The sequence below is a fragment of the Rissa tridactyla genome, chromosome 7, assembly GCF_028500815.1.
Source record: "Rissa tridactyla isolate bRisTri1 chromosome 7, bRisTri1.patW.cur.20221130, whole genome shotgun sequence".
NCBI classification, from domain to species: domain Eukaryota; kingdom Metazoa; phylum Chordata; class Aves; order Charadriiformes; family Laridae; genus Rissa; species Rissa tridactyla.
The window spans coordinates 41874940-42120099 of record NC_071472.1 but is presented as its reverse complement, the minus strand read 5'-3'; the positions used below and the strand labels follow the sequence as shown (position 1 = coordinate 42120099).

Genomic DNA, 245160 nt, shown 5'->3' with positions numbered 1-245160 from the left:
AGCCCCCCTGCCGTTAGGGGAACAAAAAGGCAAAAAAAGATTATGATCTCAAAACAAGATGGGGGAAGCAGGTGTTATTTACTGCCATGTTTTTGAGGGTCAGCACGACTCTAGTGGGCCTAGTCATATGCTAAGTGATTTAGCTGACAGCAAGGATGGTGTCCTCCCTCCCCCTTTTTCTACACAATACCAGGTATAGTGGGCAGTCTCAAACTTCAGCAGGCCCTTTGAACATTGCAGTATCACCAGTACTTGTGCTGCTCTTAAGTATCTACGCTGATCAAGACCTAAGGCTGCATTAAACTGCACAAGGCAAGTCCTCCAGCATTTAAAGGCAGAAGTAAAATGCAAAAGTTCCTTGTAAAGCCAGAAAGACTGAGACAAGCAGATGCACGTGTGCTGTCCCAGGCTTGGTAGTCAGGTGTGTTTAACTACTTGTGCACCGTGTAACACACTGCCTGTGTCCACCAAGTACTATTTGCACTGACAAATGCTTGCTCTGGGATGTCCCAGAGACTCTGGGATGTCCCAGAGACTCTGGGACCTTAGTCCTAAAAAAAGAAAAATCAAGCTAACCGCTAAATTCAAGCTAATAACTCTGCAGCTTTTAATCCACTCAGTAAGATAAACTGGCATCTGATATACTGCAGATTTTCCCCAGGACTCCCTACAAAGCTGCAGCACATCCTCTGAAGGCACAGTTGTGGCTCACCACATTGCATTCCCACCAGAGATGCCACACAAACCATCTGGTGGCACACAAACACACACTGCTCCTGAATAACCTCTTATCAAAAAGACACCTTTTTGGTAGGAACTGTTGAACAATACCTTCCTCCAACATTACATGGCAGCTTTATCTAAGCAGTTCTGCAGATTGAACTACACTAGCAGTCTTGGAGGAGAGACATTACTGTGGAAGTGTGTTTCCTTTTAGCAAGCTCAATGTCTCTTGTCCAATCTCAAAGTGGAATTAGTTGCTTTCATTCTGGTTTTTCATTTTAACTCAAGCCCACAATTAAACTTATGCAGATTTGAGCTGCACACGCTTATGGGAAGTGCCAGGCTCTGAATGACTGGCATACCTCCAAGCTACAGGTACCTGTATGGTACCTGTGAAGATCAAGGGGACATCAGGAGACAGGATCAGCTGATTCAGAACACTGTAGTTTACATCTGCTGGAGAGGTTTTGAACAACCACCTGACTGCATCTTCTGTTTACAGAAAATAAAGACTAGATCCTTGTTAGTGTACTGCTTCCCATGCTACACTCCCACAGAGCAGGCCACACGACGCAGCCAAGGATGTGGTTGGCTTTTTGGGCTGCAAGCACACATTGCTGGCTCGTTTTGAGCTTCTCATCCACCAACACCCCCAAGTCCTTCTCCTTAGGGCTGCTCTCAATCCATTCTCCACCCAGCTTGTATTTGTGCTTGGGATTGCCCCAAACCATGTGCAGGACCTTGCACTTGGCCTTGTTGAACTTCATGAGGTTTGCATGGGCCCACCTCTCAAGCCTGTCCAAGTCCCTCTGGATGGCATCCCTTCCCTCCAGTTTGTTGTCTGCTCCGCACAGCTTGGTGTCATCGGCAAATTTCATGAGGGTGCACTCAGTCCCACTGTCCATGTCACCAAAGTTGTTAAACAGCACCAGTCCCAGTACCAACCAACCCTTGAGGAACACCACTTGTCACTGGTTGCCACTCGGACATGCAGCCGTTGACAGCAACTCTTTGAGTGTGGCCATCCAGGCAATTCCTTATCCACCACGTGATCCATCTATCAAATCCATGTCTCTCCAATTTAGAGACAAGGATGTCATGTAGGACAGCATCAAACACTTCCATAACTCTAGATAGATGATGCAGTTGCTTTTCCTTTATCCACCAATGCTGTAATGCTGTTGTAGGTGGCCACCAAATTTGTCAGGCACAATTTGCCTTTAGTGAAGCCATGTTGGCTGTCACTGCCAGTTCCCTCAGGACCTGTGGGCTTGTGCACCTTCAGGTTTCTCAGATGATCTCAAACCTGGTCTTCTCCTACAGTGGATAGTTCCTCATTCTCCCAGTCCTTGCCTTTGCCTTGTGCAACTTGGGCAGTGTGGCTAGAGCCCTTACCCAAGCCACAGAAGGGCATATATATAATAATTTCCATATTAAATGGAAAATGATACAAGAGTCTCATGGGTATTTGGGCTCCTACCATTCCAAGTTTTCCCTGCAGTAGGACTGTATGTACAAATCTTTGTGTCAACAAGAATACAGATAAATTAGTCCTAAAATTAGTTGAATAGTCTGAGGTCCTTACATAGTAAAGCCAAAAGCAACTTAAAGAAAAGTTTGAGCAGAAAGTACTATGTTTGGACAGACTGACAAGGCACCAATATAACTGTACTGGTACCGATTAAACCTCTTCATTACAAAAATGTAAGCTGTAAGTATGTGCAGGAGCACCCTTTTTAGCATGAAATATGAAACTTTAAAAATAAACTGTTTACATACAGAAATATTAGATATGTGAAAGAAAACTGGCAGGATGAATCAGAGGTGGTTTGAAAAATGCTTCCAGGACTTGCTGTTAACAAGGCTGACAGCATTTTGGTTTCTTAAATGATTGCACAGAGCGCTTTGAAGAAATAAAGAACACTATAAAAACACTTCACAGAGCAAAGTAAACACCCCACCCTAATAGGAAGTCTCTCTCCCCCCTTCAGATCAGACATCTTGTTATGTTTTCAAGCCTGAATTTCATATCCAGCCTCAGAAGATGTCCCAGTCTGATGTCTATTGGACAAAACCCCAGTATCATGCAGTGAGGCACCTTATGCCAGGCGGTGTCCTCAAGAAAAAATAAAAATAAAATCAGTACTCTGGGTTTATGTGGGATTTCCTGTGCAACTTATCTTGGTGTAAGCTACGCAGGAAAATTCAGACTCCTAAGCTGATTATAAACAGCAACTTAAAAGCCATTAAGAGCTCCAAACTGAAAACAAAGCTTTGGAAGTCAGCATCAGACTTCAAGTGAGTTTGTCACAAACCCCAAAGGATTAAAATCAAGCCAATACTATACATGATCAGCTGCTTTTAGTGTCCAATGCTAAATGCATCAACTCTAATTGACAAAGTCCCATCAACTTATTCCAGCTCCTTTGGATTACTCTATTTTGTATTAAAAGAAATTTATGCTTGATGTGACAAGTTTCTCTTCCCTGAGCTCCTGGTGAAAAGCCTTGTTCCATTGAACATTTTCCAGTGCTGTTTCACCCCTTTCGCACATTTCTGGCTAGCATTGTACCTATCGTTTCCTTTCACTGCCAGGCTTGCATCAGGTTTCATGGCTCACTGCATGTTCAAACCCAGAATTAACTCTAAGAGGTGAGGACCCATGTACAAGTACAATAGCAACAGGTTTTTCCCCCCCCAGAAGTGGTCAAGAAAAATCACTTTAGGATGATTACTGCAGTGACAAGGAACAACAGACATTTAGCAGTCATTAGATAGCTTCCTCACCTCAAATATTAGCCATGTCTAGAGCAGAACATGAGCCAAAGCATTTGGAGGTTCAAAAAGCACTCAATTTGAATGTTTTTTTCCATTTGCCCATTTGGAATAGGCAAGATTACTTTTGGCTTGTAGAGTGTGAGAAAGTTCCTTCTCAAAGCTTTTCCAAGAAGAATAGGAGCAAAAAGCACCTTCATTCAGAAATATCCTTATCCAGAATATTACAACAACTATTTGTAGAGGCTGTGAAATATGGGATGGGCGTTAGCTCTCCTACAAGCAGAATCAAGCTCTAGGTTTTCTGAAATGAGTTCATCCTCAATCATTAGCACAACTGGTTTTTGCTCAATGAGTTGTTTTACCCTTTCAGTAGCCAACTCCACACATGCTTGAAAAATAGAATCCTGAAAGTTTCAGAAACTTAAAAGACTTTCCACTATTTTAACTAGTAGACCAGTATGTGTTGCCTGAATGTTAGGATAACAAACCACCATTACACCACTTAGAAATAATATTTATCTACTGAAGTTGTGTCTGCTGCAACAAAGTCATCAATTTTGAGCGGTTTAAAAAAGGCACTAAATTACAGAGTGGAAGTGATTAAACACACAGCTTTATCTGCAAGGAATTTGCAGGACAGTTTTGCTCTTTTCACGAAGAACTGGCAAACAAGGATTTATCATGGTTTTATGATCCTGGCATAGAGTGGATTGTGGCTGATGTGACCATAAAAGTCCTGATCCAAACGCTTACAAACTTTTGCCATTTACTGACTCCATTCAGTACACTCATTTACATCTAGCCTTGCAAGAGTAGTCCCATCAGCCCTGGTCCCAGTAGGACTGATTTGTTTTGGTGACCTAAACTCCACCCAGAGCCAGCCAAGTACCAATACTTTGCATGTGGTCAAACATTTTATTCTAGAACTGGCATCAGTACCTACTCCACCCTCTTCACAGCACTCAGAGTACAGGACACAGCCAGAGTAAAATGAGGAATATTGGAGGGCACCCAGGTATTATTTTGTTGCCCAAAACCAACACAAAGCTCTATGATAGATAGAGAGGACATGGGCTTGTAAAGCAAGGTTTCTGAGGTCTGTTCCTGGGGTGTCATCTGCCTTGTGATCTAGGACAAATATCTTCTTTCTTCCTTTGCCTCAAAGGGTTTCTTATCTATTTCAAGCTCCTTTGGAGAAGCCAAGGACAGGGAAGGGAGGATACAGCTCATGGTTTATTCATATGACCCAGAGGTGCAAGATTCCTCCCACATTGTGACTGACAAAACATCAGAAAGATGTATTACTGTTGCTTTCCAGTTATGTCTGAAAAGCCTGACATCAGCAAGAAAGCAATACTCATCTCCTGCTTTAGGTGATAAACTTCCTAGGTAACAAATTCTCCTGACAACATGCATCATTCCTTGTGCATCACAGAGCTCTGATCTTAACTTGGTTTTCTGGGGAATACAGTGAAGAGCGAGAACAGTCACAGAACTCCTCTAATTTGCACAAGCAGCCAAACTACCTCATCTATTACTGCCTCTTCTGTAATAAGTCTGACATAAGGACATCATAACCCAGAGGGCAGAGACCCTTTTCTTCAACAAACAGAGAAAATCTCTTCTGTCTTTACTTTTTCAAACTCTTCAGATTTTTCTGTCACTATTATTAAGCAATTGTTTCTTGTCTGGACGTAGTTGAAAGATTCAGTCTGCTGCAAAAGCATCCTGCCTAAATAGGCTTTATTCCCTCAAAGCAAATAGTCATCATTTGGTAACCAGCAAAGGCCCTTGCTCTCCTAACTATCAAACCCTACAGCTGACCCCTTGGAGAAAGCTGTCCAAAGGGGAAGAAGTCTTTCCATTCGAGACAAGCACAGACCAGGGCAAACAGCTGGCCAAGGAGACAGATAGCTACTACAGTATATTTTAAGTAAGGGAATTATCTCCTTAGCACTGACTCATAATACTTAGAGGGCAGCAGGAGGCTGGTTTGCAAGGCCAGGCTCCCCTCTCTCCTTCCATGCTTTGGCGATGAGTCAGCAGTTTGATTTTTATAGTCATCACAACTGAAGTGTTTCTTCTTTGCTGCCCCCCATGACACTCTGGAACAGAGTCAGAGTCAGCTGCTCTGGGATGGGGCAACAGCCGGCACTTTCATCCTACAGCTGGGGAAGGAAGAAGTCACACAGTATCAGCTTCGATTAGTGGCATTCCCAGCAGGCAGGTTTGCCCATGCCTCAGGGAGAACTGGTTTGGTGACACAGCTCCTAGGGCAACAGGCTATGGACACAAGTGGTAGATGGGGAGAGGGCCACAGGGAGCAGTGCTCAGCCATTGTTGACAGCAACATAGGTTTCCAGCCTGGAGGTTTCTCACCTCAGGTGTCTGCCCTTTTTGTTCACCTTTGTAGCCTCCCTCATTGCTTCTACAGAGGCAGGCTTGGCTAAGAACATGTCATCTCCATGAGACTTTCTACCTTGTAACCCCATGCCAGCGGCATCTTAAACTGTTTCCTTCTATACATGTTTTCTTCACAGTCTCCATTCAATGCTTAAATACACACCCAGCTTCAGCCACACAGGAGCTCAGCTGAAAGGCTAACTCACATCTACAGCATTGACACTCAATATTTTGAGGAGTGCTCAAACTTGTCTCCACACTGCCTTCCCGAGCACAGTGGGTCCCCAGCCCACTCCTACAGTAAGCAGACCACTTCCTCTGTACTCCACTCTCCCCCCAACATTTTCCCAGCCACTTAATTCTCCTTTGCAGTTTAGAAATGTAGCCTGAAGACAGCTAAATAAGTTAGAATAAGCTTTAAAGATTCAAATCAATATGTCACCTTATCAGGTATGGTATATGAAGATCTCCAAAGGGAGGAAACTCCAGTTCCTCTTCCACGACCAACTTCTAACGAGGTTCTGCAAACTACTGCCAGCATCATGGTACATATTCATTGATTACACAGGAATTAATCAAAGTCACATTCTAGTAGGTATACATTTAAAACAGGGTTTGCCATTTCCCCTACCCTGCCATTCAAAGTTTCCTTCTACATGTCAGACATAAGCAGAACTCCCAATTAGAAGCATAGGAAGTGACATTTCAATTTTACTGAAAACCTCCAAGTCAGTTTTCATCCCAAGTTAGAAAAGTTTCATGTTTCAACAATTAAATTACCATCTTAGGAAAATGTCTGTTGGAATCAAAAAAATCATTCTATTTCAGTAAAATTGAGAAGGCTTGTTCAAACAATGGTGTTTTGAAGTTTGATAATATTATAACTCAACACATTTTCAGTGAAAGCATTATTCTGAAAGGAAATCCTTCATCTTCATTTGCTTATACGACCAAGCTACACCAATGCCAGCAATTTTACCATAAAAGTTTTGAATTTGTTAAAACAAATTTTCTTTTTGTGGAAACTTTGTCGGAAGGCTTCCTACCACATCTGCTCTCAAGAGCCAGCCTGCCTCCCTAGCTGTCATCACAAGTCTCTGTTGAGCAATGCACCCTGTGAAGAGGAGTCAGTAGATTACAGACATGACTGCTAGTGATCAGCATCTTTGTATCACTAAGACAGCACTGTTTACATGTCAACAAATAGTCGGCAATTCGTGCTTTATATTCCTTAAAACCAACCCCAGCTTCTCTTCCTTGCCTATTGCTTCCGCCCACTTTTGCCCATTTCCCCACTTCATAATGATTTTAAATCAACAAATGAAGGGAAAAAACCTTAAGACCGTAAATATCTCATTTATAATGCTTCCAATCTGTTTCTACTAGCCATACTTCAGGGCGGTAATTATCTGGGCAACACCTCCACTGAAACCACCAATTTGCTGCCCTGGGGGGTTCAGGCAGGCGAGAAATACTCTGTCTATGTATTAATGAATCATATTTCCGCCCAGCCTTTTGAGAGGGATACTTAACGTTTAATAAATGGTTGGCTTTTTGTAACTTAGGACTAGAACCAGCAAAAGGTTTACTCATATAAGCAGTTCCCACTTAGTAAACCATTGGCACCATGCACATGAATAATAACAGCTCCTGTAACCAATGCTGTTCCACATGGAACCAGGGAGTCAGTGGTAAAATGTATTTGCGTGACTGCAGGCACAGACCCCACACCCTGGGACAAATCCTTAAAAATAAACGTTCAAAGAAGTTACTGCAGATACCACTGTTCTACTCTCATGAATTTATAGAGAATGAAATGCTTTCAAGAAGTAGGTTGCAGATATATGCACTAAAGAAATTAATTGCACTGGTAACTTTCCGGTGTGCGGAATTTATTATGTTTGTTCAAAAGTAGCAATCCAGTGGAGAAAATGTAGCCTTCATATTTTACTTGCATAATCAGCAAATGAGCCGGAAAGAATGTCAAAACAAAAAAAGAAAGGGTTCGCCAGGAGAAAAGAAACACACAGAATTAGTGACAGTAATGTTCAGATTAGGAAAATACAAAAAGTGGAAGAAAAGTGAGAAACATTGGGCCACAGACTCCAGCCTTTTCTTCTTCTGCTGTTGATGTGGTACAAAGATGATGGATTTCAGCCACTGTTTGGAAACACTGTATGGGTGTGAAGCCAGATGCAGCAGTAGGAAGAGGGAATAGTATGTTGGATCACAATGGCCCAGTCTCCCAGCTTCCTGCTGGTAGAAAGATTTTACAGTTTACCATCACTGCAGAAACAGCGGAAGTTCTAATTCCATCTGTTATTCTGGCCAACCTACTGCCTGCGCTCAAGATACTCTAAAATGACTCTCAACACAGACTGTGCTCTCAGCTAGTTAAAAAAACCTAGCACTTAGTTATATCAAGCTTGTAACCTCCCCAAGCTTCGAGCTGAATGCTGCTTTAGAACAGCGTAAAGCTGACAACCCACCACCAGCACCCTAGCAGCAGGTCCAAGGATTCATTTTACCACAGGAGAGAACTGCAGGGTGAAGCCCAAAGGCACCGATGGTTGCAGTTGACCAAAGTGCAATAATTTGGATTTGCCTGTGCTGTAATAAAAGTACCTATATGATATTTCAGCTTAAATAGATGAAACTCAACATGAGAGTGGTTCACACTTCACTTCTTAAGGCCTCAGCAGCCAGCTTTTCCAGAATTGTATGAGCCAGGAACAAGGCAGGGAGATGCCCAAAGTCTCCAGGAGGTATCCAAGTTCATGTTTCAAGTTGGACTATAGCACTTCCACATCTATTAGTTTTGGGGTAAACTTCCCATCAGCTCATGGCCACAACGATAGGCATATACAGCACCAGAAAACAGTCATTAACTTGGAGAAGACTTTGCAACACAACTCCTTGTTCACAGAGACTCCAGGTGGAGGTCATACATCCAAAACATGCCTTGTAGCCTGACAGCATACTTTAGAGGAGCCATGCTGCCCTATCACCTCAACAAGTGGGACAGACAAGAGGCGGAAGCACCAGATGCGTAGGGGAAGGATACTTTGCCTTTCTTTGCACCCTTCTCTCACGCTTAAAGGAGAATGGCTGTTTCTGACAACTGGCCAACCACCATTTGTTTCAAAGGCATCAGCAAAAGGCTAAGGAACAGGCTTGCCTCAAATGAACATCTGTTTCTAACAAAAGCTGAAAGAAGTCAGCTGACAGAAATCCAAGCACCCTCCAGACCAAAGTAGTACCTGGCTTTTAGAAACTGGCACCAGAAAACCTTCCTACTTCCCTTGGTTGTAAAGCTATCCAAACACAGAGAGAAACTTTTAAGGGCTTTGGGGGAATTAGCAGTACCAGCATTATCCACATTTTTAAGAGAGTTTTCACAAGTATTGCCTTCCCAGACCATTATCTATTTAAGTTTAACATATACTGCTTCCAAACCAGATTGTTGTTAACAGGAATAAGAAGAAATAGTGTTTTACGTTAATACCTTACGCTGCCTGTTCCCCAGGGACTAGGAGTGTAAGAAATGGGTGGGTCTGTGTGGGGAAGACAGCAGCTATGAAAGGATTCCTCTAAGCCTTAACTGCTTGCAGCTGCTATCTGTGCCGTACTCCATAAACAAGCCAGGCTTTGTCTCAGGCTGTGTTTCTGTGCATTGCTCAGCAATGAGGGAAGTATCACTCTGTCTAGACCTCCTTGCAAAAGCTCTTTCAGTATTTTCTGCAGAAATGCTGACATTTCTCCAGATAAGAAAACAAGACTTTTACCATTTTCATATGAAAACAAAGAAGTGGTTTAAAAATGAAAAAAAAGAAAAAACAAAAAACCCACTAACATTGGGATAGTTGACAAAATAAGTAAACTCTTATTTACACCCTACAAACTTTCTTCTTAAAAGAAATTTGTTTCCTTGTCATAAAGGCCACAAAACTGAAGCAAAACTTATTTTTTAGGACAAAAGGTAGATCTTATTTTTCTTCTGTTTACTAATAGGAAGTTTTTGAACACTGACTGAAGTGTGCAGAGAGAAAACTACTCCATTACCTTAACCAGGAAAAAGGCAAGAAAAACCCCAGTATTTGTTATATTTTTTTCTCAAGAACATCATGGGTGGTGTCTCAGGTGAATCAGTATCTCTTCGTCATGGTCAATCATTTACAATTTATTTGCTCATTTCCCACACACATGAAGAGATGCTGTCTTCAATCTTATGTACTATGAATGGCCTCTGTTTGTCCTCACAATGATACAGAGAACTATTTCAGAATACCGGTATATTTCTACTGCTACCTCTTCTTTTTCACTCATTTGCACATCAGCACCAAGAATAGTTGCCTTACCTATAAAACTCCGTGAACCAGACTGAAAAAAAAAAATATCAAAGAACACCCACAACTCAGTAAATGAAAGGCATTACATGCTGCACACGTTGAGGCACTTAACTCCACTCAGCCACAGAGCTGCAGCAGGCCACTTGCTGGCATTAAAGGTGAGTTCATCCACAGAAAAGCATAATGCTGAAAGAGAACACACAAAAAAAAACCTAAGTCATTTTAAGCCATCTTCATGCTTGGTTTTTCATTGGGTTTTTGTAGCTAGTCTCACACTTTAGAGCTACTCAAAGCGCACAGGGGCAAAAGAAATACAAGGGTTTATTTCAGTCACGATTGATTAGTAGGAACAGAAAGCACAAGCAGCATTGAAAGCAGCAAGACACTGACTATTCCTCACTTTAAACATCTCCCTGTGCAAAGGGGAGATTTAAGATAGCTCAACCATCCATAAGGCTTCTTAACTTTTAAGAGTAGTGAGGCATAATTAGAGTGGAACAGATTTATCAGCATCTAGAAACCCCTTTTCACAGACAAACACAGCACCCTTCTAACACAAGATTTTTTTCAGAAGAGGGCAGTCCAACATGATGAATTTTCACCCCTTTTGAGCTTGGAGGAAGCTTCACACAAAGTTGAATCAGGCAACAGAAAACCAAGTAAAGGGACAACATAGTATCACCCAGAAATACCTCTTCCAAACAGCAGAGAGCCAATACCCACTGCAAGCTTTACCCCCATGGGATACCCAGTAAAGACTCTCCCTTACAAAGCACCACCCAAACAGCTTCTGCTCCAGTTAAAGGGGTACAAGCAGCAACCACTCAGTGCACACCACAGAACTCCCCCTGCAGTCCTCCTTATTTCCCCCACCCTGGTTACTATCCCAGTTAATAAGCCTGCTCTGCTAATGACCATCAGCTTTCTGCTGCAGCTGGTCACAATGCTGGGCTCACGACTGATGAGGTGGTACTGAGATTACTTTGTTTATCCCCTGCCTTCTCAAACAACTAAAAAGATTCTGTAAATTCAAAGCTTAATGTGGTTCAAATCTTCCTCAGTACATGCTAAAATTATGCATTCCTGAGGAAAAGAGTCTTGCACTCCTCTTGCGCTGCCCTCCTTTCAGCTCTGCTCCCCAAGTCCCCTTCCCTGCACAGAGCCCTGCCTCACTGCTGCACAGGGGTTTGTCCACCTAAATTGTACAATGTGAGCTTGAGAAAAATTGGCATTTTCCGTCAAAACTCTGCTTTGACTGGAAATTTCCAGTCAGTTTTGCGTTACCCTGAATATATTAGAGGCAAACAATCATAAAGGGAAGAGGATTTCTGTTTCAAATCACACTCCTCACCCAATTCAACAATTCTCTTTACCAAACCATCCTATTTTTAGTCCTGTTTATTTATTTATTTCTAATCCAGACCTTTAGAAACATCAGTGTTTCTCTTATTTCTATTACAAACCATTTTTAATCTGCTTTTAATTATTACTCATTTACAGGAAGGGTGTGGCCAAATTAAGTTGTAATTTGTGAACTGACATCCCTCATTTGCAACAGAAAACAGCTGTGGAGACAGCTTTTTCACTATCCCCCCACTTAGGAAAGCTGGAAAAGAGAAATCCACCAGGAAAACATATGACAACAGCTTAATTAGTTCTCCTGCATACTTCTAACCATCACTCTTTAAGCAGCATGTCCTGCTCCTAGAGAGGTGAACGGCAAAACTCACCCAGGTTCAGTGGGGCAGCGGGTGATTACACAACTGGAAGGGAACCGTGGATAATATTTCCAGGTTACTGGTCCAGGAGCATCCCGCATCATCTGCTACACAGATGTATCCAGATGTGAGGATGTCAGCCTTCTGTTTGAGGGCAGTCATATCGTACCCAAAGACAGTTCCCAGGGAGGGCAGGATAAGGCAACAGACCCTATCTCCCGAGCTTGGGAACACCAAACAAGGACGACTCTCTCCACTGTTAGCAGCTATATCATGACCTATTTTTTTTTGCGCAGCCTCAGAAGGAAGCATTAGCATTTTGACCAAAGCAGCAGCTACCTTTAAAGAGCAATAGCTCAAGAGAACCCACATAATGCATGACTGTGGCCTTGGTGGCAGTGAAGCTGTTGACGCTTTTTCTCCTGTAACCCCCAAGGTATCCTGTTGCCATAAAGAAATGGTCAGGTGGTGGGGCAGAGAGGAGGTAAAGCCTAAGTATCTGTAGATTTTCCAGGGTCAATGGATCATGGAAGTTGTGGAGGTGGGTTTTGGTTTGTTTTTTTTTTGTTTGCTCTTAATCTACAAAGAAAACTAATACTCTACCAGAATATGCTATAAGAATGGTCAAACAAAGGTTGCACACAGCACCCATCCCACACCTGCACATACAGAAGGGCTTGAAAGAAAAATGTATCCACAGATCTGCAGTAATGATTGTTTCCAGAAGAACGTAGGAAATCCTCACCAAAGGGAGGACTGAGGCAGTGACTCATTTGGTGAAAGGCAAAATGACTACTTCAACATCAATTAAATTATGCTGATTTACAGAAGCTGATGCTTTGTGTCTAAGGAAGTTGCACAGACCAGTTTTCTCCATCAGCATTTGTCCTCACAGTGACCAAGAGCTGCATGTGTCCTCACCACCCTGTCCCTCTCTAAATAGTCCACTTGCACTGTTTCAGGAAGCACAAAGAGACCTCAGAGTTAATCCAGGTAGGCAGTGGAATAAGTCAGTTGACAGGAAGGTATAGGGAAATGGAGTTAAGTATATATATGGAAGCATATTTTTTTCTATCAATCCTACCCAGCATAACGGCCATGAAACTGTTTCCTGAGAGTTCACAGATTCGTGGAGTTCCTGTGGCACGTCACTTCTGGGTCTCCATACTGTTATAATCCAAGATTCTCTAAAGACCTCTGCTGTGCCATCAACGCCTTTAATTTTACCATTAATTCCAATTTATTTGTCATTTTTCTTAACAGCTCAGATTCTAAAGACATAAAGCTGTAGAACAATGTCGACTTTCATGGTAAAAAAAAAAGCAAACAACCTGCTAGATTGTAGAGGAAGGCAGAACAGAGAACCTTACAAATTCAAAGGCCACAAGTCGAAAGAACCCCCAATTAATTTTACTAGTTCAACATGCAGTGAAAGCTGGTTTGCTACTGAGCCACATCGGATGTGTGGATTCTCAATCATTTTCCCATTAGTGGAGCTTTCATAACATCTCTCCTGGGCACGTTCAGACCTACTCACACTTCAATCTTTCCTTTCAGTCACAAGATCTCTCATCTCTCTCTCTCCTACTCAACAATTTATTGCTGACACTTACAGAAACAAAAGTATCTTTGACGTTTCCACCCTTCTGGTGAAGTTGGTTGACACTAGTCATTGGGTTCAGAAGTTGAGAAGAGAGGAGTGTGATCACGTAAGGAAACAAAGTGAAGGCAACACAATTAAAACAATCTCACAATTTGTAAACCAACTTCACATTTCTCAGGGATATGGGCCCCTCTTTAAATGCCTGTCCTTGCAAGGTAGAAAGACTCAAAGCAAGGCTGAAATGAAGAGCAGAATTTATCACAAGGAGGCTGAAATGTGAAATGTGTTATATTTTAGTATTATGGTATGAGCATATAGACAGGTAATATCATGTTTTATCCTAGGAAGTGGGAGGCATGGAAAACAGCTGCTGAGAGCATGACCACTTATTTAATACATTAAATACAGACATACTATAAAAGCAGATCACCCCATGTATTCTTGAATTTAAAATAAATATTGCAATGATTTACATACTAGTTTCCTGTTGCTGAAGAGACACTTGTGACTAACTTTCCAAGGAAGCAGCGTTTCACAAGCACCTATCTAATTCTAGCTGATGTGTCATGTTTTAAAACAATACTTTTTTCAGAGCACTGGGCTCACCACCCATTTGTTTCAACAAATTCCCTACAAATCTTTCCCCCTTTTTGTTCTCTGCTACCAATACTGCCCTTTGTGTCTGAATGATGTTTCTCTACGAAGAATGATAAACCCAGTCTTTTCTCTGATCACCTTACACTTTCTAATAAACCCCTATTGCTTCTGTTGATCACCAGCTACCTAATTAAGCATTCTGTTTAATGTCCTGTGGTTGGAAAGGAAGATATTAATTGCTTGGGGTTTTCTTCCCTTCTTCACCCATGGAAAGTGTTTAGCATTTGTCCTTATCCTGACCCTGCCTTTTAAAATTATCTCTGCCCTGTAAAAGAGAAATTCTCAAATCCTCGCTCCCAGAAATGGGTGACAATCCCAAACCCATGAACAGAACAATCTCTTGCTGCAAGAAATGGGAATAAATCTCCACGATTTTCAGACACATTGACTGGTTTTATACTCCTAACCACTCATCCAGCATTTAATCCAATTAATAGTCACTCCCTAGATTTTAAAGAGCTCCAATGTACTCATTTCATCCTACTGCTCTGATCTCATGTTAACTTAGTCCCCCAGAGGCTCATCTTATTACTTTCATTTGTAGTTCTGCTCTGCCTAATTCACCCCAGCGGAGGATTGTAATTTCATTTGTGTGGGTCCATGTCTTTGGGATTCTTTCCCCTGTTATTGAATCACTTCCTCTACAACAAACACTTTTTTAAAAAATTAGGCTATGTAAGAACTGATGGTAAAGCCTTTTACAACATGCTCTTAAAAAGACCCACAATGGAAAAATATGTTGTATGACAGTATTTCTGAATATGAGTTGCTTGTGAGCCATTCAGCAAGGGCTCCATTTAGAAATCATGTTAATGAAACCACCCAACTTCATAAAGCCAATTTTTGAGGAATTAAGGACATCTTTGGTGGTCAAGAGCAGCTGAATGTATTCCAGCCTTAGAATAGCGAGTAGGCTGTGTAAATGGCCTCTGAACTGCTAAATTACATGGCATTGTTTTTATTCAAAGATTAAAACACTCCAACACCCACAAAGAACTTCCAAAACAGCTGAGCGAATGTTTTCAGAGGGTGTCACACTTTTTCCTTTCCATATTTGAGACATGCTCTTTTCCATAAATATACCATTGTAAATAAAAATGGTTGGACAGATGTTTGCAGAAAACAAAGAAAAGGGGTCACAAACCCCATCAAATCAAAATCAGCCCTGTTTTCAGCTGGAGAAATGGCTCACAGTTTCTCTTAAAAAATAAGCACAGATTCATCCATCTTTATCAGTGAGTGGTAACCTATGTTCATTGTACACTCTCTTCTGAGCAGAGCGAAGACCGATGTAATAACCATGCAACACTGAGCCATCACCCAGAGAAGGAAGAGTACAGAACAAAGAAAAACACTAGAATAGAAAGGCCAGAACTCCTTCTAAAAACAAAGCACATCATTAAAGGTGAAAAAAAAGTTCTGTTAAATATACATTCTCTAATATCTGAGGCAGCAATGTTCACTTTATCTTATGCTAGCATCACAAGGCCTAAAATGATGATCAAGAACTCTAATGCATGATGTTTTGTAAAACAAACTGTAAGAGAATCCTTTCCCTGAAGTATTTACTGCTTCAGCATGGAAGGCAAGAGGCAGAGAAAAGAAAATCAAGGCATGTAAGATTTGCAGCAGAGGGAATGGGAGCACACACTCTTTCCCCTGATGCCAGTTAAATGTTCAGCTCAACAGCTCCCTAGTATCTTATTCTCCTGGAAGAAGAATAAATCTCTGTCTTTTAAGAACTGTTCATAATTTTAAACTATTTTTACTATGAAGTCTGAAGTGGTATTCTGTAAACCCATCAGCCCTGGTCTCTTACCAGTGATGACTTCATATCAATAAGGACAGTAAGAAAGGTAGGAGGAAAGAAGTAAGGAGAGGCTACAGGAGTGCACAGGAGTGGCCTGATAAAATGGCATTCCTGTGGTCACAGGGACTAAGGTCTTCCAAAATGATCAGGTCCAAGGATCATGACAAGATTGCCAGCTGAGCTATCCTGAGATGGGAATCAGTGCCACGATGAAATGACCTTGGTTAAGTCACAAAACAGTTGCAATTCTCAACTATCTTCCATCACCATTTACAACCTGACATCAGGCCAGGGCTTTCCATACCTGCATGTTACTGGAAACACTTTGCATTCATGCAGCACTCAAAACAGGGCTACGGAGGAGAGTGAGGACATTTTAAAAAAAATAAATCAAGTTTCAAGTCCCTCCAGGACACGATATATGCCTCAATATAGGATACACAAACGGTCCTCTTCCCTAACCCAACCAGAGGATATAAATAATCTGCTGTCGCAGCACTGCATCATGTTGTTGTGATATGTGTTGGGCAATAAGACATCCATGTAAAAGGAACCTTTCAAAGTTATGACACCAGCTTTCACTGGGGTCAGTCTAGGGGGTGGACAAAGATCACTTCAGAGAAGGCAGGTCCTGGCTGAAAATGGGAAAAATTAATTCATGCGGTGAAAGTCGTCTCTCCATCGACTCCAACTGGTGCCCACCAGAATAGCTCTCTGAAAGCGAACTCGCACCAGTTAAACATCTTGATACTAATTACCTGAATTCGAAGCAACAGGAATTAAGGGAATTTTGGTATTCACATGCCAAGCATGAAAATAAGCCCTCTTTGTACCTATATACAGCAACAATGCCCCACTCTAACAACCAGGGACAACACTGAGTTGTGTCAACATATGACTCAGAAGAGGAGGAGGAGAAGATGGAAAAACAGGCCAAAGAAAGGCAAGACTGCTGGAAGAAAAGCAAACAAAAAACAGCAGTCAAAGCGTCTGTGTTCTGAAGGGAGAGTGCGCAACTCAGAAATATGTTAAATTAAGGGGAAATTCACTTTTCATACTTCCTAATACTTATAACAGCCCATCTCACATTCTCAGAGGGGGCAGGGGAATGAAAGACATGCTTTGGGATAATTAAGCAAACACGGGATGATTAAGAAGGTAAAGTTGCTCTCCCTTCGATCCAAACCACCTTTACCACTGCCCCAGCTCAGAGCACATTCCATCCTTATTTTTCAAATCAGACCACTCCTGAACTGCCAGCTGCTTCCCTACGCAGGGAATATAGGAGGTTTTGCAAGCAAGTGGGACAGTAGTCCATGAATACACCAGGAGCTGATAAACCCCATACAGGTATTTACAATAAAATATTTCAAGGGAAGCAGCCCCATCCTACACATTACAACGGCTACTTAATAGAGCAGGGCAAAAAATCCCAGAGCCTCTCCAAGGGTCCTGAAAAAATAGAGGAAAGAGGCAGTTACTTTTATTTGGTGGCCTCTCCAAGACTAATGCAGAGGAAACATTTAACAGACATCAAGGACATACACGTGCAGAAAGGTGAAGTCAGCCCGAACTCATCGCAATCTCTTGCATATCATTGAGGATTAGTACAGGCATGTGTTCGAGCTAATAAACCAGCAATCTGACTTTCTGATCAGAGCAGACTTGCATCCAAGGCATTTCAGGAGTCCTGCAATTTCAGCATTTATTTTCATTCCAAATTAAACAGGAATATTACTTTTCAAGATTCTGAACAAAGCAGAAGTAATCTTACCCATGTTTCACCTTCATACCAGCTCTTAAAAGAAAACCATCTTTAAAATTTTGAAATTAGTATAGATTTTTAAAAAATAAATTTTTCTGCAATTTTAGGGGCATATGATATTATCACAAATGCTGCTTTTGATCATTTATCAATTTTGTGGAGATTTTGTTTACATTTCCAAAGTTTTGACTTTGAGGATACAGTACCTTCCAAAAGAAAAATGTTCCATCGGGGCATTTGAATCCCAGGGATTCTCACCCAGGAGTTGACTCAACACCCAAGCACACTTGGATCATGAAAGAATTAAAAGTAATAGCTATTAAGCCAAAGAAAAACAAAGATAAGGATTCCTAAGAGACATATAAGACATTGCACAGCACTTTTGATGACTGTCACTTAATGACAAGGACATAGGATAAAGTCCACCGAGGAGGCAGAAAATGCCAATGGAAGGGGATCCTCCTGCTTCTCACAGGAGGCATCCCTCTACATCATTGACTGTATCTCATCATTAAAAACCTCATCGCACTTGCCACAAGAGTAGGAGTGATAGCCCACAGCCCTGGCTCAGTTTCAAATGGGATTTCGTCTGCTTATAATTTCACTTGTGGTTTCAACCAGGAAAGCTATTTCCCTCTTCTTGTAAATGCTGTTGTGCATGGATGGTGCATAGACATGCTGCTTCATTCCTCCCGATCATGGCTACTTTCTCCTGACTAATTATTTCTCTTGAATAAGTATTTCCGCTGAATAATTATACTAGTGAATAATTAAAAGCACTTCAGGATCTTACAGGATGGAGGTGTCTCTGATCAAAATATATTGCGGAGCACATCTCCCATCCCAACTGTGGGACAGCTGCAATAACTGTACCCTTGGCCTCTCTCCTGAACCCTTCATTTCAAGCCTGTTTTAGAGTTGCCTTTGGTAAAAATAAAGCTCTGTAAGAGACAGCTTATGAATAGCTAGGTCCTCAGCGCAAACCTTTCTGAGGATTTTCACCCACATTGTATCAGGGAGAGTGGCTTCTCTGGAATCAATTAAATTACACTGAACTGCACCAGCTAAAGATCTCCTCAGTTATTCTCGTTTCCCCATCTCACCCCAGCTCTGCAGCAAGAGGAATTCTTGCCTCCACAAATGTCTTTCATCACACTCTCTGCAAAGTCTCTTTGCACTTTTTTGTCGTGCTTTGTCTACGCAGCATGCTGGCTGTTATAATATCGAGGTATTTGTATTACCAGGAAAAGTCTTGGGTGTGAAAGGAAATTTAATTTCCTCTTTAGCTGAGTGCTTTACTATATGTGTTTTAATAAAACAGAGAGAGTCAAATTATTTGCTTGTAAATGCCAATACGCAAGAGAGTTAATTAGGGCAGCAGCAGCCCGGCTGTAGAGCCTCTCTTGAGGGGTTTGAGATGCTCAGGAGAGACAAAGCATGGATTCCCTGAAAAAATGTCTTCTAAAATTGCAAGCCTATAGATTTAACCTCTATGCAAAACCTGCTGCTTTTGAAATCAGACTCATGATACACCGAGGGCCAAGTTTATCTCTGTTCCTACAGCATCATCCATCAGTCCTGAAGTCAGTGAGGATCCTGATATCAGGGAGGTGTGACTGCTAATATGTCCAACATATTCTGTAAGCTGGAGATTACACAATATTTTTTTTTATAGTTCCCAGCAGGAATAAATCTTGAGGGGTATTAGGCAAGATGGCATAATAGTCCTGCTAATCTGCTCCTCCAGAGATTGGGTTTAGGCCAGTAAGTAATGGTTTATTAAAAAAAAAAATGTAGAGGATAATCAGCTGCTATAAGCTGAGATCCAATAAATACCCTAGGTGTTTAATTGTGCATCGTTTTACATGCTGTAATTTCTCCACCAACACCTCTGTGCAGCTCAAAATCCTGTCAGTCACCTTAAGCTTTCGCAAATCCTTCAGCTGACTGTAGGAGCGAGACATATTTTCTTTGTCTATCAGAGCTCAGAGTAACCTCTGGCACACTCTCCCAAATTGAAAGTCAGGACACAAAACCGGGGGAGAGTGTGGGACAGCATGATAGGCAGAATGAGTGTGTCTCCAGAGAAGGGAAGAAGAACCAGCAGGACGTCATGCACAAGGTGGCTGGGGTGGGTCAGAGGATGGAGGATGTATCCCTGGGGGCAGCCTGGGTGCACAAGAAGACCCCGTGGGCTTCCTAGAGGCTGAGCATGCTCATCAGAAAAAGCACCACCACCACAAAAACTGCAATTTCCATCCCACCAGGAGAGCAAAAAACTGAGCAAAGGAGTCAGTAGCTTCAGCCCATGCAAACCCTCTCTGAGTCAGCTTTACTAACAAAGGCAGGCTGGAGTGCTCCTCTTGCAGTCTCCTACCCAGTGAGTGCAACAGCCTGGGCAATATCTTGATTTCTGCCAATATTAATTCCCTGCAAAGTCACTAGAAGAAATCACATACTCGGTGTTATTGGTGGCTGTGGGTACTGGGGAAGTCTAGTCTCTATAATCGAGAGGAAATTCCGGCAAGCCAAAGTAGTTACCCCACTGAATACCCACCAAATTTCTCATTTTTCATGAGCTGCAATATAGGGAGTGCAGATAAACCAGCAGCGTGGCTGGATCTATGCTTAAAAACCTGTCGACAAAAGAACAACAGCAGTCCTAAGTATACTGATGGGAATGCAGAAACAGACACAACTGGTTAGGAATATAAAGCGAAGGTAAAAAACCACCTCCTTCTGATTCATGCAAGTGAGAAAACAATTGCCTTTTCTACCTGCCTGCCGGCAACAAATTTTTCCGCGAGACTGCTATTCTAGGTAGGCTCTGCCAACAACACGAACCTGTGAAGCTCTTCCAATATGATTCACACCAGTTTGTTTTCAAAAGACACACGTATACACAAACACACATACATAAGGCATGTAAACGGCAGTTTGCGTTAGGAGCAGAATAGCTGTTTTTATACAGCTCAGCCAGAAAGAAAGGAATTTTTGTTGAAAGTTGTTATGTCTGTTACTCTGTATATAAACTTTACATATTTATTTGGATGCTACATCCACAGCAAGTAATTGGAATGCATGGAAAAAGACACATTTGCCACATAATCCAGTTTCCACATCTCTCTTGCTGCTACGCGTTATTAGCACATTAAACATACCTGCTAGTGCTCACTTATGAAGACTGTGAATAAATCACTTCTTTGATATCTTTCAAAAATCAAAAGAAATAAGAGATAGGGTAGGCTAAGGATTGCATTAAATACAATTATGCTTAGACTTTCTCCAGGCCTGAATGCTCTTTTTTCAGGGACTGACTTTAAGCTAAAAATTCAAATTACTCCAAGTAAAACATTATTCCCTCGTACAGCTGTCAAAAATAAATAGAACATAACTAGAACATTTGTGTGTGGCCAAAAGTCACCAAAACTTCCAAGAATTTCAAGGACAGTGTCAGAATCCAAAATGACCTTGACATCACCTCTGAAATCAATAACATGAAATCTGATAGAGACAAGTGGAGATTGCCCAGTGATAAAAGGAGCTTATGTGGTTCAGGAGCAGAACTCCAGCAAAGAATCGAGGGATGAGGAAAACTTCAGATTATAAAAAAAATCAGTGAGATGCTGTTGCCAAAAGTTGCAATTCTCATTTTGGGCTGTAGAAATGGAGAAAAACAGCAGAATAGTGTAGGTAAGACTCAGAGGATGGTTCCCATGCTCTGCCTGATCAGCTATGATGCCACTTCTGTTGTTTCGGTGCTCCAGCTTTTCAACAAGTTCACGAGGGACAAACTGGAAAGAGTCTAGAAGGGAACAGTAAGACAACTATAAATGGTGATCAGATATGAACTATGAACTGGGCTTTACCTGGGAAGGAAGGAAGGGAGGAAGGGAGGAAGGGAGGAAGGGAGGAAGGGAGGAAGGAAGGAAGGAAGGAAGGAAGGAAGGAAGGAAGGAAGGAAGGAAGGAAGGAAGGAAGGAAGGAAGGAAGGAAGGAAGGAAAAAGGGAAAGAAGAAGGAAAGAAGAAAAGGCTGCTGGGGAACATTAACAAGGAGAAGAATTTAGTATAGTTTTCAGCTGTGGTGGCTGAAGAAAAACTTCCTGAAGTCAGAAGGTGCAGCCCTGAGAAGGGTTATTGAAGCAGTCTCCTTCACAGGAGGGGCTAAAGTCAAGGTCAGGCCAACGTCTGCTGGAATAATCTACACCTCTGGCATATTTGAGCCCAGGATTGGGGCGTGTGGCTTTTTGAGTCCTGTAACCTTACTTTCCAATGATTGCAAGTCTACATCCAACACTTCTCTGCAGTCAACATGATTGGTAACTGAAGTCTTGAACTTCTTTGAACTGATGGAGTTCTGCCATGGACTTGAAAGTAGCCCAGATCTCAAACTTTGAATGCTACCATCTTCAGAGCGAAGTTGAAGGACAATAACCAGTGAAATTAGCAGGCTTAAGTTTTCTCTGTTACAGCCTTTCTAAGCACTTAGGTCCATCACACTGCAGGTCAGTTGTACTTCTCAGATATGGTTCACCAATATATATGGCTGGTATGAAGTACAAGCTATGACTCTTGTCCATCTCCATACGCCTGCGTTTCACCAGTGAAGCCCAGCATATGTTTAACTGGAGACAGAAATGACAGTTCTTGAAAAATAGTATATTTTTTTTTGGAAATGCAGTGAGTTATTTTGAAGACTCAATTCATCTTCTGTGTTTGTTCTCAGGGTAAGTTTTTTATAAATCTAAATACACCAGAGACACCGAATGTTTTTATCTTCTGTACAGTAATACCTTCAAAACAAACTAGCATGCATTTGCATACACATAGACACATTAGTAGACTAAGTGGTTGACATTAGGATCTGCAGAGACGAGATCTCCATCTTTTCTTTCATTTATTGTACCTTATGTCATTGCCACTTACGACATCCAAATTAGACAGCTGGTTTTATGGCCCTTTAATATACTTTGCAGGAAACAATCCTTGCATTAACGTCTTTTCTTCCTGAATTCCCTCAGAATTGTTTTTCAAGTTGGTATCAGGATAACTAGAAACCTTCATGGACATCAGACTGGTTTATTTTTTCATTTATTATTAGAATTTGCCACAACATTTAAGTTGAAACGCTTATCTGACTTTTTTCTTTGCATAAATGATACATTTAGTTCGTTCAAAATGAAGACTTTTTTCCCTACAGAGATGAACTTGAAAACTGATTTTCTCCCTGTAAACTTTCATTTTTTCAAAGCGTGAGGCTCCCAAAGTTTTCTGACTTGAAAAGAATTTGAGGATAAAAAAGAGCATAGTTAGCATCATGCTATTCCATGTAGAACCTGACCTGAGGAAACCCTAGGGAAAAGCAGTCAGTGATTATTTGAGATGCATTTGTTTCAGGAAGGGAAACAGGATTTCAGAAGCATCTGGCCACATGTGAATTCCTTTTGAACACAGGGGGACCTGCTCTTGCAATCAGAATATTTCAGTTCTTTAAAAAAATGAAACATACTTCTTAATATTGCAGTGGGGTTGTGGACAATCTGTGCGTACCAGAGATGTGCTTAAGGAAGTACTCCTGGAAGAGGTATTTGTGATGATTTGTGATTCAGGGATGACTGACAATACAAAATACACAAGGAGTCAAGGTATTTTACTGTAGTGGTAGTGGAGGTGATTTAAGATAGGTATGTGCAAGCCAAAGTTTGCACATAAAGACCTTTGGTCTTCTAAACAAAATGAAAACAGGCTGTGATACTAGCATAAAATATGGTTATTACTGTAATCATAATAGACCCACTATAAATTCACTTTTTGTCTAGCTTGGTCCCCTGCCATAATGTGTTGCAAACCATCACAACGATGCCTCAGAGCCTTCCTTGACATAGTATCCAAAAATATCTTCCTTTGTAAGTATGTCTCCAAATTTCCATGTGTATACTCTTATTTTAATTCTGCAGGTCATCTTGACACCCTATAGTATTTTTCAGATGTCATGTAGTTGCATATAGGTAAGTATAGACCGTGTTAGGAGAAATCAGAGTTGTTCTCAGGATATAGTTTTCCCAAGATCTAGATGTCTACAAATAATAGATACAAGCCATGTTAGAAACTGTGCACCAGAGCACCACAGAGCAATAATACTGCTGTTAGCAGGTAGGAATAAACACTTTCTGTCTGTGTTTTACTGTCATAAAATCTACTGTTTCCTGCTCTGAGTCCACTGCAACGAAAGGGAACATTTGCTAAAAATGTCACAACCTTAATTTTAAAATAACTTTTGCAATCCAATGTAGCAGCAATTTTATTTCAAGAAGCATCTGGATTTTATTAGATGCAAACACAGTTGGTCAAAGTCTGGAAGAGGAGAGAGATAAAAAATGTTCTCTCTGGAATATTTTAAACCAGAAGCATTCATCATGCTCAGCATACCCTTATAATATAACACGGGGGTTTAGGGTGACTCTGCAGTTCACTGCAAAGCTATTGCTACTGCAGTGAGTTACTGTATTTATGCTTTCATTGCCTCTGGCAACTTGCAAATGGTGACAGGTGAAAAGTTTCCTTCCTTCTTTGCAGGATTCGACAGTTGCTTGCAGCCTCACTCAGATTCCCTTGCAGGGGGATGATTTTTATAGGGCAGGGGGTGCACAGGGCTACTTTTTTCACCCCTACTCTGTCTGCCTGTGTCCCTAGTCCAAGCAGCATGTCAGGTCAAATAGGCAAGAAAGCAACATGGGAAAAGTCACATTCATTACAGCAGGTCTAAATCTCTACTTCTCACACTTGGAAACTTTTCTCATCAGAGAAGTGTGTGGACTGACAATTTACAAAGCTCCTCCTTGCCTTAAACCCCATAGTAGCAGAAGGGATAAAAAGACACTTATCAATTATGAGCGTCATGCAAACTAACTTGTTTGAGAGGTACCAGTCTCTTTTCCACTTTCTAAACCTCACAGAGCAGGGAGCACAAACTTCAGTAATGTTTATTGCAGCGCCCATGAGGGAAACCCTGAGAACACCCTTCGTTCCAGCCAGCCTTCTACCCTGGGGCTCCCATTCACCTAGCACACCCCCACCACTTCCATGTGTGAACACTCCATTCCGACCCCATCCTGTCCCCAGGACAGATAATTTATCTGGGGAAGGAGGTGAGCATAATTCCTCATTTTATTTATGTTCTGTCTACCATTTAGGACAGAATTTGACCTAACAGGACTTAAACATGTAAGCAGTCACCCTTAGCTGAGGCATGTGTGCAGTGTCCCTGTGCGTTTGTAAAAAGAAATGGTGCACATAGCACTGGACGCACTGTGGGACATGTTTTTGAAATTAATTTTATCTGCATATGATTTCTGATTTAAAGTGCTATGATTTGGGAACTTTTTCAAGTGTGCGTCCCACTGGTGAGGTAGTGAAGTGTGCACTGAATGCACTGGCATTTTCTTCCATCCTTAAAAAAATGCAGTAACGTATGTAGCAGTAATAAACAAGAAGATCTAGAAAAAACTCAGTATTAGTGAAACCTGCTGTGTGGCACTCGAGGAGAACCACAAATTAATCATTTTAAGATTATCTTGAGGATGGATTAAGCTCAGGCCATTTCCTATTCCCTCCAGCAGCTGGGATATAAGCAGCAGTGTTGGAAGGCACATTTTGTGTATCTGAGGACCAGATCTAAAAAGCCATTTAGTACCACTCATAAAAGCCAGCTAAGAGCATAAGTACACAAATATCATCTCATGAGGTCTCAGTGATTCATGGCGTAAGCCTACGCACACAACTGCAGCTCTCCAGGGAGGGGACTTTGGCTAATATGCTTAAATAATGGGAGGGATTTTGGCAGATGCCAAAAGGATTAGGATGCTCCATTTTCATATTAATCAGGCATCATGCAAGGACCCACAATGCCTTTGAAAATTACTCTCCACATGTTGGTTTCAATGTGAAATCATCTGATGGGCTACATCCTCCAGTGGGTGCATATCTGTTTCTTTCCTTTAAAAAACTTGACTGCCTCCAAGAACAGGAAAAACCTCTTAGTAACGGGGTAGGACTTAATCAGTATACCCAGATCATAACCAATACAGCATTATGGTCTTTTACTTCCTGTTTCATGTTGATTTTTAATTAATGCTAACATTTATATATAAAATAGTTGGTTTTCAAAAGGCCAACTGGAAATCCTCTTGTGGATTACCTCATCTAAGCACAGATTTTTTGTGTGCATATTTGTAATTGTTTGAAGGTTTTCCAAGCATGTCTGAAAGTCACACTACAGTTTTCAAATGCATATGTAAGAATGTTATAAGGTTATGAAACTTCAAAGAAAAAAAATTAATTTTACACAGCAACGGTGTTTAGGCTTTGTGATGGACACTAGACATGGAAAGAATATTTAGGCCTATATCTCATGAAGGCTGACACACAAATTTAAGGCTATAGCTGCAGTCCATGGATTTAGAGATAGGCCTGCACAGTATATATGTTTTTGTGGGATTGCTCCAGCCTGCTGAAAAATCAGTTGCACTTTATGGTTTTGATTTTGGCTTTTCTATAAAGAAGGCAGAATTTCTAATGGTCTTAAAGCATCAATCCTTCCCTGAGAGGTTAGACAAGAAGGAAAACATTAAACAGAAATTAGGAGACCAAGCCTGCTCCCAAAGAAACCAAGGTCAGAAATGGTCTCATTTCAATGGAACAGAGTCTAGTAGTAAAATTTCTGCCTTCCTCTTAAATATTAGTCTTCCTTTCCTTTTCTCCTCATGTGTCTGCCATAGCTCTCATCTCTCCAGCAGCTATGATCGGCTGCCAAGGTTTGTTCTACTCTCCATGTAATTTATGACCCTGTCATGCAGCTTATTCATACGCACTTTCCCAGTGGCAAGGCTGAGGATACTGATGTATTTAAATGCTTCTCACAGAGGTGTGGGCAGCTAGCTCCAGAGAGACAAAGCACATGCCTAGCTTTATTCAGGTGACAGCAGAGGTAAATCAAAGAGTGGAATTACTGCAACAGGTAAAGCTAGACACTTTAATTAATCTTTGCAGGGTCAGGATCTGAGCCTTTCAGCTACAAAAAGGCCCTCGCAGATCTCTAAGCTGTGAGCCAGCAACAGCAACAAATTCAGTGCACTGGGTTGCCTCCAGCCTAATGCTGCTTCCCCCAGCTGAACCCTTGACATTGCTTCTACCAGACTCTCTGTGCCTCTGGGAGCCAGGGGCCTACATGACATGTCTCTAGAGACTTAGGTACTAAGAAACATAAATCGTACTGTCTTTCAATGCGACTTATGCTCACAAGTCTTTTGGACCTAGCCTGTCAAACAATCTTAGGTCTCAAACACATGGGAGATAGACGTCCATATGTCGACCCCAACCCAAGGCATTTCACAGGTGCTTAAACACCAGTGCTCCAGAGCCCAAAGCTCTACCATAAAGTCATCTTACAACAACATTGGTAAAATACTACTGATTTTCCTGTGATCCTTAGAATTTTGTTCTCTTAAATATTTCTTTCCCATGCACAGATCCTCCATCTTCTGTAAAAAATTCCTACCAAAGGTATGTTTCTCTCTTCCCCTTTTTGTTTTCTCCTTCAAGGCTTTCCATATAAGAAATGGCTCAGGCTGTTTTATTTGCCAGAGGAAAAAAGAGTAATTTTTAGAAGCTATGTTTCAGCAAAATGTTCTCTAAAGACTGAAGACTTACACAGGCCCTTTACAGTCTCCCATTTCCATGTCTCTGCACACCACTGAAAGAGAACCTGAAAATAGTGAGAAGGAAGTGTCAGTCAGGAGATGAATGCCATGTGTAGCACTTATTTTCAATATTACACATGACATTTCTGATTATACTAATTGAAGATACATACTGTCAAAAACTTACCCTTCATTTAATGTGCATGCAATCTGCATTTTATACTAATGCACTCTGTGGAAAATATGAATGCTGTTCCTGGAAAGTTAGCTATGACCTCTTTCCACATTGTGTATAAATCTGGAGAGTATAATCAAATGCAGAAGCAATGTATATCTTCAGACTCTGAAGCTTGTATCTTCCCATATAAATCTTTCAGTTATGGAATGGACAGCAACTCAGTTTATATTAATCTAGCAGATTAATACCCTGATTTGGTGATACGTATTTAGGTAATGTTTGCTTTAATTTCTGCATGACCCGGTTAAGCAAAAATGTGCCTCCAGTAAATATGGCTGGCTTGGGACATATTCAATGAGTACAAACACCAGATGCATCATCAAGAGCTTTGGGACATTTGTTTTTAGCATATGACCACAAGATATGATGCATCTTTGCAAAACTTCCTACTTCACTTAAGAATTATGCTGAGCTTTTTTGGTGTTGCCAGAAGCTATCCTGGACAACATAATGAGAAGCTTTCCTCTTCATACTGTGTCAAACTGTTTAGGCCTTTCTTTCCTTTGGAACACCCCCCCCTCTTTTTTTTTTTCTCTGTTTCCATATCTATGAAAGTGAAATGCTAACAGGTACTCAGTTTGGAAAGTCCCTAGATCAACCTGCTAACAGGCCCAAATCCTGCTGCTTTTAAGAAAAATGTGAATTTTATTGTTCAGTTCAACAGGCTGGACTGCAATCACCTTATTGCAATCAGGTTAAGGGATTTAGTTTTCCATCCATCACATGCCTAAGTGCCTGCCTGGTGACTGCTCCTATGCCTTTACAGGAGAGATGCAGACAAGAAAGTGTTGGTTATGCCATCCCTTCCCCACACATCAGTTAAAGGTGCTTGCTGGTCTTGAGAGAATTCTGCAAGGAAGAGATGTGTCTGAATTACCAGCTTTCCTGCAAAACACTTTGAAGCTTTAAATTAGTGGATAAGCGCTTGGAAGTAGTGAAATGGATTCCTGGAACATGAGCATGGCTCCTTGTTCTAGGCAAATATTGACTTGTTTTCACTTGTGATGTCCTAGCAGAAAAGCTTTTGCAATGTGTCATACATACATCAATGGTTAAATACTATCAGTGATAAAACTTTCATTTGCACATAGAAATAACTTTGGTGTGACTGTATCAATATGGATGGCAGAAAGAATTATGTAAAATGGCCCATGAAAACAGTGTATATCTATTGTTACCACAGTAATTCATCGTCTCAAGAATGAGGAACACTGCAAACTCCATGAATACTCTCAGAAAGGTAAAAGGAAGTGATGACTGTTGGAAAGCATCAGCTCCAAATCTGCATGATTTCATGGATAGATAGTTCAGTACAGACTGAAAATACGAACCCCAAGCCAGTCCAAGATGCAAAGCAACCCCAAAACCAGAACAAGGACTATAATAAAAAAACATATGCAGACCATTGTCAATTTTGAGTGCCAGGAAAAAAAAAAAAGGTCTAGCCCACTATAATCAATATTTGAAAATAAGGAATTAATTCAAAGGACTAATGACAGAGCAAAAATTTTCTGAGCTAGTATACAAAGTCCTTTGCCCTGAGGTCCAGCTTTCAAACAAAAATTAATCACAGCTTATCTTGATTTTAACATAAAGCCACACCAGAAACAGTTGAGCAATGATATGTAGGACTGAGGTATCTCCGTTTCTCAGTCTGACTCTACAGTTAGAGGTTTCCAATGGAAGTGACTTCGGAGGAAAAAAATCTTATTGATACCTATGCCTATATAGAACCAAAACTTCTCACTGGCAAAGCTCCCTAGGTAAGAATCAACACCTGTAAGAGGCACTGACTTCAGACTAATTATGAATTGACTGATTGATACAAAATGAAACTCCTGTCTGCTTTACTAAAATTTCTTGCTAGAAGCTCATCTTCCACAAAGGGTTTGAATAAGTCAGAAACAGCCTCTCTCTGGGCCTCTCTCTGGGCTGAATTCCCACCCATAGTTGGGAAAGTCCCACAGGAGAAGTGACAACGTTGCTGGGCCACAGAAACAACCAAGTTAAAATAAATACATCAGAAACCAAGGAACATCTTGCTGGCCAGGAGACCTGGACTGCCAGAAGGGAGAGGGTGGAAGAGTAGGGAAAAGAAAGTGAGAATGAAGACAGGGAGAAGAACTTCCCCAGAAGCTGGAAAGTATAAACGGCGGCCAAAGAGAACTTCTGGGCAGGGCTGAAAAACAAGTGAAAGTGAGAGCTTCTCTCATCTCTGACAGAGCAGCCAAAAAATCAGGTTACCAACAGTAAGACAAGGAAAAAAAATAAAGCAAACCCTTCAAAATTGGCAGCAAAGAACTATCCACACTCCTTGGCTCCATGTAAGGCTGGGTGGAAGGGGTAAGAAGGAAACAGGGGACAAACTGCAGCTTGGAGCCAAAATATTTTCCTTCTGGATGCTCCTGGCTCCGTTCAGCCCTTTGTGACTCTCAATTTCAACCCGTTACGCATTCCCCCATAATCATCATAATAAATAGCTGTTTGCTTGCTCAGTGTATTCAACTTCCTCACAGCAAGCCAAGCTCAACCCAGCACTAGCATTTATTTCTGGATTTTGACCAGGCCTGCCTAAAACCAAACGAGACTCTGTGTGACTTGCCATATTCACTGGGAGAGAATAAAAGCAATTGCACTCAAACACCAGGGTTTGTGGCCAAGTTCACCTCATGCTGCTGGTGGTGATATCACCATTATTTAACTTTGCTTTAGTACTTTTAAGACTGCTGTGGAAAAAGGGAGGGTTTCAATTCTGTTTCTGGGCTTTCAGGGAGACGCAAGTTATGCTAACAACATGGACATAACTAACTGTTGTCCTTCCATTAAAAGAAAAAAACCCTCTATTACTCAAAAGTCAAATCATTGTTAGAAATCCATAATGACTAAATAAAAACAGCCACTAGATTTAGGAGCCTTCCCCCATCAACACCACTGGGTGGGATTTTGGCCAAAGCACAAAAATTAAAAAGAAAATAACAGTCATAAGAAACTGTGCTTTTCCAGCTGTCATAACTTTTTTCCTTCCTTTGTCCATGCTTAACGTGTACAGGTTTCCACATGATTGCAGGCATTGCTAATTCTCCCCTGCTAACTGTGGAGGGAGCTTCTGGCTCCTGATGGGTGATCTGTCCCCCGCTGTGATGAGCAATGCAAACACCCATGCTGCGCAGGCTCCTTGCAGCAATCCTCTCTAGCACATTTTGTCCCAAGAGCCCCATTTCAGGGACTTTTGGAGCTCTCTCATCTTTGCCTTGGGGAGAAGCTGCAAGATTCCCATCTCCTTCCACGCAAGGAGTACTGGGCCATGAGCTGGAGGAAGAGAAGGTTTGCCCGTTCCCTACAGTGCTCCTTGGGGGCTCCTTCACCTCTGAATGGAGGGAAGTAAGTGGCACAAGCAGCCAGTTAGAGGGGGTTTTCCTTTGAGCAGGGCAGACATCTACTGGGGAGATGGAACATCCCTCATTACGACCAAATAGTTCCAACTCTGCCTAAAATAACATGTTTCAAGAGGTGGCAACACCTCTTGTTCGGGTAGAACAGATTAAATAACATAATCCACGGACAGCTACAGAAAGCAAATGCGTTTTTCTGCATTGATGACACTGAACATTTCATTAGGAAAGACTGGGGGGAGGGAGAAGAGAAGGGAATTTCCATTGAGAGTGCCAAAGGTCTAATTAATGCCCTGTTACAGACCGTTTATACATGATGAAATTCATTCCTACACTAAGAGCCGGCATAAAGTTATGTGCCACTGAAGTTGCAGTTAACCGACAGAAGGAATGAATTTCATTTAAAGAGTGATGATCCAGATTCCTGGACAAGACTTTCAGGAGTGAATGAAGCACTGTGCAGTAGAGCCTCAGCAGCCTTGAAATGAATTTTGCTGTGACCTAACAAAAACCACAGACTTGAAATTGTGATGATTCAGAAATTTTCAGCTCGCAACAGGAGTTCTTGCAAAATATTTGGGAACTGCAGGAAGCGTTTAATGGTCTCCCTATGTCAAGGAGAGGAATCCTGACCTCTTGTCTTTATGGTTCTTGTTCCTACGAGTGATAATTTTAGACGATGATTCAGCCTGTGTGGCCTTTCTTCTAAGGTTGCTAAAAGAATAGCAAGTGACCCGTCCTTTCTGTACTGATTCATCTTCTCTCTTTGCTATTGGAAATTGCAGAATGGTTACAGGGACAGATCGTGCTCCCAGTCCTATGTGCAGCCCTCCACGAGTATGTGCGGTAAAGGAAATCAAGTTGACCCAGTGGAGGGGTTTATCTGCAGAGCGATACAATGGAGCAACAAAAGTCAGGAGAACCTTGTAAGGGCATGTACCTTGTCTAACCAAGAGTAGAAAAGTTATGATTTCAGTAGGAAAAAATTTTGAAAAGACCAAGAACATGAATCAGAATACCCATGGCTAAAGCAAAGTTTTAGGACGTTCTTAATCCTTAATCAGATGCAAAACCCACAGAAGGGTTGTTATAAATTCAAACTGATCTAATCCTAGGAAAGACGTCAGGTGAATCTTCCTTTCATTTCCTGTTAGCTTCGGGGATGAACTGACAGCAGGACAGACAAAAGAGTTGCATCCATTTCCCGAAATAAGTAAGAGACATCTCTGAAAGTCTAACAGCATGCAATATAATAATTACTACATGTTTGTGTCATAATTACTGTCAGAGATTCCTTTAGAAGTGAAAACCGGCTGTTCCAAATTGTGTTGAAATACAACTCATAAGATTATTTCTGGCTGCTAATAAATGATGGCTATGCAAGAAACTAATTTGAGCACTGTTGAAAATTATCTTTTTGTTTTGTGTGCTTCCAGTAATGTTTTCTTAAAGAAGAATCTTACATTTGTCCCTGCATTTGTGTAACTAATGCCATGGAAAACATTCGACACAGTCACACACTTGCTAACACTGTATTTCTCATTCAATTTTCAGACCGAATTCCATTTTCAGTTTTGTGTAAATACTTACACTGTCCTTGAAGACCTAAGTGCAACACAAAATTACATGAACTGGACTTAAACCAGACATAAATGAGGTCAATGGCAACCATTTAGCCTTCATGGGGAGTATATCCCATATATGAACCTTTTAAATGCTACTTTAAAATAGTTGCTGAAGGCAGCATGCTGGAAATAGGGGGTGACTAAAAGCAGTGTTCTGGAAATGCACCTAAAAGTCTTATTTCTTAGGACCGGGGCCTCTCCTCTTCTAATGCCTACAGAGAGCTGATAGGTGCTATGTACCTAGACCTACAGAGGTTATAAACTACCCGGAACACTCTTCAGCTGTGTTTGCCCAGCATCTAGCACCCACGGGTGAAGGCTGCTGGTTGCTTCCTCAGGTTTGCTTATTCCACCATAGCCTGTTCATTAGGGATTACCTGTGCCATTACCTCCTACATTTTAAGCAGATTTCCCCTAGCAATTTTTGTGTATCATAATCCTCCTGTACTTGAAGACTCCTCGTTACCTTTTCCTTTTCCATGTCACTTGAGCTTAATTAGCAGCTCATAGCAGCAGCAAGACCTGTTCACACGTTCATTGGAAGGGTACTCAGAAACAAGCACTGTGCAGAAGCAGCGCTACGCTGAAAATTTGACCAAGACCTACACACAGTAACTGGAAAAATGACCTAAACTTGCCTTCTTATTGCACATATGTGTTTCCTAGAAGGAAAACCCCTCTTTTCCACTGATTTCCATTCAGTAATGCTTCCTTTGGAGCAGGCCAAGTAAAGTACATCCCAGTTATAAACGGTCATACAGCATCATCTGTGTTTTTCACCTTGCTTTTATCAGAGAATTCCAGATATGTTGCAAGATGGAATTTGAGGATGACACTTTGTATCTTAGGCCTCAGAAAAGCAGTAACACTTTCTGAAAGCAGGTTCTCATTTTAAGAAACCAGATATTTGCTGGTGTATGATGATATGTCCCGCTTCAAAAGCTAATAATCTCCCTCACTATGGCCACCGTGGTTCTGAAATTATTTTGAGGGATAATGTGTGTCTGGTAACTCAAAAAAAAATGCAGTACAGTAGATCTAAAAACAAAAATTAGGAAAGATAGGAATTAGCTCACCACAGCTCACCTCAATTGCCAGGTAAGGTTTCAATTTCCAGTAAGTTTTCAGCAGGGAAGCTTGTGTTAATGTATCTGTGGGCATTTGTCACACAGAGGAATAGAAATTTCTTTGAAAACAGATACCTGACATCACAGCTATGTGCTTTCCTGGAACAAAACATGTGGTGGATCTTCACACTGCCTACTGAAAGAGTCTTCATCCCAAGTGAGGTATTACTGCTTGCATTTCAGTAAACGTAATACAACTGGTTTGCAGTAAGTGGGACAAGAGCTTGGTGCCCTGCTTGCTGAAGAACTCTTATGGAGACCTGCAGATGTTCAGCTTAAGAGGTCTGGAAACACCGTAGACCACTTCACACTCACGTTTGTCTGAAGAGCTGCTTTAATACATTAGGAACCACAGCAGACTTTTAGTTTAATAATCCCTTTGTCAAAAGAGTATGCATGAGAGGCACAAAAACAGTTAGTAACGTGGCCTTCTTACACAATTTGAGTGCTGGTCCAGGCACTGTACCAGATCGGGGCACACTGTGCTTTGCTCACTAGCAGCTTCCTGCTTGAGAGCCACAGTGCATGCTCTCTGCCTTGCAGTATTCCTTCAAACTAGGGAAGAGACACCCCCAAAGCATGGGAAGAAGACAGGGAAAAGAGATGACAAAATTTGTATACAGCAGGGTTACGTTAGACAGTCACACTGAAGATCCCATACACTTAAAAGGGGTTCAAAGCCTAGCATTTCTTTTTTCTTTTTTCTTTTGTTCTCAGAATTGATTTTAGACAGCAAGAAATAAAGTCAGAGAAAGAGGCTATTAAATTTATTTTGAATGGAATGTAACCACACCGTTTTTTCCAAGTGAGGTGTGAAAGATTTTAACCTTGAGTCACCAGCGGTAGATGAGACATCACTTCAGTTTTCCTATTTCCAACCTGTACACGTATGTTACGCCTCACCTTCTCCCCTGTGCAGAACGTTATTGCTCCTGAATGGAGCGGTATCAGCTTACAGGCAGCACTGCTCAAAGGAAAAAGAAAAGTTTGTCTCTCCTCAAAAAAGCCATTTTGTTAAGCCAAACGTTCCACAAAATGGCACGGCCGCCTTGCAGCCCGCTCTCCTTGCGGGGACGGGCCTCTCACCCCGGCCGAGCTCCCCATCGCTCGCAGCCCCCGCCCCAGCCGGGGCTCAGCCCTTTGTGGCGACCGGGCCGGGTAGGGCCGGACAGGCTACTCTCGGCGGGGCGGCGGCAGCCCCCGCCCGGCCCCCGCCTGCACCGAGGCCAATGGGCGCCGGGGCGGCGGCGGCCGCCCCCTCCCCGCGCCGCCCGTCCTATATATGTCCCGGGCGGCGCCGCTGTCCCGTCTGTCGGGCTGCCTGCGAGCGGCGCCGCTGTCCGTGCCGTGCCGTGCCGTGCCGTGCCGTGCCGTGCCGTGCCGTGCCGTGCCGTGCCGTGCCGTGCCGTGCCGTGCCGTGCCGTGCCAGGATGCCGGGCCGCACCGTGTGGCGGCTGGCGCTGCTCGCCCTCTGCCTGGGGGCTGCAGCGGCGGGGGGTGGCGGCGGGCAGCGCCGTGGAGGCGGCGGCAAGAGCCGGCGGCAGGCGCAGACCACCTCGGTACCTCAGGGCACCCCCGCGCAGGGCAAGCGTGAGTACCGCGCCGGGATGGGGTCCCGCGGGCAGGGCACGGCACGGCCGAGGGCTCGGCCCGGCCCCTCCGCAGCGCGGACGGGTCGCGAGCGTTGCCCCGATCCCCCGGGACGCGGCGGCAGCGGGAGCCCCCCATCCCGCCGAGTGATACCCCCCCCCGCGTGGCTTTTTCGCTTCCCTCGGGCCGCGCAGCTCGGCCCTTTGCTGGCCCTCGGGCTCGGCGGGGCCCGCACATGAGCGAGGCCGGGGCAGAGCAGCCGGTGCCCGCTGCAGGCGCGGTTTGCCCGTGCCGTGCCCCTGCCCTCGCTAACTCCAAACTTTTCTTTCTCTTTCCCCGCTGCTTCCTTCCTCCTCCTCTTCCCCCCCCCCCAGAGACCTGCTTTGACAATGGAAGATACTATCAGATAAACCAGCAGTGGGAGCGCATTTACCTGGGAAACACGTTGGTCTGTACCTGCTATGGTGGAAGCAGAGGGTTTAACTGCGAAAGCAAGCCTGAACGTAAGTTGGTGATCTCTCTTTCTCTGCATCAAGACCCCAGAATGGCTTGTGGTGCCGTGTAAGCTATGCCTTGTACTGAGTTGTAACTTCAGCTGAAGTTTGGTACTTAGGGTCAGTAACGGATCTACACTCGATTACATTGAAGATGTGGCTTGGGATTTTAAGAAATGCTTTTCATTAGCGATGGGCCTGCCACCAGAACCCTGAGCCAAACATCACTCATCTCTCTGGAGGATTGGATCTAAACATTAATTTTGGAGCCAACCTCTTCTTTATAATGAACTGAACTGACTCCTGGACTCGCATGGGGGAAGTTCAAATCTGGAGTCACTTTGCAGCTCTGGCTCTGTGCTGTTTGATTGCTTCACCCCAACTTTTCATAGCTGTGCAGTGTCGTCAGCATGTTTAAAAATATTTCAACTTACAACTTTCCACAGCCCCCCAACCATGCTGTGAGCTTTCTATAATTGAGTGTAAAATGAGATTGTTTAGTCTTCTGCAGAAAAAGTTTAGGTAACAAAGAACTTCAAATGCAAAGTCTGCTGGAAGATGCCTCCTTCTGGGATACAATGTGGTTTAGGTAATCAGATGCAATCTATCTGTATTTATTGGTCTGAAGCCACTGGTTTGCCATAACTCCTTTATGTTGCCCTGGAGATATAAGAGAGAAAAACTGGTTCCTGGCTGACAGTGTTCATGTAAGACAGATGGGAGCGTCCCAGCAATCTGTTTTGCAAGGCTTGTGTGCTGCCTGCCTCACAGCTACAGTATTTTAAAGGCGTACTCAGTTCCCTTACTCCCCCATAAAAGGGGGTTTAATCTAGCTTTCCTTCCCCTGCAGGAATTCCCAAGTTTCAAAGTCCAATAGCAAGTTTCCCTTATGGCACAGTTAACTTTATCTGTCCGGTAGTGAAGAAGGTTGTTCTGTTGCAGATCTCAAGTCTGGTGGCAGCACTGACATAACCATTCTGTAATCACTCATGCACGAGTGTGAACAATTCACAAGTAGGGCTGTTGACTTTGATGGGACTGCTGTACAATTTGGAATTAATATACTCAATTTTTAAAAATTTTTTTTTGCCAGATCAGAACAAGGAGGATTAGCATGACAAAGCACACAGTTTCTAGGGGGTGTTTGCTCCCTCCTGTCTTCTGTACTGTTGCCCTTCAGGCAGATGGGATTGATCCTTTCAGGGCATGGATGTCCATGTGCCATGCTCAACTTCTGGCTTACTGGGGGAGGGAAGCCGAGGTTATTCAGCATCATGGGGACCTTGAGGGGGGCAAATTTCATCCAGCTTCCTCTCTGCTGTTCCTTCCCAAGAAGGAAGAGGAGACTGATAGCATTTTTCCCCAGGAAAAAAGAGCATCTGTGTGAGGAGGCGAGGAATGTGTGTTTCTGTTGACTGTACATGTTACTGGCACGGTTACATGAAGTTGATTTTTTTTTTTTCTCCCCTCATAGCTGAAGAGACTTGCTTTGACAAATACACTGGATCCACTTACCGAGTAGGAGAGACGTACGAGCGCCCCAAGGACTCCATGATCTGGGACTGTACTTGCATTGGAGCCGGACGTGGGAGAATCAGCTGCACCATTGCCAGTATGTAACCAACCAAGAGCCTGTTACTACAGCTATTGTTCCTTAGCGTCATATTTTCCAGAGCAATTTACACAATATTCCCAATGCCCATTAGCTAGAGTTTGGGGGGTGGTTTAATCCAAAGTCTGCTAAAATCTTGGAATTTAAAGTCTTTGTCCCATGTACATACATTTGCACAACCAGATTCCTCTTTTATTTAAGAGGTAAAGTGCTATGTGTAAAATCATACGCCAAAAACTACTGTTAGCGTCCAGCCATACAGGTTAGTACACTTACAATATACAAGAGTGTGTTACACCTTCACAGGTGAGTTTTATGAAAGTAGGGCATTTTTACTGGGAAAAAAAGAGTGAGGGTCTGCTGTGCAGCTGGTGAGTCAGAATAACATCATCAGCATTAACAGAACTACTCTGAATAAATAATAATAAATAAATACCACCCGAGAGCCAGTCCCCCTGTCCTCCAAAAATTTCATGCCAACACTTGTCCCTGAAGGAGCTGGGATTTGGTATCTAGACACCAGCTCAATGTGTTTCTGCAACTCCTTTTTCACCAGTCTGACCCATATTTTCCTCTTGTTCCTCCCTCACTTCCCTTGATCCTCTCTCCCCAGCTCTCCCTTTCACGTCTCTGTCTCTGTCTGGAAATCCTTTCCTTATTGAGTCACTGAATTGTTCACAATTTCCCTTTGGTTCATAATTAGACTTTCTGTGAGCACAGATGAAGATCACTGTGTCAGGACTTTTAGACTGAGATTTCAAAGTCCCTGAGGCACCTTTTGAGAAGGCTTGTTCTTAAAAGTATCCAGTTTCTTATTTAAGACACACATGCTGATGCTAGTAGCATTGCCACAGAGGACTCGGAAGCCAGCCATCATTAGAGCATGGAAAAAAACCCAAAAAGTATTGAATCTAACAAGTAGACCTGAAGCCCTTCTGAATTTAACGGCATTTTGTTGGGCAGGGATGATAAGTGTTGTAAGAAAAGAAGGAGTCAGTAAGGAAACTGCAGACATAAGAGCAGTCTCATTTCCTCATCAGCCTGGTTTAGAGCTTGCTGGAGAGTCTCACTGACTGCAACTGGCTTTGGCTCAATCTTCATAACTCTTAGATTCCCTGCTTTCATAAATGAGCCAACAAAACATTTTAGTGGCTCCTTAATAAATGAACCGGATGTGTGTTTCTCCTTTCTTTCTTGGAAGAAGACCCTGTGTTTGCAAGCTGCCCTTCACCATGTTTCCCTCCCTGAGCCTGGGCCAAGCGGTGGGTCCAGGCTGCCTCAGCACTGTGGGGCATCAGCGGGCTGGGGATCTGCCTCTCCAGGGCAGGGTTTCCAAACCCAAGAGAACCAATGTCCCACTGTGGTGTCGCACCAAGCACCTCCTTATTCTCCACGTGCTGGCCTTGCCACCATGTCCCTCACGCTGTAGAGGGACAGCCACAGAGAGGCCCAGTGGCACCACCTCAGAACAAGATGGAGGCAAACCGTCTCTCACCAGCCCTCAGGCTGTGAGCGGAGTCTGAGGGAGAAAGAGCACGTCCTCGGATCCTTGTGTTCCCCTTTCACCAGCTGGATCTCAGCTGTGGTTTGAAACCTGGAGGGGGTTTGTGGAGAGGAAAGAGGACAGGGCCTGGGAGCTTCAGAAAATGGCGGGTGCCATTTTGGAGGTTGGAGAAGGAGGTGGCCGTCTTCTCCCCCACTCCTCAGGGCTCCCCACCTTGCCCCCAGCTGACTCCCTTCGCCCCTGGCCAGGTGGCCCTTACCTTGTCCCCACGATGCTGTCCCTGGTGTGGCTCCTCACCTCAGCTCTCCTTTCTCTCACTGCAGATCGCTGCCATGAGGGGGGCCAGTCCTACAAGATCGGCGATACCTGGCGCCGTCCCCACGAGACCGGTGGCTACATGCTGGAGTGCGTGTGCCTGGGCAACGGGAAGGGCGAGTGGACCTGCAAGCCCGTGGGTAGGTAGCACTCTTAGCTTGGTCAAGGTGTATGGCCTCTTCCTCCTTTTCTTCCCTCAGGCGTCCCCATCTGGGATAGCCCTGGGTGGACTCTTATGCCCTTTCCCTCTTGCAGCTGAGCGATGCTACGACAACACGGCCGGGACATCCTACGTGGTTGGCGAGACCTGGGAGAAGCCCTACCAGGGCTGGATGATGGTGGACTGCACCTGCCTGGGGGAGGGCAGCGGCCGCATCACCTGCACCTCCAGAAGTAAGTGCTGGCCTGGCATCCGCCGCCTGATCCATTTTATTTATCTTACTTATTTTTCACATCTGTCCTGCATCAAAAAGAAAAGATGTTCCTTTTTCTGCCCCGTTGCAACTGATGGTAGTTTTAGAGGGATGGCTGTCTCCTGAGGAGGGGTGGGACACAGACCCCGCTGAGGTGAGAGGGAAGCGTTTGCTCATCCCGGTTGCCATTTGCGATCTGGGGACACGCGGGGGAGTTGGTGATCTATGCTGGTGACAGAGTAGCTGGATTATTTGGCGTTTTAACCTGATTTAGAGGGAAAGGTTTTAAGAAATCCACAGGCCAGCTGAGTCACAGTCGCGTGTCTCCCAGGAGGTCGGGGGAATTGCCTGGTCTGCAAGATGGCAGAGAGTTTGGCCTAATATCTCTGTTTCTGTTTTTTTAAGTAGCCTCCTGAGGGAGAATTAGGTGCTTTTAAAGCGAAATAGTTACCTGCTCCAACAGCAGGATCTGTCAGATTAAAATGTCGTCTTATTTTTTTCTCTTTATTACTGTTTAATATGTATGTTAGCTAAAACGGGGTTTATTCTGTCTGCTTTTGCATCTTGCTTAGTTTTTCCCACCATTTTGCCTTCAGTGTAAACATGCTTCACCAGCGCAGGTGACTGTTTTAGTTTTTTAATCATTGAAGGACATTACTGTAAATATTCCATTTTATTTGTATTTGCAAAGCAAACAAGGCTTTTAAAAATCCAAAATCTTGTTTGTCTACCTTCTGCTCCAATTTTGTTAGGAGCAAGCTCCGTTGTGGAGTTATCACAGTTTACACCAGTTGCCTCAAGAAAATTTAACTTTGTACCTTACACCTTTGTTATGCAAGGTTTGAGAAACTCTTTTGTAGCCTTTAAATTGCCTCATAATCAGTTGCCTTGGGGCGCACAGATAATGGCTTTCTGCTGATATAAAGTGCAGACCAGTAGAGAACTGAAACACTAAGGAGGGTTGTGATTAAACCTGAAGATCTGGAGAGACTTGGTCAAGAAATAGGCTGTAAAAATCAAACCAGCCTTGACAATATGAAGTCTGTAAAAACATATGGGGAAAAATCATTAACTGTCAAATAGGAATGAATAAAACAGAATGTGTTGTTTGTGAATTTTGGAGGAGTAGTTATTACTAGTAAAAATGATTTGGCAGTATCTTTCCTCCCATAACTGGGGTCTGCGTTGTTGTATCATAGGGGAAATTGCAATAAAATGACCTGTTCGTTTTTCATTTTGTTTTTCAAATGTAATCAAACAGAGAAATTCAAATTTATGTATGTAAAATGATAGCTGTAGCCCACAAAGTGGCATTATGCTTCAGTATGTGCAGCTGTTTTATGTCTTTTATGGCCAGCGTTTTCCAGAATCACAGCTGATTTCTTGGGGAACACTTCAGCTTTTCATTGTCTAACTTGAGAATCTGAGTGTCCATAAGACAGTGGGGTTTTTTCACATTTGCCAAATTACATTATGAATACTTCCCCAATTTACCACTCTTCTGGTAAATACTCAGTTTTTGGTCATTTTAAATACTATGAATTAGTAATGTGTTTTCCACATTCATATTCTATCCCCTGTGCTCTCTCAGTGGCAATCTGGCATGATGCATATGTCCTTCCACATTTCTTCATAAATCCATGTTCATTGATCCATGATTATATCTGAGCTCTCAAGTTGCCCTTGCATGAGAAGGTAGAATGTTGTAATGGAAGAAGAACTAGTTAATCCATGTGGATCTGGCACCCAGACAAAAGTAGTTTGTTATGCTGTCCTTTGAACCGATTTACTCAATTCATCAGGGGCTGTGGGTTATTAAAGACAACAGGGAGATTTAGAAAGTCTAATATCCTTGGTATGACATGAGCAACTTATATTAACTTTACTGGAGCTTCATGGACACTTCTTTTGGAAGAAACGGAATTTAACATATTGCCCTCAAACAGATTTTAGTTTCTTCCAGCTGAAGTAGACCCCCGAACTTGAACTGTGCCCTGCGTATAGTATGAAATGACCCAAGCTACAAAGACTTCTGCTTCAAAAAAAAAAACCAACCCAAAAACCAGACATTAAAACAACTTTAAGGTGTGTGCTAGACAGAATGGTCTTAGAATCGCTGTAAAAGTAACTAGCAGGAAGGTTTTCAATCCAGAATGTGCTTTTTCACGTTGATTTTGAAAATAGCTTACCATGTTCACACTGGGAAAGTTATGATGCTAGTTTTGACAGTGGCTACAAAGTGAAATTGCAGTTCTGGAAATAAATGGGAATTTTCCCTTAGAATAAAGTATCAGGATTTTCAGAATCTCTCAGCCTGTGAGGTTTGGTGCAGGCTTTAGTGCATATAGGACTTGTAATACTGGGCTGCAGAAAATGAAGAGGGCTGTCAATAAAGGCTTTAAGCTATCAGTTTGTTTGATTGTGTTGGTGGTTCAGTACTATAAATTGTACGGTGAAGCCATCCAAAGCAGAAACAGCTAACAGTCTTGTTCCTTATACAGATAGGTGCAATGACCATGACACCAAGACTTCCTACAGAATTGGAGACACCTGGAGCAAGAAGGATAACCGTGGAAACTTGCTTCAGTGCGTCTGTACTGGTAACGGCAGAGGTGAATGGAAATGCGAAAGACACACATCCCTGCATACGACTAGCACTGGTAAGTGGGGCATTGTAGTGTGTCAGGTAGGGGAAGGGACAAGAAATGACACATTTTGAATGGTTAGGATTTAGTGCCGAACTGTGCCATCCCAATTTAGGCATCTAGGCATCTTGTCAGGGAAGGATCATCAACAAAGAGGGTCAGAGTTCAAACGTTTGTGCGTTTGTAAATAAGATTAATTTATATCTTGTTTCTGTGCAGAAGTGAGGCTTGCAGATACAGATGTGATTGCCTGCACAATCACAGTGCAGTAAATCACAGGTAGACCCATGCATCCACAGGAACTAGCTTTGTTTTGGAAGCATGGCACTTCAAGTTAGTATTTGAACTTTATGTATTCGCCTCAGGGTAACTTTGTTGAAATGTCCTTAATTTAAACTCCACTGAGACCATCTGGTTTCTTTGACAAGATAAATACACCTACTAATGGTTGAGCTTTAAAAAACAGAAATGCCAAGGAATGTATACAATGCTATTTAATACATGTACATAGTTTGTAATTTTGGTATGAAATATTACTTAGTTTATGGGTAGCATACGTTTTTTGCCCAAGGTTTGTTTTCAAGTCTTCAGCTTCTAAATTCTTTTTTTCAGTTTCAAGGATCTAGGTTTCCTTCTGGCGAATGCAGTGTAAAACTTCCCTGTTTTCCTGCCGTACCTACACTAAATTTTTCTTGGTAAATGACCTTTAACTGTTCAGTACTAGCAGGCTAACTTCAAACTCTCAGAAGGTCTAAACTTCAAAATGCACAAACCTTCAAGGGTGCCAGTGTTTTGTTTCCATTAATATTTCCCCTGTTTTGTCAGAGCTGAATTTATGGAGATTCCTGTGGGAATCCTTAGCAAACGTTTCCATAATGTACACAACAAGCCTCTTTGTCTTTCAGTATTATTCCAAATTATAATGGACCAAACCCTTTGATTCAAAGTTTAAAAATTCTGTGATAAATTAATCTATTTGTGGTTTTTCTTTTTCAATGAAAAATTAAAAATGAATCCTTTTTGCATTATCCCCCTACTTCCTTGGTATTTTTTAATTGTCTTTTCACTGATGTTGATTTTTCTATTCTACACTTTCTTCAACTAAAAAGATGTTTTTCCAAAAAAAAATGTTTTTAAACAATTCCTGTGGAAAGCAGTTGATGCTCTTAATCCTTTCTAATGCCTTTCTAGTGGTAGAAACGAGAGGCTACCGTTAGCAGAACTGGGAGTTGTTATTTTAATTTTGAGGTTTGCTAAGTGGAATAATTAACATATCTCTAGGGAAGAGAAGAGAGTTGTACCTTCGATCTGATGGGGTGCCTAAGGTTTTATTATCCCAGCATTTAATTGAAGCATTCTGTTCTTTAACTTTGCATGTAACATCTCACTTCTCTCCCATGTTCTGCTGCAGGATCTGGCTCTCCTAGCTTCACGAATGTACAGACTGCATTGTACCAGCCCCAGCCTCAACAGCCCCAGCCTCAGCCGTATGGCCAGTGCATAACTGATAACGGAGTGGTGTACTCTGTGGGCATGCAGTGGCTCAAGACACAGGGCAGCCAGCAAATGCTTTGTACTTGCCTGGGCAATGGAGTGAGCTGCCAGGAAATAGGTATGAGCTTGTGTTTGGTGCCTGGTCAGTCCAGTGAGATCTTTGGGACTGCCCTGTTGTTTAATTTCAAACTAGAATCCTTTGTGTGTGTATGAGAAACATCTTCTGAAGAAAATGTATTGGAGAAAGGTGTAAGGGGTGAAGAAATAGTTGTTTTGGTTATTTGAAGCCTGGTTCTGTAGGGCAGGAACGTTTCCCATTGAGTTATATATAACCTGCTGAGGGAAAGCAGAGCCCTTGGGGAGCGGCATTAATAACTTTATTCAAGCCAAGCTGCAATAATATATGTTTGGAAAAGAATGTAAAAGAATGACACAGCTGTGGGGCTAAGTCCTCTGTTGGTGTGTATTGGCCCAGGTCCATGGCAGTCAGTGTGGGTTCACATCAGCCAGTGACTTGGCCCAGAGGCTCTATTGCTGTATTAGAACCCTAAGATTTGGGGATTGCTTTAGAGTCTAATGCTGTGGTTTGCTTGCTTTAAAGCTGTGACCCAAACATATGGTGGCAATTCTGATGGAGAAGCTTGTGTTCTGCCTTTCACCTACGACGGAAGGACTTTCTATTCCTGTACCACTGAAGGCCGCACAGATGGGCACCTCTGGTGCAGCACCACTTCCAACTTTGAACAGGACAGGAGATACTCCTTCTGTACTGAGCAGAATGGTAAGTTCTCGGAGGATCTTCACATGCATGTGACCCTCATGCGCAGATGGAGGAAGGAGCAGAGAATATAGGGACAGGCTTCCTGAACAATTCCGGTAGTCTAGGCATGCCTCAACAGCAAGGCCGTCCTGTGAATGGAGGGCTACCTGGAGTCAGGGCATTTTTGTGATCTTGGCATCTTCGGAGCGTGCTCAGGGTGATACAGGTGTAACTTTTGAATCCTGTTCTCTCTCCTGTGAGCTTGACCTTTCAACAGGAGTACCTTGTCCAGACAGAGCTTTGGCCCAAAGGGTACTTAGACTTTGCCTTTGCTTGGCTGAATTGCTAGAGCAATGCCCATATTAGGCTGTGAAGAGAAAGATATCCATGGAGTACAGTTTGTGCAGTCCTCTGTCATTCCCCCCGTCCTGACTATCTGGCCAGGTTGCCATATATAGCAGTAATCTTAATGTGGTTTGTGATCACTGATCAAGAGCTGTTGCATGACTAATGTGTCAGCATTCCCTCTTGTCCGTGGATGGTCAGTGTTCTCTTCATAGCACAAATCTACCTGTGTGGTTGCATTTCCTGGAAAGCCCATCAGATATCCATGGAACAGCATCCAGGCAGCTTCTCTGAGACCTGACCTTGGAGAGAATTTTTCACGTTCCCACACAAAAATACTTCTTACTCTGCATAGACTTATTTTTTTTTACTCTATTCTACTTCAGTTATTTTTTTTCAGATTTTCTCTCCAGCACATATAATATTCTTTCTTTTTAAAATAAACCCCAAACAACACGAAACAAAAATATCCACTGTCCTTGTCCACACACATTCTTGTTTTATTGAGGCTTCTTGTGATATACTGTGGGGAATGAGAAATACCAATATAGAAAAACTTCAATAAATGCCTCCGTGTTTTCCATTATTTGTAAAGCACAGTTGCTCAAGAGGTGAGTAGTTCAGGTAGATTACAGCCCTCTTTCCACTGCTGCTTGCAAAACATGAAGCTTCCAACCTGCAGGGGGGGTTTGACTTGTCCTGTTGTACCTGAATTGTGACCCTTTTCTGAGGAATAAGGCTTTACTTTAAGCCAAAAGGGACAATTGGGTAATAGCCTCAGTGAGACAATACAGGTGTGCTGAGTGGGTTTATTTGATTTGGCGCAAAGGGTCTGCAAAGCCACTTCCCAAACACAGTGGGCTTTGGTTTTCCCTATTGCTCAGGAATTCCCATGGCTGGCTCTGGAACTCCTTCCAAAGCAATGTTTGAACTGAATTGACCTTGTGCAAGACTTGTGTTTCCAGATCTGAATTAATTAAAGCCAAGAAAGGAGGCTTGTGGACAATATACACGTGGGAAAAAATAGTGCTAGTGGTTTGTTTTTCAAGCTCTTCCGTGCATGCTGAGGGAGAGTGCAGGCTTCATTTGCATCTGTTTTCTCTTTTTGTACAGTTTTGGTCCAGACACGTGGTGGCAATTCCAATGGTGCTCTGTGCCACTTCCCCTTCCTGTATAACAACCGCAACTACACTGACTGTACTTCTGAGGGACGGAGAGACAACATGAAGTGGTGTGGAACCACTGAGAACTATGACGCTGACCAGAAATTTGGTTTCTGCCCTATGGCTGGTAAGGCTGAGAACCATAAAGGGATTATGGAATACCTGTAAGTGGTTCTTTGAGCTGAAAAGTAAAGAGCTGTCAGTCATTGGTCAGTTATTAATGACTTCCAGTGAGCCGTGTCCAAGTCCAAGACACTTTAAGGCATTTCTGAAGTTTTGTTTTGTCCATTTTCCCTACTGATCACCTCTAGCAGAGACTTGGGCATTGCCAGGAGAACGCAATTTTCATTACTCCTTCGCTACAAGCCAGTGGTTGGCATGCTTCTCAGCTGGTGCAAACTGTGTAGATCCATTAGAGAGCATTGGACAGCAGCGCTTTATAGCGAGTGAGGTTTTTATCTTCCATCTGCCAAAGCTTCTCCCTCATGGCTCATCACTTCCTCTTGCCCCATCTGCGGTTAGGAATAAGTCTGCCCTTGGAATATCAGTGTGTTACCCTGGAAGTGGCAGTAATGTTAAAATCAATATCGTGATCCATTCTTACAACCCGTGCGCATCTCCATGAAGTTAGGAGGGGAAATGTGGGAGGGAATGTGACTACCAATTCCTAACTGAAAAGCCTTTTGTAACTAATGGCAATGCAGCATCTTGAATCCTTAAACAGCTTGTGGAACATGCGGATCTTCAAATGGCTATGTTCATATAAAGGCATGTATGTAACAAGAATTGACTCTCTCACACAGCACCCCTTGGATGTTGTACAGAAGCTATTTCTAGTAGCTTTCAAATGAAAGTTAAAATTAATGAAGTCCTACAAGGGATCTGCACTTAGAGAATGCCATGACCCGGCAAAAATACTATTTGAAATTGAGTGAATGCCTAAAGCTGCAGAGTCAGAAAGCGCACTACACAGTATGAAGGGGCTTTGCAAATGCTCTAAACCTCTAACTTTCTTCCCAACCAGCCCATGAAGAAATCTGCACAACTAACGATGGTGTCATGTATCGTGTTGGGGACCAGTGGGATAAACAACATGACATGGGCCACATGATGAGATGTACTTGTGTAGGAAATGGCCGCGGAGAGTGGACTTGCATTGCATATTCCCAGCTCAGAGGTACTGCTTGTCATGTTGATGTCACCACTTTAGTCTAAGTGTTTGGGAGGTGGGAGAAATTGGTTATCTTTTCTGTCATTGTGAGTTGGAACCCAGGCTAGAGAACTGTGTATTATCAAGCTTTTCTTTGGAGTAGAAAGGGAATCAGAGGGACTACCTGGAGTTCCTGTGTTGTTTACATGCTGGAAAAGTACTATTTCAGCCTTTGCAGGCTAGCTAGCAGGAGGAAAACTTGATGAGCTTTATCAGGAGGTATCCCTACCTCCTTTTGTCTATGTTTAGGATCAGAGCGCTGTGACTTTACAGTGAGCTCAGCAGAGGCACCTCTCCCCTGCTTGAGAACAGACAAAATTCCAGACTAGTCTGAAGTTTGATTGCAGAGCTGTCTTGTTTTATTGTCCTGCAGTGAAATTTTCAATTCCTCTGTGCTGGTTTAGCCCTTTGCTGGCTAATCTATATGAGAAGTTGGCAGGACAGCACTGAAATTACTCTTATTTATTTACTTATTTATATGAGTGGTCCAAGTGGAGAAGTGCTTAAGCAATACCAAAAAAAGAAGACTTAAAAGCACAGACATTTGATCATTCTACAGCTAGCTCACAGCATTGGCTTCATGTCTGGAAAAGGCAGGGGGGTTGCTGTCAAGCAGCCAAGAAAGGACTCTTAACACCAGTGCTGAAATGAGACATAATTTATAGGGAAAGGCTCACTTAAGGGCTTTGGGATGGTTTTTTTTTTTTAATGCATTTACTTCAGAACAGTGAGAAATGCACTGCTAAAAGTTCTGGTCTGTGAAACTCCTTTTTCCATTCACGCAGCTAGTTTTCGGCTGTTTTATTCTGGAGCTAAAGTGGTCTTTCTTGGTGGGGACTGGAGATACTTTGCTTTTTCAAAAGGCAAAGGTTATCTAAGTAGAGCTGTTTAAACATAGCAGCCAGAGGAGGGTCCTTGGTGCTTATAGGAGGGTCTGAACACTGCTTGCTTTATCCTGATGCCATGCCTGTGGTGTGGGAAAGTATGGTGGGGAATGAAGGCCTGGGATTAACTAAGTCACTTCCCCAAGGACAGATGGTCTGTGATTGACTCCGGAACTGAACTTGTGTCTCTTGGGGCCCAGTTAACAAAAACAACATGCTTCTGGGGTGGTTTTCTTGTTTGTTTTGTCTTTCTGCTCCTTGCTGTGATTAGACTGGCGTTAGGAATACTGGACCAGATCACTGATTGACACATTGCCATTGGACTTAATAGACTGATGCCATTGTACTTATGCATGGGATCTGGTTACTGTGTTTTGAGGGAATAGTAGATTAGTAGGTACCAGTAGCATCTTGGGTTTGTAATAGATTTGCTCCTGTCTTCAGATTACTACAAAGTGTAGCAGAAATACACGGCAGAATAACATCATGAGGATGTTTTTACCTCTTCATGGTATCTTTATAAATTTGGATTAGCCCTTTTGTCCTTTTATAGTTCTAATGATTTCAGACAGTACTCACCGCGGTATTCCAGTCTAGATCTTCCTAAAAGGAGGTAGGGAGAGAGTTAGTGTGCTACTTTAGATTTTTTTTTTTCACATGTGGAATATGTCACAAGGAAGAACCAGGCAGCTCTGTAGTTTGAGTAATGCATAGTACTTTGGACTGCATCCTACAGACCCCTTTTCTGCAAGTGTTGCTTATTTACACACTGATGATAAATGAACTCAGGAGCAGTGATATGCAGCACTAATCTGTGATGATCACAGATATCAGGAGGGCTCCCTTTTGTATGAATGGAGCTTGTCATGGTCAGTCTCTGTAAGTTGATCAAGAGGAGGGAAAAACGTGCCAAGCAGAAGGATTTTGTCTTAACGCTTAGAGCTATTGCTGACAAAAGTGTTTCTGCTCTTTCTCAAACAGACCAGTGCATTGTGGACGGTATCACCTACGATGTGAACCAGACCTTCCACAAGCGTCATGATGAGGGGCACATGCTGAACTGCACATGCTTTGGCCAGGGCCGGGGGAGATGGAAATGTGATCCTGTTGGTAAGTCACCAGCTGTTCTCGCTAGCTAAACACAGACTGTGGCTGTGTAGGAACTGGTTGCGGTATGGTCAAACTGGTGTGTGAATTTGGACCCAGTCTTTGCCCACTTTCTCCCCTGAACTGCACAACTGCAAAAGTAGAAGTAACGCTGGATTTGCTGGAGGGTAAGTGAAAGGGGATTCCTAGTTTTAAGGAGAGAAGCTTGGGTTATCAGATGTGCCACAGAAGTTGTTGATGATGATGCAGTAGTAATGGATTGTGGCAACATACCTCTTAAAATGTAGCAGGTTGTGGTAATAGGGATATTAGCCCCAGGCTGGGGTGATTTGGCTGAATTCTGGTACCTGAGCTGCTAGCCTAGCAGGCAGGGCGCTCAGACTGAGCGCTGATAATATGCAGCTAGGTACTGGTGGTAGGATCAGTTTTCTGTCCTTTCTCTATCCTATAATCTTTAGGTCTCCTCATTCAACTGGGAATGGAGCACCAGCGTATATTAACTTACCTTGGACTAAATAGATTTTTTTTGGCTGCCCTTTGTTCTGGCAAAGAGAGAAGGCTCAGGATGAGAATACGTGTTAATAGCACTCTGGAGGTTAGCTAAAACCATCATGGTTCTCTGCAGGAATGAGATTTCATCTCTTCTGCCTCCCCCCCCCTTCCCTAGTGAACCTTGATTGGCAGATAAGACCTGTCTGTTTGGTTTGCAATTACTAAGTCCAAGAGAACTTCGAACTATTGCCAAGAAAATCTATTAGAAAGTACTGGTGGTTAAGTTCTGCTTGATTTACAGTAATATCTGCACAGGTTTACTGGAGGAACTTGGATTGTAAAGCTCCTGAAAATTACTACTCTGAAAGAAGGTGGGGGAGGGGATGATTTCAGCTATGTGTAAAGGTGCAATTGTTTTAATTTTGTCTCTCTCTAAAGAAGGCTCCTGTCTATCCAAGCAAGCATAAAGCTAGTTCTCACTGAAAATTTTCATTGACCCAGAAACACAGGGATAGGTCAGACTAGAAAGTATACTGAAGCGCTGGTACTGTGTTGTAGTCACACTAGGTAAGATGATTTCATGATTTGGTCTGTCCTCCTTTGGTTTATACAATGGCAAATCTGGAAAGACTGTGCTGAAAATTAATGAGTCACTTTGGACTTGTAACGTACAACTGAATTCTGCTGAAGACAGTAGAAATTTTGCCATTGATTTCCTTGAGAGCAGCATGGTTTAGCTTTGGGTGAGAGATGAACTTAGTTGACTGGAGCAGAATTGGGCTCCACAATAGATAGTTCAAAATAAATCCTTTCTTGAAGGAACACCCCATTAACTTCAGTGGGAAGCTTGCCAGGTGGATGGTCTGTACTTAACAGCATCTTAAAAAATGCATCACAGCTGAATTAGCTCCCTAGTATCTAACCTCACACATGCAGTACTATATCAAATTGAATCTCAAATCAAAGTTCTTCTGTTGCCACTTTCTCTTTATGTAACTATATTTGCAAAAAAACATCGGCATTACATTTCTTTGTGTAAAAGTTTCTTGTGACTTATTCTGTGTTTGGCGTAGGTTTTTCACTCTAGTTTCAGTAACATGCAGTGGTTAACTGTCTCTTTTGTGCCTTTAGATCAGTGCCAGGATTCAGAAACCCGTACCTTTTACCAAATCGGAGATTCATGGGAGAAGTATGTCCATGGTGTTAGATACCAGTGCTATTGCTATGGTCGTGGTATTGGAGAATGGCATTGCCAGCCTCTGCAGACCTATCCTGGTAAGAAACACAAGAGATAACTAACTCATCTGCTGAGTGAGACACGAGGAAAGCAATCTTTCTACCCCTCACCTGTTCAGATTTCTGTACATTATTCCTTTTGGTTTCCTTTTTAAACAGAACTGTTTCCTACCCTCTGCCTTGGCAGATGCAAACAGGTGTCATGATTATAAAGAGGGGGCCAGGCTTTTAACAGCTATTCCTGAGGCCAGGGTTAGTTTAGGGAATGACCAGCGGTTTGCACAACAACTTGGGTTTCCATTGCCTCTTGGTATTTGGCGATATCACACCTGCAACGTTCAGTTGCTTAAAACTCTTACATGTGTAGCCTTTCGTTTTCCACTCACTACAGAAGCAAAATCTGCCAGGGAATGAAGCGTTTTTCCTGATCAGTGCCCTGAAGAAATTAAATATTTGAACTTTGTTTTGCTCAGTCAGTTCCAGGAAATCTTTATGGGTACAGGCAATGCCCGTTTGTTGGCTTGCTCTGTTTCAGTTCCCTGAACAGAACATGATAAGGACAACAACTCTACTTTCCTGTGTAATGTTGCAACTACCACTGTCTTAATTTAAATAAGATGAAATATTAAGGCTGTGTTGTGGCTTCCCTATTGGGAGGAGAAGACTATGCTCAAGTCATTGGTTCCCCAACCCATCTCTGAGCATAAATATGGAGGAACCGCGTAAAGATTGGAGGTAGCAGCTTCAATGTTGAGTTGATTCTCTGTTTTTATTTTAAGATAGATTAAGAAGCATCTGTCCGCTTAGTAGCTGCAATGTATTTATCCCCTAAGTGCCCTGCAAGGTAAGAAAGGGAATGTGAGACCCATTCAGAAAGAGGGTTTTAATACAGGTGACCCTGCTGTAGAAGGGGACTAGCGCATTTGAAGTCCAATGCAATTCAGTGCTTCACATAAGTAAAGTGAGTACCCCTTCTCTGTGACTTGCTTCATGCACGTGGTATAAAGGGTTTTGTGACAGCACCCTATTGAACCTGACCTATACCCAGCAGTGTTGTCACTGAAATAACCGCATTTCTATGCGTGGCCATACAGCTAGTGAGCCAGAGGCAAGGGAATAGGACTCTTGGCAGACAGAAGTAGGGACTACTTTTCTTTGGGGCAGGAAACTAAGGAGGGCAAGAATAGGAAGCAGGCCTTCTCTGGACTTTTTTTTGACCCTGAGCTTTTTACTGGGCCTTGCTGAGCTTCATTGACTCCTGTCAGACTGCTTAAACAAACATCCCCCTAAGCTATGTGAAATATGCATGCCTCCAGACTGGAGACCAGGGCTTTGGGCTTCTTTAGACACAAGAGTGACTGAAAATGTGTAAATAAATCAAATCTAATGTTTCTGAATGTAGATTTGGGGTTAGATGATCTTTGAATTTTTCTGCCTGTGGGCACAGGTTTGTTTGCCTGGAAGTTCCGTTAAATATGGAACAGGCATATATGTTACACAGTTGTCTAAATACATTATAATTAGAAATATTGGGAGTGGAGGGTGAAGGTATTTAATGGCTAAACCAAGACACTTTCCTGCAGATTCCAAGCTGCTCTTTGCTGGCATTTTCTGAGAACTAACACAAGCACAGTGATGCTGAATGTTCAGTGAAACCTCCCCAGCTGTGCTGGGAGGGACTGAAAGGAGAACCGTAGGGTGATAAAACCCCTTCCCCTCCCTTCCCCTCCCTTCCGTATTAGAGGGCTTTGTGGACAAAATACACCTGAGCCTGATCTAGCTAAATGCAATTGGTGGTCTTAAGCATTACAACACTGCTGAAGTTGTATTTTCATGAGTTTATGGGCCTGATTTGTCTCAAGACTTCCACCAGCCCTTCTGGTGGTGGGTGTGTGTGGAAGACATGCCTCACTGCCCGTGGAGTGCTCCACAGAGTCATGAAAATTCAGGGTTGCAAATCAACTGATGAAGAAATTCAGTAAGATAGTAAAAGATTAGCATCTCTTTGCAGGGTATATTCAATGTCATATCAGGAATTTGCCCTCACCATGCCACAAGATCAGATCTGGATTGGGCAGACATTTCTCTTCTGTTTCCCTGCTCCCATACAGAAAATATTAATTGATGAAAGCAGTTGGTTGCTGAGAACCTCCGTCTCTTTGAACAATATAACTTTGCTTTACAGACTTTTTCTGTACTAGACCACTCCAGTTTTCTGTTTAACTGATAACTCCCAGGAAATTAACCCAAACGGCACATGTTAACTCCCCCACAGAATACATTCTAAGCCATCAGTCTTCTAAGGAGCAATGAAGCATTACAGATAGAAAGACAACATAACTTATTTCCTATAAATGGTATAATTCCATAGAAATGGTATTTGAGCCACACAGCTTTCTTGCTTTTTGATGACTCCTCAACAAAGGCAGAAGAAAAGCATCCCCAGTATGTAAAATACAACAATTCTTTTTTTCAGGGTCAAGTGGGCCTGTTCAGGTGATCATCACAGAGAGTGCAAATCAGCCAAACTCCCACCCCATCCAGTGGAATGCTCCTGAACGATCTCACATCACCAAGTACATTTTGCGCTGGAGGCCGGTGAGTGCCACGTTCATCATTTGTTCATCAAAAATACTTTATTTGGCTTTTTCTGTGTCTGAAAGAAGTGGATGATACAATTTCAGCAAACTTTAGTTGCTAATTCAGTGTCCTTGTCCTGTTGAGGTCAACATTACTCTGAGGATCAAAGACAACCAGTGCTGTATAAACACTTGATATTTTCCTGCCCAAGCTTCACTGGTCAGTGTGTTCATGAAGTATCTTATTAATCAAAGCACTAGCACAGTAAACAGACAAGTTTATATCCTTCTTCACTTTAAGTAACGTAAATCCTTGCAGAAGCTTCCTCATCCTGAGAAACATTGTTTTAGTACCATGTGCATATCCAGAGACAACTGGGATATGAAGATATAAATAGCTAGCATAGGATTAAATAAACAGTCATCTCATATCTTCTGTAAAGTCTAAACCAAAGCGGGTTAACCACTGCTTCTTGGCTCCTTCATATTTGAGGAATGATTCGTTTTAACCAACGAAGATGAGTTCTGTTACAGTTCCCCTGAGTACAGCTTCACAAAAGACCACTTAATGATTAAGAACATTAGTACCTCGATGGTGCCTGTTATTAAGAGAACAATGAAGGCCCTGATCCAAAGCCATTAAAGGCACTCAAGTCTTTTTACTGACTTCAGTGTATCTTGGATCAAGGCCTGAGTGAAATGGGCTTTAAAGCACTGGAGTACAAACCTCAGAGGATGGAGCATTATTTTAGAGCTTCCCATAGAGTTCAAACGCAGGGTAGAAGGGAAGCACTTTTCTGTATATTGTTTTCAGATGATGGCTTAGAGTGTTACTGTGAACAGCCTTCAGATATGCATTTTCCAGCCATTCCTTCATGCCTTAATGCACTTTTGATGAAGGAATGAGTTTAGTGTATGTATTCCAAATAACGCTCCTTTTAAAGGAAAAAGTTCAAAGCTAAATTGTTTTTCAATTTATCCCAGTAAAACTTAATCACCCAAAATGTCATTAGCGCTGCTTCCTGACATACCTTTCTCATCTCCTTTGACTTGGTAACCCTGTAGAAGATTAGGTCACTAGTTACCTCTGTTTGCAGGTGAGGGAGTCTCTCACTGTTTGGGTGTCATTGTTCTTGCAGAAAAACTCTGGGAGGCAGTGGAAAGAAGCCACCATCCCCGGCTACCAGAACTCCTACACCATCTCAGGCCTGAAGCCTGGTGTGATATATGAAGGACAGCTCATCAGTGTTCAGCGGTATGGCCACAAAGAAGTCACCCGTTTTGATTTTACCACAACCAGCACCACAGCAGTGACAAGTAAGTTGAACAGTGGGGCATCCAGAAAAGTCCAATCTCCTTCATCTAAGTCTTTGTCTTGTGCATTCCAGTTAACGCAAAAGTAGTGATGGTTAACTAAACCTCTCTTTCTTCTCTCTTGTAGGCAACACTGTTTCAGGAGAGACAACTCTTCTTCCTCCCATGGTTGCTACTTCAGAGTCAGTCACTGAGATCACAGCCAACAGCTTTGTTGTCTCCTGGGTTTCTGCTTCTGACACAGTTTCTGGATTCCGTGTTGAGTATGAGCTGAGCGAAGAGGGCGATGAACCACAGTATCTTGGTGAGACAATATTTAATCTACCAGATCACAGCATTGCTAATAGTACATTGCTGTTTCCTGTGACAATCAGTACAGCTAGTGAAAATAGTGAGGATCTCGATATCTTTCAGTATGATTCAATTAGGATATGAGAGTGGCAGGACTAGTTCAGATTAAAAGATCACTTAGTTCATTGTCCTTTTTGCATCAGTGGCCGTAAGTTCATGTCTAAGGAAGAGGATGAGAACAAGGCAGGTATTTAGCAATGCCCCCTCAGAATACTGTCCCAGGATCCTGCAGAAGAAAAGTCCCTGAGCTAGGGGTGGTGGATTTGTAGTAACTGTGGGTAGATATATTTATTCTTTTTAGCTCCATGAATTTGTCCAGTCTTTTTTTCCTTTTGAAATCATGTAAATTTACTACCTTCCACAGCATCCTGAAGTGAGCAGCAGTGCAGATGAGAAAAAAAACAAACTTATTTTTCAAACTTGCCACCTGGCTAATTTCCTTTGCTATATCTTTTTCATACCTTTGTCCTTCCATCAGAATGCACAGAGAGAAGTCTTTCCCAAATGCCCTCTCTTGGCTACTTGTCATCTGATAAATGTCTGTTCTAGTCTGCTCGGTCAGTTGTTTTGTTTGGATCGGATCTTATTCATCTTTGATAATGTGACAACTTAGCTAAGCCAGGAAACTGGTCAAAGGCACTGAACTCAAACCTAGGAATTGAATCCACTTTTCAAAAATGTACAGTAGAGCCTGTGTCACCACACATAATTTCGTCTTAACTTCTTTTTCCTAACTTCCTGTCTTAACAATGGTTATAGCAATATCTCACAAGGATTTGAGGTTATAATAGCTATTAGGACATGAGTGCAATAGAACAACAACATGAGAAAAAGAACAGTAATCCCCTAACCTATTAATTCTCCCTGGACTGTTGCTCCGCTGAAGTCACGGGTTTGGACTCATGGGCAGAAGTGGCTTACATTAGGACTGCCAGCACTGTCGCCACCTTTCTTGTCTGCACAGACAGCTGAGTGAAGTGAAGCAGCTCCTGAGCTCATTTGTCTACAGACGGAGGTTTACAGGCAAATTGAAAGGCAATTCCCAGTTTCCCTTAAGATACTTGGCTTCAGTCTGGCCAGTAGGGAGCTGCTTCATGGGGAATTTCCTACATCTGGCATGTAGGTGGACGTCTGGGGGAAGGCAGCGGGGAGAGTTGTTCATCAGCCCTCATAATGTCATTCTTCTCCACTCATGAGTCAGTCTTTCCACATAACCTATTCATGGGAAAACTTGTCCATATATTTCTGTATTGAAAATACAGCAGGGTATGAAATGAGTACTCGGTTAGCTGCGATGGCTAAATGCCAGCGGTGTGCGGGGGCCTGCTGCTCAAATTGCCCTGCCATATACACATCAAGCCTTGCTGTCCTAGGTGTTGTCTGCTTGCTGAGTGTGGAGACCTGTCCCAACTCTCCACACAACTCCTCTGATGTGGACTGAAGACACAGTGCAGAACACTTGCTGTTTTATTGCAGGAAGGCTACGATTCAGCCCAGATTAGAACAGAAGTCTCAATTATTTCATTTGGAGAGAAAGCAAGAAGGTAGAATTGCTAAGGCAATTTTTTCTTTCCTGCCTTCCTTAGATCTTCCAAGCACAGCCACTTCTGTCAACATCCCTGACTTGCTTCCTGGTCGCAAGTATATTGTTAATGTCTATCAGATCTCTGAAGAAGGAGAGCAGAATCTGATCCTGTCTACTTCACAGACTACAGGTATGTGTTGGGTGGGTGTTGCTGCACTTTGAAAGCTGTTTTTATTGTTTTCTCAATAAAATTTTGTTACCTCTTATCCTCACACTTGCTGTCTTCCTCTCTTTTTTCCCCTTAAACAGCTCCTGATGCACCTCCGGAGCACACCGTGGAAAGTGTAGATGACACATCAATTGTTATTAGCTGGAGCAGACCACAGGCTCCAATCACAGGTTTGTCTAACTGGAGTGCACCTATTTTGCGCTGTTGGTAGAATCTGCAATATACGTAAAAAAACCTCTGGGACAGAGAGCTAGTGCATAGTTCTGACCAGTCTGAGTGACCAGCTGGAAAGCACGTGGGCAGTTTAGCATTTGCTTGGTTTCACTGTCTGAACCAAGCAATTCAGGAGGCTGGATGCAAAACAATTCCTTTTGGATTTCTGTTAAATAAAAACAAGCCCCGTGACCTTCTCCTTCTGTCATCCAGACCATCCCATAACAAGCATGGGAACTGTATAGACCCTAAATCCACATGTCAAAACTCAGAAGTATTCTAATCCAGGTCAGATTATGCTTTATAAGGCATTATGAGTGTGTGATCTGTAGATGGGATGTGAGCACAGGCAAGCCACAGGTCCCACTGAAGTTCAGGACTATTTTTATGAAACCTCAGTGGGGAGATCAGTTTAGTTCTCATTCCTAACATTCCTTGAGCTGGCTTACTCATTGTGGCTAATGACTATATGTATCTCTCCCTTGCTTTAGGCTACAGAATTATCTACACACCGTCTGTGGAAGGCAGCAGCACAGAGCTCAACCTGCCTGACACTGCTACCTCTGTAACACTCAGTGACTTGATGCCGGGTGTTCAGTACAACATCAGCATCTACGCAGTGGAAGAAAATCAGGAGAGTACCCCTGTCTTCATCCAACAGGAAACCACAGGCGTCCCACGTGCAGGTAATGATCGTCATGTTCTGGTACCAGTCACTGAGTTTTCTGTCGGTACCTAGAGCCAAATGACAATGCAGGCTTACATTGCTCTAGCTGAATGAATCCTTAAATGGACTCAGTCCTGGTTTTTGTCATTGTCATTGTGGTTTTTTCAATTGTAAATGTCACGGGTATTGAAGTTCCATAGTAAAGTCATATCCAATAATGAATTGACACAGTCAAGCCACCAGTCGGCATTAATAGCGTTGTAGTTCCTATGGATCAGACTGCAGGCAGGTCAAACGGTTGGTCTTGCATTGTGTCTATGGAAAAGAGAGATCAGAGGTTCCTAAGTTGTCTTAAGGGGATTCTGCTAAGAGATGTTTTTAAGAGCCTGGTAAATCATTTTGCCTCAGTACTTGGCCTGCAGATGTGTACGGTTACGTACTCTGACACCACAAATCCACATCGTTCACCTGACTTCTCCCTCTCCCGTCCAGCCCTAACCATTATTTTCCACTGCAGTTGGTGGGGATGGGAGATTGCTCAGCATTGACTGATATGCCAAAATAACACCATACCATGTAAAACTGAGGCACCCATGATTTAAAAAACTACTGATTTCAGGGTAGTTTAAGTATCCAATTGGGCTGAATAGCCAAACCAAAAGAAAGAATAGTGAAGGAATTGGGATCTCATGTGGTAGGAGCGGAATTTCATGGTCCTGCAAGTTGCAAACACATGTTTGCAAATGGGAATTTACCAGGAAAGAACTCAGCTCAATGATTTTATGGTTTGGCATCTCTATCTTCTAAAAATGTGCATTGGTTAACCTTAGGGCAGTATCAGTCCTAATCTGAAGAAACTTAATTTGAATGTAGGAATTCAAGGGTGCAGTACTGTGGACCAACACAGAGGGAACTGGATTTTGTCTTTGACTACAATAAGGCCAGATCAGCCCCTATAGTTGTTTAATTATAAAAGATGGATTTTAAGTTAATTATACATATTCAGAACATGCCATGGGTTTTGAAAACCCTCCCTTTTAATTTTAAAAGGAGGCTCCTGTTTCCAGCCCATGGAATACTTTTTTTTTTTTTTTTTTCACCCAAACTTTTGGTTCTGCATATACTTGAAGTTCTGTAGCATATTACATCTGGGCTTTAAGTTGTATTTCTGTGACAGAAAGATAACTTTTATGTCTGAAGACATAAAATACTTAAAACTATGTAGTTAAATTTTGAATTGTAGTCTGCTTGAATATTGTCTGGGAATGTGTGTATAAGGTAAGGTTACTGTGATGTTTTTAATTTGGTAAATATTCTTGGGCTATCCACTGTTCAATCAAAATTCAGTTTTCTCTTCCGTGCAAACCTGTAGCTTCTGATGATTGCTAAGTATTCCCTCTAACACTCTTCTGTCGTGCTGCTTTCAGATGAAGTTCCTTCTCCCAGAGAACTACAGTTTGTGGAGGTTTCTGATATCAAGATCACCATCATGTGGACTCCACCGCAGAGCCAAGTGTCTGGCTATCGAGTGGAAGTGATCCCTGTCAATCGCCCTGGCCAACACGGCCAGAGACTGCCTATCACCAGGAGCTCTTTCGCTGAAGTTGTTGACCTGCTCCCAGGAACAACCTATCTCTTTAAGATCTTTGCCGTGAGCCAGGGCAGGGAGAGCAAACCTTTGACTGGAGAGCAAACCACCAGTAAGTGTCTTTCCTTCATGCTTTTTTCAACCTTTTGAAGCGCATATTTCTCTGTCGCTCAGAGAAATATAAACAGAGCACTTAAAGTGCAACAGTTAGAGCCCAGGAGGTATCCCATAACAAGGATGACAGGGCTGGGAATTCATTCACTCAAACAATGATCTCTTCAGCAGATTTATCCTCCTCCAGGGCTTTCCAATGGGAGTTTAACTCTCATGGCACTTTAAAACAATTTCGTATGGCTGGAATTCAACTTTTTTATTACTGACTGAGAATTGATGGACCCTGCAGTTCTTTTATAGCACAGATTGCAGCCTGTGATTTTTTTTTTTTTTTTTTTTTTAAGCCTGTGATACCTTAGGGCAGATTTCAGCATGACTTAGGATCCTTGCTGAGATTGCTCTGAAAACCCCTATCTCCTTTCTGACAGCTACATACCTATTTGGCTCCACTGTAAGCAGCAGGAATTCTGCGTGAACATGTAAAGACAGGCCTTGTGATTAAAAGGACTTAATTTCAGCTTTGCCAGGTCAGGCCTGGCTTTCCACAGGCTGTCTCACCACCCCAGAAATTTCATTGTAATCCCAGTGAAACCTGGGAAACTGGTTTGCAGTGACCTCAATGGACTGTTGACAAGAGCCGGGGGGAGCATATATTTTTCAGGAAGGGTTGTGCAGGATCTCTCAGAACCCGATTGCTAATGATCTAGTGGCAGTGCAACACATCAGTGTGAGGCAAGATGACAAGCAAAGTACCGCAGTCTGTCAGGCATTGCTTTTTGCTTTACAGAAGTGCAGAGAAGAGAGGAGCAGTGGCTGGGCCAGGGTGTAGGCTTTCAGATGGAAGAGGAGTTTAGCCAGGGTTTGAGTGGTTATCTCCGCTTTTGATCCAAGAGAAGCACATTGGACAGAACCTGGGATGTGGTTCATTTGAACAGATCCTCTTGTTGGGCAATAGAAGGGTGACTTGGTGTTTGTGGTGTTCTTTGACTGGGTCACATTATTCAAAGGAACAAAATTCAGCTATGCTCATCTGCTGCTGTTCTGATACTTTTCAGTAAATGAGAGCACCTTTTGAGAATCCAGCCCAACTCGTATAAAGATGAGAGGGAAGGAAAGGAAATGGGATAATCTGTGAATATAGCCATGCTATTTGAGAAATACTATTTACTTACATCCATAAAGTTAGGAGCCATGAACAGTGCCTCTCCCTCTTACCAACTCCCTTGACTATGCAGGGAGGATGGGCTCATTATGTTTGTCCTTACCTGATTTGAGGGTAACATAGATGGTGTGAACACTCTCCTTCCTCTTTCAAGTGAGGTTTTTAAAAGCAAGGATGTGACTTAGGAGTCTGAACTGTCTTGGAAGCGTTTAAAACAAGAAGAGCTCCATTCCCAGTTAGATCTGTAAGTTTTTGTGGTTGTTTTCAGGAGCCTTGGCTAGGTGTGGAGCCCCTCTGAAAGTCCACACACAGAGGTGTACATCGGAGCATAGACATTTGATTCAGATGGCACAGGGCTAGTTACAAACTATTGGAATTATTTTCCATAGGCTATGATCATCCGCTTAACTGCTTTGCCTAAACCACATTTCAGAAAGTATTCACATAAATTGCATCCTGTAATCGAAAGTCCTGGGAAACAGAAATCATTCAGAGTTCCCAAGGAAAACCCTGCAGCAAAAGTCTCTTCCCACGGTGTAAATGTGATTCTCTTTTTGGCCTTCCGTTAAAAAGCAGCCTACAAATAAACTCTGTGTGTGTGTGTGGCTTTTTAATCTTCCCCTTTTCCTTTAGTATGGGGAGAGGAAGTGATAAAAGCCTAATAGAGCTGACAAATTAAATTGTGCAAAAAGGAACTGACTGTAGGCTACAAATCAGAAGAAGATACAATCCTTGTAGATGAGACCTAGCACAGATCTAAGTACCAAGAAGAGATAAAGTTGGAGATGGGCCTAAAGAGGGTCACGCTCATTCTTTGTCTTCTAGAATTATCTCCCCTATCTTGCAAGTGGTGGAAGAAGAAACCTTCCTTTTCCCTTCCTCCTCAAAAAGGGAGAAAGCAACTGGGGAGAAAACAGAAAGGACAAAACCTGCTTCCCGCTTGAATCACTGGGAAAGTGATGAAAACAATTTTTATCACAAAAATGTTATTTCCTCGGGGGGAGAAAAAAGCATTTGCCATCAAAGAAAAGCATTGATGGAACCTCTCCTCACGGCTTTTAATTTCAGTTTATGATTGGGACCTAGAAAAGGTGGGGCAACTTGCCATATAGACGCTATAAACTCTTCGCTGCAGCCAGTGCTGCCCCGCCTGCTGTGGTGCAAATTGCTCAAGTGTCTTTCCCCCCTCTGAGCCTCATCTTGTCTCAGCCAAAGGTAGTAACATCTCCATCATTCACTGGACTCCAGTGTAGTGCTGTAGAAGCTGTGTTGCTTCAGCCTCTTGTTTATGTAGGTTTTTGGGTTACCAGTTTCAGCAGCTTCCCAGGGGTAGTGATAAAAAGGGGAGGAGGCCTGATAAGAGCTGTTGCATGAATCCCATGGGAGAGATGAGCATGCTTAGAATTGTTGTATCGTCAGTTCCATGGTGTGGTTATTTTTAAGTAGACCTAGGAACTGTTTTCTTCCAGAAAGTCACAGACTGTTACTTATTTTTACATTAAAATGACAAAGTTAGGGGTGTTTTGTTTTGGGAAGGGATTTTGAGAGGGCAGGGAGTAGGACTAGGCAAAGATTTAAAAGAATAAATCTTTTTAATGAAAAAGGGCTGAAGTTAGGTTTCCGTGCTTATGCTGACAAGTCTAAACTGAGCTGATTTCTAAAAAATGCTCAGCATTCATGAGAAACTATTGAAATTCCTGAGTGCAGTTGGGTTCATCTGTCCCGCCTCAGCTGTTAGCCCGTCTCCCCCATGGGATGGGCATGTATGGCAACGACCCAAATCCATGCAGCCCAGACCACGTGGGTCTGCCTGGCCCAGCATATTACCGGATGTCACTGAGGCACAGATAACAGTTATTGCACTTCTATTTCCAGCTCTCTTATGGTTCCCGCCTTCTCTTTTCCCCACTGTTGTAGTTTTGCCCTAAGTGAGAAATACAGGCTCAACAACTTCATTGTACACCCATGTTTTTTGCACGGTAACGGACGTGCTTTGGAGGTAGAGGTGAAGTAGAGATTCAGCTGGAAAATTGATGCATGTTATGCTTTTTCTTCCCAGAACTCGATGCCCCCACCAACCTCAGATTTCTCAATACCACGGAGCATTCAGTGCTAGTGTTGTGGACACGGCCCCGTGCTGTGATCACAGGATACCGGCTGACTGCAGGTCCCACAAGAGGAGGTCAACCGAGGACCTACAATGTGGGACCTTCTGCCTCCAAGTACCTTCTCAGGAACTTGCAGCCTGGCACCGAGTACACTGTGTACCTTGTGGCAGTTAAAGATGACTTGCAAAGCGCCAGAGAGACTGGAGTCTTCACAACTTGTAAGTATAATAGGCACACATTCCTCTTCCCTAACGCCCTGGCCTTTCTTCAAAACTTGTGCTGAAAGTGGCTATTGTGAATTGGTTTACAGAAGAAGCCTTTTGAAGTAGCATTCCAGCAGAACTGCTTGGGAAATATTCCTTGTTCTTCTTTCTGAACTGTTTGGCAGGAAAAAGAGAGTTATTTGCATCAAAAAGCTTTTAGTAAAATGTATTTCAGCTTTTTGGTGATTAAAAACAAAAGGGAAAACTCACTACTGGTACCTCAGGTTTTGTTTAACTGAATGAAAAAGAAGTTTGATATTTCCAGTTGTTTGGCTTTAGCATGACAAATCAAGGAAAGCAAAGAGCTCCCTTAAAATGGGCAATGAATAATTAGTCTGTCGTTTGTTTAAAGCTGAAGGCAGTCATTTCTCAAGCCCAACCATACTATCTAAGGCAGCTCAACTGCAGTTACAGAAACTGACACAAACTTTGCATTCTATCCTTCTTTAATTTTTTATTTTTTATTTACATTTCAGTCGTCTGTACTTGTGCTGCTGGCTTGGAAGAAATATTAAGCAAATTTTGGGAGGAAAGGGAGTTCTGTAAGAACCCACACATATTTCTAGAAAGAACAAATAGATTCACTGTTTAAATAATGATGAAGCAGTCATATGAACTAACAAAATTCAAAGCCATCCAAGCCCAGAACCACATCCTCTTTTCAAAGGAGAATGTGGTTTCTTTTAGAACAATGTGAACTTAAAATAAGGGTTCAGACTTTTAATCAGCGTAACACTGTTGACATTGGCAAGGTACTTTTTGCTGACAGACAGCCTTATCTATAAATATTTCTCAATTAGGATATGATTGGATATCTTTAGATGAATTCTGACTTGAAATTCTGGCTTATCTGAATGATAGCAGTCCAGTTTAAGACTATAGCTTAAAAAACCAACTCTCTTCATTAATAATGAGGTCAATTCAGATTAAACCCAGTGGAGTTATTTAGACTGATTCTGGAGTACACAAAGGCTTTGGTTTCTGTGTGGTGCTCCTGACAGATACCAATGAGACCACAGATTCCTCAGATTGACTTTGAGTTTCCTTTCACTCTACTGACTTCAAAAGAGTTGAAGATGTTGGTGAGGGATGAGATGGTCCTAGCTGGGACAGCTGGATGACAGACAAGGGTGTAGTGTTCTGCTGATTGAATGGCTTGCAGTGGGTGAAGGAAAAAAAGCTGGTTTTTGAGGAACACTTTAGATATCACGCCAAACGCTTTAGATATAATGCCAAAACCAATATTCCCCAAATTTTGGGGGTTGGCTATGTGGAGGATTTAGGAGGCCCTCTTCACTATTTTCTTTTTTTTCAGGAACAATAAAACCACTGACCACTTACATACTGTGTCTATCACGCCCAGCAGCAGGCAGAAGTCATCTCTCAGATCCCTCCCAAGTCACTGAATTTTCAGAAGTAACATAGTTCAGCACTTACTTATTACATACCTCTTGCTATTTGGAGTGCTGTAGGTCAGGTTTTCTAACTGTTTGGTGCTTTTACAGCAGCTAGACTTCAACTCTGTCAATTCACTTCACAGATCAGCCTGTTGGCTCTGTTCCTCCTTTTAACACAGAAGTGACCGAGACTTCCATTGTCATTACCTGGACACCTGCCCCAAGGATTGGTTTCAAGGTAGGAGAAACTGAAATCCCATGTTTCTTTTTCCTCTCGCTTCATTGTGATAGGGAGGACAGATTAAAGCTGTTTACTATGGACTGCAGTGAAAATAGAAGCATGAAGGAAGGAGTTGCAAAAGACATGTTGCTTACAAGGGTCGCAGAGGTCAGTGCAAGCATGTCCTCTGGGCTTCAGGTCAAGTTCATCAGTGAGACATCTAAAACACAAGTTACAGGATTAACAGTTGGCGTTCAGCATAAGGGCCCATGGTACTCGTGTTGGATGATTAGTGAGGATGCGGGTAGTGTGCTGGGATAGGAGTATCTGAGACTGAAAAGCAAACTTTGCTGCTTCTCTGCAGCTGGGTGTGCGCCCAAGCCAAGGTGGAGAGGCTCCCCGGGAGGTCATCTCTGATTCTGGCAGCATCGTGATATCTGGCCTGACCCCTGGAGTGGAGTACACCTACAGCCTCACAGTCCTGACGGACGGCCAGGAGAGAGAGACTCCCATTGTCAGGAGAGTGACTACACGTACGACACATTTCCTCTTCCACAATTATTCCTTCTTCCACTTGCTTCCCCTGTGCTCTCCAGATGAATGGCTGTCTTCTGGGAGTCAGTTCTAGTCTTTTCCTCCTGTTGTGGTCTGGAAGGTGTTTTTCTTTTTGATGCATAGGCAACAGTGGCACTAGCTTATGCAGTGCAGGGTGACAACTTCAGAAGAATATTTTTTAGCCAATTCTGAAGGGTAATGATGTAATCTGGGGAGGAGGGTTGCTGAGGGACCTAGCATGATTCTCAGTGCTATAAATGACCCATTTGTCTCAACGCTTGCAGCATTGTCTCCACCAACCAACCTGCGCCTGGAGCCCAATCCTGATACTGGGATCCTGGTAGTCTCTTGGGATAGAAGCACAACTCCAGGTAACTACGTGAACTCACATTGTGCTCGAATGTCCTGTTGTACCAGAATGCTAACATTTGTTCTGCAGTGCCTTGCAGTTCATTAAGGAGACTTTGATGGGGAGCTTGCTGTTGAGTAATTTAAGGAAAAATGTACATATTTCTAGATATATTCAAGGATATAATTCATAGTTAAGTGTAGGTAGCCATAGGACTCTTCATGATTTACATTCCATGTAAAATGCTATTTTGGAGTATGAATGTGTTTAAATATTTCAGCTGGTTTAGGGATTTGAAGGATGTCTTCAAATATTGCCAGTGGTTTAAAAAAAGTCCAAGAGAGGGAAAGCAAAATGGACGAAAAAGATTTGTGGCAGTTGAAGAATGAGTTCACGTCACTGAGAGTAAGCATGGGATTTCTGAAAGTGTTAAAGATGAACTCTTCTCCCACAATAGCTGATGGGAGCTGTACAATTGACTTCCTTAAAACAAGGATTGAAAGCTTTTGCAAACCCCAATTCTCAGTCAGTAGATGTATCTTTTCTTGATATGTCATGAGATTTTTTAGTTTGGTAAGGTCTCAAAGGGAACTGAAATCATGCTGTGCGAGTGGCATGGTTACCTCCTGGGAAACTCGTTTCGGGGTGCTTGACAAAGCAACCTCTTGCCTACTGGGTTCAGGGCGGCAAAATCACTTGTAAAATGTGTTTGCTTCAGTTGTTTATACTGAGACCTGATGTAAATAAATACAGCATGGGATTACTGCATACTGGTATATCTGTATTTCAGGCATCAGCGGGTACCGAGTGACCACTGCTCCTACCAGTGGGCAGCAGGGCTCTACCTTGGAGGAAGTAGTAGGTGCAGATCAGACCACCTGCACCTTTGAAAACCTAAACCCTGGTGTGGAGTACAACGTCAGCGTTTACTCAGTCAAGGACGACCAGGAGAGCATCCCCATCTCTGAAACCATCACACAAGGTAATGAAAGGCTTAGCAGCAGTTTTAGCTACTTGAAGTCAAATTGCTGTGTCTGAGAGCTCTGCATTGCAAAACATCTGTGAGTCCAATGGCAGGGGGCTGAGACTTTGTATTTAGTCTCAAGAAGCAGAATAGTCATGTGCCAGCATGTGACAGAGCAGTTGTTATACCTGTGTACTTCTCTGCATGGGCAGCCTACATTGTCTGTCAACAGGGTGACGGTAAGGGCATGGATCAGTTGTATCAGTACACGGAGCTGGAGAGCAGCAGAGATTTAACTTGGCCCTGCAGTGCCCCAGCATCTGGAGCACAGCTGGTGAGAATAGGAAGTAGGTGAAGAGAGGTATGAGTGGGAAGCGAGCACAGGAGAAATTTTGGCAGCAAAAGTGGCAGAAGATCACTTCAGCACAATGGAGGAGAAAGCCAAGATTGAAAGGTCCATCACTGTAGCACTTCTGGGACACAAAGTAGCATGTGCCACCGCACATTACATGCTGCAATGACTACAGAAACTACCTTTGTAGCCACAGTAGCAAAATTAAAATGCATCTGCCCAAATGGTTTCATTTCATTTTCCTTTGTCAGGGCTTTGTTTGTTTGTTTTTGTTTCTGCTCAGCCCTGAAATGATGCCAGCTACTGTGTTTGCTTGCTCTTATAACACTGCTTTAAAATTTCCGTGCTTCACTGAAGTGCTGTATGCTCCCTGGGGGTGAACTAATACTGTGATACTGCATAATTAAAGCAGTAACAGCTTTAGCCCTTTACCATCTTCTGGTGGGGGAAAGCTAAGAATGTATGTCTCTGGCTTTTAGCACTCTTTAAAGGTGATATGGTACATGCATTCCACGTGGATAAACAATGATTTTACAGAAAGCTGGCATTTTTTTGCATCTGTTCTGTAAAATAAGCCTTTTCCTAGAAGGACATTAAAATAGAACATAACCACGATTACTAAAGGCAGTCTTTTGCAATATTACGGTCCCATAATTCCTTTTCAAGCTAATTTGTAATCCAACAGAATGGCTGCTGAGTCCTGCATCTTTGACTCACCTGCTGGTGTCTGATCCTGAGTGAGGAAGAGCATCCATTAGCTCCCACTGATTTCAGGATCACCCTGCTGAAGTTACACAGCCAAACCTTGTGGCTTAAATCAATACCAGTCTATTGACTTGAGCAGCTGAGAGTTTGGCCATTGTCGATTAAAGATGCATTTAACATTCCCCACCAGTTCTGTTGGCCGTACCATGAACGAAAACAACAGCTTTGCTAAAAGGAATAATATTGATAGGGAGAACAGTCACAGCTGTGCTTTTTTGCCATACAGAAACTTAGGCAATATGGAGAAGGTCATTAAAGAGGATCCTTATTCAGTTGCTCAATTTGGAGATTTTGAATGATTTAGCCAAAAATCAAGTCAGCCTCTTAGCCACATAATGTGCTGAGCATAACCTCTGAATATGGGGATGTTGTCACTCTTACAGAATTTTTATCATCTAAAGGTCATTTTTAACCAGTTGCCATCTTCCCAAGAAAGTGTTTTATTGCTCACCATTCCGTATCATCTGTTTTTAGCACATATATTGCAGCAGTTAGTGGTAAGTAGAACTTGAAGAATTCTGGGCCAGATCCTCAAGCCATTACAGGGATTTGAGACTTTTTTTTTTTCCTAAGTCCAATGTAAATAGTTTGGATGGTGAATGATCACCCTGAAGCTTTGTGATGGTTCTCACCAGCTGAGGGTGTAGGCCAATTTAGCCCTTTCAAACGGGTTGATATTTTTATGATCCCAATGATAAAAGTTAGACTTACCATTTGAATAAGACAAAAATTCTAGAGGGTCAATCAATTATTATTTCAGAGGAGTTGTTTTATTTATATGTTAATAGACTTCGAGCTCTTGTTTTCTACCTAAAAAAAAAAAAAAATCAGGTATGGGGGTTTTTTGTTTCTGTTTTCATCAGAAAATGATGGGTCTTTAGGGCTTATCATTGCTCAAAGGAAATTTGTTGCAAGACCTTTTATACGTCTTTTTGAAAATTGTATGTCTAAAATGGAAGTGCATTGTCTCAGGAGATTGGGGTTTCAGCTTCTGTTTGTCCAGGAAGGCAGCTGGAGACTGCGTTGAATGGTACAACATAAAAAGGCAAAAAAAGAAAAACCAAAACCAAACCACAAACCCCACAACAAAAAAAAAAACAACAAACAAACCACCAAACCCCCTCCTTTTCCCCCAGACCCTGAGAGAAATTCTGCATATCACCGCAATTGCTTCTAAAGTTCTGTCAATGTTAATAGTGATGAACACTGCTTTTTTCTCCCTTGTCTTTCTTTTGCCTCTGTATGTCTTTGCCTTTCCCTTTTGCTCTTTAACTCATTAGAGGTGCCCCAACTCACTGACCTAAGCTTTGTTGACATAACTGACTCGAGCATCGGCCTGAGGTGGACCCCGTTAAATGCCTCCACCATTATTGGTTACCGCATCACAGTAGTTGCGGCAGGAGAAAGTGTCCCTATTTTTGAAGATTTTGTGGACTCCTCAGTAGGATACTACACAGTCACAGGCTTGGAGCCGGGCATTGATTACGACATCAGTGTAATCACACTCATTAATGGCGGAGAGAGCGCCCCTACCACTCTGACACAGCAAACGGGTGAATTTTGAAAACTTCTGTGTTTTGTGACGTGGACGGTGTTTCATGCTGTCACTGGCTGTCGGGATGATGGGGCTTTGTCCAAAGAGAAATTGAGCCGCTCACTGGGGGGAAGCCAGACAGACCCAACTCGCTCCTTTTTCTAAATTGCCAGTGGGTGTGGATATGTGCTGCTCAGTTTTCTAATTTGAGGCATTTTAATACTGCATATATGGCTGCAGACTTGCCAGGCTCGTTTACCTTCTGCTGTCGGATTTATGGGACCCAGTTGGAATCAAAAGCCCGAAACATGAGCTGTCTATTCACCAGACTTTTAAACTGTGATTCCCCAAAGTAAGAGTGCCAAAGGGCAGAGCAGCTCAGCAGACAGCCTCCGGGCTTGATAAGTGTTTGAGCTTCCAGCAGTCTGTTTCAGTGGTGGCCCCACTCTTTCCACAATGCCCCAAAGGGTGCGGATGAACCACCAGTCCCGGAGTATGTGCCATTGACAGCCATGCCACACCGTCAAGGGTCTCTATAGTGCATGAGCAGAAGGCGAGCTGAAAACTGGTTCTTGCATGAAATCCTATTGTGTTTGAAAATCCCGAGGCTGTAAATCCTTCGACACAATTAGAAGTAGAGTCATAGGAAATTAGTGATATACCCTCTCCTCTTCTGTGTGTGCATGTATGAATTCTAGATGAGATTACTCTTCCATCTGTAAACTGCTGTATGGCAACTTTAAACCTCTCTTGGCTCCGTATCTCTAATACAAAATCCAGCTGCAAGCAGCACGTTACTCTGAAACTTGCTACCTTGTTTTCAAATTAGCCCCACAGGAGATATTTAAAGTATCGGGAACTGCCAAGAGGTTAAAGGAGCCTGACAGTAGTACAGGCGTATTTTTCTCTTAACTGCAGTAGAACCGAATGTAGTTTAGAAGTCTGTTTGCATGGGTCTGACACAGTAGTCTGTTATGCATGAGATACTTTCAATGGTGATTCCCTGAACGTACCTCTCAATCAACTTTTATGAATCAGAGAACTAAGATGTATTCGTTCTTTGCTATGTAGCTGTGCCTCCTCCCACTGATCTCCGCTTCACTAATGTGGGGCCTGATACTATGAGAGTGACTTGGACCCCACCAACTTCCATTGTGCTGAGCAGTTTCTTGGTGCGCTACTCTCCCGTGAAGAAGGAGGAGGACGTTGCAGAGCTGACAATTTCACCCTCAGACAACATGGTGATCTTAACAAGTAAGTGGGTTACCTTCATAAGTCAAACAAACGTAAGAGGCTCTCTATATAGTGAGGCAAAAGAAAAATTGCTTACTCTAAGTGCAACTTACAGGCAGATTCTCAGGTGACTTAAGCTGATGCCAAAGGAGCCTCATACAAACTCACACTAAATGGAGTTTGCTCATTTGCTTTACCCAAGTTAAAGCCAAACCACAGGAAAGTTTTTCCCATCAATCCAAGGACAGTGATGCATCATACTATGGGGCAATTGCATTGATTTGCAGCCTGGTTAGGTATTAAGAGTAAACACATATTACTCACATGATTTGCCAAAAATGTCAAGGACTTGTGCTGCAGAGGATCAGAATGTGGAAAAGGTCATTGGTCCTTTGGCTTTGTATGCTCAGGACCAGAAAATAAATACTGTTCGGAACGTTACAGGACATGGCAACAAACCATAGGCATTTTCAAAAAGCTGACGTTAATTTTTCCTGGTGCAAAAGCTGTGTTATATCTTAAGGTTTTTTTTCTCCATCCTAGAATCCGGTTGGTTGAGTGAGAGACAATATCCATTTTCAGAATAAGAGACCAGATCTGGAGCTCATCTGAGTTAGAATAGCTGTGTTGGAAATGCTTGTCCCTATTCCAGTTTATATCAGCTAAAGCTTTGGCCTGGTGCATAGCTAAACTACTAGATAACTAGAAGGGACCTTGTAGAAAACTAATTGCTTCTAGCCAGTCTCCACAAGCTAATGAAGCAATGATATAGGATGCCATGCTCCTTCAGGCTAAAACATTGCAAGCAACCATAATGCCACAAAAAGAACTGATTGAAATTTTTGGCTGTCCTGGAGGCTCAGATCTTCCATCAAGCAAAACCTGATTACCTTGCTTAAGAGGGTAAACACAGTTAAAATTGCGTAGGTTGAGTGACTTCTAGATATTAGTAAAGAAATATGTCTAAATTCCTGTACTTAAACTCCACAGATCTGCTCCCTGGTACTGAATATCTGGTGAGAGTCTACAGTGTTTCTGAGCAACACGAAAGTGCACCTTTGTCTGGGATCCAGAAAACAGGTACTTGACACAGCCTGAGACACGTGTGATTAATGCTATTCGTTAAGCATTCATTAATGGGACTTTGTTGCTATTTCCTGTGTATTGTCACCTCGTTGATGGCTCATCAGCTAGGTATCAAAGAGCAATGCAGATGCACATCTTGGGAAAGGCTAGGAAATCTCACATACTGTTATGCCTGAGAGACAGAACTTCTGTTGGTTTTAAGTAGACCGTTGTAGACCCCAGGAATGAATGTACCGACAGTGTCTGCCTGAGAACAAGCCTAGGCAGAGTCCGTCATATCTATCGCTGAGTCTTTGTTTTGTAACTGTGTAATGTTTGCTGGTCATGTGTGTTGTTTCATGCTGTATTGTCTGCGTGTGCCATACACTCTTTTCCTGCAGTCGCGTTGCAGTGCTTGTTTATCTCACTTTGATCCTGAACACATTTAGTTCCATGGCTGAATAGCATTTGGCTTAGGATCTGGCAGTGTCGTGGTACTGAGCTCAATGGAACATGAGCAGTAGTTCAGCTGATCTTAGTCTCTTGCCTCTTTGAAATACCCAGGTCTTGATTCTCCCACTGGCCTTGACTTCTCGGATATAACTGCTAATTCTTTCACCGTCCACTGGATTGCTCCTCGTGCCACCATTACGGGCTACAAAATCCGGCATCACCCAGAGCATGGTGCTGGCAGGCCCAAGGAGGACCGCGTGCCCCCCTCACGGAACTCCATCACCCTTACTAACCTGCTTCCAGGGACTGAGTACGTGGTCAGCATCATTGCCATCAACGGCAGGGAGGAGAGCGTGCCCTTGGTCGGCCAACAAACAACGGGTAAGCATTGAGAGAAGGCTAGCTAAAAGTTACATTGACAATTTTGGGTGTCCTCTAGCAAAGTGGTTGTTGTTAAATTAGATATTTATTCCCTGCCAGATGGTGAAACTGCTCATGAGGAAAGTGCCTGTGATAGTGAGGTAGGGCCTGACTTAGAAAAAAGGTGGGAGGACTCGAGCTACTTTCAGATCAAGTCAGATGTCTTTAGGGCCAGCAGAACTTTTTTCACTGAATCTAGTCCAATGCCTGATGAATTTTAACCAGATACATCACTTGTTAGAGGTGTGTGCACTGGGCTAGAACTAAGGCAAATAAGTAGCAGAGGAGCACGGTATGATAAGTGGAATACGTAGCTGATGTACATTAAGTGTACTTAAACTCCCTCTCCGTTCTCTGTTTTTTTAGTGTCTGATGTTCCCAGGGACCTGGAAGTCACCCCCACCAGCCCAACCAGCCTTGTGATTTCCTGGGATGCTCCTGCAGTGACAGTCAGATACTACCGGATCACTTATGGTGAAACAGGTGAGAGCAGGCCGCTATGGCCAGTCACAGACCAGAAGCTCTATTCCTGAGGCCATTAGAAAGCCACAGAAAATAGCAAAGGCAAGTTTGACTGCAGCATACAAACTCTTGTATCTCTGGGATTCTTGCAGCGTATTTATTTTTTTTTTAAAGAAGAGCAAGTTGTGTTTTGTCTACCAAAAAGAAAGTACATCTGGAGCACTCCAGTCATTTTAGAGGTGGTTCTGTGTACGTATTTCATTCTTTTCCTTGGGTTGGTCTGAAAAGGGCTTTGACGCAATGTCCTCTAAAATCAACAGGGTCGTCTCTTGAACTTGATGCATATAGGATTGGTCTGGTTTTTGTAATGATTTAAAATGTATAATTTAGAGATCCATTACATTTCTTTTTCTGCTCTACCTTCCTTAGGTGGAAGCAGCCCTGTGCAGGAGTTTACAGTGCCTGGCACCGTGTCCACTGCTACCATCACTGGCCTCAAACCTGGCGTAGACTACACCATCACAGTGTATGCTGTAACTGGCCGTGGAGACAGCCCTGCCAGTAGCAAGCCAGTCACTGTCACCTACAAAACAGGTGAGACCTGTTAAAACAAAAAAAAGAAACCTACAAAAAAAACCCTACCGCTTTGTGTTGGCTTATCCCCATAAATTTGTATCATTGATCCCTGGTTTCTTTTAGAAGTCATGGGCTATGTTGTAAGCCTGTCACTTTCAGTGGAGCTGCATTGCGTGGTGGCCCAGCATGATAATGATATGACACAGAAGGGGATCGTGGACTTGGATTTTTGGAGGAGGGAGACCCTGTGGAGTCCAGATGGGGATACAAGCAATATTTGACTGCTTATTGCAGAGTGGAAATGTTGTTGGACTCTCATATCATGGGGACACTGTTGGCTTAACTCTGGCTCTTCTGGTGCACTGTCATATTATGTGATTCTGATGAGACCTGACTTTCTAGCTCCAGGAGTGTTGTCTCACTGCTGATCTGGATATAACTTAATCCTACTGTAGCTGCAGATAAAGGCATTTAGTAGCCTTTAAAACAACAAAAGTCCTCAACAAATGTTGATATGAGGTCAGTCACCCACACATCGTGGTTAAGGCTTTTTCTGGGCTAGCATGAGGGACAAATAAACAGCAACATGTGTTTTCAGTTCTAAGAGGCACAGCCTGGAAAAGGGAGAGCAGAATAAAATTCAGCTAGGAGGTAATCGTGGAGGGAGGGTTTCCTGTAGCAACATACTCAGAAAAAGTTGTTTTTGTTGCCCAGAAATAGACACACCATCCCAGATGCAAGTTACCGATGTCCAGGACAACAGTATCAGCATCAGATGGCTCCCTTCAACATCCCCGGTCACAGGGTATCGAGTGACAGCTGTGCCCAAGAAAGGACATGGGCCTACAAAAACTAAAAATGTCCCTGCAGGTAAGAGGACATGACATCCTTCACCAGATCTGTAAGGAATGCAAGATGTGATCACTAGAATCAACACTATCGGGCACTAGGCATGTGCTCAAAGCCAAACTTTCTCCTGCTCATCCCTTTATTTGCCATCCTGCTGACTTCAGTTGGGTCTCATCCAGGAGAAGCTAGGGCAAATTTTTTCCCTGAAAGCTTTGTGTTTCTTTGACACCACTGGGCTGCAAAGGTTTGTTCTTGGCAACCTCAATGTCTCTGAAAGGCACCTGAATTTCAAAGAAATGCTATTGGATTTTCTAGCATCCAGCAAAACTTCCTCTGAAGTCCTTCTGAAGGTCACATAGTGTGACCCTTGGTCACAGCATGGACTCAGTCACATCTGCTACAGGCTTGACCTCGTTACCATAGAGTCTGCCAAGTTAACTCTTGGGAACACAGTGGGTTTTGTGGGATCTGCAGAGAGTAGCGCTCAGGGATGTTTGTGGTGCAGTTGCGTTAATGGTCAATCCTATCCCAGAAAATGGTGAAAGCTGGTCTGCCCTTCCTTTATTTTTTCTACTGTGCTAACCTGCCATTTTAGCTGTGGGGCCTTTGAGCAGGTACCACGAGCAGACACTTTGTCCTGCACTATCAGAGAGACATAGTGCAAGCAAAAGGTAAACGTGATGTGTCAATTTTCTCATTTTAATGACGTATGGCTAATAGAGGCCCTTCATTCAAGGCTGATTAGGGGCCAGTGCTCTGCAGCTTTGTGTATCTGCAGATGGGTTAATGTTGTTCTTTCCTGCCAGATCAAACACAAGTCACTATCGAAGGTCTGCAGCCCACAGTTGAGTATATGGTCAGTGTCTACGCTCAGAATCAGAACGGAGAGAGCCTCCCCTTGGTTGAGACAGCTGTCACCAGTACGTATTTCACTTCACGGTAACAAAACAAATGTTATTTATTAATGTCTGAATCTACCGTGCAGCATCACATCCCCAGTGAAAGCCAGTGGCAGGTGCCTAGTCTCCAGGAAAATGCAAGGTGGTCTGCCCTGTGATAAGTACCATGCACCTAAATTGCAGACGCTGGCAAAAATGCAGTCCCTCTCCCTCCAACACTGGCAAAATGCAATTCCCCACTCCATCAAAATGCTGTGCTTCTGATTTTCTTTCACTAAAGCTGCAAAATCTTCTTGGGTTTTGTTTGCTGTCAGCCAATCAGTGGAAAAAATGTGCAAAGATCTCCTTTCTGGAGCTAGGTGGCAAAGGTGATTACTGTTAAGGGACCGGACTTGGTTTGGGAGCACTTGCACGTGCAAAGGGAGTAAAGGGAACCACATGAGTTATCAAGAACTTGAGATGAAGCACTGCAAAAGAAAGGAGAGCTCAGCCTTTGAATTGCTATGTTTGCCTGGACAAAACAGCAGTACTGCTGGACACAAAGAGGAGGCAAGAGAGAACATGTAACTCGGAGGGTTCTCTCTGATGTAAAGTGCCTTTTTCAGAGACGCCTCTGGGGTAGGGATTTGCATGCACGTTATTCGCTTGCTCAGGCTTGTATTCAAAAGCACAGCTCAGCCCCAGATACTTAACAGAGTTGTCCTAAAGACAACAGGAGCTTCTCTGAAACTTTGCAGAGACGGGAGAAAAAGTCCACATCAATTTCAAGCCAACAAATTCCTGGACAAAAATCACCTTTGCCAACTAGAAAATGTACAAAATTCAGGACTAATATAACATGGCAAATAAAAAGTTGAAATCTTATAGAAAAAGATAACTTGGATCCAATATAAAAATGATATGCCAGATCCCTCCCATTTTGTGTAACAAATGGGTATAGCTCTGTGGTAGCCACATCAGAATTCTGTGGAGCGAGGCTCGCTTACCTTGCTCTCTAGCACTGAGCTCCAACCTCACTAGGAAAATCCAATGAATTGGTCTAATTAGGAAGTGTGTGAATTGCCCAGTTGCACCTGTGGACATTCCCTGTGCACTCAATACAAAGCTGAAAAGTTTGTTTCTAACTGATTTTAAAATGTAATATACCGAGTAATTTGCTTTCTTGATAAGTGTGTGTTAATTGGATTTTAATTTATGAAAGAAAATAATGGGACTGATTCTCCTTGGACTGGCACTTTGCACAGCAGCTTCCAATAGTGAAAAGCAAATGCAGCATGAATCCAAACTTACCGAGTCAGGTGGGTTGTCTGGCTGCTTTTAGCACTAGGAACCAGTTACTGGCTCTGATGGTAGAAATGGACTTTAAATTCCCATTCATTTTATTTCTCTTGACCACTTTAAGGTAGCTTAATGCTGCTAGAGTTGTGTAAAAGGGGTTTCAGTGCCAAGGGGACTGAAACACAGGTAAGGATTGGTGTCCTGGCTGCTTTGAAGGTGGTAATGTAAGTCCTTTTGGTTTCAATAAGGCAATGATTGCCTTCCTGCTGTCTGGCACCTGCGAACTCTCAGCCTTACTCTGCACGTGTGTAAGTAAGCGTGTGTGCAAGGTGCAGCACAGAGGAGAATCAAATACTCCCTCTCCCGCGCAAAACCGAAAACTGCTTTGCATGTAATAGAAATGCTTTTTATTTTCCTCACCCACAACCTGCTTTTTATCACATAACCTCTTACCGTTAATTTGCCTAACAGACATTGACCGCCCTAAAGGACTAACATTCACTGAGGTGGATGTTGATTCCATCAAAATTGCTTGGGAAAGCCCGCAGGGGCAAGTCACCAGGTACAGGGTGACCTACTCAAGCCCTGAGGATGGAATCCATGAGCTATTGCCGGCCCCAGGTGGCGAAGAAGACACTGCTGAGCTGCATGGCCTCAGGCCAGGTTCTGAGTACACTATCAATATCGTTGCCATATACGATGACATGGAGAGCCTGCCCCTCACTGGGACCCAGTCCACAGGTACACCTTTAACTACACCACCCAGCAGGCCATGGCAGCAGTGGCTTCTGCCCTGTTGGGTAAAGTGTGCTTCCATGCGCAACTAGTGCTCTGTGCCGGGAAAGCCCCAGGGGCAGCCAAGGGGATGTGATTGCTCTTGAGAGATGGCTTCGTTGGCGCTGGAGAGCTGGCTGCAAGTGGAGTCAGCCTACATGCACATTAGGGAAGGCAGGGAATGGAGGAAAGATCAGCAGGATGGAAGGAGCAGATTCTAAAGGAAGAAGGGATGTTACCTTATAGCTGCCTCTCAGTCCTCAAGTGGATCAGCAATGTCCAGTCCCTAGTCATGTAACCTAATTCATGGTGAATCACCCTCTCACAACGCTCTTGTCTTGTCTTTAGGATATGGGGCCCCTGCAAGCAGAGGCAGTTACCAATAACTGGGAGATTAGGGCAGTTTTCATCCCCCAGGGTCCTCGCTGGTGGATGGAGCACAAGATCAGCACAAAGGGCTAGGAGATTGCTTAACCCTCAGGTCTCACAGAGCCTCCAGATCCTTCACTGGCACTGCCCTAAGGACTACAGCCCACGTGCATGCCCACACCCCGTGCTCACATCACCTCCACAAGAAGAGGACACGCTCCATTCAGGAGAGACCCTTATGTGCCAGTCTGATCCAACTCCAAGTAGAATACATTTAAATTTCCTTTGTGAAAAAGGAAAAGGAAGCTAATAGCTTGAGATAAAAATTATTCCAGCAATGTGGAATCTATTGCAAAGCTTCCAGCATTACCAGATGTGTCTTTATTACAAAGGTAGCACCTTTGTAATAAAGCTGTACCGTTATTTGTGAATGAAAAGTTGGCACTATAGTTCCAGGTGTGTAATGAAGACAGTACAGGTTGCTATACTAAACTGAAGCAAACTGCTGTAAAAAAAAGGCAGCCCGTGAAACAGGTGGCTGACTACCTGCCACAAATGCAAATATAGTAACTTTTAAAACCCATGTTCTGTGGGTTTACCCTTTGTGGGCTGTTCAAAAGCATATTTGAAGTCTCTCACGGGCTTCAGATAGAGCTCCGAGCAGAGCAACAATGGAGAATTATCTTGTATTTCCACTCTGTAAAACTAGAAAACTTGACAGCGATATGCCGATAGCGAGCACTATGGTAAGGTGTATTTTTCCCGTGTTTACAGCCCAAGGATTACCAATAGTAAGGCAAGAAAATGTTTCAATGGGTGCTTCTTTTTTTTAAGCTGATGTTTATTTTTTTAAAGATATCAGATGTGTTAGCTCATGAACAGGCTCTCGTGTGATGAGCCTTATGGCCACCACAGCTCTGCTTTTCCATTGCCTTGCTCTCTGTGTAGTAATTTACACTTGTGTAAGTGGCTGTAAAGTGCTTCCCTTCTGCATTTGCAGTATTTTATCTTTGCGATTCCTGAGCCTGCTTCCTCCTTTTGTAAACCATCCATCGTATTTTAGAAATGAACAGAGATAGGCAAGTGAAGCAGGACTAAACTATTAGCTGTATGATGAAAAGCAGAGACAGGCAGAAGAATTAAAACAGACTGGCCTACCGCAGATTTAAGCACCTCCCAAAGACTTCACCTTATATCACAGCAAGTGTCATTACTCACCTAACTTCAGGGAGCACTGAGATCTCCTTATTTCTCATGAAAGGTGTTACTGTAGATTTGAGAATCTCCTCCTGAATACCTTGTGCCCTTCCACGGGGCTTTATGCCTGTGTTTGCAGAAGGCACACCACTTTCCTGCCCATGTATTTCAGCCTGTCTCGTGTTCAGGAGAGAATATTGTTTTATCCATGACTGTCTTCTTTAAACTAACCATATGTCAATCTGGATTTTTGCAGCAATTCCACCTCCAACAAACCTGAAGTTTACTCAGGTAACTCCTACCAGCCTTACTGTCAACTGGAATGCACCAAACGTTCGCCTCACTGGCTACAGAGTCAGAGTCAACCCCAAAGAAAAGACTGGTCCTATGAAAGAAATCAACCTTTCTCCGGACAGTACATCTGCTGTCGTGTCTGGATTAATGGTAACTCTGCTCTTTGTGGAATGCAGACTGTGTTGTGGGAGGAAGATGTTAGGAGAAGTATAAGCAATTTCAAATTCCTGGGTCAGGAACCTCAGCTGGAGTAGATCATTACAGCTCCTAAGGGTCTGACTCTGTTTGAAGTCTGACTAGCCATCAGCTCTAACTACTCATTTACCATGGTTTTTAAAAGGCAAGGAATTGGCCTGCCGAATCTGCATTCTTTCCCCTTCCTCATTTAGCACAGAGAGATCGGATGCCTTAATGAAATTCAAATTATTAGGTTCATAATCAACAGTAACAGTAAAATGCTTTTATTCATCTTTCACAAAAGAGGTCAGATAAAGCGACCTAACGTAGAAGTTGTCAAGCTGTGATATGGGAGCTCTGGCAGTCTATTGCCTATTTTTAAGACATCTGCAAAAAGTAAGTAAAAAATGCAAGTCTTCTGTGAGTAGGCTTAAATTTGCTATATAGCCATCTTCTCCACTGGAAACATTTCAGGAGTTCCTGAACTGGGAAAGGCTGAAAATCACTGCTTTTATGGTTCCCGCTATCTTAAAAATTTACTTATCTGTTTTTAAGGAATTTTATGAATCATTTTCAAAAATGAGCCTTAGAAAACATTCTAATCTAAGTGGACTCCTGGTCTGATGCAGTCAAGGACTAAAGACCACACTGTAACTTCCACCATTCTCTTTTCTTCACAGCAAGAGCCCCTTATCATAGCAAATGGCATCCATTAACCCCAGGAAAAACAGGATGTAAATTAGGTTTTTCTGAAGAATCAGCTTTGAAGCACAGATTCCAAAATGAGGGATGACAAATAAGCTTCTTCCAGGATTTCCTCTGCTGCGGGGTGTGCACATGTGCACTACTAGTGTTATCAACAGCACTGTTTATCAGGGTCCATGTCTACTCTTTTATTACAGCTGGAAATAATTAGAACTATCCCATCGATGCTTCACTGATTTGAGTTATTTTAAGATGTCATACTTCAGTAACGGGTGACCAAGAAATGTGGCTCCACCAAACACTGAATGAGAGCAGGAGTATTTCCCACTGTGCCAGGTCCTTCTCATAACATGGTATATAACTTTGTCCATTCTAGGTAGCAACCAAGTATGAAGTGAGCGTGTATGCCCTGAAGGACTCTCTGACCAGCCGACCAGCCCAGGGGGTGGTCACCACTCTTGAAAGTAAGTAGTCACCCTCCACAAATGAGCAATTAGTCCTGTGCTGGGTGCAGAGGCCGAGATCTTGCTCTGTGTCGAAAGTAGGGCTCTATAAAAAGCTCCAGCAAAGGCCTTCACAAGCGCTTAGCTGGGCAGGTTCAGAATCCCCACAGTACTGACAGGAGATCTTTTCCTTCTGGTGCAGATGTTAGTCCCCCTCGCAGGGCCCGTGTGACAGATGCCACTGAGACAACCATCACCATTACCTGGAGAACCAAGACTGAGACCATCACTGGCTTTCAAGTTGATGCTGTCCCAGCGAGTGGCCAGAACCCCATTCAAAGGACCATCAGCCCTGATGTTAGGAGTTACACTATCACTGGTAAGTGAGGTGAGGGGCTTCTGCAGGTTCAGGAGCTTCTGGGTTCATATCAGAACATACACTGAGTTCTTGTTTAGTAGTTGAATTTCCTTGATAAGAAACAATGTAGGAACAAAAGGTAAGAAAATAGATCTGAGTCATAGAGACTAGTCTCGTAGGAAGAAGTTGTTGAAAGACATTCTGATGTCCCTTTTAGATGGCTTCCTCAGATTAGCTAACATTTACGTTTCAACTTCATTTTAGGCTTGCAGCCTGGCAATGACTACAAGATCTACCTTTACACTCTGAACGAGAACGCACGCAGTTCCCCAGTAGTGATTGATGCCTCCACTGGTAATGATCTGACTTTTCTCCTGATGCTAACACATAGTAATCACACATGGTCAGGCAGAATTTGTCTTTATCTGATCATATATAATATTTACTGTGACTTACAGCAGTAGGCTTTACTCCTGAGTTTGAAAAGGATGTCAGAAGATGTAGTTCAGGTGAAGAATACGCTTGCCTTTACTTCATTTGACTTGTTTCCCTTTGTTTTCACCTAGCCATCGACGCTCCTTCTAACCTGCGCTTCCTTACAACCACAAGCAACTCCCTCCTGATCACCTGGCAGCCTCCACGAGCCAAGATCACAGGCTACATCATCAGATACGAGAAACCTGGCTCACCAGCCAAGGAGGTTCTGCCTCGCCCTCGGCCCAGCACCACCGAGGCTACTATTACTGGTACCTGTCTCTGGTTTGTTTGTGAGCTCTTCACCTGAAACACTTAAATTTGAAGAGAGAGGGGGAAGGCCTAATTATAAAACGTGTTGATGGTCAGCTAAGACAAAGACAAAATTTTGTTCCTTTCTTGTGGTTTCTAGTGACAGACAGCAGTTTTATAAGCACAGCTGTCCTACAAACACACTTTTCTGATCAGAGCAACCATCAGATTTGAACAATCCACAGATGTTTGTTTCCACTGCCACCACAACCGTCACTCATTCAAGGAAAAAAGCCCATGACTCTGGCACGCCATCAGTCACACATTCTGAAGACTCATTATGTTTTGTGTCTGCAGTGTCCATGATCCGAGCTGACATGGTCAGATTTCAAACTCCCTCTGAGGAGCAGGAGGCCAGACTCTTTGTACTGTCCTAAAAACCTCAGCTCCGAAACGTGCATACCCACTCTATAGCCATACCCACCTCTCATTCTGCCTTAGATCCCACACAAAATCATAAAAGAAAAGCAGCTCTTAAATTTAAGATTGTTCTATGCGTTTCCTCCCTCCCTAGGTTTGGAACCAGGAACTGAATACATCATCTACATCATTGCTGTGAAGAACAATCAGAAGAGTGAACCGCTGGTTGGCAGAAAAAGGACAGGTAAAACAAAGCTCTGGATTGTTGTGTGCCAACAGGTGATGATGTCTTCCACTTGGGGAATACAATCTCAGGACTGAAATAATAATGTTATTTAAAATACCCTGTTCACACCATTCGACCACACCTTTTTTTATGAATCAAATAAGCTTTGTAAGGAAGTTTTCCTTTCTAGGATGCAGGAGGTAAGATTATGAAGTTACGTGAATCACATTTAGCTGTGTTTGAACACTAAAAACAGAATAACCTGCTTGGTGCTTGATTCTTGCCTGGGTACCTAATTGATAATTAAATTATGGTTAACACTCACACTTGCATATAGCACATGATGACATCAAAAGGCAGAATCTATTCATTTGTTGCCTGTTGCATTTCTCTTAATTTATACCCTCCACAGCATGAGATTGAGATACCTGTAGCAAGCAAAATCCAGCTGTATATCCGAATGTGACCCAGGAGCTAGTTTCTTACTGCATAGCAGTGATTTTTCTTAAACTGATAGCCTGTGACTATCTCTTGTAATCACTTCTTCTCAATTTGGGCAGTGGTGGCTTCTTTGGGTTGCAGTGTTCAAAAGTGTTGCTCAGCTGTATGAAAATTTCATACCAACACACTTCTTATGCCTATGTATGAAAGATATATATTTATATAGTATATAAATATATAGAAGGATAGAAAATACCTTCACAATCACAGTGAGGTCATAAAAAGTGTGTTGCGTTTTAGGATGATTGCTAATCTTTGATGTATGGAGTGGTGTACAGCATCCCCGCTAGCTGTTTAATTTACCATCGTTAATTTGCCATGCTTTGCTTTATGGCTTCTAACCTTTCTTTGGCTAGATGAGCTTCCCACGTTGATTACCAGACCGCACCCCAACCAACCCGACATTCTCGACGTACCTTCCATTGACGAGGGGACCCCTTACCTCACAAACAATAGGTATGACAATGGAAATGGTATCCAACTTCCAGGCACCTCTGGGCACCCACAGACAATAGGGCACCAGGGTCAACAAGTCTTCTTTGAGGAGCATGGCTACAGACGGCCTGTACCCACTACGGCAACTCCCCTTAGGCCGGGGTCAAGACGGCAACCGCCAAACGTAGATGAAGCGATTGAAATCCCTGGGTACCAAGTGCCTATCGTAGTCGAACCTTCATACCCTCACTCCCGTGGGCCCAGGCGCAACGACACCACAGGTCAAGAAGCTCTTTCTCAGACAACCATCTCTTGGAGGCCGTTGCTGGAAAGCTCCGAATACATCATCTCATGTCAGCCAGTCAGCCAGGATGAAGATACTCTGCAGGTAACTGAACTGTCTTAGCACAGGAACAGCGTTAGCCTCATCTGTGGCAGCAGACGTCTCTTGGGAGTGTGTCCCTTAGCTGTGTCCCCATCTCATGGGGGTTAAGAGGGGCAGTCAGAGTTGGCTTAAAGAGTCTTTTTAGCACGTAGCTTAGAGTAGGATAAATGCCTCCCTCCTCTCTTTCATGGAGAAGGCTACAGGTTAAAACTGCTAAAACAGAAAGCCCTTGAAATGCTGCCAGCATCACCATTTCACCAGGGAAGGGGGCAGTCAGGAAGATGACTGGGAGTTTCAAAGACCGAGGTGCTGCTTCTCCAGGCCAAAGACTCCCTTAGCCCTTCTCCTTTGTCTCCCTTGGTTTCTGTTTCCCTGAAATAAGGGTAATAAAGTATCCCTCATGAACCATAGTCCAGAGTAGTCAAGTTTAACTTGGTAACATTTGAAGTTCTCAGAATGTCTAAGGGGGATGGGCTGGCTCCATCATGGTATAGAGATGTCAACCTAAACACCCTGTCTGTCCTATGGGTGGGGTGATGCCTAAGGAGTAATCACTCTTCCTTTGCCGGTGACTTGGCATTGCCTTTTGTTGCAGTTCAGGGTTCCTGGCACTTCCTCCAGTGCTACACTCACTGGTCTTACAAGAGGGGCCACCTACAACATCATAGTGGAAGCCCTGAAAGATCACCGGAGACAAAAGGTGCTGGAAGAGGTGGTCACAGTTGGCAATACTGGTAAGTAAAAGCTTTATGGAGCCTGGGTAAACTGTTGCTGTCCCTGCCTTGTTGCCCTTACTCAAGACAACCTACTTGGTGCCCAGGCTCGAGCATAGTTCAGGAAGGAGACTTTTCCTAACACGGAGACTTCATCGCAGGATGCTAGGACATGTGATTTGTGAAGTCCGCTAAAATGGGATAACTAACTGCCACACCGATGGCGTGACCAGAGCTGTTCTGGTCTGTTGTCTGTTCATGAAGAATGTGCTCCTGTAGGGTCAGTGCCTGAGAGAGACCAAGAGGTCTGGTATTTAGTGCTCTCACAGGAAGTCAGGGATCACGCTGGTGTTGCAGATTCCTGCCCAGCAGTGAAGATCTGCTGTCACAGTAACACATCATGCTTATGGGAAGGAGCCAGTGGCCAGCTCAACTGTTCTGTCAGTCATTTGCCACATTTGTTATCCAGCTGTCGGCTATCCAGCAGCACCGCTAGACCGTTCTGAAGGTCCAGCAGCAGGACAGGCTGCCTGCAGAGATGCTGATTAAGGACAAACAGGCAGCTCATAGAAGCCATGTGACTAACCACAAGTACTTGTGGTCAGAGACGCAACTTGCTGCAGCTGGAAAGCCCAGAGCCCACACACACCCTAAGGGACCTGGGCTTTGCTATTACCAGTACAAGGATCTGGTCAACAATTCTTTTTCTCTCCCTCCATCTCCTCCTGGGTGTATTTTGAGGACAAAAAGAAGAGGAGGGCAGGATAGGAGACGAGGAAATGAAGAGTTAAGGATTTGCGTTGTCCACCCATTAGGTGTCTCCATGTGGGTCCCTACTCCCTCCACTTCCCTGGGAAAACAAGGCTCTTTCTCCCATTCCAGCACCCGAATCGCCTTATGTCTGTCACAGACTGAACAGAGGGCATTAACTCTTGACCCTGGTCATCACACACTGAACTGGTGGTTGTAAAACACCCATTTTTCAATCAAGGCACACACCTAAGGTGGAAATCTGTACACAACAGCATGGCTATAAGGCCGGGTCCCCTTCTTCCATCCCCCTGCCATGAGCTAGAGTCTGAAGTGCCCAAAAAACAGTGCACATGCAGCTACCAACCTCCTGCTGTTCCCCAGCATTGCACAGCACGTTTCTCTTACAAACAGGCTCAGTCAGGTTGTTGCTCTCTAGCAGCAAATGCAAAAACTCACACTAGCTCCAAACTTGGCAAGTCAAAATGAAAATAGCCTTCATGTCAGGTTTTTTTTATCATTCAACTGCTCTGACACATGCAAATGGAAAATAAATCACAGGGAGTCTGGACTGCTGACAGAACCATCAAGTATATGCCCATGGGGTAGCTCCATTACTGCCAGTATATTGTAAGAAGAAAAAAAAAGCATGTATTTGGTGAAAATTCTCCTGTCTTTCAGTAGTTCCTATTGCTGTGTGTGATGCCTGTTTCTCTTTTTTTTTTTTTTTTTTCGTTCCAGTGTCTGAAGGACTAAACCAGCCAGCTGACGATACCTGCTTTGATACTTACACTGGCTCCTTCTATTCCATTGGCGAGGAATGGGAGCGGTTGTCTGAAACTGGCTTTAAACTCTGGTGCCAGTGTTTAGGCTTTGGCAGTGGTCATTTCAGATGCGATTCTTCTAGTGAGTAGCTTGCTTTTCACCATCCCTGTCTCTAAACTCCCTGGGCACTAATAGCATGTTTGTCAGAACCAACCTGATCCAAACATGATGCAAACGAATGTAGACTCCTAAGTTTTTAAACCAAATCAGTGTTTTGCATCATGAGAAGTGATGGAAAACTTTGGTTACGTCTGAGCTGTGCAGCTTATCTAGTATTGCCATTCCCTGCCGCAGCAGCAATCGATGTTGTAGTGATAAGTAATGACTTTTTCACCAAAGTTAAATGTTTGCTGTATTTTCCTTACCCTTGCCAGGTGTAGAAGTGAGATAGGCAAGATGCCTAAGTGACGATATCTGAGTAGCCATTTAAGAAGACAGTTTTGAGTATTAAATTATGGTTGAATTTTCATCTCCCTAATTACATACATCGTTGCATTGGGCCAGACAGAACTTCTCTGGATTGCAGTGGGCATTACAGCAAGTACAGTCTGTTTGGCATTGCAGGCAACCCTCTGCAAAGCATCTTGCGGAACCAGTTTTCTAATTTCGTCAGCTGCTTTTTGAAGCTCTGTCAAGCAGGCAACACCTCTGCCGGGGCACTAAGTTTTATTCCTTGCAGGACTGTGGTTTACATGGAAGAATATCAAACTTCACGTAAGGGAATGGAACAAACATCTGTGATTGAGGGGTCAACACAGCACATATCCAACTAATTTAAATTGTGCTTTTAAATTGAGGAATAAGCTGAGTGAAGAGAGTATTTCTGCAATTTGCATGGATTCAGAGGAGTGACTGCAGGGAAGACAGTTGTTTTACAGGACTAATATTTATATTTCATCGTTTGATACACAGGGCTTACCCATTGTGTTTTACAGTCTCTGTGATATGGTTTTACTGCATATTTGCTCAGAAAAGAGCACTTAAAATATTTTTCTCTCCCTTCTTGCCCCATGTCTATTAAATTCCCTTTCATTTCTCTTCCTCTCCTATTAGCCAGCCCTCCTCCTCCCCTCCCCACTCTTCGTCACATCCTACTTACTCTTTTCCAAAGAGCCTCTAGCCATTTCTTGGAGCTGTAACAGTCCTCAGCAGTTAAAAGCTGCAGGAACTGAACCCATTTCCAGCAGGAAACCATTTCCACCTTGGGACTTACATGAGCTGAAAAGATTCTTTCTCCTGCCCCTCTGTTGGTTCCTGAGACAACACCAAGCTGTTCTCCTCCCGCTGTGTCATTGCAGCGTGGGGAATAACTCCTGCATCTCTTGTTCCCCTGCCTTCTCCAGAGTGGTGCCACGATAATGGTGTAAACTACAAGATTGGGGAGAAGTGGGACCGGCAGGGGGAGAATGGCCAGATGATGAGCTGTACCTGCCTTGGAAATGGAAAAGGAGAATTCAAGTGTGAACCTCGTAAGTCTCCTTGTGATGTTAATTTAGTTGAACTTCCATTCAGGAAGTTTCAGCTTCTCAGGGCTGTTCCCATTAAGGTCCTGCCACCGGGGCAGGCAGAGTATCAGTGCGTCTGATTCAATGACAGATTGACCCTGTTCTCACAAGAGCCGAAGGCATAAAACTCGCATTCCCAAGCTTAAAAAGAAGAAAACCCTCTCTTGTTAGCTAAGGTTGCGGCACACTCAGCATCTCTCTGCCTTTGGCACTGGAGCTGCGCAGGAGGGCCACGACACTGCACTAAGTGGTGTGGATTACCCTCATCAGTAACACAGGACTTTTCTGCAGGGCCTGTCCCCTGAAGATCCTCTAGTCTTCACACTATGAATTAAACTGCATTGCTCTTGTCAGGCAAACACCTTCATGTTCTAGTTTAAAGTGTCTGGAGAGCTATAAAAATGACTGACGTTCCCCCTCCTGGTCGGTGAGCCTCTGGTCAAAGAGGGAAGAGCGTACTGGCCAGAGGCTCCTGTTCAGCTCACTGAGCTGCTCTGAGAGTGCTTAAAGCCAAGCACAAGCCATGAACTGAGCTCTGCCTGTCCCTCCACAGATGAGACCACGTGCTACGATGATGGGAAAATGTACCAAGTTGGAGAGCAGTGGCAGAAGGAGTACTTCGGGGCCATCTGCTCCTGCACTTGTTACGGAGGACAGCAGGTAAGCAGGAGGGACTTTGCGTGCTGAACGCAGGGAAATGAAGAGAGGCGGCTGCGCTGGAGTGCAGTCCTATGTCTTCTGGGTTTCAGGTCAGATGGTGTCTAATGCCTGGCCAAAACAGGCCCATATAAGAAGAAAAAGAATTAGTATGAACCTCACTGGTGGTGGTGGAGCTGTACCCGCATGTATGAATACTGACAGCTCCTCGGCCAGCTGCGTCAGCGTGGTCTGACTGGCACATTCTGTTTTTCTAGGGCTGGCGTTGTGACAACTGCCGCAGACCCAGCGTGGAGGTGGCCCCCGAAGGCTCTGCTGGCCATACCTACACACAGTATACACAGAGATACCACCAGGCCACAAACACCGTGAGTACGCTTTCCTTCTCTGCCCACCCTTACTGGGAGTCGGGTCATAGTCATCGGCACAGATACGTGGGGTCTGTAGAGGGCTCAGGGTAGAAGAGCAGCATGTAACTCTTCTGCTTGGTCAGAAGTGCATGATAGCCACTCATCCAGCCAGCCATCGCTCTGCACAGCACAGAACGTAACGCTCGAGCTCACACTTCCACACACAGTGCCCAGTGCCACACTCACGTCAGCGGGACGTCTCCCTTACTAGTGCCGGGATGCGGCTGCATGCTGTGGCTGCGGCGGTAGTGCATGCAGTGATTTCCTAGTCTTCACTTGCTGCTGTAAACCAGCTGTGTGCTTTGTGCTGAGAAATTCTGGCAACAATTCTCAGCCCAAACCACACCGCAGAAGTGTCCGTCCTTACAGGACAGAGCGCTAACTGATTTCCTTCCCTCCTGACAGAACGTCAACTGCCCAATTGAGTGTTTCATGCCCCTAGATGTACAGGCAGACACACAACATCCACGGGGAAAGTAACATCCAGCAAGACTTCTTGCGGCAATGGCAACAGACAAACCAAAGTATAAATACCTATCTATCTGCCACGATTTACCATCCAAACTGGAGTGATGCTAGCCAAACTGCATCTTTTGAGAATGGCCCTCTGCTCTGGAGCCATTTTCCCAGCTTAAGCTCAACTCACAGCTTCTCCAAACGCCGCTCTTGGAGTGTTTCAGACTTTTCTCATGATTGATAGCGATTGCCTTGGTTTTGCTCCAAGTGTTGAATACCAGTCAGTATTTTCAAATTTAAAGAAAAAGGGGGGAGATGCTAAATCACAAAGCGGTGGGGGATCAAAATACTAAGGGTGAGGGAGCATGTAGAAATTCAAGGTTCCCGTGCCATGCAAAGAACATTGGAGTACTGAAGTTTAGCAACAGGAAAGTCCACCAAACACTTCTGCTTTCACATAAGCGTGCAGCCAGCAATAAGATAGGAACAGCAAATCCAATCACTGTGATATTTAAAATATGCACAGTCCTAATTCTTTCTCGATGATCCTAGTATTTTTCTAGCTGTATCTTTATATCTCATACTGTTATTTATCAGTTTTGTTCCCCTGACCTTCAAGTGTTTTTATATGGGAATAAAATGTATTGAAGACACTTAGTATGCAGTTGACAAAGAGGAATTTGGTGTAATTATGATCAGTGATTATTTTTATACTGTAAGTGCCAAAGCTTTACTACTGTGGAAAAGAAAAAAACAACTCTTTTAATAAAAAGATTTACAAACCAGACATGTAGTTTAAGTGCTTCTCTTTGCTACCGTGGAATCTAGGATGAAGATTATTATTCTGAGCTGGAGTAACATTGCCTTGAAACAAGATGGAACAAACATCTCCATGAAGCATGAAGTAAACCTCAAGAGAATATTTGTAGAGCAGTTTGTTAATTAAAGACTTCCAGCTGCACCCCCTGCCCCAGTAGAAGGCAGAGACACTGAGTATGTATGCCGTGCTTCAGGAGGCAGAGGCTTGCTTTGTGGGAATAGGTGGAGGAGAGAAAAGGGGGAGGGAAAGGAAAATATTCCCTGCTTTGCACATTAACTGAGGCAAAGAGATGGTCCTCAATCCAGCCAGACACTTCAACACCTAGAATCAAATATACTCTTTGTGTTTGAGTTGCCAAAATTAGTGAGGCCATCCACGCCCTTGAAGTTGGATGTGTTCAAAGATTAACTGTATTTGGGCCCAGTGACCCCCACCCCCCACCAGTCCAAAGGGACACTGGGTCTCCCAGACCCTGCTCTGTGCCTTGCCCTGGGGGCGGACCACAGTTCCCCCCCTCTCTGCAATGGAGGATAACTTGCCTGTGACCATCTCAAGGGTTTATAGAGGGGCTATCGCATCCTTCTTTTAACTCTCACCTATTCCATCTCCATTTGCAACGTGGTAAATTCAAATAACTAGTACAGTGATGCTGCAACAACGCCAGAGAAACCCTTCCGTTACCTCTGCAGAAAGCCCCAAAAAAGAGGGGGACAGTCAGCACCTGGGTCTCCGCCTGCATCTTACAGGCCACGACCACTTCCACATCTACTCTGCTTCTGCCTCGCGGGGTGGGGAGGGAGGTGAAGGAAATTCTCCTCAAAACCTTTTTTAAAACAAAGCCAGTCTTGATTACAATGAACAAAGTTAGCAACGCGTCCCTTTAGCTTGCGCTGCCAACGCTGCAAAAACCTGCACAGCACTTGCACATACAGAGCAGGAAAGGTTGTGTCGTGGTTCCTCAGGCCACGTTCCTCTCTTGGCTACGCAAGCACTGTATCACCCAAGTCAATGCATTTCTCTGGATTGAATAAAGCAGAGCATGAAAATAGAATCCGGCTTCTTGACATGAGAAACACACATGGCCGTTGTTTTCGCAGATTGCTATCTACAGAGCAACCAAAACATTTGCAAATAGTAAAACGATTGCAGCAGAAATCAGTTGTATGCCACCACTGCTCAAGAGCCAAATGAGTTTCTAAAATACATGAGAACTAAAAATGGCGTAGACACAGAAGAATGCTTTCCTGATAAACCGGAGTTCTATTCATTCCTCCTTCCCAAGTGAGGGTTATATATTGGTTTCCAGCAATTGCAATGATCCCTCCTTGGTCACTTTGCCACTAAGTAATTCATTTCACAGACACAGGAATTGCCCAGCTAAAGAGGAGTCAGAGTCCATCCCATCTCCTCACTCCAACGTCACACTGCCCCCCCCCCCCAGTAACCATTACCGGATAAAATGATTTAAACAACACATTTGCTGAAGCTCTCTGCAGCGGTTTGTCCATGCCTTAAAGCACGAGGGTTTACATTGCTGACAACTTCTGTTTGACATTTACTGGTGTAATGCCGGGTATTTTGTCATTCAGCTAAATCCTTTCTTTTTAGTTACACTTGAAAACCACTCCCAGAGCGCAGCACGGAGGCAGGAGAAACTTGTGAGACCCAAAGTATCAACCACAAGTCTTCCCTTTTAGAAACAATCAATCAGCAACAAAAGGAACCAAGGGTTTTGATGGTTCCCATGCGTCACCCAGGCCGTGGCGCATCAAGTGGCAACAGGACGGCAGCTGGACTTTAAAACACAGGATCGATTGATATCCATGGGCCACTTGAGTGCTAAGATCAGCTAGTGTTGTCCAACCCAAGTTACCGTCAAGGCGGGGATGAAGGGAGCATCAGCCCCTGATGGCGGGGAGCTTTCAGGCCCCCAAACAAGGCACTCACAGCTACACCAAGCTCGGTGGCATTTAAGCCCTTCGCTGTTCTTTTACAGAGGAGGAGGCACATCTCCACATGGTTTGTCTTCTCAGCTAACACACAGCTTCGGTTAGAGCGCAGGAACCACCAGAGTCAGGACTCTATTCCAGCAAGGCTGAAGGGAAAAAAAAAAAAAAAAAAAAAAAAAAAAATCCCCTGCTAGTGACAACACAGGCTGAGAATGATCCCTCCCTGCCCTCTCTTCACTTTCGGGAGCTGTTCTCATTCTGCGGCGTGGGACCTGCCAGGGGCAAGGTGCCATATGGTGATGGTGCAAAACAGCCTGTCAGCAGCTCACGCTTCAAAAAGCATCAATGGAGGGGCGCAGACCTATCCCTGCCCCCCCGCGAGAAGGGACATGCCCATTCCTGTGGGAACCAGATCCTAAGCAGAGCTATGCGCTTCGCTTTTAATCCCTGTAAATATCAAAGGCAGAAGTAATGCATTCAGCTAGCAGGAGGTCAGCGTACCTCAAAAGGAACCCTTCCAGACCAACAGAGCCCTTTCTTACCAAGAACCACTCATCTGGCCTGCTGCCCTGGGGAGGGCTCACAGCTCTTAAGCCCAGTTGCCAGCAGGGACCTGCTACCAGGAAGGACTGGACCCCCCCCGCCTTTAGGGCATCTCTCAGCAGCTTAAAAACAGCAGCTCCTGACCTGACCTGCCGGAGCAGCAGTTGGAGCCGTTGCTTCCAGACCTGCGTACTCCTTCCAGAAGGATGCCCATGGCTCCATGCCCAAAGCAGGAGCCAGTCAAGTGCCGGGCTTCATGCACTGCCAATTTCCTTCAAGGGGAAGGCTTCAGGGTGGTTGAAATGGTCACCGCAGCCCAGGTGACAAACCACCCTGAAAGGCATTCCTATGAGGTCACCTCACACCTGGAACTAGACCAGAGGGTTTTCAGCCATCAGTCAGACAAGTGAGGCAGGGTAGTCAAGGACACTTGCTGGGGACATTGGACGCTTAGGTGCCTTTCTCCAACTCGCTGTGACTCCTCTACGTCCTTTAACCCTACCATAGGCAGAGCAGGAGGCAAAAGCATCCCTCTACAGACGCCGTGAGACATTGTGTGTACGTAGAACACTGCGAGTTGCTCAGCACAAGTAACGCAGCAGAGAAGCCCTTGATAGATCTCACCTTAGTTAGACATTTACTAGCACCTCATGCAGAGAGCTCACCTGGAAGATCAGTACCTATTAACTTCCATCAGTAGATTAAACGGTGCCCCAAGGACAGCAAACAAAGGGTAATGATAAGCGGGAATGCATGAGAGCAGGAGCTGCCGGATGCTTAGCACCAGTCCCTATTTTAGCCAACGCTTCAGATGCAGGTAAAGAACAGACTAACAGATCCCTGAGAACCTCACAGCGTGGTGCGAACCAGCCACAGTCAAAACAGCATGACAGAAAAGACGCGTAAAGAATAGAAGAACGCTGGAAGAAAGAGAGTCCAAAAACCAACTTTTAAAATATAAACTAATAACACCACAGAAGACTCCAAACACTGACTGTCCATGGGAAGCACTGGCACAGAGAGCAGCCCAACAGGCCAGGGCTGGGGCTCGCACAGCCAGCAGGCAGCTGTTGAGCCATGCACCATTTTTATTTTGGACTATTGGGCCCAAAAGGTAAAATCCTCTCTACCCTGTCCTGCCTAAGCCAGCCACGTGGAAATAATCCACGGTAGACATCAGAAAAGAAAAAATAATCTGCTTTAGAGACCAGAAAAGAGAGGAGACTGCTCCCTTCTCAGGCCAGAGCAAGGGCAGCACTGGGTGCACAGAATTCCAGGGTAGTGCCCGGGGCCTGGGACACAAGGGAGCAAGGGGGGCACATGGACATAGAGCAGTGGAGGGAACAGATGCACTAAGGTAAAGCCAGCACACGGATTACAATCGCCTAAACAGCTCACGTCATTTTCCATCATTTACCAGCAGTCCTGGCAAACCAGGGAGGTCCCAGTTGACTGGCTTATAGCAAGGGTGACGCCCATCCACAAGAAGGGCTGGAAGGATGATCCGGAGAACTGCAGCCTGACCGCGGTGCCTGGGAAGGTTATGGAAGAGATCATCCGGAGTGCCATTATGCAGCACATGAAGGACAACCAGGGTGTCAGGCCCAGTCAGCGTGGGTTCATGAAAGGCAGGTCCTGCTTGACAAACCTCCTCCTGTGACAAAGTGACCCGCTTGGTGTATGAGGGAAAGGCTGTGGATGTTGTTTACCTGGACTTTAGTAAGGCCTTCGATACTGTCTCCCGTTATCCCCCAGATTTTCCTGGAGAAACTGGCTGCCTGTGGCTTGGACAGGAGTGCTCTCTGGCTGGGTAAAAAAACTGGCTGGAGGGCCAGGCCCAAAGAGTGGTGGTGAATGGAGTTAAATCCAGCTGGCGGCCGGTCGCGAGTGGTGTTCCCCAGGGCTCAGTACTGGGGCTGCTTTATCAATGACCTGGACGAGGGGATCGAGCGCACCCTCAGTCAGTTTGCAGGTGACACCAAGTTGGGTGGAGTGTTGATCTGCTGGAGGGTAGGATGTCTCTACAGAGGGATTGGGACAGGCTGGATCCATGGACTGAGGCCAATGGTATGAGGTTCAACAAGGCCAAGTGCCAGGTCCTGCACTTGGGTCACACCAACCCCACGAATGCTACAGGCTTGGGGCAGAGTGGCTGGAGAGCTGCCTGGTGGAAAAGGACCTGGGGGGGTGGGTGTTGGTTGACAGCTGGCTGAATATGAGCCAGCAGTGTGCCCAGGTGGCCAAGGCAGCCAGCAGCATCCTGGCCCGTGTCAGGAACAGTGTGGCCAGCAGGACTGGGGCAGTGATGGTCCCCCTGTACTGGGCACTGGTGAGGCCCCACCTCGAGGGCTGTGTCTCTTCCAACCCAGGCAGTTCTATGATTCTATGCGCCCCGGCTATTGCTCGAGCAAAGGGAACACATGCAGACTTCCTGCTCTGTACCAGCTGAGATCAGAGCCACAACAGAAGTGTTTATTGCAAAACTGTGGATCATTCCTTGCCAAAACCAAACAGATTTTATAAAAAGGAACCAAAAAAAAAAAAAATCCCTTTGAAATGGTCAGAGGGATTGCCAGCAAAAACGTGTCTGGGCTGTTACTTTATTCATCTCGCTGTGCTCCAGATTTTCACTTTGTTTTTCTAATCAGAGTTCAAATCTGCTTCATGCAAACTGTGCACAATGGAGAAGGGAAGTGGCTTCAGGCAAGATGCTTCCCAGATGCCCGCCTATGAACTCTGAGTTGAACTCCCTGGTATGAGAACAAGTATGTCAAACTCGCAGGAAGGAGTCTTCTACCTTGGACAAAGCAATCCCATGCTGTCTCTCAGCCCAAAGCAGGATTCAGAGCACCAAGATTGCCGCAAAGGACCCACTCCCTTCTCCTCACAGGGAAAGAGGATAATGGATTAGAAGTGCCTGGAGAAAACTACCTGCTGACTCCAAAAACAAAAAAAGCCGCTCAGTTCAGTTTACAACACAAGATTTTTACCAGTTCATTAAGAAGCTGGGCATGAGCCAGGCTTTCATACCATTCCATAGGCCTTCTAATGAATTAGTAAAGTCTGAACCATAAGATTTACCTCAAAAATAAACCTTTTTCCTGAGGACACAGTATTTGGATGACACAAAGACTACAGATTTCACATAGCTAAGAACCGTATGTTTATTTGCAAAAGACGCTTATTTTCTACATTGGAGGCCAACTTCTGGCACTGTCGTTCTGTTAACACAGGGAAAGATCTCATGTACAGCTCTTACAAACACTTGCTAAGCACAGACTGCAGATGCCTCCTAATTAAGCTGGTGATATTCCAGTTGCTGCTGCTGGTGAGACTGTGACCAAAGAGGGACCACGACAGCCCAGGGCAAGCTCAGTGATGGAACAGCCGAAGATTGGTGTGAATGAGAGTTATCCCCAGCTCATTGCAAGCTTCGATCACAACCTCGTCGGCAGCCGAGCCAGATGGAGCAGCGATGAACTGGACTCCACTCTGAACAAAGAGGGAGATAAGTGGAAGGATTAGAGGATGGAAAACCAAAATCCCCCTGAAAAGGAGCTGGCAGCCCCAGTCCTTCATCCACATCCCACGATACTAAGCGTTGAACAAACAAAGGCTTCCATCGCCCAAAGCAAAGCCATTCACAAGGGAGCTCCTCATGCGAGCAGTCAGTTCTCCCCACAGCTCAGAAATAAGAGTAAAATGGCTCCTCTGGAGGCAATAAGGCCTTGTCTTGATATTCTTAAACAGTTTAATAAACTTTAATCCTCTATTCATCCCAAATCAAGAAACTGAGCAATGGCTGGATAATTACTATCCATGTGAGACCAATAACCATGAGAAACATCCTTCCCAGGATGCGCTACCCTAGCCCACAGTGCGGAGCAGAGCCATTCCTCTGCAATCCGCACAAAATTCAAACAAAAAGCCCAGGCTGCACAGAGGTTTCCTTGGAGTCACCCTGACATCCTCTCCCCACCATGACCTTACCCGTTTAGCTCTGTCAACGTTATCCCTAAAAGGGAAGAACGCATCGGAGCTGAGGGAGACAGCTGTCAGCTTGGCAATCCACTGCTTCTTCTCCGCTTCCGTTAATTGCGCAGGCACCTCCTCAAACATCGCCTGCCATTTCACCAGGTCTTCATCCTGTGAGAAGAGCCAGCTCAGCCCCAGAGCACGGGTTTCCCGGCAATCCCCTGCCAGAAGCACGTAAGGAGGAGGGATGATGACATCCCTCTGACACCCAGCTCAGCTGCGCCTTCTGCTCCCACAGCTCTGCCGCTGAGAGCTTCATACCAGGGATTTTAAAATCCCAAGTGGAGGTGGGAACACATTAGCACCATCAGCTCTTTCTGCATCCTTTTAACTCCCTTCCTTCCCCCTCCTCACCCCAGGGCTTAAGGGATTCCTTCTCGTCCCCTTTAATTCGGAGATGCTGTGCTTGGCTGCCTGCAGTATGCTGCTCTGTGTAAATGCCAGCACACACAAACAGGATCTGGTAGATGACTTAACACATGACAAACAGCAGCTTGGTTTATGATTCACCTTCTGAAACAGCAACCGCTCCAGTTCTTGCCCCCTTAAACAAGCGACTGCTCACAAAGATGATTCACAAGGTCCCCAATCCAGCTCTTGGCTTTTGATACTTAAAAAGGACATACTATTTTCTTGTCTCACTCTTGCCTGTAACGGGGAGGCCAGAGGGATTGTGAGAAGCCAAAACGCCGCACAAGCAAACAGCAGTGTGCAAGGGAAGGGCAGCTGCCCCGACAGGGCAGTGAGAGCTGAAACATTAACTGCAGCTTTAACCCTTCCTCACTGCCGGGGGAACTACCAGATGAAACCAAGCTGCAGAGCAAAGTGCAGGGCAGTTCCAGCACTTGGGGCGGTGGGTAGGGTATCAGAGGGGTGAATGAGGACACCTGGCCACTGGCCATGAAACGGGGAAGTCACCATCCCAGGCCCTGGCCACTTGATCACCCATTTCTTTGGGATCACTTACTGCTGACACCCAGGCACAAAGCTCAAGCCAGGCTTTTAAGTACTACCTAAAGATCAAATCTGCAAATGCACCCATCACCTCTGGCACTGACAGTTTGGCAGCCAGCACGGGGGCTTCTCATGAAGAATATCTACGGACATTTCAAGCCATAGTCAAAACACTCAAATCCTGGTATCTACAGCTTCCTGTTGGCCAGCTACGGAACTACAGGGGCATCAAGGGAACTCAGTGACTCAGGTGGAGTTAAAGGTGGCTAATGTCCATTGCCCTAACAGGAATCACTGCCTTTATAAAGGCTGACCAGTTCCAAAAGTGGTAACCAACCAAGCGCCCTCTTGCCTGAAGCCCATCCAAATTTGAGAAGGTCTCCTCAGCATGGAGCCAGCAGAGAAGCAGCTCGGCATAGGCAGGAGGTGGAAATGGTAAGGGCCTCATTTTATGCCAGAGGAAACTCTGAAGCGAGCTATGGAAGGACTTGGTTTTTCCAGGGCCGGAATTAAAACTGAGGTGTATGAGAAAAGGCCCAGGCATCAGGATGCCTTGCCAGGTCCTAACACAAACAGCTGATATTTCAAGCAGCTTTGTTTCACAGAAGCTGGCCTCTCCAGGGAAACTTCTCAGCCAGCCCTTACCTCACCAATGGTCCCAGTGACATACTGATCAATGGCGTTGGAGATCTCCGCTCTCTTCACACCTGCTTTGAACTTCATGGAGAGCACGCGCGGGTGGTGCCGGAGCCACCAGTTGTTTGCCTTGTCACCAGCCAGACGTGTGCAGTGGATCCGGGACTGCTGGCCGGCTCCAATACCTATGACCTGAAGCACATGGATACAGAGCACAATCACACCTTGCTGCACAGAGATCGCAATCAGAGCTGCATTCCAGCCAAGCAATTAGGAAAGACCTCCCACAAATCCATCAGAGCCAAACTGTTAACCTCAGGAGAGTTGATACAATTATGGCTTTTGTTTAAGGCAAAACAAAATGCTGTTGGATGTAGAAACAAATGTGGCTGCTAAGAGATGACAGGCTGCCTACCTGTTCTTGGAAAGGGCACTTGGGTTAGAGGATTAAAGTCTGAGCCCACCTCACCCAAACACCATCATCTCTCCTGGTGGGCCAGGCATACGCTGCTTGAACAGACCAAGCGACATGTGGTGGGTGACAGGGCAGTTTGTCTGTCAAGGCTGATAAGAAGGTAAATACACTGCTCAGTCAGGAAGGCTGGTCAGTAGGACCATTACATCCCATGAATTGTCAAGGCCCCGGAGCTACCAACACATCTCATCCTCTGCCATTTGCCAGAGAGTCCAGGATTTTTAAAATAGCTGGTGCTAACCTTAATAGCACTCGTGCTTGATATCAGACCTAGTGCTTCTGGAAGCAAAATCCAAAAGGTGATTTTCTTCCCCCTGAAAGAGGCTGCTATGAAAATACGGTATTTGCTCCATTTCCATTTGCTTTTATCAGACCACTTTCTTTAGAGTTCTCATCGGATATATTCAACCCCTGTCAATTTTTTCAGGTACACTATAGATTAAAATACATAGAGACTCTTTGGAGCCTGGCGGTGGTAACTCCGCCAGCCATTTGTCACAGGGTATCACACAGTGCAAACAAGCTCTTGCATCCCCTCTGGGCTGCTGCAAACTCACACTGGAGACAAAGGTGACTCTTAGGTGCTGACACCACTGAAAATTAGATGTGGCTGGGGACATCTTGGTTACTGGATGCTGGCAGAACAAGCCCTGCTTCATCGTCCCCTGCAGACATGGTCTGCCTGCAGTCACAACTGGCAAGTGCAAGGGACGGAGCTGAGGTCTCTTGGGCTCCAGACTGTCTGCTGTCCCTCAGCTCTGCCATGACAGGCACACAAAGGGCAGACCTCAACACCATCAAACTCGGGCTGATAACTTTTCTCCATGGCTTTCAGAGCTGTGGGTCCTGCTTTCCAAAGATAGCTCCCACCATTTCAAACCAGAGATCTGATGGAAAACAAGTCTCTCTCCCGTAATTTCCTCCTCCTCTGAAGCCACAGCTGAACTGCTCAGCAGACTGCTCACATGGGAGACTGCTCCAGGGACACTGCGTTGAGGCTAGCGGGTCTGGCCAATGCCTCAGAGTTTCCAGCTCAGACTGAAACAGATGGTAAAGCTATAAGCCAAAGGCTGCCCTCAAAGGAATGAATCATTTGTCTTCTCATTCACCAAGACACACAGTGACTTCACCTCTTACCAGAACCATAAAACATGCTGCTGGATACTATTCCCCCAGGGAGCAAATGAAAGACTTGGGCTGCTATCTAATATGATCTGCTCAGCTATAACTGAAGTCATCAGTGCTTAGTAAACCCACAAGGATATTAGTATTATCATAAATACTAAATATATGCAAAGTTTCTCATGGTTTAGTGACACCTTCACCCCCACAAACACTCCTGATGTCCAACCTCTGCTCTCCCATCCACCCTGTTTAACCTTCAAACTTGCAGGGGACCCTGCATCTCAAGGGAGCTCAACACCAGTTGCGTGTAGGTATATCGTCTCTTCCAAGGAAGTTTATCCTCTCTCCCTGGACAAAGGAGAGGGCTTAAAATAGTGTCATACACTGCACCCAATAACTCACCCAGCCCTTAAGAGTGGGCCTAGCAAGCCAGGCTAGGCTAAAGCAGAAGTTCTCAGCTGGAGATGCAGATTGTAGAGAGTACTGGACAGACTGCTGGTAGCAGGGGCCAAAACACCATGAAATGTTCCCAAGTTTCTAAAAAATGTGGTATCATGTGCCAGAAGTGCCACATCCTCTCTGCCCTTTCCCAGCCAGAATGGTGCCTCCTCTTCATCACGTACTTGTGAGCTGTGGCCTTGCACTCCTGTGATGGAACTGGCTGGTTTGCTGCAAGCCCCGGCCTTCAGCCGGCAAGGGCAACGGTACTGGAGAAAGTGTTTCCAGGCCACTGCAGCCCCAAGCACACACAGCTCCTTCATGAAGGCACCTTAGAAATCAAGCTCTACCTGTCAGCACCCAACCACCCTTCTCAAAAAGGGTGTTTTCCTTTTCTCTATGAGCTACTCCAAATATTTTACATTTTTTGTGACGTAACTTTTGTCAGAAGATGCATAACTGAACTTTGGCTTGTATTCAACAACTCTGAAATGGCAAAAACTTTGTATTACAGTTAAAGTGATGTTTCCTGTGAACTCTTCATAGGCATCCACAAATATACAGAGATTTATCTGCAATACATGGCACATTTTATAACGGCAAGGGAATATAAAAGCTGCTTCCCTGTGCCGCCTTCTGATGAGCCCATGTTGTTATAGAAGGAAGTTCATAGTTACAGCCCGGGAAGAACATGCCGGTAAGATGCACTTCACTGGAAAATGCTGATCCAGGGAAAACAAAATCCTTTTTTGTAGAAAAACGTGTTTTGATGCAACACTGCTGGGGAAGATTTCTTCAGTCGAGCCTGGAATTTCTAGTCTACCGAGGAGAAACCACAAGGTTGAGCTTCTGCTTAATACAAACTATCGACTTGTACCTGAATCTCTCTTCCCACTGGCCTGTCTAACTGTTCTCCCCCTTTTTCACTTCGTGTTTCTCCCTCCGTTCCTTTGGAAGGAATACACCTCATCTCTCCCTTCCTCAAATGCTGGCTTTCTCCTATATGAAAACACAGCCAAAACCTCAAAATCCTCCACTAAGGAATCCTTCCCCCTCTATTTTCTGCCTATTTTCGACACAAAAATTAATTGTTTTTCTTTCAGAGTTAAATCTCCTGGGAATCAAAAAGTGCTTAAGCAGAGCCTATTAAGTGTAAGGAGTGAAAGGAGACAGTAATACAGCGTGAGTAGAAAAATCACTTAAAAAAAGCAAGCTTGGGTGAAAATTGAGAACTACTTGACCAAAACACTTTGGCTAGCAGGAGAACCAAACGTGCCACAGAGCTGGAATACTGTGCAAAAGCACTGAGCGGATGAGATGGATAATGAACGTGTGAACACAGAAACCCTAAATACATTCAGAATTGTAAAAATTAAATAAAAGACTTCACAATTAGGAAGAAAAACAAACAATGAAGTTACTGACAAATGTCTGCACCACTGGTGGAAAACAATAAGGTAAATTAACAGGTTTGTTTTATCCTACTGTGCAGAGAGAAAGAGAATAATTTTAAATTGCTAATTTGAAACATGATGGTATCATTAAAGAACGTGTAAATCAACATGTTACAGACTGGCTTTGCCGTGCTGAAAGTCAGATAAAACAAGTGAAAGTGTTTATTGCAATTAGCAGCAGCTGGCTTCCTGCAAATTAAGTGACACTCAAGTCCATAAATGCTTCCTCCCACTCCATGTTTTCCCAGAACTTGTTAACACAAGCACCAGCCCTTGCTGGAGTGGCCAATCCACTCACAAACACAACAAAGCCAAGCTGTCAAAAACATTCTACGTATCTGATACACCAGAGTTTTGCTACGGGGATGCTGCGAGGCTGAAATAATCCCTGGAATACAAAAAGCAATGGAACTGAGAGAGAGCTGGACTTCCCATGCTTGGCACATGTAACCCAAAGTCAGTCACATGCTGGAAAAGCATTTTAAGTGTAACAATCTGGAAGTTACTTTCCACCCCCGGTTCTCCATTGGTGCTATTTTCTGGTTTGCACCCAAATACCACCGTACACATCTGATGTTATGTCTTGGTAGGTGATATGGCCAGTACTTAGTTCTGCACAGCATCACCAAGAAGAACCTGAGCTAATCACTATCCTAGTGAGACTGGTTTTCAGCCCACTTTATTTCTTTATTTCTTTATTAAGGTACAGCCCATCTGTACCTTAACAACAGTCTCAATACTTAACAGCCTCAGGAAGCTTTTAGAGATTTTAAAGCCAGAAGGGAGCTCCTACCTGAGCTCCTCCATCGCTGCCTATAGCACGCCACACTGCTGTTTCTGCACTCAGACTGTAATGAGTCGCCTAAGGAAGACGACATTAAGCTCTGATTTGAAGAACCCAACACAGATTCAACACCTCTTTGAGTAAGTGATTGTAAGGGCTGATGATCTTTACTCTTAAAAAGGTTACTTGTTTCTTAGTGCAGTATCCAGACCTCTGATCTCGGTCTTCCCTGTCACATACACAACAAACCAAGACAACACAAGTTTGAATTTAATTAAACATATGGCTGCAAATATGCAAAACATCACTGAGGCCCAGACAGTTAAACTCCTGCCTGCCTGCACTGCTTTTCACTCCTCCCCCATGCCTTCTCCCTTCCATATGGTACATGCATTACCACACGCATTTCAGAAACATCTGCAGCACCACGTTAAGTCCAGACTTGCAAAAGCACTGGGGAAATTGCTGCTGTAATAAGAGAGAAGGAGCAAAGATAGTGACACCTTTGTTCTGGGGCTACAAGAACTAACACTCTCGAGTACAGAGAACCATTTAAAAGCAAGAAGAAACCCTAAAGCTGAATAAAAGAAAAATGCCAGATCTCCAGAGACATGTTTTCAAGAACCATACAGCACGTGACCCCAGAAGGTAACAGAGAGACAGCACTGCAATATTTTCAGGCTGTAACAACACTCTGACAAAGGCAGACTGACTCCCAATGCAAAAAGGACAGCACTGCAGTTCATTCGCAGCCTGTACCTGTAGGGTACACTGTTTGATCCATTTTGCTGATTTATGACGTACCAAAGCTCAAGATCAAAAGCATTCTTTGTCTTTTTCTTCTGTTTTTTTTTTAAATAATCCAGGCCTATGGAAAAGTTAGCACAGAAAATAGAGAACCAGCTAAACAAGGGCATTACGAGAATGAGTGGTTGGGCAAAAATACAATTGTTAACACAGTTACAATAACTTTTGGGTAACTGAATTAAGCTGAATACATACTGATAACTTGGAAAGAAAGAATACTTTTTTCTTTAAATTCAAGATTCATATTTGATAATGCCCCTGTAAATCCCAACATAAGTTTTTAAAAAAATAATCAAGAGAGAACAGAAGATTTCTAATGCCCCAAAGGGGAAAAAAGCAAGCGCAGCCCATCTTTCGTATACAAAAAGTGAAAATAAAACTAAAAAGCATTTGGACAGTCACAATCCAGCTGTGAAAACCACTGTCATTTCCTAAGGCTCTATACGGACTACAATACATGTGCATGCCCTCAAAAAATTACATCAAAGGACAGAGTAGTTAGAAAGAAATGACCCAAGGCCAAACTTGCAGAAGCACCTAAGAGCTTTTCCAACCCTATCATTGAAAGAGCCAGCCCTGTCATTACCGTGAAAAAATTACAGCAAGGTTTTGAAGCAGCCTCTTGAGAAACAAACATTTAGCTCCTGCTCTGCATGGCACTGTCTAGGGCAGTTAGTCTGTACCTGTTTAATAGCTTCCTGTATGCTAAATGATTTTAAAACTCATGCCTGACAAAAGCACTCTAACCAGCTTGGCTGTGAAAGCAGGCTCTCCAGAGCTGTCTGATCTGGTTACCTGCCCATCCTTGGCGTAGCAAACGGAATTGGACTGGGTGTATTTGACAGCGATGCTGGCAACAATCAGGTCACGGACAGCAGACTCAGGCAGCTGAAACAAAACGCCATTGTCAACAGCCCATCTTAACAACCACGACCAGCCAACTGGCTAGTGATCTGCAAACCCCCAAAGCCATCACAAGTACTGTATCACAGAAAGGTAAAACAAGGTAACTAAACATATCCTGTTTTGTTCAATTACCAGCAAATTTTGTTTACGTTAAAAACTAAGTGATTGATTTGGCAGCTAATCTCACAGTTACCAAGTCAAGAGGGCTCTACCAGTGGCCCTAAGCCTGCAAAGTCTTCTGTATTCGCTCACTGTCATCAGATGTACTCATAGGCGAAAAGCTAACAAAGTATGCATAGGACCCCAAGAATAATAATAGCTCCTAGTATCTGCATTAAGTATTATTTTAAGTCTGTTCTATTACTAATTTATTAAAATTATTTTTATTACCTCAACGTCTGAACTTGCTTCTGAGCCCATGACTAATCATGTGCTCATTTAACATCTGTTTTTTAATGAGAACAAGATCAGAGACAAAGAAATAACCGATAACTTTCTGATGATGTGAACTCTAAAGGATGAGCAATATCAGCAGGGCCAGAGTTTATACAACACACTGTATGCAAAAGGGAGAAGTAAACAGTGAGTCAGAACGAGCACATGGCTGTCTCACCATAAGAAAATACACAAGGTAGCTTCTTATAAATAATACATACAAATATTTTGGTAGTCAGAGACAAAGGGCAGGTCCAGCTCTTATTATTTACTCAAGGAATCAAAACGATGCAAACTGCCCTGATTTACCAAAGTATATTTGGTCCAGAAAGTTTGCTGCATTGTTTTGTTGAAAGCCAGTTAAATCTCATTAAAATATTTTAAGAACTCTTAAAATAGAACAGTGATGACTTCCTTGATGACAGCACACCAGTTCATCCCACCGCTCTCTAAGCTCATTTATGTTCTAACACTTACATTTTTATTCTTTGTAACAATGTTCTTGAACAATGACCGGTCGATGACTGCATTGTTCCTCTTCTGCATGAGATGCAATCCATAGAGGGTCCGAATCTCATGGTCATCTGGCTCATAATGGGGATCCATCTAAAAGCCAAAGGACAGGGCAATAAAACGCTCTGAGAGCTCTTGAAAGCCAATGTCCAGTAATAGCTTAGGTTAAAAAACATTATCTAAAGAATCCAAAGAAGCGAGCTGTTTACAGAAAGCAATGTCAAATCATCAGAAGTAATTAGAATTAACTGGAGCAGCAAGGTCTCAAGAGCACAAAGTGACATTTACAGGGCAAAGAGAGGTAATGCAGTATGGATGCTTATATACAAATGTCCATGTTGCGAGCCACAAAAATCTACAAAGTCTTGTAGTCTTTGTACTAAAGGGAAAAATATCCACACAAAAAGAGTCTTTCAGTCTTCCACAGGAAGGTAGAAATATTTTAAGTTGCTTCATACATGCCTCAAGGTACAACTCCCAACCCTCTTTGACATTAAACAGTGAATGCGATTATTTCCAGAGGTGGACTCTCTTGGGGCACATCTCCAAACATGCAGACCAGTTAGTTTACACCAGTGTAAGGGGCGAAGTTAAATGGAGCTGTTAAACTGCATTCAGGTCTATGCAATGCATGGGCCTGTTTAGAATTTTGGTAGCCCCAGTTCAGGTTATTGAGACATGAAGTAAACCAGATTAAGGCTACCAGCTCTAAATAAGAGCATGCACGTGCTTTCTGTGGTTTCCCTAATCCATTTAAATTTGTTGAGATCAACTTTCCTTAGCATCCCTCTGCAGACAGGCCCTGAAGATACAGGCTTAGCCAATATAACCTCATCCTAGCAAAACTAATTGAATTCAGGAGGTAATCAGCTGCCAAGATTGTCTGCAATTTCATTCCTTCTTGCCTGAAGCTTCTGAGCCATCTTCTACAGCTTCCCTGGTAGTAACACTACAATTGCAACTTCAGTTAAGCCTTGGATTTTCTTTTTGTAATGTTATAGTAAAGTTCTCTGTTCATTTGTCTCAGAGTCAGGCAGAAATAGGACCTGTTTGGCTGCCCTGACAGCATTATGGAATCTGTTAGTAACGTTCACCAAAATGGGATGATTTTGAAGTCCCAGCAACCACTGGAGAAACTAGGAAGGCAACCTGACACTGACTTGATCACACTATATTAATATAGTATGTAAAGGTGCATCATCCCAGGTCCAAACTCGGCCTGCGCTGCTATCTTCATCACTGACCGTAATAAAGACTGCTCCACAAATACCACGTGCCAAGACACGGCTTCCTCCAGTGACACACTACACACACTTCTCACTGACAAGACTCACAACATTGATGTTGTATCTTAGATATAAAGAATTATATATATATATCTCTTAGATATAAAGAATTCAGGGAGGAAACAAATTCAGCAAAAGTGAGAAGAAAGCTGAAAAGAGTGGAAAGAGAGCACAGAAGTTCTGTTTCTTTGAAGCACTCCTGCTGGTTCATAGATTTAATTACTTTAAATCCACATCACTTTGAAAGCCAAGGAAGGCACTGTATAAATATTCCCCTCTAGGACTATAGGCTAAATGTGACCACTACACTGCTGGTGGAATTCCAGCTCATACAGGAATCCCCAAAGACCCAGTGGAAACACTTGCATGCACTGTAGGGGGGCCTGCATCAGCCAAACCCCCCACCTATTTGGACAGTAACATCTGTGAAAAACAGGTACAGAAAAGCAGCAGAGGGTTATAGTGGAGCAGGAGTACAAACCTGGAGCACACAGTAACCACCATTCTTCTTTTTCGCAAGGATTTTGAGAGCTTCTTCCTCATAGCCAGGAGCTACCACACCGTCAGATACCTGCAACACACAATTTCAGCTTTCATGTGAGAAAGAAAAAAAAGAAAAGAAAAGAGGAGCTAATACCAAAAGCTCCACCTGCCATTTCCAGAAAGGCATTGAACACACACTTATTGAGGTCTATATGTAGCATACAATACCAAAGGCACTACTACAATATTGGTTTCAGTCCTGGAAACAAGAAACAGCAGAGTGCTATAAGCTCTTGGCAGGAGTTAGTAAAAAAAATACCCCCCCCCATCACTTTAAGCAGAATGGAACCAATAACTAGTATCTCCCTCCAGGGGGAAACAGCTTATGCACTACATCCCCACTTCTCAACCCTAACACTAAACATGGCTTAAAAAAATAATAAAATCCTTATTTCACGTGACACTCCTGATGAGACAAAAATATTGTCAAAAGGCCTGTTAACAGCACTGAAACTGAGAAGAGTTTACATTCATCAGTGCCGTGAAGTGATATACACCTTTCACATTTTTATCCTACAATGTGGGTGGGGCTTTTTTGTTGTTTAAGTAATAGCATACCAAATGTTATCCTCACAAACCAGTCAAAAGTGCTGTTTCATTTGTTTGAAAAACAAGTCCCCAACGTACAAGTCAGCCCTTTGCATTGTGCCTTTCCCCTCTCAAAAAAATTGTAAGCAACACGTAATGGGATGAACGTGTTTGCTAAAGCGTTAACTCTGTATTTAAACTAGTGACTTGTGGCATGCGGTCAGATACGGAGTTTATGTTGAATCCAAAGTTAAAAGTGCAGGCTGGAAAAGTGGCTGAGCCTACACACAACTTGTAACAAGTGGCAGGCAGCAATCTACATCCACCTTCCTGCCTTGGGCAAGAGGCTGGTCATCAGCTCTCTGGTCCTCTATCGTTCCAATTACAGACATTCAACCAGATACTCATGACAGCGTAATCAGGGCTCATTTCCAGAGGCCTACTCGGAGGCAGACATTTGCAATCATCTCTTGGAAAGCAGCATTTCAAACGCTGCTATTTCACAGGCTCGCCCGTACAAGCAGGTTTTAACTGGTAGGAAGAAAAGTGTGTCAAAAGATAGGTGTAAATTCTGCACTCCAGATACCAAATTACACAAATGGACCAATAAATAGTCTTCAGTAAAATGGGTCAAACTCAAACAGAATGGCTGTTACAAACTAATGACTCCATCTAGTGCGATTCTCCTTTTTATACTTGAGTGATTTGCTGCTGTTTAACTAACCTCTCTGGAAATAATCTTGGCAGTAGCCACATCGCAGATATCGGACAGGGCAATGAAATCACCAAAAGACGACATCCGATCAGCACCTGCAAAATCGTGGTTTTAGTAACTTATCAAACTACAGTATAATACAAACGAACGTCTTTGCTCCTACAATCCAGTCAATTTCCATGAGAGCTAATAATTTAATCCCACATCAAAAAAAAAAAATGAGAGCAACAAGGATGAGAAATCCTACCTCAAACATAGGTGCCTTTAAGTATTCGCATAGTTCAGATATCCTTCATTCTTCACTACATTTGTCAAAGCTCTAACTCTGTAATGACTACCTCCATTACTGCAAGCAGCTCTGCTGTAGCCATGGTGGCAAGAGGACAAGGAGAAGCAAGGATTATACAGAAAGCTTTTACATGGGAGACAGCTGGAAAGAGTAAAGCTTTTAGATGCCTATGCTCCCAATCTGGCTTTCCCTGCAAGAAACCAGACCCAAAAAATGTAGCTAAAAGCAATTATTTTTTTTTTTTTAATAAATATTCCCTATATTTAATGGCATAGCTAAAGCAAACTCAGCTCCCATCATGGATGCTCTACTACTTAGCGAGATCAATTCTTCTGTCCCTGCCATTCTAAAGGTTTATTTTTCTACCTATCATGCAACGGTTTTCTGAGGGCAACGTTCAAAGGCAGTCTTTAAAGTGGTGAAAAATGAACCCAAGTCAATGTGCCCCTTATCAAGTAAGGTTCCTTTGTTTTCTATAATCTGTGCAGATTTTCTAGGAGTATCATGGAAAAATGGAAGAATTAGCAAGCTACCTCTGCTAAGCAGGAGGACGCTATTTTTATTTACTTATTTTTAGCTTTTTTGTGAGCTCTGCAGTACAAAAGCATTAAAAAACCACCACCAAATACTAGGATGAAACATTTCTACTGAAGTTAAGTATTTCTGAGCACCCCATTTGCAGTGGAAAGCTGAGTGTGAAAAGCTACAAGCACAGCTGTTTATCCCGATCCTTTAGCCAAAACTCCACAGATTTATGTGTGTGTGTACATACACACATCTAAATTAAAAAACCCTAAAATCTCTACAGGTACACCAAAGAACAGAATGCAAAATGGCTTTAGCCTCTTTGAAATGATATGCAAGGTCTGCTCACTTGCAGAGCAATTTTTGATAGGCAGTCCATTCATTTAGTCAGTCAGTCCAATCCTTTGGAGAAAAACCCTACAGAGGAGGAATACAACGCAAAGGGAAGAGGCTGTGAAGTTCTAAGTGTGCTGCTCAAGCACTGAGAATTAGGCTCAGCTCTTTGGTCATGCTAGTTTATTCCTGGGCTTCTCACCTCTGCTTCGCGCATAGGCAGACGCTAAGGGCGTTAAGGTCTTGTGGAAGTCATGCACCATGCAGACTTGCGCCTCCTCTTCGCTGAGAGGTATTCCAACAGCAGCACCTAGTGGGAAATACAAGCCAGGGCACTCGAATTGGAACCCTCTCGCTGATCCCTGCCCCTGGGACCTCCCCAAACTGCCAGGGTAAGGGACACAGCTACACACCTGGGAGAGCCCGCCAGAAGCCGCAGTCTGTTCAAAGAGAAAAGCATGGCAAGAAGGAGCCACCCACCTGCAGGACTGACATGTTTGAAGGAGGCCGCAGCAGGAATGCCTAATGCCTGCTTGAGTTCCTTCACCAGCTGCCAGGCATTGAGAGCATCACACAGGTTGATAAACCCTGGAGAGCCATTCACCACTGCAAATGTAGCACACAAACAGACACGTTAACACAGGCAGAGTCTGCTCCCCGGAGTCTGGACAGCAAGCAGAAGAGATTTCTCCCACCAAGAACTGAAATCGCTACAAATAGTTCTTGTTAAATGACCCTCGCTCCTCAGCAACCAGTTAAGTGCCTGAAGAGCTTCAGTGACTTGTGAGGAATGCACAGGCTTGAGACTCAGGAGATGCCAATACAACTCTCTTCCCTATGAGAAGCTGCTGATATGACCTTGGAGCACGACGCACACTGACCCTGTGCACCTGCCCTCTTGTGAAAGGGGAACAAAAAAAGAACATTCTCCCTTATGTTCTCTGAGTTCTTCAACTGGCAGCCATTTGGAACAAGATCTCTTTCTGAAGGAGTCTACCAGAGCTTGATTTTGACCAAGGTGCACAGAGCAGTGCTGTCAGGGAAGAACACAAAAAGCACCTGCTCCCTATTATTCTAGTAAATAAATTTCTATAGTGACTATGGCTTTGATTCAACAAAGTACTCCAGCACTACCCAAACTTTAAGTACATGTTGTCTCTAACTGATGTCAACAGAACCACTCACAGCCATGAAATTCAGGGAAAGCTTTTAGCAAAATGCTTCATCTGGTCCTCCTATGAGAAATCCACGTCAAGAGTAAAGGTCATTCAAAAGTCTGCTCTCAAAAGCTTCTACCCTGGTCCTGCAAGAAGAACTGCTCATACTGACATGTCAGGACTGTGAGCATTTCAGGAGATAGGAGGAAAAGATCATTTTACCAATAGTCTGTGGACAAAACAAGCAGACACAGTGTTGTTCTGCTGCCATACTGGGAGGCAGATTTGCAGGCAAATCAACTTCCAGTACAGGCATGGAAAGGCTTCCTACATGATCCCAAAATTGAAATAAGGAAATTCTGCAACACAAAGCTTCATTGTCTGTTCAACAGGACAATGCCTGCACCAAGTCAGAGCTGGTTTTCACCAACATTAAAAGCAATCTCAAGAACAAGAGTAGCCACGCTTTCTTCCTCTCCAGAACAGGGGTCTTCCTCACTGCAGTAGTGCTGTGATGAGTGGCACACCCTGTAAAATGGCAGAGACCCACCAGACCTGTCCCAAACCCTTTGAGCGAGACTAGTATCCCTTCCCTCTGCCACCAGTAGCAGAAGCAGCATTCTAGAACACTAAGGTAATAAATCTCTGCTTAAAACCATCAAAGAAAAAAAGAACAAAACCCACTCAAACATAGAGAAGACTCGTTTGGCTTCTAGACAGAGTAAATGGTGACACAAAAAAGACTGGGAAGTTCTAAATAAGGAAAATGGAAAGGAGCAAAGCATCTTCAAAGGATAACGAAGTTTTTCTTTGCAAAATCTGGATCTGATGTCAAGCAGAAGGTGCACCATGTAAATCTGCTTAAAACGTCTTCACTGTGGACACACTATCTTACACTAACAGAGGATACAGAGCTACAGTAAGTCTTGTGGGGGTCAGCAGACAAGCTTTTCTGTCTCACACAGCTCAACCTTTTCATTGCAAAGCTAGCATCACTCAGCAATTAAGTAGCTGTTAAGGCACCACTGGACATCCCTCGGACAAGATGGTATTTCAGTTTTAAAGACAACCGCTGAACATGCCCAACCAGCTCCTTTCCCAGCTATCCCAGAGCTCCCTTTGGGCCAGCATGGCCTTAGGGCTCACCTGTCAGGGGAAGTTTGGATCTCATCGTGTAGAGCTGCGCAGGACTCTGGTGAGGATTCATGCCGTACCTCAGGGGCAGCTGAGACACCCCCTTGCTGTACTCTTTCCTAAAGTAGTCAGAGATGGCAGCATCATACTGCGCAGTGTGCGTGAATGCCTGGGGACAGAATGGGGGACATCTGCCAGCTTACAAACATCAACTTACAAAGAATTTGGTGTTTAAAGAAGTGAATGAATAAAAGGCAAACGAGTCTGGCCTAGCTCTTCACTGCAAGCAAACACGACCAACCTTCAGTGCAAGATGACGCCTGGTTTCCATGGAGGTGTCTTTGTCCTTTGATGTCGCCATCTCTTTAGCTACTGCAGAGTAGTCTGCAGGGTCACACACAACTGTCACGCGAGCATGGTTCTTGGCAGCTGCTCGCAGCAAGGCAACTCCTCCTGCAAGAGAAGGATGGAGGCATGAGGCACTTCCTTTCTGGACACGGCATAGCGGAGAGACACATCTGAGGCCAAGAAGGGACATGCACTAATTAATCATTTGTGCCAAATGAATGTGCCCCCCACCTCTCCAGCACCTCTCCAGCAAAGAGAAGGGACTATAAGAGCACTCTTCAAAACACACAAGGCTGGTGAGTGTGACTGAATCCACTGGTGAAGGTGCAGGCACAGGCAGAGCGGCAGCAGCAAGGAAACAGGTCATGGGCTGCGATGAGCAACTGGGGCAAGAATGCCTTCAAGCAGCACAGCCACATCACAAAGAGGATAGCTGTCTTCACACATCGCGTAAGCGATGGGAGCTGGGGAGGGGTCTATAGCAAGATTTACTTCTATGCTGCCAAGCAACAGAGGCTCCCAAATCTCTCTGCAACCACTAATGAATCCGGCCCAGGCCCTCTGTGTAAGATAAAATGCCACTCTTTCCCCTTAAATCTGACTCTGCACAGCTATTACAACACTTTAAATCATACAAGACACTAGGCTGCTGCAAAGCAAAAGTAGAGGCTGGCACTGCCGCATGCAGAGTGAGTATTACTCCATAAAACATTTAATAGAGCGCTCTGCTGGGCATCATTTGGACTAAACTACTGCAAGAAAATTCAATCGCAATCCAGCCTCGTGGCACAAAACTGTGCCTGTACTGTTCACAAGCTACCAAGCAGAGATGCTGCAGTGAAGGAACGGAAAGCCTTTTAGGGTTAATAACTGGCAGGAGCAAAACTGCTGCTGATACAGGTATCGATGCTTCCAAACTCAGGTCCTAACTACTCTCCTACATATGCAGACCAGCCCCTTTCCTTGTAATGGCTTCCTGCAGTGATGTCTTCAGCAACCCCCAGAGCACTTTCAGTGGTTCAGCTTTTTCTCTCCAAAGCTCGTGTTTACTTTTATTACACTGCCAGAGGCTGCAAAAGTAGTTTAATTTTCTCTCTGTGTTTCAGTAGGAAGCATGCTCCACCTGGCCTTTCCTAGCACAGCCTTCTCCGGTACATCAGGCTCCTTCTTTTGGGCAGTGCATGACTTGCCCACCCAGGCAGCATGGCTTGCCAGCCTGTTACAACAGCCACTTGCCATGTTAATCGTAGGTCTGCTTAAAAGCAATGAGTTTTACCCAGCTACGGTTTCAGTCTGCTCCTTGCAACTCCTGAGCTCTTTAGCAGACTTCCTTTATGGGTGTGCAAGGCCACCAAACAAAAAGAAAAGAACCAAGACCACTTAAGAGACCAGAATCATCAAGTCTGCCTAGACAACAGATTTGCTCTGCCTTTAACTTACCAATATCAATCTTTTCCACTGCCTCTTGCACAGTTACATCTGGAGAAGATACGGTCTTCACAAAGGGGTAGAGGTTACACACTACAACTCTGAGAATTGAAGGGAAAAGCAGGGTTATTCAGTAAGAAATAAAAATGCCAAACTGGGCTTGGCAAGCACAACATACCACCTGTGGTTGTACGGCCTTATCTCTCAGATCAGGGACCAACATAAAATCCTGTAGCCGAGGCTTCTTTCTCCAAAAGACTGAAGAGACAGTGATGTTCAGCCAAAGGCCAAGCGATGGTACAATGCATTATGAAATTTAACTGAACTCTATGCATTAAACAACATTACAGCAGATAGAACCACAGTTTAGAGAAGTTAGTTTAAAGGAAGCATTTCTTTGAATACATGGGCCTGTATTTAAATGTTTAGTGATTTTGGTGCACAACTTCATCCATTTCAGAGGACTTCAAAGTGGGCTCTCAGCAGCACTAAAAATAGGCATCCACCAACTTTCACAAGAGAGCAAGCACCCAGGGCAAGGCCCATTGCAAACAAAGCACAATCAATCTAATTTTCTGCAACTTTTCCAAGAGCAGAAAATGACCTTCTGGCCTTTCAAAATACCAACAGCATATGAAACCTGAGTGCACAGCCTGGATCCCATAAAGCCTCTGTAGCACATGAAAGCAGGGGGGGAAATTGGCTTTCCTTTCTCAAGTTAAGACTGGACCTTAGGGGAATTAGTTTTTTGATCTGATCTGGAAGAAGCTGCAGTCCGTATTCCAGAAAGCATGAAGTAATATCTTGCCCTGTCCCATCCTACCAGTGCCACATGAACTGTGGTGGAAGGAAGTATCTGTTTTGACCTTCACAAACAATGTTTTTAATTCAAAAGAATTAATTTGTGAATATATGAAAGTATTGGACTCCACTGCATACCCAGTATTGGCAGTGAATTGCTGTGATGCATACACTCGTGTCCAACTTATAATACTCCTTTGTTTCTACACTGTGTGATGAACTTGAGCAGAAGGGATGATCAGCTTCCAGTATGGTTTTCAGAACCCCCTATGTCTCTAAATTTCCTACCATGTCTTTTATTCCCAGTTCTAACACCCCCTCCTCCCAATCCATTCATGCTCCAAACCATCAGTAATCTGTGGACTTTTAACATTGCTAATGCTTTTATCTGTGGAAATCAAAATAATGAATGTCACGGTTTCCTACCTTGACTTCGGTATGTAAATTTTATGCAACTATGCAAAGACACACCTGCTGAGGATCAGCCCCTTCTGTTTTATGTAAGGCAACCCAAATCCAAATTATTACTCCAGACACGAGCGCCCTATAAGCCACTGATGTAAAGGCGTGTTACTCCTCCTGCAATTCAGCAGAGCCTGATTTAATATGTAGCGTACTCTGAAGAGCCACCACTGCTGCACCATCTATGAGGATTCCTGCTGTTTAAAATGTCAGGCTTTCAAATTCAGCCTGGAAAGCCATCCCTCCTAGGCACATCAGGTTTTTAAAAGTAATTTTAAAAGCTAAGATGCATTCTGGACCAATCACCACAGCCAAACTACACCTCCCACCCTGGATATACCTACAACTTACTATGTTCAATTCAGCCAGTTATTTCTAAACCAGGAGCTACCACTGACATAGGACTGGTTACTCACAATCCCTAGTTAGATGTTAAAACCAATTAGTTAAACATAGTCCCAAACTGCCCTGTGTGAGTGTACTGAGCAAATACATTCTAACAAAAACAGAATGGTTTTTTGTTACGTTAGTACACAAACTGTGTTACTTCAATTTCTGGCTGCAGCTCACTTGCTCACACAATGGCTCTCAGAAAGTAAGCTTTCTGTCTGTTATCTGTGTGTTTTCTGCCTGTACAAATGCTGCGTGTTCACGTCTACTCTTTATTTACATGTTGAAACTCAGTAAACATTATGCAAATATCAAAGGGTATATTTACTAAGCAGGTATTTCAAAATCAGGGATTGTCATCTGATCAGACATCCAGCGCCAAGGTGAGGGGAGATGCACCAGCTTCTAAAGCACTGAATTCAACTTTGCAGGAAGCGTAATGTGGCCCAACATTGGTTAAATATAAAGTGTCAACATTCTCAGATAACCAGAAGAAATTAAAACCTCTGTTCCCTGTGGAAACCACAATGTAACTTTCTTGGTTCAGTTTTCTCTTACTACCAGTGATGAAGATGCATCTGTAGAGGACTGTATTTTTAAAACATAGTATCTCCTGGCAGGGAAAAGGGAGATTGCAGTTCTCCTGGTGGGCAGATGCTACAATCCCTACTGCTCCCATTCACTGGTGTTGACGGGTCACCAATGTTCATTTTGGATTACTGATGAATTGCATCATGTTCCCCAACATTTACCTGACAAGGCTGAAATCCTGTTTGTTCATATCAGCATTATCTTCTGGAATATTGCGAGCCAAAATGCCTAGTTACAAAAAACAGTACATCTTTATTAAAAAATAATTAAATCACCAACACTTCCTTTAATTCAACATCTTCCTTCAGACTGTGTTTTTCCTCAGAGACTTCTATCACAAAAGTTTTGATTCTAGTTCAGACAACAGTCCTCAGTCCTTACTCCTCTGTCTTTATTCCATTTTACTGCCTCTTCGACTGTTCAAACTCTGCACTATCATTTTTTCCCCCCCAACGCTAAATCCTAGAGCATTCCAAGTGCTGAAGAGCAACCTCAAAAATGTGCTTTATAAGCATATAAGCATTGCTACCCTTTTAACACTAAAACTGTCATTAAGGAGTTCATGGAGAGGGAAAGGGCACCTGCCGCTCATCAGCCAACAACACCAAAAGGCCATGAAACAACAGGAGCAAGAGAGGCTCTGCCTCCAGCTGAGCAGTGTAAGTGGCTGGCTTGGGTCCAGGAGCTTGGAGGAACATGCAGGTGACTGTCTGGCATGGAGAAAGCAACACCCCAGTCCTGGGTTCAAGGCTGTCACAGGAGATTGCCTCCAGCCCTCAGGTATGATGGGCAACAGGCTCCATTTGAAGGATCTCAAGCACAGTAAGAGGAGATGAAAAAGCAGATGGTTTAATGTCCAGATTGACCGACTATCAGACATCTTCCCTGCTGAGGAGGGGCTAAGGAAGATTAGACATGCAGAAACTACCCACTACAGACTAAGCTGTGACGTTCCTTATGCTGTGCACCAGTCTCATCCACAGGTTAAATTCAGTGGACTCTCTCCTGAACAGGTCTGAAATGGAGTCTGCAAAGAATGTGCAAAGGCATTTGCAGAGAAGGCCTATTACTTGTAGCCCTGGGGAGGAAAAGCTCTAACTGCAGAGATGCCAGCATAGCAACAGAGGAAGTAATTCAGCCACGGTGCACTTCTCCACCCCGCGCTTTTCACCTCTCCTTCTGTTGCTAGGGCAAATCTGTTTTCATTACCCAGGTCTTCCACACAACCCTTAAAAAAAGACATCTGTCAACCCCTTCTTCCCACCCTCACTGCCCATGGATTTCTTTTTTAGACTGAAAATATATTAGCAGAAACATACCAGCATGCACTGCAGGATGAAGGGTTTTCACACGTCCACCTAACATCTCAGGGAATCCCGTCAGGTCCGAAACATCTCTGCTCAACGAGAAAACACAGCACAATAATAGATGTGCCATACCGCCTTAATCTATAGGTTGAATGTTTATTATCCCCATCAGGGCAGCAACTTAGATCTACTGGCGATGTCGGTTTACTGGAAGGAGATGTAAAACCTAGGAGTTTCGAAGGCAGCAAAGTGGGGAAATAAACCTAGCTTTCTTTTGGTCCATCTGCTAAAATAATCACCACCTTTCCATCAACAATAGGAAGAGTTTAGAGAGAAAACACATGCAGGATTTCTCTAAACATTAGTATCTTGTATGTCAGTAAGAACACAACATATGGAAGGTGTATTACTAAACTGCTAGGAAAAACCTATGCTGAGTGACAGACTAGGATACATCCTTCAGAAAGCTGTGAAGTAGTTCTGAGATGAGGCATTCTATGTTAAGATAGATCTGACTGTTTTCATTACGGTTGGCATCCATCAACTACTTAGCAAAATGCTGCTAGGTACAGAAGGATTAGTAAAAACAGCCAAAATGTTGGTTTAATGCTCTCACTCTTCACAAGATAATGATCTGTATCTTATGCAAAAGCTACATCTGACAGAAGACAGAAAGGACACTGCTTTCTAGTGACCCAAAACAAAAAATTGTATAAATGTCACTACAAAACCCACCTATGCCGACGGGACAACATCTGCTTTTCCCAGGAATGAAATTAAAGTTCATGCTCAACTAAGCAGTACAGTTATTTCTCGAATATGCTGAAATAATCAAGATAAGCAAATCCCAAGTCAACATGGTTTATAAGAGAGAATGGAAGCCCATGCTCAGAAGATACAATACCTCACTACTCTTCTTCCCAGCTTAGCCAAAACATTAATTAAAAGTTTCACTGCCCCCTATGACTGCTTATGATCTCTGATCTAGTTGAAGATGTCCCTGCTTAACAAAGGGGGCTTGGACTAGATGACCTTTAAAGGTCCCTTCCAACTCAACACATTCTATGATGGTAAAGGAACAAGAAGCTGGAAAGGGCAGGGGAAATATGACCATCCTTTGCTCCAGGCTTCACTGATAACACAGCCAAGCAAAGAGGTTGGAGGGACGTGACCAAGTGCTGGATAACAGCGAGGACAGGGAGCGCTGGAGGTGGTGTATGTTCATGCTCATGTGTCCCAGGGGCCTATCGCTGCATTCACTGGAAGCAAACAAGGAGTTATAGTCACCTGTCCTGCCAAATACTTGACAGATTTTTCATCACTGTACTGGAAATAGTTTTTATTTGGCTAGAGCTGCTTTTTTAATCACAGCATGGAAGAAACTGAAACAGATTTCCCCGGAATCACGGGTCAAAAGAGCCAGTGACTGTACAAGCCCCTCCTCGAACAGTGGATGCACAACACTTAAAAGGCTCTGCCTGAAAAAGGTGACCATCATGCTGGGAAAATTATTTGTGACAAACGATTTCCAGTGAGCTTCGGCATATTCCTGACACACGTCACCTTTCCTGTCCCAGGACCGGGCAAAAATCAGATTTCACCTGGCTGTGATGAGCCGCACCAGGGTCAGATTATGAATTTCAAGACAACTGATGGTCTTGCGGGAAAAATAACTGGCTCAAGGTAGACAAGGCATCACCTCCAATGCAAGGCTCCTGTCATCTCTGTGTGCTGACCTGCACAGTGATACTCTTTGGCCTCAGTCAACCAACTTCAGGCCAAGAAAGCTGTGTAGTTTGCTCTGGGGCAGGTTTTTTTGGTTTTTTTTTGGAAAGGCAGATTTGCTTGCAGACCAGTTTTCAATCATTTTTGCTCACAGATGGAGAAAGCAATTTAAGCAACCTCAGGACCCAAATGATCATTTCTGGTGGAGATCTATAGGAAAGTGTCTGTACCTGACAGGCAAGCCAGCATCCCTCAGGGATTTGGCTGTTCCTCCAGAGGCAATTAAACCCAGGCCGAGAGCGTTCAGACTCTTTGCAAATTCCACCAGGTTGGTCTTGTCAGAGACGCTAAGTAAAGCTAACAGAGGGGGGAAAAAGAGCACAAATATTTAGTTTTTAAAAGTGGAACAGAGAAAAAAAAACACAACAGGATTAAGAGACTGAAACACACTTTGTAAGTTCTATAACTTATGAATCTTCTCTGAGGCGAGGAAAGGCCTGACAAGGAGGTGACCGGGCCGGGGAGAGGACTGCTGACCACCAGGGCCTCAACTTCTTCACCTCCAAACCTGAGAAGGCCCCCCCGCTCCTCCTCCTCACCCCCGGACAAGCCGCCGTTTGCCTCCTGCCCCCCCACCGCCGCCTGCAGCGCCGCCGCTCCCGCCTCAGGGCGCCGAGCGCGGGGCACCCCCTCACCGTCCTTCCCGCTTCCCTCCCACTCCCAGGAGTTCAAACCCCTGGAAGCCAAGGTATAACCAGCCCGGAGGGAAAGAAGCGGGACACACACACACACACCGCCTCAGGGCACGGGAACTACCGGGTTGGAAGCGGCGGCCCCGCTCCGAGACGAGCGGCACCCGGCCGCCCCTCGCCTTCCGGGGCCGCCCTGTTTAGGCTGAGCCCGGCAAATACGCCTCGGCCCAGCGGCCCTGGCCCACCCGCCCGACGGCCATTTCGGGCTCACCCTCCCTATCCCCACAGCCGACCCGGGCTGCCAGGGCCTCGCCGCCCCCGCGTTACCGAGCTGCTGCCGGGCGGCCATGGCGCCGTCGGTGGGTGCGCGCAGGCGGCGGCGGGAGGGCGGGAAGGAAAAGGGCGAGCGGCGGCGGCCCGGCGGGATTTGGGCGCCCGCTGCAGGGAGGGGCGGGGGCCGGAGGGGGCGGCCCTGACGGGGCGGGGGAATGGCGGGCAGGCGGCGGGGTGCGAAACGAGCGCGCTGAGCGTGTGCCAGGGGGCGTGGGGGACCTTAAAGATCATCGAGCTACAACGCCGTGCCCTGGGCAGGGACACCTCCCACCAGCCCACGTTGTTCCAAGTCCCGTCCAACCTGGCCTTGAACATCTCCAGGGATGGGGCAGCCACAGCTTCTCTGGGCAACCTGGGCCAGGGGCTCACCACCCTCACAGTAAGAATTTCTTCCTGATACCTAATCTAAATCTCCCCTCTTTCAGTTTAAAACTGTTACCCCCTCATCCTATCGCCATGCTCCCAGATAAAGAGTCCCTTCCCCATCCCTGCTGTAGGCCCTTTAGGTACTGGAAGGCCGCTATAAGGTCTCCCTGGAGCCTTCTCTTCTCCAGGCTGAACACCCCCAACTCTCTCAGCCTGTCCTCACAGCAGAGGTGCTCCAGCCCTCTCATCATCTCTGTGGCCTCCACTGGACCTGCTCCAACAGGTCCATGTCCTTTTTATGTTGGTGGCCCCAGAGCTGGACGCAGTACTCCCTGTGGGGTCTCACCAGAGCAGAGCAGAGGGGCAGAATGATCCCCCTCGACCCGCTGGCCACGCTTTTTTGAAGCGTGTGTGTCCAGCAGATGTGTGGATGTGCGCAGGGTGCTGGTGTGGGGGAAAGGCATGCAAACAGGCATCATTGCCGGGGTGAGGAGGGGGATGCCCCCCTGGGGGGAGATACAGTCCCCAGTGGGGACAGGGTGGGTGGCCACAAGTGTGGTACCTGCAGGCCAAGCACCTTCAGGCCAGGGTACAGGTTTTTCTGGGGCCTCTTCAGTGACGGGAAACCCACCTTTCTCCGCAGGTGAAAAATGAGGTGTAGGTGAGGCAATACCTCATTGCAGTTAAAGGTGGTGCACTAAGGACAATTAATTTTTTCGCAGAAATACTCACTGGAATTTCGTCTGTGGAAAATCCTCTCGCAGAGCCCACAGTCTAACGATGAGCAAGAGCAAAGACAAAACACTTGTTTACCGAGTCTGAGGTAAAAAAATAATCTTGCAAATAGTAAAAAAATAAAAATTTAAGCTTGCAAATAGTAAAAAATGGCAAACATTTTGCAGGTATTGAGTCCAGCAAGCTAGGACCTGGTTGCCTTCATAAACATGCACGTCCCTGACGTGTTACCTCTGGGGTGGTGAGGGCCTGGTATACGGGTTTTGAACCAGGTCCGTAGGCGATAAAGCCAGTACGCGCAGGCCCCTGAGACACCCCTACGTTTTCATCGTCCACTCTAAGTATTCACTGCACACTTGCAGCTCCCAGAGTAGGCAGACTGCAGTAGACTCTCCATTTTCATTAAAAAAAAACAACAAAAGAACAAATAAATGAAAGTTTCTAGATCTTGCAGGCAAAAAGCTGGGAAGTGCAAAACCTGGAAGGCCCAGAAGCTTGGCTGTTTTGATCTGTGAATCTCTGGGTTTGGGCAATGTTGTCTGTGTAAGAAAGAGTCAAGCAAGGAATACTAAACACACTAAACAAACCCAGTATATGTATTACTCTTAGTAGCAGCTAGTGACAAGCAGTAATAAATTACTGTTCAGAAGTGTGGCTGGGGCCAAATGAAAATATACTGTTAAGTGGTACATGAGCACTATCATTATGAAAATACACACCTTTGAGAGAATAAAAGTTGTACAAAGAGTACAGGTCTGTACAGCTGAGGTGGGCTTTGGGGATGATTAATGTATGTGAAAGAAAATGAAAAATTCGAGAGAGCTCTGCGTATTTATCCAATGTTGGAGAGCAATTGCGTATTCTGGTGCAGCGCCTGGGAAGCCTGCCTGCTGTTTGTGAAGCCGGGTGTTTTGTGATGCTGCAGAAGCTGTGTTGAGCATGGGTGGCTATGTCACCCTACGCACAAGAGGACGGGGACACTGCTGCTTTCAGACAAACGGTCGGAGGGACGTTATCAATGTAAATAGTGGCATTTGCTTTTTTAGGTTCTCCAGCAGTTTGTTGTCCCTTGACACATGAGATGAGGTTTCTGTTTGCACAGGGGCTTGGGTGGCCGGAGGGCAGTTTGGGCTTTACCCCGTGTCCTCTTTTGGATTGAAGTCCAAGAAGGGGCGGTTTGGCTGTGTGCTGGAAGGGTGTATGGTTTTGGCTGTGACACATAATGTCCTGGTTTGGGGATGGCCATACAGGAAAAACAAACAGTCTGCCTCCCCCTAAATGTTTAGTTTTGCTTTATAGAGCTTAACTAATTAACTGGTTTTGGTGATGTTTAGAGGATATTAAAATATCCTGTGCACTGCTCATGTCCCATCATTTTCAATAGGATTGAGGTCTCATTTCAGTTTTTCTTGGTGTTTTAAACCATTGCAGAAGCTCATCTTGAGTCAAGAATGCAGTAACATCATATTGGAAAACATGGGAAGAGGTAAATACTAAAATTGCAAATACCAGATTAAGGTTATTTCTAAATCATACCGGGGCCTACATCCAAGAAAGAAAAATCAGGCTTAATTAGCAATGTACTCTGCTGTGTTAATAAAGAGAAGTAAAAAGAGGGTGAAGCTGAATAGAGGCATACAAAAGGGATGGCATTCCTGGTTTTGCGGTTGTCAAGACAATACCCTAGATTCCCTTCTCTTGAGACTGTAGGGAGTAATAGCAATGCTTTCTACCTTGGCTGTGAGTCCCTATTGTAAGTCTGTTCTCTATTGTGTCTTTTTTCCCATGTGGCACACCAAGAGGAGTGTAGAGAAAGCAGGTTAATTTGGCCATGTATTAATTTGTTAGGGTAGGAAGCCAACAAGCCGGGTTTCTCCAGCTCATACTGCAGCTGCTTGGGGTCTAGCGAAGGGGTGGGCTGGGCCTGGTGGTGGAGCAAGGAGCACCCAGACGAAATGTAGGAAACCAAAGTACAAGTCTCTGTTTGGTCAGGTTTGGGGCAGCCTCGGCTTAAGAAATGAAGTGTCATCGGAGGTGAGTGTTACAGCAGTGGTCTCATCTGGATCGGCCCTAGCCCACTAAATGCATCTCCTTGCTATAAGGCTGCTTTGGAAAAGCACGATATTATGGGCAGCTCTGCCTGTATAAAAACAATCTTCAACTTTGAAATTCTTCTTCGTATCAAGTTTATTTTCCTTAACCCGGCCCTCATATACCTCCCCATGCCCTATTCATATACAAGCAACCCCTTGCCTCTTTTATGCTCTTTTCTGAGCTGCCTTCAAGCAGAGATTGCATTGTCTCAGCATGGTGGTATTTAGCATGATGTAGGACAAATACATACATCTCTGTCCTGCCCAAACTCCTGTTTTCTTTACTGACAGTTATTTAAATGGGAAGCAAGGAAGTATAAATGAGAAAGACGTTATATTCACAAGGGGCACTGCTGTCATCTGCATTGTTCTGGTATTGGGTATCCTCCTTCAGGACACTGTTTGCCGGACACTGGGCCTCAATTTCTCCAGTCTAACAGAGACCACAGTCTTGCAAGCACTTGTATATACCCCTACGCTCAGTATTATGGGATTACTTACCACAAAATTGAGAACTCTTGAAGGTGCATGCTCAAGCAGGCTTCAAATGCCTCATCTCAAATGTTACACAACAGTAGAGATGGGAGTGAAATTTAATACAGGCTATTTCTCAATCAATAGTGCTATATGCAGTCTTTTGGTTTATCTGCTTTTTTGCTTTAAGCGTTCATGAGAACTGCAGGGTGAAGTCTTTTTGGTGTATTCCAGGAGAAAAAGAGCTGCTAAGTATTGCTCTGTTGAACTTTGAAAGCTGCGTCACACTGCCCATGCCACTTGCCACCAGTTACCAAATCTCTGGGGTAACGCCAGCAGCTGAGCTGATGAACAGGCGAGCTGGGAGTACTCCACAATAACTGAGAGACTCGGGAGCTCCGATGCATTTTGAGTTTCTTTTACAACCCTTATCAGCTTGGAGCAGCTTTTGTTTTACTGTGTTCCTTGGAGGTCCCATTTAAATCACATACATGGGGCTGGCATGCTGTCTGTCGGCTGTCCTTGTAAATCCGTGATCAGGGTTCCACGTAGTGGCAGAGATGTCGACTAGCCTATTAGCTAAGGTTCAGAGACACCAAAGAGCTTTGCATGTACAATTTGACCTGGGGTTTGAAGGTTACATCCCCTCTTCAAGCACCAACATAAGTGGTTGGGTTTCCCAAACCTTTGATATCACTAATGCTTTTCCTGTGAAAGGAACAGTTTCCTTGCAATAGAATAAATATTGCAGATTTCAACCTGAGTTATTCTCGTAACGCTCTGGATTATGAATGAGACCCAAAGGTACATAAACCGAACAACAATTTATTTTCTGAATGTTCCCATTCCTTTCCCTACAGAGGTTTGTTCCTATCCAAGCATAGAAAGAATAATAATAATAAAAAGGTAAGAAATAGTTTCTCCTGTTGGCGAGTTGGTGCCTACTCTATTGTCTGAAACCCCCATGCAGTGAGACAATGAATCCCAGAGCATGAAACCCTGTATCAGTGGGTGAGGAAGCAGCCTGTGACATGTAAGCAAAGGGACAAAGTGGTGTCCTACGGAAAGGTTGTGTACCCTCAGAGCAGCCTGAGCTCAGCAAGGTGGAGGCAGTGGTGGTGGTACATTACTGATGAACAGGGTGCAGGTATGGGAGGAAGATGGTGCTTGAAGGGTGTGACTGCACAGGTCTGTCTGTAATTGCAAATATACGTTTTGCAGTTAAAAAACCCAAAAATCTCATCCACTTTGAGTTTCTTCATGTGCTCCTTTGAGCTATTCATATGAAAGGAAGAATTCCCATTGAAAAGGGGGGGAAATGTTTTGGGCTTTGGGTATTTTTTTCTTGTGTGTAGTAGCAAAGAAACAACATTATCCTGAAATAATGCTAAGCTGTTTTACCTCTTCTCTAATTTGACTATTGAAATCACTGGCCTTTTCCCAGGGGAGCTGGTTTTATAGGTGTCTCCCTTCGCTCCCTGCGTTGGGTAACTGGGTGTCCCCTTGGGTGAGGAGGCTGCTGCTGGGAGAGCAGCCCTGCAGGGATGCTGCCCGGCTGTGCAGGGGACAGGCTCCCACTAGAGCGCGCTAGGACAGCTAAAATGGGGATGGTTTTCTTCTGGCATCAGAGTGGAACCATCAAAATGCCTACGTAAAACGAGGCACCTTTGATTCTAAACCAGGGAATCTGGCTAGCTTCCCCATCTTTTGGCTACAGTGCCCTCGCGTGAGGCTGATCAGTGCTGCAAAGCCAGCTGTAGCTGCCTGAGCGCACTGAGGCTTCGGCTGAGCCAGGTGCTGTGAAAGACCTTGTGGAAGGCCTCCCCCCTGTACACAGAGGGCAGGGAGAAGCTTTGTTCTGAAGGCTTTTATTTAACTTGTCTCATCTCACAGCCCCCTTGTTTTAGCTTATTGCTCTGTATGACAGGGGAAGTGGGAATCTGTGTTGTACTTTGACGCAGACAGGAGTCCATCTCAAGGTCCTGTTAATGGCCTTCTACTATCCTCTGTGCATTTCAAAACCACCCCTAACAAATTTGCCCATCGTCACACGGGAATTTTCTGCCTCAGCCAGAACTTGAACCCAGGCTCCCAGACCCTAGCCCTTGTCTACTATCCTCCTTTGCCTCATGTTTACTTAATTAGCCAGCTGGAGCGTAATGCCTTTCATGATCTACGGCCTAATACATAAAGATGACAGTGACATGAATCTTGGCTTAGGATTCAATTTGCATGTTAATTCATTGTGGTTCCCCAGATATTTGGAATTTGCTCCGACAGGATCTGGGAGATGCTGAAATGCTGCCTGGGTGGGGTGTTCTCCCGTGTCCCAAGCGAGAGCCTGGAGGGATAGGTGACATAGTTTTACTGTCCACCAGACATCATGTGTTGTAGAGCATGGGGCATCCACAGCAAAAATGAAAGCAGATTGCCACTGAGGAGTTCTTAATACACAATGCAAATAGAGACAAGGCTGATTATAAAGAGTCAAGATGCATCTGGAAATCAGTGAAGCCTGGCGAGAGAGCCTGCGATGGATTAAGGAGTGCAGGCATTTTGTATAGCAACCCAGCCTCAGTCATCTTTGCTTCACAAAGTCCATGTGAGACTTGTTTGGGGAAGAGAGAGGCTCTGGAGACAGGGAGGAAACAGTAATTTCCCTGAGGGGCAGACGAGCCCATGTTGGCTGTGAAGGGTTTAGGCACAAACCCCATCACTCTGTTCCATCAAACTTTCTGCTCATCTTTCTGTCTAATATCCAGGAGCTGTCTTAAAGGGAAGGACAGATGCCGTGAGCCTGTATTCATTTCCAGCTCACTGGGGGACCCAGGAAACCCTGTCCGATTGCTAACAGCCTCATAGGAGACCCGACGGAAAATGCAGAGCTGCCATTTTGCAGGATGCCTGAAGAGACAGCAGCTTGCCAAAGATGGCCCGAGGAAGCTCTCCTGGAACGGCAGTCTTAGGTGGTTATTTATGTGTGTTGCATTAGAGCTAACTGTGATCCAGACCTCAGAGAGCCAGGATATAGGATAAAACAGGATCTTGCCGCCAAGACCTTGTGATATGAATAGAAATCATGGCCAAATAGCAGCATGGAAAAAGATGGCAAAGAGTTGTACAAAGAGACATGTCCAGCATAATACAGCAGTCTGTGCCACAGCCAGCGAAGGCTTGGAGCAGCCTCTAACAAGCAGTTGTTTTTATTCCAATAGAAGATGCTTTTAGTTGCAGCAAATCATCCATTTTCAGATTTTGCTGATTTTACACATGGTCTAATTTTAACAATTAAAAAAAAACAGAAGGAGAGAGAGAGTGAGTGAAATGTTTTTTCATAAATCACTCCTTTTTTTTTTCCCCTCCCAAGAAACTGGAGCAGGGCACTGTATTTTGACCTTAGAAACATGGATAACATTTTAATGAAGAATTGTGGAGGGAAAAAGAAAGAAAATAAATGTTGTTTCTTTTCTGTGTTCAAAACTCGATGGCTTTGGAATCCGCAGGAGTTTCTTGTGCTTTCTGAAAGGCTGTTGTCCTGTATGCCCTGCATTCATAATCAGTTGTGGCTCCATCTTTCAGTTCTGACCTTCCTTGCTCAGAGTCTCCAGTTGCAACAGGACAAATTCTGGCTTTTCAAAACCATCTCACTGAAGTTTTGTGGCTAGGGATGACTAGAAAAGGAAGGGTTTTATTCATCAGAAAACATCATTAAATCACACCCTTTTATTTTTCACCTCAGTCAAAGCCAAGTTTTTCAGCTTTTCATTAAAAAACAAGTGTTTGAAACCGATCAGGAAGCCTTAAAATGAACATTTCCAAGTTCTAGAGTAAACAATGTCATTTTCCAGATGATATTTTTCGGACAAATAGGATTTAGTCATGTAGTCATTCCATTAACCAGGGTCCCCAGGAAAACTTTCGAGCAGGTTTTGCCCAGCTCCGGATTTGGGAAATGCAAGTTCTGCTTCCTGCATGATAATCCCGTGCAAATTAAGTGTGTGGGGTTTGTGTTTCCCTGCATGCGAACAGGGGGCAATAACACGTGTCTGCCTGTGCAGCGCAGTTGAAAGCTATTGATGAAAAGCCGCAGGCAGGACTGAGTTACATTAATCGTAGGCACAGGCTCTGCCTGCGTGGATGTGGCAAATCCACCTGTAAGAGGCAGGGAGCCTTCAGGATGAGGATGACAAATACTACCCCTCATTAGGCAGAGCTGAGGCGGGTACTAATTACCCGGGAGCTGCAGAGTCGCGATGCTGGTGGTTCCTGCCGGCGTGCAAGCTGTGTCCTGACTTGCTTGTTGGTTCCTGCAGATCAGCAGCAAGGAAGGTGGCTGGGTCCGACCCCTCTGGGGTGAGAGCAGGATTAGCGTTGGCCTTGCAGTAGTGCACCTTTCCTCCACGCTAGCTTGCAGTTGTCTCCGTACATTTCGGGTGTTGAAAGTGGGACTCTGTGGCCATCTCTGCTCAGTGGCTCTCATTCTGGAATCACTGGAGCATCCGTTGTACTTCAATTGTATGGCGAGTTGGGGTGGGGAAGCATTATAATGTTCATTTAAAGGATATTTGTTATTGTGTTTTTCAAAGTGAATTAGACTCTGCTTTTCTAGCAACTGATTTCTGTTGGGATGTTAACCCTCTGTGTATCCACAGGCTGTTATAGATTGAATTTTGTGGACATAGGCACTTGAAATTCCAGTGGCAAGGAGGAACAAGCGGGGGACAGAGCAGAAAACAGGGCTCTCGGAAAACAGTCATTATCATCAAGTTTTATTTTGTCGTGGATCCGATCACGGGAAGTGCACATGTCAGTCCTCAGTCACGCTCGGAGAACAGCAGCGGTCCTTTGACGGGGTTCAGGTTAGTCATCATACAGCTCCCAATGGACGCCGTCTCTGGGCAGGCAGGAGGTACTGCTGGCTTTACGTGTCTGCTGGCTGGGAGAGAGAGTCCCCTGAGCAGCCAAATGACACCCAACAGGCAGAGCTGTTTTCCTGGGCTAAATTAACACATGCACAGGGGTGACAATTTTGGCCCCATGTGAGTTCAGTGGTAAAAACTGTGCCTGGGACTCAGGCCAAGGCAGCAGCGCCAGAGGGAACTTAATGGGACTTCCTGCTTTCAGCTGTGTTCTTCAATTTACCTAACTAATGTTTTCTCCAGCCCTGTTTTTTAATTAATGATAATATCATTAATCACATAACTATGGACTCATCCTATTGTCTTATAAGACACAGGTGACTAATAAGGACAGAGTAACACTTCAGTTTATTTTGCTGTGTTTTATTGACTGATTTACTGTAATTGAAAAGAAGCAAACATGCTGGGGACAGAATTCCTGAAACACAAAATTTTGCAGACAATAAGCAACATTTAGTTATCTCTGGAGAGCAGGATTTTTTTTATTTATTTACACTGTTTTTCACATACACACCTTGTCAGAACCTGGAAAAAGACTTGCTTAGGTCTGATCACGTCCATTTAACTCATCTCAGTAGCGCGCATTGGCATTATAAGAAACACGTTGGAGAGGAGCAATTTCTCCAGGCAAGAGGCAGTTTAATCATGATGGGTCAGATAGAAATCTTTTAAATGTAACACGGGGAGTTCTTCTGTTATAGATTAACTCCTACAAGGGGCTGAAATCCCAGTGTTAGGCAGCATGAAATCCCACTGATGCCGTAAACCATAGCAAGGAGCACACTGAGACTAGGAGTTAAGAAATACACGTGCTTTAATCACGTGAAATGGTTTTTACTCCTGGCTTAATGTTAGAGACTCAGGTCTAATGTTATAGTTTGGGGAAAGGATGGTTAATTCTTCACATCCTGTCTTTTTGTTCAGTTTTGACTGAACAAGCAAGGCGTTTGACACGTTTAAGCAAGGTGTTTGACACAGTCTCCCACAGCATCCTCACAGGGAAGCTTAGGAAGAGTGGGCTTGATGAATGGACAGTAAGGTGGATAGAAAACTGGTTGAAAGACAGAGCTCAGAGGGTAGTGATTAGGGGCACAGAGTCTAGTTGGAGGTCAGTGACAAGTGGTGTTCCCCAGGGGTCAGTACTGGGTCCAGTCCTCTTCAATATATTCATCAATGACCTGGATGAGGGGATAGAGTGCATCCTCAGCAAGTTTGCTGATGACACAAAGCTGGGGGGGGTGGCTGACACACTGGAAGGCTGTGCTGCCATACACAGAGACCTGGACAGGTTGGAGAGTTGGGCAAAGAGGAACCTTATGAAATTCAATAAGGGCAAGTGTAGGGTGCTGCACCTGGGGAGGAATAACCCCATGCACCAGGACAGGCTGGGGGCTGACCTGCTGGAGAGCAGCTCGGTGGAAAGAGACCTGGGAGTCCTGGTGGACAACAGGATGACCATGAGCCAGCAATGTGCCCTTGTGGCCAAAAAGGCCAATGGCATCCTGGGGGGCATCAAGAATAGTGTGGCCAGCAGGTGGAAAGAGGTGATCCTCCCCCTCTGCCCTGCCCTGGTGAGGCCGCACCTGGAGTACTGTGTCCAGTTCTGGGCTCCCCGGTTCAAGAGGGACAGGGGACTGCTGGAGAGGGGACAGCAAAGGGCTACCAAGATGATGAGGGGAACTCGAACACCTCTCTTATGAGGAAAGGCTGAGGGATTTGGGTCTCTTCAGTCTGGAAAAAAGACAGCTGAGGGGGGATCTTATCAACACTTATAAATACTGAAAGAGTGGGTGTCAGGAGGATGGGGCCAGGCTCTTTTCAGTGGTGCCCGGCAACAGGACAAGAGGTAATGGGCACAAACTTGAGCATAGGAAGTTCCACCTAAACATGAGGAGGAACTTCTTTACTCTGAGGGTGGCAGAGCCCTGGCACAGGCTGCCCAGAGAGGTGGTGGAGTCTCCGTCTCTGGAGACATTCCAAACCTGCCTGGACACATTCCTGTGCAACCTGCTGTAGGTGACCCTGCTCTGGCAGGGGGGTTGGACTAGATGATCTCTAGAGGTCCCTTCCAACCCTATGATTCTATGACATTTCTTTGCCTAAATCCTTCTTTACTGATACACTGTTCCTAATTTTACTGGATCATCAGCATCATCCCATCTGGGGCCTACAGGAGGGATGGGGAGGGACTCTTTATCTGGGAGTGTAATGATAGGATGAGAGGTAATGGATTTAAACTGAAAGAGGGGAGATTCAGATGAGATACTAGGAAGAAATTCTTTGCTGTGAGGGCGGTGAGACCCTGGCCCAGGTTGCCCAGAGAAGCTGTGGCTGCCTCATCCCTGGAGGTGTTCAAGGCCAGGCTGCACAGGGCTTTGAGTGGTTTGGATTTTTTTCTGACAATGATGACTCTTGGTGGTATGATTTTTGGATTTTTTTTTTTTTTCATAAAATGAAGCTCTAGTTCAGTTACTGAAGAAAATGGAAAGTTGCAACTCAAAGTTGCATGAAGGTTGAAAACTAGAAGGCAGACATTCAGAATATATGGAGTGTTTTTATAAACCCGTTAATTTTCAAGCCAGTTTCACAGTTTCCAAGCCTAACTTGAAAGTTTTGAGTGTTTGGGGTAGGCAGTACAACACAAACAATATCCATTTCAAACACGTGTGCAGCCACAAGCTTCTCATTGTTGGCACTGTGAAAACATTGCTATTTCTCCTACAGCTAATATAATGTAATATTGTTGATACTGGTTTGATGTTCCAGTTTGAGCTGTGTCATGCAATGCACCAGTTTTGTTTTCATCTTGCTACTCATTTCTTTTACTTCCACCTGGCAGCTGAAATACTACAGCCCTCTGAGCTTGCTTTACTGTTTTCCCCTGATTTTCAGTTGTGCTCAGATCAGCACTTAGTCATCTTTGCAGTCCTTGCCTTTCCCCCTTGTTCTCTTCTCTACAACATCATCAAAATTTTTTTGCACAGGATATTTATGAACTTCTGCACTCAGTAACGATGGGCCAGCCTGTCTTTTGAAATTTCCCCCATCAGTTCTCCACCTTGACATCTCCTGCAGCCTGCCATTCCTTAGCATTAATTTCTGTCACTTCCCCTGATTATTCAAGAAGAAATTCTGATTAAGCAATAAATGCTGGGCTGTCCATCATTTTATGCCAGTCAGAAGTTACCTGGTGCTTCTCAGCCTGTAAGGCACAGATTGTCCTTAATCAACTGAAGTGAGACATGGGTAAAAGAGCTAAAGACCTGATTTCCATTGCCATCCATTTGTGATCCTGTCTAACACTATGGAAGAATGGCAGAGCCATTGTAAGTGCCATGTAACAGTGCAGCACAGCTGATTAAAAACCTGCAAAGCTCAGGTGGTTTCACAAAAGTCCTGTCAGTCAGCTTTCATTTGATTTCAGGTCTTATTTTCCTTTATTTACAGTATCGCCCATTATGTGTAGAGTGTTTGCTAAACTCTGAAGAATAATGGCCCTGTCCCACGTAGTTGACAGCAGAAGGGCTGACAAAGGGAAGGAATGCCGTAAAAGTGGTAATTTATGTATGAGTCATGCTTCCCAGCCAGCTGTGCTGATAAAAAATGGCCAGTTTTATGGGAAGGCTGGAAACCAACAACAACAAAATTACCTTTGTGAAAAAAAAAAACAAAACCAAAATATTTGGACCAGCACTTGATTAAAGATGACTTATTGCCAACAGCGCAGGGAAGGGAGTCCTGGAGAGGCATTTAGATTTATCAGATGCAAGCCTGTGTAGGGGAAGATGTTTCTGGCATAGACACCTGCACCTAAGACAACGTGGAGATAGCAGCAGCAGATCTTGCCTACAACACAGAAAAAGCTGATAAGGAAGCAGGAAAACAGTATATACTAAGTGTGAGAGATGAGAATTGGTAAGGCAGGGGTGGAGTTAAGAGCTAAGGGAAGTTGGTGAGGCAGGGGATGAAGTGATTGGAGGTAGTTTTTTGGCAAATTGCCCCTATCCACCTAATGCAGAGGATTCTGTGGGAAGGTTTGTGTTTTCATCCACCAGCATGACTTGGGTCTGGCTTTGCTCCGCTCAGAGGCAATGCCGGACTCCTATTGATTCATGAGAGCCTTAGAAATCAAAGAAAACTTGCTGTGGCAACTGGCTAATTCAATAAAAGCATTGATTTCTCTGGCTGAACAATTAAAGAGCATGAATGCAGTGTAGCTGATTTCTGTCTCTGAATTAATGTAACAAATGATCATTGATTCAAGTGAGAGGAAACTGTACCCCAAAGGGAAGGACCTTCCATATTAAAAAATCCCTCAGCCTATGTGAGTTGGTCTTTAATGTGCCACAGATAGAGCTAGTTACCATTCACTGGGAACCCTTTGCCTGCATTTCCCTACTTAACCTGTCACTGTTGGAGAATACCCTTGGGTTCTGCATCAACAGCCATGGAAGAGTCTGGGGTTTGTCTGAAACACTGTGTTTATCAGCCAGCATTGCTATGGAGAGTTTGAGAGTCACTCTTTTGTACCTGCAGAGCAAAAGGCAGCTTACAGCCATGTTTGTCTGTACTTGGCACAGCTGAGCTGTCTGTGCCTGATGGTTATTGTAAAACAAAACCAGTCTTCATGTTCATATTTTTCTTCCTTTAATTCTCCAGCAACTGAGAAAGGGTTTCCCTGAGCCACAGCACAGCAGCACCAGTCTGTAGGTTGTTTCAGCCACTTCAGAAAATGGGAGGAGAAAAATCTCTGCATCTTCTCAGCCTTTCCTTCTTACACAGCTCCTGGTTTCTCATGGACATAAAACCAAATACCATACCTGCATCCCCACTGCAGGTAATGGGAGCAGGCACCTGGACACATTTGTGCCAGGGTAAATCTGAAGGTGCCTCATCTCTGCCCTTTGCAGTATGCATCCGTTGGTTAGCAGGTCTTGGGAGTTTGTTGGCTGGGTCCTCCTCACCTCGCAGAGCAGCCAAGGTAAAGGCAGACACAGAGAGACAAGGATAATCCCAGGAAGGGGATGCAGGAGGCCATGGAGTTCAAAACAGGTAGTGGGAGCACCTCATAGCGTCACCTCAGGTGAATGGCACTAGTTTTCCCCTGGGTTTGAGACAACTGTCCCTTCCCCCACTGTGAGGAAGATGCTTTGAGCCCCACATCAACGCTATAAAAAAGGAACTTCTCAAAGCACTCACAATACCTGAGAACGGGCCCTGATATTTTCAGGGCTGCTGGGTAGTTGCAAACTTAGGTTATAGCTTAATGCTTTGCTGCACTGACTCAGGAGTCAGCGCCTGATGCAGTATGATGACACTTCTTTCATAGGCAACCCAATTGCCACTGTCCATTTGTAAACCACTTTTGCCTGTTAAGATGAACTTTAACAGTCTTGAGGCACATGTCTGAAACTTAAACTAACAGCACCACAGAAGCCCTGGCAGATCAGACTGCAGGGTTCCCAGCTGCCGACAAGACCATCCACCAAGGGTGACTAGCCACACATCCCCGTGTCCCCAGCTCCTAATTTGCAAGACTGGCCAGTGTATATGGGCTGCCAGCGGAGGCAGGTGCCATGGGCATGCTGCAGCGCTGGAGCAGAGGCTTCTGCTGTTCCCTGCTAGGGATGGTAACTTGGAGTGCAGAGGCAGGACAGGCAGTGACATTTAGCAGCTACTCTTGTTTGCGTCAGTGTACGAGAGTCAGGGCACTGACCTGGGGAATGTCTCTATTCCACATTGATCCATGGGCTTTGACGCAGAGCAGACTCGCCTCGATAACGGATGACCTGCCAGAGATAACCATCTCCTATCATCACCTTGCAACAGTAAGCCGCTGCTTCTGTGCTTGATGTCATTTTTTTTCCTTTTTTTTTTTTTTTGGTAGCCTGCACCTGCAATAGAGATGTTCTGAGAGGCCCCAGAAGACACAGGGCTCCTTTTGGTCTTCATCCTAGCAGCAGGACTTAAGAGGTGTGATAAGAGTTGTGGAGCAGGATGCTCAATGCTAGAGGGGAGGAGGGATGTTGTGATCCGCCACCAGGATAAAAATGAAGCTGGTTTACAACATAGCCTGATAGAAAGTGGCTGTTAGAAAAATGTGTCTATTAAAAGGTCAGATGTGGTTTTGCGTTTGGACTTATACTCGCACAAGCTGGTAAATGATATGTAATGAATACCTTACTAGGTTAATTTTGTCTATTTGGGGTTGCCATGAACAGCCCTTTAGAAAATCAGTTTTCTCAGCGAATGCCAAGTTGCTGGTTGTTCGTATTTCTGCAAATAACACTGAATCTGGAACTTGTTTTAGAGAAGCTTGTTGCGATATTAGGTGGCCAAATTTGGAGTGTTAACTGGATAGATAGGTACATAGTGTGCTTCTCTTCACTGATCATGGGAGCATAACCCTTAGAATCAAATTTCGCATGTGCAACGGGGAGAGGGAAGAACACAAGTTCAGTTTTCACTCCATGCCATTAAAAAATGGTGACATCATTATGTGGTCTTCCTGATGTCCGTGTCTATTTAGAATTTATGTTTTTCAGTATTTCTTGCAGTTGTGAGGGCTGAAAATGGATCATTTGCTTTAAGGAAAGATAGTACTCTCACTTACACCCCAGATCCGGGAACATTAGGGAAAAATGGAATACCTGAGAGCACCAAACCGCAAATGTTCTTTCAGAATAAAGCACAAGGTTTTCTCCCAGTAAACTGTCAGTGCTCCTGCTGGAAGTGTGGAGCACTTGCTGAAAGGCTCTATGAAAAGCGCCAGACGGACTTGTTTAAAATTTCAGATACACATTTACAGACTTAGAACTTTTTCCCCAGTAGTAACATAGCTCCACACTTGTAACTGCTGGTAGCTGTCACAGAAGCTTTTTGTTTCCTAGGAAAAAGTACCAGAGGCAACAGTAGTACATTCAAGAGAGCTTTGATGCAGAATGTTCAAAAGCATGATTCCTATTCCTTCTCCAAAGCCTGGACCCCAGAAACCTTCCTCGACCTCTTGCAGGTATGAAACAGTCCCACATGGGCTTTGGCGCTCTTCTTCGTAGCGTTCTTCCATGTCCTCCCCACATGCACCAAACAGCTAGCTGAAATGTTACCAGCAATGCTTTGTTCTGTGGATGGATTTTGATTATTAATAAGATGGTCAGGAAGAATGGGACTATTTCATGTCTCGTCAAAGCAGCACAAGTAGGATGCTGCTTTTATGAGACTTGCCACTGCCCCTCCCTCCTCTAGATCATCTCTTTCAAGTGCCTGAGCGGGACAGAGGTGACAGTCTGCTTCACGAAGAGCTGTAACGGCATTAAAACAGCTCAGGAAGTAGTTTACAAACAGCAAAGAGAAAACTCAGAGACAGAATGAAAAAGAGCAAAAAAAAAAGGAACTGATTGCTATTTTAAGTTCAATTTCCCTTACCTTCCAAGTGGGCATTCCAGCATGAGTACATTAAATTCACGTATTACTCAACAGCCAGGGCTATTTAGCAATAAAGACCTCTGGCACTGAAAGAGACTCAAAACAAATCTTTCCAGCCAGCAATAAAACGCAAGGAGTGTCATGCTTAAGATCACTGGGTCGCGTAGCTTGTTAAGGCAAGAGGCTGAAGGCTGATTTGTGCAATCACTGCAAATGATGTCGTCCTGCGACACACTCACTGTCATAGATAACCGCCTTGGAGATTAAATACAGTCCTACAAATGCAGTTCTCTAGCCACAGTAAATTTAATTGTGCACGCACACACACACACACAGAACATGAGTGCTTTTTGAAACTTGATCCAGGCTGCATTTGGTTTTGGAATTGGTTTTATAGCTGTTGATTGTTGTCCATGGAAAAAAAATAACTGCAAGCAGCGCTTGTTGTGCGTCCCAGAAATTGAGGGAAAAAAAGGCTGAAAGCCGATGCATGCAACAGAGTCCTGTCTGGAAGTCCCCAACTTCCAGTCCAGGGCAAAGTAAGGAGGCAGTGCAGGGTTTTCACATTTTCTCGTGTAAAAAGGAGAAGATGCCTGACTCCACAGCTTGCCTGAGATTTGAATAATGAAATGGTTCTAACTAATGTTTATATTAAGGTTTGACTTCTGCGGTGCTTTGCATTGCATCCACAGCATGCAAAGTGCCATCCTGCCATCAAGGAGAAGCCTCTGGCTCCACAATCCAGAGCCCCAGTTCCTGCAAGGATGCCATCGCAGGCTTTTCTTACCCCGTGCGGGTAGCTGTTCCACATTAAAGTTGTCTGTGGCGTTAAGCATGTGTATAAATGACTGTAGAAGTGGGGCTTTGGGATATTTAAGGACTATGAATTTTAAGATGGCTTCTTCTGAGGATTTTGCAGGCAGATGTGCCTGCCCTTCCCATACTCCAGCTCTGGAAATGTGTCCATAGTTAGCTGATACACCATGCCTCTCACCATGGCTGGATTTGCATTATTCCTGCTCAGCTTAGAGCAGAAGGAGAGGTCAGGTCTGTGTTATTGATGATGGCTGAGCTACCCGCACCATGGTGGGAGTCCCAGCTTTGGTCTCTCTTCAGCAGCAGGGAGGGGGGTGATGGGAGAGTGACTCAGTGCCCCTAAGCTGGCTGCACGCACTGAAACAATCTATGGAAACGGCCTCTGCTACAAGAAAGCACCTAAATGTAGTGTCATCAAAGCTATTTTAGTACCAAGTGAAAGAAGAGGCCCTCAAATTACCTAATATTCAGGGGTCTGAACATACTTAACTCTAAGCATTGCAGCCACCGCTATGCGTGCATCTGAAAGTCAAGGGAATCTTTGGGACTCTTCCATATTCAAGGAAGGGTGCTGCTGAAACTGCCTATGCTCTCACCCCAGAGCGTGTGGGGATTATTCCACCTTCTCACACGCATAAGAGTTTTTTGCCAAAATCTACCTCCCTTTGCCAAAACATTGTTTAACAAGGATTTTTTTGAATTAAGATTTTCATCAACTTTCCCGTGAAATTTAAGATACTTCACTGTCAAAAACCATGGTCCATTTGGATGACTTGTAAGAAATTGCATCAAAGTGATATGAATATATGGGACTGAGCGAGTCTCTGTAAATACCAGTGGTGTAGGAACAGAGTGTTTTACATGAATGGGCCCCCAAGGCTCTTGCCTGTCTCAAAATGATACGTTCTTGGGCAACCTTTGTGCCCAAAGCAATGTGAAAATAGTCATGCAGCTCAAAATTCCTTGCAATATTTTATTCCATTGCTAGGCTAGCCTTTTTCCAAATTCATCTGTGCCTAACTCACTTCATGTAAATGCAGGAGACAAAATGTTTGTTCTACGATAGCTGGAGTAGTCATGCAAGCCAGTGTCTAGATATCATGGACTCCTCAATACTGCTATTGTTAAGAGGAGAAATTTTTCTTATGGGGGACAAGTTGATCTGTTGGTTGATGATTTCTGCTATTACATGTTATGTTATTTGCGCTCTCTAGGTTTCTTCATACAAGTTAAACAGCCTGCACTGGTGAGCAGGTTAATGCCTTGCTATGTTGTCTGACTGACACTGGATATTATCTCCACAGTTATCCTCTGGTCTAACTTCTAGGAAGAAGTTATATCCCAGATAAATATCACTATCCAATTTCCCCTCAGAAGTCCTTACTGCTGCCTTTGAATTATCAGAATGGCACAAACTGAGGCTTGTTCACCCATTTCTAGTGAGATACAAGTATACATCTATGTATATTATAGTTTGTCTTGAAACTAGTTTTGGAAAAGAAGGCATCAGCTAGTTCCTTTCAAGGGGTTACATAGGTCAGTGTCTACACAGAGTGCACTCTCTCATGCTGTTTTTTCCTCAAGCAGACATCTTGTGCTACTTCTGTTTTCTTGGAGGCCATGAATGTTGCTTCCAGTGCATCATGAAATGTCTCATTATTAAGTAATTAGAGAATGGTTTTTATAAGCATTTTTACTGTAAAGAGCCCCAATTATTATTATTATTGTTACCTTCTGGCAATGGAGGGGAAGACACTGATGAATCCTCTTTTGATGTCTGTTGAAACAAGCTGAAGAAAAAGGGCAGACCTTTGGATTCTAAATAATAATACTATCCGTAAATAATAAAGCTCTTCAGGGCCCTTTGTAGGCAGACTGTAACTTCCTGCCGAAAGGTATTCATCTTCATGCACAGGCACAGTGTCTGGTCCTGTGCTTCTCTCTTGCCTGTGGTTCAGGTGCATCTCATGGCTATAAATTTCTTACAGAACACAGTTCTTATTGTGGTAGTTGTAATGGCATCCAAAAGGATGCACATCTGGGTTTTTTTTCTGGACAGAAATTTTGTTTGGGCAAGAAACAAAAACCCAAGAACCAACAAACAAGGTAATTTGAGATTTCCAGACATCCAGACTCGAGAGAAGACTACAATTCTGCCCCAGTTCTGCGACTTGGTAGCTGCAAAACCCAGCAAGTCATTTGGGATGGCTTGGACTTTGGACTAAGGACCCCAGAATATAGTCACCAAGCCACCTTGCTAACACTGCCATCCAGAGGTCCTGGACTAATGGCTCTAGACAACTTGCTTTTCAGCTTTGCAGAGCACATATAGTAGGACCAGTACAACCAGGACCTGTCTGACCTGCTGAGCAGGTCCTACATGGTGGATCACTGTATGCCCACCAAGCATGGCCCGCTGTGGATGTGATCGACTATCTGTGGCTATCCAGAAGATGCTGGACTTGCTGTGCCCTTAGTGCAAGTCTGTCCAACACTACCTGAGTTTGACTTCTCTTTCTCTGTTCCAAACCCAAGAAAACTTCCATGTGATGGAAGCAAAGTCACAATATCAACTCCAGACTTTGTCTTGCTGTCATTTCTGTTTGGAAAATAAAACTGCAGCATGGGGTTAGGTAAATCAAGTGGTGAAAACTCTGTGAGGTATAAATCTAGAGTGGGATCTTGCCCATTTGGTCATTCAGGGATGGGCATATCATAGCTGAAGACCTCTGTGTGTATCAAGGGCAACTCCCAAGATAAGAACACATCACGAAACCAACTAGTGAGAGCGTACTGGCGGCAGGCAGCTGGGTAATTGCAAACTCTAGGTCTGCAGTTGAGGCCCCGGTACACAGCAGCACATCTTACAGCAACTCCCAGGGAGCCGCTGCCGTCCCCAGCACGTGTATCACGCCTGCTCCCCAGCTCTCCAGGGTACACGCTGCCTGCCTTGTGCTCAGGCACATACGGATTTTGAAATACAGGCTGTAAACTCAGAGCATGCCTTATAATGAGCCCTTCTCATGGGCACTGCACTGCCTTCAGCCCAGTGAGTAAGATCAGAAAGCCTTCATGAAGGACCAGCTTGTTTTCTTTCAGGAAGGGTGCCGGGATGCCAGTCATTAGGGAAAGGAGGGGTGAGCACTCTCTCCCAGGCTGATTACTGAGCCTCAGGTTGAGCCACCCTCCCTCACCCATTGCCGATCTCCATTGTATGAGTCAGAGAATCAAACCCATTTTGGGGACATCTGTCTTTTATCAATGACCTGAAGAGGGAAAGGGGCTCTTTAACCTTTCCTTTGCTATAAATTAAGGAGCTCTCAAAAACAGTCTGTAGGTCAGCAAGCTTCTGTCTGTGCTCCTCCATCACTGCAGTGCTTGTATGAGATTGTTACAACACATATTTTTCTTCTACAGCAAGCAGGTTCCCAGCTACAGGAGGCTGACAGGCCTTGTGCAACTTGTCATTACTCATCAGCACTCCCTATGCTCGTTTAGATCTCAGGGTGTGGTTTTAATTAGCTGATTTTGTAATAACACCCAGATGACTTGGTGATGGATAGACACCCTAGAAACCTATTAAATAGGAGTGTAGTGACTCCTTGTCCTTAGAGCATTCTCTTAGATTATTATTTGCTTCTAGAAATTGTGATGGTGTTTGTCCATCCTTCCCAATAGCTTCCCAAACTGTTGGCTGATTTCAGCCAGGTTATGCTGGTGGATAAATCCTACAGGAATTATCAGACCTGTAGATATTTCATAGAAACCTATAACCAGGTACAAGAGAAAGAATAGTTTAAGTGCCTGGACTAAGAATCCTGTGCTTATTTAGGTAACAGAAAATTCCTGTGGGAAGGAGCATGTATGAATGCCCCAGCTATGGGGGGGAAAAAACATTGCTTGCAACTCAGTTACTAAATCTGAGCAAACTGGACTATAAGTAGGTGTTTTATTATCCTATAATAACCTCAGTTTATGACTTCTGTTGCTACTTTTAAGTTCTCTTATCTCAGCAGCTTAGCGATGTCTTCCATTTTGCTAGGCTTCTGTGGTCTTCAGCATGTGTCAGCCAAGTCTCACGGGCTTTTGCTGAAGTTGCCTGGGGCTTTGAAGTGGTCTGCCATCAAAGTAGGTGCTTGGCCAAGGACTCTTTAGTATTTGATATCAGATACAGTCAGCTTTGTATATCCAAAGACTATATTGTTTGGAGCCAAACAAAGCTTTGCTTTGGTTATCTTTATAACACTGAGCAGGTTTTTGGTCTAGTTGGTTGCCTTTTGAAAAACTCATAAAATACCCTCTGTACAAGTTGAACTTTTGCTTTACCACTGTTTCGGTGGGGTTTCATCGGGCTTATTTTTCGGTGGTGTCCTTAGGTCTGAAATAACAAGTTCTTCTCTAAACTTATGCAGTCAAGACCATCAGATGTCTTCCTAAGAATGTCTTGCCCCATGTTGTGCGAGTTAGACAGCTGTTGGTTAGCTGCAGTCATGTATACCTGACCTAGATGTGTATTTGGGTATTTCAGCCCACTATTTCAGGCTCTGTGGAAAGACGTCTGTCCCTACATAAGCCAGCCAGTCCCATTTTTATATGGGAGAAGCAAGAGGAGCTTTCTTTTTCAGTACTGGTGATCACTGCTCTGTTGACACTGGCTTCATGTTCTGTATTGCGGTATCTGTCAGGATATATGCTCTTGGTGTTTTTTCTTTCTACTTTTTCAAGGCAATCAGCTGTGGAGCCAAACCTGCATTTATTATGTGACAAAGAAAAAACTTTGTTTCTAAATTCAGATATTTGAGGGTTTACCTTCCCATCGTGTGCAGATGACTATAGTTAATTTTTACCTTAATACAATTTTAATCTTTCAGAAAATGTGCATTTCCATTGCATTCAGAATAGCACGCTCATGATACAGCTGTTGTCGCAAGTGGATCTTGCCTCTGCTGTTTCCTTATCCTTGCAGTCTGTCTTTAGGCCTCTTAATTTGGAAGCTGGTTTGTTGGAACTTTTTGACAGCTCTGCTGACAGTTTCATTTGGAAAGCATGGTTGTCCCCAGCCTTGGAAATACCCATTGTTCTTTGCAAAGTCAAATCCACTTTTCACAGTGACCTTGCTTTGACCTTGTTATCAGTCTTACCATAAATAGTGTGATCTCCAATTAGTCCATCTGTCAGCTGCCCAGGTTCACGTGACAGGACATGAGTGCTGCCACGCAGGTTGGAAACTAGCTGAATGCACAAAGAATGATAAATGTTAGAGGATTTGGATGCTGGTAGCTGTCTCATATCTTGTTGCAAGCCTTGGCATTAGATCCGGACTTAACATTGTAAAAAATCTGGAGGAAGGGTTAAAGGACATACTAATGAAACTTGCAGTGATATCATCTGCTTGCTCTTATAAAGCAAGGCTCTTGAGCAAAGTCTGCATTGAAACAGGCATGCCCACTGTTGCATCAGGCGATGCAACAGGATTTAGTGAGTTTGTGTAAATTAAAAGTTAGACCCTGGCCCCAAGAATAAAGATTTTGAGAAAGGGTGTTAATTAACAGGGCACTACACATCACCAACGGACCCCAAGTTGGTGGGCTTGAATACGTACTCTGAGGAGCTATACATTGCTGGGTTATTTGATGAGCAAGAGGGTGCAATAGAAGGGGTGCATGGCTCTGCTGGTGAACTTTTACTTTACCAGCGAGAGACTAAACTGGGGTTATTGGTGGCTGCCAGGATCTATCAGGAGTGACTGCCTTTCACTGTCCGTCGCTTGTCCCTGCAACTCTTTTTTTGTCTCACTTTAGTCCTGGTTCAGCATTGTGAGTGAATGGTATCACAGGATTTTGTAACTGGTGGAAAAGGGGCAGCGTGAAGCCTGCAAGCGGCCTGTGGCAAGGTAGGTGTGCATGTGGGAGCCTCGCAAATAAAGCCCTCAGCTCCTGGGCGTGGTGGGAAATGATTCATGGACCTGTAGGTTTGCTAAGACCAGATGTAAATGAATGTGACCTTAGGACAAAATGAGTAGGGTAAAGGGCTGGTTGGTAAAACTGCACTTCTGCGCAGCAGCACCATGACTTTAAAGACAAAAGTTGCATTTCCCTACACTTCCCTAAATCTATTCCTGTAGAACGTTGTTGACATAAGAGGAAAAAACCCACTGATGAGCTCTTCTGAAAATCCTGTCCCAAATGTTATCAGCCTGTGGCGCCTCTAATTCACCTGCAGTTTCCACAGTGGCTAAAAATATTGCTGCCTCATTAGGATTTTTGGAGGGCTCTGACTTTTTTTCAAAAATGCTGAGTGGGAATCTCTCTAAAAACCATGCCTTGTTCACGTGCCTGAAATTACACACCCAGGAAATGTCGAGGAATTTACATTTGTAGGCTCCTGCTGTGCCTTTGGAAGGAATTTGGAGCAACCAGACCAGAGAGTATCTGCAGTCTCTCACTGGGGAATGCTGTGGGCTGCTCAGCAAAAGACTTTTCTATGATTTAGCAAATGGTGTTCCAGTTTGCACAAGTGTCTTATGCCATTTCAGCATCATCCGGCACTGTGTTGCCTAACGCTGCCAAGTCCTCAGGCAACTGCTTCTCTACCTGTAAGGAAGGTAGTGTTTTAAATTGGCTGTAGACTTTTAACTTTTACCTTCCTCGGTGCTGCAAGGGCGTGTGATGTTCTTCGATTCCTACTCATTCTGGTTTCAGAGCATCCTAAAACCTAGACTTGATTTGAAGGCCTGCCCTTTGATAGAGGGCTATGCCGTGAAAATGAGCAGCCAAGGGCTTTGAGCTGAAAATCAGTTGTACCTATTGCATGAAGATTTTTCGTGCTCTGTTCTGGTAGAAATGGTGACACTTGCATTTTGTAGTGCCTCGCTAGTGCATGTGACCGTAGCAAAGTGCCGTCTAGCAGTATGTGCAAGCGTGAACGTACCTTTCAGCAAATAGGTCTGCAGGTGCCCTACAGCTTGCAGATACGAGTGTGGGGCTGAAGTCTGCTCACTCAGCAGTCCTTCCCCTGGCTTGGTTTGTGGATAAGAGATCACAGCTAAAATCTATGCGTAGCTTCCCTGAGATCTCTACGGAGAACATGTCAAATATTTGATCAGTATTAGCTTACACAAGCCATGAGAAAAGCCAATCTGTGGCACAGTCTGGACTTGCTCCTGAGCTAAGTTCGGTAACTAAAGACACTGCAAACTCTGTAAGAGGAAAGTACCAAATTCAGAGTCCTGCCTCTTCATGAGTCATGGCATTACCCCATCGCTCCCCTTGCAGATCTCCTTGGGTTCATTCCGCTTTGCGTGTGGTTCTCTGGCATAGCAGTTAATCTGGTTCTGCTTCTTCCCTTGCTCCTGGTGTGATCTCTCCTCCTCCAGGCCCCTGAGGGCACCTAACCACTGCTCACCTATGTGCCTCTGGAAGTCTCTGCTGTGGGTTAGTTGTAGCATGCGCAGTCACTGCAAGATTAGTGTTTTGGTTTGGGTTTTTTATTTCGTAGCCAGCAGAATAGATTTTGTCTTTCTTTTCTGGCTCTGACTTCAAGGGGGGTAAATGTTCCGCCCTGTCAGATTTGCTCCAGCTACCCCTGTGTTTAAAAGCCAAGTCAAGCGTGTTGATGAGCAGACAGCTGCTTGCGCTTTGTGGTGCTGTTAGCTTTCTGCTGTGTGGACCTGTTGTTTTGACCAAGGAACTGGTGAAACATTAACTATAAGGCTGGCCATTTCTTCTCATCCTCCCAGTGCGTTAGATCTTGAGAGAGCCCCACACACCCCTGGTGTGTCCCTGTCCATCAGTTGTTCCACAGGACGGTTTTCTCTATTTGTGGGTCCCTTCTTCACATTGCACAGCGTTGCTGCCTGTGGCACGCACAGCTGCTGGCCCTGATACAACAGGACCCATAAGGGCATGTCCCCCTGCAAGCATGTTTCCAGCAGTCTTGCAGATGGTTCCACTCTTAGGCTTTATCCTCTTCTCTTACCAATTCTGTCTGGCATCACTTCCCTAAGCTTTCATTTCTTATAGAGGTAACTCATCACACCCATGGGAAGCACAAGTGCATTCATTTTTTACTGAAGTAAAATCTCCTCTACTTGAAAGAATATCCTAAGGAAAGATCTCACTTTGTGAGTTCTTGGTGTATGGAGAGAGGGTTTTTTGCCCTGGAGGGTACAGCCCCTGCATGGGGTTTTCGTGAGCTACAGCCACCACTGCAGTACATGAGATGAGTCATGTCTCTAAAGACCTGCATTGAATGAAATCACAGTTCAGAGGTCCCCTGAGGGTTTTCTCAGCTTCACGGTCACAAAAGTAGATTCTGCTTTTCTTCCCTGTGCTCTTGAACCAACAATTTGCCCTTCAGCCCAGAAGAACCCTAGTTCTTCAACCAGAGGAATAAACCCACCAAGGATTTACTGGAGAATAAAGAATTTGGCCTTTCCCTCCTCTTCCCCACTGTCACTGGGACATCTGTCTGTTCTGGCCCCTTTGTCCAGGAGTGGCCATGTAGTTGCATAGCCTTCTGTGCCATCTGCAGGAATTGCTAAGTAAAGGAGTTAAAAAGCAAAAACATATAATGGCTTTATAAAGTTCTCATCTTGTTGTTGAATTGGAACAGTATGGCGTTTGGGGATTTGAGCGCAGGTGGTCTGAGAGCCAACTGGCATAGAGTTATTCTGGTTTTACAGTGGTGAACTCGAACAAATTACCCTTTGGGTACTTCCTAAGGGGAATGTTTGTTGACTCAGTTCACAAACGAAGTAAGGATGTGCATTTGCTTGGGAAAATTATTATCCAAATCACAGTGTTCTTTTGAAACAGTTGTTTGACTGAATACCAAAAAGAAGCAATCAGACGCTTGCCTTAAAAGACCTTGGCAGAGCAGCAAATGGTGAAATTATAAATTTCTTCTCTCTTACCCCCTCAGAGCAGAATTGTCTATATTTGGGATTTCTTTTTTCAGCTGCAGAGAGGAAGTGAAATGAGTTTTCAAATGCTGTTTGGACCAAATGCAAAAAATCCTGCTTTGCCTCTTACATATAGCTGAACTAGAATCGTGTCCTGAGGAGCTGGGCTTGTTCTCAACTCACAGACCCAAACGAGATCCCTCTCTCTCCTAAGGACATTTGGTAGGAAAAAAACAAAACAAAGTGAATGTAGAGCTAGGAGGTTAGATGTTTGGGTTTCTTCCCATCACTATACCAGGGAAGCCTTTTAGGCTCATTTTAGCTCCGGCTCCACTCCCACCATTGGAATGTCCAGTCTATTTAGACTGCAGGTATGTGGAGCAGGGACTGCTCCATCTCTGTTGCTATTCCCATCTTTGAAGTATTTCCTAACCAATCCAGAGAAGCTGTTTCTCTTCACTGAGTACCGCATCTCTCTCTTCTCTCTCTTACTCTCACTCAGCACTTTTTGCAGCCCTTAGATCAAAGCCCCAAAATTCCAAGATCATTCTGGATGGTAGGGCTGCTCCCTCCACTTTTGTCCCTGGGTGAAGTTTAGCGAGGACTCCTTCAAGATGTTTTTCATTTTTGAGGCACAAAGTTTGTGGCTGGAAGAAATGCCATGTAGGAGAATCTTTTTTGATCTCTTTTATGGAATATGCTGAGAGGAGTGAAGTCTTCCATGGCTTACCTAGGTACTTTGAGGATGATCTGTGTCAGCAGGTGGGATACTTGAACGTACATGCTCCTCTCCCCAGGGGGACCAGAGCTCTTCTGGATGACCAGAGCTCCTCTAACAAGTCTGTATCTGGTTTCAAAACTCAGATTTGTTATAGTTCTTGCTGCAATGAGTACTCCCCGTCTGCTGTCATTGCTTCCCTTTGTACCTGCCGTTTACTCTTTCCTTTCATCTCTAGCTGTTTTTTTTAAGATACCTTACACCAGCTTGAAAAATTCAATGATCAGTTGAATAATAACAATGTTCAAGCTACGCTAGTGCTCTGAAATCTTCATGGGGTCTGATCCTGCAATCCCTTTCCCAGTGGATTTGATGCGATATACGGAATTGGTGAGGACCCCAGGACTGATCTCCTGGAGGAAAGGGAAGATGCAGGAAGCTGAGCAATTAGATCAGTCCCTGGGATTTTCATTTTACATATATACATATATATATATTTTTTTTTTTAACTCTTTCATTTATTTAATTTCCCTGGATGGGTGTAGGTTTGAGACATTCAAAAGTATTAAAAAAAACCTAATTCTAAATCAGCAATGCCAGGAAGATGCACGCTGTGGATTCTTTCTTCTTCCCAGCCGTTCCCTGTGAACTCGGGGAAGTCGGACTGGCCTGGCAAGTGGCCTAACTCTTGGCTGTTGATGACACCTCTCCAGCAGAAGCGGTGTGTGGGCAGACAGGTCGTTTCATCATGGGGAGGAGGAGGAGGCATGCATCACCTTTTGTTTAAGCAGAAGCATCTTTTTGGAATGCTATCCATTTTATCGGTTAGGGCTTGAACAACGAGCAGCCAGGAGAGGCTGGATATTGTAATTAACGCAAGTGGAGGCAGGCTGCTGCGTCTGCCTGCCTGCCTGCCTGGAGAAGAATAACCTGTTGAATTTGCTAGGAGCTATTGCTGTGAGGACAAGAGCTACAGATACTGGGAGTACAGCAGCCACAAGTGGATGAAGTAGCTGCTTCAGAGCTATGCTGTGGGGAAGAGGCAGAGGCTTGGATATTGGACACTGGATGCCCATTTGGGTTAGAGCCTCCGCTTTTGCTTCCTAAGCCTGGGGAGGACGAATACGCAGCCCGTTCGCTTTTGGTTGAGTCAGCCAAGGATGGCTGCGCTCTCTCAGCACTTGAGGATCCTGCTGTGGAAGAACTGGCTGAGTGTCAAGAGGCAGCCGGTGAGTGTGAAAACAAAGTAGTAGAGGAGGGAGACCTGGAGATCCTAGGAGCTGAGGAGCAAGAGGGGCACCAGACGAGAGGAAGGTCACAGTATTGAAATAGAAATATTTTGAAGGCTGGTAATAGAAGCAGAGGGAAGGAAGGGAATGGCATGGAAGTGAAGGTGGGTCTTTTTAAGCCAAAGCAATTGGGTCTTGCATCGGAGCTCATGTATGAAGGCTCAGGAATCCAGACTGAGTACCACGGATGCCACTGTTGTTCCCTCGGGGCAGTGGTCTGTGCAAACAAACCCATGCACAAACTCATGGGCAGATCTGAATTAACGCTGCAGTTCTGAATCTGCTCCCATGTGAGCAGACCCCATGGTCGGTATACAGCCCCCAAGGAGTCCTTGGGGGACTGGGGGGGTGCTCTTGTACAGGGCCATTTGTAAAGGATGGACAAAGAAAAAAAGTAGCTCTGAGAGATGTAGGTGGGAGAGATTTCCAGTGCAGTCCAGTGTGTTGCAAATCAGACACCCCAAATGGTCTTTCTTTCCGAAAGATAAACCATTGCCAGCAATGTCCAGAGAGCAATCTGAACCGCAGCAGCAGCAGGGAGGCAAATGTTCCTTTGAGTGGCATTGCGTGTCCAGGCAAAGCCTGCTCAGTAATTTTGTCCCAGGCTGGTTTCGATACAGCTGCACTGTAATTTCAGCAGAAGCATGCTGCAGTTCGTGGGCTTGTATCGCAACCTGTCCTCTTGCTAGTAATCCAAACGTGATGGGTTTTAAACTCTTTTGTTGAATGGAAGCTTTGGCAGGTACAGAAAATGCTGACGGAAGAGAAATGGTGATGGAGGGTGTGATGTGAGGACGGAGTGAAAGGCCGTATCACCGCATGCTTCTGCAAGGTCCATTCTTGCCTGCCCTGTCCTGCCTCTTAGTTTTGGAGCCTGATTCAGGGAGGTGCTGAGTTCATCTGACTCCCTGTGCTCTTCCGTAGGAGCTGTGGATATGCTGTGCACCTTAAAGTAGCGTATCCTTCACCAGTGCTAAGGATACAGGAGACTTTTTCTGAGGTGCAGAGGAATCCCAATAAATTACCTCTAATTTCTCAAGAGAAATTCTAGTAGCCTTGTTAAAAGCAGAAGGCTTTGGGGTCTCTTCCAACTCTTGTGTACCCAGAGTAAATGGTAACATAAGCTCTGCCTGTGCTTCTGACCGTACAGTCTCACTTGCTTTAATGCTGGTTTCCTATGGAGTTGAAATACCAATTCTGTAGAGTAGAAATGTCAATTAAATTAAAAATCTGGACACTACCGATTATTATGGCAGACATTCCCTGCAGCCCTCCTTCATTTCCCTCTCTTGCTCCAAACTGGGGAGCTTGCTCAGTCTGGAGAGGGTGTGAGGAGGTGAACCCAGATCTCTGCTCCTGAACACATCCTGAGTTCTCTGTCCTCCTGCTTGTGGCTTTTCACCTCTGTAATCTGACTTCACTTATGGACCAGGCATTTAGAAAGCTTTTTTTTTTTTTTTTTTAGTGTGCTTGTTTTGTGAGCGAAGCGTTCTGTAGTGCTTCTCGCTTTCTGATAACCTGTGGAGGTGGTTCCTGCTGCTGCAGCGGTGTTGGCTGTCCTCGCTGGGGCTGATTGGTATGTCACACGATGGCCTGACACCAGGCAGCCCCCGTCCTCCTCCCCGCAGACTCCAGTGCTTTCCTGCTCTGTTTGTCAGCCTCTCCAGGGCTAGTAAACAGATTTGCTTCTGCCTTTTCCTTTACACTTTATTTCCTCTGTGAGCTCTCTGCAGAGCCCCCGGAGACGCTGCTTCTACCTGTGGAGAGCTGCAGCTTGCTTGGCTCTCAATTTGTTGAAATCAGCTGAAGCTCTGCATCCATGGCCAGGGAGTGCCTTGATATGGGTTGCTCCTGCCAAGAAAGGAATGGTTGCCAGTTTAGGTGGCGGCCTTCTTGGGAGCAAGGTTTGGCCTGCGTACCGAGGGGAACTGGAGAAATCGGTGCCTCTTGCACTTTTGTTGCTTTCCATGTGTCACTTCTAGGCAGCTTGATTATTTAAACAGAGGCAGGAGGGAGAAAAAATGTGCCTGCATCCAGAGATACTAAGTAAGGTCTAAGCAATTAAACCTACTTTTAGCAGTGAAATAATCCAGCAGGCAAAGGATTATGCAAACTACATCACAGTACTTAATGTCCCAAGAGCCAAATTGAGGTTGGTTTTCGCTCCCTTCAAGTCAACATGTTCCACCTGCAATCAGTTTGGCCAGGGTGGTTGTCTTGTTTTTGTTAACTAGAAATGCCTGGGATAGTGGGAATGCTGTTGTGTTGCAACCGATGTACCCGGCTACCATTAAATCCAATTAAGTCAAAGGACAGAGATGCTAAGGGAAGATCTGTCTGCAAAGTGTGGCGTAGAAGCACCATTTTAGATCCAAACGGAGAGCTACAAAAATTTCCCTGAGTAGAGATGATCAGTATTCATTTCTTCCCCGAGAATATGACAGATCTCTTGCCCTTCCTTTAGGCAGGCTCTGACTAATATCAGTTTCTGCGCTGTTACCCCATAATTTTACTTTAGCCTACGTGGTACTAAACCAGGAGGATATGTTAATAATACCGTTTGCATGTGAATTAATCAGAGTTAAATAGTGTGTTTGGGAACTGATTATAGGGAAAGGATGTGATATAAAAAAATTACAAAAAGTTGTTAGTTTCAGTGATGAATCTTGTTACAAGTTGGCAGTGTATATATAAAAGGCAGAAGGAGTACTGTCTCTAAAAGCTAAAATGTTGCTGAACACTGAAATTATAGGAGTATTATCTCTGAAGGGATGCATGGGGAGGTGCCTTGTGGTTTGATGTCTGTCAGTTGCCTGTTTTGGGGCATGAATCTTGCTCCTGCTTTCATGGCTGTGTCATCTCATCAGGGATGATGGGGATGGAGTTGCTGTAAAACAACCATCTTTAAGCTGAATTGCTCTCCAGGATTTGTTTGTCTGTCTGTTTGTTTGTTTTTATGTTCCAGTAAGTGTTACAGGAAATGAAAACACTGTTATGGGCTTGGAATTACTTTGGAAAACCAGTTTTGGGTAATATGTGCTGATCTGAAAAAAATAGCAACACAACGATGAAAAATGGGATGATTTTGAAGACAGACATCTTTGTGGTTTCAAAAATTGGCATGAAGATAGCACAGCAATTTTGCAGCACAGAGTAGTTTGAGCTTAACTACTGATGGATGGAAAACTCTAATCTAGTAAACACAGTAGCAAGGTAGCCAGCTAGTGCAAAAGCAGTTGATTATTAGAATAATTGCATTTTCCTAGCTTAGAAAACTCCAAGGCTTGTAGTTTTAAGACTGACTTTGAGCGTCCTACCTAGATTGGCTTACTGCACTAGGTGATTAGCAGACTGTGTTGTCTTCATTCTCGTCCATTGAAATGGTCAAGCCTCATGTCAGAGACAGGAGCTCTATAGTATTGAGCTCTATATTTATGTTTTTTCCACTGTATTAGGCCAATTTTACATCATCTCTCTTCCATCTCAGCTCATCTATGTAGACTGTTAAAGTCTGGAAATGGAAAGGTGCCAGAGGTTCGGGTTGTTGGGGTCAGAAGCTCGTATGAGGAATCCTGGTGTTCAAATGTGACTTCTCCAGCCGACTGGTTTCACAACCCCATAAACCCCTTCCTTCACCATGCTTGAGCTTCACATTGGGTAAATGAAAGAAAATCCTTTTTTTCAGCCCTACTGTGAGGCTGAACTACTGTTTGTGAAGAACAGTGAAACTTTTTGGGGGAAAAAAAATGCTGTAGATTTGTCAATTCACTTGTCAAACTCTTTAATTTTGGGTTATAACTCAAAGTCATCTTTACCTGTCGTTTGAGCAGTGCCATTCACTGAAAGTGAAACCAGCCTTTCACACTTCAGCTCTTATCTTGCCATCAGCGCGTCCAAAAGTCTTGTACGTCTCGGCGTGCTTTTACTATTACATAGCAGTGTCTCAAAGCTGTGTAAACACTGTCCCCCATAATTATCAGCCAAACTGAAGCACAGGAAGGCTTGTGTTATTTTCAGGCTTGTTATTTGCTCTTAAAATCTTATGTAGTTTTTCTTCCTGCATAGATAATGCTTGGGTTTTAATAGTATGCATACCAAGACAGGCATGATTTACAATGCGTCTTATAACTCATTTAGGGTGGTACTTGCACATTCCAGACAAACTCTGTGACACATCAATGCGACAAATGTAACCGATATATTTTCATTGCTGTTTTATAGGTATGGTCGTTCATTTTAATTTCCTGGCCTGTGGTTGTTTTCATAATCTTGGCCATTATCCGTCTCAAATTCCCTCCAGAACCACAGCCAAACTGTAAGTAACTGGTTCGTTTTTATGTCTTTGGGGTTTAGTTCTCATTTCAGTGACTGATGTGTTAATTTGATGTGTTTTGTTACTTTTACAAATTTGGTTCTTTGTAGTTTCCAATGGAGATTTCCTGGGATGCAGCATGCTGTAAATAAAATGTCTGTGTTCCTCTGAGGTTGTTTCTGTTTATCGTTGGGTTTTTTTCCAAATTAGTTTTATAATTAGAAAACAACTTTAAAGAACTGTCTCATCAAGATGCACTCAGATACTGCTGTTGTAGGCAGCAGTATAAATCTGCGTGATAAACCGAGGGCCAACAGAGCAGCTGGGGGGGATCTTATTCAGCAAAATGAGTAAGGGCGTAGGCTTCAAGTGGGATTATGAAGGTGAAGTAACAAACGTGAGATTGGTCAACATGAAAGATTTTGCCTTGCGTGTGCTACAGGAAAAAAGCACCTATTCAGGCAGCTACTACTAAGGCCCAGCTGAAGAGTGGTAACTTGTTTGGCTCCTGTGACCTGATGGTCTATGTGAGCCCTTTCTAGCAAGTCAAAGAGCAGCTCTTTGGGTGGGTGAATATTTGGCGGTGGTTAAATGGGTAAAGGGTTTGCACAAGCTGGCTTTCACTTGCAAGCCTTATTTCCTGGGTCAGGAGAACGTGTCTGCATCTCAGAGCATGGGTGTGCTTGAGCTTGCTCTGAAAGACTTACACTGATTTAGTGAGTCCTTATCACCATCAGAAGAAGCATGCCTCCAACTCTGGTCGCATTTGTTTATGAAATTATGTGGTAAAAAAAGCAAGCAGTTTATCCAGTTGGAAGCTTTTTTCTCTTCCACAGTGTTAATTTTGAGTTGGATAAAATCCCTGATTCTGCTCTCTGTGTTCTCCCAAGCTCGGTCTCAGGGGAGGGGAGCGGGTGAAAGGGCTGGGCCCCTCCTTTCAGTGATCGCCTACCTTTTAGTTAGGAGAAATCAACCATGGAGCTACACTGCCTTTGTTATCTGCTCGTTTAGAGGGGCTCCTCGGCCTTATTGCAGAGACCCCGAAAGTGGTTGCAAGATTCTTGTTTCATGTTGCACATCTCATCTGCTGAATTACATCCATGAGCTGCAGCACAGAGCTGTGCCTAGAGCTATTACTGAGAGCCATAGTTTCCCAGCACAGGGTAGGAACAGGGCCTCAAAAATTACTTTACTGAAGGATTTGCAACACCTGATTCACAGGAGAGACACCAGCTTGGATGACCTGCATCAGGCTGTCATCGACCTGCCAAGAACAAAACCCTAGCACAATGTTGGATTTTTGTATTTGGGGCAGGGAGACTGATGCGGGGGGAGAGGAGACATACTCTGACAGCAGTGAGGGCAAGCAGCTGGTTTCCAGTGTTTGTAGCTATTGTAAAATGTGGCTGCGAGGGATCTGTACTTGACGTGTGTGTGCATTGGAAATGTTCAACCCAGTTAGTGACCTGTGTTTCTCTGATTGAAGAGTCTATGTTTCTGTATAATGTGTGAGAAAGGGCCATATAGTGACAAATACTAGACATATAATCAGAAAAGCCCTTGTCCCAGAGAGCTTGCAACCTAATCTGGCTAAAGGTTTTTGTACTTCCTTTCGTAGACAGGAATGGAAAGCCAGAGTAAGTAACTTTCGGAAAGTATCATAGGAAGTCTTTAATGGAGAAGGACATTCTTGGTGTTTTAGGGCGGCCTTTTAACCCCAAGCCCATCTGCTGGCAGCAAAAGGCATCTTTAGGCATGTTATATGTTTTACATTCTGCCCAAATTCCCTTGAACCAGTTGGAGCAGGCAAGATGGGACATGTTGTACTTTGTGAAAACCCCAAGATTTTGCCAAGTGTGGAAATGGCAGTCCTCCCACGCTGCTCCATTGGTTGTACTTCCCATTTCTGATAAATCAGGTAAGATAAACGTCAAGAGAGCCAGCTGGGTAGTAAAATATTTATTCTTCTACTTTACACGGCTATTAGTTTGAATGTATATTTATTTGGAGCATGTTTGCTCTGGATGGTTGCATCTCTGAATTAATAGATTGGAAGGAATGTTGTTAGGAATAGCAAGTACCTCCGTCAGTTGTGCTTTGCAGGAGAGGAGAAGACTGGGCAGTATTTTTGGACTCTTCTTCCATGGGTGAATTCTATTTTGGGACAAGTCTCATTAAGTACGAAAGTAAGTGTCTGTCTCTTTTAGAAGTGGATGATAGGAACTCCCTATTGCAAGAGAGGTTTTTATGCTGGAAGATAATGGTTGTGGTGTATTCTTGTGATCGAGACGTTCAGAGACCACCTAAGAAACCCAAGGAGATGAAGAAGAACATTAACTAGAGCATCAAACAGCCAGTTTCTGCTGCTTTTCTAGTTAAACAAGACTAGTCACTTGACAATTACCCTCTCTTTTTGACTGCTGGAAAAAATGTATCAACATTTTGATTGAAAAGCAAAAGAGAAATAATTTGGGAATTTTCTTTTCTGATAGAAAAATAAAAAAGGACGGGTCGGCACCTCTGGGAAAACTATTGCAGGAGGGGTTTTTTTTGTTAATTTTGAACAGGAATAAAATACACTTTATGCTGAGTTCCAGTGCCTGCCTTAAAAGACACAATTGTTAAGTAGTGACAAGAAGCTGTTTCTACTTGTGCTGTCAAGAGATTGTTGCAGGTGGACAAAGGTCAGGAAGCACAGAATCAATGGCACAGAGATAGAATAAGCTACTCAGATGCTGAGTTTTGAAATCTTAGAGATAACCCCACAGAAGATCTCAGATTGTACGCTTATCTCTTGTATTCAGGGCCACAGAAATATCATGGAATCTAATATTTGCTCAATTAAAACAGCTCAAATTCGAGCCAGTAAGTTCTTCTGAAGGACGTCTAATACACGATTGAGGATTATGTAGAGAAATTACCTAGCAAATATCAGTCAAGAATGAACAAGTGCCAAGAGCTTCCTGCAAGAGCAAGTTGCTTGCTTTGAATTATGTTGTGTAGCACCCAATGCAATGGGAGCTTGTGCCAGACTGAGCTCCAAAGGGAAGTGACATGCCAAATAAATGTCACCATTCAAGAGGATGCTCATAGGAAAATTGAGGACTGAGGACAACACGGAGCTGAAATTCATCTGATATATAATTTTCTTCACAACTAAAGCATCTAGTATCTAAGAGTCAAAAAACCACCTCTCTTTCTTCCAGGCATCTGTTTGATGATGTATTTCCAGGTCAGCAGAGATTATTGTCAGGAGAAATGAAAACAAGATTTCTCTTTCTCCACACACACAGTTCCTGTGATGATCTGAGAGTCTAACTACACAAAATCCCCATCCAACTTACTATGCACATCACAGTTGTGGCTTTTGACATTTTTATTACAGCCCTTGAATTTGCTAGAAGGTACTGGGATATGTTTTGTGGCATACATGTAGAATAGGAAGCTCTGGATTGGAAGCCTACAGCGTGAAATCCAGTGAACTGGGTTTGATGGTATCTTCCAGCTTTTTGTGCCTGTATCACCTGTTTTCTAGACCAAGCAGGGACAAAAGTCCCTTTCCATCACTGCAGGTTTTTGCAAGGTATGGGAATTGTGTATGAGATACAATCTGTCCCTCAGGGCTCAACCCACTCAGTCTGCAGAGAAGCCCAATTACACTCCTTGCTTTAACGAGGGCTGTCACACCCTGTCACGCCCTCCCCACCCGCTTTCTTCCTTTTCTGTTCTCCTCCTCTGCCTCCTGTCGGTTTGACCTCATCATTATTCTCCGTAGAAGCTCTCTTGGGTGTGGTTGGTTGTCCACTCATTCAGAAACCCTGCTCTTCAGTGCTGGGGAGAAGATGTGGTAGAAACCTTGTTCTCCTGTTAGACCCAGCGCGCTGCTCCCCCTGGCTTTCCAAGAGACATCCAGTGGGCTGCAGAAGCCATGCCTCATTCACAGATATTTATCCTTCTTCATGGAAGGGAGCTGCGCTCTTGGGTCTAGTCTTAAAATCCACCAAATTCTTTCTGCCAGGGGATTCGTCGCCTGAACTCTTCTCAGTGAAGCACATCTTACCCTTCACTTCAGAATTTTCATACAGATTTCATCACCCCCATGGAGATGCCTGCAGGGTGTATTGCATTCGCTCAGAGATACTCATGATAGACTCTGCAGCGGAGTGCTCCGCAAGGCTGCTCTTTGCAGCCAATATTCTGGGGGAATATCATAATAGTTGAGCACTAGACTCTTTGCCAGTACCGGCAGAGCTGTTTAGGTCTAGTTTAGAGCCAGAGCTGTGTGACACAACACTACGTAGGAGCAAATATTCATACTCTATTCTCATTCTTGTCTCTGCGGTGGTCCTGGGAGAGGGCCCAGGACAGGAGAGTCTCTGAACTGTTCTCCATTCAGTCTTACTGTGATCGGTAGCTACGATTTGAACAGGTCCAGAATTAGTTGGAAAAATCAGTATCAATCAGAGAGCACAGACCTGAGATGCCTTAGGAGAGAGGCTGTGGCTTGTTGTACCTGCAGATGGAGCCTTCCCATGCGGAGGGAAACACTATTACCGTGTTAGAGGTAACTGAGGCATGAGTTACCCTCGTCAGGGCAGTGCCAGCAAAAGGGGCAGGATGCTCTATATAGCTTAGAAGAAAAGCAATAATGCAGATAGGATCCCTTTTTCCATACCACTGGGAAAGGGGATAAGGCAGCTGGTGGTGATGGGTGCAAGGTGTCTTCTCTGCCAAGCAGATGGCAGGCAGTGCCTATCGCCCTCCGTCCATGTCACCCGGGTGTGTGCCCCTCTGGCTGTTGTAGCAGTGTGCTGCTAGAGGAATCCAGGGGGCTCCTGAGCTGAGGACCTCAGACCACTTCTAGCTCTGACAGTTCCCTGCCTCAATCCCAGCATGTTGCTCTGGTGCAGAAACCCTTAAACTCACTTTGTCCCACAGTTAACAGAGAAGAACCTTGATCTGGGTTAATTCTCAATGTGAGTGATGGCTGTGGCTGCCAGGACGCGTGTGAGGGCAGATGGCATGGAGCAAGGTGGGCCACAGCACTGTCCTTCCTCTGAGATACCATCCTGGAGATGAGAAAGCTCTGAAAAGATGCTTGCACTTCAAAGGAATTTGCTTCATATTTGGAGGGACCTGAACTCATCTTCTTCCCATTGGTGTGGAAAAATTAATAGGTTCCCATGCTAATTATAGGGAGTTGAGATGGTGGCTCAGCTACAGAGGCCACTCCATTCATTTGGATAGGTCATGGGTATTTATGCAAGGCATAAGTCACCCCAAGAGTTCAACCTACTCTGTACACAGGCAAGCACACATCAGACTTCCAGCTCTCCTTCACCATTTGCCTGAGGTGGAGCAGCCCCACTCCTCATCTTCCTTTACATTGCTTCATTTTTCTCCCCTTCTTTTCTGTCAGTTTTCTCCTCTTCTCTAGACACAGATTTTTGTCTGTGCCCAACTGCAGTGTGATTAGCAAAATAGCCTCATCAGGTCCCTCCTTGCTTTGGTATGAACTTTGTTTTGTTTCATTTTGTTGTGCTGCTGTTGTGCCAGGGAGCAAACTGCTAGATAACACTCTGTTTCATTGAAACAATACTGAAGGGGGCTATGAATTGTATTAATTATCCCCACATTTGCTGGAATAGACATATATATTGATTTCCTATGTAAGCAGTGTCCGGCATACAGTTCCCTGTGACTTGTCCAAGCTTCCACGTAGCTTGGAGACCAAGAGCCTGAAGACAGCACTGTGATGTTTGTAATGCCTCCCTTTTCATAAACCTCCACACCTCCATTTCTTTCTACGGACTCTTCCGCCTTGTGAGGTGTGACTGAAGGATGTATAGAGTTGGAGACGGGAACTCCTGTGGTACCAGTGTTTTTTCCTCCTCACTGAATTACAACAGGGCCTTGGGGCAGTCGTTTAATTCTAATTGACTTCCTGAAGCATCTGAATCCAGATGATGGAATCTAGAAGCACAGAAGTACTTTTCCAAAGGTACTGAGCAGTTTGGCTTCCACTGAAGTTACCAGTTGTTGATGTTTGTGTTTCTGGAAGGCAGGTCACTTTTGTTTAAAGGATCTAGACCTGGACTCCGGAGGCACCCAGCATTGAACAACATTGGTTTAGTAAACACAGCTTTTGTGCAGAATTTTTTTCCCAGAGTCTAGATATGGGTTTAGGGTTTTACTTTGAGGCTTCTAGCTGGGAAATGTTCCCACTCTCTTCTTAGGTCCTGTTTGTGCAGTGCCCTGCTGCTCATACATACAGGAGCAAGTTGGCCGTATTACAGCAAGACCAAGTTAGCCTTGCCTGCATTAAATATTGCTTAAAAAAGCCCTGTAGGAAAAAGGCTATTGTACAGTTCCCACTCTCTCGTGGTGTGTCTGCGCTTCAGGCAATGGGGCATCCCTCCACAACGCAGTCGACCTCCAGCACGATCCCTCCCCATCAGCCCTGCCCTGGGGGGCAGACATCAGCTCTGTAATTTCCCCATCTTGCCCTGAATTTGCAATACCTCTTAGAAGGTTTCTATCTTCCCTCCTTTGTTCTTTGTGTTTGGTTTGGGGGTTCTTTCTCCTCCCTTTATACGTCCTTTTTCTCCTGCTCCTTTGCAATTTTTATGCTCTCTGGTCTTTATGATCCATCTCCCTGATCAGTATGTGAACGCAATACATTCGTATTCAAGTGCTGATTTTTAATTTATTAAATAAGGGGGCGGAAGGTGAAGGTCTGTGGGCGAGCAAAACTAGCTTGCCTAGTCTTAATAAGCGTGGAAGTAGTTGCCGTCTGCTCTGGGCTGGTCGTCTTATTTGCAGAGCCTGAAATGTTAGAGGGAAGAATTAGGCAATGAAATGCTTCCTCCATTGAAGCCACCAACACAGGGAGGAGTCTTGCAGTGAGTTGTCTCCTGCTGGGATCTCGCTGTCATAGTTATTAGTTATTGGGACACTCGAGAAAACAAGGGTGCTGTTGCTATAAAGATGGAAAATGCAAGGCCCTGAGTCTCACCCACACGCACTGGGCTTCTGGGGGGGTTGAGGGGAGTTTTCTGGGGTCCTGCTGAGCTTGCAGTTAGAAAAACAGGAGCTAGGTAGTGGGTGTATGCCTTGTAAATCAGGGTGGGCTGTGTGGTACACAGGAGAACTGGTGTATGTGCAATAGATGCTCACAACATCTTTGATTTGCATGGAGGAAAATAAAAAAAAGTAATCAAATTAGAGTTGAGGGGAAGAGGGCCACAGATGACACTGCTTAAAGCACGATAGGAAGGCAGTGGGGGAATGCATGTGCTTCAGGGATGGTGAGACTTGGGCTAACACCAGATCATTGTAACTAAGGTTTCCCCGCGCTGCCTGCCATCCAGCCTGTGCTGGTACACGCGGGCAGCAGGGCGTTGCGCCGTGTGCCACCTTGCAGCACAAACCTCTCCGAACAGACAGCAAGGATGGAGGCTCACAGAGGAACAAAAAAATGACTCCGGTACGATAGATACTGAGGCACTTTGGAGTGAGCTCAGGGAATCTTTTTTCAGTGCTGTCTGCTCACTAAGTGAACTTCCAGAGGTAAATAGCCTTTCTGCTGGCCAAAATAGGGTGAAAGAAATTGCCTGCTAGCTCTGGAATGGTTTTAAAAATGGGCTTTGTAATATGGAAGGCAACAGTGTAGGGACAGTGCAATACCAAACCATTAGCTCTGATCCGGGAGAGCTCTTAAGTGTGTGTTTAACCCGAAGTCTGAGTAATCCCATTAAAATCAGTAGGGCTAATCACTGTTGTGCTGTGCACTTTGGACGCACAGAACAAGATTGGGGCTGTGCTGCCAGGAACTGTAACACTTACTGTCCTCGCCCCCTTTTTATTGCAACAAGTGTAGGACTTGCGTGGGCATTGATCTTGGGGTGTGAAAAAGGTAAAGGAAAGGCTCAGCTGACATTTCTCTCCTGGTCCCGCTCCCACAAAAGACCTAGGTAACCGGGAACATGCAGGCCCCTTTCTCCAGCTTTGAGGTCAGATGTGAGTTTCAGAGTGCATAAATGTCACAATGTCACAGCAGTTCCTGTGCCATGGCAATTAAATATTCTTTTTTTTTAATATACATACACATCAAGGGATAGACCAGCCTGCTATTTGGACCATTCTCCATGTCTGGAAAAAAAAAAAGTAAAAAAAAAAAAAATCCTGCTTCAAAACTAGTCTTATTCCATAGATTTGATGATCGAGTTTAGTTTTTGGAGCAAGATCAAAAGTCCTGGCATTATTCTAAAGCTTTCTACAAAAAATAGGCAATGTAAATTGTTACGCATAAACAGATGTGAACAAAGCTGGAAATGGGCAGTTACATGTAGTTGAAGAGAAACAATTTCAGCATCATGTCATGAAACAGGCATGTTTGTTTTCTTGACTGTTGAAAAGAATAAAGTTTACAGCAATGCTGTGTGACTATGGAAAAAGACTAGAAAGGAAGAAGAAGAAAGGAGACGGTTGTGCGTACACAATATAGTTAAACATTTTGCTTAGAAAACTGGGAGGAGATCACCGTAGCAATAAATATTTTCACTGTCTGTTTTGTGACTTCTTAGATAAATATAAATCCCAGCTGATAAACAGAACTGTCACCCTGGGTCAGACCCCCTGCTGCCGCTCGGGGATGGTGGGGCGAGGGGTGGGAATGCAAAGCACAGGGTGCTCCCTCCACTAGAAACAAGGTCTTCAAAGGTTTAAGGTTTCTTCAGCCAGAAGCTGAAGAGGTTGAATCCAAGTGATCATATTTAATAGCCGCTGACAAATCTATTTTTGTGAATTTGTCTAATTTGTTTTTAAATGAATGCCTGCTTTTCAGCATACACCACCCTGTGGCAGTGAGTTCCACAACATTTTAGTATTTGTTAAAAAAAGGTACTTTCTGTCCCTTTTGGCTGCTGCCTCATGATCTCGTTGTGTTTCTTTGTCCCTGTGTTGTGAGGAATGATCATTTACTCACCCATTTCATCACTGATCATGATCTTATTTATTACTCTGTCAAACCACTTTCTGGCCATCTTTTTCTTTGCTGAAGAGCCCCAGTTATTAAGTCTCTTTGTATGATTTAGCAGTGATTGAATGCATTTCCAATTAAACACAATACTTCCTAATGAAGTCGTTTGCTCATTAATGCCTCTAATTCACCAGTGGGGGAGTTAAGATTTGTATGGATTTTTTATGAACTATGGAAGGAAGACGGAAGGACTAAATGGATAAGGTATATGCATTATTGGAGTGTGAAAACTGAAGCCAAGAGAATTTTTCATGCCCAGGGAGGGGTAGTGACACGACACTAAACTATGGGTGGATAGAAAACAGAAGAATTCAGTGTGCCTTTTTAAATTAATGGTAAAGGAGTAAGAAAATACAGTTAATGTACCTAAATGTATTTAAGTAGCCGCCGCTCATAATGGAAATCCTGCATCTTTAATAGGAATAAAATGGAATATAGATTTTTGTCTGTTTTTGCAGGATGGATGGCAGAGCAAGGTAGGAAGCCCTGAAAGCAGACATACAGCATGGGCGGAAAAGGGAGAAGGGATGCATGGGCGATATTTTGAAAGCAAAAGACACGGTCCGTGCAGCTCCATTAGATTTAAGGGGGTTTTGCATGTTCAAATGATGGGGCTGCGGTATAGTTAGCGTCTCTCGGATTAGCAGAGCTGAGACTGGGACAATGAGGGAAAGGGAGGTATTTAGCAGCGCAATGAGTGAACTGGTGCTAGTTTACACCACAGCGCCTGCAGTCCACCGAAATGCCCGCTTTCTTGAAATGACTGCTTGGACTCGGCTAACGCCGATGCCTGAAACCTCAGTGCAATGAAAGAAGCAAAATCAATGTGGCAACGTAAAACATGGTCCATTTAGATTTAAACGTTTCGGTCAATTTCAATTAATCTTGTAGATTGTAGTGAAATAGTAATTTTCATCTTTCTTGTGTGACATTTATTATTGCTCTGACATTTTTCATCATCATTATACCAAGCACCTTTACCTGAAGAAAACAAAATGTCTTGCTTGTGTTGAAGGGAAGTAAGTTGGAATTTAAAACATTCAGGAAAGCAAGAGATATTAATTTTCTTAATTTTATTCTGAATGAAAGCAAATGTGGAAATGCCAGAATTGCCAGTGGCATGCGTGTATTAATTATATGCATCTTGTGTTTATTATTACTGCTGTTCATGCCTTCTTTTCAGCTCTGGGAGATGTGGCTGGCCCGCTGAGCAGGGAGAACCAGCCAGCCCATGCAGCGCTGAGCCCTTGGCCTCTTCTGCCCTTTGGGATGCGTCTTACTTTCCTTAGATTCAGCGCCCTTCTTTCAATGGTGACAGAAAATCAAAGCTCTCAGTGAGAGGGGATTCTGTTGCTGGCAAGCCCAGAAGTCCGTCTTTACTAACACGATACAGATCTGGGCTCAGATTTTGGTTGCAGACAAGTCGATTTGACAAGAAATGTGCTAGTGACCTCCCAGCTCAGACGTGGGGCAGCAGAGGGTGCAGGGATCTCTCCCGCTTGGCTCATAGGCAGCGTAGTGAGACCCTCCAAAGGTAATTGTCATTTTAGAAAATGAAGAGATTTAAAGCTAAAGGCAGCAAGGAGAATGAAAAATGATGTCATGTGTTGTGTTTCTGCTGTATTGTGGGACATGGCATCATAAAGTTGGGGAATACAGAGCTAGGGAAATCCACACCCCTTGGATATGGCATGGCCATAGACTTAGGTGGAAGAAGGAGCTGCCTTGTGCAGTGTGTGGAAGACTGAAGGGATTCCCAACAGTAGAAATACTGTAAAAGCCACTAATGGTGATAAGCATGATGTTTCAGATTGCGAAACTATCCCCATCGAAACACTGTCCTTTAAAATTTGTAGAGCGTTTATGATTTTCCGTCAATAATGTTTTACAGGTAGTGCTTACGTTGAGTTGACGTGCTGGATAAATCTCAGCCGAGGGAGGGACAGGCAGTTACGAACGTCTCCTGAAGCGCTGAAGGGCGTCAGGAGCCAGCCTCCTCTCTGGCCGTCCTCGCGGTGGTGTACGGGGCCGAGACACGTGATGAATTTGTATGTGTGGGCAGAGCAGCCCGTGTGGCTCCGTGGAGTCACATCTCCTTACCACCAGCAAGGGGATGGGAGGGCAGGAGGATGGAGCAGGGAGTGCACTCATCTCTTGACTCACCTCCTCATCAGTAAATTCCTTCCTTTGCAGGGTGAGGGGAAGTTACAGGAAAGGGCTCTGAGGCCACACTGTTTGCCTGGGGCTTGGACACCCAAATCAGCCATGCTTCCTGCACAGTGCCTTATGCCGTGCCTCTGCTCTTATCTCAGACACACCGGCCAAGGAGACAGCACCCTCAGAAGCTGAGCTTCCTGTGACTGCGCTGCTCAGCTTCTATTAAATTAAGTTGTTGGCCTCTGCGGCCCCTGAAGGACATGATTTTCAAGGCAGTATGAACAGGGGGACAAGTGCTTGGTGGTTCCGAGGGTGGTGAGGTTGACTGCTTGTTATCTGGGAGTGACAGACCTGTCACACCAGCCTGGCCACTGTTTTTGCCTTGGTGGGGCCGGTGCATAAAGAAGGCAGTGTGCACCAGTGTGGGTCCTTCAGCACCATCAGCTTGGCACACGAGAAAGCAAGGATGGGATTCATCTCCCAGCAGTAGGTGTCTGCGGAAAGGGTGCCTGCATCCGAACCAGGTCTTTAAACTTCCTTTGGAGTAGATGGAGATCTCACCAATGCAGGCAGCAGAGCCAACATAACAATTCAGTTTATCCTGACAGATGGAATATGTTATATTTGTGTGCTTGGCACAGGGCGTGGTTGTGCTGGATAATCAGGGTTAAGAACCAGCATAGGTCTAAATTACACCACTTGAGAATTTGGCCCAGACATTTCAGATTTTTCTCTGTGTCATGGTCTTTCTTGAAAAACTTCTCTAATTTTCTAACTGCTGTCAGAGTCCAGGCATCTTCCAGAAAAGTCCTCTTTGGCATTGCCACTGCTTTTGGGCCAAGAACATGGGGTTGCACCAGTTCACATCTGCAGTGACTCAGTGATGGATCAGGCCCCATGGTGGTAACCAGGTACCAGAAAAATGCTCAACATCTGATGCAAGTTGGTAGAGCCTCACTGAATACATCAATCGTATTGGGCCAGCGATGTCTTCACAGGCATTGTGCCACCACCATGAGTAGCAGCACTTCCAGACTTCAGGTCATGAATTCCTGTCTCTTCATTTTGCAGACTGCTCTTTTAAAAGAAAAGAAAAGAAAGAGGCGTACAGCATCATCACCAGGTTCTGATGCTGTACGCCTCATTTGTGATACAGCAACTGATCGTTTAATTGTCCACTTAGTTCAAAGTATACCACCTTTGAGTCTAATTTTAGAAGTTGTTATTGCTACTTATATCTCAAGGAAGTGTCTTTCGCTGCTCAGGATTCAGCAGGATCTCTTGCATGCTTGACTCTGTAAACATCTCGTGTCTCTCCAGAGAAGACCAGTGCTCCTCAAGCTCCCAGCCCCATCCTTGTGTTCCCCACTTTGCTGTCCAGCTAGGAGTTAACACAGCTTTAGCTGTTCCAGGTTGCCCAAGAGACGTGAGCTTAGTTCCTGGCCCTGCTTGTCATTGGTAGATGTGGATGGCACTGGAAACTGTAGCCGTTTCCCTCCTGGCTCCTACCTGTCTCACTTCATTGTGGTTATGCTCTCCATCCTGAACTTCATGGCTTCCCAGGTCTTTGAAGCTGCATTTTGGTAGAGACACTGATAAAGTGAGGTCTGTGGTGTGCATTTTTGGATTGGGGTGTGAGTCAATTTCCCGCATGGGAATGAGGGTGCGGGAGATGAGAAGGAAGATGAGAGAAAAATGCCAGTGTGTGCAAAATGCTATTTTGCAGGGCTATAATTGGTGATCTCAAAGGGCAAACGTCCCAGACACGGCAGGGATATTCACACAAGGATGCTTCCAGATTAAAGTGCCCTACTCTAAAGTTTCCCTCATGGGCAGCAGACTTAATTACACTTCAAAACCTTTAGAGTGGCATGTGTTTGGTCCTTTGGCCCCAACACCAGAAGGGCTGCCTGTAGGGATAAGAGAAATCTTTTACTCTCCTTGGTGCTCTGTGATTACCGGGAGCTGGCTCAGCCTGCTGTGTAACTGCCCGGGGGCTGCAGGGAGTCTTGGGGGAGCTTCCCACAGCAGGTAGCCTTCTCCTCTGGCAGGGTATCTCCTTTCATTTTCTAGGGCAGTTCTCTGCTGAGGTATACAAGAGAATCACACCACCACTCAAAATGGGTGCCTTTGACTGTGCAGGTCTCAGCAGCCTCTGTGCCAGTTGGTATCTGGCCCGAAGCAGTGGGAACTCCCGCGCTAAATGATGAGCTTTTTGCATTTTGACCCCAAAATGCAGTGCACACTCATGGGCTGTGACCAACTGTGCTCAGGAAAGTCAAGTCTCCTTGAAGGAGACAGACAGCCACGTACTCCACCTATCACTGCCATCCCCTTGGGGAACATCTGGGTTTTGACCACTGCTATAATTAATAAATGTAGTACAAATGTAGTACGGTGTCCTTGTTGGAGGGGTTAGAGATAAATCTGTGTCTGGGCGAGAGTCACAGGTTGTCTTTGGAGACTAAAGAGCAAGGTAATCAATTACCACAAGCCTGCCTGCGGGCCTTCTGTAAATCTGGCTCCTTTCCCTAGTAGAAATAATAGCAATGTCCTTTGCCAGGTAATTTTCCAAATTATTATTTTAAATAATATGTTGCTGTGATCCAGCAAAAGAGTTTTGAGATTTATTAGAGCATTTGTCACTGAGAGGAAAAGCAGCCGGTGAACTCTGCGGGCTGGCAGTAAGCAGCATGGGGCAAGTGGCACATAAAATACTGAAGTCTCTAATTGCCCAGGTCCACTCTGTGTTTGCAGAAATGGAAGACAGGGACATACATCTCACCCCGCAGTGGTGGCTGCCAGCGTCACCGGTCACCAAGCAGATGGTACAAGAGATGCTCTGAGATGGCAGGAGACCCGGAGAGGTGGTGGTGATAGATTGCTCCTCTCCCTTCCCTGGGCAGGTCTGCACAAAAAAGCAAAGGAGGCTGCTGGTCCTGGGACTGTTGCCCCTTCCTGTGGTAAAAGCTGAGACAGAGCCCTGTTTTAACAATCTGACTTGAAACTGAAGCTTGTGGTGTCGCATAGAAACTGATCCAACCAAGTCTTGGAGAACGTGCTCTTATGGGTGCTTCAGGTTACCTTGGCCATGCACCTGCTTTTATTTTATTTTATTTTTTAAAGGTGGAATTCGAATATCATAAACCTAGGGTGCTTTTGTAATTTCTTGCCTGTTTCTTGCATTTCGGAGCAGAGGGAAAAAATCTGCAGTTGCAGTTACCGACAAATAGCTTGACTCCTTTTCCTATTAAATAGCCTTTCGTGGCTCTGTCGGTGTTGAGGGGTGACTTCTCGTGGGATTTGTCAGATAGTGCTGCCAGGGTGGAGTAAAAGAGCGTCAGTGAAACTGAGAATCAAGCCCATGGTTTAGGAAGAGAAAGTAGCACATACTGATAGAAACACATGGCATGACTGCATCATAATAATGGTATTTTCTCTCTCTTCCTTCTTCCAGGTTATCTTGCACCCCGAAACCTTCCTAGTGCTGGCTTCTTCCCGTTCCTGCAAACCGTGCTGTGTGATTCAGATGCCAGATGTAAAGGCACACCGTACACACCAGAGGATCTGCTGCCAAGACTTAATGATATCTCATCTCTCAGACTGTAAGGGAGGCTAAATATTATCTGGGTGTTACAAGCTGTAAAGCAAAACTTGCTTTGAGGTGGAGGGAGCAGCCACGCATGCATGTATGTGCAAGTATGTGCACAACAGATACATCTCAGATATCTGAACACTTAGAAATGAGAATATGGGCTGCAACATGGCACACCTTAAAAATATCCATGTTAGGGACAGCTATCGGTAGTGTGTCAGTTGATCCAGGCTTGATAGTAGAAGAGAATGTTGCTCCCTGAGAAAAATGCTTCTGCTTACCCAGATCAGAGCAAAGAAACTTCTTTTGCATGACTGTTGGTCAGGTCCTACAGGGTGTCAGTGTATAAGACTTGTACCAAGAGCAGCCCAGCATGGTGATCTGCCACTGCGGTGATTGGTTCAGGACACTTTGGGTGGAAGTGGTAAATGTTCCCCAACAGCTCTAGTTTGAGGTACGCTTGGTCTGGAGTGACTGCCCTTTCAGCACGTCCTCCGTGTGCCAACCAGAATGGGTGTTCTCTCTGCATCAAATATATTGGGAAACAAATGAAAATGAAGAAACAGTTTTTGCCCACAAAAGCATGTAGGTTTGCAGCGTGGAGCTGGCCGGGCATGTTTTGTTGGAATGGCGGTTTGTTGAAATTGAAACGTTCTTCAGTGGAGACATTTCAATTTCATTGATGTTCCAGTTGAAGCCAAGTAGCATTTGCTTTGAGACATGCCAGCCAGGGTTGTTTCTACATCTTGGCTGCCTGGTTCTGGCACACCCCTGGGGAACATGCTGCTCTTGATCAAGAGCTAAAAACCTGGGCATCTCGCATACGAGGTCCCTGGTTGCCCATCTTTACTTTCAGGTGAGAGGCTGCTCCAAAGTGGCTATGTCAGACCCTCAAAGTCCCCTTTGACCAGACCTTGAGATTCTAAAGAGTTACGGTGGGCCCCATGCCTTCCACCAGAGAGCCCATCAGTCAGGATGGTGGATCCTGAGGGTTGGTGACTCCTTAAGGGTCCTCCTTAGTCAGAGCAGAGGGACTGGGATTTCCTGGGCCAAGTCAGTGGTCAGGATCTCTCCACTGGTTAGAAGGGGTTTGACTGACTAAATATGTGGATGACTGAAGTTACACAAGGTGAATCCTAATCAAATTCAAGGTCACACAGCAGAAGAGGGCAGAGCCACACAGGGACTGGATGCCTGGATTCGCAGCTCTTCACTTGTTTCCTCAGTGTCATTGTTTTTCCCTGGGCACGTCAAACAATGATTAATTTGGGGCATTGAAATGAAGAAATGGGAACTTCTGGCGCCAAAGCTGGAGGTCTTCCATGGGTTTCAGCAGCTACAAATCCTCCTTGCTTTCTGTTTTCGATTTCTGTACAGCTGTTGAGGAAATAACTGTTTTTTCCTGCCAACTGAAAATCAAAGGATTTGGCCAAACTATAGCTCAAGTCACATGAGTCATTAATAAGCATCTTGACCACTATTGATGCTAGAAGTTGGCTGTGTGAAGTATCATACAGCTATGTGGGCATACCTACCCTTGTGTGGTCAATGTCAGCCTTAGAAATATACCGTATTCTACAAGAAAAAACACCAACGATTAAGTAGCCATGGCAAAACTAGCAGGATACAGCAGAGTGTAAAGCCTCAGCAGAAGGTTGCCGGGGTAGGGGAAAGCTCCAGAAGCCAACGTGAAGAGATACAGCTCTGCCTCAGGAGCAGAATCACCATGCGTGAGTTTGTCACAGAGGCACAGCATTTGAACTGCAACCCTTCACTGTCTGGGTATATTGTTGTGTAATATTCTAAAGCTTGTAATATTCAGGCTGGTTTTTTGCCCTCCCATTGTGCAACTCACTGAAGCTCTTATTAAACTTGCCCTAAAACTCTGTCATACCAGTGGCCAGCAGAGAAAATGGGCAAGGTTCTCATCTTTGATTCCCTTAATAAAAGGGAACTAAGTACAACGTCATCCACCCTTTCTTTTCCCCTGTAGTGAAGTGTTTGGGAAGGATGAAATAAGGAGCTGATGTCTTCAGGGATTTCTTGGTAGGGACATGCAACCTGCTGTTACAGTTTAGAGCTGCTCCAGCTTACATTAAGGCCTCTCTGCTCAGTCGGAGTGTCATTAACAGTGCCATGACATTCTGCACTGTTTATTCTGCTGAGCGTATGTTGGTGGAGGACTTGATACAATGAGACCTTCTTTCCAGAAGTGGGAATTTGTTTAAGATTAGACCCAATACGTATGTCAAGCCTTGCCTGTCCTTGGTGTTCCTGCAGAGCAGGCACGAGTGCAGTCCCCTCTGTCTGTTTTGTGCCTGAGTGTGCTGCAGCGTGCTTCCCCTAAAGATATGCCAGGCCTCTAGAAGGAACCAGGCTTTTGCACAACCCAGATTTCAACACATCTGCCATGAAATCCAGCCATAGACCCATTCTGAGTCACACAGTAGTTAAGTGTACCCTTAATCGTAAGAAACTCTGTGAGTTGTTACAGGTGACATCTTCTTTCTTTTTTTTTTTCCTTCCTTCCCCTAGTAAGCGGAGGAGCTCATCCACTGTGGCCAAGGCCAACCATCCATCACCATGGAGCGCAGAGGTTCCTAAAACCAGGAACGCTTCACTGGGTAGGTTATTCACTGCTGTGCAAAGTTCTGGTCTTTAAAGGCTGATCTTTTGAAGCTCTCTGGACAGAGGTGCAATTCGTAGAGCACTGCTAAAATGATTTATATGTTCTATACAGGCACGTGATTATGGCTGTGACATTAATGTAAATTCTTGGGAATAATTACAAGTAACTGTCTGTAGAAAATGCTTTTGGAATTTGGCCAAGAAACCAGGATTAAACTGTTGCGCTTCACAGGAGCAATGGGAGATCACAGACTGTTTGGACATTAATTAAAGACCTGGCCTTTTATGGAATATTGCCCTTTTACTGCCCACAAATTGTCCATAAACAGCTTATTATTTTTTAAAATGTATTTCTTACTCAGAGTTATCCAGCAAATAAGTCGTCTTCTGTGCCACAGTGGATATTTATTGTTGGTGATGTTCTCCTCTGATGTGATTCTCTTTCCTGAAGGAACTTTCAGGCTTAAATTTTCCATAAAATCATTACAATTATTATTTATTGATGGCCAATACTATCCACAAGCCGTCATGATGGACAGTCCTTTCTCTGGGGAGCTCACAATGAAATAAATGATTACAGATTTGCATTCTGTGACTGTTCTGCTCCAGCCATTCACTGTTCCAATTAGCATTCCTGCCAATGCACTCACTCTTTGGTGTGCGGGCAGAAAAAGGCAGAATGCAAAAGGGACTGAATGCAGAGGCGTGGGGGAAAAAAAAAAATAATCAGTGAACAGTTATGGGAACTATCAGCTCATGTTGATGGCCACGGATGGTCAGGTAAGAACTCAGTTCTACATCTTATTTAAAAAAATAAAAGAAAAATCATAGGTCATAGCTTCTGCCAGTGTAAACTGGCGTAGCTCCTTTGGTTCCAGTGGGCTGCGTTGTTGGAGAGTGTAGCTCAGTGCAAGCGTTGGCTTTGGTGTACGTCAGCTGGGTACCTGGCTGTGGGCCACTGTGTATTGTGGGCAGCAGTGCTCCGAAGCTGTGTTGGAGCCGCTTCTGCATAACGAGTACCACCCACTGGTGCCAAAGACACCTGGAGAGTTCTTTCTTACTGGGCTGTTGGCTTGAGCTGATGTGGGCTTCCTTGTAAGGCCACCCATCCCTCTTCCTGCATGGGGGAGCTGCAGGACTGGAGAAAGGAGGTGGAAATTTAAGTTTACCTGCAAACAGATAGTTAAAGGCTTTTAATTTAAATAAAGTTACAGAAGGAAATAATGTAATCTAGGATTTAATTACAACAGAAAAAAAACCTTAAGTAAGTAATCACAGGATGCCATTGGCTGTACCTTTGGAAAGCAATTAATAATGATGGCATGCCCAAAGCTGTAGTCAGCTATCCTGTGTCACGGTTTGATGTAGCAAAGAGGTTAAAAGACATTAAGTAAAATACAGTGTTTCAAACTGTTATTGCAGCATTTGGGGATTTGGTATCTCATGGAGAAAAAACCCTTCGGAATATTTCATCACCATCCAACTTGACTTCCAGCATCAACATGTTCAACAAAATCCTCAGTTTTGGGAAGGTAAGTTTGCATTGGCATAATAGCTGAGTGGCAGCATTTATGTATAGTCATTTAAAGAGTTAGAAGCTCAAAGTACCAACATACAGTTTTTATTGCTTTTTGGATGTCCCCTATTATGTGAATGTGCTTTATTTTGGGAAGAGGAAGACAATTATTGTGGGTGGATTTTTAAGCTCTGTGGTAAATTTATTATCTTCTAAGCGGAAACCAGATAAACCAGACACCTTGGGATCTAATACCATGAATTACCACATACGGCCACACACATTGCTGAGATATTTTGCTCAAAACTTGTGTGAGTTAAGGGGTTTAGCGTGTGTTTTCTTTCACATTAAATTAAAGATACGATGTTACAGGCTTTGCCGTTGAATTCATTATTTGCCCACTATAATCCTGCATCAGAGGTGCTGTGTGTTTATTATATAGGTATTGACTATGTATAGGAACGACTCCTTTGTAACAGAAACATGGTACCATGTGATGGACACCAGTATGCTTATGGTTTTGTATAAAGGCCTACAAACACTCACACACACATTTCTCTTTATCTGTCTGAGGAGTTTGAGGGATTTCAGTGACACTGTTCATCTGGTAGCATTCTGTATGTGTCTAAGTGCTTTTAATGACAATCCTTTTCAGATGTCACTACCACCCCTTAAAAAAAGTCTCATTGCTATGTTTAAAACCCCATTGCAAACGAAGTACTGCTTTAAAGCTAACTTTAACACCTTGCTTTTAGAGCCAGACCCAATATTCAACTGCAGGCAATCTCAAAGTCATTCTGTGTGAGGTCTTGTCGCGATACACGGCACATCCCGGGCTCACTGAAGAGAAGATGGCAGCCAATATCCACCGGACGTTCTGCTTTACCGACTCATCGCTTTTAGAGTCATTTACCCAAGAGTTCAGAAGTCAACTCTCTCAGGTGAGTGCCCAGGACTTTTCCTAATATCTGCAGCTAGTAGCTGTGTTAGTTCACACACATTATTGCGGTGTTTTGGAGAAAGAATGTGACCCCCCCTGGCTGGGAGTTGCTCTTCTCTATACCAAAGTGCATACAGCGCAAGACAAGGTCTTCTCTATACCAAAGTGCATACAGCGCAAGACAAGGCTGAGCTAATTTTTTAACCCCAAACAGCAGCTAGAACTACGCAGCCACTCGCTCACTCCCTCCCCCTTCCCCCACCTCCAGAAGGGTGATGGGAAGAGGGGGGAAAAAAAAAAGGGGGAGGGAAGGGAGGAAAAAACCTCATGGGTTGAGATAGAGACAGTTTAATAGAAACAATAACAGCAAAGGAAAAATAACAATAATAATAATGGCATGGGTCCCTCTCACTGCCCAGTGAATTGGTACAATCTTGAGCAGTGATTGCGGATTCCTGTCCCCCCCTGGCTAACCCCCCATTTATGCTGACTGTGATGTCTGGTATGGTATGGAATATTTCATTGGCCGTTCCATCGTTCTGTCTATGCTTGTATGGGAAGCTGAAAAAAAGTCCTTGAATAGTGTAAACATCACTGAGCAACAACTAAAACCAATAGGTATTATTGACATTCCTTTCACAGCTGTCACTAGTAAGAAAAATTAACTCTTTGCCAGCTGAAACCAGGACAACAGGATTAGCCCAAAGACCTTAGAGTGAGTTCACAGCTTGGAAAGGCAAGGACATATAGCTGTCAGCTGGATTTTCACCATGCGAAGGGTTTTCACCATGGCTAGGTCTTGTTTCTTCTGCATATTTGCCCTGCTGCAGTGACAGGTAGATAGAACAGTGTGAGAATATGGTGTAAATAAGAATATTTAAAGCTAGGGGAGGCAATAAATTTAATCCTGTATTACCTCAGCCATATAACTTCATCCAATAACTTCTGCATCTGACCCAACTATTTATGATTGACGCAGTACTTGTCTTTGGGAAAGCTATATAATTTAACCAAATGAATCCTTTAAAGGTAATGCCTTCTTTTTTGCCAGGGTGAGGATTGGTATTAGTTTTTCTTGTATTCCTAGTCTTTGGACTGTTTGGGACATTGTGAATCGTAGGGCTTGTCTAAACAGAGAATTTATTGTACAATGTGCGATGTGAAGTTAAAGCACATCTCACTCTCTCAGTTATTGCCTGTCGCTAGAGTCCTTTGAACGTATTGTTTGTAGACTTGTGTACAAGTGCAGTGCAAGCTGAAAAACATAAAAAGACCCACTGGCAACAAGGGTTCTTGTTTTTAAATAATTTCTTGCTTTGTTATTTGTTAAGGTGCAACACAACCCACAGTACCAGGCAGCATTTGTCAATGAAATGGTCTCGTTTCTAATGCTCGTCTCCCAAGTGCAGAACGACACCTCCCTGTGGCATCTCCTTTTGCTGGCCCCAGATGTGTTTCAGGGCAGCATGCAACTGCAAGATATAATTGATTTCCTTCAGAATCCAAGCAGGTAAAAATACTGAAAGTGCCAGGAGAGGCACTGAAAGTTGGTGGGTTTCCGTATTGAACTCTGTCATCTCTCATCTTGAAGGAAGGGCGTTAGGCTTAAAAGTATGATTTATTTGGGGAATGATCTGGCTCCGTATTGATGCGTCTGTAAAGGTCTCTATGGCCAGTGAGCAATGTTTTGATTTTCAATGACTCTTGTATCAGTTTTTAAATGGGAGCTTGATGTGAACTCTTAGTTTTCTTCCAGCCTGCTTCCGGCACTTTCTTCCAGCACCGTCAATTCCACATGCAGATAGAAAGGGTGGCAAGTAACAGCCACTGCCCTTGGTTGAAGATAAGCTCTCCTGGATGGATAGTTGTTCTGTCAAAGACAGCAGCTAGCTGCTTCTTTACAGAAAAGCATAGAGCCAAATTCAAGTTGCTTTGAAACACCTCAAGCATTTGTAGAGGAGCCATAAATTTGTTTGTTTTTTTTTTTTTAAATTGTTTACCTCATTGACTGCTATTTAATCTTTCAAGAATGGCCCCAAGAAAGCAGAGGAGAGAGGGAGCCTGGTTCTTAGCATATGGGGCTTTGAGTATGTGTGACTTTAAGAAGAAAGTAACAGTTATGTTCTTGCTCAACGGTTATATGAAAAACAGAGATGGCTTAACTGCATGAAATATTTGATGCTGTATGCAGCTAGGACAATAAAAACTCTTCTGAAATGGGCTTAGCCTTGAAATCCCTTTTCTGGTCCATAGTTGGGCTAAACTCTCACTGATCTCTAGAAGACTTGAGTTACTCAAGAGATTAAGGGACTCTGTTCTGGATCATCTACTGGATATGTGACTGACACTGCTATAAATTATTCTGGATAGTCCACTTGTTGCGGCACATGGAGGACAGCAAGCAACTGAGTGTCTTCAGACTTTTTTATTTTCTTGGATACATGAGCAGTTGGATAAAGATGCCAAAAGGGGCTGTAGAAACTTTGCCACTTTGATTGCACGCAGGCTTTGAGGGACTCACTTTTCATGGCTGGCATGTTGCCAAGGCACTTAAAGACCTGTACATTTAATATCTGGGTAATTTGCCATACTGCATTGTGACAACTATTTGTAAGTCATAATGTCCTTATCCTTAAAGGAGTCAGTAGCAGCGTGGCAAGAATTTTAATTTTATTCAGAGGTGTTTTGTCCATGCTGCTGTTTCAGTCACAGGATTATTGCACTTGTTCGCATTTACTGGCTTGCAGAATCAAGCCTGGGAACCAGCACTGTTTGAGTGCCCAGGAAGAATTAATATTTTCTGCGCTGCTCTGCTCTACAGCTACGGAGCTGGGCAAAGTTATCAGGGGCACAACAAAGTGGCATAGAGAATTTCATCACCAGAACCATGCGATGCTTTTATGCCTAGCATCTGGCAGTCTAAGTGCATGAGTAAAGAGTTACTGCAAAGAGATTGTACAAATAGTATTTTTAATGATGCTTACAAAAGCACATCTTAGCTAGCCTGGCCATGTCTCTTACCCAGGCAGTACTGACCTCCTAAAGAAATGCTGTACTGGGAATTTTTTTGTAGTATAAATATGAAGATACAGAAGAAAAGAGCTCATTGTGGCATCTGTATTAACCACGTGATAAACGCCACCACTGTGAAACAGTAACTTCAAAGTCATGAATTCTAGAGAAAGTTTGGGAATAAATTTTATTACCCACGCAAACCTGATTTACAGACTGAATTCACAAATGCTCCTGTTGTTGCTTTGAGATAGTTTTTGAGATAAGCACATAAGCTGAACTTCTTCTCGAAAGCCAATGCCTGCAAAAGCCCTCCAAGACTGAAATAAAAGGGCGCCACCACCACTTGTTTTCACAATTGCTACCTTCTGATCTGTATGATATGAATCCACTTTCAGCAAGCCTATGTCTCCCTCCTCCTTCGCTCTGCCATTGCTCAACTAAATACGTCACATAACTGCAGCTTCTTCCCCCTTTAAGACTCTTGCTAACAAGCACCTCTGCAGAATGGAAATGGTGAGCACCAAGGCCACGAAACCTGCATGGAGACATTATGTTAAATGAGGAGAAAAGAGATCCCTGGTGCTCTCTTCTCACTAGCAGTCTGTTCCCACAAATCAGTATGTATTTATTCATGCCACTGAAATCAGCTCAGCTAGGTTCTTTGTGTATCACCTGCAGAACTTCAGGCAGGCAGAGATTGTGCATTTCACGGTGACCCTGTGCCTACAGTGAAGAGCTACTCTTTATACGGGAGAAGCAAAAGGGACTAATAATCACCGTGAAGTTTTCAGTAACCTGCACACATTGAACAGAGCGTCTTTTAAATTACTTCCTCTGTGATACAATATGCCTGATTATCAGCCTGTTCTTTCCAAAGACTGAAAAACATTCCTTGCTTCCCCGTCAGCCTGGTTATTACTGTATAAAAGGGGAAAGAAGGAGAATTGAAAATGGCAACCGTTAGTTGCGATTGCATTTTCCAGCCACAGATGTTGTCCCCCAGGGATCCCTGCTCTCCCTGGAGCCTTGTCTGCTCGCTTCTTGGTTTCTTTTAGGAGGAGACTCACCCGTAGCAGCGAAGCCCTGGGCTGGCATATCACCTGAGTGTTTTCTAAGCCCTAATGTGAGGATTTAAGTGGTCTATAGATTTTGCATAACCCTTTGAATAAGTACATCTAATGAGTGCTACACATATGTTTGTGCTAATATACGGCCACAGGTTTCCCATCAAAGCCCTTTGTATTTGTATTTTGTGCATGATCAAACAGAAAATTAAAAGTAAGGGCAATGTCTTGTCTGTCAGACATTCTAAGAATGATAGGCTGTGCTCCAGCTGTTTCCTATTTGAATGCTTGTTTTATTTCTTCTCATAAACCTGTAACCACAATTTATTTTCCTTGTTTTTTTTTTTTTTTTTTTTCCTCCTTTAGTGTTGTGCTGGCAGCTCAGAATGTCTCTGCATCGCTTGTGACTGATGATGGATTCGAAACTGTTCAGAAGGGGGTTACAGATCCTCCATATTCCCTGAACTGCTTGGAGCAAGGTAAGACTCCTCCATGCAGTCATATCTCTGCTGAAAACCTGCGGTGCTGAAGAGAAGCAAACTGCAGGCTAATAAGTAACCAGGCAGATTGTATGCTGTTCAGGGCTCAGCATAATGAATTCTTCTTTCAACTTTTTACAAATGTGCATAAAATACCTCATTTCAAATTGAAAAGTTAAAAGCTGGGTTTTGTCAGTAGACAATGAATTAACATGAGTTTGCAGTCTCAGTGCAAATGGGGAGTGGTAATATTTTACCTTGATTTTTTTTTGGGGGGGTCAAAATCTGCCTCTAGTTTTGGGTTCTGTTAAACTCACCTCAGTGTATCAGGGTAGGGACTGGGCTTCACAACAAGCCGTGTACGGCAAAATTAGCCATTCCTTTAAATCCCCATCGGCTTGGAGCAGAGGCAGGGTCCTCGACGTCCACCTCTTAAAGGAGATTATGTGAATGGGCGAGGGAAAGCTACAGCATCTAAATGCTACAAGGGACAGATTGGTAAATGCCATCCATTCTCTGCTTCTTCTTTGGTGGAGGCTGTGGAAGTTGGGGTGGATAAGAAGAAAGCAGATTAATGCGGTGCAAGTAGGGAAAACATGGAGATGTGGCTACTGAGAGGACTGGACACACAGGGATATCAAGATGAGTGTAAATGGCTGTAGGAGACATAAATGATGCTGCAGACAAAGCCTACGTGTGCATAGTCAAAAAGCATTCCCAAACAAATGGAAAGCAATGATAATAAATATGAGACTAGCTTGTGCTGCATCACTGATGGCAAAGCGCTCCTAAAGCAGGAGAAGAGCTCCGTTAGTGCCCGGATCACAGGGCATTGAGCTGTTCCTGAGATGAAAAATCATTTCTGTGATGACAGGTAGCATCCTGACTTCCTTTGGAAGGCCAGGAAGGGTTAGACCCCAAAAGAACAGTCAAATTTCTAAACAGGATCTTGTGTCTTATAGGAGCCTAACTTCATCCATGCATGTTATCCTTAACAGATTTGCCATACGGCTCTTCTCAGTTTCCAAATTAATGTGATTTTTACTAATATACTCTTTACATGTTTGTTGTAGATAAAGAAAAAAGTTTGGTGACCAGATATATTTGTAATCACTTTGTTAACTGGAAAGATAATCGGAGTTTAGTATCTGAATTGGAAGAAGTTCTGAGGTAAGACACTAGCTAAAGGGATATTACTAACAGTATAATTCAAATCTATGATCTTTGCTCTAAATCACTTTACATTTCCACTTGCATTGATTTCATATTCACTAAAATGCTTTTTTTTCCCCTCCAGAAAAATAAAGTCACAAGAGATTGGTGGAAAAGACTCCAAGAGGTCCATTAATTCAGATGATTTAGAAGCCATACAAAAGTCTCTACATCGTTTAAAAGGCTTTGAGAAAAAAATGAATAGAAGTGAATTAAAAAGCTTGAATCTATTCAGAAATCTGAAGAATGAAACATTACAGAAATTGTATGCAATTCTTGAACTGGGAATGTATCCACATCATGATTATAAATTAAAGGAACCATATAATAAGGAAATAATTGATGAAATCTATAACTTCACATCACTGCAATTACAGAGTGACTTTAATGGGACTTCCATTTTCAATATAATGACCCAGTGGAAAGAAATTCAGAGTGCTTTAAAATTAGCTACAATGATTTGGAATCCAGTTCTGTTAAATAATTCTAATTTTAGTACAGGGCAAACTAAGGATGCTCTCAAGATGTTGCTCTCCACTAGCATGCCATCATCTCTGGAAGACTTCAGAGACCGTTTAAAGGGAATGCAAGAAATACCATCTTTGTTTGCCGATTATCTGCTTAAGCTCGTGTCCTACAGAAACGTCCTGGACCAGCTCCTAGCTCTCCAGAAGATGGTTTTTATAATGACAGACACAAACATAGGTTACCAGTACCTGCTGATGCCTGTGTTTGAACTGATGCGGGAAGTAGAAAGCTCCATGGGGGAAACCTGGTGGGATGAGTTGAATGCCTATTGGCGCCTTGGGGAAAAACTGCGATCGATGAAGTGGAATAACACAGGCATCATAGCCTATGGGCAGTTTTTAGAGGTATTAAGCAGCCATTTACAAAAGCTGAATAATAATTCAAATAGTGTCTTCAGTGAACAGTTGGATCAACTGTCAGAATTTATAACAGCCGTGTTTAAAGAGTTTGGGGAAAACTCTGAAGTAGCCAATATCTCAGTAGTCACTCAAGCCATACAAAAGACCTTGTACATCTTGAAAGACTTACAGATGAATTATAATGTCAGTAAATTAAAATCTATAGATCTTTTCTTTAATTTTGACAATAAAACCTTAGAGACCTTGTCTGAAATTCTGAGGACAGGAATGAAAATCCTTCATTATACAAGTGCCAGGGAAGCTTCCGGTAAAGAAATAATTGACCCTGTCTATAACTTAACGCATTATCTACTGCAGGAGTTCAGTGAGTCTTCCTTACAGCACAATACTTCACTAGAGGCAAAAATTTGGGAGTTCTTACATTCAGTCTTGAGTCCTTTCCTTGAGAACAGCGACGATGTTTATAGGACATCCCAGAACTGCTCCGCTCGGGATGTGCTCCACATAACACTTGAGATGCTGTTTGAAAATACCACTCTAAGCGAGTCCTTAGCCGCCAGCCCCTGCAAACCCCTCTTTGATTCCATGGACACAGAGAGTGGAACGATGCCCAATGACACCTTTACAAAAATATTCCAGCTTGCCATAACAAACCTGAAACTGTCTCCAGAGTTTGCTGCCATCTATGAGAACAGCAGTGAGCGCTTTTCCAAGGAGCTGTCGTGCGTCATCCAGTCTCTGCAGTTTTCTCTGAGTTTCCTTTCCAAATTAAACCTTGCGTCTGAGCTGGAAAACTCTTGGGTACAGGAGAAGGCGAGAGCTCTGGGTGCTCTCATGGAAGAACTGCTGCAGAGTAATGCCTCCTGCCCCATCCCAGTCCAGGATGTGGGTAGTGTGCTCCCGTCTCAGCTTTTGGACATGCTCATTCCTTTCACGCTGAATGAAACAGTACTGAACTCCCTAAATTTCTCTGACAGCTCAGCAGACTGGCATAGGCTGCCTGTGTTTTCCCATCTGTTACCAACTGTTACCACGAGGAACAGCAGCATATATGAACTGCTACAGGTGGGCAGAAATGCTTCTAACCAGTCTGAGTGGGGACATTTCTCGCAGCTGTGGCACGCCACTGGCAGCATGTTGACCACTAAATGGAACCTAACTGAAGTGGACGAATATGTGAAACTCCTGGAAATCATGAAGAAAGCTCTAATTCTTGTGGACTTTGGGGTAGCTCCTGGAAAAACATTAGTGTATCAGATCTTTCATAATTCCAGTGGAGGAATTAAATTCTCAGAACAGAATGATTTGTATAGTTCATTAAAACTCTTCTTCAATTCAACGTCTGCTACAAACAGCACGCTGGACTTGGGAAGAATGTTTCAAGAAATACTTCCACTGTATGAAGTTGGCAGTGAAGACTTGTTCTACCCTAATCCCTACGGAAAAGAAAATCAAGATGTTCTAACTATGGCTGCAGTGATTTGGAATCAGATAATTTTAACCAGGCCTCACTTTAATACAGAGAAAGCATGGGAGGTTATCAAAATGATTGCACTTCATGCAATCTCGCTTGAAGACATTGAAGATTATCTCAGCACAAATGAAAAAGTGTCATCATTATTTTCTGACTTCTTGTTGACCCCTGTAACTTCAGAGAATTTTGCAGAACAGCTCTTGTCCCTTGAGCAGCTCCTTGCTGCCCTGGCAAAGGTGAATACCAGTGATCATTATCTGCTGATCTCTTCTTTGTCTAAGCTAATGCAGAAACTCCAGAATTCTCTTCATGGAAGGCAGGGAAATGAACTCGGTGCTTTCTGGCAGATTGCTGAAGTACTCCAGTCCATGAACTGGAATAGTACAGAGAGTCTCACTTCCCAGTCACTTCTGAACATGCTGCAAAATCAGTTCAGTGCCATGAAAAATTACTCCAGCCCTCATTTCAGTAAGGAACTGAAGCAGCTGATAAACATGGCATCCTCCATATTTGAGCTGTATGGTGAAGAAGACTCCAGAGGAACCAACATCTCCATATACTCACAAGCTATGCAAAGGAGTATCTTCATTTTAAAAAGTTTGCAGAAAAGTTTTAACATCAGTGAGCTTGAAACTGTCAACCTATTATTTGATTTTTATAGTAACTCTACCCAGAGACTGATTGAAGTTTGGAGAGCAGGAAGGAAAGTCCTTCACGACACCAAATCAAACAAAACATTTGAAGAAAAAATGGACATTGTCTATAATTTCTCACATTTGCTGCTGCAGAAGGAGTTCAGTGAGTCTTCCTTACAGCACAATACTTCACTAGAGGCAAAAATTTGGGAGTTCTTACATTCAGTCTTGAGTCCTTTCCTTGAGAACAGCGACGATGTTTATAGGACATCCCAGAACTGCTCCGCTCGGGATGTGCTCCACATAACACTTGAGATGCTGTTTGAAAATACCACTCTAAGTGAGTCCTTAGCCGCCAGCCCCTGCAAACCCCTCTTTGATTCCATGGACACAGAGAGTGGAACGATGCCCAATGACACCTTTACAAAAATGTTCCAGCTTGCCATAACAAACCTGAAACTGTCTCCAGAGTTTGCTGCCATCTACGAGAACAGCAGTGAGCGCTTTTCCAAGGAGCTGTCGTGCGTCATCCAGTCTCTGCAGTTTTCTCTGAGTTTCCTTTCCAAATTAAACCTTGCGTCCAAGCTGGAAAACTCTTGGGTACAGGAGAAGGCGAGGGCTCTGAGTGCTCTCATGGAAGAACTGCTGCAGAGTAATGCCTCCTGCCCCATCCCAGTCCAGGATGCGGGTGGTGTGCTCCCGTCTCAGCTTTTGGACATGCTCATTCCTTTCATGCTGAATGAAACAGTACTGAACTCCCTAAATTTTCCTGACAGTTTAGCAGGCTGGAATAATATGTCCGTGCTCTTTAACATGGCACAGGATGAACTCCACATGAATGACCTGCTGCAGAGACTCCAAGGCGCCTTCAACCTCACCAAATGGAGTTATTACTCAAGCGTCTGGAATGTGGTTGACGGTTTGCTAAACACCGAAAGGAATCTAACCGATGTGGCTGCCTTTGCAAAGTTGTTGGAAGTGGTGGCAAACAACTCTGCCAATGATGTATCAGCTCTAGAATTCATAGAAGCCAGTAGCTACGTTCTCAAGGGGCTGAACTCTGATCTGATAAATGAATTCAATATAAGTTCCATTTTGGCTTTTCTCTCCAACAAAACTAGTTTTGACAATGTGATTGATGTTGTTGCTCATCACTTTGTTGTCATGGCAGAAACTCTGTACAACAAGACCCTACCTTGGACTCATAGTGACCAAACTCTGTCACCAACCAGATTGATCACGCGGTGAGTTTGCTTTTGGGGTATTGTAATTGCATTTATGGGTAGTGACCACCATTCTCATTTTGGCATGAGAATTATGTATTTTTCTTCCAGTGAAGCAACTTAAGCCTGAAATCACCATAATTTAGGACATTAGGTGTAATGTGGGTTAACTTGAAGAGGAAATTTCTCCTTTAACTGAACATACAGCTAAAATTGAGACTTTTCAAAAATTTTCTGTGTTGGCGTGTATCAGTTCACGGTGGAAGCAGGATCCTGTAGGAGGCTTGCCACAAGTGGTAAACTCTTCAGAAACCCCTTCTTTGTGGTATGCTGCTAATTTTTGATTCTCAGTCTCCTCTAGGTTGTGCCTTTCCATCTATATCTTGCATCCACAGCGAACCTTTCAAGTGTGTTTTCTTATACGTATGTTTTGAGAGTGAATGACAGCTTTGGGAGGTAACAGCAAAAAGAATTGATAAAATAAAATTGGGAGGGTACCCACTTAGGAGATGTCACGGGAGACAAATGACTTCATCTGGAATTCTTATTTATGCTGCCAAGGAACAGCATCTACACAGCTGACAGGTTGCTCGCTAATATACCTTGTCTCTGAAAAAGAAGCTGATTTAAAATCCTATCTTATTTTTCAGATTTCTGTTTTTAGAATTTGAAAACACCATCCTACAGGTGACAGTGAATAGCAGCTATAACCCTTACCTGATGTGTTTAATAAATGCCACTGAAGTTGAAGACAGCAAATTGACAGGTAATCATGATTTCGTTAATGTTGTGGGACCTCAGCTGGAATATGTTGTGCCTGTCTTTTCAAAGTGTTTTCTCTAATGGTGGGAAGGAATGATGCTACATGTTTTCATCCGTTGGCAATTAACTGGAGCTGTGAGACCTTGGGAAGCCAGAGTGCTTTTTGTTTGAGTTATGTCAGATTGCGGATATAAGTTTTCCATCCAACTTTATCCAAAATGCACGTCTACACTTTGCTATGTGATGACAGGCTGCTGACACTTAGATAAAGAAATCTTACAAATAGAAACCTATATTCCCTTCACAGCTTTGTGTACCTGTAAGATGACAGCAGTTATTTTGGAGAGTTAACATGGTATTTCACATTCATCGTATGAGCCTCCTGTAAAACCCAAGGGGTTTATCTGTTCACAGAATAGAGATATTGTGAGTGCTCTGAAGGGCACTGTCAGAAGTCCTGTTACCAGAGTGGGGTGAATTTCTTTAGGACCAGCGCACCTACTTGGACTGGATCTATTATAATCCAAATTACAACCTAGGTCTTTGTCTGTGATTTCAGAAGTCCCGAGCCATGTGAATTTGGTGGAAAATAGTAATGCTCAGGAGGCCTCAGAATAGAAGTGCCGATATTCCCATCTGTGAACTTTCTGCAAGTCTGGCGTTTTTGTCCTGAGTAACTTTTGTTTTCTTCCTTGCACAGAAAACATCACGCTGCTTTTGAAGCAAGCTCATCTGAAAAAGAACCCTTTTATGCAAAATGATACCTCTGAGAAACATTCATCCATACCAGAGCTCCTGAAGCTAAAAGTGAGTCTGCTTAAAATGCTGACTTGAAGGACATCCCGCGGTGATACATGAATGTGCAATAGAGGTTTTGAAAAACAGCGTATGGGGGAAAAAAAGAGAGTTCTGAAAAGAACAGCTGATTAAAAACTAGGACTGAAACTCTGTTCTGTGCCTGCTGCCTGCATTTAAAACTTGTCACTAAACTGAGCTGAGGAACTTGTTCATGTAAGAGTCTCCACCCAGTGTACACCCATTTTTCTGAGAAGGCGGAGGTGTTCCTGTCCTCCCAGTGTGTTGGATAGAATCCCCTGTGTTTTCCACCAGCCATCCCAAAAGGATGGGGAATGCATAAGTCGGCAGTGGCGGCGTATTCCTCATAAATCAGTGCACCAGTAGTTTTAAAGTTCAGTACATTGAGACTTAGCAAAGCACCTTGCAGAGCTGAGATCGTTCTGGGATGCCTCAGCTTCACTTGAGAAGTTTGTAGGGAGGAGTTTTCGAAGGCACAAATAGCAGATAGGTACCTGTGCCCTGCTGAAAATCAGGGGAATTGTGCATACCCAATTGGCAGTTACAAGAACAACTAACTTAGCTACCACTGTGCCTAAGGCGCTATACCAACACCAGTGTGGCTGGAGTCCAAGTTCCCGCATGCTCCCTTAGCCCTAAGTGTCTCACAACACCATAATGGTTTCTGAGATTAAGCACCTAAGCAATATTAAGTCATGGATTTCCCTCCACAGCTTTGGATTTGGCGGTGCCTCATTTGGATAAAATGCTTCTTACACCATGCATACCTGATTGCACTAAGAGCATGTGTGCACTTTATTCTATTTCTCTGTATGAGAAATAGAATTAAAAAGTCTTTTTAAAAAAAGGTAACAGTATGCAATGCTGTTTCTGCTTACTCTATCTGTGACAATAATATGATGAGCCTTAGTGAACAGGTGTACTTGTAGGCACAAAACAGAAAACAGTTTTTGCTGTAAGAGACTGATAATGTGAATAGTGATGTCAGACAAGAAGGAAGCCCATAATAGCAGAGCAGGCACAGGACTATAATTTTACACTGGTTGGCAGATGCGCAACTCCTGGTTTCGAGCCAACTCCATTTCACATGCTGTAGTAGAGATGACCAGGTGGTGTCTGAAAGACTAAACCTGTTGAACAAGGTAGATTTATTTGGTGTCTGCGAAGATGAATTGGTCAACAGGTAAGTCCAAGTGGAGTATCACTGTGTATGCGTGTTGGGCAGGGGAAATGATAGGTTAAGGCTTGCAAGATTTATTAGATCCTCTGCAATTTGTGTAGCCAGGTCTGCTACAAACTCAGGTAGGAATGATTGTTATGAACTGTTCTATTGGAGATCTTTTGAATGAAGTAGAAGTATATATTAAAATCTTAATCCTAAAGAAAAACAGAAAGGGACTCTTTAAAACTTGCCTTTTATAATTCTGTTATCTAACTGTGTTTGTGCATTTATCTTCCTTTTCAAAATTTCCTTTGAAGATATCTCACCTCCGGCATCTGACAACACTTCTTTGTGACTACGAGAGCTTTCAGTCAATACAGCAGATTTGCCATCTCCCTAATGTTAGCTTTGGAGAACTGTGTGAACAAAGTCAGTCTCATGAGCAGCTCCTCCGCGCCATTGAACTGAGCAATCAAGTAGTGACCAATGTACTGAATCACAGAAGAATCTCCCAAGAGCTTCAAAATCTACTGATTGGGGATGTCACAAACTTCCAGACACAAATGAAGTGGTGAGGCTCTCCCTCCACTTTAGTATTCTACTTACGAAACAATGAAATGGCTTCTTGCCTTGTTTTCATATTCCCAATTCTGTTGGTTGTTTTCTTTTTCCGATTTAGGTTTCACGAAAATGTACCAGAAATTGCTTTCTTTCAAGAGATTCCTCAGTATATGACTGCTTTGAATTCCATGTTGAACATCACAGAGAATTTAACAGATTCTAGCAAGCAAGGTAGTTTTCTGTATTTACTTTACAACGTTGGTAAACATCATCACTGGTAGTGTGCTTTCTGCTGGAAATCCCAGGAGGTGCTTAGCTGCCAGATGTGATATTAATGAAATAACCATACACCATGTCCCATGTCCTTGGGATCCTTAGTCTAGGGTAACTCTAGAGGCTGTTCCAGATGACCCTCTGTTTTCTGTACAGCCCAAATAGTCCTATGTGCTGGAAGTCCCACGTCTTTGTAGTTGAGCAACTTTTGCTATCGTTAGACCTGTCAACTTCAGCCCACAAATCGGACTGTAAAACCTGGGAAATACGACTGTATTTTGCAAGGGTTGGGTGGTTTTTTTTCAATCAGCAGTGATGTACCTTGCTTCCATACTTTACCTAAAGTCCTCTCTTTGAGCTTGAAATTGCTGTATGTCTGGAGAAAGCTGTTACATCAATTGTTCTTTGATTGTTCTTTACAGAAAAATTAAGAGATGTGTTTAAAAATGTTGACCAGCTCAAAGAGGATCTCAAAAACACAACAGGAATGTCCACAGCCAGTATTGATGCTCTTCTGGAAGCACCTCTCCCAGAAAACAGCAGTCAGGTAAGTTTGCTGTCATCCTGGTGGGAGATCTTGTTGCTTCCTTCCTCTCAGACCATTTAAACCAGAATATGTTAATGAATGCAGCTAAGCAGGTCACACTGCATGCATGAGAGCGCACAGAGAGATAGGTGATTCCACAGGGATAGTGAGCATAGCATGTCATAGATGAAAATAGCCATGAGAAATGCAGTAAGAGCAGTCACTGACATCAGTTCAGCCATTAGAGACCAAGAGCCATATGGTCTCCTTGGCTGTCACCAGTAGCTGGTGAGCAGCCACACACTGCCTGGTGAGTGATTGCTCTGATCCGTAGCAAGGGCACAGTTTGCTGTGACAGACTAATGAGGACCGAGTGGGGTCCTCGCTAGGGTCCTCAGTGCTGAGGAGTTGCTGCAGTCCAGATGGAAAAGCACGCTTCTAGCCACAACGCGTGAGAGCACTCAGGGTCCAAAAATAGCCTCCCGTAATGAGAGATGAGCTTGCTTTCCTCAGCCTCCTGCGCGAGCAGAGCTCCAGATGCTTTTCTGCTTCCAAACCATCTTGTCTGGACTGAGCCCCAAAGAGCACGCCCTTTTCCAAACTTCACATGCATCAGTCAATGGGAAACTGAAGCCACAAAAGCTTTTACTACTGTGCAAGCTGGGCAGTAAAATACAATCTGTAGGATTTGTCCCTTGGAGCAGGAGTAACGGGTAGGCATTTTCTGGTTCTCAGGGTTGAAATATGACAGTGTGGAAAGAACAACAGCAAGGCAAGATTAATCCGTGCATACTGGAGCGAGCAGTCTCACCCCCTAACAAATCTTTTTTTCCTTTGTGCAAACGCAGCTCATTTCTCAGATCCTCCAGCTGGAGTCCTGTAGTGTCCGTCCTGCTGACCCACAGCTGCAAACAGTAGCGGAGGAGTTCTGCAATCTCTCTCTTCCAGAGAGGACTCGCGAGACGTACATCCTGGGGGTCACCCTGTTACGACACTTAGACATTTACAATTTCTTATACAAGGTTAGTGCTGGATTTGTAGAGTGCTAGTCTTTGCTGCATGTAGTGGCTGAAAGGTCATAAAATATCGTTGCAGTGGCCAGAAGCTAGGCCGATTTACACAAGCCAAAGATCAGGCTTTGCTCATGCAGTAATTTTTATTGCATATCCATGCTGTGACAGCGCGGATATAAATGAGGATCCCAGCTGGCGTAAACCAGCAAACCACATTTAAAGGCACTGGACCTACTCGAAATGCCTCCCTATCTGCTAGTATTGTTTATATGCTGTCACAACCTCTTGAACATTCCCAGCTGAGTTCAGGATTCCCAAAAATAAAGCACTGGGTGGCTATTTTTTTTTTTTTTTTATTCCTTGAAAAGGGAAGCCCTGGAAAAGGTCCTGTAAAATATATTTTCCCAGTCTAGTTTGCATTGCCAAGTTATTAAATGATTCAAATATCCCACACACGTGACAATATAAACAGCATGTATAAATACCATTCATGGAAAAGTGTGCATTGAATACATTTTTTTAAAATGCTACAGAAGTAATCCTGGGGGGAAAAAGTTATTAAATGAGAATGCCAATGAATTTGGCTCAGGTCAAAAGTCATAGTGTTTGTGACGTTTTTGTTGTGCGAAATGCTGCCTCTTAGAGATTTGGGTGATATCCCAGCCAATATCTGATGCACATCTCCCAACTGTAGGTGTTGGAAAACGTGCACTGTTCAGAATATGTGATATTCAGGGGAGTGGTTTGCAAACACGCTTGGGGATTTAGGAATACAAATCCCATTCATTTCCCATGGGACGTCCGCTCCATAAACCTCCTAACAGTTTTGAAAATCCCACAATCTTTGTCTTGGAATTAACACACTATGGTCTTGTACATTCACGTGCTCACAGATTCCTGCTAATCATAATTGATTTTCTTCATGCCTCCTGCAGATGTTTTTCCCTAAGGAACTTCAGAAATCCGTGGACGAGATGTTAGACCTTCTGACAAAAATGAAATATTTCAGACACCAGGTTGAGTCTGGTGTTGATCCATTGCTACAAGCAATTCATTCACTGAAAAAGCTCCGGCAGTCTAGAAATGTGCCGCTGACTAAGGTACGTGTAGTCTGCGTGTACTGTGGAAGCAAAACACCCCTGGAACAGTTTCTACAGGAATTTCTTACCGTAGAAGCCAAAGGTGCATTAAATCATAGATTACTGATTCTCTTTTAAAGCAGGAGTGTTCTAAGAAGAATCTCTACCAAACTTATACGTTGCGTTCCTGGGAGAGCTTTGATTTGGAGCAGTGGGACCATCATGTGCCCATGACAGGGAGGACACTAGGAACATGTGCTGTGAGAGGGACAGTAGGAACAAAAATGCAGGGGGTGAACAACTGTTTTGAAGGAGGGTAGACTTCCAACAAAATACTGGAAGTGGTCAGCTTGTGAAAAGAACTGAAGAACTGCCCAGTAAAGGCTATCCAAAACCGTGTAAGTCAACAGCAAAAATTTGCTCTAGCTTTAGTGTGCATTAGATCACACCCACAGCATCAAGACTGCCCAAAGCGTTCAGCACAAACCCAGTCCTGCTCCGACAGCTGCAGTCACTTCGGGTGCCACTAACTTCATCCTCACTGGATCCAATCCCTCTCCGATCCATAGTCAATGACAGTGTAGATCACAGGAAGCATTTCTAGTAAGCACTTTGCCTGCACATTGCAGAAGCACATGTGGCTGTGGACTAGTTGGGGATGCGGCCATGGACTAGATGGGGATGTGCATACCTGGGTGACAACTTCTGTCTTGTAACCCAGGGTGTGTACGTGTCACCAGGCTCATGTTATAGGCAATTCCTGTACACGCATTACAGGCAATTCCCACGCTGGATCACATACCTGGAAATTTGCCACCTGTGTCATAGCAAAGGTTAGCCAAAAAAGCACAATTTCCATGGAAATTCAATTTTCTTTTGTAGGGACAAACTTCTTGGAAGAAAGCAGTGTAAAAATGCTTAATCTTTGCCTTGTAATTCTGTAATCTCTTTTTTCTCTCAGAATGGGATGTTTTTAGTGTTCAGGATTTATTTGCATTTTGTCTTTTCTGCAGGCGTTATTTAAACCAAACAACTTTAAGGTAACACGTGGCACGTTCAAGTCCATGTCAAAAGTTCTCTGCAACCAGGAGATCACACCTCTGTTTTTTGAGTCCTTGCTTCCAGATTTTGGAGACCCTGTAAGCAACAGTTCTTCTGCGGAGGATGTCTATGTCCAAAAGATGATGAAGAAATACGGGATTCCTCATGACTCCAGTAAGTCTAGTTTTTCCTTAAGGCAAAAATGTTTCAGAGCCAAACTCTACTGTTTCCAGAGAGATCCGGTTCTGAGCTTTTCCCCCATATGTCTCTGGAGAGCTGTAAGAGCTCGTGATTTATGCTAGCTGAAGATCTGCACTGCCCTAATTATTGGTGGCTTATTTCCATAAATGTTAAAACAGCCTATGTAGCACAGCAGTGCTTGACAGTGCGCATTTTCCCATTTGTCAATGATCTGGTCTTAGGGTTTGACAGGTCACTGCTTTTCCTTGATGCGCGGTTTTTCTGCCTGTACTGACATTATTAGCACCTCCAAGTTCACGAAAGTCCGTTTAACCTTCAAGCAGAGAATCTTGGCTCGAACACTAAGGCTCTTGTTGCCTTGAGTTCAGCAACAGGAGATCTTGAGGGTAGATTGCTTTAGTCAAGACACATTATATCAGTCAGTGAAGAGGCCCCTGAAGTCATTCACCAGACACAGCAACAAACTGGGCAGATGGGAAAAAAATACACTGGTGGCTTTCTTGTATCTCATCTATTTGTGCTCTCTGCAATTTGTTTGCTTTTCTCCCCTTGCAGCACCGTTTTGCTTATCCTTTTACCTGGACCTGGTCAAGACCCCAACCGGAGCTTTAATTTGGTCTTTTTTAAAACCAATGGTGCTTGGGAAGATCCTTTATACACCAGATACCATAGGAACTCGAGCAATCATGGAAAGGGTACGGCTCTGTTTACAGTACATCAGAATATACCCGCTCAGAAGCATTTTAATTTATCTAGCACGGGCTCCTTTCTTGGAGAAGCAGAAGTCTATTTTCTGACTGGTTAGAGTATTAGTCAAAGTAGTCAAATCTTTTCCTAGTTGCATTGCTGGTCATATGAGTCATCTTTTGTCTCTGAATGAGTCTTACCTCCAAAAAATTGCTGTTGGTCGCATATTTATAATACGATTTTTTAAGGCCTTCACTTTATGAAGCTTCACCCCCATATTTTCAGCCAGTAATAGAGATGTTTCCCAGGACTAATGCTATAACCAGTACTTGTTCGCAAGCAGACCAGTGGTAGAAGGAAAACTGATATCCAAGGCATGCTCCTGATGTCACATATGAGGGGCCACGTTTTTAAGTACTCGCATCCAAATTCAGCATTTGAAGGGATATCTTGCCAAACAGTGATAGGCTGCTAAGAAAAATCCGAAGGAACCCACATTTGGTCTCAGCTGTTTTATTGATTTATTTCTTTTAAAAGAAGCTTTAAGGTAATGAATAAATGGATCCTTACATGTTGTGGGCTTTTTTGTAGTCTAATGCAACCCTGAAGCAGATGGCTGATCTAGCCCTGAAGTCCCAGGAGTGGTTGGACAAGTCTCCTGTCATCATGAATTCACTGACTAAGTTAAACCAGACAGTTCCAATGATTAAGGTATGGGATCTTACCTCCCCTGTGTCTCTCGCGAGAGGGGATTGGGAGAGTGGATTTCTTCACTGAAATAAACTGGGGTTCCAGGGACCTCAGGGACATCTTAAGTCAGCTGGGAAAACAAGCTTTTGCCAGCTTCTCAGGCTTTTGTCCTGGGCTTCACAGTTTCTGTGCCTGCCTGTTCCTGTAACAGAAATACTCCTGACACACCTTTCCATGCAAATCCTCTCTTGGAAATGATTTCTTTGTAATATGCTCCCTGACACTGGTCATACTGAGGCCTGCTGGAGGCCTAAGATGAGCAGGGAATGCTCTTCGGTTTGTAAATTAACTTTCTGCTTGATGGAGTGATCCAGCCAGCCAAGACCAGGCAAGAAATGACTTTTTCAGAAAATGAAACAGTATCTATAATAAGCATGTAGCTCTGGGTACACACGTAAGAGCTAGAAGATGTCTTTGTACCTCAGTGACTGTAAATAAAATTTCTTTTTCCCCTCCTAAGGAGCCTAGCCTTGCTTGGATACAGAAAGCAGTAGGCTGTAACGTTTCCTATATTTGCTTGCTGTTCTCCGCGGTAAAAACTGTGTCCTTTTCTTACAAGACTATGAAAATGAGATCTCTGGAACCCTAAAGCATTAGAAGTTAATTTCAGTGGCTGGAATTCATTGTCATTTCCATGGCACTGAGAGAAAATCCGGAGTGGAATATACAAAAGTGAAAGGGAATATTCTCTGCTGACTGCACTCATTAGTGGAATAATGAACTATTCAGCCAAACCAAATCTGCCTGCTGGTTTCCAAGCTGAATTTTGGTCACCTACCCATTTTGCTCTGGCTGTGTTCACAGGACTTAGACACAAATGAAATTTACTGCGCTTTTAGAATAACAAAGATTGTCCATGATTTTTCCGTGGGACTCTAGTGCCTGGTGGAGACTCTATTGAGTCTCAATAGACATCTTGTTGACTCGAAGAAACACTGTCTTGGACTCACAGGGCTCCATGTGAAGTTTTCATTGCTAACGTTTCCCCATCCTGGTACACAGAGTGAAATATGGAAGGTCAGGAAAGGAGTAGGAGGGGGTTGTACAAATGCTGAGTGAAGGCAGCTGGTCCGTTGTATTTTAGAAATACACTGAGCAAGCTCAAGGGACTTCTGGTCAAACTGATGCTTTTTCTTTTTGCTTGTTGATAGAACACACTGCAGAATCCCTTTGTGCAGGTTTTTATCAAGCTGATGGTGGATTTGGATGCAGCCGAACTGCTGAGTCAAATAAACGAACTGGGTAAGTTGGTCTATATGTGATGTACTTCAGGTCTGGGAGCTCCAGAGTCACCAAACTGTAGCCGTCCTCTGGTACTGCTCTTCTCTGGCCAGAATTGGATGCTTTAGTGCAAGGCAATCTCAGCTGTGATTCAAAAACCTTGTGGCCTATGGGTAAAGACTCTTAGAAAGCAAAGGGCTTCTATGAAAAGACACTTCTTTTGAGTGTTGAAGGGATAGTAGGATGCGAATCTCTGCAGCTGAGTGTGGCCACTGGAGGACACTGTTTAGCCATAATTATCACTTCAAATGAGCTACCTGGGACTCTGCTGGGAAGCATTGTGGAGAGCACACTTGCATCAGGGTTCAACTTAAAAGTTTTCCAGAGCAGAAAAACAAGGGATCAGATAAAGGTAGTCAGGCTGATGAAGCCAGAGGCATCGTTACAGGAGATGCCGTGCTGGAGTTTGCTGTTCTCTGGTGGTCTTGTATGGCTCTTCAGGATGAGAGCTGCTGATCTGCACTGGGGGAATCATCAGCTAACAGCGGTGGTGGGTACATCCCCTGTTAGTGCAGAGCACGGTGTCACGGTCCCTTCCTAGCTGGTATTATTGTCCCTACCCACTTTTTCAATCAGTGGCCATACATGTCAACATAAATCTGGGTTATGCCAGCAAAACCCAGCATAAAACAAGAGTGCTTGAGTCTGTTGCAGCCAGGATATTTACATACTGTTCATGATGACCCCTGAGTTATTTCATGAGTAGCATCTCCTGTCTTAACTCCCCATAAAATCATCGTGCCTGCAGCAGCTGTTCCATATTAGTTACACTACATTATGCAGTTACCCTTTGAAACAGCCAGGAAACAGCAGTGTCTTTATTAAACTGCATTATCAGGTTTAGTACACACATCAGCACAACAGACATAACTTTTCCTTGATGCTCTTGGATAAAGCACGTTCTCCCCTGAGACAGAGCAGCTCAACAGACAAGTTGATTCCATCAAAACCTGTAAGATGGGGAATGAACAGCGAGCATCATGTGCGAGTCTAAAACCTCAGCAGGTTGGTAGCAACTTCTGATTTGGGATGGCTGTCACATCCCACTGCTGGCATCCTCCCAAAGGCAAACTCATGAGCGTATTACAAATGATTAACATAAAAATTGGGTCAACAACATGCCTTCATTGCACTGCTACATGCAGAAATGTATTTTGCACTTAATGTTTAGTATGATGGGTTTTTTTCTTCCTTTCTGGTGTCATTGTTGGCGTAAAGCACAGGATGATGTGAAAGATTTTTGTGCTACATGTAGTGATGTTACTGGGTTTGTGTTTGGTTTTTTTCAGACGATATTCGGCTGGAATTGCAGAACAACGCTGACATTGTCGATCAGCTGAATACATTAGCTACCCTTGCTGTAAATGTGTCCTCCTGTGTCTCATTTAATCGCGTTCAGGCAGTCAGAAACTTAGAGGAAATGGAAATGGTGGCTAAAGAGCTCTTTCTGAAGAACGAGCTTTTTGCAAGTATGTGACAATCTCGAGTCTCCCTGTAAATTAAATTTAGCCTGGTAGAGGGTGGGAGTCCTGCATAAGAAGTTTGGCTTTCCACCAGCAACTGTTGTGGTCACAGCCCCCACCACACAGCAATCGATTTTCACCTGGTGTGGGTGGGACCTGCACACTCAGACCTCCTTCTGGCAGTGTTTTACACTCTCCTTTTTATTCCTCCTTTTCTCTTACACCTTCGCTGTCTGTATAGAAAGCCTTTGGTCAACTACTGTTTTCTCTCAATTCTTTGTTTGAGCAAAATTTCACTGCTCTTAGATCTTCGTGACAGCTGCCTTCTTTCAGGCTCCCCTGGGAAAAGATGCTTTAATCGAGAAAGATACCACCGAATCACTGAGGTTGGAAAAGACCTTTAAGATCATTGAGTCCAAATATGAGACAGTTCAATTTATTAAAAGGTCATAAAGCTCTTGAGGTGTTCCAGCCAAACACTGCAATATTATATTGGGTCTTCTCGGTCACACTTCTCACGTTTGTGGGATCGGAATTCAGCTTCGGATCAGACTGCAGAGACGGGCAGGGGGGAGTAGAGAATAGGAAGCTTACGTTAATTGGAATGATACAAATGTGTCTGAATTTTTAAAGAATGACCAATATCTCCTCAATTAGGATTTACTTAAGTCCTGTGACCTGTTTGATTTCATATCTCATGATTGAGGGGTAGATGATAGAAACTTTTTCTTTTCTTGGAACTTCAGTCCCTGATAATATTTGTCTATTCCCCTAAAAGCAGTTTTCTTCTATGTTTGCCCTCCATTCAGTCATATGCTTTATATATGGAATAATCAGGAAAAATATTCTGGAGAGAAAAACTTTTGTGCTATTTCCTCTACTCAAACAGCCATTTTAAATCAAACTGTATCTACAGCGTGCCATTTCCTAACAGGAACTTGCAAAGCTTTTGTATTCTTAGCAGTCACAGCTTTGCAGGAATTTGCGTGGGCACAAAAATACATGTGTAGGTCATGAAGAATTTTGAACACTGTGTGGCTGAGGTTTTTATGTTACAGCATTACTAGGTGAGCTCTACTGAGAGAGTACCTTTGGGCACGTTCAAGAGAGGGGTGTGTGCTGAGTGACGTACCCAACAGCTACGTGACGGTCCATGTTCAAAGCAGAGATTTTTTCCAAATACAGCTGGTTATTTTGAGAGCCTTTGGTTTTTGAATGCTCAGTGGGAAAAGGTTTAAAGGGTCTGGGGGTGTATTTCACCACCAGAATCATTGGTCACATTGGAAATTACGGGTAGCTGCAGTGACATGTAGTTTCCACTTTCAGACCCTCGATAAGCAGCCTACCCATCTGAGCATTATTTGTGCAGCAAAGAAATGAAATGATGGATTGTAATGTAGAAAAGGCTTATAAAAATGAGAGGTTCCTACATATCTGTGTGTACTGCTCCCGTGCTACTGACTCTGAAGGAAAGCTTTTTCTTTTTCTTTTCCAAGGTATCATTTTCAAGCTGCCTTCAAGCCACAGCAGCCCTGGACGCTCAGTCCCCGGGGACTCGCCCCTCCCTCCTGTGCTCAACTACACCATCCGGATGAGCAGCAGGATCACGCAAACCACCAACAGAATAAGGGAGCGCATCTGGACGGTGGGGCCACACAACTCCACCTCCCAGAGCCAGATTTACAGCCGGGCGTTTATTTATATCCAGGACAGCATTGAAAGAGCCATTATTGAGTTGCAGACTGGCAAGAAGCCAGAGGAAATAGCTGTTCAAGTCCAGGCCATGCCTTACCCCTGCTACAATAAGGATATGTAAGTTTGTGTAGCTTTTGTCTTCATGCTTTGTGTAAGCTTGTCGTGTCTGACTGGTGGAGTTTGCCAGCTGCCCTGGTCTCCTTAATACCATGTTCAGACGGCATAGAAATCTTTTCATTTTGTGGTTGTGGTTTGGTTTTTTTTTTCCCTCCAAGGGTCTGAACAAAAAAGAGCATTTTGGACTCTGGTATAAATGGTCTCTGTTTAGTTTGCCTAATCTTTTGTTTTCTGTGCTCTGTATGTACCTGAATTGTCATGGTAACGATAGGTTTTACAGCAGGTAAAATACTCTGTCCCTGTTTTACTACACATGGCGGAGCTGAGACTGGGGTTGGCAGGACTTGGGTTAAATATGATGGCTTGTTCTGCAGGTGTTTACATGCAGACAGTGCAGCAGAACTTAGAAAATTTATTTATTGGGGGGAAAAAAAGAGTCCCTAGGTTTATGAGCTTTGTTCCTAGAGACTGCTATCCAGCTGTGGTATTTGCTGTTCATTCCAGGGATTCTAGCTAATGTTCAGTGTATAGTGAATAGTTCCCAATACAGGTGCCTCCCAGATGCTTTCAGAAGGATAAGAGGGAAGATGAAATTGTACCACTCATCTCTGGAATAACAATGGAGGACAGAGAAGCTTTTCATGCACTGAGTTGCCAGGGTTAACAGCCCTGTTATACAGAGTAGTGCAGCGTGAACTGTGTGTGGACCAGAATAAGTTTTGAATGGTGAAGCAGATCAAAAAGGTTTGGATCATCTTCCTCTCCGCTCATCTTGAGCCAGATCTGCAGCTAGTATAAACCACATCTCTGCCAAATGCAATAGAGAGAAGCAAATCTTGCACAGCTGAGGACCTGCCACTCTGGCAAGGCAATTTTGGTCTGCATTGGAAAGCTGGCAACGTGGTACTTCCGCAGAGTTATTACCCTGACCACAGCTGGTGGCCAAACTGAGTGGAAAACACAGGGAAGGGATTTCAACGTCCATCCGAAAGTGCTGAAGGATGTTCAGCAAATAGTATTGGTAGGTTGGATGGTCGCTCCGCCCTGACGTGAGGGTCTCCCTTGGACCAAAAGGACAGACTAGACGTGGGAGCTCTTTCTATTGAAAAGCCTGCGCGTCTACCGTGTGAGCTAAAAGAGTATCTGGGAGTTACAGCTATAGGAGCTACAGCAGACCCATTAATCTCCTGTGCCGGCCTGTCACTTAAGAGAGCTGGGGACCCATAATCTCTTCTCAAGGTAACAGCATGCAAAGTGCCTGCAAGTACTCAGGCAGTAGGCATTCAAACCAAGTGTCAACTTCTTGCAGCAAATACATGGATTATTGCTGTGAGATGGTTTTGTACAATGATTAACTGGCTGCTGGAGGCGTTTACTACAGTGTTATCTGCTTTTCTTGTTCTTGGGCTGCTGAGAAAACGGCTGGCCTTCAGGTTTCCCTCCACACCCTGGGTTCAGAGGGACATGAGTTTGCTCGATTATTAGAATACCTGAAGGCTTTGGATTTGGATGCAGTAGAAGTCATCGTAAAATGGCTGTTTGTTGATTGTTAGTGCATAGTTACCATCCTGTAGGGAAATGGAGGGAATATATGTACCGGTACACAGAAGGTATAAGGAAATGCTGCACTTCTAATAGCCTAGAGAGCACGCACAAAGTGGTAGCCAAAAAAACCCCAAGCCACAAAGAGCTACTAGAGCTACTGAAATGCCTTTTCATTGTTCTTTATAAATATGGCTTCATGTGCATGGAAGCATTTCCTGAAAGCACTGGTGTATGGGAAATTTTCAGCTTTACAGGTTAAAAAAAAAATTAAAAACAAATGTAATCATACTAATTCCTTACTGTTACAGTACGGTAAACTTTTCCCAGGAATAACACTGATTATTGTTTTTTTAAGCCAGGTCTAGAAATGAGGGAGGAAAGCACAAGGCCCATAGATACAATGAAGTCAATCTCCTGCTATAAAATCTTGCTTTCCATCATAAAAGGAGAAATTTACGGTTGGCCGTTGTTGTCTTTTCTCTGCGTGCATTTGGCCCAGGAAGAAGGTTTTAACTAAAGTGGGGAGCCAAGAATTGTGAAGCCCGCGTTGTAGATCTGGATCTGCAATACCTGTCCCGGGGTTGGTAGGCCAGACACTCTGAGGGGAAGCACCTATATTCAGACTCTGGCACCAGGAAATATTACCTGGCTACAAAATTTGGCCATTATATCTATTAACAGAAATGGGACTTATGGCTGGCTGCTGTGATGTTTCAAAATGGGATGGAAACCCATCAGAGAGCCAGGAGATGGCAGTGCCCACGGTGGTTCCTGCTCCTGCCAGTGGTGTTGCTGAGCAAAACTTCCAGAATGCATCTGGAAATTCCTCTGTGATTTAAAAAAAGAAAAAAGATTTTGAACAGTCATGAGTTCCATGAATAGAAAATCCAATGCAATGGCAAAATAAGCTTTTTTTTTGTAATTATTAATTATACTCCACGTTTTGAAATATAAGCATGTCTTCTCCTGTGCCAAAGTATTATTCTGAAAAATATATTCTCTATAAAGCCTTAATCCCCAGAACATTTCATATTCAGCTAAAGCCTGCATTTGCCTTTTACAGGTTCTTAACCAGCGTGACCTACTCTCTTCCATTTGCTCTGATGGCCGCCTGGGTGCTGTTTATAGCTGATTTTGTTAAAACACTTGTTCAAGAGAAAGATCTGAGGCTTTACGAGGTACGGTGAAACTTTCTGGGGCGTGCAAAATTATAAACAGATTTTCCTTATTAGTGGGTAGTAAGTCTCACGTGCAATATTAAATGGTGCAAAACAAGCATTTAGGAAAATAATATTCCAAACACCTATGCTTTGACCTGCAGTGTTTGAATTCTGACATTGTAACCAAGCTCAAAACCATGGAAATGCAGGGCATTTGCCCTTCAAGTGGTGAGAATATTGCTTTGAAGTTCCGAACACTGGAAACATGGGGACCTCACAAAATTACAAGTTTTGTGAAGATTTAAAGCTCTCTTAAAATTGACTTTGTGTCATACCTGTTGGGGACAAAGGCATGAAAAGTGACTTATTTCCTATCCTTTAAGTTATTATACTTAATATTTCAGAAGGTGCTACATATTACATCAGCTCCTCTGAAATGAAGGCAACCTTCTTCATTCGGGTTGCCTATTGGAAAAGAAATGACATTGAGACATAGGGAATTTATTAAATTAACTCAGATTTTCAGTGTGAACAGAGTCAACAGAGACAAGCAGCGCAGAACTTTTGTAAAACTAAGCTTTAGTAAGCAACAGGAGCTCAAGCAGATTTGTTTTTATCCAGTACCATGGAAACAAATACCGATTCATCAAAAACATTTCCAAGAAAGGGCGCACTCTGAACTGTGATGAGACCGAAAATGAGTGAACCCCAGTGACTAGCTGGCAGCTCCTTGCTCTAGTTTAGGAAACCAAGTTTCTGCTCCTAAGAACAGGGTGTCGGTAATCTTTTTAGGCATATAATAATCTGCAACAAGACGCTAGTACCTATAGTTTCTTTTGGATTTATCAGTACAAACTTAACAGTTTTATACAAGTCTTGTGGACTTGATCATAGGCTAATATGAATTAATATTGCTTCCTTATAACTATGGTAATTTATCTATTATTGGGGATAGATGAGAAAGAATTTGGTTTCAAAGATATTTAAGAGTTTTTACACTCAGACCACTAGGCAATTAGCATTATTTTAAAAAACAACCACAATGCTTTAGAAAAGTTACAAATCTAAGGCCAGAAGTTGCTTTAGAGCTTGTGGGCTGTGATGCTTCATGCTTGCAGATGCTGTCTGTGCTGTTCTTTTGCAACAGACTGCTTGCAAACCTAGGGCATTCCAGAAATGTGAGTACCTGGTTTCTCCCTGGTTACCAACATGCAATACGCCAAAGTATGAAAGAACATGTTTTAGTTGTACGCCCTGTCGAGAAACTGAAAAAAGAAACAGTTCAATATCAGCAGAAAGATCTCGTAATAAACAGTTGTCATCTGTGATTCTCTTTTTCACCTTTCTCCCTGTAGTACATGAAAATGATGGGTGTTAATGCCAGCAGCCATTTCATCGCCTGGTTCATAGAGTGTGCCGTCTTCCTTCTAATCACTGTCACCTTCCTCATCATTGTTCTAAAATTGGGTGACATCCTTCCCAAAACAAACACAGCGCTCCTGTTCCTGTACCTTATGGACTACAGCCTGTCCATTATAGCCATGAGTTACTTCATCAGCGTTTTCTTCAATAACACCAACATAGCAGCCTTGGTGGGCAGCCTCGTGTACATCCTCACCTTCTTCCCCTTCATCGTGCTGCTTGTCATCGAGAATCATTTGAGCTTCTCTGTGAAGAGCCTGCTGGTAAGTTCCGCTTTTCAATAACCAGGACCGTGTGTGTCGGAGCAGTCATTCACCTTCAATAAACTTCAGCTCTTATTGTATCTTGTGTCACAAATATACGTGAGTTGGTTGCCTTTCTAGATTCCATCAGTGGGTGTTGACAGGTGCGAGAGCATAACAGGAGAGTTGGCCATGGCCTGTTCTGGAATTAGGTGAATTCCATGACTGAAAGCAGTATTGTGGAATTTTAGTGAGTGAGTTCCCACCTGCCAGCTGAATCAGAGTAGTTTGAGCTACATACTTTGCCCTTTATAATTGCAAAGAAAAATGCGTTACTTCAACCACCACAAAAAACTAGGCTGTCTCAGTGAGGAGTTTAGGTAGTGGGGCTGTGAAGGAGGGCTGGCTCTGCTTATTGCTGGCTCTGCTCATCCTTTAGTTTCCTATATCTCAAATTCCTAGCCATGGAAATAGATGTAAAGCCTTGTTTCGTACCAAGGGCAGACATAGGTAGGTATTAGGTTCCAGAAACCAGGCTTGTTTTCTTTGAGTCACCAAATTCAGGAAGGGACATCTATTAATGCAAGTGGTAAAAATATTAACCACCTGGCAGGTAATTCTCAAGCACTGCTGTATTTCAAAAGCCTAAATTAAAACCCTGTGTGAGGGAGGAAGTTGCGACCTGGGTGTGGAAGCAAAAGGAAGGCAGGCTCTAAGGAGTCAGTACAGCCCGTCACCAGAAGCATCGCCCATCCTAAGCCTGGTCCGGTGCTCTTTGTGACTGTTGGAAAAAAAGACCAAACACTAATTTTCCTGGCTATTGGGCCAAGCCACTGAGGTACCTGATAGGTTGACTGACTTGATTTCTCTTTGAGACTAATGCGTAAGTTCTTTGTTTTCAATTTTGTTTATTCCACAGAGCCTGTTGTCTCCAACTGCGTTCAGTTATGCAAGTCAATACATTGCTCGATATGAAGCACAGGGCATAGGTATGTTCATTGTAGACAAAACTAGGCTTTGAGCTCCCGTGATTGTGACATTTCACTAATATGGGTTCTGTTTGTATTTCTAAATTCCTTTCTGCAGGTCTGCAGTGGGACAACATGTATAAGTCCCCAATGATTGGAGACAACACTTCCTTTGGCTGGATGTGCTGGCTTATTCTGATAGACTCTTTCATTTACTTCATCCTGGGATGGTATATAAGGAACGTTTTCCCAGGTAAGGATACGAAGCATCGAGGCTGGTGCTGTACCATCTCTTTTGGAAAACAACACTGGCTGATTCCATGGTTCAGGCAGTAAGACAGTCTGAGCACACAAGATACCTCTGTTTCTAGATCAAAGGGAGCATGATTTTGTGGTTGTCTGAGAGCTGTATTGAAAGGGAGAATTAAGGTTCCTCTGCTTATCAAATGGGTAGGTGGGTCTCCTGAGGAAGCTGAAGCCAAGGACATGGGAGGATGTGTTTGTGGTCTGGTGGGTGAAAATGAGAACAGAGCATGTTTGCCTGCATTTGTCAGTTGAGTGATTTTGTGTTGTGTTACTTGTATCATTTGATTTCAGAAAGTAATTCCTGCCTTGGGCAAGAGCCAGTACATTTGTCTCTTGCTTTTCTTCCCCACCTAATGAAGCAGTCCACTGGCATACAGAAGTCTACCCAGTGGAAGATGTAAAGTACTCCTGCCCTGCAGCTATGAAGTTACTCAGAATAACAAATTAGTGAATGCTTCCTATTGTGTCAATCGGAAATTCTCTACCAAGTGTCAGTAGTACATGAGCACGTCCAGAGGGGAGAGATTTCTGTGGAGTTTATTTTTGCTATTTTGAGTGCACCCCAATTGTGATACTTCCTCAGAAACAGATACCTGAACGAGATTCCTCTTCTCCTTGCAGGTAGATACGGCATGGCTGCTCCCTGGTATTTCCCCTTGCTTCCATCTTACTGGGTCGAATACAACAGTTACCTCCCCTTCTGGAAGGAGAAACGAAAAGGCCTTCTCTTCACCAAACTGATGTTAAAGAAAGAAGCAACCCTCAGCAATAAGATATGTATGTGAATGCTAGATGGGGTAGCGATACTAACTAAATGAAGCCAAATTGGTAAAGGGGCACCATGCTCAGACAGCGCATTTCTCTATTGATCCTTATTTTGTAGCACAGGAAAAATTGGAAGCTGTTGCTTGCATGAATGGAGATTTGGCTTTTAAATTATACTTGTTCTTCCTATTTGGTGTGGTACTGATTTTCACATGCATGTTTGTCTATGTCGTAGTTGGAGTTGTAGTTACCTTAGATGCATATATGTCAGTCTGCAATGCTCTGTGTAGAAGTACACTTTTGTTTGTGCAAGCAAATACAGATTGCCACTTGGCAAAAGGGATGTGTGCTTCTTTGCTCGTCTCTTTAAATGTTTAGCCTGTAAAATATTGTGAGATGACACATAAAAGCTTGCTGATTCTACCTAACTGAAAATAACTCAGTAGTTTCGCAGTCTGTTCTCTAATTTTCTGTGCTTGCTTAGTATAAATTAAGTGAGGTGCTCTGAAACATCTAAATATGATACCTTTTTCAAAGTGATTAATGCTTATTGTCAGGAGTTATTAGAAGCTGCAGAAGTAAAAAGGAGAAATCCCAGGGAGCTCAAAATGATACAGATCCTGTGAAATGTTCCCTGCGTTCCTAGCTGAAAGGCACCTACTTTTGCTGTATTTTGTTTTTAAAAGCCCCGCTTGTCTGTAAGGTGAAAAAAGTAGCACAGCCCTGTTGCAGTGCAGTAACTGTCCTCTGGCCCTTCAAAGGTGCCCCCCCTCCTCACCTGGAACCGGAGCCCACTGATCTCACCTTGGGAGTCTCCCTCCGTGGCATAACAAAGATTTATGGATCCAAAGCTGCAGTGGACAACCTCAGCCTCAACTTCTATGAAGGGAATATCACTTCCCTGCTGGGACACAATGGAGCTGGCAAAACTACGACCATGTGTGTATACTTTAAAGCTGCTTTTTTTTTTTTATACGGTGGGGCATGATTGGGTGAACAAGAGACCAAGTGGGGCTGTGCAGTGTTGGGAGACTGAATAAGATGCTTTATTAGGCTAAATCCCTCTTGTAGTTTTATCTTGCTCATGAATGACCTCAGCACTCCCTTCATCTATTAGAATTAAAGGTTCTTTTCTGCTTAGGAACACGCTTTTTAATCTGGTAGGATACCTGTAATACTCAGCACAGCAGCTGTTCTAGCATTTTGTTCCATGACACTTTGGTTAGGTTGTTCTGAAAGCTGTGGGTAGCTCATGCACGCACCAAAGCTGAAGTGATACTGGCCAGAAAGCTTAATAAAGGTATACTTCAGCTGTACAAACTCATGTGTCAGCTGGGCTGGAATGGCGGTGGGTTAATATGTTGGCCTTTCAGCCCTTTCAGCCTTGCCATTTATAAATTATTATTTCAGTTGTTAGATAACAACACTAAAACAGACCTGTAGAACTTGATTTCTCCACTGATGTATATGTGCATCGCTCTGAAAGCAACATTAAGCTGATAAATAGAAGCCTCAGAAGAGCCAAAACCAGTAAGACAGATGTGTGCTTCATCTCAGCTTATTATCAATTCATCTCGTATCCTGTTTGCAAAGTGTAGGCAACGGTGATATGCAGAAAAGTATAACAGCTTCTTGAAACTTAGTGCAGGCTTCCGAACCTGAGTAAGGTCACAAGTTACTTCTGTCCTTTTTAATGACGGCTAGAAGTCCCAGGAGAGAGAGAAGCTCTGGGAAGGCGCAGGGCAGTCTGGGACGCATCTTCTCCCTTTAGTCCCTGCAGGACAGCACCAACAGTGACCTATAATGTGCAAGTAGTTATTCTGAGCAGAGAGGGTTTGACTTAAGTCTGTTGGGTATAGTGAGGTAGGTAGTTATTTGCTTGAACTAAGTGAAAGTGCTGCCCACTGTGAGATGTCTTGTCCGGAAGTCCTCTCCCATCTCCTGTTAATAATGGCAGTGAAATCAGGTTTCCATGCTCTGATGCGGTTAGTAAGATGAAGATGTGGTTTTCCATCTCTGTTGTGGTTAGCAATATGAGGCTGTCTCGATACTGCAGATAAACCTCAAAGAATGAAGAGTAACTGCATTATGTGCATTCCCAGTGATTAAATTGGAAATCAAGGGCGTTCATGAGTATTGATGTATTGGATATGCAGGGCTCTGACTTAGGGAGGGGGGAAGGCTGAGGAGGATAAAAGTACATGAGAAAAGCAGACAGAGTTCAGTGTGTTGGCTTGGTACTTGCCCTCGTGTTCCCGCAGAGGGGTAGGAGGACGTCCTTTGATGTTAATTGGCCACTGCTCCGCCAAAGCATGGGCAGACAGCAGAAGGAGCAGTGCTCAGTGGTCTCTGGCTGGACGAGGTGTGGTAGTGATGTAAGGAAACTTGGAAAGTCATGATATGTACAGGACCACGTGAAAAAATTACTTCTGGCTTTCTCCTTTTTCTAACTTCCTTTTCTGTTTATGTTTCCCTTACAGATCTATTTTGACGGGGTTGTTCCCCACATCATCAGGTACTATCTTTGTGTATGGCAAAGACATCAAGACTGACCAGGAAGTTATCAGGAAGAACATGGGTGTGTGTATGCAGCACAACGTGCTCTTTAACTACCTCACCACAAAGGAACACCTGCTGCTCTATGGGTACATCAAAGTCCCTCACTGGAGTAAGCAGGAGCTCTACCAAGAAGTGAAGAGGTAAAAAAATAGCAGGGTTGGAGAAGGGAGAGAGGGCTGTCAAAATTATTGTGTGGTAGGTGCCATTGCCACTGCAAAGCTCAAAGGAATGGTTTTGAGGATTGCTCCGGACCCAGTGTAGAGTTCAAATAATGCCTTAGTCTGACTAGAGGAACATATTGAGTGTTGATATCTGTGTCTGTAAGAAAACAACGTCTCTTGTCCAGGGGGTTTACAAGCTTCTGTGGCAATTCTTTGGAGATGAATTTATAGGCCTAAGGGTCTAGTCCTTGCTGCTTTACAATTTTCTGCAGAAAGAGATTTAATCAACCAGTCAGAAAGATGATGTCGGCTTTATTGGTTCTGCGGAGAAGTGAAGCAGTCAGAACATCCCAGGAAGTTTGGATCTTGGTGTTCTCAGTTGATGAGGTTGAGCCTTTAACCTTGACTTGTCAGATGGAAACTTTGAAAACATCCTAAAAAAAATGTTTTAAATTAAAATCCTGGTGACTGAGCTACAGGGTGAATCATCTCCCTGCACTGTGACCATTCAGTAGAACAGTCCATACTTGAGCAGTTTTTCATTTGCAGTTATGTTTTTTGGGGGGCATTTTCAGATTTCCTGCTTTTAAAAGATGCCTGAAGGATAACCTTTGGGGGTTGTTTTTGCTTTGTTTTCAAGGACTTTGAAGGAGACTGGACTGTACAGCCATCGCCACAAGCTAGCTGGCTCCCTGTCTGGGGGAATGAAGAGGAAGTTATCTATAGCTATTGCTCTCCTGGGTGGATCAAGGGTGGTGATACTAGATGAACCAACCACAGGGGTGGATCCATGCTCTCGGAGAAGTATTTGGGAAATTATCTCCAAGAATAAAAAAGGTACCGTGATGAGATGCTGCCCAGTGGCAAAGGTATTTGTGTCGCTTTTGCAAATATGCTATCAGTGGCTTTGAACTGTGGGTTTTGGAGACTACAAAGAACGAATTGTGGGAGACTGGGATTTTGCAGGCCCTCTGGGTGCATCCTGATTGGTTTTTGTAAATTCACGGTGTCATTTTAAAAGTAACTTTACCATAATGCACAATTTACAGTACAGTATCTTTCAGCTTCTTTCTAATGCTGCCTTTCATCCAGTTTCACTAATAATTACGAAAAAGCACAGTTGATCTTCACCTGGTACTCTCCCCTCATTCAGCATAGCTTTTTGCCTGTCTCATGTAATCACGTGGTGTGTTTATTCTGTGGTGGCTGACACAGCTTTGTATTTTCCAGGCAGAACCATCATTCTCTCAACGCATCACTTGGATGAAGCAGAAGTTCTGAGTGACCGAATTGCCTTCCTAGAGCATGGAGGGCTCAAATGTTGTGGTTCACCCTTCTACCTCAAGGAAACATTTGGTGACGGATACCACCTGACGCTCACAAAAAAGAAGGTTTGTGTCTGAGTTGGTCCTAAATTTTCAGCGTCTTAGGTGGGAAACTGAGTCAGTCGTATGACAGGAAGGAAGGTGGCAAGCCGTAGTGTCCCACAGAAATTAAGCATGCTGCAGAAAGTTCTTCTCAACCTGAGGCGTCTGCAGTAGAATGGATGTTTCAGTATAATTTCACTTTCATGGAATAACTTCTTTATGTGACTGCTTTATTCCCGAGTGAAAGTGGGATGTGTTTTGGGTTGAGACCCTGGGGTTTGGCCACACACATTCAAGAATATGCTAGACTCTTTCCTTGGGCTGCCAGTAAGATCATTTTTTCATATGCCCCAACCATTGAGATACCTGGGTTACAGTGCACTCTGCTCTCCGCCTCGCTCTGCCTGTCCCATGCTGGTATTCATATCCTTTTTTTTATAAATAAGTTTCACAGAACCGCAGAATGATAGGGGTTGGAAGGGACCTCTGGAGATCACCCAGAGCAGGTGGCACAGGAACGCATCCAGGCGGGTTTTGAATGTCTCCGTCTCTGGAGACATTTTTCCTTCAGAAAGACAGCCTATATGGAGAGTTCTCCAAAATACAGGAGTCTCAGCTTCAGCCCTTCTACACAAAGCCTTGCAGCATTAATAGACAAGGCAGAGGTCTGAACGTGAGCTCCTGCATCCCAGGTGCATGATGACGTCCTTTTTATCCTCCCTTCCCCACTGGACCTTAGCTTCCTTTCATGTCCCATGAGCTCGGTGACCGCAGCAGGCACTACCAGGGGCAGAAGCAGGGATTCACCTGTTTGTGAGCAGGCATGGAGCTGAGCTGGAGCTCTCAGCACCTTCGTCTTTTGGGGGGGCCATCAAGGCTTGCTCAGGGATGCAGGCACTTATGGCTGCATCGGCAGGAGCTGAGTGGCAGATCCAAGTACGGTAGTGGTATCAAAGAACTATTGAGGATGTGGATGTGAGGACACTGCTAACAGAACAAGTGGCCCCCGCCTCCCTTGAAGGAGAGGGAGGCTCTCCAGCAGGACCACTGGACCAGCCTCTGTGGCCCTCGCAAGAGAGGAACTCTTTGTTGAGAAAGAACAGGGTCTCCTTGAGGATTAAAGGCAAGGCCGGGTGCAGAGTGGGGATTGTGAAGTTCAGAGAAATAAAGCAGACAGGAAGAGCCCATCAACAGTATCTGGCCTGAGGAAAAATATTCTGCTTGCGAGGAGGGGAAACTCTGCTCTTGATAGCATTTATTACAGTGCAAGCCCTGTTTTTCATGGGAAAAGACTGCACTTGTGCTGGCAGCCGAGTTCATGTGTCAGCTCTCTTGTGGTTAGGCTCTTTCTCTGTTGCACGACAAACCCTCCATCTAGTGCAAAGTGGTCGATTCAGCCCAGTCCCGGTGTCTCTGCAGACAGAGGAGCCCAGCGAGGTCTTGGATGGACCAAGATGGGGACACCCCCGTCCTCTTCAAGGGCCAGAAACCCACTTTCATCTACTTTTGATATTGAAAGTGAAATGCTGCATCCCTGGACTGAGATCACCTACTTATTATTCTATGGGACAGGATTTGGGCTAAATCCTGTGGTAGGAAGTTTGACCTTGCAGCCTTTGGTGACCACAGTGTTTTCCTCCTTTTTCAGAACATGGTAGAGGAGTGTGACACCGCAGCAGTGACCTCCTTGATCCAGTCCCACCTCCCGGAGGCTTATCTCAAGGAGGATATTGGTGGAGAGCTCGTGTACGTGCTTCCGCCTTTCAAGTCCACAGTCTCAGGGGCCTACCAGGCGCTTCTCAGAGCCCTCGATACCAGCTTGAGTGATCTCAGCCTTGGTTGCTACGGGATTTCAAACACCACCGTGGAAGAGGTACGAGCTCAGGATCCGCTCAATTTAATGAAATGTTATGGAGATCAACTTCACAGCACTGCATAGCTCTGCTTTCTGGGCTAGACAGTGGCATGTTTTCAATGTGAGAGTTGCAGGCAGGGAAAGAAGGGGTTTGGTTGTTCGCTGTGTTACACTTACGAACATGTGAGTGTGCAGATGTGTTCGTAAATCTATACATATACTAATACACAAAGCGTACAGCTGTCTCACCTTGCTAACAGCTTTTTGGCATTTTACCCAGAAAATGAGATGCTGGAGTTGGACTAAGGAGAGAGGGCAATGATGTGTTTCTCTTTGAACTCTTCTCCTGGTCTCCGCGAACCTGGGTTTGTCTACGGGTGCAGTCAGCAGGGAGGGAGGTAGCAAACCGGCTAAGTGATAAACTTCAGTGTGGATGCTGTATTGTACGAATGAGTCATCTGGTGCATCTCGGCACCTGTCTGTCCACGGGAAATCTCTGGTCAAATAAACACCAACATTTGGTTGCGTCAGAAACAAAAAGTAACTTTAAATGATGAGCAGTGAGGATCTTTGCCTTGCAGAAAGGAGGGAGGGAGGTTTTTACCTTGCTGCTCAGAAATTCTTGCTTGCTTTTAAGGTGTTTTCCTAAGGCAGCGAGAATGAGTTATACGGCACGTACCATGTGCAGCTTGGGTGCCACAACTGTGCACGCTCCCAGCATGTAGGCAGCCGGCATTGTCAGAGGCTGGAGGGGAAAACATCCCAGGGAAAGAGCTCTCCTTGTTCCTTCACTAGTGCCGTGCAGGGAGAGCCGCCGGTGCGCTGCTCTCTGTGTGGATGTGGAGGGAGGAGAGTTATGTAGGGCTGGAGCTGACATGCAGCTTCGTTTACACCTACTCAGTCACGTAGCAGGTGGAATGAGGGCAAGGTAAGTCCACGGGGCAGCTGCAAAGGTTTAAGAATCCATTGCTGCAGCAGGAGAGAGACACGATGTGACAGGGAGCTGGACAACAATAATTTTATACTGGGAAAAAAAAAGTTAAATTTCTCTGCAGAGCACAAAGGGAACAGAAAGAGTATTGTAATTCAGAATTGATACACCAACTACAGCTACAAAGTAGGAGAGTGGGTTTTGATTATTGTTTTGGTAAATGGAGTAATTTGGACCAATTTTCCTTCATATTTTCTTGCTTTATAGGTGTTTCTCAATCTGACAAAAGAGCTAGGGAAGGACCAGCAAGAAGATGCTGAACTGCCCCAACAGCTGCCTGGAGCCAGTGATCAAATTGGCAGTGACGAAACATCTATGAGCACGGATACCTTCACAGAAAGAGATGGTACTAAATTTCCTCCAGCTTTTATTCCAGATTTGTCGCAGAGGCAGACAGTGACAGATGGACTGATTTGAGCTCCCTGTCCTCTTTCTTTGTTGAAAACCACATTTCACCCAACCAGGAATCACAAAACCAATAAATCACTAGAAGTACAACACTCAACAGTTGTTTAGATCCACTGGTTTGGAAAAGTCTGAAGCACAGAATAAATTACAGAGGGGTTCTGTTTGCATCCACCTTCCTTTAAATTGATCCAGATTTTAATCTAATCAAATACAACGTGTGGGTGAAAGAGCAAATGTATACCTCTGAAAGTAATTGCTGTAATTGATGTAGGGGATTATTTCTATGTAGCTACTAGAACTGGAGAGAAGCTTTGTGGAAACCCCTAAGCCTGTTGCAAAAGCCGCACAGCTCTGAGCTGGGTCCTTCTCTGCTTGTTGCTGTGTCCCAGCTGCTGCAATACGCTCAAACAGCTCAGACAGTGGCAGAAATTCATGTTCAGAAGACAATGAAGCTACAAGCAGTAGCCCTGAGTGTTTGAGAGCTGCAAATGGTGGCATGGCCCAAAAATGAGTAAAAACTGGGCTGAACAACCTTTCACATATTTTTGCTTATGAATACACCATTTATAGTTAGGGAAGAAGATAAGGGACAACACAGAGGTATTTTCATACTTGTTTCTCAAAGCTGACGTGTACTGTAAATGTTACTGTAAACAGTAACTCATACGCGTAGAGAAGTGGTTTGTGTCACCCCTCATGAGACCACTGAAAAGGATTTGCTTCGTGTTGGGTTATACAGGTTGATATTTCATAAAGTTGGAATAGGTTGCACAGGGTTTGGCTCTGCTTTCAGTATGCCACAACCCAGTCCATGCAAATGATCAATTCATTTGTGTGCCTTGTTTTCTTGTTTCAGAACTAATTCTCTTATTGATTTGCCTGCTTTCTAAATTATGAAATTACTATAAGAATCCTCTTATTAGACCTGCTTTCTAAATTATGAAAATTTTCAGTTTTCAAATATAAAAGAATAATACGTTTTCCTTGTAAGTTGCAGCTGGGAAAGTAGGATGTAGGTAACTTTTTGCATCTAGAAGCCTGTGTTCCTCTTGCAAGATCTCAAAATGAATTCACTACATGTATGCATTTGAAATTAAACAAAAAACTGGTGTTACATGAGTTTATGACTCAAAAGCCAAAATCTGAGTCCTGTCCCAAGCCTGACCCTTTCATTTGTTCCATAGCAGTTTTGATTTGCCATCTGTAAAGGAGTGCAGGAAGGTAAATCTATTCCCAGGGTACTATAACCATCAGTTCCCTGCATTTCACAAATACTGATCCATGACAAAACGCGTTCTTCTTTTGTACCCAGATCAGCTCCTGATTAGATCCAAAAGCCTGCAGGGTTTGCCGTTGCTGCTTAAGAAGACATCGGCTTTGTTCATCAAGAGGTTCCACCATACCCGGCGGGATGTGAGAGGCTTCATCGCCCAGGTCATCCTCCCGGTCCTCTTTGTCATGGCTGCGATGGGACTTGGGACACTGAGAACTAAGGAGACCGAATATCCCGAACTGATGCTTTCCCCCTCTCTGTACGGCACATCCGACCAGGCAGACTTCTTTGGGTGTGTGGTGTTCTTTGTGATCCTTAAACCCAGTTTACCATCAGGATTATTTCTAAGCAGACCTTGTGTAAACATGTTACACAGATAGTAGGTAGCTATTTTATCTGTGTAGTTGTTACGCAGATAACATATAGAAATCCTGCTCCTAAGGGGTCTCTCAGGGAGATGGCTTGGCTCAGACCAGCAATCAGAAAGCTTTAGAAAAGCAACCTCTCAGTTGGAATTAACTATGAAATGTGAGGAATATTCTTTGTGTTCCCCATTGGAGTCCTCCAGCCCTGTGACAGCCATACTGCCCCAAAGGGATTTTCTTAATATATATACACTCTTTCCCCAAAGTGAAACAGAGGTCCCCACATCAGTCGTCTCCAATGTTACAGCTCTGGGATCAAATTCTATCTGCCTGGCTGACTGCCTGCATCGCCCTCTCCTGCCCGGGCCCCACTAGTCCAAGGCACGCAGTCATTTGAAGGGCATGCGCTTTTTCAGTGCCCTTAAAAGATGTCACCACGGCATTATTTGATTGTGCTTAAAAATCCTATCACAAAAATTATTATAACTTGTATCATTCTGATTTCATGAGGTGAACTGCTGTCTTTCTCCAGTGGTTCTCAGTTTTAAGTAAGAAATACAAAATTTAGCTCTAAAGCAGATCTGCTCTTAGGTGTTCTTTCCACTTCAGTCCTGCTAGGTGAGGGAATGAGCCAGAACTGCATGTCTGAGTCCTCTGTTCCTAATGTTCTCCGCTTCCCCTGATGGATCTTTGCTAGAGAGCTGGGTCAGAAGCAAGAAGCATCTTCTTGAATGACCAAAACCAAACAGGCTTCACAAATGAGAGCTGACTGAGACAAAACTGGAAGTAGTGCCTGAAAATTGCAGTAGACGCCTTTTCCCTGGAAAGAGAATCTTGCTTGTCCAAAAGTTCATCAGTATCTTGCTTAGATCTAGAGGCAGCAAATCACTGGAGTAGCTGTGCAGCTCGAAGCAATGAGCGGTCCTTTTAAACCTGTGTGACTGCCCTCATGTACTGCATGTGCTTAAGTGGTTTGCAAGGCCAGCACCACAAATAACCATTTATTTAGCATCTTAAATAAATCCTGTTTCATTCAGACAGCTTTCCTCAGCTCAGTGGTAGTGGAAGCACCTTGAACATATTTCATTTTTCTTCTTTCTTTTTTTTTTCCTTTGTTAAATCTTAGGAATTTTAATGAAACCACAGATGCTTTAGTTGCTTCGATGCTTGCTTTCCCTGGAACGGATAACACATGCATGAATGAAAGCAATTCGTAAGTAGTTCTTGGTTTTCTTCCATTTAAATTCTCAATCTGCAGGAGAATTGATATAGCACGATTAGCCATTAGATCTTAATAACCGTCTTTCATCATCTGCAGAATTTTCATCCATTGGTGCCACATGCAGAGAAAAAAAACCCTTTCCTGCTTCTCTTCAGATTGACTTGCAGCCTCTTCCAGCTCATTAGGAGACGGCCAACTGGCCTTTGGCAGGCAGGCGCAAGCTTGCGCTGCTCGCAGACTTCAGCCGGCGGGATGCGAGTCAGTTCTGAGCAGGGAGCTGTGTAGTCACAATTGGTGTGAGGCAGAACTCAGCCCTGCCGAGAGCCTACGTGGCTCCCGCGCGGCTTGGAGCGAAGGCTGGCATCTGCCAGCACAGATATTCTTGAAACCAGAAAACTACACTGTGCTTTAAGGCTGAGACTGCGACTTCCACACAGTCCCAGGACCTTGACGCTGGTGTTTTTTGCTTCCCTCAAGAAGTATTCACCACCACGAGTGGTCTCCTTTATTACTTTGAGGAGTAAGGGAGCTGCTTTGGTGGTGACAGGATGCGAGCAAACTATTCTCAGATCTGGGATGTAGGTCTTACCTCCCCAATAATCCCAGTTATAACACTGAGCCCACCTGGAAAGTTCTCAGCATAGCTTTTGTTATCTGTATCTAAAAGCTGCGCCATGAGGGCTGGTTTCTTTTGGGCTCTGCAGATAAATTTTCAAGGAATTGGTAGTAAAAGCCTGGGCAGGCTTGCACGCTTATGCATGTCGCGTATCTGCAAGCAAATATTTATGCCGAGCAGTTACAGCAACTGCCCAGTCAATGCAGTCCATCGCAGGACTCCCCAGTTATTGCGATGGCAATAGCCCTTATTTCTGCATTGTAAAATGATTTTGGCCTTTGCGTGCTAACTCCTTAAGCTGTCTACTGTGGGAATGAAGTGGTGTCCGGGTTCCTTCTAATCAGCTGAAGAAAGCCAGGCACGGAGAGCAGCAGCGAGGGCTCTCTGCCGAGAGGCACTGACGGCAGCGGGAGGATGGGTATTCCCTGAAGCACCCAGGGCTGACAAGGAGGTCTGCTTTGCTGCTGAAGCTGCTCGCTGCCATCCTTGCTGTCATTAAACATGACAGCAATTAGCATCGTTTGCACACCTGAGCACAGAGAACCTCAGAGGAAAATGTGTTCATTTGCAGGCAGTGTTTAAAGGAGGACATGCTTGGCCCATGGATTATCAGTGGAAACCAGAGAACTAAGTATTCTGCCTGCAACTGCACAGATGGCATCCAGGTAATTTGAATAAACCCAAAAGAGAGGGAGTTTGGGGGGATACTTGGGGTGTCTTGTATGTTGGGAGTGGTTTTGTGGGCAGGAATGGTATGAAGGGGAACTCAGTGTTTGGATTCCTCCTGTCTCTCTTTGGCCTGGTCGATTTTGTACACTGGTTAACCACTGGCTGCACCAGTTTGGGGACAGGAAAGGAAACGGCATCCTCAGAAGATTCGCATGCTCATATATCTGCCTTCCTCCCCGTGGTGGGAAAAGGTTTAACGGTGGTTTTGAATGTGGTATGATTGTCCCATTTAGCAGAGGTGAAACATGTGTTCAAGAGGAAAATTGCATTTTATACAAGCACTGTCATTATATGAAAGCACAGCTATTATTGCTGTTTGCTCTTCAGAATTCAACTTTATGCAAAGTCTAGATCTGTCTGCTTTTACTCTGCTCCTTCTTATAAATAGTAATGATTAATAACATCAGTGATTTGCATTGTGGTGGTACATACAGAACTAGATATGGGCACTGCTGGGCTTTGCATCTTTATGTGCACATGGGGAAGAGGCAGATTCTGCCCCAATGATGCTACGATTTTACAGTCCAGTTTGAAGTTGAGCTCTCCTCCTTCCAGTGCTCTTCACCTCTCCAGCTTTTTTCCAGTAGGAGATCAGACTCAAGGTGCAACGTGATGACATTTGTTAAGATAAAGCATGTCCTTAGTTGAATGTTCCTAGTCATTCCTTAAAATGCAGTTATTTTATGTGGTTTTTCTGGGCATACACTTAATTTCATATCATTGAAAGTATTGGCATCATTTTTCTGGTAAGTCAGGATAATGTTTGAAGCCGATTCTCACCTCTAGCAGGCACAGGCAGGTGTTCCTCAGCGAGAAGGAAGCTATTTCGTGTATTCTGATGCAAAGTTATGAAGAGATACACAATGGGGGGAGGCCAGGGGTTTTGTTATGGACAAGCTGAAAGAAGTAGCCAGCATACTGTCTGGTAGGACTAGGACACTTCAACCTTATGAAACAGTCGATGTGACTTTGCCCCTCAGCATGTTCAATTATATATTCGGGACTAATCCAAGGTTTCTCTGAAGCTCTGGAAAATCTTCCCAGTGACTGACAGTAAAGCGAAAATGTAGAGTGTAGCTGCTGTGAAATGCAAGATGAGAATTTGAGGTTACCACGATGTTTTCTGCTCCGTGAGTTGTTTTGCCCTCTGCTGTTGTCTGCGCAGTCACTCTGATGCTGCGCTAAGTAGGATCAGCCTTAATTCAGCAAAAATCCTCCAACATAGCATGAAGCACATTTCAAGGTCTCACTGATGTCAGTAGAACTGAAGTGTAGATTTAAGCAAAGGTTGTTTCTAGGCACCTTGCTAAATATGTTCAGGACGGCATGCAGGATGTGTGCCATGTGGCGCTCTACCCTGATTTGCAAATCATCAGCTTCTGTAGGAATCAGTCCCAGCACCAGAATGTCGCCATTGCCTGCTCTCAATCTTGTCCTGATATGCTAGTTTTTAGTTAAAAGACAGACACCAACATTCTTGTTCATTTGTCTCCACTCAGACATGTCCACAGACGAACTACACTCCCCCTCACAGAAGGACCTTCTCCACACGGACAGTTTATAACCTCACGGGGCACAATGTGGAGACCTACATTTTGGCAACTACCAAAGACTTCCTGCAAAAACGGTAGAGCATAAACCTCCAGTTCTTCTCTGAATGGTACCGGGAGCAGCCTTTTATACATGTCATATCCATTGGGCTTGAAGAGGTGACAGTGCAGTAGGGGTTGAGAAAGGCCTCCCTGCATCTGGTGAAAGGAGGTAAAACGTCCTGCAATTACGGAGTTAAAGATAAAGGTCTGTGCAAGTGCTCTGCTTGATCATAGCAGAGATAGCCTAGGGATAACATGTCAATCACCTCGTAAGCTGACAGTTGGATCCACAGACAAGTCTTTGTCTGACTCAGAAATGCTTAAAAAGAGGAAAGTCTGACACAGTCTGTCATGAGGTAAACCCTGGGGAGAGACTTTCCTCCAAGTCTGATTCTCTGAAGAGCCTCAGTGTGTGCTTCACTTCAACAAGTGCATCTGTTCTGGTGAAATTAGAGGCTGAACGTTTTCTTGCACCGTGGGGTTGTTAGGGCTATTAGTGTGTCTGGACTCTGCAGCACAGCTGTGCAGCGTGTCTTGGGGCAAAAATAGCCTGACATTATGGTTGTCAAGGAACATGTTCGTCTGCCATTGATTTAAACTGAGCTGCTCTTCTTCTGGGTAAGAAGCAGTCATTGTATTCCAATGTGGTAGGCGAGCAAGTTTGGAGTCCACGTGGCTCCAAAATATTTCTCAAATGGAGGCTTTCAGCACAGTTTTGTGATAGTGCTGCCAAGTTTCTGTTTCCATCTTTTCCCCCAAGCAAGGACTCTGGCAACCGGGTTAAGTTCTTTGAAGTCAAGCTAGAATTAAGTGGGGTGACAGTGGCATGCTAACATGCACCAACCGAAGGTATTGAAGCTTTTGAATGAGGATAACAATGCATTTCCCTCTGCTTTTCACTCAGGTATGGCGGCTGGAGCTTCGGGCTGCCTTTGACAACAGATCTCCGGTTCGATATCAGACCGGTGCCCCCCAACAGAACATTGACTAAGGTAACTAACCTCTGCCTGCTCATCCTAGCACGGGCAGCGCGGGACCCAGAAGAAGTGATGTTGAGTTCAGGGCTATTTCAGAAAATAAAGCAAAACCCTCTGAAATCTGCAGCTTCATGTGGGAGGGACTTGTAGTTCGTTTCCTTTCTTCTCCCCATTCTTCTTTATTGGTCTGACTTATCTTGCTAGCAGGAGACAATTTTTCTGCTGTCATAATTTTATTATACAGAGGTGAAAAGATCAATTAGTAGCACCTTTATCTCATGACAGAATGTATGTACCTTAACTAGGGCTGGCTGCTGGATTCTGATATACCCGTTTCTCTGTTTCTGCTCAGTGAAAATGTTGTAACGCATCAGCGTTAAAAGCACCGAGGCTGAAATCTGAGGTAGCAGGGAAATGCAAGAGAGCTGAGAAAGTCCTGTGATCCCATTGCAAAACCTACCAGGAGGGTGTTCCTGCAAGAGCAGTGGTGTTTTCAGAGGTGGCTCCAAGAAAAGGGAATCACAGGGTTTATTTTTTCACTAACACTCAGAGCTCACGTAATGAATTTGCAGGTATTTTCACCCCACCAATCTTACAGCTTCATTTTAGATCTGAAAGCATTGCTTTTTGTTTATCACATGTCAGATTTAATATCCGGAAACCTTGATAGCGTTGGAAGCAGGGCAGACTCTAGTCCTTGCTCTGCTAGGGCAAGCAGAATGAAATCACTGAGCACGTGGCACTTGGGGATATGCAAAGGTGGATGCTGTGGGCTGTGTTTAAGCCTCTAACCTTAATAGCCTCAGTTCTCTGTCCTTGGGTAGGTAACTTACACCGCCAACCTGGGTGCTGTGGGTTCTGCCTAAAGCCGGTGATAGTAAATCTCCCCAAAGTGCATGTCCTCTGATCTGACTTTTTCCCCTCAGTCCCCAGGGTTTATCGTGGTGTAGGTAAGAAAAGTTATCATGAGGAGGGAAAGGCTGTTGCTGAATGAAAAAGTGACGACTGGCTACTTTCTGCCCAAAAGCAACCTTCTTCTGTCTGGCTTTCAAGGGATCTTAGACATTTGACTGCTTAGCCTTCTTTGGGAGGTCTCCACCACTGGCGTTCATCAGATCTGACCAGCTTATTACAGAGAAGAAAACAAGTGTCTGTATGCTTTATGTCACATACCCAGCTGCTGCTTCTTTCTTCTCTCTCAGAGGCAAATGAAGCTGATGGGACTGTCGTGCTGAAAGTGAAATGTGCTTTTATACTCATTTGGTACTTGATGTGGTTTAATCATTGGACATTAACTTGTAGAGATTATGACTTTAGATAGCAACACGGAATGATTCATTTGTGCAAGCAGAACAAACCAAAATGTTACTAGTAACAGTTTCTCTCCCAAATTCTTTCAATTTCTCAATTATGTGCAGGTGTGGTATAATCCCGAAGGTTATCACAGCCTTCCAGCCTATCTCAACAGCTTGAACAACTTCATTCTTCGAGCTAACTTGCCAAAAAATGAGACTTCCAGATACGGTAAGTGTCCCTTTACATGAGCAAATAATTTCTCCCCTTTGGGGGGAATATCCTGGTTCTGATGAAATCGATGAAAACACTTACCTTGACTTCAGTGAGGCCATTTCTTTATTCCCAATGATGCAATTCCTTTAAAAACAGAATTGAAAAACATGAATAAATCACATATTTCATTTGTTTTTGTCAAAGACTCAGGGGAGATGGAGAGGGAAGACCCCAGCTCCTATATAAAATACTTCCTTCATCCAAAAAATGCCAGTGGTTGCTATTTGATTTATTGCCTGTCATCATGGTACCGAAATAGCTGTCTCTTGAGAGGTGCCCATTAGTTACGCATCAGAAGGGTACTTTAGATCATCTCAGGGGGTGGTTTAGATTAGTCAATTTTAATATGTCACCCTTCTGCTGAGAGCAACTCAGGATGCGTGGATATGTGTATGTTTGTGTTTGAGAGGGTGAGATTAAGTGAGAAACGTAATTTTCAGCTATATTTTCCCTCTGACATGCGACTTACGCAGATTCCAAGGAGTGTTAGCAGCCCATTTGGGGTTATCAGTTCTCATGGCTTCTCCTCAGTAATATAATGCAGCAACCCAAATTCCTGACCAGGGCACCCTATCTTTACCATTTACGGCTCAGGCCACATTTTGGGTGCAGCGTGGGCACAAATATGTCTATGTATAAATAAGCCTGTCTCTAGAGGTTGGAGGGGGTGCAGGCAGAAGAGAAAGATTTATGTTGATACCATTTCGAGAAATCTTATAGAGATTTATGGGATCTGACAAGAGTAGCAATTGTGTGCAGAAATGCCCTACCGATTGATTTGCTTTGAAAAATAGGGCCCTTCCAGCCGTGTCCTGGTCACGCCTGGCCCCCCCCTCCAGGTGACAGTGACACAGGTGACGGTGTCTCTTTGCTCATAAGACTATTCCTTACTGATGTGTCTGAATTTAACTGTAATAGAAAAGGCATCTGATCTGAAGCTTTGCGTGTCGTGCCACGAATTAAAGCAGCAGCAGAACGCTGATTACAAGTCGACACAGCATGTCTTTCTTCCCACCTCCGCATCCCGATGCACCAAAACTCCCCTCACAACAAGCGAAATCAGCGCCTCGTCCCCCCTGCCATCCTAAAATACCCACCGCCTTAAACCTTCGAGACCTGCAGCGTGCCGTGCAGGTCAGAAGGTTCAAGCTTTTCGGTGTGCACTGCACGAGCGGATCACAAAGCTGCAGCCCCTGTCCGGGTGCGGAGAGAGGAGACCTCAGCCAGGCACTTGCAGCGGCAGGAACGTCCCAGAGCAGCTGAATTATTAAGCAGTGAAGCTTCTTGCTCTGTCTCTGTATTCCCAACACATGCCGTAGCGAGAGCAAAGGCAGCAAGTTCGTGTGAACAGTCAGAAAGTTTTCACAGGGAAAGTTTTCTACCAGGAAAATAACAATTTTCAGTGGGAAAGAACAGTGGCAGTTTTTATTCCATCTGTCCTGCTACTTACATATTTTTGGAAAGAAATGCTGAGTAGTAAATGACCAGACAGATAATTCTCCGCTTCCCACTAATAATCCAAGCCGTAGAATGGGGGAAATAAAATGAATGGATGAGGATTGCTCCCCCGGGGTAGTGTAAATCCAGTTTGAAATACAATCGAACAGACATTCTGTGTGGTATGTTCCTGGCAGCTAAATCTATTTGTTGTTGTGACAAATAAATGACAGTTTAAGAACCATTGAAATGGCCAGATAAAAGTGTGTTGTCATTTCAGCAGTTTGAAAGAGGTGCCAGTCCTGCTTTAAAGGTTTGACTTAGACTGCGTATATTTTTAAAAAATACATAAAAAGCTTTTTACCCTGTCACTAAGCAAGTCATAATAGCTTTTGACTTATGTATATTGTGCTTTCTCTTCTCTCAAGCCCAACCAACAAAAAAGAGAAAGCATTGAAATGGAAATTGTGACTCCTAGCCTAAGCTTCAGTAAAGGAGAATGGCTTTATAGGGAAGTATTAGCAGATTAGACAGACGGTATCTTTCTTTCTCTCTCTCTCTTTTAGAGAAGGGGAACATTTCCTGGCTGTTTGTGTGTGGCTTTATCAGCAGCCCAAGATTTTAATTCCGTTTCTCTCCCTGATGACAAGAATGAGTTTTTCTTCCCCCTCCGGAATGAATTTCCTATGAAATCTTCCCTTTCAAATTTATTTGCTCAGTACGGCATTTGCTCAGCTAAACCCGCAAGTCTCATCCTTTATGGCTCCCATGTCGGAATGCTCGTTCTTAGAGAAAATAGCCCAGAATAGTTCTTCCTCGTATAACCGCTGAAAGTCAGGCACCTGGCTGTAAGGAGCTTAAATTTCAGAGGTGGTGTGTTCTAGCAAATCTCTCTGGATTTAATAGCAGTGCGAGGTGCTCCAGCACTCCCTGAGAAGCAAGGCATTTACTTAGTTGCCTAAATACTGATTGAGAACCTCGTTTTTAGGCACGTTAACATCTTAGCCTAAACCCTTTCTCAGGTGCCACAGTCTTAGAGTCTGGGCTGGTATCTTGGTGGGACCAAGGCAGAGACCTTCACTGGAGGTTAGAACTGTCCCACCAGAACCCCCCAAGTTCCTCGTTTTATTAGAAAACACTGGTTTTATAGGCACAAATTGCCTCCAAACAGCAAACGCACTGTGATGAACAATAGTAGTATATTTTGGGATAGATGTTCTCCTTGGTAAAGAAGTACTTAAACCAAATCTTCTGAACATAATGCATGTGAGCAGAAAATTGTGCCTGATACAAACCCATTTTTAAGGGATCTTTTTGGAAAACATCACACGGGGCTTACTAACACAGTAACTAGATTTTTTGCTAGTTCCCGTGGACAAAATGATTCTTTTTTTTCCTAGCTGCATAAGACAGAATAGTTCAGAATTAACCCATTGCCAAACTGGGAACAACAGTGCCTGTAGCTTACTTGGGTTTACGGTAGCATCTCAACAGATGTCCGTATTGAGAAAGACATATATCAGGAAGATAAGAGTTGTAGAGAAAGCCAATAGGGAACCATTTGTTTCTGATGATAAAAGAACAAGTGAAATGCAGTGAGATCATCAAGCAGCAACTTTAAAATGAAACATATCCACCAGTTTTGAATGCATCCATGTTGAGGAATCCAACTTAAAATATATGGACCCATGAGCGTGTGCCTAATTTTAGGTGTGGGAGTGCTCTTACTGAGGCGAATGATACTGTCACCCAGATGATAGATGCAGAAACAGGGCCTGGGGTTTGTATTTCAGATCTGCTGTGCGTCGAAGTCAAGTCATAGAAAAAATTCTCAAAATTCTGCCCAAGATCACACCGAGATGACAGAGCAAAACCCAGCTTTTGATCTGCTTTTCTTCTCTATTCACAGTCTTCTGTATTACTGTCATTCTCAGGAACTGGTGAAGGAAGCTTTAAGTTAGCCACGTTTTCAACTTCTTTTCTTTTTGTTCTTGTAGGTATTTTCTTATCAGCTCACCCATATCCTGGAGGACAGAGTCAAGAACAAGTAATGTAAGAAGATTCATTTGGCTGATGCCTGAATTGTTTAGCTTCAAAAGAAGCAAACCAGCTTCTTGGAAACCATAAAGCAGCCTAAATTACTGAATATCTTTCTCTAAATGATGAAACTGCTCTCTTCCTTGTCTTCATTCCCCCTATGCAAGAATAGCATCCTGCTTGCCACAGAGCTGCCAGATCCCCGTTAGGCTTTCTTTGTAGAATCCCATATAGATGTGGAGGTCACAGTTACAGCATCACACGTTTTTGTGCTTTGGCACAATAATAATAATTACATAATTTTCCCTTTGGCCTTTCCAATCAATGCAATGGCACGGTGTTATGAGTCAGTGCTGTGAGCCCTTTTAGCTGGGCGTAATTACCATCAGCAAAAGATGCTGGCACAGAATCAGGACCTCGCTGCTGCTGAGCTCTAAACAATGCCTGTGCGATGAGGGAGATCTGCCACTTTGACTCACCAGAGACATCTTTCTGCACTTTCTCCCCAGGCTCAACAGCTTACTCGACATCATAGTCTCAATGTCTGTTTTGGTTGGCTACTCTATCACAACGGCAAGCTTTGTGCTCTATGTGGTCAAAGAACATCAAACCAAAGCCAAACAACTGCAGCACATTTCAGGCCTCGGGATGACAAGCTATTGGGTGACTAACTTCGTTTATGACCTGGTAAATAATTCATGTTCTTAAATGCACCAAGAGTAGCAATACACAGCAGAGGAAGAAAAGTTCTTTATTTAAAGCTGGTTGCCTAGACTTCTTAATATTATTACTACCAAGAGTGTTATGTAGTAATTGTTCTCCAAGACATTGAAGACTATTAAATGTGAACCGCAACACTGGATTTTGCTAAGCGAAGGCATTCCTTCTCTCTCGAGTGTATGCAAAACACTCAGCACATTTGTATGAGAGCAACACAGAACAGGCCAGAGCTTGATTTCGGTTTTAACGTGCAAGCAGCAAGCTGCTTTTCTGTTAGCTTGCGGGGCTAGATTCGCATGTCTTTATGCATCTCGGGGAAGGCTTTGGGGCTTGAGGCTACAGGCATTTTGGAAACCCTGGGAGTACGGGGTGTGACATTAGCTGACATCTCATAGCTGACAGTCCCCTGTTGAGCAAAAATCCATTGCTGGGTTGAATGCTCTCTCTAAGATTGTATATTATGAAGGTTTTTAAGCCAAGGAAAGCTACTAATGCAGCTATATGCCTTCCAGAACCTGAGCAAGTGCCCTTCTACAGTGCTGCACTGCGCTGTATAGATTTACCACCTTGTTCCTATAGATAGTTGAGCTCCCCAGCACTGTGCTGCATTACGTGGCGTAGGCATGCCCTTGTTCTCCCTGAAGTTAAGTTTCCTCCTGGTAAAGAGGGTTAATAGCACTGCTGGAATGCATCACTGGGCTAAGAGGATAAATATGCACAGTGTCTGTAGACTAAAGTGCTTTGTGTCTTATGAATTACCTTCGGTGCACGATGTCAAACCCTCACATAGTTCGAGATCTGCAAGCGCAGACCATCTCTGCTTGTGAGCTTTGGCATTGCCAGCGATGCTGTAATGGTGATGAGCTCTACGTATCCGACAAATTTCTATTGATGCAGTTTCAAATCCCAGTGATATCATCCGTTCCTGAAAACATGAAATCTTCAAGGGCGTTTGGGTGGCCAGCCCCCTCTGATGCAGTGAGGGTTAAAGGGCTGAAATCCCTTGGGGAATGTGAGCCTGGACTCTTTCTGCAGAGCACAGCAGAAAGTGTGCTTCTAGGTGTTTTCCTAACACTTACAAAGCAGTCCTAACAATACGGTGCTCACCACTGAGCAGCCTAAGCTGCCTGCTTAAAGGGTCTGGTGTGATGAGGACACCACACAAGTGTCCCCTGCCTTGCACAAGGGGCTTGAAAGGGGTCTGAGGGCAGCGTGGCTGCAGCCTGGCCTGGCTGAGTCGCAGGGGTGAGGATGCCTCTGCTTCCCTCATCTGCGCCCTCACTTCGGCACTGCATATTTGTAAATCAGCCTGCGGAAAAATCCCCAGGGTCCTTGCCACAATCAGTATTCAGTGGGATGAAACTAATCCAGCGCTCTCGGCAACTTGATATTTCTCAGAGAATCCCTGCCAGTAAATTCTGTTAAATCCCAAAGCTGGGGAAGAGAGGAATCTCTCGAGGCAGACGTTTGGTAGGTCCCTGGCTTGACTCAACATTATAAAGACCGGATTTATAGGGCACAATGAAGTGGTCTGACTGCAAGTCTAACAGAAAACCCAAAGGGGTATTTTTCATTCACAACCTTTTTTTAAGGCACTTTCTGCCCACGGCCCTGAATGTTAAGGCTTAGTCTATTCAAAATGGCTTTGTGGGAGTTCATTTGCAAGACTCCGAAAGTCTCTGGCGGACAGAGACCCCACCTGTACTTGGTTTCCCATAGAAAATCCAAGCTGCGCTTGTGGGACCAGGTTCAGAACTGGCGTTGTTGCTTCTGCATAGTCCTAGAAAAATGTTTAAGAATTATCGTCCTAATAACATCTTTTTAATATCATTTTGCAGGTACTTTTTATGGTCCCTATTGGACTCTCAATAGGAGTTATTTCATCCTTCCAGATACCGGCTTTCTGCAACAACAATAACTTACTGGCAGTATTTCTTCTGCTGCTACTGTTTGGGTGAGTGTGGAGCTCAGTTGTTTAAATATCATTGCGCAGGGTGAGGAACTGGATATTGCAGGCTGCTGCAATTTGAGATCCAAGGGAGGAATAGACACAAGGAGTAGTGATAATTTGGTAACTACAGTAGTGTCCGAGAATGATCAGGTGCAAATCAGGGCCTGTCCCCCCAAGAAAGTGGTAGGACAATTAACCCAACTGAAGTGCATCTACACTAATGCACGCAGCATGGGGAATAAGCAGGACGAGCTGGAGGCCATCGTGCAGCAGGGAAACTATGATGTGGTTGCCATCATGGAAACGTGGTGGGAAGACACACACAAGTGGAGTGCTGTAATTGATGGCTACCAGCTTTTCAGAAGGGATAGGCAAGGGAAGAGAGGTGGTGGGGTGGCCCTCTATGTTAGGGGCGGTTTTGAATGTCTGGAACTCAACACTGTAAATGACAGTGTTGAGTGTGTATGGATAAAAATCAAGGGGAAGGCCAACAAGGCAGATATCGTGATGGGAGTTTGTTATAGACCCCCTAATCAGGATGTAGAAACCGATGAAGTATTCTATAAGCGGCTGGCAGAGGTCTCGCGATCATCTGCCCTTGTTCTTGTGGGGGATTTCAACTTCCCGGATGTCCGCTGGGAATACTACACAGCAGAGAGGGAACAGTCCCGGAGGTTCCTGGAGTGTGTGGAAGACAACTTCCTAACACAGCTGGTGAAGGAACCTACTAGGGGAAGTGCCCTACTGGACCTACTGTTTGTTAACAGAGAAGGTCTTGTGGGGGATGTAAAGGTTGGAGGTCATCTTGGGCAGAGTGACCATGAAATGATAGAGTTTTCAATTCTTGGTGAAGGGAGGCGGGGAGCCAGCAGAACTGCCACCTTGGATTTCCGAAGGGCAGACTTTAGCCTGTTTAGGAGCATGGTTGAGAGTGTCCCTTGGGAGGCAGTTTTGAAGAGCAAAGGTGCCCAGGAAAGCTGGTCATACTTCAAGCAGGTGCTCTTAGAAGCACAGGTGAAGGCCATCCCCATGTCCCGAAAGACGAGCCGACGGGGAGGAAGACCAGCCTGGCTAAATAGAGAGCTTTGGCTGGACCTCAGGAAAAAAAGGAAGGCTTATGTTCTCTGGAAAAGGGGCTTAGCAACTTATGAGGATTATCAAGATATAACAAAGCTATGCAGGGGGAAGATTAGAAGGGCCAAAGCTCAATCAGAACTCAGCTTGGCCACTGCAGTTAAAGACAACAAGAAGAGATTTTTCCAGTATATCAACAGAAAAAGGAAAACTAGGGAAAATATAGGTCCACTGATGAATGAGACGGGTGCCCTAGTGGTGGAAGACACAGAGAAGGCAGAGTTACTGAATGCCTTCTTTTCTTCGGTCTTCACTGATAAAGCCATCCCTCACACATCCCATACCCTGGAGGCAAGGGGGAAGGTCTGGAGAGAGGAAGATTTTCCCTTAGTTGAGGAGGACCGGGTCAGAGACCACTTGGCCAAGCTGGACATTCATAAATCCATGGGCCCTGACGGGATGCACCCACGAGTGCTGAGAGAGCTGGCAGATGTTATCGCTAGACCACTCTCCATCGTCTTTGAAAAGTCATGGGGAACAGGAGAGGTGCCTGAGGACTGGAGGAAGGCTAACGTCACTCCAATCTTCAAAAAAGGCAAGAAGGAGGACCCAGGGAACTACAGGCCGGTTAGTCTCACCTCTGTCCCTGGGAAGGTAATGGAGCGACTCATTCTGGATGTCGTCTCCAAACACATAGAGGAACAGGAAGTTATTGGAAGTGGTCAGCATGGATTTACCAAGGGCAAATCATGCCTGACCAATCTGATAGCTTTCTATGATGTTATAACGGGTTGGCTGGATGAGGGGAGAGCCGTAGATGTCATCTACCTTGACCTTAGCAAGGCTTTTGACACTGTCTCCCATAACATCCTCATTAGGAAGCTGAGGAAGTATGGGCTAGACGAGGTGACAGTGAGGTGGATCGAGAGCTGGCTGAGTGACAGAACCCAGAGGCTTGTGATCAGCGGCACAGAGTCCAGTTGGAGGCCTGTAATGAGTGGTGTCCCTCAGGGGTCAATACTTGGACCAATTTTGTTCAATATATTCATTAATGACCTAGATGAGGGGACAGAGTGTATCCTCAGCAAGTTTGCTGATGATACCAAGCTGGGAGGGGTGGCCGACACTCCAGAGGGCCATGCTGCCATCCAGCGTGACCTGGACAGGCTGGAGAGCTGGGCAGAGAAGAACCTAATGAGGTTCAACAAAAGCAAGTGTAGGGTCCTGCACCTGGGAAGGAAGAATGCCAAACACCAGTATAGGTTAGGGGCGGACATGCTGGGAAGCAGCTCTGAGGAGAAGGACCTGGGGGTCCTGGTAGACAGCAAATTATCCATGAGCCAGCAGTGTGCCCTTGTCGCCAAGAAGGCCAATGGCATCCTGGGCTGCATAGGGAAGGCTGTGGCCAGTAGGTCGAGGGAGGTCATTCTTCCCCTCTACTCTGCACTGGTGAGGCCACAACTGGAGTATTGTGTCCAGTTCTGGGCTCCCCAGTTCAAGAGGGACAGGGAACTACTGGAGCGAGTCCAGTGAAGGGCAACCAAGATGATTGTGGGACTGGAGCACCTCCCTTATGAGGAAAGGCTGAAAGAGCTGGGACTCTTTAGCCTGGAGAAGAGAAGGTTGAGGGGGGACCTGATTAATGTTTACAAGTACCTAAAGGGTGGGTTTAAGGAGGACGGAGCCAGGCTCTTTTCAATGGTTCCCAGCGACAGGACAAGGGGCAATGGGCGCAAGCTAGAACATAGGAAGTTCCGTTCAAATACACGGAAAAACTTCTTTACAGTGAGGGTGACAGAGCACTGGAACAGGCTGCCCAGGGAGGTTGTGGAGTCCCCTTCTCTGGAGATTTTCAAGACCCGCCTGGATGCAGCCCTGAGGGATGTGCTTTAGGCAACCCTGCTTTAGCAGGGGAGTTGGACTAGATGATCTCTAGAGGTCCCTTCCAACTCTGAAGATTCCGTGATTCCGTGATTCCATGAATACGGGGGCTTTTTTCTACAACACGCGCTTTACAAACGGTGACTAGTTGCTCCTTCCAGGAGCAGTGAGCTAAACGACTGTTGTCGTGTCTGCTTTATTCAAAGCAAACTCCACGTGAGGGTATGAAGTATTCAAGGTCACAGTGACAGCCCAAGCTGTAAGCAGATGCTTACTGAACTACTGCAAAATTCAAGATATAAAAGCATTTCAAAATCAGAGAGGGAAAAAAACCGCAGTAGCACAATTCAGGAAAACTTAGCAGAACTGTCTCCCCGGCTTTGAATTCTGCAGGCCCGGTCCATCTGTTTTCAGTTGGGGCTCCATGTTCAAAGTATGTATCGTAAACCTTTTCTTCAAATCCTTACAGATACAAAGCCATTTTTCGTCCTTTAAGCTCCTGCAATATGGAAGTCTAGTCGCATCCCGAAACAGAACTGTTACATTGTCAGAGTTCTTTAGTTGTTTGTTTTCAATCGCTCTTTGAGTTACTGTAGTATTCTCCGCACTGTTAACAATTTATAGATATGCAACATTTTCATGGATGTACCTGCTGGCTGGGTTTTTCAAAGAAACAGGAATGGCCTTCATCGTTTATGTCTGCGTCAACTTGTTCTTTGGCATCAATACCATCATCACTCACTCGGTTGTATTTCTGCTCTCCCAGGAAAAGGCCACGGATCAGGTAGGAATCCTACTAATATTAAATCCTTGCTGAAACATCAGGAAGGTTCTTGTTGAGTTTGGTGGGTTTGATCAGGTCCTTAGCAGCTGGCTGGCTTCAAGGTGTTTGAGGTAGACCAAGCAGAGGACGCTTGTCCTGGGACTTGATGGGACATGAGTCAAATGCAAATCTTGCTTGTCTGTAAATCTGCACCCCCAGCAAAGACGGAAATGATGGTGACAGAGGGAAGAATACAAAAAGAGAGGCAGAAAACTGCCTGTGCGGAGAAGGGGCAGGAGGTGGGTGTAGATGTTTGATAAAAAGTTGATGGGAACCTCGAACCATTGTGGAGAGTGACAACTGGATGTTGTTGCCCCGAGTTTGACGTGTGCAGACAGTGGCAGGGACTCAGTCTCTTTCCATGCTAATTTACCGCCTCTCGACTTTGCTGTGTGCGCTAATCCTTTCTTCTGCTAGAAATGTACTGAAGCTCTGTGTATGAGAATTCGTGAGACTGTGCACTGGGCTGGTTTGCCATGAATTAACTGGAAAAACCCTTCTCTGTCTACTAAAGCCAAAAGTTGTGTTTTATGGAGATGTTTGTCCGAGGAAAACAGGACAGTGCTGCGGGGGAGTGGGCCACGTTTCACAGCAGGAAGGCTGAGCAGCGGTGTGGTTTTGGGAGGCATAGTGCAGCGCGGAGCAGGGTTCGGCTGGGGGTGGGTTTCTGGCTGCCACATGCGCAGGGTGAGGCGGCTGGAGCAGCAGCGAGGGACGGCGTTGGGAACCGGCTGCTGATTACTATGGGTGATCACAACCTCTGAGCCGCCTCTTGACTTTTCTGACCTTGTGCCTTTGAAATGAGCTGCCTCCAGAGCTCTTTGCTCTCAATTTATCTCTGCTCTGAGACACAAGCAAATCCCAATGTAATTGTTACACTTCAGTCCCACAGTAAAACCTATGAATTTATTCTATGAATAACAACAGTGACTGACTCTGCTGCTTTTTGTTTTTCTCAGGGCTTGCGTGATCTTGCTGAAAATTTACGGCATGCGTTCCTTCTGTTTCCACAATTTTGCTTTGGCTATGGCTTGATTGAACTGTCGCAGGATCAGGCACTGCTGGGCTTCTTGAAAGCCTACGGAGTGGACTACCCCGACAAAACCTTTGAGCTGGACAAGACCACGTCTAAGCTCTTTGCCATGTTTATCCAGGGCACTGTGTTTTTTGTCATTCGTCTTACAGTTCATGACAGGATGATTCAGAGAGTCTGGAACAACATACTACAGTAAGTAACATCTGGAGTCTTGCAATGAAAATGGACCAAGCCAGTGCTCAGTGGTTTATTTCTGGGCTCTCGTACCATCATTTTCAATTATGAAGCCCATAAATTCCCAAGACACTTTGCAAATGTGGAGTAAGTTTTCTCTGGCAGCAGTCCCAGTACCTACCAGTAATTAGAGTATTAACTAATGGTGGTATGGGTTACCAGAGTCCCTTGGTAGTCCTTGCTGGGTGAGATTATGGCCCTCGTTTCACGGCTCTGGGTTTGGTGGGCTGATGTTCAGCTGGTTGGTAAGAGGAGTCAGTCCACTGACAGCGTTTGAATCTCCCCGTCTCCTCTGGCTTGGGTGCACGCAGGGAGGAGCAACAACAGTCCCATCACCTGCATTACAAGTGTGTCCACCAGGTGGGACGTCCTCCAGCTCAGAAGCTGAAAAAGAGAAAAAAAAAAAAGGTGGAAAGAGAACATCGGGTTTTTTAATTCCCTAAATGGTACAAATACCAGGAGAGAATAGAAACTGTCTATCTGTGCGTGTTCGCATGCCCTGGGATCTCACGGGAAGGCTCCTGAGTGTCTCAAGTACACAGGCCCACTGCTGTCTGCTCGCCAGAGGGTAAGGGCCCCTCTCTGCCCTCCCCGTAGGTTCCTGTTTGACAGAGTACATGGCAAAGCATCGCTTCTGCCACCCGCGGCTGAGGAGGACGGGGACGTCCAGGCAGAGAGGAACCGGGTGGAGTCTGGCAAAGCTGACTTCGATGTGGTGCAGCTCCAGAATCTTACAAAGATCTACCACCTTCCTCACAAACGCATCGTGGCTGTGAAAAATATCAGTCTCGGGATTCCTGCTGGAGAGGTAAAAGCATGAGGAAAAGGCTGCAGGCACCTTCCCCCCTGGGCAGGGAAATGGGAACAGATCCACAGTTCTGCTGTTGTCTTCTCTCCCAGTCCTTGCCACTGTCCCAGCATGACTGTGATGGTTTGTTCTGCCCTGACCTCCTCCTTCCTTCCTTTGCCTTATTTATTGATTCTTGGGGTTATGGTAGTGACTAATGGCTCCTGGTGGATTTGGGACACCAAGTGACAGTTTGAAGGCCCTAGAAAGAGTGATGGGACAGTGATGGAGCTGCATTTGGAGCAAAATGTCTACATCTGTGTTTGTAGAGCACCTAGCACAGTGCGGTCTTGGGGAGTCGCTGTCAATTACCATATGGTAAATGAAGACAGCAGAATTTGTCCAGTTGCAATTATTCACCTAAACTGCGTGGGAGACAGTGAGGCAGGTTCATCTGCTTGTATTTTCCCATCAGGGAAAGACAAATCACTTCAGCTGAACACTTTTTCATGAATCAGGACTTAGTCTAACTCCAAAGAAAAAATCGTTCTTTGGTCACGTCAGTGCAGTTACCTGCAAAAACACTGACTCGTGAGAAAAGACAGGAGCACGGGGAGCACCTCTGAGAGCCAGGGGAAAGTTCCTGGGGCCTCTGGAGCCCAGATCCTGCTTCAGGCTGAGCACCTGACTTGTGGGGAAGCTTGGAAGTAATCCTTGGTAAGTGATTTTTTTAATTGCCTGGGTCCCACTGAGATACTGAGCATACGAAAGGATGGAGGGTGCTGGGCAGGAGGACAGCAGCCTCACATTGAGGTTGTGGCGCTGATCTTTCCGGCAGAGGATTTTTTCCAAGCCACAACTGCCATCAAGGTTTCTAACTTCTGGCCAAAGCCAGCCCGATGCTGGTGTCAGCAGAGGCCATGGCCCTGCACAGATACTGTCCCTGCATGCACCTCAAGGTGGGGGAGAGCCTTGGACGGATGCTGTGCATCCACAGTTGTCCCAACACATCGGGATTTTCACATCTGCTGGTTTGTATTAATCATATCAAAATAATAGTAATTATCAGCCCAATGGTGATTGCTTATGCAACGCACAACTGCACAGCTCCAACCTTAGCAATAAAACATAGATTTTAGCAGCAGCTACTGAACTGCACTACAGGGAGCCAGTTCTTAATCTTATTAATGTAGTGCATTAGTGAGATTATTTGACAAAAATCTGGTGCCGCATTAAGGTTTTACCAATGACAGCACAAACCTCACTCACCTCATTCCTATGAGTAGCTCCATTCCTGTCAACGGGAGGCTTTGCACAAATTAGACGATCAGGATTTGGCCTGTCAGATGAGCTTGCGGCAAAAACGCACCTTGCAGTAAAAGGAATGACTCTATTAGAGACACATCCTTGATTCCTCACCGTATTAAACAAACGGTCCTAATATAATCTGCAGTATATTGCACCATAAACAACCTCCATTATAACGTTCGTATCCTCCGAGTGCCTCTGCCTCTTGTGCAATTCATCTTGCTCAAGGGTCCAACGAAAAGGAAGAGACAAGATGCACTGAGCACTCATCTCGGAGCAATATTTCTGCATTATAAATACAGCGTCGTTACATTTCTACTTTTCTTTCCCACAACCCAGTGCTTTGGCTTGCTTGGTGTGAACGGAGCGGGAAAGACGACCATCTTTAAGATGCTGACAGGTGACATCGGAGCATCCAGCGGAAAGTTGCGGGTCCAGGATCATTCTGGGTACGGAGGATGTGATTTCTGGGGCAGGCACGCGAGCAAATCAGCCCGGGGGCGGTTTTTAAGGCTGGATGGCAAAGGAAAGGAAATGTAAAAGTCTGAAACAAACCAAAACATTCAAAACAGAGCAAAAATAAATAAGGCGGGGAATTTCATCCTTTGAGGATGGTATGGTTGCTTCCCTAGGGGTCTGCATTTTGCTGTCGTACCTCTTTGTTCTCGGTGGTGTTTCTTCCACTTCATTCCATTACAAATGGGATCAGACTCATATCCTCAGCTGAGTGTGATCCTGCTCCTGAGCTGGTACCTGGAGACCAGCAGGACTCATCTCAAAGTGCTCTTTAAGAGGAGTAGGCTTGGTGGCAGCCGTGCCGTCTGCAGTGCTGGTGGTAATTGGAGAGCTTTGTACTAGATATCGTGGCAAACAGATGTCGCAAATGCAATTCCTCCTTTGCAGAACGGAGGGCCTAAAAGCTGAAGGTCTGCAAATTCATAGCACTTTCCTTCAAGGGCTGGGGAAGGGGGTAGGAAGCAGGAGAAAGGGGTTTTTCTCTCTCCTGTCTAATTCCAGAGTGCATTGGAAATTCAGTGTGTTCGAAATGACTTGCCAACTTCCTTACACAGGTCCTTGAACGACATTAGTGAGGCACACTGGTCGCTCTTTGGCTACTGTCCTCAAGAAGATGCCTTGGATGACTTACTGACAGTGGAAGAGCACATGTATTACTACGCCAGGCTCCATGGCATCCCAGAGAGAGACATCAAAGGAGTGAGTGACACTGGGGCTTGACTGAAAGCATTTTCCAGTTATTGAGAGCCTTTACAGTGATTTAATTAGTCTTTCGAGAAATAGATATGCGCATGGTAAGTTATGTCTGGACATTGTTGCGAAAGCAGTGCTCTTGCCCCCGTAGGTTGTACTCCAGCTTCTCTACCGGCTGAATCTGATGGCCTACAAAGACAGAGTCACCTCCATGTGCAGTTATGGCACCAACAGAAAACTGTCGACTGCTCTGGCTCTCATTGGGAATCCATCAATTCTGCTGCTGGTGAGCAATGGGGCCTTGGTGGGGGAAGGATGAGCAGCTCCGTGGGCTGGCAGGGGTCCTTCGACAGTCCAGCAAAACCCCCTCAGGCGCAGCTCACCGGACGCTCCCCAAACGCCCATACTCAGCCTGACAGCTCATGCATCAGAGGAAAGTTTAGATTCCAGCAAGCACCCGAATTTTCTTTGAGGGCATTGAGTGGCGAGTCTGGTGGTTTCTCTGTTAGCCGTCTTTCAGAGGCCAAAAATCAATCCTATATTTACCAATTAAACTCTCCTTGTTCCCAGCTCTTTCTTGGTTTTTGTGTATCGACTAACCTGCAGAGTCTTGCAAGAAAAGCGGCATCCAAGGCTCCAAATCTGTAGGAAAGCAAATGAGCACCTTCCCTCAGGATTAGAACATAAAACTGTTTTTCTAGGTTTGGCTTCCCCTTTGGTCTATCACTTTGAACTTTCCAGTTCTTCCACGAGATGGGCCATTGCTGAAACACACCTTTTTGTGCAGTTTCACCACTTGCGGTGTTTTGAATGTGTGCAGTGCTCTGTGAGCAGGTTTCCCAGTATTAAATTTTATACCTAGTGGGCATAAATCTCCCTTGCCCCAACTTATATCGAGCCCAGCGCTCCTGCCTTTACTTCTGACCACACGCACCAGCGCTCTAGCTGCTTTTCTGAGCTAAAAAAATCTCAATGAAAATAGAAGGTGGGGAAATTTCCTCTGTACTGACTGCCGCCTTGAACCCAAGCGGTTTTATTTCTGCCTTCTATAAGGCATTGTCCTCAACAATAACGATTTGGCTAACAATTGGCTAACAGTTTTATCAGCAATGTATAAGACAGGGGATAGTAAACCATCTTCCATCTCCGGCTTACTGTCTTTCTCTAAATGGAGAAATGCAAGACTTGCTTCATCAGCATGCGCGAAGGAGGCAAAACGCAGGTGCACGTGGGAACCAAGTGCCAGTCGGTAGTTTCTTGTCTGAGGTTATGCCTGTGGTGTTTACGGATAGTTAAAACACCACGGTATAAAATGCACAGTAGGGTTATCTTAACCGGTGCTATCGCACCAGTCAGTTCCTCTAGAGTCCAACGAAAGTTGAGAGTCTCCACTAGTCGCCAGGAGAGCTGCGCAGTTCCAAAGGGCAGTGAGGACGGAGCTCTTAGTCCAGCTGACTTGCTTCTGCTTGAAGGGAGCGTAGGATGTCTCAGTCAAATCCACAATGCAATTGAAGATAATCCTTCTCCCTGACCTGTACCACTGTAAGCTCTCCTTTGGGTCCTTATTAGCAAACATAACGCTAACGATGAACCTAAAAAGAGCACAAGTGTTAGGAAGATCAGATTTTGAGTGCAAATTTACATTCAGTCCTGTCTTCCCCAATAGGATGAACCGAGCTCTGGAATGGATCCAAATGCTAAACGCCACCTTTGGAAAATCATCAGTGAGGAAGTGCAGAACAAATGCTCAGTGATACTCACATCCCACAGGTAGGTCTCCAGTTTCGGGGTCTGCAGGAGGTATGGAGAGGTCCGTCCTTCACACTCCCCTTTGGTCCTTGCAGAATTTCAGGGCACCAAGCCAGGTGTGGGGGTTTGTTGTGAGTGAATGTGGGTGCCCACAGAGACCCACAACACTTTAGTACTCTAGGGAAACTAATAGTCTCTGATCACAAAAATAACTAATATTTTTTTATATCTTCTCAATGACTTTGAGTTTCTGGGTTGGTTTTTCAGCATGGAAGAATGTGAAGCCCTCTGTACCAGGCTGGCTATTATGGTGAACGGGAGTTTTCAGTGCATCGGCTCTTTGCAGCATATCAAGAGCAGGTCGGTAAAATGTGCCCGTTCACTTTCACTGAACGGCATGTGGAGTTACTAACCTACGGCTCCGGGGGCTCGGAACATGAGACCTTTGTTAACAAGGCGTCAAAATAACGTCATTTTCTGGTTTGTTTCTTACTACACCATTGAAATTCTGCATTAACTGATGCACTTTCCACTCTCTCACAGCCTTTTTTCCCAGAGATGTGTTCCCCAAAGTAATCTCTTCACCGCTGAAAATGTGAAATGCATGTTAGGGTTGAGCTTTGATTTTATTAGTTATCACAATAGCTCGGCTGCTTATTAAGATTGACTCCAGGTTAACAACCCTGACCCCGTTCAGGCTGCACTCTGCTTGGATTAGATTTCCCCAAAGAGGCCGTGCAGCACTCCCAAGGGATTTTCTTTATCTGTTTCTCTTTCCTACTGTGTTAATTGTGATTTTTCTTTTTCCCCTAGGTTTGGAAGAGGATTCACTGTGAAGATGCACTTAAATAGCAACACAGTTAACACCGAGATGCTGACAGAGTTCATGAAGTCACACTTTCCAAATACGTGCCTGAAGGTAAGCAGGACAAATGCTTTCAGGAGAGGCCCTCTCAATCCCTTCAAATTAACCAAGAGGATCTCGCAAGATAGACATTTTGTAACACACCGCACACGTAGATCCGTGCTCTCAGGGTGTAAGGGATTCAAACACACACGCTTGTCAGTGCCGTCAGCAACGTTGTCCGAGGCTTGGAGCACCCACGTTCCTTGGTGGCTTAAATAACTTCAGCCAAACAGGTGCAGTGTCCTGTAAGGCAGCTGTTAGGTGACCCTCTGCCTCTGTGAATGGTCCCCGCTGAAGCCTGGGCTGCACGGAGGATAATGAGATGGTCTCATGAGATGGTCAGGTGCTTCTAGTAACTGAATAATTGTAAAACCAGAGTAACTGAGTCACGAATCCCATCTGTTGTCCGTAACTCCATCTCTCTGTTAATCAAAGCAGCAGGCTTGGCACTGGAAAATGCTATGTTCTACCCTCGAGCTTCCAGCTCTGCGGCTTAGTTATCATCTCCCAGTCACAAAACCCGCAAAAACTTCCCATGGGGAAACACCAGTCAATACCAGACAATAATATTCCTCACCTTTGGGAGCCAGAAGGAGAGAACACACCCTCTGCTCCTTCATTCTCCCATGGCTCACATCCTCTTTGCTTTCATTCTCAGTCATCGGATCTGTTGGCTCTTCATAGGCAGCAACCTCTTAACTTCACCCCGTCATTCCTGTCCCCACAGGATCGGCATTTCAACATGGTGGAGTATCACGTTCCGGTCTCTGCAGGAGGCGTAGCAAATATATTTGATCTCCTGGAAGCCAGCAAAGCAGCCTTCGATATCAGGCACTTCTCAGTGAGTCAAACAACGTTAGAGGAGGTAAGGAATGAAAGATGTGTGGCCATCCATTTCAAACTGTTAACAGGGGAGCAGACTGATGGTTACGCATAATGGACTGTTGCACACAATAGACTACATTTTGAAAGGGATTTCCATCTATGTTCCTCCGGGGGTTACTTTATCAGTACTACTGCCTCCGGATACCTGTGCTGGTGCTAGGAAACGTGCATGGAAAGCTGCCTGTAGCATAGAGGAACTGCTCTTACCTCAGTGACTGCTGATTTCAGCAGCCTCGTGGGTGTGGATGAAGGGCAGGATTACGTGAATCACCCCTGAGCCCAGTGCTGGGCTTCCCAGTGGTGGACTTTTCCCACCAATCCTGGAAATTTCCTTGATTTTGCTCTTTTTCGTACTGTATTTGGGTTGCAAGTTCATGCAGCATTACTCCAAACCTAGCTTCATGGCTAAGTTCCTTCCAATTGCCCCTGGAAGAACATTCCCACTGGCATTAAAATCTTGTAGGAAGCACAGCAGCTGAAGGGATGCCGCAAGGACCATCCAGAAGAAATCATCCTGTTTGAGCATCAGCATCTGGTGTAATAGGTCTGTCCCAGAGGCAGGAACAAAAACTGCAGCCCTGTAATCCTACGAATTGTTAGACAGAGACCTGGGGGAGGAGATCCTCCATATTGTTTTAATAAGGGGCAGCGGTGAGAGAACCGGGCAGACAAACCGCAAAATGTCCCAACCACAAAGTCCCAACAGGAAGCCCCCCGTCCTGTTTTGTGGGAGGACAGCTTGGATTTGTGTACATGCGAATGCGATTGCAGGTTGTGTTCTAGTAAGACTATTTTATGTATTCATTAGATACTGTTCAAACAAAGACTCTTACGTGTGATTATATATACCTATATCTATAATACGCAGTTGTGCGTGCACGGATGTCAATTATATATAGACAGATGGGTTTATAAAGTAATAATATGGCTGTATTACGCTGCGATCAAAATGAGCTACCGCACGGGTATTACTTCGCTTCTACTTTTGAAACATGAGCTGCAGAACAAGTAGGTTTTGTACAGAAATGTCTACCTTTGCATCCCGGGTGTCGATTCAGCAGTACAGGAGTGGCACATCCACTTATTTACATTAGCCCATAGAAGCCCAACATTCGCAATTCTCAAAGCCCGTGTGAATTCCATTCCTGAGCACTCTCTCCAGGCTCACAGTCAAACAAACAGCCATTCCTTTTATGTACTAATTCATAGTATAAATTCTCTATGCTGCCACATACTGAATGCTTTCCTTTAAACTTCTAGGTTTTCATCAACTTTGCTAAAGACCAAGCAGATCCCGATGGCGCGGATGCAGATCCCGATGTGACACTGGACAGCTCTGAAACAAGCAGCCAAGACAGCACCATGAGCTCCATCTACTGAAGGGACCCAACCACGGGGGATCATAGAAGCTGGGGAAAAGACCTGATGACCCCTCGGGGTTCTTCCAGCCTTATGTTCTACGATTCTGGGATAAAAAGTCACATTTTCTTAAAGTACTACTAGTTTTTTTTTTTTTTATATGCACTTACTTTGTTACTAGGAACATGGTAAGCATTTAAGACTGGCATTTGGTTACAAATCAGATTAGTCTTTCCACAGGTTCTTTTTTCTTCCCCCCGCCGCCCGCCCCTGTTCTTGTTTTATGATCACTTTAATGCCTGTGAGGACTTAGTTGACATCACCTGCTGCTCGTGGCCGTTGGCTTACAGCAGAAATGGCCGTGATGGAGCAGAGGAGCTGTCGGCAGCGCAGGGTGTTCGACAAAAAAAAGCTGCCCTCTCTGAAAGCCCACGCACCGCTCCTTGCTCAGCAGCAGACTTTCTGGGGGACCATGAGAAAGTCGCTCAGTTTTGACAGGTTCCCCGCGGTGAAATGGGGTTCACCGCCTTTCCCTCCCTCACAGGGGTGTTGCGAGGACGTAGGTGTTATGTACTGAGAGTCACATATGCCATTGGTGGGGGCCATCTCTGGTAATGACATAAAGCTTATCTGTATGTGTGGGTTATGTCAGTACAAATATAAATATTTTAAAAGTCAGCACTTGCAGTGGTTTTGGTTTGTTCCTGTACTTTATCCCAGCTCTATGTAACTCCTTGAGTAAGTCCTCCAGTCCCAGGCAGTACCTGGCTCTTGGTACCCGATGGAAGATCATTCCACCAAACAGCCCCTTTCTTTTTCAGGGCTTCTCCATTATGGCAGAATCACAGAATTGCCCAGGTTGGAAGGGACCTTTCAGATCATCGAGTCCAACCATCGACCTAACTCTGACAAACCCATCACTAAACCATATCTCTAAGCACTGTGTCTGCCCGGCTTTTAAATACCTCCAGGGATGGTGCCTCAACCACTGCCCTGGGCAGCCTGTCCCAATGCTTGACAACCCTTTCAGTGTAAACATTTTTCCTAATATCCAGTCTAACCCTCCCCGGCGCAACTTGAGGCCGTTTCCTCTTGTCCCGTCGCCTGTTCCTTGGGAGAAGAGACCGACCCCCCCTGGCTACCCCCTCCTTTCAGGGGGTTGCAGAGAGCGAGAAGGTCTCCCCTCAGCCTCCTCTTCTCCAGGCTGAACACCCCCAGCTCCCTCAGCCGCTCCTCACGAGACTCGTGCTCCAGACCCCTCACCAGACGAATGGTACGAGGCAGGTGTATTGGTTGAATCCTCTGATATGAGGATAAGGTTGTTTCCCTGAGCAGAGTAAAAGCAACGAGCTTCTCCCTCGCTCAGAAATCTTTACGTCTGCCTCTGCCACGCTGCTTCCTTTTCAGCGACCTTCCTCCTCAACACCCGCCTGGTGGCTGCCCCTCTAACTCTAGAGCTGTGTTTTCCCACACAATATAAAGCATAACGAGCTTCTCCTTCAAAGACTCTGGCTTTAAATGAGACCTCTGCCTACCTTAGAGCAGCAGCCCCCCAGCACGCACATCCTGCTTTTTCCCCCCAGAATCATTAATAGGTAGAATGGTTTAATATTACTCGTTATCATAAGTATCAGCATAAGGCTGCAAAGACTCAGTTTTGGGTCAGGGCATTGATGTACGTGGTGCTATTCAAGCACATAACGAACTTAAAACTCTTTGAGCTCAATAAACTTACTGTTGCTGGTAAAAGAGGCTGTGGATAAAGCCAGGTTGTACTGGCCTCGCAAGACCTGGGAAGGCTTTTGGGTTCACGCACACCATTCCAGCCAGAGGGGTTTGGGTTTTTTTCCTTCCCCCCTCCCCCTCCAAAGTTAATCTGAGCCAAAGGAAACTTTAGATGAGAGCTTCAATGACACGTCTTTCTCACCCTGATCATCAGAGGGGTTTTACGAGTTCAGTTCGCATTTGATGCTGAGGCTCACGGATATAATCATGCCAGGAATAGGTACTTTAAATATCAAGGGTGTTCGGGATTTTACAGTGGGATACTGAAGTTCAGAGTTTAGCTCCTGCAAGGAGGGCATCCTTGGTCTTGGTGTAAACTTCTTCTTGATAGCAGGAGGAGCTTTGTTACGGACAGAAGGTATTATCAAGCCCTGCATTATGCCTCAACCTGCTGACCGTAATTAAAACTGGAATTCAGCTTCTTTCCAGAATGCATTTGACACCTGCAGTTTATAAGTAACTGAAAAAGCTGCCCAGACATTCATTGTGGCTTCTATTATTATGTCTCCAGCTCTGCAAAAGCTCTTTTTTTCTCATTTTCATTGCATATCTTATACAGATCACAGTATAAAATTAAGCTTTTCTGTAATGGAGGGCTTGTGCTCCCTGCAAAGGACTCGGAGCATGAATGCCAATGATTTAAATGCAGCCTTGTAATACCAATCAGAGTATTATTTTATTATGTCGATGGCTTTGCAACTGCCAGTGAAAGATGGATCTTCAGACTCTGTCCAGATGTACTTTACATTTAATTGAGGAAGACCGATACAAAGCTATTCTTTTGTCCCTTTAGAGCCTACTAATCAAAAAAAAAAGGAAATGATTCATCGGAATACTTCACTAAGTTGGGGTTTAATTGGCTAAAATAGAGTTTTCAAAAAAAAAGCAAAAGGCATCCTTTCAATTTCCACCCAATTCTGGCATTAATAGGAACATCTGCTTCACGCAAAATGTGTCACGGCCATGATATACGCTCCCCGTTTTCACTTGCAGGTAAAGATAAAACATCTGCTATTGCCACCAAGTCGGTAGGTATTGGTCCAAACAAGCCAAAGTTTACATACTTAAGGGAATTTAATTGAAACCTGTGGAGAAGCGGTTACAACTGTTCAGGGGGTTGAAGCATCTGGCGAGGAGATTGTAGAGAACATCACCAGGGGCTGAATTACCTCCTGCGCCACATCGCAAATATCCCGACTCCCCGCAGAGCCTCACAGACCGAACCTGTCCCTTCCGGTGCCAGGACACATGCCAGGCTCAATTCCGGGAGGATGAACGTGGAAGCTGATACTCTCCTGCCTCCAAACACTGGCTCCAGGTTCCTTGTTGCCCCTTGCTCTCCTTGAGGAGGGTTGATTCTGGTTCCAGGGGTGACCAGAAATACCGAGCCCTGCCTAAGAAAACAACTGATAAAATCTGTTTTAAAGATGAGGAGGAGGGTGTACGTGTCAGAGGAAGGATGGGGACGCTTCCCTCTCTGGTGCTCGCAGTAATCTTCACCCTGCTGATGTGCGGGCGTAATAGCAGCTGCCCTCCCTTGTCACCCCCCTCTGAATCCCCTCAGAAATTTTTGCTTTACGTGACTCTGCTTTCAAAAACAGGCCAGGCAGCCAACAAGCTCCGTCCTGTCTTTGGTCTGAGCAGGGAGGTCAGATCATTGAAAACATTGACCCGGGGGTCCCTGGAAGGGACAGAGGAGCGCTCTGCACACCACCGCGCATCACCTCTCCTGCAGCGAGAGACGAACGCTGCAGCCCAGGGGAAAACAAGCTTTTTATCTCACTTTAACGCAATCTCACTTCAGCCACCCTACTAACCCTTGTTCGAGGCAACAGGGAGCAACAGCGCCGGGCAAGCCCTGCCGGAGCGATCACGCAGCCCGAATGTGTTAACTGGAACTGTGTGGGCCTCAACTGAGCTTAATTTAAAAATGCTCTAAAATGTTACAGACACAAGGTCTATACAGCGCGATTGCTAAACGGGTCTGGGGAGTCAAGGAGGAATTTCATAACTGGTTATGTGGATTGTGAGACTGACTCCAATCAAGTTTTGTAATTGGAGCTGCAGACTTGGAGACAACGAGTCAGATCTCCACCCCAGCTCCCCTTTGTTTATGGCTTTGTGCTGCTGCTGAGAGCTCGGCGCTTCTCCAGCCTGAGCCTTGCCCAGCTTCGGTCCCCATGCAAACGGCCACCGAGCGCTGAACTTGCCGGGCCGGAAAAGGTCTGGCAGCAGCCAGGGAAAGCTGCCCGGAAGGGCCAACATTAAGCAATGATTCTCTCAGCCCTGACCGGTACCATAAATATAAATTCAGGGTCTAAAACGGTTTTTTTTATTCTTTCATGAGAACCGCAGGAGTGGTTTTGCTACGGGATGTGATCAGAAAAAATGTTTATTGACCAAATGAATGCGTCCAGGTAAGCAGAAGTCAGTGACCAGTGAGGCGCAGGAGTGGGTGATGCCCACAGACCTGCCGCCTGCGTGGACTCTCCCGGGATCCAGGATTGGCAGGATCCGGCCTCACAACAGGCTCAGGATTGGGCCCCAGCCCGTCGTAGGGGCTTCGGCTTCCTCACATTGCTGCAGCTTCACTGAAGCTGCTGTGAGGTTTTTTGGCTTTTTACAAGCCAAGAAAAATGTACGCTCCTGCACTTGATAGGGGAAGGGGTTTTTTTTGTGAGCTGGTGGAGGAAGAAAAATGGTTGTTGGATGGCAACAGCACATAGCATGATTTCACTCTTTTTTTTTCTTTTTTCCAGACAACAGCTGTGATCTTGCATAGCTATAACAAAATATCAACAGTGCATTAAAAGAGAGCACAACAGAGAAAAGAAGCAGTGGGGAATGACAAAGAAAAAAATGAATTCACCAGAATTATTATTCCATGACAGTATTTAAATAAAAAAAAAAAAAATCACTCTAATTAATTTAGTTGTTCGGGGAGAGGGTGGAAATAAGGAAGATGGCACTGAAATAGTAAGAACAACATTAGTATGGGACACAGCCAGCGCTAACTTGCTGTTGGCTCTGCTCCTCACGCCACTCGCATACGCCGTGCCGGTAATGAGGGAGGACGATGGGCCCCGCAAGCACTCACAGCAGCGCAGGGAGCACGGCACCCCAAAATATCTCTAGCACAGGGAGAGCTGCACGAGGCCACCCCAAGGGGCATCAGTATTTTGGGACTGGGGCCTGACCCATGACATGGTACAATCCTGCAGCACCTGAAAGCCAGCACACGGCAAACCAAGGGACAGTCGCAGTGGCCACATTCAGCCCAGGGTGAAGAGAACAGCACTCAGGTCCTGGGGGTGCAGCCCCCACCTCATTGCTAATTGCTACTAGAAGAGAATTTTGGAAATGGGACATTGCCAGGGAGAGCAATTCTGAGGGCCCCCGTGCTGGGAGATAAGAGAAGTAAATGTCCGTGCTCCCACAAGCTTTAAGGCTCAAAGCAACAATCTGATCATCTGCCCCAGCCTCCAGTGTAATGGAGGCTCTTGAATTTTAAGCAGCAGGTTTTTCACTACAGACAAGCGTTTTGGGTAAAAATGAAGCATCTCTTAGAAAAAGCTCAGGTTTCCACTGACTCCAAAGAAAGAAACAAAAGAACGCATCTTCAGGGCACGACAGAATTTATGATAACACACATGAGATAAAATCCAAGTGAAGACAGGGTAATAACTGAGGTTTTTACCTCCATTAGCAGGTCAAGGTGAACTCTCAGCCCTCTAGTGTCTCTGTCCTCGTTACCAGCTGAAGGGGTTTTACGCAGCCCTCCGCTTTAATGTGCGGCAGCTTTTTCACAGCCAGAGCCTAACGAATTGAAGTGCATCCAGCGCGTGATGGGGAGGAGGAAGCGGGACGATATGCCTCTCCATAACCAGACCCAACTGGGTTATTCCTGCGCAAGACAGCAATGAATTTAAGTTAAAATGATACCAACCAGATTGAAATGCAATTAAACGAGTTCCCCTAGGGTTGCACATCCAATTAGTAGAGTACCTTTAATTACACCAGTGCAGTTTCGAATAGATGCGTGCTGAGAGGACCATCAGCACAGAGCTGAAATCTGCCTGGTGACCCATATCCATGAGGGCTCCAGAGAAGTTACGCGTAGGTGTGCATGGTAAGTGGTGGTCTGCTCCTCCACTGGGGGAAGAGCTGCTGCTGTGGCCCAGCCTGGCCCAGGAGCAGGGTTCCCAGTGCTCCTCAGGGTGTCAGCCCAGCTGTGAGTGCTTCTGCGCTAGGGCTTTTTCCCTTCTTGCTCCTGCAGCCTCACCATACAAGGGCTGGCGATGGAACGCCTTTGTGGACAGCTCTGCTTTGGGATGGCTCACAAGGGACGGAGCTCGTTAGCAAGAGCCCTTAATCACCTTCTCAAAGATCCTCTCTTTGCTGGGTGGCTGCAGAGGGAGCCTGGAGAAGCTCCCAAGCCAAGTCAGGGCCCGGCCCTGAGCTGGGTAACCCAACCCCAAAGGGCTGCCTCTTCTTTATCTTCAGCCAGCCCTAGGAGCAAGGCAGAGGAAAAACACAGAAACCATTTTCACCAGCAATTTTCTCTAATAAATGATTGCTGCAAAGCAATTAAGATCCAGGTGCTTCTGAAAGGCAAGAGATTTTTCTACCCTTTTTGGTGGATGGGGCTTTCCCTCTTGCAGTGACTGAACATACCCTGCTCCCAGGAACTGCGGAAGCTAAAGCATTTGAGTTTGATAAGAAAACTCATTAAAATATTAACAGTGCAAACATTAAGAAATGCTAGAAATGCCAGAGTACTTCTAGGTGTTCCTCAACCATCTCTGGGGTGAGGTATGTGAGGTATAGGAACTCAAAACACTTCTCTACCTCTACTTTTCAGCGTAACAACACCCTCAAAGCAGCCAGATGCAGCAGGTAGAAGTCAGGAGTGTGGTCCTTGGCTATTGAAGCTTATAGCTGGGCTGCTCTGGATTGCAGCAGGCTGTGGGATCACATCTTGGTCCCCCAAAATTCCTATTTAAAATCCTGTCAAAGAGAGAAAGCTAAGCTGAAGGAGGCTCTTTTTTGCCCATTGTAATACCAAGCCTGAGGGCTGGTGCGTGTTGATAATCCAGGGACCCAATTTTAATGCAAAATCACGTCACCTTGCACCAGATTGTGCCCTAAGATCAATACTGATAGGTGCACAGAAGCACATGCTGCATACATCTTCATATGCTCCTCCCCAAGCGTTTCTTTAAATGCCTTCAATATCAGTAAGATGAGCAAAATTTGAGACCACAGGCTTAATGAGATTAACAATTATAATCGTTCCCATCCATCAGCACAAAGCAGGCTGCAATGCTGCTGAATCCGTTCTGCTTCAGGAACCCAGGAAATCAGAGCTGCACCTGATCAGCCAGACAAGGGCAGCTCGAGGCTTGCCATGAAAGAGGAAGAGAGAGATTGCTCGGGCTGACTTCTTCATTCATTTTTTTTTATTAGCCTTCAGAGCCTCCCTAGGAATTATTAAAGCTTCTCCAGGGAGTGCAGCGCCGCAAAGGGAGCATTTACTCATGGGCTGGTGCTTCCCGCTGTGATAACCCTCTGTGTGAATGTGCTGGAGGGGCTGCGCGGGTTTCCTCCCTCGCATGGGCAGCGAGGCCTCTCCTTTAACCTGCTTTCTACATCTTCAGCATTTGAGCGTCCTCATTATAGACTCAGCAAGAAGCTTTTTTTTACCCATAAACAGCTCTTTGCCACGCATCGGTGGATGGCAGCAAAGGCAAAGCTTGTATGTTTGTTATAAACCACCCCGGTTGTCAGTCTGATGTTCCCTGGGTTAACCGGAGCTTCCTGCTCCTCAGGGTTATACACTGGGATTTGTGAAATTGGGTAGGATTAGGGAATACCACGGAGCTGCAGCAACGGGGACCTTCACGGGGAGGTTTGGGGCTGAAAACTAGGTGGCGTGTGCACAGCTAAGGTACGAACATGTGTTTGGGGAGGCTGCTTGTGAACAGTCAAGCTTCAGGTCTAAATTAGGAAAAGGTGTTTAACAACAACAAAACCCGCAAACACAAACAAACAAACAAACAAACAAACAAAAGCCCAAACCTTCAAAGGTCCTTTAATGTGCCGGAGCTGTGTCCCCAGATGCCTGCAGGGATGGAGATGCTGGAAAAGGCTCAGCCGTGGCCGCTGGGAGAAGAGACGGGATGGTTTGCTCCATGCGCCTTTGCCGATGGTGGGGGCAGCAGGGCCGAGGGATGCAGTTTCAGACAGAGTTCATATTGCAACCGCTACAGAACTCCCACGTGCCAAAATAACATAACTCTGGAGGCGAACAGAAAAAACGTAATTACTGGGTGAGCATTAGTGGGGCTTCAGCCCTGACCTGTGAGAGTGAGAAACCTCCACAGGTCCCTTGGAGAGTCTTGATGTTATAAGGATTATTTTTCCTCTGTCAATATCCTACGTGGGGTAGTTTCAGTGCTTGAACTCGGCTCGTATATGACACGTTAACATAGTGCCCCTTTGCACAATATAACACCACTTCTCACGCTAAGTTAAATGGGAGAGATTGGTGACATCCCAGGACTCCTAAATGTCTGTGTTGCTCATCAGTCTCATCCTGACAAACCAAAGCTGCTGTCTTGTGTTTCCCTCCCACCTCCTTGGGCGTTTTCAAGCTCTGGCTCAAGCAGAAATTACTGGGTGAGATTGCTTGGCTTGCGTAATGGAGCACGCCAGCCTATGTGGTCATACAAGTCCTTGAAATCATCTTAAAAAATGGGATGCTGTTTTTCCATCCTCCCAGGCTGTGACATTGAGGTGCTCAGCAGTGATCTCATGAAAATAGGAGTGTCCGTGCGTCCCCAAGGGCCTGTTTGCAGGGAGGAGCAGGAAAAAGGAGCCTTTTGGGCTTGGATGGCTCGGGGCGGGGGGGGCCCATCAGCAGGGCTGGGGGTGTGCATAGGCTCTGGGAGGGGAAGTTTTGTGTGGAGGAGCTCACAAACCATCTCACTTGCCTGAGAAGTGAACCGAGAGGAGGGACTGTAAGAAAATCAGAGCACAAAAACAGGGCTCGGTGCTTGGTACGTTCAACTGACAGACTGCGATAACTCGGAGGGGAGGGTGCGACGGTGTTGGCTGCTGCTGG

General features: G+C 44.4%; 3 protein-coding genes across 13 annotated transcripts; 2 read left to right on the top strand and 1 right to left on the bottom strand.

Annotated features, from left to right (window-relative positions):
* Nucleotides 1-35210: 35210 nt before the first annotated feature.
* FN1 (fibronectin 1) lies at nucleotides 35211-90835 on the top strand. Of its 6 annotated transcripts, none has more exons than XM_054208587.1 (46): nucleotides 35211-35477; nucleotides 35852-35980; nucleotides 37446-37583; nucleotides 39411-39542; nucleotides 39658-39795; nucleotides 42317-42475; nucleotides 43872-44072; nucleotides 44556-44735; nucleotides 46173-46349; nucleotides 47247-47399; nucleotides 49298-49426; nucleotides 51047-51190; nucleotides 53628-53749; nucleotides 54870-55047; nucleotides 55172-55348; nucleotides 56982-57110; nucleotides 57230-57319; nucleotides 57854-58048; nucleotides 59457-59729; nucleotides 62953-63219; nucleotides 64805-64899; nucleotides 65246-65414; nucleotides 65721-65807; nucleotides 66576-66767; nucleotides 70472-70654; nucleotides 71624-71713; nucleotides 72263-72532; nucleotides 72938-73054; nucleotides 73463-73627; nucleotides 74324-74479; nucleotides 75265-75378; nucleotides 77107-77376; nucleotides 79232-79419; nucleotides 80528-80615; nucleotides 80797-80973; nucleotides 81217-81306; nucleotides 81519-81698; nucleotides 82253-82342; nucleotides 83182-83281; nucleotides 83417-83648; nucleotides 84241-84379; nucleotides 85850-86014; nucleotides 87277-87402; nucleotides 87992-88098; nucleotides 88353-88463; nucleotides 88911-89748. In XM_054208587.1, exons 1-46 carry the CDS (start codon nucleotides 35318-35320, stop codon nucleotides 88983-88985), a joined length of 7047 nt encoding a protein of 2348 aa, XP_054064562.1. In that variant the 5' UTR covers nucleotides 35211-35317; the 3' UTR covers nucleotides 88986-89748. The 6 variants fall into 6 exon arrangements, with proteins under 6 accessions (XP_054064562.1, XP_054064564.1, XP_054064560.1 ...); XM_054208589.1 differs by adding an exon at nucleotides 69147-69419 and having other exon boundaries at nucleotides 83182-83648; XM_054208585.1 differs by lacking the exon at nucleotides 88911-89748 and adding an exon at nucleotides 89790-90835 and having other exon boundaries at nucleotides 83182-83648.
* Nucleotides 90836-95412: 4577 nt separating this feature from the next.
* ATIC (5-aminoimidazole-4-carboxamide ribonucleotide formyltransferase/IMP cyclohydrolase) lies at nucleotides 95413-119547 on the bottom strand. Its single transcript, XM_054209550.1, has 16 exons — nucleotides 119417-119547; nucleotides 118628-118754; nucleotides 116685-116761; nucleotides 115527-115593; nucleotides 113134-113222; nucleotides 111647-111798; nucleotides 111358-111514; nucleotides 109535-109660; nucleotides 109257-109364; nucleotides 107917-108002; nucleotides 106603-106692; nucleotides 104800-104928; nucleotides 103777-103869; nucleotides 97908-98090; nucleotides 96264-96419; nucleotides 95413-95765 (listed from the first exon to the last, which is right to left on the bottom strand). Exons 1-16 carry the CDS (start codon nucleotides 119436-119438, stop codon nucleotides 95646-95648), a joined length of 1782 nt encoding a protein of 593 aa, XP_054065525.1. The 5' UTR covers nucleotides 119439-119547; the 3' UTR covers nucleotides 95413-95645.
* A 132-nt stretch (nucleotides 119548-119679) lies between these two features.
* On the top strand, nucleotides 119680-236921 carry ABCA12 (ATP binding cassette subfamily A member 12). Of its 6 annotated transcripts, XM_054209544.1 has the most exons (56): nucleotides 119680-119801; nucleotides 120511-120611; nucleotides 134900-135021; nucleotides 151381-151474; nucleotides 166126-166273; nucleotides 168799-168887; nucleotides 170314-170423; nucleotides 171163-171348; nucleotides 172679-172857; nucleotides 175793-175905; nucleotides 176979-177075; nucleotides 177203-181357; nucleotides 181987-182102; nucleotides 182799-182905; nucleotides 184394-184647; nucleotides 184756-184868; nucleotides 185333-185457; nucleotides 186285-186458; nucleotides 187385-187549; nucleotides 188542-188743; nucleotides 189326-189465; nucleotides 190049-190168; nucleotides 191359-191449; nucleotides 192778-192957; nucleotides 194448-194763; nucleotides 197372-197486; nucleotides 198824-199153; nucleotides 200052-200121; nucleotides 200219-200353; nucleotides 201028-201183; nucleotides 201933-202110; nucleotides 203652-203870; nucleotides 204532-204728; nucleotides 205122-205282; nucleotides 206907-207131; nucleotides 208312-208450; nucleotides 209825-210077; nucleotides 211277-211363; nucleotides 212560-212653; nucleotides 214217-214344; nucleotides 215214-215301; nucleotides 216705-216810; nucleotides 220290-220344; nucleotides 220839-221016; nucleotides 222888-223003; nucleotides 226580-226739; nucleotides 227738-228006; nucleotides 228646-228856; nucleotides 230483-230592; nucleotides 231214-231358; nucleotides 231504-231638; nucleotides 233019-233122; nucleotides 233369-233461; nucleotides 233915-234020; nucleotides 234736-234873; nucleotides 236154-236921. In XM_054209544.1, exons 3-56 carry the CDS (start codon nucleotides 134944-134946, stop codon nucleotides 236271-236273), a joined length of 11973 nt encoding a protein of 3990 aa, XP_054065519.1. In that variant the 5' UTR covers nucleotides 119680-119801; nucleotides 120511-120611; nucleotides 134900-134943; the 3' UTR covers nucleotides 236274-236921. The 6 variants fall into 6 exon arrangements, with proteins under 6 accessions (XP_054065519.1, XP_054065520.1, XP_054065521.1 ...); XM_054209545.1 differs by lacking the exon at nucleotides 119680-119801 and having other exon boundaries at nucleotides 120381-120611; XM_054209546.1 differs by lacking the exons at nucleotides 119680-119801; nucleotides 120511-120611 and adding an exon at nucleotides 132523-133837.
* Nucleotides 236922-245160: the final 8239 nt, after the last annotated feature.

Bases quoted from the DNA above. Each gene is read 5' to 3' on its own strand.
- FN1 (XM_054208589.1), top strand. From the start codon at position 35,318: ATGCCGGGCCGCACCGTGTGGCGGCTGGCGCTGCTCGCCCTCTGCCTG. The intron at 39,796-42,316 runs GTAAGTGCTGGC...TTCCTTATACAG, and splicing joins CATCACCTGCACCTCCAGAA to ATAGGTGCAATGACCATGAC. The intron at 80,974-81,216 runs GTAAGTGAGGTG...ACTTCATTTTAG, and splicing joins TAGGAGTTACACTATCACTG to GCTTGCAGCCTGGCAATGAC.
- ATIC (XM_054209550.1), bottom strand. From the start codon at position 119,438: ATGGCCGCCCGGCAGCAGCTCG. The intron at 109,661-111,357 runs GTGAGCCCTAAG...CTACATTTGCAG, and splicing joins ATCCAAACTTCCCCTGACAG to TGGTGAATGGCTCTCCAGGG. The intron at 108,003-109,256 runs GTGAGAAGCCCA...ACGATTTTGCAG, and splicing joins TGCCTATGCGCGAAGCAGAG to GTGCTGATCGGATGTCGTCT.
- ABCA12 (XM_054209543.1), top strand. From the start codon at position 133,586: ATGGGCATGCTGCAGCGCTGGAGCAGAGGCTTCTGCTGTTCCCTGCTA. The intron at 182,103-182,798 runs GTAATCATGATT...TTCCTTGCACAG, and splicing joins TGAAGACAGCAAATTGACAG to AAAACATCACGCTGCTTTTG. The intron at 228,007-228,645 runs GTAAGTAACATC...CCCTCCCCGTAG, and splicing joins GTCTGGAACAACATACTACA to GTTCCTGTTTGACAGAGTAC.